Below are 217,954 nucleotides of genomic sequence, written 5' to 3' on the forward strand. Positions count from 1 at the left end.
ATTTTAACAGAAATACCTGGGCAAATTTTAAATGGCAGTTCTACCCAGAGCTTATAGGAGATAGGGAGGAAGTGAAACAGCTGCTAGTGAAGGTGGGTCCTCAACAGATTTATAGGTATTTCCAACTCTTCCCACGGCACAGTGAGAGTCAGCGTTGTTAGGTACTAACTGCTTTTTTGTTGGTGCTTTCTTTAGAGAAAGGAAGAGAGTCTTAAGTCTTAAGGCCTCTGCCTCTTCCTCAAGTGCTCGGCAGTGCTTGGCCTTCCTTCCTCCCTTCATGTATTTGTTTCTGTGTAAGAGTAATACAGTCTTTGCAAGCTTTGCACTCAAGATTGCCCTTGAACTTTTGATCCTCCTGTTTCCACCTCCTGGCTGCTAGGATGACAGTGAATGCTAAAATTGTTTATACAGGTCATCTGGAACTGTGCCAACACATAGGTTCTGGCTTGGCTAGCCTAGGGTGGGGCTTGGCTAGCCTAGGGTGGGGCTTGAGAACTTGAATTTTTCACAAGCTCCCAGGTGATGCTAACACTGGTAGCCTGGGTCTACCCTGGGAGTAGCAAGACTTAAAAGATACTTAAATTATTATTATTATTATTATTATTATTATTATTATTATTATTATTATTGTTATTATGTGTATGTGTTTGCACCCATACCATAGCACTCACATGGAAGTAAGGGAACAAAATAGCGGAGTCAGTTCTCTCCTTCCACCTGTATGTGGGTTCCAAGAATCAAAATTCAGGCTTGTGTGGCAAGGGCCTTTACCCATCGAGCTATCTGACAGGCCTAGGAGTAGGAGGCAAAATGTGACCAGTTGCCGTTGGATGACACATCTCAGGTGCCTTTCTTTCTGTAGTCAGACCATGCAAATCTCTCCCAGGAGTTGACAAGCAGGTGTCCTATAACCCGTTAAGTTCTCACACGGTTGAGTTTTCTCAGTTCTGCCCGTGGCTACAAGGCCTAGCTAGTTTCCACTACTGCTCAGGCCCAACACAGCCTGGAGTAGGAGCTAGACTTTATCGCTGGTTTTCTGACATCTAGCATGAAGTCAAGGTCACATAGCATGGAATTTAACTGACATTTCTCGCCCCTACACTTTAAAAACTTATAAGGGCAAGCAACCCCCCCCTTTGTTCGCTGGAATCTGAAGCGCTTTCTCTCTTCAAGAACTCATCATACTACCTATGAGGTGATGCTATAAAACTTCTAACATCCTGGCAGCTGAAGGCTCAAGCCCTTCCCTTCAGGATGCCAGCAGAGCTGCCTATGGCTTTCTCTCTCTCTCTCTCTCTCTCTCTCTCTCTCTCTCTCTCTCTCTCTCTCTCTCTCTCTCTCTCTCTTCTCCATACTTTTACTACAGTGGCTCAGTTTGCCAAGGCACAAATGCATTGACTTTAAACAGAGGCAGCTATTTATTAAGATTCTTTGAAAGAAACTCTTTGCCCAAGAGTTAGGGTCGTAAATGTACAAATATTCTCCCCTACAGTTCAGGGTAGCAGTGTTTTTTTTTTCCCATGGAACTGGCGTATACACGAAGAGCAAACTACATGGAGTAAAAGGGAGGGTTAACAGTCTGACAGCTAAGCACCCAAAAGGGTGTGGCTGCTTTAGGAGTACCCGGGACAGGAGGCTGGTAGTTTAGTGCTCCTTAAGTCACATTATAGGAAGGTTTCTTAAGAGAAGCTCTCTGTGACGTACATAATTTACAACTCAAACAGCTCCAATACCAACAAAGGGCCTACACAGGCAAGCGGCATGGCCGGTTTCTTTCCTCATGTGCAGGCCAGGGAAGTAACAAGAGTAACAGCTGTGTGTTGCAATACCCGTTCCAGTGACTCTTAGAGAAGCCCACACCCACACTCTAGGGTGGGCCTCTCTTTCTCGTAACTCTCATGCTTACAATCTATTTTAAATTATCTTTTATGCCAGGCGGTGGTGGCACATGCCTTTAATCCCTGCAGAGGCAGGTGGATCGCTGTGAGTTCAAGGCCAGCCTGGTCTACAAAGCGAGTCCAGGACACACTCAGGCTATACAAAGGCTACACAGAGAGACCCTGAATAACAAAAAAACAAAATAAACTTTTACAAGCCCTAACTCTACCTCATAAAAAAGGACCACCACTTCTATTCTTGGTAAATCTCACAATTCTGCAAGGTGGGCAGTATTATTTTCATTTTGCACTTGAGGGAACTTTCAGGCTACTTCATAAAACTTCACCATGGTTACCACGATAGGCTCCAAAGATGTCTTAATTCCCCAGGAGCTATGGCTTTGGTACATTTGGCACAAAAGGGATTTTGCAGCTATGATTAAGTTGAAGAACTAGACCTGAGAAAATCACCCTGCATGATCTGAGTAAACCCAAAGTAATCTCCCAAGTCACTGTAAGAGGAGACAGGAAGTTACAGGTAATAGGATAAAACATGACAGTGGAAATAGAAGGAGTCATGGGCCAAGAAGTACAGGCAGCTTTTGGCAGCCAAAAACCTTCAAAGCACTGGAGTTCCTCTCAAGGAAGCACAACTTTACTAACACTGTGGTTTTAAGCCCTGCCATCCTTTTTGGCCATCGGATCTCCTAGGATATAAGATAACAAGTTCTTTATCAAGACATGATCTTGTCGGGTGTGGTGGCACATGCCTTTAATCCCAGCTCTCGGGAGGCAGAGGCAGGCGGATTGCTGTGAGTTCTAGGCCAGCCTGGTCTACAAAGCGAGTCTAGGACAGCCAAGGCTACACAGATAAACCCTGCCTTGAAAAAGAAAAAACAAAAAAAGACATGATCTTATTCAGTAGCCCAAGCTGGCCTAGAACTCAGCATATTACGTCCAGCTGCTCAAACACATGACAGCCCTCCTACCTCTGCCTCCTGAGGGCTGTAATAACAGGTACGAGGCAGCATGCCCAACTAGATCACCGGGCCAACCAGCCCCAATATTCTCTACGTATGTGGCTTGCTTGTAATTTCTGTTGTTATAGTCATCCCAATGGTAGTGCGTGCTTTTCAAACGAGTTCCAAACACCCCTGATGCTTTAGAATGGATTCAGTTAACCTCAGCTTTTCTGTTATAGGTGATTATACTTGGCAATGAAGAAACAGGGAGTTTTCATTGAGTGAGGACAGCACTTCAGTTTACAGATCAGCCTTGGACATCTGAGGACCACAGAGAGTGCTGACAATTAAAACTGTGACACCACACTTGGGGGCAACAGATACAAAATTCAAGAGGCTGCTCAGTTGATTTCAAACTTTTCCAAGGAGATACTGATTGCATGGATATGGTGGGTTTTTGTTTTGTTTTGTTTTGTTTCATCCGCTTGCGACTGTTACGGTTACCTAGCTCTTTCAATGTTGCCTTGGGGCCTTCCCTTTCAGTCAGGTATGGTAGGGCATGTCTTTAAACCCAGCAGAGGCAGGTGGATCTCTGTCAGTTCAAGACCAACCATGGTCTCTATGGAAAGTTCCAGGACAGCCAAGGCTACATAGTAGAGAGCCCTGTCTCAAGGGGACAGGGGGCGTACCTTCCCTTTTGTGACTCTCTCCCAATCCAGAATCCACATCCACAAATTGAAAGATAAAACTGCACAGCATGGATGGCAGGTTCTATTCAAAGCAGAGAGACAACTCTTTTTTTTTTTTTTTTTTTTTTTTTTGGTTTTTCGAGACAGAGTCTCTCTGTGTAGCCTTGGCTGTCCTGGACTCACTTTGTAGACCAGGCTAGCCTCGAACTCACAGCGATCCACCTGCCTCTGCCTCCCGAGTGCTGGGATTAAAGGCATGCGCCACCACGCCCAGCCCGAGAGACAACTCTTATTTCTCAGTCTCCATCCTCCTTTCTATGAAGACCTTTGATGTTTTAACCTAGCATTCCCAGCACAAAGGCTCCTTCACTTTGGTAAATCTGACAGGTTTTGAAACGTCATTGACTGCACTGCTGCTCTCACTGTACAGACTTCTGAATCAGGTAGAAAAGGGATGGGAAAGGGAACGTAAGAGTAATATCTCAAGACATACATCCTGCTGGCCAGCTTTCCTTTTCTGACTGAAATATCCCATAGATTTGGTATGGAAGGTAGAATGAGCTCTCACAAAGGAAGTTCTTTACTGTTTTGTTTTGTTTGTAACCTTTTTATTTATTTATTTTTCTTTGGTTTTTCAGAGACAGGGTTTCTCTGCGTAGTCTTGGCTGTCCTAAACTCACTTTGTAGACCAGGCTGGCCTTGAACTCAGTGATCCGCCTGCCTCTGCCTCCTGAGTGCTGGGATTAAAGGCATGCGCCACTACGCCAAGTTTTAAACCTTTTTAAATTGAAAAGGGTGCGACCCTAACAACACAGGCAACCTTAGAGTTTACTGAGGCAGGATCCATCCACTGATCTGGAGTTGGCCTTTACTGGTCTCTGTGTTCCTGACACATAGGGTAACTGTGGACTACTGGGTAACCAGAACGTGTCATCTGGAAAGCATCTATGGTTGGTCCCTATGCACATGAACCTGGTGGTGACTGGTGATAAAGGCATCTGTTACTGTGTCTGCATTACAAGCACAAAGTATTCATCAGAAACTCAGGACCAATGGAGAATGTGGAATGCATCCTGGGGTATCCATTTCTGTGCCAACACAGCTATAACTGGCTCAGGGAATGCTAGAGAAAAGGACTAATGCAGGTATGAACTCAGAGACTGTGGCAGCAAGCACAGGGCCTGCACAGGTGTAAGCCAACACTGAGGGGAAGTGGACATTGCTCCATATCCATAACCTGGAAGCTATTTCTAACTGATAACTTCTCTCAAAGCAAAAACTAGTATTTTCCAATGGACTCTCATTGGACATATAAACTGCCCTTAAGAGCAGGCTCCAAGGACACAACACAAACTCAATGGCATTTTTGGAAGACTTTGCAACTGACAATGTTTTGTCTGAGTATTTTTTTTACCCTACAGATATTTTGCGTATGTAGTATGGTTTCTGATGAGTTTTCTCTGGGTGTGAATGTATGTATCTCAGTGTCTGCATGTGTTTCTTATGATTTTTCTTTGGCTCTATTTTTCCTATTTGCCTTCGTTTGTTTTTATTTCTTCTTCTAATCATCTTAGATCCCTGCTTTTATTCTAATATAAGGATGAAAGAATAGGTGTGGATTTGGATGGGTGAGGAAATTAGGAGAATGTGGGAGGTGTTAGGGGATGGGAAACTGCAATACAAACATATAGTATAAAATTTTCTTAATAAGGGGCTGGAGAGATGGCTCAGCAGTTAAGAGCACTGACTGTTCTCCCAAAGTACCCGAGTTCAATTCCCAGCACCCACATGGCAGCTCACAACTGTCTGTAACTCCAAGATCTGATACCCTCACACAGACATACATGCAAGCAAAACACCAATGCACATACAATAAAAGTAAATAAATTATTTAAAGAAGTTTTTCTTAATAAAAACATTTCCCCTAAGAAAATATTTCAAGGGTGTGCTGGGGTGTAGGACTACGTGCCGTATGGTGCCAAATGCAGTCCTCCAAGCATGGCAGCTGTGACTATTCAAAAGAGGCCCAAGATCTGGCCAGTCCTTCCCTCACAGAAGGGATGGGAGTGTCCTCAGAGCCTCGCCTCCCTCCCAGCTGTACACAAGCTGCTCAGCTGCTCGTGGTATCAGGAGGTGGTAAAGCAGCTGTGGTGAGACTTTCAGTAATAGTTCTGGGGTCACCTATGTTCCTGTCACTAAGCCCAACACATTGCCCCGTGGTTAGTGCCCAATCTGACATGAGTAGACATTTACTCACACTTCCCCAAGAAAAGTTCAGGCAATAAATAGGAGCTTCCCAGTGCCCAGGACTCCCCAAGGTCAAGAAACGCTCATTTAGGCTAGTTATTGTATCAAGAATTTATTAGACACTTCAAAGAAGAGACCTGCACATTCCTTTGTTTCTTGTTCTCACTAAGCGATAGCAGCAGCTGAGTGGGACGTGAAGGACAACAGATTTCTGTCCCCCTACCTGAATGTGTGCTGCTGCCTCTGATCCTGGAACAACATGGATTTACAGTTGAAACAACAGCCAAAGAACCCCAAGTAACACAGCAAGGGTAGTGTGAAACTGTTGGCAGGGAAGGGCTGGATGAGTTAACACAATGACACTAGACAACATTTTTTTTTACAACACTATAATTATAAAGTTGAAGGCACATCTTCGGCAGAAATATCAATTACATGCTCATAAGAAAAAACAAACTAGACTACAGCAAACAAATATTGCACAAAGTTGTCCGCTCCTGTTTTGGATACTAACCAAAGTTTTACAATACATGGCTAAACATTTCTTTAAAAACACTAAAAACACAAGGTTGAGACACCTGGTTCTCACTACAAAAGACATTTATTATCAGCGTCATTAAATGAAGCTCGTGTGATTGAGAAATAAGAACTCAGGCTTTGTGTTTGATCTGGCTACTCATACCAGACTAAGGGACTTAAGAAAGTCAGTGTAAAAGCTGGTAATGCTCTGGCATGACTCTGTACTTTTATATTTGGTGAAGAGTTGTTTTTTAAAATATAGGAAACAAAATAACCCAAAGGAGTGATATCAGGAATGTGTTTATTTAAAAAAAAAAAAAAAAAAAGAATCTGTAACCAGATGCCTCATCCAAAGAAAATAACAAATTCGAGTAAAATAAATATTAAGGAAAAATAATTTTAAAACAGAATCTACAAGTAATGGAAAAATCCTCTACTAAAGCTTTTTGATTTTAAGCTGTATACACTCACATTTTTTGAAACATCTTACCTCTAGTGCTATTTCAAGCATTCTGTATATCCCAAGGAAGAATAATTTTTTAAGAAAAAATTAAAGCATAATACAAAATTATTTGTTCATAAGGCATCAAATTTAATTTCTTAAAATGTTGATACTAAAGTAGGAAAAGCAACATTTCTAGTCCACATCTGACAACTATACTTTTAAAACTACAATAGTAAATACTCTAGTTGTGTTTTAATCTTTAAATTCAAAAGGCATCTTTGGATATTTAAGCTAAAGGTGCCCCCTAGGTGAATCCGCAGTAGCACTGGACAACAAAGTGTCCATGGTGCCTTCTGACAGAGAGAATGGTTGCTGAGTGACTTCAGAAGAGTGGCAGAGCACGAATGAGAACCGAAACCAGATGCAGCTAGAAAAGAGTTTCCATTCTTGTGGTCTCTCTAGCGTGCGCGCACACCTAGAAGCATGCATGCTCTTACAAAGCCCATTCCCAGCAGTAAGTCAATACTTAAAGCTAGCGGCCAACTGAAAGCAATGCGCTTGACTCTCTCTACACGAGCCCCTCTCCTAGGAACACAGTTTCTCTCAAACTGAAATGCTATTCTCACTCCTCTATAATGATGTGGAGGCAAGAGGAGGCCTCAGTAGCACATGCATAACAGAAGGAGTAACTGGCTGAGGGCTGGGGGACTTCTATTCTCAATTTGGATCCAGAGCAAGAAAAAAAAAACCCTATTATACACCTCTAATATTAGTTGTTCCTTCTAGAAGTCAAGTTATGTTCTGGCGGCCTGCTAGAACTAAGAAACAAATGGTCAAACTCAAACTCGCAAGATGGCATAGGTATTGGTTTAAAATGGAGCTTAACTGGTTTAAAATGGAGCTTAACATACAAACTCATTCATACTTTATAAAAACAGACTTGCCTTTCTAGGTTAATAGCACCTTCATCAAAAGTTTCACCTCTCTAAGACAGCTGAGATACAAGTTAGGTCTTTTTCAAATCTGGAAAAACAGTGTTGAAGAATGTAAACGTTTTTTGGGTGTGGGATGTGAAGGAATAAGAGAGAAAGTGGGGGTGTGGAATGGAAAAACCCCATTCTACATTTCACTTTATGCTCTGCTAATATAAAAATGACTTTTATATTTCAATATTGACTTAAAAGGAGAAAATAACATTTTCAGAGCATAAATCATATATGTTAGGCATTGTGCTATTGGCTTAAAGTAGGACATGCAAATAAAAGATTAAAACTTTGTTTAAAATGTTTTGAACAAAAGAAAAATATATTTGACTACAAGATATAAACAAGGGATATTCTGATTTCTCTATTATACTTTGCTATGTTTCTCATAAAAGCAGTTTTGTGTGATAAGACTATTTTAAAGTCAATTTGATAAGTTATCTAAAACATAAGAGGTAACTAAAATTTTACTAAATTATAATACACCAGCCAAGTGATTGTATTCCAAAAGATGAATTTAGTTAGTCCAGGTACGTTTATATGGCATATATATGTTAAAATATTAGTGTTAATCTTTAAGGACCTTTCCAGTGACAGAGGCTCAAATGTTAAGTTTCTAGGCTGGGGCTGATGGACAGACCGCACTATGAATGAAGCTGAATTCAGCAGCAGAGAACGGAAAGCTAGCACGGGGCTGGGGGAGCTGCAGGAGGAACGAGAGAAGGAGAAAGACAGAGAACTCTGCAGAGCTTCCGGTCCTCTGAGCCACACGATATAATAAGAAAAGCAAGACTTCAGAAGAGCTGTCAGTTACAAAAGTGTTTTAAGACAGAGTCTTAGCGTACATAGCTCAGGCTGGCTTTGATCTTTTAATCTTCCTGCCACACTCCACGTGATTGTTTTCAGTTCCTTTTAGTCAAGGTAAAATCCACCTAAACTTGGCTCACTTGAAAGAAGGTGACAAAAGCCATCCTAGAGGCTCTTAGGAACTGAAGGACAAGGACCCAGGCATTGTAAGGTGAAAGCAAGCCTACAATAAATAAGGCACATCTATTTTCGAACAGTTGCAACTGTTTCCCTTCTAAACTAGATGCTTTGTACAGTGCTTTGAAAGCCGTTGTTCCCCAATGGGGCAAGGATATAGGCTCAAGAGAATCCTCAAGGTCGTGCTCTCAAATCTTCACATTTTAAAATCATCCTGTCTTTGGGCACTGTTTTTTGGTCAAAAGATGATCTGTCATATTAGCAACAAGTTAGCAACTTCTAACTATAGAGCTTGTTCTAAATTTGCTGCTCTACCCTCTGTATCCCTAATAAAACAAAACCTGCTAGGAATTCGTTGGGTAATGCTAGGTTCAGAGCTCCTGCCCTGAGAAAGATGTTTTTGCCATTAACAAACAGATCTAAGATAGAATCCTGAACATAAGAGCATGAGACTGACATGAGATCCTTCCATGACAGTGCTAAGTGTTGGGTCAGTGCACATGAACTTCAACTAGCAGCATCCCCTGAGGCCTTCCTTTCACAGTGTGGTGTCGTCATCTTCCCGGAAGTCTCCCACCAGAAGCGAGTGCTTGTCAGGTTCGCTGGTAACAACACTGTTGAGGGAGCGCTTGTCAGACAGTAGTGAGTTTATGGAGGCTCTGCTGTAATTGACAATCCGGTCCAGCAAACCCAGTCTTGGGGAATTCCTGGAGGCATCATCTATTCCAACGTGAACGCTGATTTCTGAAGGACTCCTCTGTCCTGTGTGGCTCCGGGAACGCATCTCATAGTTGTCATAAGTTGGTTTCCTGTAACTGGATGTAAGTTTGAAGCAGTCAAATGTTAACTAGATGCTTGTGTAGACAAATAAGAGGAGATTTCTTCAGTATGAGATGTGCAAAGGTGGCTCCAAAACCCACTTCTAAAACCTAGTATATGACACCGGACCCCATTTTGGGCTTCTGTCTACAATACACACACTACAGAAAATGTAACTACTTAGCTTTTCCTTTTGTTTTAAGACAGGGTCTTTACTATGTAGCTTAGGCTGGGCTATTTGGCCCTCTCGCCCCTTCCTCTGAGTGGATTACAAGTGTCTTTTTTTTTTTTTCAGTTTGGAAGCTGCTAATCTGTACTTCCTGTTTACACAGGTAATTAGTTTTTCTCCTTCTCAAGTCTCTGATGAGGTTGAAGACCAGATAGTTTAGTTTCACAATTAAGCTTAGCTGTTTAGGGGTTAAGATGCTTTTAGGTCTAGATAGATGTTTTAAGTTGATAGAGATGAGATATGATAGATATTGACTTACATTCAGAATTTTAGAACTCGCCAAGAAAATAAAATGCTTTCTTCAATGTTGCCAAATATAAATAGCCAAAACACTATGAATGTAACCTTAATATAATTCCTGATTGTTTCGTGGGTCTTCTTGCTGTATATAGTTTATTTTATATGTGTATAATAATATACAAATATATATATACACATAATAAAAAATAAGCCAGGGGTGGTGGCACACACTTTTAATCCCAGCACTCGGGAGGCAGAGGCAGGCAGATCACTGTGAGTTCGAGGCCAGCCTGGTCTTCAAAGTGAGTCCAGGACAGCCAAGGCTACACAGAGAAACCCTGTCTCAAAAAACCAAAATAAATAAATAAATAAATAAGTAAAATTATTTTTAAAAAAACAAGTGTACACCACCACACACAACTTGCTGCTATTTATCAATTACTACCTAATAATTCCTAAGAATTATTTAGACGTCTGGGAAGTTGGCTCAGTGGATAAAGTGATTGCTATACACAAAGGACAACCCAAGATAGGATCCTCAGCACCCACATGAAAGCTGAGTGTAGTGGCCTGCACCTGTCCTGCTGCTAGGGCGGTGAAGCAGGAGGAGCCTGGGGGCTTGTTTTCCAGTTTAGCTGAACTGCTGAACTCCAGGTTCAGTTAGAGACTCTGCCTCAAAATATAAAGAAAATAGAAGACACCAGATGTTGACCTCTGACCTCTACGCGCAAGTGTATACATGTACATACCTATGTGTACATGTGCGTGCATGCACCGGCACACGCACACACACACACACACACACACACACACACACACACACACACACACACACACACAGTTATTTTGGCATAACACACCAATACATCAATATAAGAATCAAACCTACTAACAAAATCTGGATGTTAGAAAGCATATGAAATACCAATATGAACAAGTCATCACACTTACAGTTTGAGGAAGAGGGAAGAAAGTACTACAGAAACAGATGAAGCAGCCATTGCTGCAGATCCCATCCAGGGTTGCAGAACCAAACCAATGGGCAGAAAAACTCCTAGAGACAAGCTTGAATTAGAGTAGGCAGTACTAAATGAATTATCAACACATTTCTAACATATGCACAACTTCTTATTTCTTCAGCATTTTATCCCTTGATTCTGGAAATTTGTGTGGGTGTCAATTTTTCCTTGTAAGAGTACTGTATAATATTCTTATTTTTATTTTTCAAGACAGGGTTTCTCTGTGTAGCCTTGGCTGTCCTGGACTCACTTTGTAGACCAGGCTGGCCTCGAAAAACTCACAGCAATCCACCTGCCTCTGCCTCCCAAGTGCTAGGATTAAAGGCGTCATAAATATTCTTGTGCATATGTCCTGTAGCCATGTTTAAGAGATTCCTAGGGTGCATCCCAGGGGAGAGACAGCTGCGTCCTGATAACTGTAGGTAGGTATTCTTTATTTCTCTAGCATATCGGAGGTCATGCTCTACTAATTCACACACACTTGCTTTTTCTGATCTTTCTTTTTCTGAGACAGGGTCTCACTATGGAGCCTTATCTAGCCTCAAACTCACAGAGGACTGTATTAAGTGCTGTCTTTCAAGTGTTGGGATTGACCTAGGCATGCAGTACCATACTTGGCCAACTTTAGTTAGTTTACATTTCAAACCATCAAGAATGAGGAGAAAGAGGTAACTACTTGTCACTGTTTCCTCGTTTTCATTAGTTCTCTCAGAATTTTATTTCTTGTCATTATTAATACCTAGAAAATATCTAAATTTAAGAGAGTCACTTTAAGCATTTGTGCTTTTTTTCTGTTTGTTTGTCTATTTGGTTTTTTGAGACAGGGTTTCTCTGTGTTAGCCTTGGCTGTCCTGGACTCACTTTGTAAACCAGGGTGGCCTTGAACTCACAGCGATCCACCTGCCTCTGCCTTCCAGGCGTGTGGCACTACACCTGGCTAAGTGTGTTGCTGTTTATTGTTCATATTTCTCTAATCACTCTGTCACTTGGTCTCTTAGTATAAAAGAAGACCTGCTGACTACAATAGAATATTATATGAAATTCAAAACTACATGGCAAGACCAAACTGAATGCAGAGTCAAAATAACGGGAAGGAAGTTTAAAATGGTAACAGTGGTTGTATTTAGGTAGTAAAATTATATGTAAATTCCTTTTATTCAGCAAAAATAAGTAAGTAAATAAACTATCTAGATGGAGAATGATATAAAGCAAGGTAACAAAATAGCATTTGGTTTAGGTGATCAATACAGAGTTTATTTTTAAGAGATTTATTTTAATTTTAATTATGTGTGTGTGTATTCCTGTATGTAGGCACAGGTTTTTCTGTACAATTTTTCAACATTTACTTAGGTGTGAAAATTTTCAAATTATAACATTGGAGGGAAAAATTTAAAGTATCAAAATATCTATAAATTCTTAGGCTATAATGAATTTTGTTGAACGTTACTGGTTTTAGCATTGCCTCTCATCACAGCAGCAGGGTATATGTCAAAACTAAACATAGTAAGTCTAATTTGTTCTGTATGCTAGGTGTCTAATGACTTTAGCCACAAAAGTCAAAACTGTTTGAAAAGTCACATACCAGCAGCGATGGGAATTCCAACCAGATTATAAATTAGAGCAAAGACAAAATTGATTCGAATCCTCTTGACTGTCTTCCTTGACAAGTCGATACTTGCCACAACATCCAGAAGGTCATTCTGAGAGAGAGAGAGATCGGTGATACTGGTGAGACTCTAACTCCACTGTGTACATCGGGGATTACATATGTGAATTAAACACAAATTTCAGACATTGCTAAGCCTTGAGTCAAGGTTGGAAGAAAAGTATTTAGAAACTTTTTTGAGGGCTCTGAAAATGCTTTCAAGGTTGTGGGCCAGTATAAAGACTGAATATTTAGATAATATCAGTGAATATTGTAGCAGATAGTTACATTATTGTTAAATCTTATTTTCACATCAGAGGCTTGTGATTCTCACTTGTACTGCTGGCCTGAGAAAGTCAGTGAGGAAGTAGTGAAAATAACTATACTGCCACTCAGTCTTCATAGCTAGGAACATAGGACTTGAGGCGGGACCGCTAAGTATGTTTATAGCACTACCACTAACCACGGCAGGCAATCTCTCACTGCTCCCGTCTCAGACCACAGGACCCACTCTTAGTGTATAAGTGCTGCCTGCTAACTGACTGCACCACTGGAGCCCCAGGACTTACCCTTATCAAAACCACATCAGCTGCTTCAATGGCTACATCTGTGCCCGTGCCAATGGCAATTCCAACATTTGCCATAGCCAGAGCTGGAGAATCATTGATTCCGTCTCCTACCATTGCCACACGTTTTCCCTCCTCTTGAAGCTGTTTCACCTTAGCAACTTTATGGGAAGGTAGCACTTCAGCAAACACCTTAGTAATGCCAACCTATGTGGAGAAAATCAGCTCAATTTCAGAAAGTAATATTGAGCACTGCAAATAAGGCTCAGCTCAGAACAAGGAGGCATCTTTTTTTCTTTTCTTTTCCTTTTTTTCCTTTCCTTTCCTTCCTTTCTTTTTTTGGTTTATCAAAACAGGGTCTCTCTGCAGTCCTAGCTATCTTGGACTCGCTTTTGTAGGCCAGGTTGGCCTCGAACTCACAGTGATCCACCTCCCTCTGCCTCCCAGGTACTAGGATCAAAGGCCTGCACCAGCACGCCTGGCTAGGAGTCATCATTTTTAATCAGCCACATGTTTACATTTGGAAAGACTCAAAATATCCAGTGATCATCATTCTTTTTTACATTTTTAAATTACGCATTTATTTTTATTTTATGTGCTAAGTGGTTTTGGCTGCATGCAAATCTGTGTGAGGGCATCAGATCCTCTTGAACTGGGGTTACAGAGGGTTGTGAGCTGCCAACTTGAATACTGGGAATTGAACCCAGGTCTTCTGGAAAAGCAGCCAGTGCTCTTAACCACTGAGCCATCTCTCCAGCCCTGACATTTTTATTTTTTAAAAGTTATTTATTTTTAATCTTATGAATGTTTTGCCTGTGTATACATAAGCACACTGTACATGTGTCTGGTGCTCACAGAGGCAGAACAGGGTGCTTGATGCCCTGCAACTGGACTTAAAGATGGTTGTGAGCCACTATGTGGGTGTTGGGAACCAAACCTGTATCCTCTGCAAGAGGAGCTAGTTCTTTACTGGCTGAGCCATATTTCTACCCAGCGAGCAACCTTCCTCACTGTTTGTATGGACAAAATGAAACTGTCTACAGGAAGACAGCATCCATCAAAGTGTGCACATCATCTGCTATGGAAAAATAAACTTTACCTATATTCTGCACAGACTCTTTCATGTCTAAATATGTCAAGGACATTTTTCATTCATTGCCTGTTTACAGAAATGAAAATTTCAATCCCAGCACTTGGGATGGAGAGGCAGGTGGATCGCAGTGAGTTCAAGGCCAGCCTGGTCTACAAAGTGGGTCCAAAACAGTCAGGGCTAACACAGAGAAACCCTGTCTCGAGAAAACAAAACAAAATAAAAAAGAAATGAAAAACTCAAAACTACATAAATGTCTACCACTAGGGGGATGGTAACATAAATTATGATCCATCCATATTATAGAATTCCATGCAGCAGTTTAGAACAAATGGAATAATTTTATATGCTAAGATATGAACAAACGTCAAGCACAGTGGTGTACACCTGTAATCCCAGCACTCAGGGAGGCAGAGGCAGGTGAATCTCTGTGAGTTTGAGGCCAGCCTGGTCTACAAAGTGAGTCTAGGACAGCCAGGACTACAAAGAGAAACCCTGTCTTGAAAAATAAGCAAAACAAAAAAGATATGAATAAAGATATATTGTCTTGCATGCACACACACACCCTACATACATACACACTAGGAGAAAAGGCACTCTAAGTTTTTAAATTGAAAAATGTTGCCAGGTGTGGTGGCGCATGCCTGAAATCCCAGCACTCAGGGAGGGAGAGGCAGGTAGATTGCTGTGAGTTCGAGGCCAGCCTGGTCTACAAAGTGAGTCCAGGACAGCCAAAGCTACACAGAGAAACCCTGTCTTGAGAAACCAAAAAATAAGTAAGTAAGTAAATAGAAAGAAAGAAAGAAAGAAAGAAAGAAAGAAAGAAAGAAAGACAGACAGACAGACAGACAGACGATGGAGATGAAACAAATGTAGGTTAGGAAAAATGGTATGTCAAAGAAGAGTTTCACTTGGCATCCAGAATGGATCAGAGAGGACCCAGCAGGTAGCTGCTGCCATGTTAACAGCAGGGAATATTGAAGGTCTGGCTGTTGCATGATTTTTTGTTTGTTTGTTTTGTTTTTTTGACACAAAGTTTCTCTGTGTAGCCTTAGCTGTCCTGGACTCTGTAGATCAGGCTGGCCTCGAAATCACAGAGATTCATCTGCCTCTGCCTATTAAGTGCTGGGATTAAAGGCATGCGTCACCGTGGCTGGTCTGTTGCAGGATATTTGATCATATAGTGAATCCCAAGATTGTGTTTACAGAAAAAACCTGTTTCTAATTGTGGTGTGGCTCAGCTCTAGGACATCCCTTTAATCTAAGAGCTTTCTGCTTGACTATTGTAAACAGAATTAAATAAAGTCAACCATAGGTCAAGAGGTGGAGCAAGCAACCAGTTGATAGGAAGTGAACATAGGAAAAAAACAGAGAGTAAGAGAAAGGCAGGATGGATAGAGAGACACACAGGAAATAGAAGGGAAGGGCCTTGAGTTTGAGGAGTTTTTAAGACAGTGTGGAGAAGGAGAAGGGGCTTTTTCCTTCTGGGATATCTGCTGAGTAGGAAGGTCATGTGGGTTCTTTCTCTGCTTCTCTGAGCTAGCAGGCTTTCACCCCAGCATCTGGTTCCTCGGTCTTTACTGATAAAATGGAACGTTTCAGATTTTGTTAAAACAAACAAACAGACAAATTGGCAGCACTGCTGAAAACTATGTGCATCATTTCAAAGGAAGCATCAACAAAAACCAGAGAGCAGCGACGTCACTCAAACATCCCACAACCTCTTCACGTACATCAGTAACATACAAGTACCTTCTACTATACCATGCTGATTGGATTTAAGCAGTTAGGGATGTCTACTTGATGATAATGCAAATAATAAGTAATGTGACTTTCTTAGCACTTAAATGGAAGGAAAAATTGTATATTTACAGTGAGATGTTAGCAATGTGTCTGACCCAATAAGTAAGTAAACCAGTTAATTACCTGAGAAGCAATGGATCGAGCTGTTTTACTGTTGTCTCCAGTCATCAGAACTACTTCTAAGCCCATAGACTTCAGAATGTGGACAGCAAGCTCTGCCTCAGGCTTCACAGTGTCAGCGATGGCTATCAAGCCACACAGCTCATCTAATACAGGGGCAGCAGAAAAGACAGTTGGGTTGTGGTGAACAAGGAATAATAGTACAGTAGAATAACATTTGAGAAAGAAATGAAGTTTGTCAAGTCACTGAGGGCTGGTTTAACTCGAAACATTCTGATCTCACATGCAAACTTTATATCACATGTTGTGTGATAAGCTTCCGTATTTGGTTGGGGAAAATTCAGAGTAAAGTAGGGATATTTAATGAAAGTAGTAGTAAGAAAATATTCTTCTGTTTGAAAAACAAAACTAAAGGTGGTGTACGCCTTTAATCCCAGCACTTGGGAGGGCAGAGGCAGGATCTCTGTGAGTTCAAGGCCAGCCTGGTCTACAAAGCCAGTCCAGGACAGCCAAGGCTACACAGAGAAACCCTGTCTCAAAACAAACAAACAAACAAACAAACAAACAAAAATTAAAGAAGAAAAGAAAAAGAAAACTAAGAGGGCGGAGAGATGACTCAGTGGATAAGAGCACTTGTTGCACAAGCATGAGGACTCAAGTCCAAGTAACCTAATACTGGGCAGTAGGATCAAGACAGGATCATTGTGGCTTGCTGGCTATCAGTCTACTTCCAGGTCATTGAGGGACCCTGCCTTAAGCAAATAAGGTAGAGAGTGATAGGGTAAGATACCTACTGTTCTCTGGCTATCATGTGCATGTGTGTGTACATATTTCACACACCCGCACTGCAATGGAGTAAAGTGTTATTCTCTGTTTTTTCTTGTGCCTAAAATTATGAAGTCACTATCTTTATACTTAGCAAGGATTATAAATGTTGAGTAAATAATCTCAGAACTGGAAATTTATCCTATCAAGTAGGAAGCATGTAAACTATTATGTATGCTTATTGCAGTATTATGATAAAATATCAAGAATCGTTTGGGGCCAGCAGGATGTCTCAGTGGGTTAGAGGGGTTGCCTGACAACCTGAGTTTGATCTTCAAGATCCAAATGTTGAATGGAGAGAACTGACTCCCATAAGTTGTCCTTTGACCTCTACCTATGCACTGTGGAACACATGTGCCCTCATATAGACAGACAGATACATATACACAAACATACAAGTGAAGAGAGAAAAAATATCCAAAAACATGGGAATGATTATACAGCATGTAGATTAAAATAACATTCTAGAATTATGGGGTGTAGTCCTATATACAATCCTGTATTTGGTCACCAAAACTGCAGAAATAAATATATAATACAACTATATGGCAACAATGGAAATATTTCAAGTAAAACAAACCACAATAAAATAGTATGTGTACAAAGAACCTTAGTTTTGTATGTGTAAAACTACAGTTTGAACTTAGGCCCCAGAGCTTGCTTTTTTTTTTTTTTAGATCTATCTCAGTATGTAGTCCCACATACTCTCAAACCCAGTCTTCCTGCCCAATCCTCCCAAGATGCTCATAACCACAGCTAAATTTTTTTCCTTTTTTTCTCCTAGCACTAGCTATGAAACCCAGAGCTTTAAGCATGCTAGGCAAGTACTTTATTGCTGAGCTACATCTCCAAAAGGATTTTTTTTCCAAGATAGGGTTTCTGAAAGGGTTCCAATTTTTTTTTTTGAGATTTAATTTGTATGTATGTAAGTATGCACACATGTATGCCTATGGATACCAGAAGAGGTGGAGAGATCATCTTCTGCAGCTAAGATTACAGGTAGCTGTGAACCACCCAACATGGGTGCTACAATTAAACTCTGGTCCTCTGTAAGAACAGCATATACTCAGCCCTGGCTGTCCTGGACTCACTTTGTAGACCAGGCTGGCCTCGAACTCAGGGATCTGCCTGCCTCTGCCTTCAAAGTGCTAGGAGTACAGGCATGTGCCACCATGCCCTGCACAAGATTTGAAATTATTCAATTTTACTGACATAAATTTTACATATAAAAAGTACATTTAGCGCCAGGTGTGGTGGCACACCCCTTTAATCCAAGCACTCAGGAGGCAGAGGCAGGTGGATTTCTGTGAGTTTGAGGCCAGCCTGGTCTGGTCTACGAAGTGAGTCCAGGACAACCAAGGCTAACAGGAAACCTTGTCTCAAAAAACAAATACAAAAAAGAAGAAGAGGAAGGTAGAGACAGGAGGCTCAGTAGTTCCAGGTCTTTCTCACTGCATAGTGAGTTTGAGGCCATCTTGGGATACACGAGGCTTCATCTTAAAAAAACAAGAGACTTGGGAGATGGTTCAGAGGTAAAATGCTTGTCACAAAAACATGAGGACCAGAGTTTAGATGTGTAGAACCCAGGTAAAAAGCTGGATTGATTTAGCTGTCTGCCTGTAATCTCAGCACTGCAGAGGTAGAGACAAAGGTTGACTGGAAAAAGTTGGCTGGCTAGACACTAGGGGAAACTAGAGTTCAAATTCAGCAAAACACCTTGCCTCAATATATAAGGTTAGGATCCATTAAGGAAGATACCCAACATCAGGCCTACATATACACCTGCACCCACATACATGTGAACACACACAAACATATGCATGCACACCACATAGACACAAATCCAAGAAAGTAAAAATAGTATTATATATATATATATATATACAAAGATATATAAATATATCAACATACCAGGAATAGAATACATGAAATTAAAACTTGTGCTATTTTACTGTTATTACTTCTCTCTCTCTCTCTCTCTCTCTCTCTCTCTCTCTCTCTCTCTCTCTCTCCTTTTTGAGACAGGGTTTCTCTGTTTAAATCCTTGACTGGAACTCTCTTTGAAGACCAGGCTGGCCTCGAACTCACAGAGATCTACCTGCCTCTGCCTCCAAAGGCTGGGATTAAAGGCGTGCGCCACCATGCCCTGCCCATTTAATTTTTTCTAAATCCATGATTAACTTTCAGTCAAGGAAAGAAAATAACAGAAGTGAAGAGATGCAAGAAAACTTTTTTTTTTTGAGACATGGTATCACTATGTAGCTTTGGTTGGCATGGAACTTGCTACATAGACCAGGCTAGCCTTGAATTCACAGAGATCTGCCTAACTCTGCTTCTCAAGTGCTGGGATTAAAAGATGTACAGCACTATTAGGCTTGGCTGCAAAGTTCTTTTTTAAAGTTTTAAAACTTTTTTGGTGTTGGGAATTAAACTTAGGGCCCAACATGAGGTTGTTTTGCCTCCCCCAGCTGAATTTAGTGTTTCGGGTTTTGTTTTGTCTTTTTTAGACAGGGTCTCATGTGGCACAGGTTAGCTCTGAACTCACTACAGAGCCTAGTCTTCAACTATTGCTTCTACTTCCTAAATGCTGGAGTTACAGGCATGTACCACTATGCCTGTCTGGCTTGTTTTCTGAGATAGAGTCTTCCTGTGTCATTGTTAAAGTCACAATTCTCCTACCTCAGGCTCCCAAGTGCAAACAGCTGGTGAGAAAAGCCTGAATTATTTTTTATTGAATTAATTTATTCCAATTACATCTAAATTGTTATCCTCTCACTTGTCTCCTCCCATTCCTCCCTCCCTCCCTCTTCCACCCCATTCCCCTCCCCTAGGACTGTGACAGAAGGGGACCTCCTCCCCCACCATACGGTCACAGCCTATCAGGTCTCATCCTCATAGCCTGAAAAGCTTGAATTATTAACAATCATATTTTGCTAATATTTTAACTTTGTGTTCTATTCAAACCTCTTTGAAATAAACCTCAGAGTTAAGTTTCACAAACACATAAAACAACAAGGGAGCTCACAACTATGTCAGTATATTTCAGGGACACTTTACCATCGATTGTCACCAAGACAGCAGTCCGGCCTTTTCTTTCGTGTTCAATCATGGAATCATCTACATCACTGCTTATAACAAGACCATTTCTAATCATCCATTCCCGGTTACCAATGAGGACTTTGTACTGCTGAGTATGAACAGCATCTAGAAGTACAAAAATACCATTCAGTGACCTTATGTAACCGTTAAATCCATCTCATGAGGCAAGGTCTCCCTACTAACTTACAGGCTCTACAGTGCACTTTTGGTAGATATACCTCTAAGAGTGATTTTCAAGTTTTCCGTGAATACATTCTGCTCTTTCATACCTCTGAGCCCATGTTGTTACCGAAACCCAAATGTCCTTAACCTTTCTCTGCAAATAACAAAGTCCTTCATACTGTACAAGAGCCAGATCAAGAGCTGGGGATATAGCTCAGTGGCTGAGTGCTTTCCTAGCATGAGTGAGGCTCTAGGTTCAATCTCCAGCAGGGAGATTGCGGGGGGGGGGGTGAGGGGGACAGTAAGAATATATTAGTTCAGAGGTTCCCTTCTTACTGACGTTTTCTCTTTGACCTTCCACCACAATTCAAATACTTAGTGTACATCAGCAGATGAAATCGGCTGCATGTAAATATGCAACTGTGTCTCATTTTCAACTTATAACCATTAATTTTAAGTGAGCTCTTAGCTGTGTTGGACATATGTTTGACTGTGTGTTCCTAGTGAACTCTTCAGAATGACTATTTGGAATCTCCTCTCCTTTCAAATCTCTAGCTTTCTCCCCCGACCCCCATTCTCATCTGCTCCCTGCAATCCTAAGAGGATGTCTCATGGCTGTGTCTCCCAGCTCCTGTGCCTCCTGGAGAACACAGCTTGTTTTCCCTGTGATATACAAAGTGTGCCTGCTCAAGGCCAATCTCCCTACCTGTACACTAGGTGCCACTCCTTTGCCTGTTCCAGATCACTCTCCAGCTACTCTCTCCTCTCCTTCCTGAATAATCAGTGTTCTACCATCTCTGCTGCATGCCTACTGTCCTATCAGGAGAGACCTCTCTTGAGCTCACTGCTCAGGCTGTGACACTTCCCTGCCTCTGTGCACAGCAGAACTGCTCAAAAGCATTTCTCCCACTAGCTGTCTCTAACGGACCGCTTGCCATCCTCTTTTTAACTCATTCCAATATAGCTTTAGTCTCCACTATTCCAATGAACTATTCCCACAATGTTCCAGGGATCCCTATTTTAGTAAATCCAATGGTGTTTGAACAGTTGTCCCAGCAATGATGGAAATGCTCTATACCTGTTCTGCTTAATTCTATAGACACTAACCAACACATGTGGTTACTGAGGGCCCAGTATGATCAAAAAGCTGGATTTTACATGAGATCATTTTTTTTCTGAGACAGGGTTTCTCTGTGTAGCCCTGGATGTACTGGACTCACTCTGTAGACCAGGCCAGCCTCAAACCCACAGCTATCTGCCTGCCTCTGACTTCCTGAGTGCTGGGCTCAAAGGCGTGCACCACCACACCCGACTAAAGTAGATTTTAATTAACTCAAAATTAAGCAATCGCATGTAACTACTGATTATTGTACCCAATACCTTAGATCTACAAATCAAATTACTCCCAACTCTGTATTTCTTTTTTTAAAGGATTTATTTATTTATTTTATGTATAAGAGTGCTCTATTTGCATGTATACCTGCAGGCCAGAAGAGGGCATCAGATCACCTTATAGATGGTTATGAGCCACCATGTGGTGGCTGGGAATTGAACTCAGGATCCCCTAGAAGAGCACCCAGTGCTCTTAACCGCTGAGCCATCTCTCCAGCCCCCAACTGTTACGGGACCTTTGATCCAATTGTGATCCCTGAGACTGAACTGTAAATCCCTGTTTCTTGTGGTTGAGCTCTTATACATCTTTAATCCAAGAACTTCCCGTTTATTGTAAACAGGTGATTAAGGTGTAGTTCAGCCAGCCTTACACGCACCTATAATCCAAGAGTTATTTGTATGCAGAATTTAATAAAGTTAGCCCTAGGTCAAGAGGTGGAGCAAGAAGCCAGCTGACAGGGATTAAAGAGTAGGAGGGACTTTGAGTTGAGGGGTATTTAAGACAGCCTGTAGAAGTAGAAGAGGTCTTGGTCTTTGGCTTTAACTTTAGCTCTTGGGATTTTAGCTTGAGCTCTTTAGCTCTTGAGCTCCTCAGCTCCTTAGCTTTTGGGGCCTTGGGTTTTTTTGGCTTTTTCCTCCTGGACTGTCAGCTGAGCTAGTGAGCCTTTTGGGCCTTCTCCATTGGGACATGAGCTGAGTAGGAAGTTCAGCTGGGTACTTTCTCTGCCTCTAGGAGCTATCAGATTTTTCACAACAGCATCTGCATCCTAAGTCTTTATTGGTAAACTAGAACGATCTGGGATTTTCAGTTGAAATAACATACAATTCTGTGTTTCTAATTCAGTCTCTTTCCTGGATCTTCAGGTTCCTGTAGGCAACTGCCAAAGTTATTTCTTGCCCTCTACTTGTGAGACCCTATTCATGAAGATAGCGCTTACTTATGTCATAGGACACGGAAAAGTCGAGCTGCTGCCTAAGTAGAAGCTTCACTCCTACTGACTAGTGTTCAGAGTACTGGAAGGTACTACGCATGCCACCAGAGGAGAAGGTAGCCATCAGTATCACCACCCAGCTACAAACCATGTAACCTACAACAGTGGCCTGCCTGCAAGACATGCTGGCACAATATTAGCGCAAATGTTCTAGAAGTGACTCAATCACTTTTTGATCAGATTTAATGACTACCCCATGAGATGGACCCCATACCTGGCACTACTAAAGTGGCCAAGATCCCAAGACTAGATAGATTATGGGTCTAGGGTAAAACCTAATGCTAAAGGATCATAGGAATAAGATGACTCCAAATGATATATTGTGATACCCACAGATCAGCACCTCACTCAACCACATCAGAGAAGCTACTTCTTGCAGAAGGTGAAAATTAATAGAGATCTACAACTGGACAGTGTGTAGAGAGTGAGAGACTTTGGAGTACTCAGTCCTAAATGAAATGTCTTCACCAAAACCCTCCCGTCAAGACCCAGGGATCTAAGCAGAAGAGAACAAAGAAATATTTAAGACTCAGAGGTGATGGATGACTCCAAGGAAACAGTGCCTTCCAGACACAACAGGATGGACACACATATGAACTTAGACTGTGGCAGCATGCACAAAACCTGCACAAGTTCAAGCTAGATGGGCTCCTAATGCTAAACCAAGAAGCTATCTGCAACTGATATTCATTATCAAAGGGAAAATCTATTTTCTCCAATAGAGTACTAGCAGGTATATCAACCACCCTCTAGGGCATGCCCTGTGCCCAAGAGCAGCTGGCCAACATAAAATGAATTCAAGGGTATTTTTGTGAACATTTGTCATTTTTCTTTGTTTGGGCATCTTTGGTCTTATTGGTCTTTTGCTTGTTTGCATTGAGTTTTCTTATTTTTTTTGTGGGATTTTGTGGTTTTGGGTTTGTTTTTTGAAAGAGAGAGAAAGAACACAAAGTTGAGTGGGTATGAAGGTGGGTAGGATTGGAGAGGAGTGGTTGAAGAGGAAAAACATGATCAAAATATATTTTATGACAAGATATGCAGGGACAAAGACAGAGCAAAGATTGCGGAAATGTCCAACCAATGCCTGGCCCAACCTGAGACCCACTCCACAGAAGAGAGCCAACCCCTGACACTATTAAGGATAACATTGCAATGCTTTCAGACAGGAGCCTAGCAGAGCTGCTGTCTGAGAGGCTTCACCCAGTAGATCATGGAAACACATGCCGAGACCCACAGCCAAACACTAGACAGAGCTCAGGGAGTGCTGTAGAAGACTTGGGAGAATGATTTGAGGGAGCCAGTGGGTCAAGGACTCCACAAGAAGACCTACAGAGTCAACTAACCTGGGCCCATGGGGGCTCACAGAGACTGAACCACCAACCAAAGAACTGGTTCTAGGCCCCCTGCACATATGTTGCAGATGTGCAGCTTGGTCTTCATGTGGATCCCCCAAAAACTGGAGCCCTCTCTGACTCTGCTTCCCTTTGGATCTTGTTCCTTTAACTGGGCTTCCTTGTTTGGCTTCAGTGGAAGAGGATGCTCCTAGTTCTGCAGTGACCTAACGTGCCAGGGCAGGTTGGTATCCATGGGGGACCTCTCCTTTCTCTGAGGGGGAGAAGGAAGGAGAGGGGAGAATGCTGGAAGGAATGTGTGAATGGGGGACTGGGAGGAAAGATGGGGGGCTATGATCAGAATGTGAAGCAAATGAATAAATTAGTTAGTGGAGAAAAAAAAGAAAAATATATTGTATGAAACTTTTTTTCAAGAAAGAAAAATAAAGACTAAATGGTGGGCCACAAGGAAGAACTATAGGTAGGTGACTAATATTGCTGGAATACAGAGCACATGTCAGGCATCAGGGGGAGACAGATGAGTAATGAGGGAGGCAGGAGAGTGAACAGAGCAGGGCAGACATCAAAGTCCTGAATGCGTGTGAACAATTAAAGCAGGGACTCTGAGTGGGTCACAGTGGTATACACTTTTAATCACAGCACTCAGGAAGTAGAGGTAAGTGGATCTTTGTGAGTTTGAGGCTAGTCTGGTGTACTGAGGACCAATATCCAAAATATATAAAGAACTTAAGAAACTGATTTAAAAAACCCCAAATAATCCAATTTAGAAATGAGGTGCAGGGGACTAGAGAGATGGCTCAGAGGTTAAGAGCACTGGCTGCTCTTCCAGAGGACCTGAGTTCAATTCCTGGCAACCACATGGTGCCTTATAGCCATCTATAATGAGATCTGTTGCCCCCTTCTGGCCTGCAAGCAGAATATTATATACATAATAAATAAATCTTTTTTTTAAAAATCGGGTACAGAGCTAAACAGAGAATTCTCAATACAGGAATCTCAAATGGCTGAGAAACACTTAAATAAGTGTTCGACATTGTTAGCCACCAGGGAAATACAAATCAAAAGTACTTTGAAATTCCATCTTACACCTGTCTGAGTAACTAGATCAAAAAGACAAATGACAACTCATTCTGGCAAGAATGTGGAGCAAGGGGAACACTCCTCCATTGCTGGTGGAAGTACAAACTTGTACAGCCACTATGGAAATCAATACGGTGGTTCCACAGAAAATTGGGAATCAATCTACCTTAAGACCAGCTATACCATTCTTAGGTACATATCCAAAAGACACAGCATCCTACCATAAAGACACTTGCTCAACTAAGTTCATTGTGGCTAAATTTGTAACTGCCAGAAACTGGAAACAATCTAGATGTCCTCTAACTGAAGAATGGATAACAAAATGTGGTATATTATATAATGTATTCAGCTATTTTTTAAGAAATGACATCATGAAATTTGTAGGCAAAAAGAAAAAAAAATCATCCTGAGTAAGGTATACCAGGCCCAGAAAGACAAATATGGTATGTTCACTTATATTAGGAGCTAAGTAATGATAACCAAACTACAATCCACAAACTCAGAGGTGAGGTAAAAAGAAGGGAGGGGTCAAGGTGTGTGTGGGGGGGATACACAATCTCCCTGGAAAGGGGCAATAGAATGGATTTTGTGGGTAGACTGGGGACAGGTGGGGATAGGAGTGGGAGGGATCAGGTGGTGAGGGAAGATGGGATGGAAGGAGAGTATGGGGAGAGACAGCTGGAATTGGGGGGCCATCAGAGGTGGTATGGAAACTTCCTAGAATCTATGAAAGTGATCCTAGTTTAGCAATGGTGAATACAAAGTCTAAACTGGCCATCTCTAGTAGCCAGGCAAGGACTCCAGTGATGGGAGTGAGTTACATTTGTTTACATTGTTGGCTAAGGGGGTCCTGTGGAGATCCCTAAACAACCCAGGCTAATACTAGGACAGAGGGGCCCCATTGCCAAGGACAACATCTGCACAGACCATTGAATGTGGAGAAGTCAAGCTGGTGCCTGCATGGAGCCTTCGCCCCTATGTTCTAGTCTCTTTAGTGTGGGAAGGTACTCTGAGGCTACCAAAAGAGAAGTGTAGACACCAAGCCAGCTACAATCCCTTTGCCATACATTCTCTCTTGCCTCTGTAATATGTTAGTGCAATGATGGTGAAGAACTTGTGGGAGTAGCCAACTAATGTCTGACTTAACTTGAGGCCCATGCCATGAGACGGAGTTCATTCCTGATACTGTTTGGATGGTCAGGAACCTGAGACCGGATAGCCCACACACGTAGGGTGAAACCAAACCTGACTGGTCTAAAAAAAAATCAATGAAATGATTCCTAAGGATATTCTGCTATACTCATAGATTGGTGCCTTGTCCAGTTGTCATCAGAGAGGCTTCCTCAAGCAGCAGATGAGAGTGGATGCAGAGATCCACAGCCAGGCATTATGTGGAGAATCTAAATTGGAGGTCTCCATCAGGTCTTTTTCCTCAGAGTTTGGGGAATCTCATGGAAGATGGGGTGGAAAGATTCTAGTCGTCAAAGGGGATGGAGAACATGACCCACTGAATCAAGTAAGCAGGGCTCATATGGGCTCACAGAGACTGAAGCAGTAATCACGGGCCCTGCATGGGTCTGCAACGGGTCCTCTGCATATATATTATGACTGATAGCTTGGTGTTTGTGTGACTGAAAACTGTGGGAGAAGATGTGTCTCATATTATTTTGCCTGCTCTTGGGACTCTTTCCCCTTCTTGGGTTGTCTTGTACAGATTTGGTGTGAGAGATTTTGCCTTGTCTTATTCTACTTTGTTTCGTCATGTTCCGTTGCTGACTCTGGGAGGCCTGCTCTTTTCTGATGGGAGATGAAGTGGGAGTGGCTGTGGAGGGGAGGGGGCTGGGAGGAATGGAGGGAGGGAAAACTGGCTGGGAGGTACTGTATGAGAGAAGAGTCTATTTATTTTCAATTAAAAAAAGAAAAAAAATTTCAAGCTAAAAAAAAATCTACAAACTATTACAAAGAAATCAGCTTACTTGAGAGCTGAGCATCAATAATCATAGAAGATGAAGTTGATGTCTGTTCGTTAATTGCATCTATTTGAACCAGGGATGCATTTTTAATGTTATTTTCTTCTATCTTCAAGTTACTCTTATGTAGCAAACCTTCAATATTGGTGACTTTACAGCTAATACCACAGCCTGGTACAACCTGGAAATCTGTGCAGGTACCCAAGGTTTCAGTGTCCAGCTCCTAGTAAACAGAAACACAACACAGTAAATAAACAAACAAACAAAGATCAAATGGTATAGTAATTTTTAAAAGATTTGTTTATTTTTATTATATATACAATGTTCTGCCTGTATGTATGGCTGTGTGCCAGAAGAGGACACCAGATCTCATTACAGATGGCTGTGAGGCACCATGTGGTTGCTGGGAATTGAACTCGGAACCTTTGGAAGATCAGCCAGTGCTCTTAACCTCTGAGCCTTCTCTCCAGTCCTGGTGTAGTAATTTTTAATTAGAAATAGTATTGGTAAAAATGTAAGAAGAGAGGCACTCAAAACTTTGGGTGTAGGCACAAACTGATAGAACCATCTGTATGGATTTAGTCAGGAAAAATGAAACTGTAAGCATCATTTGATCTAGCAATTGCGCTGATATATATTTAACATTAAGACAGACTTGCAAAAGCTGACAAGAATACTCAGTGTACACTGAAGCAAACACCACTCACAGAACAGAATACAAAACAGCGAGGTATAATTGTGTTTCCTGATAGAGAAAACTCGTCTAATAAGATAAAAGCAAGGTACCAGAGACTGGCCTTTATATGGCTTTCAATGTAAAGTTTAAGATGATAAAGCAGGTGGCATGATGGCACACACCTGGAATCCTAGCACTTGAAAGATGGAAATTTGTGCAGGTACTGTAAGTTCAAGGTCTGCCTGGCTATACAGCAAGTTCCAGGCCAGCCTCAACTATGTAATGCTTTCTGTCTCAAAAGCAACAAAAAAAAACTATCCTAAGCTAAGTGCAATGGCACAGGCCATGTGGGAAACTGAGGCAGAAGCATAGTTTAAGTCCAGGAGCCAGCAAAAGCCTGGACAACATAGGAAAATCTTTGCTCTTAGAGTTAGGCTATGCTGGAGAGATGGCTTAATGGTTAAGAGCACACATGACTCTATGAGAAGACTGTAATTTGGGTCCTAATACCCACATCAGGAAGCTCAGAAATGTCACTTCATTTTGAAGGGATCCAACACCCGCCTCTGCTTCTGATATACATACATGGACAGAGAAAGACACACACACACATCAATAACTAAACTAAACTAAATTTTAAGTAAATAAATAGCAATAACAAATATGTTTGTGAACATACCAGAAATTACTTACTAAGGTTTATAAATTAAGACTCAATTAAGTTGTTTAAAATGACTAGTAATAGGAAAACAATTAACAAATTTTGAAGAGAGGAATTATGTTGGGGGAAGGGAATGAGGGTTCCTTTCATTTTTATTACATAAATTATGATACCAATACATATTACTTCTATTTAATGTTTTATGTCAAACAGGGATCAATCTGTGATAAGATCAGAATTCATTTCTTTTGTTGTTGTTGTTGTTGCTTTGTTTGTTTGTTTTGTTTTTCGAGACATGGTTTCTCTGTGTAGCCTTGGCTATCATGGACTTGCTCTGTAGACCAGGCTGGCCTCAAACTCACAGGGATCCACCTGCCTCTGCCTCCCAAGTGCTGGGATTAAAGGCGTGCACCACCACCACCCAGCTCTTTTTTATGTTCACAGTTGTCTGTGTAAAAAAAAGTAGTACATAATAATTTTTGAGAAAAAGTCATATACAATCTAGGCTGGCTTCAAGTTCACTAAGTAATGAAGATGACCTTGAATTTTTTTCCTGAGGCAAGGTTTCTCTGTGTAGCCTTGGCTGTCTTGTAGACCAGGCTGGCCTCGAACTCAGAGAAATCCACCTGCTTCTGCCTCCTAAGTGCTGAGATCAAAAGCATGTGCCATCATACCTGGCATATTTTCTTATTTAATTCAGTGTGATGGGGCTGGGAATGTAGCTCAGTTGATCTGTGGAACCAATAAAGTCAGCTTATTGGTACACACTTTTAATCCTAGCACTCTGGGCGGCAGAGGCAGATGGATTTTGGAGTTTGAGGTCAGCCTAGGCTACAGAGTGAATTCCAGGACAGCCAGGGCTTTGTTACACCAAGGAATCCTGTCTTGAAAAACCAAAAAGAGAGAAAAAAATACAATTCTCTTTAGCCTCATACTAATCATACATCAAGTATGGTCAAAGGCCAGTCCAGATGTGGTCTGCATCATTGCTACATGAAATAACAACATAAATATGAGAGATAAAAGTGTACCTGTTTGCAATATTTGGTTACAGCTGTTCCTAAAGGGTGTTCGCTGTTACTTTCTGCAGTTCCCACGATGGCCAGGATCTTACTGCGTGAGATCTTGTTACTTTCCACTAGAACCTTTACTTGATTCACCACTGGGGTTCCATGGGTAATGGTTCCAGTCTTATCAAATACCACTACCTTTACCTGGAGAAAAGTTAGAAACACAATGCACACATGTGACATCATCTTCCTCAAAATGAGAAACAGGTTTGGTTTTTTGTTTGTTTGTTTTTTTGTTTGTTTACTTACCTCTGCCTCCCAAGTGGAAACAGGCTTATTTTTAACAGACTGATGTTTTGTTTCTTAATACACTGATCTTTGGCTTCACAACTTCATCAATTGATCGTTCTCTACTCCACAGTTGAGTTTTATTCTTGTTAAACGCCTCTGATTTTGTGTTAAACAACCACCACTGATAGTTATAGGGCATTAAGAGATGTCACTGGCATCTCTAGGGAAAGCTCAAAGACTTGCACTACCAATGAATTATAGATCTATTGGAGAACAAGGGTAGTGGGCCGATGACCATAAAAGAAAATGTAAGTACTAGGCTGAAGGTAATACCAGCTGTTTGCTTGCCTTGGCTAGGTCTGGGTTAAGAACTTGAGCTATTAAGAGGAAGCTGGGGAAGCAGTTTTGAGAAAGCTAGCCCACATAGGGAAATGGAAGAATCTGGAGTTAGAGGCCATGTTCACTTCACTATGAAGCTAGAATGAGAACTGAAGGCTGAACAGCCCAGTGAACTGATATAAAAAAGGTAGTGGTGTATACCTTTGATCCCAGCACTCGGGAGACAGAGGCAGGTGGATCGCTGTGAGTTCAAGGCCAGCCTGGTCTACAAAGGGAGTCCAGGACAGCCAAGGCTACACAGAGAAAACATGTTTCGAAAAAACAAAAAACAAAACAAAACAACAACAACAACAACAACAAAACAAAAACCCCAAAAGATAGAACTAGTATTGAAAGCATCATCTGGACAAGAGAACATCTGCAGTAAAGGGTATCATGGATACAACAGAGGACAACAGAGCATGAGACTACAGACAAGATAACAGCATAAAAGTATGGTGTCAATATTAATTTCTTGATTGTGATAAATGTCCTGTGGTCACATAGTCCTTGTTCTTAGGATAGGTGCCCAACAGCTGCAGAAAAAGCAACCCTTTTTTTTAGGTTTAAAATGACTACCTTGGAGACTCAGTTGTTAAAAGCACTTGTGGTCTTGCAGAGGACCCCAGTTCAGCTCCTAGCACCCATGTTGGGCAGGTCACAACAGCCTATAACTCTAGCTTTAGGGGATCTGATACACCCTTCTGGCCTCCACAGGAACACATGTGAATATACATATGAAGGTGTACACATATGAATAAAAATAAAAGCTAATCTTTAAAAAAAATCTGTAGGGCTGGAGAGATGACTCAGTGGCTAAGAGCACTGGATGCTCTTCGAGAGACCTAGGTTTGGTTCCCAACATGTACAGAGCAGCTCACGGCTATTACTTCAGTCTCAGGGGGATTCAACACCATCTCCTGGCCTCTGCATACATGTGGTACATGAATATACATGCATGTAATACAACCAATATGCGTTCAAAAAATATATATATATATCCAAAGTTCCAGATTTGGAGCATGTGTTTAGTTAAGTAGCCTTAATTGAGGTTGAAATTAATAGCTGTGAACTGCCAGCTGGGGGCAGCAAAGGCACTGCCATTGTAGGTGCAGCTCCCATAACGTGGAGTCAGACATCAAGGTGTCAGAAGCCTGGAAGGCCTTAGCAAATTTTCCCAGGCAAGTACTGGGCACTGGTGTAATCTGAGATGGGTTTGAACTACAATGGTTCTCAACTCAGGGTCTGTTCTGAGGGAATGGCTGAGGGAGTAGTATTAGAGATTTTAAATAATTAAGGCAGATCTGAAGAACCAACACCACAGCTTTCCTACTTCAGCCCTCAGGGTAGTCCCAGAAAAGGCTCAGCCTATGAACCATAGGCAAAGAACTAAGAACCCTGTTTCTCAGTAGAGTGTGACCGCATGTTTGATAGTACAGTTTTTAGTTCTGAAGACTCTTACCTTATGAGCCATCTCCAGCGGCTCCCCACCTTTTATAAGTATGCCGTTCTGAGCACCTACTCCTGTGCCCACCATCACAGCGGTTGGAGTGGCTAGTCCCAGGGAACAGGGACATGCTATACACAGAACTGTGATAGAGGCTTGGAAAGCAAAGCGTATTATGGTTTCAGTTCGGGAGATGCTTCTATTGTAGCCCTTTAGAAGAAAGATATGCACTTTGGTTATTCATTTACTGTTAGAGCTGTTCAAAACAAGACAAACAAAGCTCAACCCTGTTTAAATAAAACCAGTGTCAAAGTCACACACCCTACCTAGCTACTTACATATATTCTTCTTACTAATGATGAAGGTTTTTTTTTATTTATAAGCATGAAAAAAATCGGGGACAGAATTGGTTAACAATAGTCCTAAAGTCAAAAATCTCACTTTTGATGGTTCCAGAGTTATGAACTATGAAGAAAAATAAAGAAAAAAGAACCCTACAATTTCTCCATATCTAGAAGAACTATTAGCAACTTTCATGAATAACATGAGACATAATTCTTAATAAATTTGGCTTTGAACAAATTCTTATTCTCTGAACCTGAGGCCACAGATTGGACGTTCACACCCAGTTTTAAAGAAAATAACTTAAATATTCACTTTAGAGAACAAAGGTTGGAGCCAGCAAGATGGCTCAGCAGATAAAAGTGCTTGCTGTGCAACCTCATAACCTCAGTCCAATTCCAAGGGATTACAGTGGAGACAAAACAAACTCTTGAAAGTTGTCCTCTGTCCTCCACACATGTGCAGCAGCACACATGTTCAGCATTCACATACATCCATCACATTCACATATCACACACACACACACAGTGAAAGAAATAAAGATTAAAATTTTTAAAAGAGGCTCAGTGGTTAGGAGCACTTACTACTCTTGCAGAAGGCCCAAGTTCAGTTCCCAGACCCCACATCTGGCAACTCCCATCTGCCTGGAAGTACAGCTTCAAGGGATCTGATGCACTCTTCCGGTCTCCATGGCCACTTGTACTCACATGCATATTTCCACATAGGGATCACACAATTATCAATAATTACAGATAAGGTTTTAAAATGTGTTTAAAAGAGAAAGTTAGAAGGAGTTTTCATAAATAGCTAAGCTTACCCTTTCATATATGTCATATATGAATGTTTTCACATATGTTGTGTGCCCTTACTGACCACTGGGAACTCAAATCTTTTAACTTAGGCATTATTTCCTCTACTTCTCCACTGACAAAAAGAGAAGTTGAGTTTAAGTTCATATGTCTAAAGTGAGGGATCACTGGATCTAGAGTTGACAAAATGAAGCTCAATCCCTTTGTGACTTCTGGTCTAATCAAGAATGGCAAATGGCATCTCAATGCACCTTCTCATACTTGGAGGAAGACCAAGTCATCCCCTCTTTCTTTCCAAGGATCTGAGACAGGAGTATAATGTCCTATCTATGCTCATTCAAAAGGATGCTGAAGTTTATGCTCCGAGGATACTACAGAGCCCAGCAGACTGGCAAAATGGCCTAGGCGTACAGAAAGAACTATGTCATCTACAATGAATGAGTGCAGTGAGAAAAGGCTAATGGCACAACTGTCCATCCATGTGGACATCCACCTCAGCAAGGTGGTGATCACTGGGCTAAAGCTAGACAAAGACTACAAAAAAAAAATCCTGGAAAGGAAAAGGCAAGCCTCGACAAGTACAAAAGGAGATACGAAGAAACAACTGAGAAGAGACAGGAGTAGGGAATCTCATGGACAATTTTCATTAAGAAATGCTTAAGTAAAATAATAAAGTGAACACCACCCAGATCTACTTTACTACATTACAGAGCCATGCTTTAGAAAGCATCAAAGAACTCGATAAGTAGGCACTAATACTACAGCTTTATAAACATTAATCCTAAGCCGAGTGTGGTGGCACACGCCTTTAATACCAGCACTCAGGAGACAGAGGCAGGCAGATCGCAGTGAGCTCGAGGCTACAAAGCAAGCCCAGAACAGCCTAGGCTACACAGAGAAACCCTGTCTTGAAAAACCAATAAACAAACAGACATGAGGGATTCTTTGGAGGCTAAAGAGATGGCTGAGCAGTTAAGAGTGCTGACTGTTTCCCCCCCCCCCCCCCCCGCAAGGCCCTAGGTTTGAGTAACAGCACCCACATGTTGGCTCAGATTCCTAGAGCACACATGATGGCTCATAGTCATCTCCAACTACAGTTTAGGGGACCCAATACCCTTTTCTGGTGCCCACAGGTACTAGTCACACACACTATGTGTAGATATACAAACAGGCAAAATAACAAATAGATGGGTTGCTTGGTTGGTTGGTTGGTTGGTTGGTTGGTTGGTTAATTAAAATGTATTCTTTAATACCTTATCTTAGCTGGCTGTAATGATACACCCTGGAATCCCAATACTTGTGAGGCAGAGGCAGGAGACCCAGGAGCTCAAGGTTATTCCTGGTAGCACAGCAAGTTCAAGGCCAGGAGACTCCGTGTCATATACAACACACAAATGTATGTTATCCTATTCAACCTTCACAAGAAGTCACACAAAATGAGCATTCTTAAAATGTTACCACCAGCTAGGCATGTTGGCCTATACCTTTAGTGCTAGCACTCAGGAGACAGAGACAGGCAGAAGTTCAGGGCTAGCCTGGTCTACATAGAGAAATCCAGGCTGGTTAAGGGGTACAAAGTGAAAGTCCGTCTCAAAAAAAAAGTAAAAAGTAAAAAACAAATCACATACTATTCAAACAAGCACATTGAAATACTATTCTGTCCTACCTTAACAGCACACACATACTGTATATAGTAGCAGCAGTTGTGTATAACCCCTGTTTTTTTTTTTTTATTAAACTGTGTTTCCAAAGTGTAAAAGTGTGATGACGGCAATTTAGATATGACAGAGAGATGCCATATATTCTTCTTCTAAGTGAAAAATGAAGGTTCCTGATTATAAGGACAGAAATCATATGCTAAGTTTACTAAGATATATAAATATTCTATTCACAAAAATGTAAAGGACAAAAATGGAAAATTGTGCTGGTTTGGCTGTTATACCTCAAAACTGCACAGGTCACAAGCACAGTGCATGATAGTGCTTGGTTACAATGGAAAAAACATTCGATCTGTGTACAAGTGTCTGTATAGGGGCTGAAGATGTCATGTACAATGTTATCCGTGGTTTCTGCTATCCATGGGGGCTTGTAAAATATATTCCCAAAGTAGGAGGGAGGGACTTTTATAATGGGAATTACTTCTTTAGTTTTGTCTTCTCCCCTCTCTTCTTCCTTTCATTTTCTCTCTTTCCTTCTTCCTTTCTTTCTTTCTTTCTTTTCTTTTTTTTTTTTTTTGATACTGGAGACAAACTCAGGGCCTAACAAAATGCTGAGCAGCACTCTACCACTAAGCTACACTCTTAGCCAATACTGCTCATTTTCAAAATTTGTTTGTTCATTGTTGTTTTGGTTTGGTTTGGTTTGGTTTTTCGACATAGCCTTGGCTGTTTTGGACTCACTTTGTTGACCAGGCTGGCCTCAAACTAACGGTGATCCATCTGCCTCTGCCTCCCAAGTGCTGGGATTAAAGGTGTGTGCCACCATGCCTGGCACGTTTATTTTTTTGAGATAAGGTTTCACCATTCAACCCTGGCTGGCCTGGTACTCACAGAGGTTGGCCCCAAGCTCAGAGGCCTGTCTGATTTTGCCTCCTGAGTGCTAGGATTAAAGGCGTGCATCATCACAGCTTGCTCACAAACATTTAGTTTTCTTATGTTTGTGTGTCTGAGCGTGGGTATGGGAAGGTGAGTGCAGGCATTCTCAGAAGCCAGAGGCATCAAATTCTGCTGTAGCTGGAGTTACAGATGGGTGCGATGTGCCCAACATGGGTGCTAGGAATGGAACTTGGGCCTTCTGCAAGAGCAGTACGTACTGTTAACTGCTGAACCACTTCTCCAGTCACAAAGTGTTCTACATACAGTCAAGAGTTGTTGCAAGTCACTTACAGGAAAGTAGGTTTCCACAATTTCAAAATTTTGAAATCCAATTATAATCCACACCAAGAGGGTAGCAATGGAAACCAAGACGATAAATGGAACGAAGTAGCCACTCAGTCGGTCTGCAAACTGCTGGATTGGAGCCTAGGATTTAGAATCAGGACAGTGATGAGCATCTTGATCTTTTTGCTAACACTGAATACAGAGTATATTTGTTAGTTAGCACAGACAGAAATTTTTTAAATAAACTTTACATAAATGCAACTAGAATTAATCAGAGGAAAATACACAACAAGATTCATATGCTTTAATAAAAATACATCTGCTGGGCTGGAAAGATGGCTCAGTGGTTAAGAGGACTGGCTTCTCTTCCAGAGGTCCTGAGTTCAATTCCCAGCAACCACATGGCGGCTCACAACCATCTATACTGAGATCGGGTGCCCTCTTCTGGTGTGCAGGTGTACATGCAGGCAGAGAATTGTATACATAATAAATAAAATAACAAACAGACAAACAAATAATTAAATCTTAAAAAAAAAACTCTGCTTCTTCTAGGGGACTGGGCTACCTTTGATGTTTGTGCCTCCTCTACAAGTTTGACGATTTGAGAAAGGGTTGTGTCTGCTCCAACATGGGTGGCTCGGATAAGGAGGGATCCATTCTGGTTAATGGAACCTGCAATCACTGTGCTGCCAGGTTTCTTAGCCACAGGCATTGCCTCCCCTGAAGAAGAGGGAAGAAGAATCAGAGAACAAAAATGATCACTATCCTCTTGAAACATACACTTATTCATTCACTGTCAACAATACTAGAAAGGACAGTCTTCCCAAACTAGAATCTGGACACTTGCAAAGGGAAAAGATACTCACCTTTTTTTCTCATCTAAAAAACACAGGGCTCTTTAGACTAAAAGAGCTTACCACGTTAGCTCTTGTTGATAGACACGTTTGGAGCTTCATTCTGCTTCTGGATCAGAAGCTCTCTGGGGGCATTTCAAATGTGGGAGGGAATTTCTCTCTTTTATAGTAATTGATGGAGCTTGGTGTTGCTACAACTGCTTAGTAGGCCAGGGTCAGTGTCACTAAATTGTAGTACGTAGCACAAGACACAGAACTAAACAATTCAAACTGGCAACATCAAACTACTATAGTCCTGAAGTAATAAATAAACAGCACCTCTGCTAGGACTACCAGAAGTAGGAGAGGTATTCTTCTGATTCTAATCCACACTAGCCTCTGTTAGCCAAGCTGATTTCTAAATATCTTGCAGCCCTGCTTTCTTTAAGCTGCCCTGATGTGGAAGACTTGGAGCTCTGGGCCAGCTCTGAGCTCATCAGCCGCTGAGGCTGGAAAACAGAATACTTATCTGCCCTGGGAAATTTGCCAAAGTCAACCTGTTCTACAAGCCGGTAAATAACTTCATTCTTGTGCATTCTAGTAATTAAGAATCTTCAGTGCGGGTGCTAGATAGATGGTTCAGCAGTTGGGAACACTTGCAGGCAGAACACACATATGCTTAAAATAAAAATCAATAAATCTTAGAAAAAGAATCTTCAATGTTCGGTCTTCAACAACATACTAAAAACATACAGTAAACCTCAGGAGACTGAAGGCAGTTTCTAAAGAACTCATATTCTTTGCTCATGATTTCTACATTTATTGGTTCTCCTTTAGTGTCTGCTTCTCATTATCACTTTGGAATCATTTCATTTTCATGTCCCGATCCTCTGACAGAACATACCTGTGATGAGGGACTCGTCTACCATAGAATATCCTTCAATCACACGGCCATCCACTGGAAATTTGCCTCCTGGAATGACTTTAATGATATCGCCACGTTGTACAAGCTCCACATCCACTTGCTCTTCACTGAACAGGAGTTAGCATAAAAAGTGTCATGCCATAGCATCTGCTTCTACACACACACACGATTTAGAAATCATGCCAATGGCTCCGGAATTATTACCAACAAAAACTAGGTCCAACATTTATACTAGCAACAACTATATTAGTTTTGCTCACTGGTGGTAATGAACAAAGTCTTGGCCCCAAAGCAAGCACTCTAAATATTTATTCAATAATCACTGAGTTAAGTGAAAGCTAAAAAAAAAAAAAAATAGTGCCATAGTCAGGCATAATAGCATACACCAGTAATCACAGCACTTGGGAAGTGGAGGCAGGAGGATTGAGTTTAAAGTCACCCTGGGGAATGCAGTGAGTTTGAGGTCAGCCTACGTTACATGAGACCCTCAGTAGCTATACATAATTGATGCCAGGTATACTTTGTATCTTTTTAACTAGAATAGTTCCTTCATTCTTTCCTTTCTTCTTCCTTTAGTTGGAGGAGGAATCACTAGGAGAAAAAGAAGCAAGCACTCAGTGGGAGAGCACTTGCCTGATATGGATTTCAAATTGTTTCCTAACCAGAGAAATCCTAGAGCAGATTTGTCAAAAGATGAGGAAGGTGAGAGGTTGGCCCAGGTACCTCTCAAAGCCACGAGCCCCCTGCTTCAGCTTCAGAAGTGGTGGAATTACAGGTATGTACCACCACACATGGCTTGAATATGTCCCTTTTTTGTTTTCTTGAGACAGGGTTTCTCTGTGTGGCTTTGGCTGTCCTGGAACTCGCTCTGTATAGACCAGGCTGTCCTCAAACTCACAGAGATCCAACAGCTTGGTCTACAGAGTAAGTCCAGGACAGACAAGGCTACACAGAGAAACCTTGTCTCAAAAAGTTAAAAAAAAAAAAGAAAAGAAAAGAAAAGGTCTTTCAGCTAGGCATGGTGACTCGTGCCTTTAATCCCAACACTCAGAAGGCAGAGGCAGGATAATCTCTGTGAGTTCCAGGCCAGCCTGGTCTACAAAGTGAGTCCAGGACAGCCAGGAATGTTACACAGAGAAACCCTGTCTCTAAAAACAAAAACAAAACAGAAGAAGGAGGAGGAGGAGAAGGAGGGAAAAGAAAAGAAAGAAAAAATGAGGATAACTGTTAAATTTGAGAGCCACATTATGTGGGAGTTACGACATTCCTTACCTCTGAATACATTTCAAAAAATGTCCATAAAAGAGCACCAGTAAGCTGGCTTAGCGTGTAAGGGTGCTTGTTGCTAAGCCAAACAATTTGAGTGCTATCCCTAGGGCCCACATGGTAGCTAGAGAAAGTCCCACAAGCTGTCCTCCACCTCCATACATGTACCATGGCATATGTGTACCCGCCACAATAAATTAATGTAACAGAATGTTTAAAACAAGTTACATAACAAAATAAAAATAAATACCTCAGGAGGAGATTTTCAGAGTTAAGAGTTACAATAGTTGCTTCTGTCGCTTGTAGTGAAATCAGCTTTGCAAGAGCCTCTGAGGTTTTGCCCTATAAATTAAAACACAGTAACAATGCTGAAGAAAGTGTTCAAACCTTAAAGATATAGTAATCTTTTAACATTCACTCAAAGATCAGCTTAAGAAAAACATTTGATCAGAAGAAAATTATATTGGAATAGTAATAATATAATTTGCAAAAAACATTTAAAAAGCACTAGGTATAATTTATAAAGAAATACAAATTATTAGAAAAATATCAGGAATCAAATTCATACATGAGCAAAAAAAAAATCACATGAATAAGTAGATCACTCAAGAGGGAATATAAATCTTCAATATATGAGGAAATGTTTATCCAGACTACTAATACAAGAAACTCAAACTAAAATCACCTTGTAATTCCATTTTACATCTGCCAATTTAGCAAGGATTTAGATAAGAGGTGATGCTGAAGACATTGTAGTAGGAATTACTTTGCTGACAGACCCTAACTGGTAAAATTTCTTATAGCTTATAGCATGGGACCATGGAAAGATTTATGCCCTTTCAGACAGCAAGTATATCCTTTCTACTTATTCCTAAGGTACTCAGCTCAGAGGAAATGACTATTAGACATGATTGTGTGCAGTGTAGGATTATCTTTTTTTTAAAAATGGAAGAAACGTAATTAAGAAAAAAACTAGAATGGTTTAGTAATTGAGAGCACGTGGCAGAACTAGCAAGCGACTGTCTGGACTGTACACAGGGAAAAACTGCAGTGCTCAGGGTACTGAGGGGCACACAGATTATGCTTTCAACTCTGTGAAACATAAAGTTACACAGAACAGGATTAGAAGCTGACTTTAGCACAGCAGAAGAGCATGAATGGACTTTGACAGACTGTTTTAAGTCACAAGGCCAAATCAATTTTCATTTAACAATGTGATATAAGTATTTCTCAAAAAGCACCATGGGTATACTCACCCTTGGCAGTAATATAAATGTGATACACTTACTGAAGAAATATCTAAAATACATAAAACAAGGCATATTTCTAATATGTGACCTAGAAAATATTAAGGTCTTTGACTGATCCAGTATTTAAACAAATGTTATGCTTTCTTACTTTACCTTTGCTATATGTTCCAACCATCGGCCTAGTGCAATAAACACAAACAGCATAGGAGGCGTATCAAAGAAGGTAATAGGGTTCACTCCGGCTCTCTCATACATTGCGACCAGGAGAATAACCAGAGAGTAGGCAAACGCGATGGTGGTTGCCAACACAATCAGCACATCCATATTTGCTGTCTTATGCCTAAGAGCTTTGTAAGCCTGGATGTAGAAGTACCAGCCTCCACAAAACTGTAACAGAAAAGTGATAATTACTGAATTTCCCAAACCTGAAATTCATATATATACCTAAGTAAGCTCAGTATAAAGTATCACTGTTTACTTCCTTTGCCATTTAACTAATCCATAAACCCTATGTTATAGAGCCTCATATGTAGTCCAGGTTGGCCTTGAACTCGACAAGATCTTCCTGCTTGTTTCCCAACTCCTGAGATTACAGGCATGCACCACCCCACCTAGGTGGGGCAAGTTTGCATTTTAGCAGATGTGCAGAAGAAGGGCTTCACATAGCTGTGCAAGACACCAAAGGACATCCTCTATGATCCAGTGGATACTTCATACCATAAAGAAAATCAGAGGGCTGTTGAAACGCACTCTGTAGACCAGGCTGGCCTGGAATTCACAGAGATCTGCCTGCCTCTGTTAACCCCATTTTTTTTTGATGCTAGCTGAGACATGCAAACTAGGAAAAGAATTTATACATTTTGGAAAGGCTTTTTTTTTTTTTGGTTTTTTGAGACAGTGTTTCTCTGTGTAGCCCTGGCTGTCCTGGACTCACTTTGTAGACCAGGCTGGTCTTGAACTCACAGTGATCTGCCTGCCTTTGCCTCCCAAGTGCTGGGATTAAAGTGGAAAGGCTTTTTTAATTATATAAAACTTAGCTCCTTTCCAAAAGTCAATGACAAGGTGTGGGTTCTGTTGGGAAGTGTAACAGGAGAGCCTGTCTTCCATTAGTACAATTGGCACTAATTAGTTGTTAGCACTATTGCCTTTTGTTTTGCTTTGGGGGTTTTGGTGGTGCTGGGATTGAACCCAAGGCTCTCAATATACTCAGCAAGTAATCTACCACTGAACTACATCCTCAGCCCTCACTTTTAAACCTTTAATGACGATCAATTAATATACTTGTTGAGCTGGGCATGGTGGCGTATGCCTTTAATTCCAGCACTTGGGAGGCAGAGGCAGGTGGATTGCTGTGAATTTGAGGCCAGCCTGGTCTATAAAGCAAGTGCAGGACAGCCAAGGCTGCACAGAGAAACCCTGTCTCAAAAAAAAAAAAAGAAAGAAAAGAAAAGAAAGAAAGAAAGAAAAAGAAAAAAGAAAAAAAAAGGAAAAGAAGAAGAAGAAAAAGGGCTGAAGAGATGGCTCAGAGGTTAGGAGCACTGATTGCTTTCCCAAAGGTCCTGAGTTCAATTCCTAGCAACCACATGGTAGCTCACAGCCATCTATAATGAGATCTGGTGCCCTCTTCTGGTGTGTAGGTACACATGTAGGCAGAACACTGTATAATAAATAAATAAATAAATAAGTAAATAAATCTTTAATATACTTGTTAATATGTTACTTGCCTGTACAGGTAGACATAATAGGAGGGACAACAAATTCATTATGGACAGTCCTGGCAGAATCTGATGCTCCAGGAACATAGAAGAATGGGGGTTGATCATTTCATCACTCATGTTCTGATTATGATGAAGAGTTGCAAGGTGGTGATCCATAACCATCATATATATCATCAGTCCCATTACAGGGATACAGAAAAATAGGCTCACAAGGAAAGACCTTCGCCATCTTATGTGGAAAACATTTTTAAAGGAGAAAACACATTTTAGTGAGTAGCTAAAAGTTAAACATTCCATGTACTATAGAGAAACACAGATTGCAACCATTTCACTCAGTGTACGAAGATATCATGGGACTGGAGACATAGCTCTCCACTTAAGAGCTCCTACTGCTCTTCCAGAGGACCCAAGTTCAATTCCCAGCACCCGCATTGGCTCACAAGCACCTGTAACTCCAGTACCACCAGATCCAGTGCCCTCTTCTGGCTTCTGCAGGCTCCTGCATGCATGTGGCATATTCTCACACATACACATACACATACACATACACACACTTTAAAAATAAAACTAAATTGTGAGAAATGCTATTGTAAAAATTGACATGCTAACAGAATGTTAAATTTCTAAAAGGAGTTAAAATGTATTTATTGACAATTCCAAAGTACTTACTGTTTTATTTCTCGTTTATGATCTAAGTGACTGGCTGACCGATCTTTCTTGACCAAAGAAGCTTCAAAACCTAAGCTCTAAGGAAATGCACACACAAAAAAAATGTCATTTCAAAACTAATGAAGAGATATTCTAGGCCATGCTGTTATCACTTAGAACAACACAATGCCTGAGTAAAAGTCATTCTGGGGAATAGAAACATGAGCTGTCCAGAACTTTCTGCCCTCACGTACTTTGGTTTCTAATTTTGCAAAGAAATTAGTAGCACATTGATTCTAGCTACTGTTCTGCTGCTCTCAAACTGGCAGTTTTACTCAAGTGCAATAGTGATTTTCACTGACAGTGCGCAAAAGCTAGCACTATATGAAATACATTGTCCAAGGCCTTGCCTACATAGCCTTCAATCTTGTTCCACCATGAAAAGAGTATGAACAAGAGTCCTTTTCCCCAATACAGCTAAGTATAATAAGGGAACTACACCTAAGCCAGAAGCACACAGGCAGAGTTACAAACCCCAGGTTTCCTCTCTCTCTCCCTCTCTCTCTCTCCGCCCCCTCTCTCTCCAGGGTTTCTCTGGGTTAGCCTTGGCTGTCCTGGACTCGCTCTGTAGAGCAAGCTGGCCTCGAACTCAGATATCCGCCTGCCTCTGCCTTAAACACCAGGCTTTCAACTGCTAGGAAAACAGCTGCCATCCTGAGTGACCAGGGTCAAGTCTCCTGAAACTCAGCAAGTAACTTCTCAAGTTGTCTCACGTCTGAAATAAGAGAATCCAGAACTGAAGCTCGGCAGCATAACTGAGGACCTGCTGAAGGCGGCTAGCGTGGGTAATCAGTAGTACCAGCTTCACAGGTGCCAGCGGTACTGCTGCCTAAACTAATTAGATCTCACCTGAACTACAGTATGTTTTCAATCATCAGAACACCAATTTCCCAGCACACTGAAACTGCAAATAAGTATTACTGCTTAAGATACGCCAAAGAATACAGGATGAACTTAGGAAAAAGAAAAAGCAGTGGCATTTTAACTTGAGAGTTTGTTTTCTTTTGTTCTGCTTTGCTTGAACAAACCATAGCACATCTAGCCTGATGCTTAACTTCACAGAGATTATTGCACTTTATATCCCTTTCCTAAATACGTTAAGTCAGCTCATTATTTGATCACACAAATGCGCCTTTGTCTAAGTTTTCCTGTTCAAGGCCATGGGCGGGGGCTGGGGGGAAACGACAAAAGCAGACACACACTAATGTTTTTTTATGTGGAATAGTCAAAGGGGCTAGTCTTTTAACTGTCTCTATTTAACGTAAAACAGATGTGATGTCAGAAAGTGGTTGGTCGGAAAGGTAAAACAGAAAGGGAACGTCATGGCACTTACTCCAATGGTATGTATAATATCTCGGGGACCAATGATTTCTGGATCATATTTAATATGTGCTTTGTTAGTTGCCAGGGCCACAGAGCAGTAGAAGATCCCTTTGTGTTTTGTGAGAGTAGACTCGATTTTATGGACACAGGAGGCACATGTCATTCCTCTCACCTGTTAAAAGCAAAGCCTTTGTTATTAAAAAGATCTCTTTTATTCTCATAAGAGTTAGTACTTCATGGCCTGGCATGGTGGAACACGCCTGTAATCCCACCACCCAGGAGGCAGAGGCAGGCGGATCTTTGTGAGTTCAAGGCCAGCCTGGTCTACAAAATGAGTCCAAGACAGCCAAGGCAACACAGAGAAACCCTGTCTCCAAAAAAAAAAAAAAAACCTAAAAAAGTTAGTACTTCTAATTAAATGGACTATCAGAACACGGGACTGTCTTGCACAGCTTTATTTGCACAGTTCGCATACTTCTGATATGATTATTAGAATTCTGTTTCCATGAGGGAGTGTCACTTTTGATGGAGCTGGGGATTCTCAGTGATAATGAAAAAGATCCTGAATTGGTTCTGAAGAAAACTGTACTAAGCTAGGCATATGCTAAAAGCCACAGTGTGTTACATTTCCAATTAGTGGATTATGCAGTGCGTGAGTTATATCTTATCTTGGTAATATTTAATAAAGAAACAAAGAATTCTGTTTGGTTGTGTACATGTATGGTACACACGTATATGTATTCACGTGTCCATATGTACACATCTGTGGGGGCCCAAGGTTAAAATTTGATAGTTTCCTTAATGGCTTTGCTCTATTTGCTGAGATTACTGAGGCAGCGCCTCTAGCTCAACAAAAAAAAAAATCACCATTTTTTGGCTTCCAAGGGCATCCTAATATATTCAAGCACAAGCACACAAGTGCATGTACACATACAAATACAAGTAAAACTTTAAAACATTATATTATATGTATGTGTGTATAGTGCTCTTGGAAGCCAGAAGAGGGTGCTGAAATCCCTGAGACTGGAGTTATCGATGTAGGTGCTGAGGTTTGAACCTGGGTTCTCCAGGAGGGCAGCCAGTATTCTTCTTAACTGTTAAGCCATATGTCTAGGCCACTTAAAACTGGTAAAGTAAATATGGGCTAAAGAGATGGCTCATTAGTTAAAGAACACTGGATTGACTCCCAACTGCCTCTAATTCCACCTCCAGGGAATCTGACTTCCTCCTCTGGCCTCCTGCAGGTACCCACACACATGTACAATCTATACAGAAACACACACAAACATATAAATAAAATTATTTTAGGTAAATCAAAGAGATATGTAAATACCTCTCAAATTTCCCCATAAAAGTAAAAATAAAACTTTCAAAAAACTGTCTTGACCAATTTGTTTTTCAACTTGTAGAAATCCAGGAAGCATTTATTCAAAACTTAGAGGAGTCTTGATAAAAACAGCAAGCTATGTGGCATCCCTATCTGCTGCGTTCCCTTCTCTTCCTCTCCCGTCTGTGGAAGTGAACCAAGAGCCTTGAAGAAAGACAACAGTGTAGCCACTGGACATCACAGAACAAAGAGTCCATTCAGAGCCTCTTTTCCAGAGGACTGTTATCAGTTCACCTGTCTAATGGTTCTTGGAAATGCCCTCTGAAAGCATGTCTGCCCTGAGCAAAGGTCACTGAGTGGGAAAAGCCTCCTTCCTTCCTTCCTCCTTTCTTGGTGACTAATGGTTTCATTATTTCAGGGAAGTAGACAAGAGTTCCTACTCCCAACCAAGACATTATCTCCAATTAACAACCATTCAAAAAGGAAAAATTCGTTCCTCCAAGAGTCTCACTGGATATACAAACCACACTTAAGTGCAGGTCCCGCGCCTAGCAGTCAATAACCAACACAAAACTAACTCAATAGTAGTTTTGGAGATTTGCTGTCTCATATTACTTTGTTTGGATTTAAAAAAAAATCCTTACGGTCTTTTTCCATATTATGGTTTCTGACTTTGTGTTTTATGGAGTGTGACTGTGCGTGTGTGTGTGTGTGTGTGTGTGTGTGTGTGTGTGTGTGTGTGTGTGTGTGTCCGTGTGTCCATGCTTTCCTCCTGCTCTTTCCTTTTTGTTAGTTTCTTCATTTTGTTTTATCCTTGTTTGTTTGTAATTTTATTTGCCTGTCTGTTTTCAGAGACAGAGAAAGGAGTTGGAAGGGTGGGGAGGACCTGGGAGGAGATGAGTGAGAAACATCATAATCAGAATATATTGTATGAAAAGAACTATTTTAATAAAAATAAATACAATTTTTATTTTTAATTCATTAGTTCTTTGAGAATTTCATACAATATATTTGATCTCCCGCAACTCTTCCTATGCCCACAATCCTTTCCCTCCCCAATTTGTCTTTTTAAAAACCCATTAGGTTCAATTTCTTTTGTTTACAGAAAGTTACTTTGGTACACAGTTGTTTTATCTTTTCTTTTGCTTCCCTCCCCTCCCTTTCCTTAAGGGAGTGTTTCCCTTAGTAGTCCAGGCTTGCCTCAAACTCTCAGGGATCCTCCTGTGTCTGCCTCCTAAATGCTAAGATTATGAGCCTGCACAAGCACAGCCCACTGTTCTTAGTGCATTAATTTATATATGGTGTTCAGAGGACGACTTTCCGGAGTCAGTTCTCTCCTTTACCACATAGGTTACAAACACTAAACTCTGTTCGTCAAGCGCCTTTATTAGCTGAGCCATCCTGTCAACCTTCACCTCGTTTGTGTTTTTTGTTTTGTTTTGTTTTTTGCTTTCTAAAGATAATTTCCTTCCATGCTTGAAGACTACCATTAAGTCAAAGCCTTCTATATTCCAGTTTCCTTCATATGCTCTATTTGCCAAGTTTTCTATGAAAGCATCTCTATTAGAAGTCTATTAAATATACACAAGTTTCTACTTACAACAAGTTCCAAAATGCCATCTCCTTCACCAGCATTTTCCATCACCTTGGCTCCAAATCCAAGCTCTCGGATAAACTCTGCTATCATTGGAGGTTGGATAACAGCTGGGTTATATCTTACTTCTGCCTTGCCAGCCATTAGGGCCACAAGTACAGAATATATTCCTGGGAACATTGATAAGAAAAACAAAGCTGGTAATAGGTTTTTACCAAAAAGAATCATGTTAAAACTGTTTTTCATATTTTTCATTTAAATGCAAAAGTATCAAAGAGAACTTGCTGAAATTTACTACTCAACTTTTTGTTTTGTTTTTGTTTGTTTGTTTATTTGTTTTTTGAGATAGGGTTTCTCTGTGTAGCCTTGGCTGTCCTGGACTTGCCTTGTAGACCAAGCTGGCCTCGAACTCACAGCAACCCGCCTGCCCTGCCTCCGGTGTGCTGGGATTAAAGGTGTGCACCACCATGCCCAGCTCTACTCAACTTTTTATACATGTCTTAAACTCAAACAATTTAAAAACTGCTTAAAAAGGTGGCCTTAGTCCCTTAAACTTATTATACAAAAATTTCACTATGTATGTGTAAAGCGGGGGCGACACTAACATCTTGACGTGCCTTCACTGAGCTTAAAACAATTATTAGCAACATCTGGCTCACCTGTTGTTGCTCAAGGCCAGGTCTCACTATGTAGCCCTAACAGGCCTGGAATCGGCTATATAGACCAGGCTGGCCTTGAATTAGAACTCATAGAGATCTGCCGGCCTTTGTGTCCCAAGTGCTAGGATTAAAGACATGCAGCACTATGCTTGGCTCATCTTTTTATTCCACTTTATTTTTTCATAAGACAGAATCTTGCTGTCACTCAGGGTAATTTAGAACTCCTAGCTACAAGCTATCTTCCTGTCTCAGCCTCTCAGATGGCCACTACAACTGGGTCTTATTTATCTCAATTCCTACAGATTCTACTCCCTGCCTTTCTAGCCCAGAAATCCCAAACATCTTATCACATTCTGTGCAAATATTTAAATATTAATCTCCAAAGGATAGAGTCCTTGCGCACAGCCTCAGGAGGACTGGGGCTGCGGTGGTAGAGCACATGCAGCGTTCAATCACACACCACATGAGCATCAGTGTCACATCTAAATCAATTTTCTAAAAACCCATCACTTTAACAGTTTTCTATCTAAATAAGGATCCAAATAAGATCTATACATTGCAGTGAGATAAATCTCTATCTTGTAGAAAGCAGCACTTCAAGAAACTAATAAAACCTGGGCTGCAGATGTGGCTCAGTTGGTAGACGGCTTGCTTAGAACACATGAGTCCCTGAGTTGCATCCTCAGCATCCTATAAAGCAGGGCACAGTGGCACATGCCTGTGACCCTAGCACTCGTGAGGTAGAGGTAAGAGGGTCCTGAGTTCAAGATTGTCTTTCACTACATTAAGAGTTTGAGGCCAGCCTTGTTTCATGAGATCCTGTTTGAAAAACAAAATAAAACCAAAACTTAATTTCTTTCCTAAGAGAAAGGAATTTATACATTTGAAGGTCACTGTGATTATAGTCAAGAATCTAAGAATGTGTCAGGCATGGTGGCGTATGCCTTTAGTCCAGCACTTGGGAGGCAGAGGCAGATGGATCTCTGTGAGTTCGAGGCCAGTCTGATCTACAAAGTGAGTCCAGGACAGCCAAGATAACATAGAGAAACTCTGTCTTGTTAAAAAAAAAAAGAATCAAAGAATGTAGTAACATACGCACCACAGTACTGTCAAATGACAATGACAATATTGTTATATTGAAACATCTATAAATATGAGTATAAATTTATAAGTTAAAACCGGGCGTGGTGGCGCATACCTGTAATCCCAGCACTAGGGAGGCAGAAGCAGGAGGATTGCAGTGAGTTTGAAGCCAGCCTGGTCTACAAAGTGAGTCCAGGAGAGCCAAGGCTACACAGAGAAACCCAGTCTCAATATATATATATAAGCTAAGAGTGACTAAAGAAAAACTATGGTGTTGATTTTCAAAGATTCTGTAACCTGAGGTTAAAATACAAAACCCTAAGCAACTTGGACATCACAAGGGACGATCAGAGGTCAAACTGTCAGAAGAGACAATATAATTCTATACAAATACGGTTCGGCTCTGGTGCCTAATCTAAGTAAGGCAATGCCTAACTCTTATACATTATCATTTTTAAGGACAGCTTTAACAAAAAATTAAGTTTCTCTAAGTCCATTATAGTCATGATTCCCAATAGTAATGTTATGGATTTCCTTCTGCTATAACATTTTCAGTAAGTTTCAATGGCACTAAAATGCAATCATAAGATAAATGAAATAACACACAAACAAAAAACTACCAGGAATTCAGGGTTGTTCTGTGCCATCAAGCATGATCTTTATGAAGAATTGGAAGAATTATAAGCATGGTTACAAAACAAAAGTGGGGAGGAATCTGGAAACAAGCACATAAAATAACACTTAAGTGCAGCTTACCTGCTGGACATGGTGGCACACACCTGTAATCAGGGAGGCAGAGACCGGCGGATCGCTGTGAGTTCGAAGCCAGCCTGGTCTACAAAGTGAGTCCAGGACAGCCAGGGCTACACAGAGAAACCCTGTCTCAAAAAACCAAGGGAGAAAAAAGGATGAAAAAAAGAAAGAGTATCTTACCTTCTTCTCGTCTTAAGTTCCGTTCAATGTTTGCTACACAAGAAGCACAAGTCATTCCAGAGACCTGTATGTAACACTTGTTATGAACTGGTGTCATCACATTTTCTGGCTCATTAGTTGAGGGCAAAAGAGGTGTTTCCAATGAGGGCTGAGCTATCACTACCAGAGGCTCTTTCATGTCTGCTGGAAAGAGAAAGGCTCTTTTCAATTGTAGTATCAATTCTACTCTGACTGTCACCTTGGCATACATCACAATTCACACCCCCAAGCCTGCCAACCCATTTCTTTAACATCAGTAAGGTCCTAAAAGCCCTCAACAAATATATTGTTATCGCCCATTCCCATCATTGACTTTGAATTTCTTCATTGCCCATCCCAGGGGGTCCCCAGAAAATCTGACCCAAGTGAATATATCAAATTTAGTTATGTCAGATTCCTCTAGCCATTATCTCCAAACCCAATCCCAAGTAGAGAATAACTTATTACTGGACGGTTCTTATGCCTGTATTTAACTAGTATTATCATGCTGACAATTTGCACACTGGCATCAAGGGAACCCTCCCTTATCTATGGGAGATACTTTTCAGTGGGTGCATGAAAGTATCAATAGTACTGTCACCCTGTGTGTGTGTGTGTGTACATACATGTGTGTCTGTATGTATGTACAATAAAGTTTAATTTACAAATGAGGCTTTCTAAGGATTCAACAACTTATAATAAAATAGAGTAATTATAACAACACAGTGCTATTCATTGTGCCACCTCTCCAACTGCATCATATAGCTCTTTGAACAATGTAGCTCATACAGGTATAAACCACCATGGTTAGTCTGCCTTTAAGTTTGGGTTTTTTAATTGTCGTTGATTTTTGTTTGTTGTTTTTTAAGACAAGGTCTCTCCATGTAACAGCCCTGACTGTCCTGGAACTCTCTTTGTTAGACCAGGCTGGTTTTGAACTCACAGAGATCCACCTTCCTCTGCCTCCCAAGTGCTGGGATTAAAGGCATGCACCGCCACACTTGGTTGTGCCTTACAGTTTTCAGACTCATGATATCCTTAGGCATTTTTTACACACTGGTGACCTCCACCATAGGACTCCTTTGTAAGAAGTGGAGTTTCAGTCAGGTGTGGTGGTGGTGGTGCATGGCCTTAATTTGGTATTAAGGGAGTAGAGACAGGTGCATCTCTGTGAGTTCAAAGCCAGTCTGGTCAATATAGTGAGTTTCACACCAACAAAGGCTACATAGTAAAACCTCATCTCAAAAAAAGGTGGGATCTCAGTGACTAGGAATCATTTCTTGTTGCTAAAAGCCAAATGAAGACACAAAACAGGAATATAAAAATGTTAGTGATATCAAAGAAAAAGTGATGCTTACCTGGCAAGGCAGCATCAAATCCCATGTCTTCAATCGCTTCTCGCAAGGTTTCTGGAGAGGTTAGTAGAGGATCATATTCAATAGTTCCGGCACTATTCGCAAGGGAAACGTGGATGGATTTTACACCTGGCTTTTTTGATATGACACCCTCTATAGACTGCACACAAGAATTACAAGTCATGCCATTAATGTTTATCACAGTTTCTTGGGTCAGAGGCTGGCTAACCATGTTCAAAGGCATCTTTTGAAGAGATGAGCTAGAGGGAGAGCTGGAAGTACTTTCAACTTCACTTGCAATACTCACTCTGTATTGCCCTGGTGAAACGGCCTCTATTGCTTTTCTCAGCATTTCTGGAGTGACTGAGCTGGCATTGTACTTTACAATGGCTGACCTATTCTCTAAAGAAACTACTATACTGCTTACATACTGGAGTGTAGATAAAGCACTTTCAATATTTGACACACAGGATTTACAATGCATGCCCTCTATGATGAACGTGGTTGTTGAATCACTGGAATTTGATGGGCTCTTTTGCTGTGATCCTTCTGGAGCTTTGACCGGTGTGTTCTTCAGGCGCTCGACATCAATGGCTCCCAATTTGAGGTATTTGGGCTGTTTTTTAATGAAGGCTGGGAAGCCTACAGTGTCAATCTGCTTCTTTATTTCTTCTGCTGTGATCAGGTGAGGTTGATAAACAATGGTAGCTTCTTGGTTGTCAAGGGACACTAATTAGTAAACAGAAACATATTTAGCTTAGTTATTCCTGGTCTACTTCAGAGTCAATTGCTGTTTGTCTCTCACTCTTTTCAATGTTCTTCCTTAGATACAAGCAAAAGACATGACCTCTCCATTAGAGGTAAAGAACAGCCCAGGCAGGGTAATCAGGAAGCCTGAACTCCATAATTGTTACCACAGCTGCCTTTTCTGCTAAACTAAAGTTCAAGACTCTCATAACCTTTCATTATAATCATTAACTTCGCTGACATTAATCCTGGAAATATGTTACGCCTCCAACTTCAATGAAGCAGGAAGCAATTCTAGGCCCACGGATTTGAAGCTCATGCTTGGGAAGAAAGCAAAAAGTTTAAAGAAGAAAACACAGAATAGCTTTACAAAACAAGCCAAAAACAACAACAACAACAAAACAAAAAACAAAAAACAAACCCGAGACTGGATAAATTACCTTTAATTCGCTGAACACCTTGCAGTTTCCCAACTTTTCCTTCAATGGTGCTAGTGCATGAATGGCAGGTCATCCCCTCCACTTTCATCTTTAGCATGACTTCCCCTGCCTGGGGCATGCTGTGATCTTCACAAGGTGCTGACTTTTTCTCCTGCGTGCCCAGGTCTAAGCTGAGGTCTGGGACCAGCTCCACGATCTGACTGGCACTCACCACAGAAGGGATTATGGTCACTACGGCCGATCTCTGCTGAGGGGAAACCTTAACACCAGTCACACCCTTGGTCTTGAGCAATGTGCTTTGGATATGGTCCCATGGCAGAGCCAGTGGAGCAGAAACAGTCAGAAACACGGTATTGGTTAAGACAGGGAGAGGGTTAGCATTGTGGAGAAGAGCGTCGAAGCCCATGTCATCAATAGCTTCTTGGAGGGTCTTTGGAGTCTGAAGTTTAGGGTCATAAATAATAGTTGCACTTTTTTCTTCTAGTGAAACCTTTTGGAAAGAAATTTCAGAACTTGGTTTAAGTCAACTGTATAACATAGGAATTAAGAATAGCAGTCAACAAGAAGCAAGCCCTCCTGGGCCTTCTCCCATTCCAGTGCCTAGCTCCAGACATCTAGTTCACACACTGGCCTTCCCTGACAAGTGTAGCTCTCACTTCTCATCAAAGACACTTCCTTTCTGCGGCACATGGGGTTTACTACAGAAATCCACAGCTGGTCAAACTGCAGAGCACCATGAGGTACTCATCCTCAGTTGATACATCTGCAACACAAATCCTACATGTAAAGCTCAGGGAACAGTGCAGAGGAGAGGGCAAAATTGTAAGAGGCAAAGGACCAGGACATGCATCCCTGGAACCACAACAGTATGGCTGCCTAAACAAGACCTGCACAATGGCAATATCAGTTGACATGCCAGCGTGGATGGGAGAAATCTCACAAGGCTCCACTGCTAGATACAGAGAGACAGCCAACTGAAGGTTGCTGAGAGATGCGGGCTCAGTCTTCTCCAGGGATGATGCCCAGCCCTAAACATATGAACAACACGAGTCGTGTGTGTGTGTGTGTGTGTGTGTGTGTGTGTGTGTGTGTGTGTGTGAACATGTAGCAATAATAATTAATGAAGAGGTCATGAATTTGTGAGAAACTGTAGGGGGACATGGGAGGAATTGGAAAGGGGAGAGAAAGGAGTAGGAATGAGATAAATACCATATTCATATACAAAATTCTCAACCAAATAAATTTTAAAACTGAAGTAAATTTTAAGAAGAAAATAGCAATCAGACCACTTTCAGGAATGAAATAAATAACAGCACTAAAAACTACTGGTTTCTCAATTAAGTTTTCACCTTTACTACTCTCATTGGAAAGACACAAAAAATATCTACGTAAAAAGCAGTGTGTAGGCCTTCAAAACTGTGGTACCAATCAGATATGTGAAGTATATGCACTGACAAGCACACTCTAGAATTTCACCACAGAATATAGACTACACTTTCCTAGCACACCGTTTCATGAATCACTGTAACCTACTTAAAGGGAGTTGGGACTGCTATAGAAAATAAAAGGTAGGGATGGAAAGATGGCTCGGTACTTAAGAGCATCTGCTGTACAATCATGAGGACAGGAGTTCATACCCCAGCACCGCCATAACAATCCAGGCATCTAGCCCACACCTGTTACCTTAACTCATAGTGGGGCAGAGACAGGAGGACTGTTAGGGCTTCCATAGCTGAGAAAAATGATGTAAGAAGAAATTTGCCTCAAAAGGGAAATGGAAAAAATGACACATGAGGATTCTAGAAGCTCTCTTCTGGCCTGTTGAGCATCTATGAGCATTCACATCTGTGTATATAAATAAACAACCCTCTTAAAATAAAAGATATAAGGTAATATGAAGTCTAATCTTTTAAAAATTTTAACTAAAGGATGGAAGTATAGCTCAGTGGTAGACTGGATGCTTTGCACACACAAGGCCGTGGATGTAATGCCTTAGATATAACTCCCAGTATCAATACACAAACAGAGGGGTGGGGAAGGGATGTGCCTACTGTCTTCCAGGGTTTTTATAAGTAGGAGGGTTATTTGTAGTAGTAATGAGTTATAAAATACACATAAAAAAGGAATATCTAATATTTACCATGCATTTTTATATGTGCCAGGAAATGGGATTCTTAGAACCCAAAGCTGTACATGATATGCTCACAAGCATCAACACCAGGACAGAGAATACAGAGAAGGTGGCTAACCATTGCTCCCTGAGACCATGGCTCAGAAAAGGTTCCTTAGAGGAAATAACTACTAAAAGACAAAAGGATTCATGACATATGAAGGAACTACAGACAAGTGAAAGCAAACAAGTAGAAAAATATGAGAGCCTGGAAATGAAGGAATTGCTTTATTATGGGGTCTTATGTCAATGGTAGTTTATAATTTACCTTACTGCTAATAGAGCGCCATGAAAAAGTTATACAGGGCAAAGGCATGAGATCTGTATTTTGGAGAAGAATCATTCCAGAGGCATAATAGATGATAGGGTGGCTGGGAAGATATCAATCAGGCTGGTATTCCAATTGCAACAATAGATTGACACAGGCTCTGAATTAAGACATGGGCATGAGGGCAAAGGGAACAGAGGCAGTCCCAAGACATGCTTAACAGACGAGACCCAGTAACAGATACAGATGGAAAGGACACTGAGTAGCATGACTTTTGGTTTTCTAGTTTGGGCCAGTGGGCAGATGATAGTGGTATTAAAATGATTGGGGAGAGGAGGGGCACAAGAATTAGCATATTAGAATAGAAGGAAAAGATAAATGATTAATGCAGTGTTAGAACTGTTCATTTTGAGATAGCAGCATAATAATGTTTAAAGGACACTTAAAAGATAGGTAACATTGTTATTCCTAGTACAAAGTTTTGTTCCATCCAACAAAAACAATGCAAAAAAGCTAAAGTAATTTAGAGCAGGAAATCTCATTTTAAATCCTCTGTGATAAACTGGGCGGTGGTGGCACACGCCTATTGATCTCAGCACTCAGAAGGTAGAGGCAGGCGGATCTCTGAGGTCAGGGCCAGCCTCCTCTATAGAGTGAGTTCCAGGACAGCCAAGTCTACACAGAGAAACCCTGTCTCGAAAAAATCCTCTGTGATAATTGAACAGTTAAATATTCTGTATATTTTAATTTTTTCTTTTAGATTTTTTTTGGAATGTGCATGAGTGTTATCATATATATGATAAAATTATAAAAAAAATAATGAATATTTTTTCAAATTATAGTTTATAGACATATACCTTTTTAAAAAAATACACAATATAATGAATGGTAGCCACTATCAAATGCAGGTTTTTGCATTATTAAATAGATCTCTCTTTAATCTCATGATCTTAGGTCTATGACATTCTGATTAAGGAAACAAATGTGAATGTAGCTTAGTAGTAATATTTCTTTCTTTTTCTTTTTCCTTTTTTTTTTTTCCGAGACAGGGTTTCTCTGTGTATCCTTGGCTGTCCTAGACTCACTTTATTGACCAGGCTAGGCTTGAACTCACAGCGATCCTCCTGCTTCTGCCTCCCCCGTGCTGGGATTAAAGGCGTGTGCCACCATGCCCAGCCTAAAGAATTTTTAACATCTTTATTTTAAAGATTTATTTATACAGTGCTCTGCCTGCATGTACACGTCCAGGCCAGAAGAAGGCATCAGATCACATTATAGATGGTTGTGAGCAATCATGTGGTTGCTGGGAATTGACCTCATGACTCCTGGAGAAGCAGTCTGTGTTCTTAACCTCTGAGCTATCTCTCCAGCCCATAATATGATTTCTTAGCCTGTGCAAGAACCTAGGATAATCCTGAATGTTGCAAAGAAAAGGTTTTAGGCAATTTAGATAGTCTAGCTAAAGGAGAAGAGGGAGAATAGGTCACTGGTTGTCAGGGCCTATGTGTAGGGCTTAGGTAGCACAGGGAGGTTTCAGGTGGGGTGATGATGGTGATGGGGGTGGTGATGATGGTGATGGTGGTGATGATGGTGGCAGTGGTGATGATGGTGGTGGTGGTGTTTAGTGAATCTGCACATGCATTTCTGATAGCTGCTGCATGGGGCAGGAAGCTTCAGGAGTAAACCCCTATATTAACATACCTTCAAGTGGTTCTTTAGCATCTGTTCAGCTAAAACTTTATGATACAAATTGAACATGCCCACAAGCATTCCTAGTCCCACGCTTTTGAACATGTGCTCCACTACTTTGGGCTAAGCATGTCCCAAACTTTGTCTATTATCTTTCCTTCTTAAATTATGACCTTAAACTGAACATAATCAGGAATGTACTGCTTAACTGAGCATGCTCAACAATAGCCAAGCCGGAACGAAAATATGTAGGCTTCCTGAATAAAAAATGCCAAGCTCCCTTGGTAACAGGTAAGAACTGCTTTGGAGATAATCCCCGTAATCACCTTCCCTACTGTAGGCAATAAATCTTTCTCCACTCATTTATGTTTCGGTTGTGCTAGTTTTAGCTTTTGTACTCACCAAGATGGGAATGTGTTCTATTTTGTTACATTAACATTTAGAAAAATAAAATTGCCTAGCAAGTATAGAGCTTTGATTTTAATACAAATATAAGAAAGTTTTTAAAGGAAAAAAATTCTATTTATTATACACCTTAAAAGGGTCAATATTATTAAATGGCAAATTTTGTAGGCAGGGTGTAACCATGGCCCATGCTTACTTCAAGCTCACAATCCTCCCTCCTCAGCCTTCTGAATGTAGGAATTACAGGTATGTACCTCCATAGCAGGTTCTATAAAACAATTTTTAAAATAAAAAATTCAAGTAAGGTGGGCCAGGCATGGTGGCACACGCCTTTAGTCCCAGCACTTGGGAAACAGAGGCAGGTAGATCTCTTGTGAGTCCGAGGCCAGCCTGGGCCACAAAGTGAATCCAGGGCAGCCAGTGCTACACAGAGAAACGGTCTCTAGAAAAATCAAAAAGAAAGAGAAAGAAAGAAAAAAATTCAAGTAAAGTAAAAAAATTCAGTCATTTGCCAGGTGTGGTGGTGCACACTTTTAATCCCAGCACTCTGGGAGGCAGAAGCAGGCAGATATCTGTGAGTTCAAGGCCAACCTGATCTACAAAGCGAGTCCAGGACAGCCAGAAAGCCAGGGCTCTGTTACACAGAGAAACCCTGTCTCAAACAAACAAACAATTTCGTAATTCAGCTGCACTACCAACAACTGAAGAGCTCAAAATGGCTCGTGCCTGTGATACCAGAGGAGCACACATAAAACACTTCCATCACTGCTTGAAGAATCTTGTGCAGCCCTTTTGTGGGGACTCCTGCGCATTTAAAGGAACTAACTGAGATGGTTTTTTTTTTTTCTTTTTAAGTTTCAATACATCATAGATGATATGTCTATTTAAACGTTTTGCAACACTTTTTGTTTGGGGCAGGAGGGTATGCAAAGTGAGTTTGAAGCCAGCCTGGGCGTAATGAAACCCTGACTCACATAACAATAATAAAAAAGTAATATTTCCCTGGATTACTCACATTTCAGATGAGGAAGACACAACCTTAGTTACTTCTATGTTTTAAAACAGATAGCTGTGCTTAGCACAAATCACTTTGGGGAATTGGTATTAGCAGTCAACTTACAAAGAAGAGACTTTAGAAACAAAGTTTCAAAGGAAGCAAATGTTCACAGTGACTTTCTTTTGAGAAGACAAACAGCAGCTCAGAATCATCATAGGGCGTTCTGAGTGCCAAAACCTTGGGTACTAAGCTAAGTTGGCATTTATTTACCTAACAAATATTTACTGAGTGTCCATTATGTGCCTGGCATTGTACTGGCTGCTAGAGACACAATGGTGAGGAAAAGCAGGCAAGGCTGCGGAGATCTGGAAACTGCTGGTAGCAGTGTGATTCTCTGCCTGGGCAGTTTTCCTTTCACATGCTCCTCTTGTCCCTAAATCACCTCCTCCAACTCCCCACACTGTTCCAAAGTTTCTACAGAAGTTCTCATTAGGAAACAATGCTCTTGTTTTTATTTTCAGGGAGACCATTTTCCATTGTACCAAGAGTCCTTTAATGTAATCAGGACAGCCTGCATGATGAGCACAGGAAGCACTGAAGGCAGGAGTAGGAGTTGTGGGAGAGAACAAAGGAATGTTAACTAGTGGTAGGTACTCTGTGATCTTAGCCGGAACAGGTGCGGTGCATCCAGCCGCGGTGCATCCAGCTGCGGACAGAAGGTTTCGAACTCGCAGGTCATCCTATACTACATGTCGAGTTTGGGGCTACACATACACCACTACCACCACCACAATGTAGAGAGGGTGCTAACTGTCCACATAATTTATATTAGTACTTATAATTTTCTGTGTCCCTTGACATGTTAAACATGAAATTCAGATGCAAAACTAGGCACGGAGGCTCATACCTGTAACCGCAACACTTGAGAGGCTAAAGAGAAGAATCAGTGCATGTTTGAGGCTAACCTGAAATACATAGTGAGTTCCAGGTCAGTGAAACTCTGGAGAGGGAGGGGGGATATCCAGATGTAGCACACCTTTTCTATGTAAACTGCATAATATGTAGTCTGTATCTTGTATTCTCAGACAATATAAAGAAGTGAAAACCTTGGAAAAATCATCCCACCTTTTCAGTTTCTGGAGAAGACAAGACAAAGTATCCTTTTTAAGCGCCACCATTCTATAAAAGCTTAAATTTTTGCCAGCCTTAGTCCTGATGTAACTTGATGGGCCAGGGTAGGCTGGGGGTGGGGGTAGGAGCAGTGGGTGGGAGAGTAGGACTGGGAGGAGAAGAGAGAGTGGGGTTGTAATTGGGATGTAAAATGAAGACATAAATAAATTAATGAAGAAGAAAACTGTGCCAGCACTTACCACCAAGCCTAACAACCTGAGTTTGAGTCTCAGGACCTATATTAGGAAAGAAGAGAACCAAATCCAACAAGCTGTCCTCTAATTTCTCTCTCTCTCTCTCTCTCTCTCTCTCTCTCTCTCTCTCTCTCTCTCAGCAAACATTTATCCTATTAGACTAAAATAAATAAAGGTTACCACTTACAACTATTAAGTCAATTATGAGCTCACAAAAGAAAATACTTAGAAATAAGACAAGAATCTCAAAGCAGTCTCAAATCTCAAATATTTTAAGATGAGATAGAGATTTCATAGATGTGTTAAGTGAAGTGTTTTGTCAAATTTCATTCCAATAGATTCCAATTGCTTCAAAATATAACAAATGCATAATTATTCATATAAAAATTGAAATTCAGCAGTTTAAAAGAGCAATACACCATTTCTCTACTGCTAGTTTTTGTCTTGTATTTGAATTTTCTTTGATCCTTGGAATAGGGTTCTGAAACATAAGCTTCTTTGAATAACTGACAATGCCTCCATGAATAACGATTAGTCATTAATATATATATATATATATATGTATGTATGTATGTATGTATGTATGCATGTATGTATGTATTTACTTTTGAGAAAGGATCTCTATGTAGCCGTGGCTGTCCTGGAACTCACTCTGTAGACCAGGCTGGCCTTGAACTCACAGAGATCCACCTGCCTCCCTGGGATTCATGAGCTACCACCGCCCAGCTTAATGTTTATTTTTTAAGATTTATTTTCTTTCTGTTGGCCTGCATTATATGTGTATGCTCCACAGAATCCAAGCATCAGATTCCCTGGAACTGGAGATACAAAGGGTTGTGAGCTTCCATGTAGGTGCTGGGAACTGAACCATGGTTCTCTACAAGAACAGCAAGTACTCTTAACTGCTAAGCCATTTTTACAGTTCTATTCACTAATATCTATAATAACCAAAACATTGTTTTATCCTACTATAATATTGGCAAGAAAGCATCAGTTTGAAAGACACTCAGAGCATGTGTTCCTTTTAACAAAAACCTTAAGGGGAACAAGGTGTGTGTGTGTTGATTCACAGGAAGACTTTATAACTGCTAGCGCTTGGAAGATCATTTTCTGGTATGTGCATTGTATATATAAATATGCATGTGTGTTCACATTTGTGAGAGCACACGTTTGCAGGTACAGGACTCATGTGTGGATGGCAGTGGCTGATACTGCGTTCCTCAATCACTGGCCACTTTTTTTTTATGACCACCCAGCATTTACATGGGTGCTAAGAATCCAAAACTCTGGTCCTCTGGTTCTACAGCTTGTGCAATAAACACTTTATTCACTGAGCCATCTCTCCACACCCCCAGGAGATCACTGCTAAAGAACAGTCTCTATAGAGAGAGTAAACTCTAACACTCACATAAGTAAGGGGGAGAATACTCCAAGAATTAACACTGTGAGTTTCAGGTTAACGAGGCATTGACCTTTGCAGCCATTCAGTTCTTGTATCTAACAAAATTGGATTTTACATTCCCATTTCAAAAGAGCCAAACAATCACTGAAAGATCTTCACATTATCGACCCATGTTATTTTTCTTCCAAACAGACCGCTGGGGTGATTCAATTAAACTTCAGGTTAATCCCTTTAATGTCTACTGTGATAGCACTAGCAGGACAAATAAGAATATTACATTCAATAACAATACAATTTCAGACAAAATTCCCAAAATGTATTTAAATGCTGAAGCTGAAAAGGTAACCACAACCCATTTATTTCAGAATTAGAGACTTCCTGGTGCACCACTCTCTTTGAGTTAAAGTTTCAATCTCTTCCACTGCCTCATTATACGATACAGTGGCCTCATTCATTTCAACAGCACAATTTTATTACTTCATTCCAAACACTACCAAGGGCTCCTTGACTTCGACCAAATACTGTTCTCCCAAAACCTGTTTTTAAAGTTGGCTTCACAGAGGCTGTGGATACACATCTGTGCTAAAGTGTTTGTCTTGTAAGTGTAAGGCCCTGTATCACTAACACACAAAACTACACTGACAACATAGTTATAACCTTAAGAATTATAATCCAGAAATTTTAAACCTTGAAATTCTTTGAAAAGTGATCAGTATGTATGTGTTTCATATTGAACTACATTCTGACTATAAATTATGTTTGGACAAAGGAAATTTTATAAATGGTGCCAAGAAACAAAACAAAACTACTTTTGGGGGCTTCTGAGACCAACAATTGGTGGTGCCTTCTTTTAAAAGAGTGATTGATTGATTGATTATGTACACAGTGTTCTGCCTGCATGTACACCTGCAGGCCAGAAGAGGGCACCAAATCTCATTACGGGTGGTTATGAGCCACCATGTGGTTGCTGGGAATTGAACTCAGGACCTCTGAAGTGCAGCCAGTGCTCTGAGCCATCTCTCCAGCCCTGGAGGTGCCTTCTTTAAGGAAAATATATAAAACTACAATAGCAAATTTCTTTTCTTTTTTTTACTACCTGTATGTGTAAGAGAGAGAGCAAGAAAAAGAATGCAAACCCACAAGTTATAAACTTTTTAAACATAAAGGTTTAGTCAGGTATGGTGGTATATATTTTTAATCCTAGCACTAGAAGAAAGAAGCAGGTAGATCTCTCTGACTTGGAGCTAGACTATACTGAGAGTTCCAGAACATCCAGGGCTACATAGTAAGACCCTGTCACACACACACACACACAAGATAAACTGTCATAAACTTTCATAAAACTAATATTTTTATTGATGAAATCAGAATTATCTCTATAGCTAAATTTTTCCACCTATACTTTCAACCATACAGTTTTTTGGTGTTGATGATTTTATAAAATCATTTTCTGTACAGAAAAGTGCTTCTGTTTTTCTTGTAGTGGTCTTTCCCATGGTGCACTTTCCTCTGTCTGTCTGTTCTACAATCTGAAGATAGAGCACTGTATTTCTCAGCAGTAGCACTAGTCCTAAAACACTTGTTCGGCCATAGTTTAGAATGGTTCTTTCTACTATTACAATTGAATATTGAGTTTTTATAGCTGCTGGCAAATTTGAGGAAAGTCCTGAGTTTCTTTTACACATAAGCTATATACCCTCTGAGGTAATGCTATTCTTTTTCCAATTTAATATCAGGCCTGACATTTTCATGCTAAGATTCTAGGGGAGGCAGCACAACAGATGGTAGAGCCTTTGGGAGCCATTCCTATACCATACATAATTCCTAACAAAAACTTCACAAGACAGATAAAACCAAGAACCAACCACCCAAAGTCAAAACAGCCTAGTAACCTTAAACTAAGCATGTCTCCAATCTGACTCCTCCCTTTAGATCACCTAAATGCTCATTTGTACTCCAACCATTCAACACAATGGAGGGAGAGGGTGGGGTGGATAGAACAGTAGTCCATTAAAAGATTGTTATAATTTTTGATATTCCAAATTGTACCAAAAAAATGACTGGGTGTAGTAGAACATATTTTAATCCCCGCCCTTAGGAGACTGAGGCAAGCTCAAATCCTGCCTTGGCTACACAATGAAATCCTATAGCATTTCTTAGCCTTTTGGCTAAATTCCCACACAAAACAAAACAGCCAGGCATAGTGAAGCAAGAATACGGAAGGTCACGAGTCCAAAGCCAGCTTGGGCTATAGTGAGGCCGAGTCTTAAAGTAAGCCAACAAAGCATATATTCATGAGCACATCCGAGACACTTTCCAGAGTCTTAGAGGGAAGTTAATGTAGAGAGAGGCTCTGAAACTAGAGTTTCATTAACTTCACAATAAATCCCTATCCAAGTCTTAAAGGCTTAATAGTAAAATATTGTTCAAAAGAAAGAAAAAAGGCCACAATGTATCCTATCTCGTAAAAGCTTTTGACAGAGGAGGAGAGGTAAAGCTGGAAAAGGCTGATGTCTTTCTTTTCAGGTTCAGCAATCAAATTACCAATATGTCCTGGAAAGTGCAGTCTTCCGGATCTGCACTAGGATTCATATAAATCACTGCTGGTAACCCAAAGTGCTTTCATATCGCAGCCTCGCTCTTCTTTCTTCCTTCACTATTTAATCAAGATGCAATTGCATTTCTCTGACTTTAAAACAGACCTTATCAGAAATAGGAATAGCAGTTTTACATCTGAGTGGGGCACAAGTAACTTGCTTTGAGAAATAGGAATGTACTTGAAATGATTAAATAAAATCTAGCTGGGGATGTAGAGCCTGCTAACACACACAAGGCCCTACTTTCAATCCCCAGCACCACAGAAGGCTGCCTAACATGGTGGCCTACATTTTCAGTACTTCAGAGTGAGAGAGGAAGATGAAGAATTCAAGGACATCCTCAGCTACAGGCTGAGTTTGAGGCTGACCTAGTATACTTGAGATCCTGCCTTAAGGAAAAAGTAGAGGGAATTGAAGAGCTAGGTTAAGAGCACTGGCTGTTCTTTCAGAGGACCCAGATTCAGTTCCCAGCACCTGCATCGGGCAGCTCATAACTGCCTGAAATTCCACTTGAGGGCAATCTAGCATCCTCTTTCAGTCTCTTCTGGTACATGCTCACATGTGGAGCACATACATATATTCAGGCACACATACATAAAACAAAATAAATGCAGAAATATTTTGTTAAGTGGCATCAAGCCCTATAGTTATATATAGATGTTTTAACAGAAGCAAACACTCAATGCAGTTTATTAGACAAGGGCTAAAAGTTTTGAAAAAAATATCTAAGTTGTCATAGACAACAAGTAACTAAGTTGAAGAAAAATTGGGTGAACTAGCATCTGTGATTAAATGGCTTTACTGCAATTAGCACAGATACAACTGTATAATTAGCAATATTTCACTTCTATTCTGGCCTCTAGCACCAGCCCTACCTTAACTCAAGTGGAGGTTTAACTGGGTTCATTTATGAGTAAACCAAGTCGAGGTGTCATACATATTACACACTGAAATGAACTCATTTTAACAATTTAAGCCTGAAGGATGCAGAGCTCCCTTGCTTAGCATCTTCCCCAACTGATAAACTATAAAATATTTGTCTAATTTTATAAAGCTATAATTCATAAATATCATGTAAATATATTTTACAAATTTGACCTTTTGAGAAGATAATTTATTTATGAAACCAGTAGCATAGTAATAAATGAGATAATTATGCATTACTTCTCAGCTTTTCCAACCTGGCTCTCTTGCCAAAGAACATTAAAGCCAGCCATACAAATCCTTACTGGATTGTAGGTAGGAAGTAAAGGAATCAGGCCAAGGTAGAAGATAAACCTCCTTTTGAAAAACCTACTTTTAGGGGCTGGAGAGATGGCTCGGCTCAGTGGTTATGAGCACTGACTGCTCTCCCAGAGGTCCTGAGTTCAATTCCCAGCAACAACATGGTGACTCACAACTATCTATAATGAGATCTGGTTCACATGCAGGAAGAACACTGTATACATAATAAATAAATCTTTTTATTTACATCTACTTTTAAAGCATTTAAAGATGGAAAACACCTGCTTAGGTGTTCACATGGATGCCTCTGAGAAGAAAGTATCAACAACACAAATCACATGACAGGAATGAAGCTTAACCACAGCTGTCTACTTAGCCTTGGCTCAGCAAAGTCAGCACAGGAGAACTTCCCTCCAGGCAAAAACTAAACTGTACCCACAGTTTCCTCCACCCTCTCTAACCAAGAGTAGGAAAGAGATGGGAAAAGTACCTACTGATTCATATTTGGAAAAGAAGAGCCACATGCCCATGAATACTCTCACGTGAGACCCAGAGATCCTCTCATGTCTACCTCCGCAGTACTAGGATTACTGGTGTGTGGTGCTGCACCAGGATGCTTACGTGGCTGCTGGGACCTGAGTTTGATAAGGGGTAAGGGTTCAAACTGAGGGAGCTGTGGAGATGGTTCAGTTGTTCCCTTAGTTTGGACCCTTACCCCTGTCCTTGTAGCTCTTGCAGAGTCTCAACACTGATATTAATTTATCTCATTCCATCATCTTCCCTTGCACCCATTCTCCCATTTCTCTGCCATTTAGACATAGAGGTAAGAAAATGAAGAGAGCCCCTTTCTTGCCAGTGTGTTGAAGACTCCTGGGTATGCTTGGGAGGAAGCAGGATGGTTGTTAGTATGAGGCTGGCTAGGCTGCGGAGTAGATTCCAGCCAAACTGGGCTACATACCAAGATTCTGGCTGCAAAACAATTTCTTTGAATATTCCTATTATAATTACAATAATACACCGAAACATTTCCTTAAATAAATGCTAAAAATTATTTGTACTTGAACATGTTTATTTTCACTGCTGGAACTTAGTGCGTTAATTCCAACATGTAGTGATCTTGCTGAATTGTGTTCTCACTTGTACAATGTGCCTGGCATCTTAATATTTGTTTTCTCCATTTCTAAAACCACCTTATATTGGCGGTGGTTGTATTTTCTCTCCCTCTCTCCCCCCTCCTTTCTCTCAAGTTTTTTGGGACAGGGTTTTTGTGTATGTAGTCCTGGCTGTCCTGATTCACTTTGTACATCAGGCTGGCCTTGAACTCACAAAGATCTGAATGCTTCTGCCTCCTGGAGTGCTGGGATTAAAGGCATGTGCCACCACCACGCCTGGCAGTGTTGGATTTTCTGTACTTTTGCTTTTTTGCAATACTCATTATAATGCTGGAGGAAAGTAAATACCACTTTGGAATTTGATCAGCTTGCTTCAATCCTAGACTGCTCTTCCTGTGAGCTGTTGAGAGCCACATGCAAACACTGCATTCCTAGACATACTGTTAGGAGCAGATGTTTTTGAGATGGGGTTTCACTCTGTGGCCCAGGGTATCTTTGAACTCACTGTTTAGCTAAAGCTGGTCTCATAGTTGTGCCAGTTTTCTTGCCTCGCTCTCCTGAGTGCTAGTCTCACAGGTGTAAGATTCCAGAAATTAATATTTTAAAGGGAGATTTGTCCCAGTACACACCACATTTAGCACATCATCTAAAAATGAGGATTCACCAGATTCCTTTTTATGAGAAGCTCATTGTTTTAAGTAAATTTATATTATATTGGATCTAGAAGTTTTGTTTATCTCTATATTAGCTACTTTCCCAGGCTCTGTTTTATCTAAATGTTCATTTTAACTACTTAGTCATCAGAGATGTCAAATGGTCTTGGCTTTTTTTTTTCCAGAGAAATACAGGATTTATACTTTATTGCCTATATAATGTTCTTGTTCATGATTCTTCTCAAAGTCTTGACTAGATGGATTTATTTTGTTTTTATTACAAAACATTGAGCTACATATGTTTCAAATGGACAAACAAACAAATGAAGTAAAACAAAACCAAGAAAAAAAATGCTCTTAAGAAAACCTCAAGCAACTGGCAGGCAGGGTGGCCCCCATCTAGCTCTCAGGAGGCTGAGGCAGATGATCACAAGTTTGAGGCTAGCTTGAGCTATAGATTGAGCCCATGGCAAGCCTGGCTACACAAACAGATCCTGTCCCCCTAGCCACCCTCTCAAGTCTCGGAGGGGCACTGAAGATGAGATAGTATAGTTTTACAACCAAGCTTAGTTGATTAGGGGACAAGATCATCTTAGATTAAGTTAAAGAAGTTAAGCTATTATTAGAGTTGAGCTAGGCTAGATATTGAATCTCATTCGGAAATTTAGACCCAACAAGACAGGAAAGACACTTACTTCAATCGGGTCAAATGCAGATGGCCACTATGAATGTAAAATGTGTAGAACTCATTATTCTCATGATTGTCACATGGTTCTCCCTGCTGTATGTAGTTTGTTTTATACATGTGTAATAAAATAAAAATATTTTTAAAAGGAAAAAAGAAATGTAATACCAAAAAACGGCAGCCACAAGTACCCCCAAAATAAATAAATAAAAGTAAAATAAACTGCTAGGGTTATAGCTTACTGATAGAGCTCTTGCCTAAAATGTGCAAGGTCCTGAGTTCAAACCACAGTACCCACCCCAAAAGGAACATAACCTGAACTTCCATTGCAACCACAGCACTGACAAAGCTGCTGACGCGCAAAGAATGTTAAATAATAATAAAATATGATGCTTTCTTTAAAGCAGAATTAAGTGGATAAATTATTATTATTATTATTGTTGTTGTTGTTGTTGTTGTTATTATTATTATTATTATTATTATTATTATTATTATTATAGATTATTTAGTATTAGAGTTAGCAATGTGATAGTAGTCTTTTTTGCCAAATGTGTTGGTGTGATTGTTTCAATCCCAATATTAAAAGTAATTCCTTTTTTTTTTTTGGAGACAGGGTTTCTCTGTGTAGCCTTCACTGTCCTAGACTCACTTTGTAGACCAGGCTGGCATTAAACTCACAGAGATCTGCCTGCCTTTGCCTTCCTGAGTGCTGGGATTACAGGCACGTGCCACCATGCCAAGCTTAGAAGTAGTTCTTACAGAATTCTTTTTAAAAATTATTTATTTATTATTCTGCATGCATATACACCTACATGCTAGAAGGTCACATTGTAGATGGTTGTGAGCCACCATGTGGTTGCTGGGAATTGAACTCAGGTCCTCTGGAACAGCAGTCAGTACCCGTAAGCTCTGCGCCATCTCTCCAGCCCCAGAATTCTTTTTTAAAGATTTATTTATTATTATGTATACAGTGCTCTGCCTACATATACATCCGCAGACCAGAAGAGGGCATCAGCTCATATTATAGACGGGTGTGAGCCACCATGTGGTTGTTGGGACTTGAACTCAGGACCTCTGGAAGAGCAGTCAGTGCTCTTAACCGCTGAGCCATCTCTCCAGCCCTCTTACAGAATTCTTGTTGATGTCATCTTGCTAATTTACAAAGAGTAACTTACTTTAATGTGATGGACACCATTCACTTTCCCAATCTGCTGTTCAATGGTCCGGACACAGGAAATACATGTCATTCCTTCAACAGCGATAGTGACTGAATTCACATCCATACTTGGCTCCATTTTGATGTCTTTACATTCCTGTTAAAGACAATAAAATCATTAATTTAACCATGGAAATAATCTTTACTCACTTTCTCCCACATATCTCTAACTGAAAATATGCTAATAATAAAATATGCATTTTATTATTACGTGCTGAAGAGAAAGTTTTAACCAACCTTTAAAGAAGTAAAGGAAAGTAAATTATATGATTACGATAATTAAAAAAAAAAACAGAGCCAGGAATGGTAGATCTCTATGAGTTTGAACTCAGACTGGTCTACAAAGTAAGTTCCAGGACAGCCAGGGTGGTTATGCAGAGAAACCCTGTCTCAAGCCAAACAAAACATATACTACTCCAAATAATTAATTTGCCTTAGGACCAACAAGATGGTTCAGTAGGTAAGGGTATTTTATGCCAAATATGATAAACTGAGTTTAAGCCCCCAGACCTAGATGGTAGAAAAAGAGAACCTCCCTAAAATTGTTCTCTGACATCTACAAGTAGGCGCAAGTATGCATGCAGACATAATGAATAAGCAAAATATAAGAAGAATTTAAATATACTTTGCTTTTATAAACTAGTTTCCAGATTATGAAACATATTTAATATGTACAATCAGGGAATATTGGGTGTAGACACAAGAACCAAAATTGCTAAAACTCCACAGGCTATTAATACAGTCCTACATGATTTCCCAGGTCTGCCGACATCACACTGACCTCTCTGGCTTTTAACCACTCATGACACCTGACTCTGTACCTGTCACACTGCCTACTGGGTGACTGCCATTTGTGGCCTTTGGTTTAGCTAATCTTTTACTTTGAGACTCCTTACTTTCAGAAACCTGCTTAGCTAATTTTCTGATCCCTTTTAAGTCTTTAACCTTTGCAATGTGGCATATGTTGACCCCGTGTTTAAAACGGCAACTTATAACCTTCAACACAAACATATCCTGATTCCTCTTACCTCTGTTTTTTCCTATAGAATTCCTCATCTTATAAAATGCAGCTCCATAATTTATTTATTCTTTTCATAGCTTAAAAGTTCTCTGTCTTCCTATAGCTCAGTTCTTAACCTGTGAGCTGAGACCCTCTTGGGGGTTGAATCATCTTTTTACAGGGGTTGCCTAAGACCATCAGAAAACACAGATATTTACATTATGATTCATAGCAGTAGCAAAATTACAGTTGTGAGTCACCACAGCATGTATTAAAGGGTCACAGCAATAGGAAGGTTGAAAACCACTGCTATAGTGGGTTTACAACACGTTCACAGACTTTTCTCCCTTCAAGAAATGGAACTTAACTCCTCTCACCCTGACTGTGTCCTAGACTTGGTGATGTTTCCAATGAATAGATTACTACAGACATGACAAAAGCTAAATTTCAAGACTAGCTTGTAAAAGGTTTTGTGGACTCTGGGTGTGGTGGTGCATGCCTGGAATCTCAGGACTTGGAAGGTTAAGGCATAAGGCTATCAAGACGGAGACCAGCTTAAGCTACATAAAGAATTGAAGGTCAGAGCCGGTATGGTGGTCTACAAAGTGAGTCTAGGACAGCCAAAGCTACATAGAGAAACCCTGTCTCAAAAAAACAAAAACAAACAAAAAATGGAAGGTCAAGCACTGGAGACAGAGAGAGAGAGAGAGAGAGAGAGAGAGAGAGAGAGAGAGAGAGAGAGAGAGAGAGAGAGGCAGTTAACAGCACTCACTGCTCTTCTGAGGGCCCTGTACTTAATTCCCAGGATCTATATAGGACTCACAACTATCTGTAAGTCAAGTTTCAGAGGATCTAAAATACACTTCTTCCCTTTTTTCTTCTTTTTTAGTTTTTTGAGACAGGGTCTCTCTGTGTAGCCTTGGCTGTCCTAGACTTGCTTTGTAGACCAGGCTGGCCTTGAACTCACAGAGATCTGCCTGCCTCTCTGCCTCCTGAGTGCTGGGATTCTAGGCATGCACCACTGTGCCAAGCTACTTCCACCCTTCTTGAGCACCAAGCAATATATGTAGTACACATACAGGCAAAATACCCACACACATAAAATACTTGAAAAAATAGTCTAAGACCAGTCCAATCTATATAGTAATGCTCAGAGTCAAATAAATACGAAGGGAGGTGAACGCACATGTACACAAGAGAGGTCAAAGGACAGCTTGTGGGAACTAGTTCTGTCCTTTCCCCATGTGGGTTCCAGAGGATCAAACTCAGGCCATAAGGCGTGGTGGCAAGTGCCTTTATTTGGCTATTTTGCTGGCCCTATGTGTTCATTTTGAAGTTGGGATATTACACACATACTAAAAAAACTCACTCCTTAAAGTGTTTCAGTTCAGTGGCTTCTGGTACATTAAAAAGATGTACAAGCATAACAATCACATGGTTGCAGAATATCTTTCTTTCCCTCAAAAAAGCCCTCATGCCTTTAATCCCAGCACTCAGGGAGACAGAGGTAGGCGGATCACTATGCGTTCAAGGCCAGCCTGGTCTATATACTGAGTTCCAGGACAGCCAAGGCTACAGAGAGAAACTCTGTCTCCAAAAACCAAAAGAAAAAAGAAAGGAAGGAAGAAGGAAGGAAAAGAAAAGAAAAGAAATTCTCAGGCTAGCAAGATAGGGTTGAGCAACTAAAGGGACCAACCACCAAGCCTGACAATGTGAATTCAACCCCAGAGACTCATACAGTGGAAGGAGAAAATCAACTTCTCCATGGTGATCTCTGACCTCCACTCACATGCTCTGGAATATGCACATACATATGCAAAATAATAAAAATGGAATGACAAAACTCCCCACTGCCATTAGCAGTTCCACCCCTTCTCATGGCCTCCGTCCCTGGAAAATTCTGATGGACTCCTTATCTCTACACTGTGCCTGCACTGGTCAGTTCATTAGTATGCGGCTTTTATGTCTACAGTCTTGTAATTAGCATGTTTTCAAGGCACATGAACAAGTTGCATATACTGACATTTCATTCTTTAATGTTTTTGTTTTTTGTTTTGAGACAAGGTTTCTCTGTGTAGCCTTGGCTATCCTGGACTCACTTTGTAGACCAGGCTGGCCTCGAACTGAGATAGATCCGCCTGCCTCTGCTTCCCGAGCGCTGGGATTAAAGGCGTGCTCCTCATTCTTTAATGTTCTTGATGACATCCATTGACATATAAAAGCTTTGAATTTTATGAAATCTAATTTATCAATTTTTTGCTGTTTCTTTTATTTGTGCTGGAGAGCAAATCCAGGACTTTCGCATGCTAAGCCACATGCTCTACCACTTATTTTCCTCCATATACCCAAAGTTATGTTCTTATATATAGAGATATGCAATTCTCTCAGAACAATTTTTAAAGTTTTATTGAGACACAGTTGACACATATCTCATATATTTAAAGTGTAAAATTCAGAGGTTCTTAACATATATCCCCACATGTGTAGCCATCACCAGTTAACTTTAGAGCATTTTTATCACCTCATAATGAAAGCTTATCTATCCCCTTACCATCTCTCAGTAACTCCTACGCTCATCACCCTCCATGCTAGGCAATCACTAATATTTTCTGTATATATAGAATCTCTCTTCTAGCTATGCATACTATAGGAATCACACAATGTCACTGGCATCTTTCATTTTGCTTGTTTTCAACTTTAATCCATGTTGTAGCACATACCAAGTTGAATAAATACACATTTTTCTTATCCATTGGCTGGCTGATGGACTTTTGAGTCATTTCCATTTGGGGGGTCTTATAAATACTGACATTATAAATGCTGGTATAAATTTTGTGCTTTAATTTCCTTTAGTTAATGCTGAAGAGTGAACTTGCTGTGTCATATAACTCCATTTAACTGTCTGAAGAACTGCCAAGGTGTATTCCAAAACAGCTGTGTCTGAGTTCCCACTAACAATACATGACAATTCCAATTTCTTTACCTCCTCACTTGCTGCTGCTGGCTTCTTATGGTGTATGTGTGGGGCTGGGCTAGTTTTGTTTTTTGAAACAGAATCTCTTCTTTCTCTCTGGATGGCTTTGAACTTGTACTCTTACTGCTTAATCATCGTAAGAGTTGGGGTTACAGATGCTGGCTACCATATGTCTCTGAATTTTTTTTCTTAGCCATTCTAGTAGATATGAAAAGATATCTCGGGCTGGAGAGATGGCTCAGAGGTTAAGACCACTGTCTGCTCTTCCAGAGGTCCTGAGTTCAATTCCCAGTAACCACATGGTGGCTCACAACCATCTATAATGTGATCTGATGCCCTTTTCTGGCCTGCACGTGTACATACAGGCAGAGCACTGTATACATAATAATAAATAAATACATCTTTTTTAAAAAGAGAAAAGATATCTCATGGTGGTTTTGATCCAAATTCCCAATTACTTGTAATGTTAAGCATCTTTTCATGGGCTCAAGCCATGAGCCAAATCAATCATTCTTTTTTTTTTTTTTTTTTTTTTGGTTTGTTTTTTTTGTTTGTTTCTTTGTTTGTTTTTTGAGACAGGGTTTCTCTGTGTAGCCTTGGCTGTCCTGGACTCCCTTTGTAGACCAGGCTGGCTTTGAACTCACAGCGATCCGCCTGCCTCTGCCTCCCGAGTGCTGGGATTAAAGGCGTGCGCCACCACCGCCCGGCAAATCAATCATTCTTTAAGTTGCTTTTTGTCAGGTATTTTGTCACAGTGATGAGAAAAGTGACTATACAGGCCCTTTAACATAACTAAATTCACCTAGGATTTACTAGGCAGAGCAGAATAGAATGAAAATTACATTAATGCAGTTTGATTTTCCATTACATCTCAATTTAAGTATGGCAGATAAACTATGACTACATCCATTTTTCCTTTGCTTTGGTTTCCAAAACTCTATTTCAATTGGATCTTGCACACAAAACTTCAAAAGATTTCACCTTCTTCTTACTGCTAATACACATATATGGACACACATACAAATCTAATTGCTTTGTAATGCATGTTATATCCATCTTTAAATTTTTAAATGCCCTTGAAGTATGTACAAAATCAGTAACATGTATTGTAAAATGACTCAGGAAACAGCACAAATGCAGGCTTTGGAAAATCACAGTATCAAAGAGACAGACCTGGCATGTAGCTATTAATAATGAGTGACTCTGAGACAACAGCATTCAACAACACTGAGGGAAATAACTTCTAGTTATTAAAATAGTTTAGCCACTCCCTAAACACAGACAGTAATGCATTTCTGTTAAAAGAGCAACATTATGACTAGACCATCATGTCTGATACAAAACCCAGTATGTACAACACCCAGAACCACTTCGTGTGTGTGTGTTTGTTTGTTTTTTGAGACAGAGTTTCTCTGTGTAGCCTTGGCTGTCCTGGACTCACTCTGTAGACAAGGCTGGCCTCGAACTCACAGTGATCCACCTGCCTCTGCCTGCCGAGTGCTGGAATTACAGGCATGCGCCACCACGCTCGACCCAGAACCACTTCTTAAAGTTCATCACAGAAGCACAAACATTAGTTTTAAATTCCTGTATGATAATGCCACATGATTTGGAGATTTCTAGAGCTTCTTTTTTCTGGGTTTTTCGAGACAGGGTTTCTCTGTGTAGCCTTCACTGTCCTGGAGTCACTTTGTAGACCAGGCTAGCCTCGAACTCATAGAGATCTGCCTGTCTCTACCTCCCTAAGTGCTGGGATTATAAGTGTGTGCCATTGCACCTGGCAATTTCTGGATTATATCCAGAAAGATTTTTAAAGTCCTTGTTATAAACAAGGAAATATAAACTAAAATTATAATTGAGTACCATTTATCAGAGAAAAGTTTCAAAATCTGACCATACAAGGTACTGATATAGAGTAACAGTACCTTTTTATTCATCTGGCTAATATAAATTACTACAATCACAGAAATTATGTGGCAATATCTGGTGGGGTTAAAAACATGAATATACCAGAAGTCAACCTCTTTTGTTGCTCCTTGATTACCCTAGGGAGCCACACAGATGTGCTTAAGAAAGCATGAGTGAGGTGGCTCACACCTGTAATCTCAGTACTTGGGAGGCAGAGACAAGGACTGCCCTAAGGGTGAGACTAGCCTGGTCTACATAGTGAGTTTCTGGACAGTTAGGACTATTTAGTGAGACCCTATGGAAAAGAATAAAAAGGGGGTGGGGCATGGGATGAGACTGAATATGAACAAAGCCTCAGTGAAACAGTCGTCCTAATAATTGACATTTTGAAAATAACATAAATGTCCATCAGTAGGTAAATGAAACATAGGTTATAATGTCATTGGCAACAGGATAATACAGCAGTTAAAGTGAGTAAAGTAGAAAAGTGATTCTCAGTGGAAGTGACCACACTACCAGTCGGACATTTTGCAATGTCTAGGGACACTGAGGTCTAGGGGGAGGATTACTGGTCTCTAGTAAATACAGGCTAGGGACACTACCAAGTAACCTGTGATGAAGAAGGGAGCCCCAAATATCAACAGCACAGGGGCTGAAAAATTGAACTAGCCAGGCCTGGTGGCACATGCCTTTAATCCCAGCACTTGGGAGGCAGAGGCAGGCAGATCGCTGTGAGTTCGAAGCCAGCCTGGTCTACAAAAGGAATCCAGGACAGCCAAGGCTACACAGAGAAACCTTGCCTCGAAAAAGCAAAGCCTCGAAAAAGCAAAAACAAAAACAAAAAAATAAACAAAAAAAAAACCTGTCTCGAAAAAACAAAAACAAAACAAACATAGAACAACATTTTCTGTTGTGTTTATATGCATGCACATATAAGAAGACACAGAGGTTGAAAAGGGAGGAGTGTTACTACAGGCGAGCACTACTTAGGGGCTCAACTGCTCAGGCTACAGAGCGAACACACAAGTAAACTGCTAGAGGGTCTCCTCTTCCTATGGGCCTCTAATTATAGAGGTTTTTGTCAAGGTCTTTACCAGAGCAACCTCAAATTCACCTTGTAGCCCAGGCTAGCCTCAAACTCAGAGAAATACCCTCTTCTTTAAGCCTCCCAAGTGCTGGAACTACTACAAGCAAGAAGTACTCCCAACAGTCAGAATGTCTCTGTCCCTTTCTGCTTTCTTTCTTCCTCTCCCTCTCTCCTCTCTCCTCTCTCCTCTCTCCTCTCTCCTCTCTCCTCTCTCTCTCTCTCTCTCTCTCTCTCTCTCTCTCTCTCTCTCTCCCTCTCTCTCCCTCTCTCTCTCCCTCTCTCTCTCTCTCTCCCCCTCTGTCTCTCTCTCTCTTTGTGCCTCTGTCTCTTGGCTTCTCTCTCTGTTTTTTCTCTTTGTGCCTGTCTCTCTGCGCTCTCTTCCCCGCCCCCTCAGGTCTTATTTATCCCAGGCTGACCTCAAACTCAGAGGTGGTCTCAGTCTCCCAGTACTATGATTATACGCATGCAATATTAGCATGCCTGGCTCCTTATTATCTTTTTTCTTGAGACAAGGTCTTATTATTTAGCCTAGGCTGGCCTCAAACTTATGATGCTCCTGCCTCAGACTACCAATATTATGATTCTTAAGGTAAGGTCTCACTATGTAGTCCTGGCTGCCTGAAACTCATTTACAGACTAATAAAAGGTCATTTTAAGAGAAAACAGTGAGGATGTAAGGAATATATACAAATTAAAAGTTACCAACACTGAAACAATTTAGTGAGATTAACAATAAACTCAAGCAGCCAGACGTGGTGGTATACGCCTTTAATCCCAACATTTGGGAGGCAGACGCAGATATATTGCTGTGAGTTCAAGGTCAGCCTGGTCTAGTCCAAGACAGCCAAGGCTACACAGTAAAATCTTGTTCCAACCAAAAAAAAAAAAAAAAAAACCCAACAACAATAAACTCGAGCATAGAAATAGTCCAAGTCACCCATTTCTATAACACAAGAGCTGTGCTAACAATCTTGCTATGTTAAAATTTTTTTAAATGTCTTCCAGGACAGCAGGACTACCTAGAGAAACCTTGTCTCAAAAACCAAACAAACAAACAAGCAAAATTTCTATTTAAATAAATGTATAAATTCTAGCTGTTCAAACAATACCTAACTAGTTGCCTCCAGGGTAGCTATACAATATTACCAAATTAATTTAAATTTCCCCACCCATTTGCTTTCACTTCAAATCACTACCACTGCAATGTAAACAGACAGAAAAGGTACTACCCTATGTTATTACATATAACACATCCCTTTCTTTTAGATTGTATAAGCTTTCAAAATGAAAAGTAATCCTACTACTTAATCTGTTTTCAAAATAATGACTGCTAACTTTCTTTCATCAGACCTCTGGTATTACAGAAGGACTGGGATTCCAGGTGGAACAGGTGGAGCACGTAGGGAGTGTGTTTGAAAACATAATTGCTCCTTTCATGTGGATTAGGAGTCAATATGAAAAGGCAAAGTAATAAGGTCAAACAGCAGAGAACATTCAAATTAAGAAAAAGCCGGTTGCTTTCTTGGTCATCTTTATGCCTCCTACACTACTCGCAGCAACTCTACAAAGTCCTATGACAGCAATATAGGTACCTGAGGTTCCTACAGTATTCCATTGCCGAAAACCTTCACATACAGCTCTCAACAATCCTGCGACATAATAAACAAGGTGGCAAATTCCTTTCATATAAAGGAGCTAAAGCTCAAATGCAGCCACACTCACACAGCCAAGTCAGGAAGGATTCCAGAGCTAATCATAGCGTCAAAATGATTAGCTTAATAGGGCAATGTTGAAAAGCCATAAAGCGAAACCAGACCAAGATGAAGCAATGTGGAAGAATGCTTGAGAATTATTAATGCCCTGCAGAGAAAACAGACGGAAACAGGTCCCCCAGAAATGGATGAATATTCCTGATGCCTCTGTGAGACTTTCTTCCACAAGCTACACACTTTCTGCCATTCCATTAAGACTAGAACAAGAGAGCATGTTTCCATCGAGTGTGAAACGATCTCTGCTTTAGACATGGCATCTATCATGACCTCGGGAAAGCAGGAGGAAGTCAGATTGACCTATTTGACATCATGAAAGAGTCAGCTGACCAGGTGCCGTGGTAGCACACACCTTCAATCCCAGCACTTGGGAGGCAGAGGTTGGGGATTGCTGTGGGTTCAAGGCCAGCCTGGTCTACAAAAGGAGATCTGAGACAGCCAAGACTACACAGGGCAACACTGTCTCAAACATAAAAAATAAAAAAAGAAAGAATCAGCCATGTTCCAACCCTGTTTCGACTGTTCTGACTTAAATATGGATTTAATGCAGCAGTCTTAGATTCTAAGATTGGTGGTTGGACTGTATTTCCAACCCCATCAAAAGAATCACCTGATTCAGGCTTGTCAGATACAACCTTTACACAAATTAAGGACTTCCTATAATAATAAATTTTTGTAATTGTTTTTCAGTTCTGAGGACCTCACCATTAATTAACACAGCTAGCCTCCAAAATGCTTTCCACATGAGGGAACACCTACTTTAACAATTTAGTTCTAAGACAAGGCAGTATCCCAAATCATACATGCAAAACATTAAATACCTATGAAAATGAACACTTTCAATTTTTAGTTGAAAAAACTATATTTGCTGGTTGGTTGAGAAGAAGTAAAATATAAAAACATAACAGAGCCAAGTGTGTTGATGAATTTCTTTAATCCCAGCACTTGGGAGGCAGATGCTGATGGATCTCTGTGAGTTCAAGGCCAGCCTGAGGTGAATTTCAGGCCAGTCATGGCTACCCAACGAACCAGTCTCAACAACAACAATAACAACAACAACAACAACAACAACAACAACAACAAATGACAAAGCTTGCTGAGGGTGGAAATGGCAACTATGACCACATCTCTTAAGTATGTCATTAATTTCATAAAAGCTATCATTACATGGATAATGATGCTAATTGTTTTACCAAACACAGAAGTCTAATTTAAAGCGTTTGAAACCCTATGGCTCAGGGATGAGTGCAAAAGATGGGAATGGAAAGATTGTAAGGGGCAGAGGAACAGGAGGATGCTGTGAAATTGTTTCCTAGAAATGTCAAAGAAGTTATACCCATGCTGTCTCACTAACATGGCTGCCTAAACATGAGCAATGACAACAACTGACATGCCCAGAACTACATCAAAAACACTTTGAACAGAAAAACTGAGTATCAGGAGTCAAAAGAAAGAAAAACAACTGTAGGACACATACACTAAGAATAAAAGCAATCTAACAGTGTGCAGTCCTCACGTGAACGCTGATGAAGGAGCTAACTCAGAAGTTGGAAGACAATGATAGGTTTGCATGTTCTGCTTAACCAAAAAGGTTGACAAGTCAGGCCTTAAAAAGAGAATAGGCCAGGCTGCAGAGCAAAGAACTCAGCAACCAGCTTGCCACACCTTCTAACAGCCAAGATGCAAGTTGAAGTTCAGAAAAGAAGAGGACAAAGAAGAAATTAGAATGGGGACTTGAAGCAAAGAAGAGATGAAAACCCAAAAGCTACAAGGACATAACCATAACCCTTAAGAGTTAAGTTCTGTAGACTGCTGTGCTTAGTTGACCAAAAAGGTTTTCCTACTTATACATATAACAGTATAAAATCAATTTGGCTTTTTTTTTTTTTGGTGTATCACAGCTTGAGAGGCCTTCTTGTCTGTTCTTGGCATGATTGCACTTTTTCTAGAATTGGGAGGGGGTATGGATATGCGGATGTGAGACATAAAGGTGTTGTGTTTGTGTGGGTGTGCACATGTATGCATGTGTGTACAGAACAGAGGTTGACATTAGTGTCTTCCTCCATCTCTTTGTACTGGACAAGAAGCTCAATGATTCAGCTCAGTATGCTGTCTGGCCAATGAGCTCCAGGGATATGCCTGTTTCTGCCCCACAGCACTACAATTACAAACAGATGCTGCTTGGCTTTTATATGTACAGAAACAACTAGCCATACACTCATGGCACATGGCATTAGTCCTGGCACTGGGGAGGCAGAGACAAGTGGACTTCTGAGTATAAAGGACAGCTTGAACTACAGAGTGAGCTCCAGAAAAGGCAGGGCTACACAGAGAAACCCTGTCTTTATAAATAAATAAATAAACAAACAAACAAATGAATGAATGAAAGAACATTGGCTTTTGTGAGCTTGGGTTGTGGCTCAAGTAGAGCATGCATGGAGTACTGGGTTCTATTCCTAGCACTGCATAAACCAATTGGGTATGGTGGAGCATGCCTTTAACTCCACCACTAGGGAAGTGGAGGCAGGATTAAAAACCCAAGGTCATCCTCAAATACACAGTGAGCTTGAGGCCAGCCTGGACTACATGACCCTGCCTTTAAAAAAGAGAGAGAGAATATCGTTTGTTTATAATGAATTTGTCATAAATATAAACATTCCCAATTATTATTAACATTATAACATTCCAGCAGTGGCAGTGGCAGAAGTTCCAAGACAACCAGTGCTAGTGAAAAGATTCTTACCACTCAGTCCAGGGTAGGACTCTGTTCTGTTCTAGTTTCATTCTCAAGCAAGGTGAGCTGACCATCATTTAATGTTGATTCTGTAAGCAATCTAATCACCTACCAATAAATTCCTTTTCTGGCTCAGTAGTCTGAAGTGCTTTATGTTGCTGCAAACAAGAACCAAGCCTAATACATGTGCAGTAAATATCAGGTGGTCATTACAAGCAAGGATGTAGATCTCTGCTTTCATGCAGGGAAAATGTTCAGGATATGTTAAGTGAGAAAAAGCAAATTCCGCACTATTAGAAGTTCTCTTAAGCAAACTGCAGCAGTTTAGTGGATGCTCTGGCTTCATCACTGAACTGCTCAGGTTCCCACAGCACAGCTAACTTCTGGGCTGTGACACACATTCTCCCTTCCACCAGAATGGTCAGCCCACTAACTGTCAGCTGTGCTTGACCTTCAAGCGCTTCGTGCCCACTGACCTTCTCTAAATTGAGTGACTTAAATATTATGTCAACTGGTGAGATAAAAACATAAAAGAGATTGTTCACCCTATGAAAACAAAGGTGAATGCTTTGAATCAGTTAATAAAGGTGAATAGTAAGGTTACTGCTTAGATATCTGTATAAGATCAACTTTACAATCTGAAAGAATTTTGCCATCTTAAATGCACTCTCTTTCAGTACAGCAGTTTTTAACATGTGGGTTGCAACCCCTTTGGCAAGCCTCTATTTCTAAAAATATTTACATTACAATTAAAAACAGTAGCAAATTTACAGTGATGAAGTAGCAACAAAAATAATTTTATGGTTGGGGGTCACAACATGAGGAATTATATTTAAGGGTTGCAGCATCAGTGGGGGGGGGGGGTTGAGAACCACTGTTTTAATTACAACCAAACTAGAAACTGGCAATCCTGAAGGAAACAATATCAGTATAGTTTCTGCAAGAAAGAAAATGATGGGTGTTATAGAGATGGCTCAGGGGTTAAGAACACTGGCTGTGCCAGGCGGTGGTAGCACATGCCTTTAATCCCAGCACTCAGGAGGCAGAGGTAGAGGCAAGTGGATCCCTTTGAGTTCGAGGCCAGCCTGGTCTATAATGCAAGTCCAGGACAGCCAAGGCTACACAGAGAAACCCTGTCTCAAAAAACAAATCAACAACAAGAAAAAAGAAAGAAAGAAAGAAAGAAAGAAAGAAAGAATGAACACTGGCTGCTTACTCTTCCAAAAGACCCAGGGTCAGTCCCAGTACCCACATGGTGGCTCATAAACTCCTATAACTCCAGTCCTAGGAGATCTGATGTCGTCCTCTGGCTTACCTGGATACCAAGCACGCACACAGTGCACAGACATACATGTTGACAAAACACAATTTTTTTAAAAATAACTAAAACATTTTAAAAGAAAAACAAAGATTTCTAAAGGATACATATACAAAGAAAAGGCCTTGGCCCTTATTTATTGTTAAATAAATTAATGTATGTTTTAGGTTTTTATAAAATGACTAGGATTAGCCATGCATTTTGGCACATGCCTGTAATTCCTGCACTTGGAAGGTGAAGGCAGAATGATCAAGAATCCAAGGTCAATCTCAGGGCTATACAGCATGTTTCAAGATAGCCTAGGCTACATTATATTTAAAGATAAGAAAATCTTAGGCTGGAGAGATGGCTCAGCAGTTAAGAGCATTTACTCCTGTTCTTACAGAGAACCTTGGTTCAGTTTCTAACACCTACATGGATGCTCAAAATCATCTGTAACTCTAGATACAGTGATTCTGATACTCTCTTCTTGTCTCCAAGGGCTCCTGCACACACACATACACACACACACACACACACATACACACACACACACACACACATACACACACACACACACACATACACACACACACACACACACACACATACACACACACACACACACACATACACACACACACACACACAGTGAACAGAATCTCACACACACAAATATCTTTTTAAATTTTATTTTTATTTTTTAAAGATTTGTTTGTTTGTTAAGTATACAGTATTTTGCCTGTATACCAGAAGAGGGCATCAGATCACATTATAGGTGGTCGTGAGCCACCATGTGGTTGCTGGGAATTGAACTCAGGACCTCTGGAAGAGCAGACAGTGCTTTTTTTTTTTTTTTTTGCTTTGGGGTGTTTGTTTGTTTTTCAGGACAAGGTTTCTCTTGTGTAGCCTTGGCTGTCCTATACTTGCTTTGTAGACCAGGCTGGCCTCCAACTCACATTGATCTGCCTGCATCTGCCTCCTGAGTGCTGGGATTAAAGGCGACCATACCCGGCCAGACAGTGCTCTTAACTGCTAAGCCATCTCTCCAACCCCTATACATAAATATGAATAAATAACTTTTCATAGAATTTTGCTTTACTTTTGTCCTAAAAAGCCATAAACTGAAATAGCCTCCTATATATGACAAAAACCTATGTTATGCTGTTCATTTTCACGTTGTAGCCATTCAGAATACTCACAAGTAAAATGATTTTCCTCACATGCAGGCTTCTATGATACTTGTGCTTTCTAAGAAAAAAAATACTTACAGGCGCTAGTAAAAAATCTATTGCCTGAAAAATAAAGCCATGTTAAAATACAAATAATATAAAACTTAACATTCTAATACTTATATGTACAATCTAGTGGCAATAAGCACATTCGCTATAATGACCACTGCTATCTTCAGAACCTTTTCATCCTATCAAACTAAAACTCCTTCCCCATAAAGCAGTAAGTCCCCATTCCTCCTCCATCCTAGCCCTGGTAATCAAATATTCTGGTTTATATCTCTATAAATTTGACCACTCTGGAGTACCTCATATAAACAGAATCAGCCGGGTGTGGTGGCGCACGCCTTTAATCCCAACACTCAGGAGGCAGAGGCAGGTGGATCTCTGTGAGTTCGAGGCCAGCCTGGTCTACAAATCGAGTCCAGAACAGCCAAGGCTACACAGAGAGACTCTGTCTTGAAAAACAAAAACAAAAAAAGTAGAATCAAACATTATTTGTCCTTTTGTAACTGGCTTCTTCCACCTAATATAATGTGTTGACAGTTCATCCATGTGATACATGTTAAAATTTCGTTCCTTTCCTGAGATGCATGTATGCACGTGCACACACAGTTATGCTGTATATACACACCATATTGCCCACTTATTTGAGAACGCCAGGACCATTGAAGAGGTCTTCAATGGTCATATTATTTAAGGTGTGACCTTGTTTGCTCTGTTTTACCCTCTTTTGCTTATTGCTTGTTTTCTTTTCTTTCTTTCTTTTTTGGTTTTTTGAGACAGGGTTTCTCTGTGTCACCATGGCTCTCCTGGGCTCACTTTGTAGACCAGGATGGCTGAACTCACAGACATCCACTGAGTGCTGAGATAAAAGGCCTGCACTACCACGCCTGCACTACCACACCCAGGCTTGCTGCTTTTTTTTTTTTTTTTTTTTTTTTTTTTTTTTTTTTGGGTAATTGCTTGTTTTCTAAACCTGGCTAATGACCCCTCCTGTTGACTCTTTATAAGCAATCCAATAGCCTGCCAATAAATTCTCTTTGGGTTAGGTAAGTCAAAACATTTGCGCTCCTTCCACCTTTAAATTATTGTGAAAATACTATAATAAATATCTGTTTAAGTCTATTTAATTCATTTGGTGTATGTCCAAAGTGAGAACTGATGAGTCATGTGGTAAGTGTGTTTACTTTTTCAGGATCCCCCATTCTGTTTTCCACCGTGCCTGGACATATTACAAAAATGCACAAGGGTCCTTGCTTCTCTGTATCCTCATCAAGGCCTAGTACATTCTGGACGTCAAGTAACACGCTGTGGTTTTACATCTCAGAAGTTTCAAAGAAAAATACACGATCAAACTAAAATATGGCTGAACTCTGTGGTGCACACTTTTAATCCTAGTAGTCTAGGGGCAGAAGCAGGTGGATCTCTATGAGTTCAAAGCCAGTCTAGTCTAGTCTACATAGTAAGTTCCAGGCCCGTTACACAAAGAAACCCTGTATTTTAAAAAACAAACAAACAACCCAACAACAACAACAAAAAAAAAAAACACACAAGGGCTAGAGAGGTTAAGAGGCTCAGATGTTAAGAGCATTGTCAGCTCTTCCAAAGGCCCTGATTTCAATTCTCAGCAACCACATGGTGGCTCACAACCATCTATAATGTGATCTGGTGCCCTCTTCTAGCCTGCAGGTGTACATGTGGGCAGAATACTGTATACATAATAAATCAGGCTTTTTTTAAAAAGAATAAAGTATGAATAAAACACAAAGGTATACCCTTTCTCATATAACATAATTTGTTCAATGAAGTTCAAATTTGTTCAAACTTCAATGTGGTTTATAATTGTTCCTGATAATTTCCTACTGTTCTGAATTTGTAACAAAAACTGGATATAAAATACACATACTCCACTTACTTATTTATTTTTGGCTTATATGAAACAGGATCTCCATGTAGCTTGGGCTCACCTGGAACTTGTTATGGATCCTAAGCTAGCCTTGAATTTGTAATCCTCCTGCCTCAGCCTCCCCAGGGCTGGAATTATAGGTGTGTACCACCACAAGCACCTTATTATAGTTTAAATATGAAATATAATAATAATAATAGCTTTGAAGTCTAGTTCATAAAATATTAGTTTAATAAATTAGTACAATAATTTGGAATGAATTCAAAAGGATCAGGGGAAAGAGACAAACAGCTGGTCATTCGTCAGTGGACCAGGCTTTGGAGAGTACTTATCTCTCAGTGAATATAATAAGAAACTGCAATGTTATTAAATTCATTTCTACTATTTCTTCAAATAGTCTACCTAGCATTTCCATTTAAACTTATTTCTCTAAAATTTCTTCTAAAAGTAAAGCAAATAAAGTAATAAATACACTATTGTACTTTCAGCACTAGAAAACAATAGCCAAGTAATAATGATGAAATATTGGCTATGAGTATAGCGAAGTGAACAGACTAGTTAAGATGATATTGACAATATCTAGAATCTACAATTAACTTATCATCCTTAGCAACCTGTTATATCTGTTGCAAACAGCAAATAACATACAAAGCCAAACTCACTAGAGTAACAGCAGTAGCAGACAGAAACTGAAATCCAGGAGGACATGGGATGAGATACTTCAAGCTCAGAAAGAAAATTACTACCAAACCAAATTAGCATACCCAGCACAATTATCCTAATCAAAGAGAACTAAAAAGCTTTCACAACTGACTAGTGTGGTAGCACATGCCTCTAATCCCAGTACTTGAGGAGGCAGAAGCAGAGGAATCATCCTGGTCTACATAGATGTTCCAGGACAGCATAGTGAGGCCCTGTTTTAAAAATAGATTTCATGACAGGCATGGTGGCGCACGCCTTTAATCCCAGCACTTAAGAGGTAGAGGCAGCTGGATCACTGTGAGTTTGAGGCCAGCCTGGTCTACAAAGTAAGTCAAGGACAGCTAAGGCTACACAGAGAAACCCTGTCTCAAAAAACAAAAAAATAGATTCCATGATAAACAAAGTTAAGAGAATTCATGACTACTAAGCCAGCACTTCAGAAGACATTTGAAAAGAATGATAAACACATCTAGGCAATCACAGGAAAATGGAAAAAAATGAAAGATGTCAATGCATACCCTTCAATAATACCTCTGAGTATTAATGGCCTGACTTGGCAATCAAAAGATAAAGACCAGTAAACTGGTTAAAATACAGGCAAAAATATCTGCTGCTCTAATAAATATCTTACTGGAAAAAGATATTCCAAGCAAGTTAGTTCAAACAGCTATACTAGATCTAACAAAGTAGACCTCAGGCCAAAATTGGTAAGAAGAAACAAATTAAAATTAAAAGGTCATATAATCAAGGAAACAATCTACCAAGAGACAGTAACAATTCTAAATATATAGACATTAAATACTGGCACCCTCAATTTCATTTTTAAAAAATACTATTAGAGCCGGGCGTGGTGGCGCACACCTTTAATCCCAGCACTTGGGAGGCAGAGGCAGAGGCAGGCAGATCTCTGTGAGCCAGCTTGGTCTACAAAGTGAGCCCAGGACAGCCAAGGCTACACAGAGAGACCCTGTCTCGAAAAACCAAAAAATAAAATAAATAAATAAATAAAAAAATACTACTAGAGAGAAAAGCACAGATATGTGACATTACTTCCCACTTGCACAAATAAACAGGTAATACAGACCAAAAACAGAACAAAACAAAAACACCCAAATTATATGACACTGTAGATCAAATGGACTTAATACATATATACAGAATTTATTCCAAAGGCTACAGAAGATAGTCTTCACAGCTGCCCATGGAATTTTCTTTAAAAATAAAACCATAGGGCTGGAGAGATGGCTCAGAGGTTAAGAGCACTGTCTGTTCTTCCAAAGGTCCTGAGTTCAATTCCCAGCAACCATATGGTGGCTCACATCCATCTATAATGTGATCTGGTGCCCTCGTCTAGCATGTATGCACACATATAGGCAGAATACTGTATAAATAATAATAAATAAATCTTTAAAAATAAAACCATATTTTAGGGCATTAAAGCAAGTCTTAACTAGTACACACACATACACACACACACACACACACACACACACACACACACACACCAGCTCCCTACCTATAACCCTGCTTACTTCTGCTACTGTCACAGTTTCTGGGCCAGAGATGACGTATCTCCAGAATCCTCTAGATGGCTTTGGTTAGGTCAAGATTGTGACAGACTCACTATGCCATATCTCTGATGCTGCCTATCCATGCTGTGCCCACCAATAGCAGAGATCTTGCCCATTTTCCTCTCTGTGGACTTGGGGTCCAAGCACTACCCCCCACAACTCCCCAAACATGTGGACTACTCTGCAGTCCACATCCCCAGAGGACAGAATCATAAGAAACCTTCCACGCCACATAGTGTAAGTCTATAAATCCCCAAAATAACAGACTATCTTCAAGCTGTTATGTCCACTGGCATTTACTGTGGCTGTGCCATCATCAGAGGTAGATGTGTCTATGAGAGTGGAAGCTATTATTACAAGAACATGAAACGTCTAGAAACACCATGCATATCTTCAAAGATCAGTTGCATAGGAGAATTTTCAATGTAGCCATTGTTGACCACCTCAGACCAGAAAACAACTTTGATTTAGACTCACTTATTTCATTGATTCAAAGCGACTGGAAGAAGCTAAAACACAACTGCATTGTGATACCTGAGCTTGATTTTCAACTTGATAGGATTTACAGTCATTCTGGAAGCCTACCTCTGGGTATATCTGGGACTATTTCCAAAAATGGTGAACTGAAGAGGACAGCCCACTCTAGATGTAGGTGGCACCACTCCATGAGCTGTGGTTCCAGGATGAATAAAACTGAGAAAGAAGGTAAGCACCACATGTATCTCCTCTGATTCCTGACTGTGCCGATGCTGTGATGCTCTGTACCACAAACTGTGAATTGAAATAAATCTTTCCTTTCTTTAAGGTGTTTTGTCAGGTATTTTGTCATGGCAAAGATACATTAGAAACTCTAAGACAATATCCTCCAAATTTCTAAAGGGAAAATTATGAATGGCCACTGATGAATATTTATTCATTCACTTCCTAATATTTCTCTTCACCACTGTACAATTTCTCTTGGTTGTATTTCAAAATTCAAGTGTTTTCCTGTAACTGTGAATTAGTTTAAATGGTATAACATGTTTCAAGTCAAATGAAACTCATCATACTATAGCAATAAAAAGGTTCATTTAAAAATCAACTATTCATTTTATATAATGTTTATTAAAATGAACCACTAGAAAGACATTGTCTTGCAATGGAAATAAATGTATATGAGTAAAACAGCAAGTCATTAATTTGAGATAAGAATTATAACTCTCATGCTGAAATATCAGAATGTGAATATAAAGCATATGAAGGTAAACAGAAACAGTTTTATTTTATTTTATTCTTTGGGTTTTTTTAAAGACAGAGTTTCTCTGTGTAACAGTCCTGGCTGTTCTGGACTCACTCTGTAGACCAGGCTGGTCTCGAACTCACAGAGGCCCACCTACCTCTGCCTCCTGAGTGCTGGAAGTACAGGCATGCATACCATGCCCAGCTGAGAGACAGCTTTAAAGTAAATCCATAAATGAGAAGTTCAATTATTAATTATAAACCTAAGGAGGAAAATACAAGTTGAGTTTTCATATCATTTACAGTAATACTGTTCTATGGATATGAAAAATACAAGAAAATTTACCCAGGCATGGTGACTCATGCCTATAATTTCAGCACTCTAAAGGCTAAGACAAGAGGATTATGAGTCCAATAACAAACACCCTGAGCTACACAGTAAGTTCCAGAACAGCCTAGACCATAAAGTGAAACTAAAGAAGAGAAAAAAAACTGAAATAAAAATTCTATCTAATCACAGTCTATATCTAAATCACAGCCTATCTAACCTAAAACAATAACAGAAATTACACAAACTTACAGAGATTGAATAATACATTATTGAAGAAAACTGGAAACTCCTAGGGTAAAAATTAAGATGCAACATAGCTATGCAATACAATAAAAATGTTTCTAAGAAACTGACAGCTGTAAATGCCTATGCTAAAGAAAAATCAAAGAGAAATCAAGTAACTTGCTGCACTTTCAAGCCAGAAAAACAAGAACAAAGCCAAACTAAAATTAATAGACAGAAATTAAAAAAATGGTATGGACAGAAAGCCATAAAATAGAAAGACAAAGAACATGGGATACAATCTATGAATTGAAGAGGTAGTTCTTTGTAAAGACACATAAGAGTAGCAAATCTTTAGCCAAACTATGCAAAAAAGTGGAGAAAGCCTAAGTCAATAGATTAAAAATGAAAGGGAAGACATTAAAGCAAGTGTTCAAGGGGAGACATTAAGGCAAGTGTTTATCTTGTCTACTTATGAAGTTTGAAGTCAGCCTAGGCTATATAAGGCCCTGTCCTAAAAAGGATGGGGACAGAGAGACATCTTAGAAGGTAAGGAAGTTTGCTTAACAAACCTAGAAATTTGAGTTGATCCCTGGAACCTACATAAAAGTAGAGAGACCTAGCTCCACAAAAATTGTCTTCCAACTTTCAACATGTACCATGGCCTACATGCCACATAAATACACCATGCACTCACACATATGAAGTTTTTTTTAATTTTAAAAAGGAGACATTATAATAAATGCCAATGACATTTAAACCTTTAATAGGACATAGTCTGAAAATACAGAAATAAATGTCAGGCATTGTAATATACAGTTTTAACCTTAACACTCAGAGGCCAGAGATACATGAGTGTGAGACCAGACATGTCTCCTTTTTAATTTTTATTTAATTAATTTTTTGTTGTTGTTTTTGTTTTTTGGTTTGGTTTGGTTTGGTTTTTTGCAACAGGGTTTCTCTGTGTACCCTTGGCTGTCCTGGACTCACTTTGTAGGCCAGGCTGGCCTCGAACTCACATCTGCCTCTGCCTCCCGAGTGCTGGGATGTGTGCCATCACATCTGGCTCCTTGTCTATGTTCTTAAGAAGTTCCAAACCTCCAGAGCTACATAGTGAAACCTTGTCTCAAAACAGTCTAGAAATGAAGAAATTTTAAAACACATATGACTTAAAAAACAAAACAAAACAAAATGACATGAAAACCATAAAAACAAAACAAGTTTAACAACAAAAATGGACAGATGATCAGAATGGATATTTCTCAAAAGAACATAGGCAAATGGGTAAGTATATGGAAAAAGTGTTCAACATCACTAGCCACGAGGAAATGCAAATCAAAACAGCAAGATAACATGTTATGCCAATCAGAAAGGCTATTACCAAAAAAGGAGAAAATAACACTAACAGGGCTGGGGATGTGCTTCAGTGCTTCTCAGGTACTGGGTTCTATCTCCAGAACTATAAAAATAAAATAAGATAGCCAAGCGTGGTGGTGCACACCTGTAATCCCAGCACTCAGGAGGCAGATGCAGGTGGATCACTGTGAGTTCAATGCCAGCCTGGTCTACAAAGAAAGTCCAGGGCAGTCAAGGCTACACAGAGAAATCCTGTCTCGAAAAACCAAAAAATAAAAAATAAAAAAAGACAAAGAAAGAAAAAAAAGGAGAGAAACTAAATATTCAGGCTGGAGTGATGAAGCAATGATTAAGAACATGTACCACTTTTACAGAGGACCCAAGTTTGAGTCCCAATCACAATCACCTCTCTCTTCATTTTCATGGGATCTGACACCTTCTTCTGACCTATGAGTACATTTGTACTCACAAGCACAAACCTCTATACAGACATAATGTAGTTTAAAAAATAAAAATAATAAAGAAAGTAAGTATTACCAAGGCTTGATGATACCTACCTATAATCTGAACCCCAGGACTCAGGAGGCTGAGGTTTAAGGGTTGCAATTTCAAGGCCAGGTTGGCCTACATGATACCATAGCTCAAAACAAACAAAAAAGAATATGATAGGGAAGAAGGTCAATACAGAAGGTGAAGGAAGGAAATTGGACAATTAACACTAAGGTTGTTCGATAAAGCCTCAAAAACCATAATATTTAATAGTTATCTAAAATTAGACATTATACATATGTGTGTGTGTGTATATATATATATATGATATACATGTGTGTACATATATATAGAAAATAGTCTGATGCCAGTCTGGTCTACAAATCAAGTCCAGGACAGCCAAGGCTAACACAGAGAGACCCTGTCTCAAAAAAAAAAAAAAGAAAAAAGAAAAAGAAAAGAAAGTTACGCCACTTAAGCTGACAATGTTCTGTACAAGAACCATAGCCTAACAAAAACCCAGTACCAGCACGGAAAACCTCCTTTTGAGTGCTTGGTCAGGGTAGTCCAAGTGACTCCCCAAATATACACTACTGTGGTTGCCTTTTGTTGTCTCTCAGAGGTTGAAGGTGGGCCCCTACTGTTGAAGATACCACACAGTGAGGACACGAGGCTCAAATTACTGAGCTGGATCTGACCTGAAAGTCTCTTTCCTGTAGTAGAGGTCTAACTTCCATAGTGCCAGAAAAGAGTGTAAAAGCTGTCAAGGGTGGGAAGTAATTAGTAGTCCTTTCCAGCTTCGGTACCTATGAACTGCAACACTGACCACCATAGCAAGCTATCTGTAAAGGCATAGTAGGTAAGTGGCACCCACATGAGGCAGTTGTCTAAATGGGCTTAAGGCTCACTTAACAAGAAGTAAATAATGTCTGGTACTAGAAACATAGCTGACTTTCTAGACTAGTGAGGCCATGAGTGTACTGCCATTTTGCTAGACTAACATAATCCCTTACTACATTCTTAGTCTTACTTACCTTACACTCACAGATGGTATAGCTATCTCCCCTCACCAAAGAAGCTTCTCTTTACAAATGAAGTCTGTAACAGAAAACCACAACTAGACACAACCCTGAGGTAAAGGTATAGTGGGAAGCTGAGCTTCAGCTGATACATGTACAGCACAGCTCCTGCATCTATATGGCTTGGGGAATATTGTAGAAGAGAGGATGGGAAGACTCTAAAAGGCCAAGAGGGCTGTTGTGAAACAGTCTCTCCTAGAAATGGCTACATAAATAAGACCAGAATAATGGCAACATCAATAGACATGCTAACTCGGGATGGGGCAGGGTGTACCCCACTCTTAGACAAAGAACCAAGGCAACTAATTAAGGACCTCTAAGAGAGGGAGAATTAGCCTCTCCAAGGGATAAGCTCCCTAACTGATTATCCAATACAAAGTGGTCAGGGCTAAAACCATATACACAAATAACAAAAATGGGCTCAGCAGGTTGTATTTATATATTTATGTACCCTTGGAACCTTCCCCCAACAGTGAAGAAAAAAATCTTGTAGAAGCTATAGTGTGTCAGTGTGTCCCCCTGCTGGGAGAAGGTTGCAAGAGTGGAGGGAGGCTACGAAGGGAGAGGAAGATGACTGGGATTGGGGTGTGTGATATGAAATTTAAAGAACTAATAAAAAGATTAATAAATAAATAAATAAATAAGAATGTAATTAGCGGAGTTGCATAATGGTTATCTATTTAGCTTTAAGATATAGACATAAAAATGAACTTAGGGATTGGACTTATATATCACAAATTTTAAAACTAAAAGGGCATAAATCAACCTTATCATTTATTATAATGGGGATTTTATATATAAACTTTCATTTGGATGTAAAAAGTTTCTAACTCAGTTCAATCTTATGATATAATTTATTTTAAATCACATATTTTGATTGACGGCAAAACTCAAAAGTTACACCTCTATGTGTCTTTTCTGCCTCCAATGTCAACATGATATACCTATAGTGGTTTGAAAAAGAATGGCCCCCATAGACTCAGATATCTGAATGCTTAGCTACCAGGGAGTGGAACTGTTTGTGAAAAATTAGGAGGTGTGGCTTTGTTGGAGGAGGTGTATCGCTGGAAGTGGGCTTTGAGGTTAAAAAGGCCCATACCAGTCGCTTGCTCTCTTTGCCTGCTGCCTGCAGGTCAGGATATAAAGCACTCAGCTACTTCTCTAGTATCATGCCCGACTACCTGCGTGCCACCACGATCCCCACCATAGTGATAATGGATTAACCTTCTGAAACTGTAAGCAAGCCCCCCAATTAAATGCTTTCTCTATAAGTTGTCTTTGAACATAGTGTCTTGTCACAGCAATATAATAGTAAGTACCTAAGAAAAAGCTTTAGAATTTTGCGGAGGATCCCACACTAGATCTGAACATCACTCTTTACTGCCTCTACCCTGTAAAACAGAAATGCCATCATGCACTGTGAATTTCAGCCACTTCCTCCAAGAGAGAATCAAAGTAAATGGAAGAGCTAGGAATCTTGGGGGAGAGGTTGTAACTACCAAAGGGAGCAAATTCACTGTAACATCTGAGATATCTTTTTCCAGTGGAATATTTTACCAAAAACTATTTTTAAAAGATTTACTTATTTTTATTTTACATGTGTAAATGTTTACTTGTATGCCTGGCGTCTGTGGTGGTCAGAAGAGGATTCCCTGGAACTGGAGTTACAGATAGTTGTGATTCATCAGGTGGGAGCTCAGAACCAAACCCAGGTCCTCTGCAAGAGCGGCAAAACTGAGCCCTTTCTCCAGTCTCCCAAAAACATATAAAGAAGTACGACTGTGACTGGTGATAAGTACTGGCTAATGGCAAAGAGTACAAATTACGTTACTTGCCAATTAACAAGACTGAAATAAGGTTTTAAATTAATTTATCTAGAATTTTTTGTTTGAAATCCTAAATGAAGTCTAGGAACAAAAAAATTAAAAATATAAAGGTGTTACTTGAAATTCTGAAAGAAATTTACTCTTCAGTCTTGAAAATACAATATAGGATTTTAACATAGGTCTTAATTTTTAATTACATTTTTAGCACGCATGCGCGCGCACACACACACACACACACACACATCCCATTGTATGTGTGTGATGGTCAGAGGACAGCTTGCAGGAGTCTTCTCTCCTATCATATGGGCCCCAAGAATCAAAGTCAGGGTCATCAGGATAGGTGGCCCCTTTACCTAAGCCATTTCACTGGCCTCTTAACACAGGTCTTTAATAGAGTCAGCAGATAAACGTGTCATCTGAAGACAATATTACATTGAGAACATGGACGAGGAAAGAACTTGGCCAGCTTTTGATGTTTCCGTTGGTGACAGCATATTCTACGAACTTACAACTTATCATTTCTGTGTTGACCTACCGAGGTAATTTGGCAAATGACCCTTCTGCTACCACTTAGCTCTGTAATGCTAGGCAATTAAATACACTGGCCTACAGAGACTCTGGCCCACAAACGCAACATAAAGAGCTGTCATGCCAGATTGACATTAAACACTAGTCAACTAAATCAGTTATCTAAAATACAGGTTAAGAAAATCTTAAGAAGACAAAAATAATTAGCCTACATTAGCCTAGTATCAGGAATGACATGGGCTGGAAAGTTGGTTCAACAGTTAAGAGCACTGGCTGCTATTGCAGAGGACCCATGTTCAGTTTTCAGTACCTATATGGTAGCTCACAACCTTCTGTATCTCCAGTTCCAGGGAATCCGAAGCCACCTTCTGGCACCATCTTTGAGAGCACAGGACATGCACATAGCATATGTACATATACTCATACATATGAAACAATAACTAAATCTACAAAAAAGGGAATGGCATAACTGTCACAAAGCTAAGTCACTCTTATTAGCTTCTTCAGTCAGATGACAAGAAATCACTGTAAGAAAGAGCCTCTTGGCTGATTACCCAGCACATGCTGAAGTCTACCAGATGGGATTTCTTCATGTGCACCTGAAAAGATAGTTGATCCATACATCAGTGGTTCATTCCAGGAATGTGCAGGAAAAGAAGCACAGGTGATCACATCCTTTTCTCTAAAGCAGGTATGATGTTTCTTGCTGAAGACTTCTAGTGTATGCTGCTATTTACAACCTGTTTGCTTGACATACAATTTGATGACTAAATGAAAAGATTATTAAATAATTTGTTTTTAATTTGAAATACCAAGGAGGATGACACACACCTGCTGTAACAGCAGCACGCAACAGGATACGACAGGACAATCATACTTTCAAGGTTAATGTTGGCTGCATGGTGAGATCATTTTTCAAAAATCAAATACATTAACACAAACTATAAACTAAAACAATGGCATTGACTTAATCACTGTTCCATTGCTGTGAAGAGACATCATGACCATGGCAACTCTTATAAAACAAAGTATTTAACTGGGGCATGCTTGCACTTTCAGAAGGTAGTCCATCATCATCATAGCAGGAATCATGGCGGCAAGCATGATGCTGGAGCAGCTACATACTGATCTGCAAGCGGGGGGGGGGGGGTGGAGGGAGGGAGGGAGAAAGGGAGAAAAGAATATGGGCCTGGCAGAAGCTTCTGAAACTTCAAAGGTCATCCTTAGTGAAATACTCCCTCCAACTCCCTCATCTCCTAATCCTTTTCAAGTACTGACACTTACTGATGACTGAGCATCTAATATATGAGCCTATGGAGAGCATTCTTTGTTTGTTTGTTTGTTTGTTTGTTTGTTTTGAGACAGGGTTTCTCTGTGTAGCCTTGGCTGTCCTGAACTCGCTTTGTAGACCAGGCTGGCCTTGAATTCACAGCGATCCGCCTGCCTCTGCCTCCTGAGTGCTGGGATTAAAGGGGTGCACCACCACACCTGGCTGGGGGGCATTCTTATTTAAAAAAACACCACAGACATGTTTATTTACTTAATGCATTGGCAAGAAATTGAAAGATTGGGGTGTCTAATATGGTCTTGAGTATGGAAAATATTTTATCATACGGTTAAACCAAGTATAAATCACTATGGCCTTTTTGACAAGTAATTTTCTAAGACAAACATGATATTTACATGACTCAGCAATTTTACTGAAAAGAATCTAAACTACAAAACTACTTCCTTAGATATATATAAGCAATAGGCATACGCACATTTAAAATAGTTAAAACTTGGACAGTAGCTGGGCATGGCTTGAGCCACCCTGGACTATATAGAGAGACCCTGCCTCAAAAGAGAGCTGGAGGTTCTTTGGATTTTGTTTGTATTGTTTTTCTTTTTTCTTTTTTTTTTTTTCTTTTTTTTTTTTGTTTGGATTTTTGAGACAGGGTTTCTCTGTGTAGCCTTGGCTGTCCTGGACTTGCATTATAGACCAGGCTGGCCTTGAACTCACAGCCATCTACCTGCCTCTGCCTCCCGAGTGCTGGGATTAAAGGCGTACACCACCACCACCCGGCTTTTGTTTTGTTTTGTTTTTCAAGACAATGTTTCTCTGTGTAGCCCTGGCTGTCCTGGACTCACTCTGTAGACCAGGCTGGCCTTGAACTCACAGAGATCCACCTGCCTCTGCCTCACAAGTGTTGAGATAATAGGTATGTACCACTGCACCCAGCTCTCTTTGGATGTTGATCATTAGACATACACACATGCACACGCACATGTACACATACACACACACATACACACAGAAAGGGAGGAGGACAAACTACGTGTGGTGGCACGTATCTTCAGTCCTAGTACTTGAGAGGCAGAGGCAGGCAGAGTTCTGAGTCCAAGGCCACACTGATCTACATAGTGAATTCAAGCCAGCCCAGCTGAGAATGAGCTCCTGTCTCAAAACAATAACAACAACATCCAAACAGAGAAAGCTGATGTAGTCATACTAAAGGGTACTACATAGCAGTAAAAATCCACTGATCTATATCTGTTTCATAGTGATAGAGAAGCAAAGCATATCTGTGAAATACATAGTCTAAAAGAAAAGTCTATCATAGTTATTACTCTATGTGCTGGTTAGTGTTTTGTCACTTTGACACAAGCTGGGGTTTTTCTGGGAAGAGGAATTTCAATTGACAAGCTGTCTCAATAAGTTTGGCCTGTAGGCTGTCTGCGGGGTATTTTCTTGATCAATGACTGACGTGGGAGCACCCAACCTAGTGTGAGTAGGTGGTCGTGGGAGATAAAAGAAAGGTAGCTGAATGTCAGCCTAGACAGACAGCAAGCAGCATTTCTCCATCATCGCTCCTTTGGTCCCTGTCTTGAGGCCCTGCCCTGACCTCCCTTCATGATAGACTACTGTAAACTGCAAAATGAAATGAACCCTTTCTTTCCCAAGTTACTTCTGGTCAGTGTTTTTATCATAGTAACAGAAAAGCAAACTAGAACAGCCTGTAAGAGGCAATGTCCTCTTTTAACCTTATACATTTATGTATTACTATCATTTCATTAAAGCAAGCCTGGTTTTCTCTAGTATTCTGAAAAGTAAAGGCTAAACTCGTCTATTTTCTTTACTTGACTTAGATGCATTTTATTTTCTTCTGTGGCTTTAGACTTTTTCCAAGTATAGGTGTATAGATGCTTTATCTCGAAGTATGTCTGTGCATCACATACATGCCTGGTATCTTCAAAGGAGAGAGGATGGCATCAGACCCCTGGGTCTGGAGTTATATGTGATCGTGAGATACCATGTAGGTGCTGGTAGTTGAATCTGGGTCCTCTAGAAAAGCAAAAAATACTCTTAACAGCTGAACCATCTGACAAACCCAACATGCAGTTTTTGGGTTTGTTTTTCATGTGGGGAGGGGAATGTTTAAAGGCCGACTGTCCTGAAGCCCATTATGTAGACCAGGCTGGCCTCGAACTCATAGGGATCCACATGCCTCTGTGCCACTACACCTGGCTATATGCACTTCCTTTTTAAAGCATATGATCAAGGAAAGGGTTCAGAGTTAGAAAGAAAGAAGAAACTATATAAAAGAAAGAGGGGCAGGGGCGAACAGTAGCACTCTGAAAGTGGAGGCAGAAGAATCAGGACTTTTAAAACAGTCCTTTGAATAGCTAGCTCAAGGCTAGCCTGGGCTATGTGAAACCTTGTTTCAAAAAACGAAAGGCGCTGGGCATGGTGGCGCATACCTTTAATCCCAGCACTCAGGAGGCAGAGGCAGTCAGATCACTGAGTTTGAGGCCAGCCTGGTCTACAAAGTGAGTCCAGGACAGCCAAGGCTACATAGAGAAACCCTGTCTCGGAAGAAAAGAAAAGAAAAAGAAAAAAACAAGAGGAAATGTTGAGAGAGTTCAGTCAGTAAAGTGCTTGCTAAGCCTTATCCTCAGCACCTACATAAAAAGCCATGCCTAACAGCAGCATGCACCTGTCATCCACTGTTAGGGAGGCAGAAACAAAGGGCCCATGGGACTTACTGACAAGTGAACTCACTTTGGGGAGCTCCAGAGAGATCCTGTCAAAAAAAAAAAAGAGAGCAACTGAAAATGACACCCTACATCAACTATGGTCTCTGTGTGTGCATATGTATATATACACATACATAAAAGGAAAAGAGAAAAAGCAAGAGAGGTCTGATTAGGGCTGGAGATGGCTTAGCAGCTAAAAGGGTACACAGTGTGTTTTCAGAGAACCAGACTTCAGTTCACAGCACCTATGTCAGGAGGCCGACAAATCCCTATATCTCCAGCTCCAGAGGATCTAGTGTCCTCTTCTTACCTCTGTGGGTACATGTACTCACATGCATACCCACACACAGGCAAATATACATATATAATTAAAAATCAAATAACCTTTTGAAAAGAGAGAGAGGGCTAATGGTGTCATAAAAGGAATACTATAAGTGCTAAATTAAAACAGTGCCAAGCACTAGGCAGGTACATTACCAACTAACCTACATCCCCACCCCTGTGTAAGGGTTTCCACCTTAAATTTGTAACAGGAGAATAAAAGAATATTTGAAATATAGTTTTCTTCAATTATAAGTCCATTTAAAACAAGCAGATCCAACAAAGGTTACAATTAGTTTTAAAGGCCAATGAAAATCCAATTGTAGCTGGACGTAGTGGCACACGCCTTTAATCCCAGCACTTTGGGAGGCAGAGGCAGGCAGATCACTGTGAGTTCAAGGCCAGCCAGGGCTACATAGAGAAATCCTGTCTCGAAAAGCTAAAAAAAAAAAAAAGAAAAGAAAATCCAATTGTAATCAGAAATCTAACAGAAAAGAGAACAACCCAACGGTCTGATTATAGATGAGAAGAAAACCTCATATTCTAATTTGCCTTTGGCAGTAGAGACAAAGAAGTCCATAACCAAACTGAATTAAATCATCTCTCAAACTAGGAATACATGCAGTCTATGAAACAGAGAGTAAGGCACAAAGAAGTTATATGAAATCCCCACATTGGCAATCACAGAGGTTCAAATATTAAATGAAGATTTGAATTAGAATATGATGGTTTAGAGTTGAGAACATTCTTTTTTAATTATTATTATTTTATTCACTTTATATCCAATCATAGCTCCCTCTCACCTCTCCTCCCAGTCCCACCTTCCCACCTTCCCACCTTCTTGGCTCTCCCCCTCCCTTATTCCTCAAAAAAGGGGAGTCCGCCACCAATCCACCCCAGCACATCAAGTCCAATCAGAGCTGAATGAGTCCTCTTCCCCTGTGGCCTGGGGAGACAGCCCCACCAGGGGGAAGTGATCAAAGTGCAGGCAACACAGCCTAGTGACAAAGAACTTTAATCCAAGCACTGGGGGGTGGAGGTGGGCAAAGGTAGTTGGATCTCTGAGTTCTAGCCCAGCCTGGTCTACAAAGCAATTCCAGGGCAGCCAGTGCTACATACAGAAATCCTGTCTCAAAAATAAAAAACTTGCTGGGCACGGTGGTGCATGCCTGTAATCCCAGCACTCGGGATACAGAGGCAGGCAGACCTTTGTGATTTTGAAGCCAGCCTGGTCTACTAAGTGACCAAGGCCACCTGGTCTATAAAATAGCCAAGGCTATTACACAGAGAAACTCTGTCTCGAGAAACCAAAACCAAAGCCGGGCATGGTGGCGCACTTGGGAGGCAGAGGCAGGTGGATCTTTGAAGCCAGTCTGGACTATAAAGCAGAGTCCAGACAGCCAAGGCTACACACAGAGACCCTGAAGAAAGAAAGAAAGAAAGAAAGAAAGAAAGAAAGAAAGAAAGAAAGAAAGAAAGAAAGAAAGAAAGAAAGAAAGAAAGAAAGGCAGACCGACCAAAACCAAAGCAAACAAACAAACAATGCAGGCAACAGAGTCCATGTCAGAGACAGCCCTTGCTCCCCTTACTAGGGGACCCACACGAAGCCCAAGCTGCCTATTGGCTACATCTGTGTAAGGGGCCTAGGTTCAGTCCATGCACAGTCCTTGGTTGAGTGCGTCAGTCTCTGCAAGCCCCTCTGGGCCCTGGATAGTTGACTCTATTGGTCTTCTTGTGCTCTTGTCACCACCAGGTCCTTCTATCATTCCACCCACTTTTCTACATCTCTGTAACAAGATGGAGACTGAAGAGGACACCCTCTAACTAGACAGGACTCCTAGTGGAGGAAGGGGAAGGCCAACCAACCCACAAAAATGTTGACCCGAATTTTATCCTGCCTAGAAGATGTGGAGGGATAAAGATAGATCAGAGACTGAGGGAATGTCCAACCAATGCCTGGCCCAAGCCAAGACCCACTCCATGGGAGAGAGCCAACCCTGATATTATTAATGATACTCTGCTATGCTTGCAGATGGGAGCCTAGCATAGCTGTCCTCTGAGAGGCTCCACCCAGCAGTGGATTGAAACAGATGCTGAGACTCATAGCCAAACACTGGCTGAAGTTTAGAGAGTATTCTTTTTAACTCAATTCAATGTCAAAAGGCTCTTTCATGGGCAAAAGAACTAGCAATATCATGTTGTTTTAGTAACTAAAGTCTTAGGTTCATTTTAACCTGCTTAATGGTGATCAAACCAACAGAATAACTTTCAGGTCATGCTTTCCACACAAAAGGCCCCAAATCCTGCAGATCTATGACATTAATGACATTGTTCCCAGAGGAAAAAATTCTGTTAGTACAAAATACTTACCTAATAAACAAATAAACATAATTGTATCCTTTTCTTTTTTTTTTTTTTTTTTTTTTGGTTTTTTTTGAGACAGGGTTTCTCTGTGTAGCCTTGGCCATCCTGGACTCACTTTGTAGACTAGGCTGGCCTTGAACTCACAGCGATCCGCCTGCCTCTGCCTCCCGAGTGCTGGGATTAAAGGTGTGCGCCACCACGCCCGGCTAATAATTGTATCCTTATACATACACAAAAGTATTTTATACGTAGCCTGCTTAGCATGTTACATCATTCAAGATAACTTTAATATAAGAAAAAGAGTAAAAAATCCATTCCCAAAGTGTATTCTAAAGATATAATTTTTTAAGATACACATTTTTAAAATTCATTTATCTTTTATTTACTTATTTTGTGTATATGTGAATGGACCTGTGAGCAGGCATGCTATGGCATCGAAGCAAAGGTTGGTTCTAGGACTCGAACTCTGACAACTCATCAGGCCTTTACTCACCTGTGTCAAACAAAAGTGGGCCTTAGGGATATAGCTCAGTAGAGGGATACCTCTCTAGTGAGGCCTGAGGTTTTATCTACAGTACCAGAAAAACTAAACAACTTTATCTCAAAAGAAGAAAGACAGACCTACCATTTTATAAAATTGTGATATGAAGGCTGGGAACATAGCTCACAGTTAGAGTACTTAGCACCTACCATGCATGAGGCCCTGGGTTCAATCCCTAGTGCAGGAAAGGTAGTCCATTGTGTAAATGTCATATTTTATTTCAATAATTCCTTTTTATTTACATTTAAGGTTGTTTTTAGTTCAGTCCTATCCCAAATATTTTTTGATGAATATCCTTACACATGATCTTTATTTTAGATAAAATTCCTAGAAGTAGAACTGCTAAGTCATAGTACATACATTACAAACTATGATAAATTGTACCCAACTGACCTTAGAAAAATGTACACCAATTTACATTCCCATTAACAGCTCATAAAAGTGGTCAGAATCAGATATGGTACATGACTAGAATCCTAGCATTTGAGAGGTTAAGGCCAGAGGATTAGTGCAAGTTCAAGGCCAGCCTGAGCTACATAGTGACACTCTTCCTCAAAAGCAAGTGGTTGGGATTCAGGCATAGTGATGCATGTCTGTGCTCCCAGTACTAGGAGAACAAGGAAGGAAGACCATGAGTCTGGGACCAGCCTCAGCAATGTAGTGAGATCTTCCCTCATTCCTTAAGACCGTCGCCCTCTTATGGCCTGCTTCCAGTTCTATGACCCATATCTACATATACCCCATGCATATTACACACATAAATATTTAAAACTAGAGACTATATATGAGAGAATATGTGGTGTTTGTCTTTCTGAATCTAGGATATGTCACTCCAGATCCATCCATTCTGCTACAAATTTCATGATTTCAACATTCTCTAACTGAATAGATGTCTATGGTGTGCATGTACCATATGTAGCTGTTGGTGGATAGCTAAACTGATTCCAATTTCTAATGATCAGTGGAGGGGGTCTCAAAAACTAAAACAGAACTCACCACATGATGCAGTTACACCCCTCTTGGGTAAATATCTAAAAGATGCTAAATCACACCACAGATTGTTCATCCACATTTACTGCTACACTGCTCTTGTGTTTACCTGCTACTGCCATGGAAAATTTCTTTGTCACATATATTGCTGATGTTTTGAAACACTTTCTTGCTTATCTTTTTATCTCTTTCTGGGCTCTTCCCTTGTGACACTTTTAATTTGTATCATGGCTCCAGTATGGCTTGTCTTACCTCAAACCTATACTAATATTTGCTCAAACTTTTCTTCTAGTACTATTTGTATTTTACACTTAGAATACTAAACTCATTTATAATTTGGTTTAGTTACATAACATAGGAAACTTTCCCCATTTCACTTCATTGATTGGTTGTCCCAAACCCATTTGCTACATGGGCTAGTTTTTTTCTTCCTATCTGAAATGGTTTACATATATATATATATATATATATATATATATATATATATATAATCTATTTTCTTTTTCTTTCTTTCTGTCATTTAATATATATATTAAAATCTTATTTATAGTAAGGTCTTTTCACTGTACTTTTGCAGCTGGACAGATGGCTCAGTGGTTAAGAGTACATATTGACCTTTCAGTGGACCAGGTTTAATTCCCAGTACCCATATCAGATGGCTCTAAACAGCCTGTAACTCTAGTTCTGAAGTATCAGGCCCAAAAGAAACTAGGGACAAATAATTATCTGTGGTATCTATTAGAAAACCAAACTGCAAGCTGGCCTTCAGGCTCTCAGCATCACAAATACCTGTTACGGAGTTCCTGGTCTACAAAGTGAGTCCAGGACAGCCAGGGCTGTTACACAGAGAAACCCTGTCTCAAAAAAATAAAAAATAAAAATAAATAAAAATAAAAGAAAGAAAGAAAATAGATTTATTTCTCACATAAATCCTAGCTCTTCTCAGCCCTCCCTCTACCCTAAACTCGTTCAGCTCATGGGCTTCCTTCCCTTCTGCTAGCTTTGCATTCCTATAAACCCCTGGCATTTTGGCCATATGCTCTCTTGGTCCTCTCTTTTGTCTTCCTCTCTCATCCGCCCCTCCCCCCACGCTACCCCATCTTTCTCCTCTCCTAGCTAAGTCTAGTCTGCTGACCACATTCAGTCTACTACTTTCTCTTCCTGCTCTGGACTCTTCCAGATGCCTCTGACTATACTCTCCCTCATATCTACAATAAAAACCTTCCCCTCAACCGTATAACGGAGAAGCCATGTTCTCAGTTTATACACAGAGCATCCAACATCTCTGGCCCCCATGGACACCCACACTCATGTGACATACACATAACTTGAAATAAAATAAATCTTTTTTAAAAAGGAAAAGAAATGTGATCAGATCTCAGCTATCATCAAAGAAGCTTCTTCCTGCAGCAGATGCAAACATATCCAGAAACCAACAGCTACTTTATGCAGAGAAAGAGACTTTGGAACACTCCGCCCTTCTGGAATGTCGCCATCAAATCCCTCCACTCAGGGTTCAGGGAATGCCACAAAACGGAGGCAGAAAGAATGTAAGAGCCAGAGGTGACAGAGGACACCAAGAAAACAAGGCCCTCTAAATCAATATGAGCAAAGCTCACGTGAACCCACAGAGACTGAGGCACCATGCGCAGGCCTGCATGGGTCTGCACCAGGTCCTCTGCACATATATTATGGCTTCCAGTTTAGTGTCTTTATAGGACTCCTGAGTGTGCAAATGAGTGTGGGTCGGTGACTCTTGTCCCTTCTCTTGACCTCTTTTCCTTCTGTTGGTTTGTACTGTCCAACTTCAATGTGATAGTTTTTGTTTTATCTTACTACACTTTATTATTATCCCTTAAAAGCCTGTTTGTTTTCTATTGAGAGACAGAAAGAGTGGATCAGGATGGGAGAGGAAGGGAGAGGACACCATAACCAGGCTATATTATGTGAGAAATAAATCTATTTTCTTTCTTTCTTTCTTTCTTTTTTATTTTTTTGTTTTGGTTTTTTGTTTGTTTGGTTGGTTGGTTTTTTGGTTTTTTGAGACGGAGTCTCTCTGTGTAAAAGCCCTGGCTGTCCCGGACTCACTTTGTAGACCAGGCTGGCCTCGAACTCACAGCGATCCGCCTGCCTCTGCCTCCATGAGTGCTGGGATTAAGGCGTGCGCCACCACGCCTGGCTATCTATTTTCAATAAAAGGGGAAAAAGGGAAAGTATACTAGAAGTTAATGAGGTTTGTAAACAACGAACAACAAAGGCATGACTGTGGGGAAAGGGGCTTGTAGGGAGGAGGGGGATTAGTAAAGGTGAAGCTACAGTAGAGGGTGCAGAGTTCCAGTAATTAGAATGCACTTGATACATGTGCTGCACTGTCCAACCACCTCTGCCTCTGTGCTGGGATTAAAGGCGTGCGCCACCACGTCCCGCCTTATTCACTTTCTTTACCTGAACTGTCCTTCATATAGTATTGATAATACAATGAAGATTGCCTTAAAGTCTTCCTATGAGAATGAGCAAACCAAACCACATATTAACACCAACCACATAACCATTGATTTGGTTTGAGTTGGCAAGAGAAAAAAAAAAGGGGGTGGAAGCCTGGGAAAGGGATAGGGAACAGGGACAAAAGGAAGAGGAAGGAGAAGAAGCACCTAAAACCTCCCTATTTTACCCCCTTTATAACCAATACTTCCTGTATTCTGAACCCTGGCACCCAGTGTTTTTCTACCTTAATTTTGCTTTTCTGGGATTGTCATATAAATGGAATTTTGCATGATGTAGCCTTTTGAGGCTAGCTTCTTTCAATCAGCAACAGCAGTTTTAGAGACTTGGTGATTTAATTGTATGAATCAACAGGTAGTTCCTTTTTTATCAAAGAGTAGCATACCATGGCATGGAGCACAACAATCTGCTTGCCTATTTCAGCAGCTGAAAGAAGTGGCTTGTTTCCAATTTTGGTGACTACTGCTAAATAGCAGTTATGTACAGGAAGTTTTTTTATTCTTAGCATGAGATGAAAATCAGGGATAAATGTGTTTTATTGTGAGCTACAGCCCTAGCCCCCAAGTATAGTTTCTCGGTGAACCTAAGCTTTCATTTCTCTTGGCAGATACCTAGGAGGAAGACTAGTGAGTCATATGGTAAATACAGGTAATTGCCTAAGAGATTGAAGTGGAACTATTATTGCTTTTGTTCTCCCACCCACCAGCAATAAATGTTCTTGTTGTTCTGCATAGCTATCATTTTTATTTTGAATTTTTACATATTCTAATAATGTATCTTGTGCTTTTTAAAATAAGTTATTTCTAGGGCCTTCTTATGGTCATAACAAAATTAACCAGAAAATACAGAAATTTCCCATACACTTCCTGACTTATGTGTATCTCCTATTATCAACTGCCATATGGTTTTATTCTTTTAGCAATATAAGTTGCATATACCTGCAAAATACATATACATACACATGCATACATATGTATGATATATATTGGTTTTTTGAGACAGAGTCTCTCTGTGTAGCCTTGGCTGTCCTAGAACTCACTCTGTAGACCAGGCTGAACTCACAGTGATCTGCCTACCTCTACCTCCCAAGTGCTGGGATTAAAGGTGTACGCCACCATGCAGCAGTTTTTATATCAAGTTTTTTTTTTATTGTGAATTGGAAGTAAGTGGGAAATCAATTTAATGAAAGAGAAAATAAAAACAATTCAAATTGTCAAAAACAACTAGTTAGTCAAACAAAGAGGAATGACTTTCTAGTCCTTAGAGCTTATTTTACTTTTTAAAGATTTATTTGTATTTTGTGTATGTTTTGTCTGCATGTATGCCTGTGCACCACATGCATGCAGTGCCCAAAGATACCCCAGGAGGAAAATGGATCCTCTAGAATTAGAATTACAGATAGTTGTGAGCCATCATGTATTCGCTGGGAATCAACCCTGGGTCCCTGGAAGAGTCTCCAGTGCTCTTAACCACTGAGCCATCTCTCAAGCCTCCCTTTTGTGGCTTTTAATTAGCAAGTTTTAAGTTATTTGTTATCATGGGCAGTGGTGACACATGCCTTTAATCCCAGCACTCAGGAGGCAGAGGCGGCCTCCTGTGAGTTCAAAGCCAGCCTAGTCTACAAAGCAAGTTGCAGGACAGCCAGGCCTCAGAGGAACTCTGTCTTGAACAAGCCAGAGAGAGGGGGGGGAGAAAATCCCCCCAAAAAGTTCTTTGTTATCATAAACAAGCAGAGATTATCTGAAATTTATTGAATTGCTAAGAACAAAATAAATTCTGCAATACTTCACACACATACTTGCTAAAAGCTTGCCATTTCCCATGCCATTCCTGAGGTAGGAGGGGTTGCCAAGTGAAATAAGTTAAGCATAGAAAAGAAAAATATCTTTTCTTCTTATCTTACCATAATCTTCTATGTAGAGTCAGCAAAATCAAGTGTGCAGAGATGGGTAATGGGGAAGAGGAAGTCAGAAGGTACACAGTCGCAAAGACACAGGAAAGGCAAGTCTAGAGCCACTGGACACCAAGAGGACTCTAGTAACACATCTGTCTTGAATGTGCATTTGCTTCGCTGTGGTAACCTTTTAGCAATTCACATGTGTATTTCAAAGAACAACCTTTTTTTTTTCCCAAAGAAATCAATGCCAGGCATGGTGTTGCACATCTTTAATCCCAGCACTAAAAAACAAGTTTCAGGACAGCCAAGGAAACCCTGTGTGTGGGTCAATACAAATTGCCACTAACAATAATGCTTACTATTTGGAATATTTCAAGTGCAAACTCAGGGTGGTTGAGCCTAGCATGTGCACGGTCTTCAACCTCTACCACTGAAGGAAATGAAGTCCAAATTCATCACGGTTTACAGGAAGTGTGCTCTGTCCCGCATCTACTTCTGTGTTCTGCAGTTTGATAATGTGTGGTTAGAAAGCACCAGAATTAGCATGTCACAGCACTGATTCTACTCAAATCAGATGGAATCTTTTACACGAGTATCCTGAGTGGAGTAAAAGATTTCCCTCACCTAAAAGAAAGCTCTGGCTCCCATTTGGATAAGCAGTTTTTACTAAATCAATCCGTGCCTTAACTAGTTTGTTTTAAAAGATGAGTCACATTTTTTTGTTGTTGTTGTTATGTAGCAATCAGATCCAGAGCCCTACAGCCTCAGCCCTAGGAAAGACATTGTAAATTTTAAAACCCTGTGAGGGAGTAAAGCTACAAGTCAATTTTAAAATTTAGTATAGCATGTTCTCTTAAATGTTTGAAAAGCAGGGCATTGGTGGCGCACACCTTTAAGCCCAGCACTTGGGAGGCAGAGGCAAGAGGATCACTGTGAGTATGAGGCCAGCCTGGTCTACATAGCCATCGATGTCCTGGACTCGTTTTGTAGACCAGGCCGGCCTCAAACTCACATCGATTCACCTGCCTTTGCCTCCTTGAGTGCTGGGATTACAAACTTTGCACAGGATCTTAATTTGCTTCCCAGAACCCATGTCATGTGGCTCACAACTAAGTTTAACTCCAGTTCCAGAGTATCCAAAGCCATCTTCTGGCCTCTGTAGGCACTGTACACATATAATAGAGACACAAACACTTTCATATAAATTAAAAAAAATAAATACAATTGAAAGTAGTGGGGACTGTCTGCATCCTCTTCTTCTGTGGCCTGGTAAGGCCACCCTCCCAGGGGAAGTGATCAACGAGTAGGCACCAGAGTCCATGTCAGAGGTAGCCCCTACTCCCCACCATATTATGGGACACACAAGGAGACTGTGCTGCCTGTCTAAGATACTACATCTGAGTACTGAGGGGGAAGAGGGGTGAGGGGATGAGGAAGAGAGGGTGGGACCTGGATGAGCCGAGGGAGGGAGCTACAGTTGGGATGTAAAGTGAATAAATTATAAATTTAAAAAGTTGTGTATGACAAAAAAGGGAAGAAAGTAGTGTGACTATGGGGGCTAGAGAGATGGTTCAGCAAGAAGAGCACTCATTGGCTGCTCTTCCAGAAGACCCAGGTTTAATTCCCAGCACCCACATGGCAGCAACTGTCTGTAACTCCAATAACAGGGGGTGGACACCATCATACAGAGATACTTTCAGGCAAAACATGAATACACACAAAATAAAAATAAATAAATAAATAATTTCTTAAAATAGAATGTGGTGTGACTGTAAATATTAGAAATTCAATTTGGATATATAAGCACAGAGAAAGATAAACTGATCAAAACAGAAAATGTGTAAGTATAGTAGTCACCCCTCGACACCCAAGGTTCTCTCATTCCAAAATGCCCAATAGATGCCTGAAGCCACTGACCGTACCAAATCCTATGTAATTTTTTTCTACACAGACACAAATTTAAGTAATGGCACTCCCAGTTTATGAAAGCATTTAGCACACACTGTGGAGTGATATTTAAAATGTAACAGGAAAAGGAACTGGTATTTTCTGTTTGCTTTTACAGTTTCACAGACAGACAGAAAGGGAGGGAGGGAGGGGAAAAAACCTCCCTTAATGCAATTTTAATTTTAAAATTTTGTGTTTATTTTTCTTTATATGGGCATCAGATCACTTAGAGCTGGAACTACAGAAGCTATGAGCTGTGCGTGCAGGCACTGGGAATCAAAGTCTGGTGCTCTTGAGGAACAACCAGTGCTCTTACCACACAGCCATCTTCTCCAGCCCCTGGTGCAGCTCAAGAAGGCCAGTATTTCTCTTTCCTTGTCAAGTTGAGGCCACCTTTCCTCTTAAAGGAAGCACTTCTTTGGGCACAAACACAATTGCTGCTCTTAAACTGTGGGTCCATTCTTATGTAAAACAAGGGCTGCTTGATGGCTCCAGGGTAAAGCACTGAGTGCACAAGTCTGAGAACCAGAGTTCAACCCACCAAACCACACAGAGGTGGAGGGAGAGAATGTAAAGAGCGAGAGCCCTTCTAAAAGATTAAAGATTCAACTAATGATTTACAAGGGTAGATTTTACACACACACACACACACACACACACACACACACACACACACACACATACATAAATGTAATAATGTAGTAAACATAGTTTTTGCCAGGCAGTGGAGGTGTATGCCTTTAATCCCAGGACTCAGTAGGCAGAGGCAGGAGGATCTCTGTGTTTGAGACCAGTCTGATAGACAGAACCAAGTCCAGGGCAAGCAGGGCTACACAGAGAAACCTTGTCTAAAACAAACAAACAAACAAACAAAAAATCAACGAAATGATTCTGAATGAGGTTCTGCTCTACTCAGATTGGCACCTACTCTAGTCGTTATCAGAGACTTCCCCCTACAGCTGATGGGAGCAGATGCAGAGACCCACTGGCAAACCCCAGGCAGAGCCAGGGGAACCCTGCAGAAGAGGAAGGATTGTAGGAGCTGTGGAGAACATGGTCCACAGAATCAATTAAGCAGGGCTTATGGAAGCTCAGAGAGACTGAACCAACAACCAGGGAGCCTGCATGGGTATGACCTAAATCCTCTGCATATACTTTATGGCTGAGTAGCTTGGTGTCCTAAGAGTGGAAGTGGGAGTGTTTCTGCCTCTTTTGCCTGCTCTTGGGACCCTTTTCCTCCTACTGGGTTGCCCTGTCCAGCCTTGATAGAAGGGTATGTGCCTAGTCTTACTGCAGCTTGTTTATGCTGTGTTCGGTTGATAGGCAGGGGAGGCCTGCCATTTTCTGAAGGGAATCAGAAGAGTGGATCTGGGGGAGAGGAGACGTAGGGGAAGAACTGGAAGGAGAGGAGGGAGGGGAAACTGGAGTTGGGATATAATATATGAGAGAAGAAGAAATTTTTTAAATTTTAAAACTGTAACTTTCTAAATAGATAGGGATGACATTGTTAACTTTAACTTGCAGATAAGGAAACAAAGGCTGAAAATACCACCTAATTTGTCCACTGTCAGTGTGTAAGTAGCAGAACTGAAAGAAAAACTCCACACTCAACTAAAATTCAGTGCACCTTCCACTACTACACAATATATCCGAAGTGTATATTAGCTCACCCCTGTACCACACACTGATCTATCTACAAAATGTTTCACAATTATTTAACTTGACATTTGCAACGTACATGTTAGGCAGAGCAGGTGCTGTCATTTTACCAAAGAGTACAGGCTACATAGAGCAAGAACATTAACATAACTTCTTGAACTATACAAACACCTAAAGTTCATCTGTTGGGTTGAAAAGGAACCTTAAGATGGGAAATGAGAAGACTCAAATGGAGAGCCTGGCAGGACTCCTGTTGTCTGTCTGTACACAGCAGGTAAACTGACTGAAGGAAGAAAAACAGCTTGGGCAGCTTTCAGGCCCACTGTTGCATAATTCCATGCCCTGTGGGTTCAGGTAGCACAACGGTGCAAGATGAAATAAAGTACGTAGGGTTTCCCAAACTTGCAGATCGGGATTTACTGGCACATCTTGAAACCTCAACTCCTGACTTCATCAAGCTGGTTCCAAAAAGTGTCTTCTCTCTGATGTATGTGCTCTCGGTGAGATTCTCAGGGAGATAGAACAGGGCAGCAAGCAACTCCCTCTCAGCAGTTTACACTAGCAGAGCCTGCCCTGATCTCAGGATGCCAAAATCCAAAGAAGCTAGGTTGGGTTAGCAAGTTGGCTGGCAAGTTAAGGTACTTGCCACCAAGCCTGATGCCCTGAATTTGATCCCAGGGTTCCACACAGTAGAAGAAAACTAATTCTTCAAAGTTGTTCTCAGACCGCCACACGCATGGCACATGCACACACACAAATATTTACAAATTTTTAAAGATGCTGAGTCTTTGTCTCTGGTAACCCCTTTTCCTTTCAGAAGTTCATTTTCATGTTTTCTTAATAAACCTATGTTACTCAGCTTTTAAAAACAATAAACAAGTAAGTGGTTCCTCCTTATAGTAAAGGTGGCTCACAACTATGATCCCAGCACTCAGGAGACTGAGGCAGGGGGATTGTTGTAAGTTCTAGGCTAGTCTGGTCTACATAGTGAGTGTGAGGCAAGCCTAGGCTACAGAATGGGACCTAGTGTCAAAAACGAAAACAAAACCAGGCCCAAAGCCACTTTTCTTATGTGTTGCTGCTCAACTGTGTATAAACCCAGCACTTGGAACACAGATTTATGAGAATTACCAAAAGCTCAAGACCAGACTGAATAAAGTACCCAGCAAGTCAAAGCTACGTAGGGAGACCCTGTTTCAAAAGATAAAATCAAAGAAAGAAAATGCTAAACAAAGATAGACAGCATCATAACAAAAGACAGGACAGCACAAAGGTGATCTTATATGACCATTTCTATTTGTATGGTGAGGGGGTAAAAAAAGAACTAAAAATTGCCAGGGCAATAGTATCAAACCTTTCTAGAATATGATAACACTTACAGCAAACCCAACGATAAAAAGTGAGAAAATGAACCGGGCGTGGTGGTTCATACCTTTAACCAGGACTCAGGAAGCAAAGGCCGGTGGATCTCTGTGAGTTCCACGACAGCCAGAGCTACACAGAGAAACCTTGTCTTAAAAAACAAAAACAAGTGAGAAAATGCAGGTCATGACAGGCATTCTGGTTACGAGCAAGCAGTTCTTGCTCCATAAACGGCTATCCAAGTTGTGTTTAGGAGCAACAGAAACCAAGACACAACTGGTCTGGCCAGTTGCTTCAATTATGAAAGATAATCTAAAATTGACCACATGCTTCACATGCAGTACATAGTCTGCATTTCCAGAGCTGCGGGTAGATCTTAGCAGCAGACAGCTGGTCTAACTCAAATAAGTGCCTGGGCTCCATCCCCAGAGTCAAAAAATTTACAATATAAAACTACTGGTAGGTCTCAAATGGGTGGGCAAGTAGTTGTAGTTTTTCTCCTCATATTTGGAAAAGGGAAACATAGTATTGCAGAATCACAATCAGAAGCAAAAGCTCTGGCTGGGTGCAGGGACACACACCTCAATTCCTGGCACTTAGGAGGCTAAGGCCAGAGTAGAGCAAGTTCAAGGCCAGCTTGGGCTCCATGTAAAGTTTGAAGCCACCCTAAACTATACAGGGAGTGGGAGGTCAGCCTCAGCTACACAAAGAGATCCTCTCTCAGAAAGAGAAAAGGAAACTAGGTCTAGGGCTAGTGATAACATGTTGGTAGAGTGCTTGCTTCGCCTTCCTGAAGCCCTGGATTCCGCCTTTAACAGAGCACAAGGCAGGCATGGTGATATGTGCTGTTATCCAGCACTCAGGCGGACCAGTAGTTCACTGTCATCTTCAGCTACATAGCTAGTTTAAAGCCAGCATAAACTCATGAGACCCTCTCTCCAAAAAAGGTCGGGGGTGGGGGTGGGGAAAGAAGGCAGGCAGGCAAACTTGCCAAATATATTGTTTTGCCTTGAAAATGTTTGGCACCTTACCAACTGTCACACAGGATAGCTCTTTCTCTTGCCTTGCCTAATTTCCTTCTATTTATCCTGATCTCTAAGACTTCCCACTGGCAGTTCATACACATATTGATTAGCCTCTCTAATGCCAATTGGCTCAGGGTTAATGAGCCCAAGTCACTTGACACAGATACCATGTCTATGAAGTTGTATCCTTGAGAGAACTTAAAACAAAATCCTAAACTTGGGAAACATCAGAGATAAGAGCAAAGCAAAGCAGTATGGAAGCCCATGTTCCTCTCCCTCTCTAAAACACTGAACCCACAAGCTTAAATAAAACCTTCTCTTCCCAGTTTTTGCATTGACATAAAATCCCTCCTACATCCTGGCAAGTCCTTCACTGAAAGCCACACACTATTTGATCTCATTCTTTTCTGTCCCTTCATCTAGAACTCTTTCTCATACTTCAGTCCTATCACTGATTAATCTATAAAGCCCAAATACATAGTGCTGTGTCTATTGTATTCACTAGCATACTCCCAGTGAGCAGGTGGCTATTTGGAAAATCACTGTTGAGTAAGTAAAAGAACTCAAGTCCCACCTCCACTTGAATAAGCATGTCAAACACGCCTCCTCACTTTCTTTTGTAATTCCAAATACCTCAGAGCTAGTATCATAGCCTAATACCTAATTTCTCTGCATTTAACTTCTTTCCCGGGCTAGGCTCCATGGGAGCCGAGACATCTTGCAAATCTCTGCATATTTTATAGGGTAGAAGTAGAGCTGGCTACCAGGAAGCACACCATAAACACTTGCTAACATGTGGATATACTGCATGAGGATCCCATCTACAGCCCTGTGAGACTAGTGTTATTTTGCACACTAGGTTAGAGATGTCCAGGCCTCTTCACTTGCTCACATTTTCTGTTTCAAAACTCATTAAGCAGAACTGTGATTCCGCATGTGGCAATTAGGAAATCCTGTAGAAAAATCTTGATGCCCCAGAGTTTATGGCTTGCTGATTACACAAGCATATTGGTACAGGTTTTCTTGGTAGGGAAGTAGAGTGACTACATCATGGTGGTTTCATCTGCTGGTTAGCATGAATTCCAAAATGCCATGTTCACACAGGAGGTAGACTGTTGGCTCCTGGGCCCTTCTGCTCTTAGTTTTCCTTTTTCTGTGGTATTACGTAGAAATTAAATATTGCTTGCAGGTACTGATTAGTATATAGCTCCTATAGCTACTAAATTGATACTAGAGCAGAGCTATAATTACATACGTTGCCAAAATTACTTTTACAATAACATAAAGTGGTAATAGTTGTAACTGAAATTTATTGTATTTTTGCTACTTGCCAAGCACTGTTCTTTTATTGTTTGTTTGTTTTGTGTTTCAAGACGGGGTTTCTGGGTGTCCTGGAACCCTGTAGACGACGCTGGCCTTGAACTCAGAAATCCGCCTGGCTTGGCCTCCCAAGTGCTGGGACTAAAGGCATATGCTGCCACCGCCACCACCACCGCCACCGCCACCGCCACCGCCACCATCTGGCAGTAGGCACTGTTGTTAAAGCATTGTATATTATATGTTAACTCACTGCCAATCCTAGGAGGTACCTACTGCTATTGGCCCCACTTTACAAATGTGAAGGAGGGGGAGTATATGCCTTAAACTATTAACTATACCAGGAGTAAGCAGAGGATCTAGGCTTCCAACCTAAACAGTTTGGGACCAGAGACCCCACTTTTAATCTTATGTTATATCACCTCTCCCAAACAACACAACATAATAATGCAACAGTGACATTAAGGTTCTTGAAGTAGTAAGAGACTATAATAGCCATTGGTCCAGGAAATGCAACTGAGAATGTACTTCCTTTCAGAATAGTTCAATTCTATATTTTACTATAAACAGTAAAGTGAGCCAGGCATAGTGGTATTTTCATTGCTACTTCATAACTGTAATTTTGCTACTGTTAAGAATTGTAATGTAGCCGGGTGTGGTGGCACACACCTTTAATCCCAGCACTTGGGAGGCAGAGGCAGTAGAATCACTGAGAGTTCAAGGCCAGCCTGGTCTACAAAGTGAGTCCAGGACAACCAAGGCTATATACAGAGAGACTGTCTCAAAAAAAAAAAACAAAAAAGAAACACTTTTTAAAAATTGTAATGTAGTAGGGCATGGTGGCACACACCTTTAATCCCAGCACTCAGGGAGGCAGAGGCAGGTGGATCTGTGAATTTGAGGCCAGCCTGGTCTACAAAGAGAATTCCAGGACAACCAGGCTATTACACAGAGAAACCCTGTCTTGGAAAAAAAAAAAGTAAAGTGTGGCCAGGTATACTGTAAAGATATGAAAACACACAGTAGTGCTGGCACATGCCTTTAATACCAGCAAGAAGATCTCTGAGTTCAAGCCTGTTCTACCTTGTAAAATTCTGACAAAAAGAAAAAGGAAACTACAAGTCCTTACTTTTGAAATTAATTTGAAGGTAAGAAGAAAGTAAGCTATCACAATCTTTCCTGTAGAGAGTCTTTCTCTGTTGCTTAGAGTCACCTATAACTCATTTAGCCCAAGCTTGCCTCAAACTCAAAGCAATCTTCCTGCCTGGGCTCTCTAAATGCTAGAATTATGTGTGAGCAACCATATCCAGTTCTCATCTATATGTAGTTTTTTTTCCTTTTTTTAAAAGACAGAGTCTAATATTACACAGGCTGGCCTCCAACTCACTACAGCATGGGCCTAAACTCTTGATCCACATGGCTCTACCTCCCCAATGCTAGTATTACAGGAATCACAAGCACTCGTGGTAAATACATGTTTACCTGTGTATTTTGAAGTCATACTTCCTAGCCTGTAAGCCAGCGTCAGTTACACAGTAAGATTCTGGAGAGAGAGAGAGAGAGAGAGAGAGAGAGAGAGAGAGAGAGAGAGAGAGAGAAGAAGAAGAAGGAGGAGGAGGAGGAGGAGGAGGAGGAGGAGGGGGAGGAGGAGGGAGGGAGGGACAGAGGAAGGGGGAGGGAGGGAGGGAGGGAGGGAGGGAGGGAGGGAGGGAGATGGATGGATGGATGATCTTAACATGGGGGAGGGCACATGTAACCATAGGTACTTGGTAGGCTGAAGTGGGAAGACTGCTTGAACTGAGATGTTTGTGATCAGCCTAGGCACACAACAAAACTACTGTCTCAAAATAACAAGGACAACAAAATTACAGTTCTTTTATGTTAAGAGCATAAGCTTTGAAGCAAAGATTGAGTGCTTTTAAACCCCAATTTATCCACACACTATGGCTGGGAATAAAATCTATTCCTATGACACATTATCTACTCTTGGGTTGGGGACTTAGTTCAGTGTTACAGAGCTTGCCTGGAATGTTGTACAAAGCCCAAGCTTCATCCCCAGAACCTAAAAAAAACTTACCCCTACCAAAGTAAAACAACAGACAGAGTATGAGATTTATTTTTCAAACCAAACTGTTCTGGTCCTTACCACTTTCATGCATAAATAAGCACTGCATGTGCATGGTGGTACATGCCTAAGATCCCAGCACTGGGAAGATTAAGGTAGCTCAAGCCCAAGCCAACCTCCACACTAAGACTCGGTCTCAAGACATAAACAACAAAGCCAGCCTGGTCTACAAAGCGAGTCCAGGACAGCTAGGGCTGTTACACAGAGAAACCTTGTCTGGAAAAACAAAAACAAAAACAAAAAACAAGGCATAAACAAAAAGATCCGAGACTCAGGGCATGTTCTAAAGCTAAGAAACGGGAAATTGTGGCTTACGTTTTTAATAATCACTGTGAACAAACTCTTAGGCAAGTCTAATCATACTTTTGAACTAAAGGAGAAATTATACAATGTTGAAAATCAATCTCTTGGCAATCATCACTGAGTGGATTTGAGGATTTAAAACTAGATAAAAAGCTAGGCCTGAGTACAATGGCAGGACAAAAGCGGGAGGATGCCACTGAATTCAAGGCCATTCTGGGCACACAGTGACTTCTAAGCTACCATGGGCTACAAAATGAAACTCATTATCAAAAAAACAAAAGGAAAAAAATCCGAAGACTACTTGGATTTTGTTGTTGTTGTTATTGTTTGCTTGTTTTTTCGAGACAGGGTTTCTCTGTGTAGCCCTGGCTATCCTGGACTTGCTTTGTAGACCAGGCTGGCCTCAAACTCACAGTGATCCATCTGCCTCTGCCTCCCAAGTGCTGGGATTAAAGGCGTGCGCCACCATGCCCAGCCTGACTACTTGGTTTTTATGACCCATATTAATAGGCACAGCTAGAAATATTATGTCCTCTAGATGAATATATAAATGATACATTAAAATGTATTTATGATTGTGATTTAAAACTACTATCAAGAAATGGTGGCTATAAAAAAAAAAAGAAATGGTGGCTATAAATTGGAACTAAAACTTAACAGCTGAATTAACAGTGAAATAGGAAGCTAGGAGTAATGATGCATGCCTGTAAGCCAGCACTGAGGAGGTAGAGGCAGGAAGACCAGAAACTCAAGGTCATCCTTGGGTGCATGCCTTTAATCCCAGCATTCAAGAGGCAGAGGCAGAGGCAGGCCACCCTGGTCTACAGAGCAAGTCCAGGACAGGCAGGACTACACACAGAGAAACCCTGTCTCAGAAAACCAAAAAATAAAATATAAAAAATAAACCAGCCTGGACTACCAGTCTCAAAACAAACAGAATACAGGTGTGGTAACTCACACTTGCAATCCCAACACTTGGGAGTTGAAACAGGCTACATACATAATGAGTTCCAGGCAACCTAGTCTTGGAGTAAAACCCTTTATCAAAGGGAAGAAAAACACAAAACAAAAAACAAACAAACAACAAGAAAAATCCAAAGAGCTAGAGAAATTGTTCTGTAGTTAAGAGCTCACACTGCCCTTACAGAGGACCAAAGCTCAGTTCCCAGCAACCAAATCTGGAGGCTCATAACCACTTGTAAATCTAGCTCCATTGGATCCAATGCCTTCTTCTGGTCTCTTCTGGAACCTACATACAATGTTCACATACACGCAGAGACATATACACATAAATAAAAATAAAATAAATATTTTAAAGGTGATATCTAAAGAAAGAGCTCTTGTAACACTTCCAGAGGACCAAAGGTGTCAGTGGCCATATTAAACAGCTCACAAGTCTTTGTAACTGTAGCTCCAGGGGATCCATTGCTTCTGAACTTCATAAGCATTCAAACACATATGAACACAACCAAATAAACAAACACATAAATAAAAATTCAAATAAGCCGGGTGTGGTTGCACACACCTTTAACCCTAGTACTCAGGGGGCAGAGGCAAGAGGATCACTGTGAGTCTGAGGCCAGCCCGGTGTACAGCCAAAGCTACAGATAGAAATCCTGTCTCAGCAGGGGAAAAAGAGAATTATAAGCCAAGCAGTAGTGGCGCACGCCTTTAATTTCAGCACTTGGGAGGCAGAGGCAAGCGGATCTCCATGAGTTCGAGGTCAACTATAGAGTGAGTTCCAGGACAGCCAGAGCTGTTACACAGAGAAACCCTGTCTCAAAAAACAAAAACAAAAAACAAAAAAACTCAAATATAAAAAGAAGTGCAATATCAGAAAACATTTTTGGTCAAAATGAAACATGCTATATTCAAACGATACTAATATTACTATTTTAGTAATATATGTATTAATAAGTATACCCAAAAACTTGCTATTATTGCTATTATTTGTTTACTAACACACTAACAATAATTAACATAAAACTGAATTATACTAATTTATAATTTTTTGTCTGTTTTTCAAGTCAGGGTTTCTCTGTGTAGCCTTAGCTATTCTGGACTCATTTTTTAGACCAGGCTAGCCTTGAATTCACTAAGATCCACCTGCCTCTGACTCTCCAAATGCTGGGATTACAGGTGTGCACCACTGTACCCAGCTTAATTTACTATTAACAAATTAGAATTCCAGTGGCTGGAGAGATGGCTCAGCAGTTAAGAGCACTGGCTGTTTTTCCAGTAGACTTGAGTTCAATTCCCAGCACCAACACGGCAGCTTTACAACTGTCTGTAACTCCAGTTCCAGGGGATCTGACTCCCTCATACAGACATACAAGTAGGCAAAACACCAACGCACATAATATAAAAATAAATTATAAGGAAAAAAAAAGAATTCTACTAGAGTTGGAGTTCAGAAGGAGAGTATTTGTCCACCATAAAGTAGATTATATATTTAGCATCACAAAAGGGAGAAGTAGAAAAAAATCAGCATTACCATCCTCTTTAGAGCAATGACTTTATCAACAGAAAAATTAGAGAATGCCAGGCATATTAGCAGTGATACATACAGTTAATTCCAGCAAGCGGGAGGATCTCAAGTTTAAGGCCAGCCAGGGTTACACAGTGAGCTCCAGGACCATTTGGATCAGTTAGGGAGATCCTGTCTCAAAGCAAATGTCAGATACCTTCCTTTATTCCACCACAAAGGAGACCACACACACTTGGAACTCTAACAGCTGAGCTCTTTGTAACTATTGCTTAGCTGTACGGTCAACTCCTCCATGTGCCAAGAATGGAACGCAGGGAAACTCACATGCCAAGCACATGCTCTATGACTGAGCTCCAGCCAAACCCCTTAGGAACCACTTTAAAGAAACTTTATCTCACAAGTGCCTACACATTTCTCCTACAGAGTTCTGAGAATTTTCTTTAGAGGGGGCTCCCAACTTTTTGGTTCTTTTTCTCTGTTCTGATCTCTTTGGGTGGTTTTTCAGGTCTTAACAGAAGCTCTTTCTTTCTTTCTTTCTTTCTTTTTTTTTTTTTTTTTTTTTTTTTTTTTTTTTTTGGTTTTTTGAGACAAGGTTTCTCTGTGATAGCCTTGGCTGTCCTGGACTCGCTTTGTAGAGCAGGCTGGTCTCGAACTCACAGTGATCCACCTGCCTCTGCCTCCCGAGTGCTGGGATTAAAGGCATGCGCCACCACACCCGGTTACAGAAGCTCTTTCAAGTCTTTCTCCTGAATAGCATGTAGCCCTATCAGATGAAAACCCAAGAGAGCAGAATCCAGCTAGGCATGGTGGCTCAGGTCTTTAATCTTCATGCTTGGGAGGCTGAGATAAAAGGATTACAAGTTCAAGGCCAGCCAGGGTTACATAGCGAATTGCAGGCCACAGGGTTGCATAGTGAGATTGTCTAAAAAAAAAAAAGTAGGGCTCAGGACATAGCTCAGTGGCACAAGTTTTGCCTAGGATGTGCAAATCCCAGCACTATATACATATAAACAAACATACATAAATAAATATAATTTAAATACTTGTTTTTTAAAAAAAGAGGGAGGCAGAGTCAGGTGGATTGCTGTGAGTTCGAGGCCAGCCTGGTCTACAAAGTAAGTCCAGGACAGTCAAGGCTACACAGAGAGATTCCATCTCAAAAACAAAACCAAGTAAGAAACAAAGTGGAGAGAAAATAGGTCTGTAGCTCAGCAGAAAAGTACTTAGCTAGCAAAAAAAAAAAAATATGAGAGAGACAGTGACAAGAGACAGAGAGAAAACAGGAACTATTCTCTTCCTAATGCCAAGAGGCACATAGAGCTCTGCAAACTGTCCACCAGAAGGAGAAAAGAGAAGTGATTCAAGTGTTTTTCCTTCCCTATCTGCTTTAGTCGTGACATCAATTGCACACGCAGAAGCAGCACCAATCACAATGGCATACAGCAAACACACTGCTTTTTATGAACAAAATCAGAAACGTACATAGCCAGGCTAAAACAATAGTCCTGCCATGTGAAACAATCCATTTAAATGCGCTTTTGATTATATATTGGTAAAACTTCACTTCTACACTAGTTACAGTAAAAACATCAGCAAATCTTTTCCAAATCCTCTGGACATAGCTATTCAATTCCAAACAACCAGACAACATGTAACTATGTCCATATAATCAGTTCAAAATTGGGATAGTTTATCCTTGTTCATATCAGGAAAAGAAGTCTTTGCGAAAAATCAGTGTGATCGAGAATGGGGAAATAGAAGGACCCAGAGGGTCCTAGAACCTACAAGAAGAACACTATGATGGATGGATCTGGGCCCAGGGGTCCTGCTCAAACTATAGCACCAACCAAGGATAATATGTGCAATGAGCATCAAACCCCCTACCCAGATCTAGCCAAGGGTCAGGACATTCTCCACAGTTGAGTGGAGAGTAGAGACTGATTTTCACATGAACTCTGGTGCCCCATATTTGACCACGTCCCCTGCATGGGGAGGCCTGGTGGCACTCAGAGGAAGGATAGCAGGCTACCAAGAAGAGACTTGATACCCTATGAGCATATACAGGGGGAGGAGGTCCCCCTCAGTCATAGTCATAGGGGAGGGGAGTAAGGGGAAAATGGGAGGGAGAGAGGAATGTGAGGATAAAAGGGATGGGATAACACTTGAGATGTAATATGAATGAATTAATAAAAAAACATAAATAAAAAATTTTAATTAAAAAAAAATCAGTGTGATCTATTACATACTTGAACTCACAAAATGAGGAAATCAATTTTCTGACAATTCTGGACAACAGAGGAACATGTTTGTGAAACCAGAAACACAACACCTACTCTGTAATAGCACATATTCTAAATAAATATTGGTATTTTTCTTGCCATATTACCTCAATAAATTAAGTATGCAAGTTTTTTGTTTTGTTTCTTGGTCTTGTAGTGTAGCCCAGGTCAGCCTCAAACTCTTTTTTTTAAAGATTTATTTATTATGTATACAGTATGCATCATATCCCAGTATAGATGGTTGTGAGCCACCATGTGGTTCCTGGGAATCGAACTCAGGACCTCTGGAAGAGCAGTCAGTACTCTTAACCGCTGAGCCATCTCTCCAAGCCCCCAGCCTCAAACTCTTAATGCTCCTGACTTGGCCTCATGAGCTGGGAATCAAGCATATATCACCACATCTAGAAGTAAATAGTATCACATCAAGTCAACCTACAGACTGCGACCACGGAATAAAAGAATCACTGGGCGTGGTGGCGCAGGCCTGTAATCCCCAACACTCAGGGAGGCAGAGGCAGGCGGAGCTCTGTGAGTTCCAGGCCAGCTTGGTCTACAAAGTGAGTCCAGGACAGCCAGGACAACACAAAGAAACCCTGTCTCAAAAAACAAAAAAGAAAAAAAGAAGGAAGGTGGGTAGGAAGGAAGGAAAATAATCATGGTTGTCAGAATGGTAGTTTAAACTGAAATACTCTAGTCAGGATTTACCAGCTACCTGCCTCATTCTTATTTTCACCTAAGTCCTAGGAAATATCCCTAATTCTTTTTAAGGATTTATTTATTTACTATGTATACAATGTTCTTCCTGCACATGTACCTGCCTGCCAGAAGAAGGCATCAGATCACATTATAAATGGCTGTGAGCTACCATGTGGTTGCTGGGAATTGAACTCAGGACCTCTGGAAGAGCAGTGTGCTTAACCTCTGAGCCATCTCTCCAGCCTGAAATACCCCTACTTAATAACAAAACATTGGCATCTACTGTCCCATCACTTGGCATATAGAAGCAAGAGAAACAGGAGTCCAAAGATAGCTTGGGCTACGTGAGACACTGTCTAAAAACAAACAAACAAACAAAACACCCTAGCAGGATGGCCCTGATGGTAAGGATGCCTGCCACCAAGCCTGATGACCTGAATTCAATCTCTAGTCTTCTAAGTTGTCCGCTGACCTCCATACACAAGCTGTTGCATACAGGTCCCCACATACCATACACATGTACAAAAAAATGAATGAAATGTAAAAAAAAAAAAAAAAACACATTTCTGACAGGATATTAATTAAAGCAGAATGTTTTGTTTTGTTTTGTTAAAGAATGCTGGGCATTGTAGCACAGGCCTTTAATTCCAGCACTCAGGAGGCAGAGGCAGGTGGATCTCTGTGACAGCCTAGGTGTCACACAGAGACTCTGTCTCCAAAAAAAAAAAAAAAAGCAGCATGGTCACCTGCAATCCTAGTAAGTCAAAGATCACTGGCAAATTCAAAGCTAGCTTGATCCAAATAGCAAGTTCCAGGCCAGGCAAGGCTTCATACACAAAGGCTATCTCAAAAGACAAAAGAGGAGATTAGAAAGATGGAGCACTACTTGCGGGGCCAAATTCAGTTCCCAGCACGAATGGCATGAAGTTCACAACCTCTGATAACCCCAGCTCCTGGCCATCAGGCACACTCTCCGGGTTTCAAAGTATGCGCACACACATATAAAACTATTCCAAGCATGACAATTCATGCCCTTAATCTCAGCACCTAGTAGGAAAAGGCAGGCAGATCTCCATGAGTTCAAGACCAGCCTGGTCTCTATACAGTGAATTCCAGGACAGCCAAGGCTATATAGTAAGAGACTCTGACTTTAAAAAGAATTTTTTTTTTTCCGAGACAAGGTTTCTCTGTGTAGCCTTGACTGTCCTGGACTCACTTTGTAGACCAGGCTGGCCTTGAGCTCATAGAGATCCACCTGCCCCTGCCTCCCTGTGTGCTGGAATTACAGGCATGCACCACCATACCCAGATTCAAAAACAATTTTTAAGAGCAAAAATACATGGAAAACCTGGATTGTGTCTTTAGCAGAAATGAGTAAAGGGGATTTTAGGAGAAAACACCAAAGTATTATTTTCATCTATTAAGGGCTGTATTAGCTTAGATACAATTTACTTCCCTAGCTGCAAAATATGAGTGTACTTTCCATTCCTTGTAATGTCAAAATTTTTAACTGTTTGACAAGCAAATTTGAATATAGTATATAGATTTTAAAAATCAGTTTTGTTTTTTGGTTCTTTGAGACAGAGTTTCACTGTGTAGTCCTAGCTGTCCTAGAATTCCTCTATAGACCAGGTTGGCCTTGAACTCACAGAGACCTGCCTCCCAAGTGTTGGGATTAAAGGCATATGCCACCACCATCTAGTAAATTTTTTTTCAGAGACAGCAGCCTTCTGCATTAAGCAAAAAAGATGGTAAGCTATCCTTCAGAAAAAAAATAGTGTTTAGCACTCACTTGGGGTCACAAATCAAGATCCAAGACTAGCTAGGAAATTTCTATTACATTACCAATACGAGGAGAGAAATTTGGAGAAAAAATGCAAAGATTGCTTGAGGGGACATTGGAAAGACTTCTGGCTTTAAAAATTATTATTCATAGCGCATATTACCTAGCACTAGGAGAGGCAGAGGCAGGTGGATTTCTATGAGTTTGAGGCCAGCCAAAGCTATATAGGAAACCTTGTCTTGAAAAAATTATCATCATCATCATCATCATCATCATCATCATCATCATCATTATTATGTATTGCCAACAATTTGTTTGATGCCACACCGAATTGCCAATATTTTTTTAAGACTCAATACTCAATCAGACTTAAAAACTGATTTGAGGCTCAACAAAGAAACACAAAGAGAGGAAGGCCAGACTTGCTGCCACACGCAAATCATGCCTACCTACTTTTGTATCTTTTAAATGCGGGGTTACATTATCATTAACCCTCATACATTACCTGTGTTTATCATTCCTTTTTTTTTTTTTAACATGTAGCCTTTTTGTGGGTTAACAGTTCTATACGACTATCCTTCAAGACTTCTTTTGTTATTTGAATTTTTTTCAAGGCGCCAGTCAACACTCCACCACTGAACTACCTCCTCAGACCTTCTTCTTCTCCCCACCCCCTTTTTTGGTTATTAGAGAGGGTTTCTCTGTGTAGACCAGGCTGGCCTCAAACTCACAGCTGCCTCTGCCTCCCTGAGTGCTGGGATTACAGGTGTGAGCCACCATACCCAGCTTCTTCCCCCCCCTTTTGAAATCTTGAAAGGTGAGGCTGTTACAGAGATGTGGGTGTACAGTGGGATCTTACCTGTATTTTTTGGGCCTGGACTATTCTTCCATTCCCCTGTTCCTACAGAATCCTATGTCCTTTTCCAGACCCAGCTCAAATGCTTCTTTCCATACACCTCCTGGTCAAAATATGTTACTGAGATTTTAAGCGACTGGGTGATTGTGTGTTTCTTTCCTACTTCATTGCAGGACACTCAAGTACAACAGCAAAACCTTCATGTGATTACCAGAGATGCAAGAAACTTTGAAACTATAAAACTAAAATCTCTGTTCAAAAAAAAAAAATCTTTCTTTAAAAGGGATGGAAGAAACAACCTAAATTGTCTATCCAATTAGTAGGGCTGCTAGAACCCACATAGCCAAATTCGACTCAACTGGTTGTAAACTCTTCTGAATCCAGGAACCGTCTTAATTTGACACTGCCCCATTACTCACCCGTCAGTATCAATTCAGTGTTCTCACACTGGCTCAATACAAAGCCGTATTACTAAATAATGAGGCTATAATTAAAACAAAGTTCAGATCCTAGGAAAATATTGGCTTGTAAAAGCGTCAGTGTTGTCTGTGTTTAAAATAATCTCAGCAACTACAACAAAGTGTCAAAATGCAACCCAGCGTGTGGGAGGCACTGAATTCAATCCCCAGTCCTGGGAAGAGGGAGAGGGAGGGGGAGGGGGAAGAAAGGGACAGAGGAAGAGCCTCAGAAAGGCGTTGCAGGGTGCGACAGGGATGGCTGTAACTTTACTGGTAATGGAGCACAAAGAACAAAAAGAAGGGGTGATGAGTCTCCGTTTAGCTTATGATCCCAGAGAGTGACAAGAAGCCAAATATCCGGCTTCGAAAAATATTTAGTCAGCGATGGTGGTCTTCGGACCCTCATTTGCTAAAGTGGAAAGAGATGCCACTAAGCAAAGATCCCAGCCCATAAGAAGTCCAGTGCGGGGTTCAGACCTTCTCGTGTCCGCAATTAACTAGCACAGGCCACAGATGATCGGGATACTCTCTCCAGGACAGTACAACAAAGTCAGGACCCAGCCTTTCTCTGTCTTGGTTGGGAGGAAAAAACCTAAGTGTGGTTAAATATGTGAGTTGTTAAGGAGTTTGGAGACTGCCCCAGCTTAGAGTGGGTGACCTTCTCTCCATTCTAGACAGAACAGACTAAAAGACAAAACGGCCCCTCCACTGAAGTCGCTGACGGGAATCCGCTGTGGGACTCACCTGGGTTTCCAGGGCTGGAGTTCGAGCTCCGCAGCTCCGCAAGGCAGCAGAGATCGATCCGTACGCAGCCTCCGTGCTCACACACACTGAAGAGTCTAGGCGCCAGCGGCGGCAGCTCCTCCCTCGACGGCTTTCCCAACCCCAGCCTCCCCAACCCGCAGATTTTGCACCGCCCTCCTCCTCGGCCCCCACTTCCGGGTGATGCCAGGGCCCGGAAGCTGGGCCGACTGGGGAAATGGTCCACGTCACGTGAAAGGGAGCGCGCGCTCGGCCCTCTGGGCGCCCCCTGCTGTCTACCTACAGCCTTGGCGGAGATAGGCTAAGTGTTTGTGGTTCCTCTAGGCTCCCAACCCCAGTGCCTAAAGCAAACTCAACAAAAGGGGCGGGGGGAACTACTTCAACAGTGAGGATTTGCCATAAACCATCACTGTTTGTCTTTGCCCCGCATAAATTACCATAGACCTGGCAAACTGTGTTTACCTAATAAATTAACTCCAGACGGGGAAAAAATCAGAACCATGGACTTGCCGTCATCCCTCTGATGAAAAATGACATGGTGGTTTGGCATGGTGGCTTGTACCTATAATCCCAGTACTAGAAAAGACCAGGCAAAAAAAGATGGCGAATTGGAACCAGCCTGGGGCTACATAGTGAATTCCTAGTTCTCCAGGCTGGCTAAGAGCGCTGATTTCAGAGAGCTCCTGGCTACTCGCAGCCAGCTCTTAACTCCAGTCCCAGGGAGTCGATGCCCTCTTCTGGCCTTCTGGGGCACTGCGTATGTGTGGTGCACAGCTGTACATGGAAATAAAACACCCATACACACAGATAATAGACTGCTGCTGTAAACTATCCTCTTACCCCACATACACGATGTGGTGTACACACACACACACAAATACACAGACTTTCTCAAATAAAATAACTACCATAATACAGTGGGGTTGGAGGTAAAGCTCAGTGGCTGGCAATTGCTTGAGTTTAATCCCCTGCAGGTAAAAATTCTTTTTTTTTTTTTTTTTTTTTGGTTTTTCGAGACAGGGTTTCTCTGTGTAGCCTTGGCTGTCCTAGACTCGCTTTGTAGTCCAGGCTGGCCTCGAACTCACAGCGATCCGCCTGCCTCTGCCTCCTGAGTGCTAGGATTAAAGGCGTGCGCCACCACGCCCGGCTCAGGTAAAAATTCTTACCACCAAACCTGCTGGCCTGAGCTCCATCCCTCGTGGAGGGAGAGAACTCCCACAAATCGTTCTCTTGTCTTCACACCTGGGCTATGGTACATACAGCACACCCACAAATACACAGAATACAATGAATAAATGATTTTAAACAATTATGGGGGTTGGAGTAATGGTTAAGAGCACTTAGAACTTTAATTCCAGCACTCGGGAGGCAGAGGCAGGCGGATCTCTTGTGAGTTCGAGGCCAGCCCCGTCTACAAAGTCCAGGACAGCCAGGTCTACACAGAGAAACCCTATCTCGAAAACCCAAACCAAACTAAATCAAAAAGAGCACATCCTGTTCTTGTAGAGGACCCAAGTTCGGTTCCCAGCATGCAGTGGGTAGGTCACAACTGCCTGTAACTCCAGCTCCAGGGGACCCAACAGTCTTCTGAACTCTGAGGCCACCTACGCCCACATGTGCACCTACGTCACACATATACACGTACTTTTTAATTTTTTAAAAAGAAACTAAGGTAACTTTTAAGTGAGTTCCCAAATATCAGCAAACTGAGTTACAGGTGCAAAATGGTTGGTATTAAATTAAGAGAATATCACTATTCACATAGTTTGTCCATTTGGCCTCTTGGTACACATTTTCCCCTCAATACAATTACCGTGGAACTAAAAAATAAAAATGAAATTGCTCAGTAATAGGAACCAGGAACCAAGCTTTAGAGAAGAATAGCAAGTCAGCTACCTCTTTAGTTAATGTAAGACACTGGCTTATCCGTCGCACACCACCTCACTCTACAGTGTACTTAGCATGAACTTTACCTGCCTCCTCTCTACTCCCCATGAATATTCAAGCATATTAACATTTTTTTTCATGATTACCATGTTGAATGAACTTTCCTAAGACAATGTTTTAGGAAGTTCTCAGGTTGCTGGCAGTTCAGCAAATACTAACCACCTCCAGATCGCTTCAATGTGGCATCAATATATCCTTAATGAAGTCACCAGGGTAAGAAGACATCTGGGGTTGAGGAGAAGGACGTGCAGGTTAAGAGTACTCCCCAAGCCGGGCGGTGGTGGCGCACGCCTTTAATCCCAGCACTCGGGAGGCAGAGGCAGGCGGATCGCTGTGAGTTCAAGGCCAGCCTGGTCTACAAAGTTAGTCCAGGACAGGCAAGGCTACACAGAGAAACCTTGTCTCGGAAAAAAAAAAAAAAAAGAGTACTCCCCAAAAGGGCTCACACCTGCCTGTAACTAACTCCAGCTCCAAAGGATCCCACACCCTATCCTGGCCTCCACTGACACCTCCACAAAGTGGTATATGTAGAGAGCAGCACCTGTAGCTTCAAAATACCAGTATTTTGTTGATAAGTTGAATGAATTTAAATCTCTGAAAATACACTACAATCTCATTTCAGAGTAAGGTTTAAAATAGTACTTATGACATCCATTTTAATCTAATATCTCATATTCCCTCAAAGGATTTTAAAGAATTGGCAATGCTTCTCTTTCAAGTCTTCAGCAAGAGAAATATATAATAGAAAATTTAATTTACTGACCTAACTCCAGGTAATAACAACATTCAAAGTAATGTGTTGGAGGTTAAACTGGGGACATTTTCTTTTCTTTTCTTTGTTGTTTGTTTTTGTTGTTCTTCTTCAAGACAGGGTTTCTCTGTGTAGCCTTGGCTGCCCTGGACTCACTTTGTAGACCAGGCTGGCCTCGAACTCGCAGTGATCCACCTGCCTCTGCCTCCCCAGTGCTGGGATTAAAGGTGTGTGCCGCCACCACCACCCAGTTGAGGACATTTTCTTGAAAAGGTAAAACTTGCCTGGCTGAGTTTAACAGTGTAACAAGGTTAGAATATTGTGGGGCAAAAATCAAATAACTACTGCATCATTTCTACTAGTGCTTACAGTAGTATTGAACTCATCCATCAAAGGAGGCCAAGATGCGTCAGCAGCGCACTTGCTGCCAGGACCTATGTGGTAAAGGAGAATCTAGTCCTATGAATTATCCTCTGACCTTCACATGTACACACACAGACACACACACACACACACACTACGTGTAAACAGCCACACAAAGCTGACAACTATCACTTACCTGCAACAAATCATAGTGAACATTACCTCATCATAAATGAGTGCTAGCTCTGAGGTCAAAAGATGGATATCTAGGATGTTAAAAGGTCTTTAAAAGTTATTTAATCACATCTCAGATTGATTTGTATTTGAATGGCTTAGTACTAGTTTGAACATTTCTACAGATCTCATAAAATATTCAAGTTTTTTGTTTTGTTTGTTTTTTGAGATAGGGTCTTAACTATGTATGGCCCAATTGGTCTGGTCATTGCAAACTGCCTTCCTGCCTCTGAGAACTGGGATTGATAGTGCATGCTACCACATCCAGCTTAAACTTTATCAAATACTGTTAATATAGAGGTATATTTTATGTATGAGTGCTCTACCTGCATGCACACTTAAATACCAGAAGATGGCATCAGATCACATTATAGTTGTGAGCCACCACGTGGGTGCTGGGAATTGAACTCAGGACCTCTGCAAGTGCAGACAGTACCTCTTAACCACTGAGCTGGCTCTCCAGCCCTAGAGGTACAAATCTTGAAAATGATTTCTAGTAAGCAGAATGTGGAGTTCCTATCATGTTCCGCTTAGTAGAACATAATAGCCATATACTAAACTCAGGACAATCTCCAAACCTAAACGACACAGAAAAACAATAGGAGGCCAAGAAGTATCAAATTTTTTCATTTTAAACCCATGATTAACAGACACTTGCTGGGTGTGGTGGTGTACACCTTTAATCCCAGCACTCGGGAGGCAGAGGCAGGCCAATCGCTGTGAGTTTGAGACCAGCCTGGTCTACAGAGTGAGTCCAGGACAGCCAAGGCTACAGAGAGAAGCCCTGTCTCGAAAAAACTAAAAAAAATAAATTAAAAAAAAAAGCAAAAACCAGATACTTATTTTTACAGCAACAGTTCATAACTAGGAAATGTGACATATCGTCCCTAAGGATTAAAGATTACGCTGAAAAATCGACCACCTCATTAAAATGAATATGTCATAGGGGCTAAGGAGCTGGGCTTTAGCAAACCTAGCTCACACAGGACCATTATTCTCTGAGGTTTGGTGACAGTCTAAATTCTCCAATCAGGAGAGGAAGTAAGCTAACGGCAATTCCAAATATGACCATGTGGTACAGGGTAGTAGGCGTAGCCTATATGGCCTAGTCTTGACCCCGTGGTCTCCTAAAACAGCTCTGTGGTTATTTATTCACTCCCTGTAATGTCAACTTCCTACAAAGTTGCTTTCCTGATCATAGATTTCTCTCATACCACTTCATAGAAAAAAAAAAATTAAAAGTCATCACACTTGGCTTCATTTACAAAAGAAAACAAAACCTAAAATGAAGGTTTCAAAGGTACTTTATTTTTTCTTCAATATGGCATATTTTAATGAATACATGATTCTTTAACCTAGCATCACTTATAAGTTGGTTTGGAAACATTTCCTTGATTATTGTAGCAGCTGGCATGACTACTGATCTCTCCATTCCTTTGGGGTGACTCTGCCAACAGGGGACAGGTTCCATTCTATTCCAATTTGTGTAGCTGTCTGTAAGAATTAAAAGGCTGTCAGTTATACATATTTAAACCACAGTGCATTCTCAAGCACGAAACTGTTTCTTCAAAATTACAAGCAAATTCTGTTCCTTAGGTTCATAAGAAACAGCAAGTCACCTGGGATATAATGCTTTACATAGAGATCAAAACTAATTGCTGTCCTAACTCACCAGAGCAGTACGCTTAACTCAATATTCTAGGTTGAGGGAAATGTTCTAAATCTGCACTGCCAGATATAGGAGTCACTGGCCACATCTGGCATTAAGTACTTGGGAAGTCTGACAGTGGTTGGGCACACCTTTAATCCCAGTACTTGGGAGGCAGAGGCAGGTGGATCTGTGAGTTCAAGGCCAGCCTGCTCTATAAAAGTGAGTCTAGGACAGCCAAGGCTACACGGAGAAACCCTGTCTCCAACCCACACATACAAAAAGCACTTAGAATATGGTTAGAAGAGTAAGGAAATGAATTTTGAAACTGTTCTTAATTTAAACTTATATTTTACTTTTTCTCTATCTCCAAAACATTGCCTCTGTCAAGTGCAACTACCTATGAGAAGTCATTTATTTTAATATCTGACTTCAAGGCTGAGGTATAGATCATTAAAGGTGCATGGATATGCTTAGATACACAAGACTAGGTTCAATCCTCAGCACTAAAATTAATGGTATATTTAATTTCAGGTGAGGGTTGAACTGTTATTTTTGTTTTACTAAGACAGGGTTCCGTGTGGCCCAAGGTGGCCTCAGACTTGATATGTAAACTGAAAAACAACCCTGAACTCTTGATCCTTCTGCCTCCCTAGTGTTGGGATTACAGGTGTGTGTGCCACCTCACTCAGCATCTGTATCACTTACACAAAATATAGTTATTAAAATTTCAAAATTCCCACTTTTAACCAGAAAATAGAAACCTAGAAAATTAGTTGCTAAACAGATGTAGAATCCTAAAATATGGAAAACAAGTTAGAAGTCATCAAGAAAATTCTATTCGGGGACTGGAGAGATGGCTCAGAGGTTAAGAGTACCACCTGCTCTTCCAAACGTCCTGAGTTCAATTCCCAGCAACCACATGGTGGCTCACAACTATCTATAATGAGATCTGGTGCCCTCTTCTGGCATACAGCCATACATGCAGGTGGAACACTATATACATAATAAATAAGTAAATCTTTTTATTTTATTTTTCAAGACAGGGTTTCTCTGTGTAGCCTTGGCTGTCCTGGACTCACTTTCGTAGAGCAGGCTGGCCTCAAATTCATAGTGATCCATCTGCCTCTGCCTCCCAAGTGCTGGGATTAAAGGCGTGTGCTACCATACCCAGCTAATAAATAATCTTTTTTTTTTCAGTGTAACTCCCATTTTATTTGTCCGAAGTATTTTTCTTCTGTCCTGTCTTTACATGGGCTTTGGTGGAGGTCGTGGTGCAGCACCAGCAGGTCTAAACCGTGGTGGGGGTGTTCCGTCCTTCCAGTCCTTCCAGGCCTCACAGGATGGATCCCTGACCACCTGGCTATGAATGGCACAGCTCATGCAAAGTAATGCAGCCTGACGTGGAGCTTGGGCAGCACATAAGCGTCAAAGACGCTGGCTTCGGGGATGTCCCTGACAGCAGCAACCTCTACAAAGTTCTGGATGACAAACTTCTTAATGGCACTGTCCTTGGGCACACACCGGCACAGTTTGTGCAGCGAATTGGCTGCACGTGGCCGCGGCCCTTTTTAGCACGGCCGTTGTTTCTCCTTTTTTTGGTCATCTTGGAGCCAAGACCCAAAAGAGGATCCGACCCCTCTAAATAATCTTTTTTTTTTTTTAATTTATACTTACGTTTTGGGGGTCTTGTTTTTTATTTTGAGACAACATCTGCTTTGTAGGCTAAGCAGGCCTTAAACTTGCTGTAGCTCTAGCTGCTCTTACTCTCTCAATCTGTCTCAACCTCCCAAGTGCTGGGATTGCAGGTGTATACTCCCAACCAGAATGCCTTGTGCCTCAGTTCTGATTACAGAATTCTAGAAAGAAATCTGATCACTGAAGTATATCCAGGAAGGTGACTCAAACTATGAAATTATAGAACAAAAACTGACCAATATATCTACAGATGTTTTAATCTTAATAAAGACACCACGCTAATGATTTTTTTAATTTGGGGGTGGTGATGCTGTAGATTGAATGCAGGGCCCAGTCCGTGTTAAGCATGTACTTTACAACCCAGGACAATAATCTTCCACTAGCTGATGGCTGTTCATATGGAAATACAATGGGTCAGAATTTTTGTACTGCTTGCTATTAACTGTAAAAACTATGAAGGGAAGCACATTTAACTCAACATTAGAATTGTATTGACTGTTGTAGAGATAAGGTCTCATTATGTACACTATGTAGCCAGGCTAACCTCACACATACAGCACCCTTGCCTAAGCCTCTAAGAGCTGGGATTGCAGGCATACACGCCCATGATTGGGCTCCACAAAAAAGATCCTTCTAACAGCTACACAATCCAGAAATGGGCTGCCTTGTGATCCAACAAGCAATTTGTTACTGGAATCATTAAGAATGGAAGATAGTTCCAGCACTTGGGAGGCAGAGGCAGGCAGATCACTGTGAGTTCAAGGCCAGCCTAATCTACAGAGTGAGTCCAGGACAGCCAAGGCTACACAGAGAAACCCTGTCTCAAAAAAAAAAAAAGAATAGAAGACAGATGGATGCTGAATGCAACACACATATTGGGTGGATGACCAGATGGTCTTTCAAATCCCTTAACTAGAAATTTAACATTTTCAATATAGAGACTAGACAAGAATAAAACATATCTAGATTTAAAAACCACTAAACCTGAGCATATAGCTCAATGGTAGAATATTTGCCTATCATGTAAGAGACCCTAAGTTCAACCCTAGTACTGCAAAAGAAGAAATACTCAACTAATAGTACTTACATATGTCCATGTAGAAATACAGAAGATGGCTCCCCCTGCCAATATAGCATTTCCATATTTGTCATGGAAATCAGGTGTCCTTTTCTGGTGGCTCTGCCTTGCCACCACTTGCTGAATGCTTCGAACTTTAAAAACAAAACAAAACACAGAAGTGTATGTAACAATTTTCAAAATAAACAGAACACAACTGCCAAACAGGAACAAAAGTTGGAGCTCTCCAGAGTCAGGCCAGGCAGATCTCTGTGAGTTCAAGGCCAGCCAAATTTAGTAAGTTCCAAACCAATCAGAGCTATATAGTGACACCCTGTCTCAAAAAAATGGCTGGAGGAAAAGAAAAACTGGAGGTGTATGTCAGTAATGGTTTATTGGACACCTATCATTGAGTTGAATACCTATGACTTCAATTTTCACTAAAATTTACTCAACACTACTTGACAACTTTAAATATACAGAGGAAAATAAATAAATTTTAAAATATCAGATTAATATACATCAAATGTTTGTCACTTTAAGATGATTCCTCCAAATTAGGGTATGCTAGATTTTAAGATAATCAGTAATGAATAAGGCTCGATTATATAAGAGCATATAGGCAGACAAGCATATTTGTAATCTCAGCACTTAGAAGGTGGAGGCAGGAGGATCAGGAGTCAGCCTAGGGTGCATGAGACCATGTCTCAAAAAATACAGCATATGAAAATGTGTAAGAAAGAGACTTTATCATCAGGTAATTTCTAGCCTAGAAGTGAATATTATACATGAAGATACAGATCACTGTAACACAAGAAAGTAAAAGTAACTGAGAACTTAGGCAAGTGGGGTTTGTTTACATATATGTAGAAAAATAGATTAAAATAGACAGAAAGCCAATCAAGGTTGGACAAAGAATAAGGTATATAGGCAGCTTAATAAGAAATAAAACTAGAGACTTGATACCCTATGATTATATAGAGGGGGAGGTAATCCCCCTCAGGAACAGTCATAGGGGAGGGGAATAAGGGGAAAATGGGAGGGAGGGAAGAATGGGAGGATACAAGGGATGGGATAACCATTGAGATGTAACAAGAATAAATTAATAAAGGAGAAAAAAATGTAAAAAAAAAAAAAGAAATAAAACTAGAAAAGAAGTGATAAATACTAAGAAAAGTTTTTTTTTCTTCCTTTCGCTAAACTAAGTGTCGTGTCATGTCTTTATTGTTTTAAGAGGTTCTGTTTGGTTTGGTTTGGGTTTTGGTTTTTCAAGACAGGGTTTCTCTGTGTAGCCCTGGCTGACCTGGGCTTGCTTTGTAGACCAGGTTGGCCTCCAACTCACAGAGATCCACCTCCCTCGGCCTCCCAAGTGCTGAGATTAAATGTGTGTACCACCACAACTGGCCTATTTTAAGGGCCTTTAAAGGCATTTGCAGATATAGTGGAAAAAGCAATGTTGATTCAAGCTGTGATGGCTCACACCTGTACTCTCAGGACTTTGAAGGTACTTGTACTCACAGCTAAGGTAGAGAATGACACTTGATTTTGATGCCAGGTTGGGCTACAGAATGAAATCATTGCAAAAAATAAAGACAAAATCACCTCCCCAAAGCCAGGCTAATGGTCTCTATATGATATAATCCTGATAATTACTTCACCATTATATTAGCTATGTTACTTAGCTTTCATTTTCACCTTTAACCTGTCACCCCTGAGAAATGTAGATTAATTGGTGTAGTAATTGCCTAATAATTCCTAGACTTGACCCTAACACTACAGAAACAAACACAATTAAGTCTATAAAGGTACTAAGTACTTATAATCCCAACATTTGGGAAATGGAGGCAAACGACCAGGAGTTGAAGACATCCTTGGCTACATACTAAGTTGGAGGCCAACCTAGTGTACTTCACACACACACACACACACACACACACACACACACACACACACACACGGAGGGAGGGAGGGAAGGGGAGGGAGGGAGGGAAGGGGAGGGAGGGAGGGAGAGAGAGAGAGAGAGAGAGAGAGAGAGAGAGAGAGAGAGAGAGAGAGAGAGCTACATCCAGAATAATCAAATTCCTGAACATCACATAATGTATTCTGCTCGAGAACACTTTAAAAAGGTGAGTATGTGAATGCCACACCAAAAAAAACCAGAAAAACAACAAAATAAATATTAAAAATCACCTTTTCCTCCAGTATACAAGTCCCTAAATCACTTACAGATCAAAGAAATTCAGATTAGCAAAAAGCTGCTGTTTCAACACTCTGATTTACCAAGTGGATTTCCTTAAGTCTTTCCTCTATACCAACCAAAAAAGTTTAGTGACCAGAAATTGGTTAATAATCTTATGAAATAGGTAGTATTTACTAACCTCTGTTTAACTGATGACAACGTGATGATTTCGCTTTATAACCTTGTTTTGTAAAACAGCTTAGTAAATACTACCTACTTCATAAGATTATTATGGGTGGGAAGGGGGACTCCCCTTTTCTGAGGAATAGGGAGGGAGGGTGGGGCTGGGAGGTGAGAAGGGATGGGGCTACGAACAGGATGGAAAGTGAATAATTAAATAAATTTTTTGAAAAAGAAAAACATGAGATCATTTTTTAAAGCTAAATCATTTGTCCAAAGTGAAAGAAATAATAAACACAGCTTGTGGCATATAAAACATCAGCTGGGGTTATATTTTTTTTTCAATTATTCCCAAAGTACCTCAGTGTTTAGAACACAATGTAATGCTCCTAATATCTCTGTAAAATAAAAATAAAATCATGGCTAGAGAAGCAAGCTAAGGGTAGCTTGTAAGGTCACCTCTAGTCACATTATTGAAGGTCACCTTCAAGGGAAAGCAATTATCAAAACGATTTTTTTCCTCTACAGTTCAGCGTATTCTCCATATATAATGCTAGCTTCAAATTTCCACATCACTTGCCTAACTTTTAAATAGGAAAAAGTGATCACGAGTGTATTCTCGACAGCTAATAGCCCGTTAATAATGTACAGATGACGTCTTCAAAGCCACCAGGTTACCACTTGGGGATTCTCCCTTGCTACATATGAATCCAGGTATGGTAGATCTACTGTGAGGGTAGATCAGTTCCTTTGTGTAGGGTACCTCGTAAATACACTCCCAAAGCTAAAATTTAGAACATCACTAAAGAATGAAGTGCCTTCCAAAGCGGTCTTCCTGGAAATCAGAGTCCCTGAAGAATGAGAATGCAGATCTAGGCTAGGAGCACAATGGCAGGATGATAACTGTCACGGCTACCACTGTCACGGCTAATTTCCAGTGACTTGAGACCACGCAGAACATCGTGCATCTAGGATAAAAGTGCAGGATGCTGGCGGGGGCGGTGGGGGGAAGGGCACAAGAGCACAAGGACAAACGGATCCCCGACTCCTGTAAAGGACTCACCCACATTATCTGCTCACCTTGGAGACGGCTTAGCGCATTTTTGGCTAAGGGCAGCATCGTGGAGAAGATGGAACCGTGGTGACTACAGCTGCTTCGTCGCTGCAAATTAGCTCCAGCTACCCTTGCAGAGTCCTGAAAAACAAAATGGCTTTCAGTGGAGACACCTAATGAGATTTGGTGAGATTTCGCGAGATTTGGGGATTGACCTATAGAAATTGTAATCCTGTTTCCTGCTACGAAAGAGAAAGGACTTTGGGAAATGTAGTTTCAAGCTTCGTGAGGGCCTTAGAATAGTATTTACTAAGTGGGAGGTAACTCTTTGAATGTTTAGGACTCTATAAAGGAGAGCTGAGACACTAACCTCACATAAAGCACCAGCGTCAAGATGGCACTAAAACTTCAGAGGTTTGGGTTTAGTGTCTCACTTCAAACTACTATCCCTAAACAGGGCATTGTGGCACACCCTTTAATCCCAGCACTTGGGAAGCAGAGGCAGGTGGATCATTGTCAGTTCTAGACCAACCTGGTCTACAAAGCGAGTCCAGGACAGGCAAGGCTAACACAGAGAAACCCTGTCTTGAAAAACCAAAAATAAAAAATAAAAACAAACTACTATCCCTTCAGATTTTTTATTTTCTGCCTCCTATTACCTATACTAATTGGTTTAACTTTTTATCTTTTTTGTAATTTGGGGGGGAGTACTTGAGACAGGGTCTTTCTACATACTTCTGGCTATCCAGGAACTCTCTATGTAGAACAGGCTGGCATGGAACTCAAAGATCCACCTGCCTCTCCCTCCCAAGTGCTGGGAGGTCAATTTGTCTGTCTGTCTGTTTTCTAGGGAATCCATTTAATTTATGTACACCTGGCAAGAACACTATGTAACATATGTATCTTCTCAAATTTTTTGTAAGACAGGGTCTCCCTACATAACCCAGAAAGGACAGAACTCACTCGCCTAGAATTTGCAATTCTTCTGCCTTAGTTTTCTAGTGTCATGATTAGAGAGAGAATTACAAGCCAAACTCTGCTTCTTGGAGCATCCTACAAGAAGGTATGGGAACTTAGCATGTCTCATTATTGATAGTATAAACTTTAATCATTTAATCAAAGCACTGTGCATCAGATTTCTATGCCTTAAAGTCACTGCTGTCCTTTTGTAATAAAAAAATAAGTATCTGTACGGAAAGGAGGGATGTGCGCAAAAGAATAACTTGTAAAGAACGCATTGGGACTATACGTTTCTCCATCAAGCTTTTATCCATTATGTTTTGTAATTACTGGTGATTCTGTACCATATTGTGTCCACATGGCCACTCTGGCATATATGCCTGAAGCAGTCTAAGTCAGCATACAACAAAGACGCTGGAACACCTATGCTTAATTTGGTATGCTTGTTTGTTTATTTATAGGTTTGTTTCTTTAGCCAGGATTCCATCGTGTAACCCAAGCTAGCTTGGAATTCACTATGTAGCCAAGTCTAGCCTCAATCTCATGGCAATTTGCCCGCTTCAGCTTCCCAAGTGTTGGGACTATACGTACGAGCTGCCACAGTTTTAATTTAACCATATTTAAAATTCTCTTTAAAATTTTTGAGATAAGCTCACACTGAGCTGCCCACATTGGCTGCTAACTCACTCTAAAGTCCTAGCAAGCATTAAACTTACAATATTCCTGCCTCAGTCTCCCAAGTAGCCAGAATTAAGCTGACCTATGAGGTCCATCTTAATTTTTTCATATCCTATATTCACATATATTTATCTCTTCTTTAAGACAGAGACTTGCCATGTAACCCAAGTGGGCCTCAAATTTGTGATTTTGCTGCTTTAGTCTGCCAAGTGCTGGGATTTACAGGCATGTACCACTACTACCTGTGGTTATTATATTCTTTCTGTGTGTGTCTTTCTTCTGTTCTCCTCTCTTCTCTATTTTTTCCTTCTTTGTTTTGTTTTTGTTTGTTTGTTTGTTTGTTTGTTTGAGCCTTGGCTATCCTGGATTCACTTTGGAGGCCAGACTAGCCTTGAACTCCCCTAGTACTGGGATTACAAGCATGTGCCACTTCACCCAGCTCTCTTCTCTGGTTTGGTTTTGTTTCGTTTTGTTTTGTTTTTGAGACAGAGTCTCTTGTAGTTCAGGGAGGAACTCCCTATGTAGGCCAGGAAGTTCCTTGATCTTCCTGTCTCTATCTCTTGAGTACTGGAATTACAGATATGCACCACAATGCTCATCAGATTTCTTATTTCTTTATGTTGAGACCAGTTCTTTTCCTTTCAACATCCATCTCCTTAACTCTCCAGATAGTGGGATTATAATTCTGTGCAGGATTTGCTTTCAAGTATGACCTAAAAGAGTAATCACATAATATGTTCCACACACTCAGAATAAATGCAAGTTGGGCTTGGGATGCAGCTCTGTGGTAAAATGCTTGCCCACTCGAATGGGGTCCTTTATTCAATCTCCTGCACTATAAAAAAAAAAAGAAATCCAAATTATAGGCTGTGTATATGTGCGTATGTACTGAAGGAATACTGATGATTGACCCCATGTCTTTACAAATGCCAGTTAAATGTCCTTCCAACTGACCTATATATTCCCAGTGGCTTGGTCAGGGTTAGTATTGCTATGTGGAAACACCATGACCAAAGCAATTTGGGAAGGAGTTGCAGGCAATTGTGAGCATCTCAACATTGGTAATGGGAACAGAACTTGCGCCATCTGCAAGAATACTTAAAAAGAATACTTTAAAAATGTGTGTGTGGACTGGAGAAATGGCTCAGAGGTTTAAAACACTGCCTGTTCTTCCAGAGGTCCTGAGTTCAATTCCCAGCAACTACATGGTGGGCTCATAACCATCTATAATGAGAGCTGATTCCCTCTTCTGGCGGGCAGGAACACATGCAGGCAGACCCCTGTATGCATAATAAATGAATCTTTTCTTTTAAAAGGTGTGTGTGTGTGTGTGTGTGTGTGTGTTGGTTATTGAGAATGAGCAAAATAAACTTATCCTATGTACTATCATTTTGTCTTCAGACTCTATTTAACCATAAATAAGTTAAAATATATATCTAAACAAAAAAGTTTGGGTTTTTTTTTTTTTCGAGACAGGGTCTCTCTGTGTAGCCTTGGCTGTCCTGGACTCGCTTTGTAGACCAGGCTGGCCTCGAACTCACAGCGATCCGCCTGCCTCTGCCTCCCGAGTGCTGGGATTAAAGGCATGTGCCACCATGCCAGGCCAAAAAAATGTTTTCAACCATTGAGAGATTTCTCAAGCCCCTCTTCCAGAATATTATACTAAAGAAGTAGGTTTCAAAAAATTAAAAACAAACAAACAAAAATAAATAAAAAATAAAAACAAAGCACTTTTGATGTAAGACCTATTGTGGCCTAGGCTAGACTGGAAATCTGAACATTCGGTAAATTTCTTTAGGTCCTAATCGTCCTGCCTCCCAAATGCTGGGATTTTGATTGTGAGAAAACAGGAGGGCACGTTTTTCTTTAAGACAATCTTGCATTGATTAGGTGGCCTGGAACGCTGGCAGTGTAGTCAAGGATGACCTTGAACGATTGGTGCTCATCTTCACTTTCCAAATGCTTCGATTGGGGGACGTGCGTTACGTAGGCCAGCTCAAATTTCAAACTATTCTAAAGGAAAGCTTTGGGACTCAAAAAAAAAAAAAAAAAGTCTAGCAACACTTACCACCTGCGCGTGCGCATTGAAACTTCCCTGAGCATTGTCGACGTTGTCTATACGCAACACAAAGAGGGCGTTGCAGACTTTTCAGCGGACCAATAAGAAACCTCCAGATTATCCTTTTCCTATTGGCTCCCGGGAACCAATCGGAAGAGAACTCTCATTTTAGCGGGCGTCTGCGGTGTGTGACGTGATGTGAGGGGTCGCCCGGCAGGGCTGAGCCGAGCCAATGGGGAGCGGCAAGCGCTCTGTTCGTCCATTCTCACGCCCCACCCTCGGACCTTGCTGGAAGAAAGTTTCGCCCCGCCGCCGAGGGAGAGCAGCGAACATGGCCTCGGCAAAGTGCCTCTGGTGTGTGTGTGCAATCGCGGCGGTGGCACTGCTGCTTGTTTCCGAGGTTCCTTCGGCCTTTGCCCAAAGAAAGAAGGAGGTGAGGCGGCGCCTGCCAACTTGGGGCTGGAGAGGGTCAGCTCTCTCTTTCCCTAGGATCTGTGCTGGGCATGGCTTGGATTCCGGGGTTGGAAGGAAGTTGGCTTGACAAAAGCGGGAACTGCAACTGTATGTGTGTGTGTGTTTCGAATGCAAAAGAAGGCTGGAGTAGGGGTGTGTGTGTGTGTGTGACAAAAGCGGGAACTGCAACTGTATGTGTGTGTGTGTTTCGAATGCAAAAGAAGGCTGGAGTAGGGGTGTGTGTGTGTGTGTGTGTGTGTGTGTGTGTGTGTGTGTGTGTGTGTGACAAAAGCGGGAACTGCAACTGTATGTGTGTGTGTGTTTCGAATGCAAAAGAAGGCTGGAGTAGGGGTGTGTGTGTGTGTGTGTGTGTGTGTGTGTGTGTGTGTGACAAAAGCGGGAACTGCAACTGTATGTGTGTGTGTGTGTTTCGAATGCAAAAGAAGGCTGGAGTAGGGTGTGTGTGTGTGTGTGTGTGTGTGTGTGTGTGTGTGTGTGTTTTGAATCCAAAAGAAAGCTGGAGTGGGTGACCAGCTGGTTTCCAGTAGCTGGGGAAGGTGCGGCTACAAGTTGTTACACTTGTGAAGTTCGGAGAGCTTTGAGTGTTGATTTGAGGAGCTCGTTTTTGCTACCCAGAGGGTATTAGACCAGCTTCTTCCGTCGTCCGTGTAGCTCCCTCGAATGTGTCTAAGAGCCGTCTGTCATGTCCACCCAGCAGTGGGAGAACTATATGCGTGAGATGATGCCAGTTTCATGCCCGTTTTTCAAACATTCAGAATGTATAACGCGTCCTCAGCTGTATTCTGTGTTTGATAGACACGAATGAGCAAACTAAGACACACGCCCTCTCTCCCCTTCACACCCCCCCTCTCCGTTTATGGAACAAACTGACTTTGAGATGTGGAAAGCATATAATATTCGTATTTCTTTCTGTTTGTTTTTTCTTCTGTTCGTTTGAAGCATTCTCCCACTGTAGCCCATTCTGGCCTCGAACTCATCACAATCCTCCCCCTCTACCTTCCAGCTGAGGTTCCAGCTGAGGTTCCAGCTGTGTGCTGGGACACCTAGGTATTTTTTCTTCTTCTTAGCTTGATGCTTAGCAGCCCGAACAGACAGATCTTAGCACTGTGGTTTTTTGTTTTTTGTTTTTAATGTTTGTGACTTAGAACAATATACTTGTAGAGCTCTAAAAAAAACTAGTAATAATTATTTGTCTACTCCAATTTTATAAGGAAATCCAGCCCAAGGTTTACACAGCTAACTACTGTATTTAAAGTAGACTAAATACCTTCATCCTAAAGTTTTTCCTGTGCATTCTGCACTTCCTCTAGTACACAAAGCCTGTGTATACAGTTTTGAAATGCCAGTTAAACATTTCATCTGTTAAATTAATAAACTAATTTCTGTACCTATCTGAGTATTTGAATTATTTCATCAGATTAAAAACTAAGCTAAGCCTGGTGCGATGGCCATGCTTGCATTCAAAACACTGTAGTGAAAGAGGAACAGGAATTCAAGGTCATCCTTGGCTACTAAGTGAGTTAGAGACTAGCCTGGGCTACGTAACACCTTATTTGAAAACAACAGTGAAAAGCTAGCAAATGAAAACATTAAATTAGGGAAGTTGGCAAAAGGAAAATTAAAAAATAGAATTTTCAAAGATATTCTCTACTAAGCAGCCTTTATGCTGAGCCAAGAAATTGATACGGCTTTTTAAAAAAGGTTTTTTTTTGAGACAGGATTTCTCTGTGTAACAGTCCTGGTTATCCTGAACTCGCTTTGTAGACAAGGCTGACCTTGAACTGATCCGCTTGCCTCTGCCTCCCAAGGGCTGGGATTAAAGGCATGTGCCACCACGCCTGGCTTGATATGGCTTTTTATGGTGTTGAGTGTTGGCTGCATGTATGTGTGCTTGCTGCCTCCATGGAGGCCTAAAGAGAGTATGGAATCTGCTAGAACTCTGGTTGAAGACAATTGTGACCTGCCACATGGAAGCTAGGGACCAATCTTGGGTGCTGTGCAAAAGAAGCAAGAGCTCTTAATGCCTTTAATCCCAGCACTCAGGAGGCAGAGGCAGGCGGATCGCTGTGAGTTCGAGGCCAGCTTGGTCTACAAAGCAAGTCCAGGACAGCTAAGGCTACACAGAGAAACTGTATCTTCAAAAGCTGGGGCGGAGGCTTTTGATGTGAGCTATCTTTCTAGTCACTTCTGTGGCTTTTTTGGAGAATCCCAAGCAATTCTTTGTAGAAAACAATATATATTTTACCCTCGGAGTCCTGTTTTAAAGTCATATTTGTAAGTATATGGGTAGGGGAAAACTCTGCAAGATACATGATACATGACAATCCCATAACAGCTGCTATCTCTGGGCATGTACTAGAACTGGTAAGGGAAATGCTTTCAAGTGTTTCCCTGTATATTGGTATTGTCTGAATGTCCACAGTAATGACTTACTCTTTCTCTTGAGACATGTTTTTGGTACATATTCCAGGCTGGCCTTGAGTTCATTTGGGGTGCCAGAATCACAAGGCAAGGCTTTGCTCTATAGCCCAGGCTAGCCTTGAGCTTTAGGTCCTCCTTCCTCAGACTTTACAGTGCTAGAATTACAAGTGTCAACCACTATGCCTGGTCACTTAGCCTTTTGTTTTTGTTATATTTTTGTCTTTGTCACTTAGTCTTTTTAAAGATTTGCTTCTATTTTTAAGTAATTAAAACAGTAGTTTAGGTTTATGACTGTTTTCCTGAATGGATAAATGTAATGTGTACCGTGTATGTAGCTGGTACCTTGGGAGGGCCAAAGAGAGCATCAGATCTCCTGGAATGGAGTGACAAATGGTCATCAGCCACTATACGGGTGCCAGGAACATAACCCGGTACCCTGTAAAATCAGCAAGTGCTCTTAGCGGGCTAAACCATCTCTCAAGATGTTATTTTTTGTTTGTTTTTGGTTTTTTTGAGACAAGGTCTCTCTGTGTAGCCTTGGCTGTCCTGGACTCGCTTTGTAGACCAGGCTGGCCTCGAACTCACAGCGATCCACCTGCCTCTGCCTCCCAAGTGCTGGGATTAAAGGCAAGCATCACCACATCCAACCAAATGAAGTGTTTTTAAACCTAGAATTTCTACCAGTGAAATTATATTCATTAAGCTGGCACAGTGGCTCACTCCTTTAATCCCAGTACTCGGGAGGCAGAGGCAGGTAGATCTCTGTGAGTTCAAGGCCAGCCTGGTCTACAAAGTGAGTCTAGGACAACCTAGGCTACATAGAGAGACCCTGTCTCAAAAAGCAAAAAACCAGCTCTCTCTTACCTATCTACTTCCTCTCCTCTCTTTATCTCCTCTACCACCCTCCTTCTCTCTCTTTCTCTCTCTGGGGTACCCCCTGCTCCCCTTTCCTTCTCCCCCAGTGCTCATTTAATAAACTCCGTACAACATAAAAAAGCAAAAAAAAAAAACCAAAAAATTATGTTTATTAATTTTTATTGAATTAAGAACAGAAATGCCTTTTAGAAAATAGGTTTCTTGGGGGCTAGAGAGATGGCTCAGAGGTTAAGAGCGCTGACTTCTCTTTCAGAGGATCCAAGTTCAATTCCCAGCACCCACATGGCAGTTCACAACTGTCTGTAACTTCAAGATCTGACACTCTCACACAGACATACATGCACGTAAAACACAAATGTACATGAGATAAAAATGAATAAGTTATTTTAAAAAATAGATTTATTGGGCAATAGGGAGGGGGGCTAGAGAGATGGCTTGGCACTTCAGAGCATCTGTTGTTCTTGCAGAGGATCTGGGCTCAGTCCATATGGTGATTTACAACCATCATTAACTCCGGATCCAGAGGAAGTAATACCCTCTTCTGACTTGAGAGGAAACTAGGCATGTACATAGGCACATGCATACATGTACACAAAACACATGAGATAAAACTTCTTTAAAAAGTAAATTGCTTACTTTTTTGTTTTGTTTGTTTTCAAGACAGGGTTTCTCTGTGTACCCTTGGCTATCCTGGAACTTACTCTATAGATCAGGCTGGCCTCGAACTCACAGAAATCCGCCTGCCTTTACTTTCTGAGTGCTGGGAATATAGGCCTGTACTACCACCACTCTGGCCAATACAGTTTTTAAAAATCTGATTCTAATTCCTTTTTAATTCATACCCACACTGCTTTAGAAATATTGCATTAACTACATACCTAGCTGACCCATTTTTTTCTGTATGCCAAAGGAAATTATTGTAAACAGGATATACACACAACAACAAATAAATATTAGTGAAAAATTTTCTTTTGGTTTTTCAAGACAGAGTTTCTCAGGTATAGTCTTGGCTGTCCTGGACTCGCTCTGTAGACCAAGCTGACCTCAAATCCACAGTGATGCTCCTGCCTCTGCCTCCCAAGTGCTGGGATTAAAGACATGCACCATCACATCCAGCCTGTATTTTCTTTTTTGGTTTTTCAAGACAGGGTTTCTCAGTGTAGCCTTGGCTGTCCTGGACTCACTTTGTAGACCAGGCTGGCCTCGAACTCACAGCGATCTGCCTGCCTCTGCCTCCCAAAGTGCTGGGATTAAAGGTGTGCACCACCATACCCAGCTATCTGGCCTGTATTTTCAACTCTAAGTCTTGAACTTTTCTCTGATCCCTAAGGGAAGATGAATTGACGTGAATTTAGCACATAATACTAGCATGGTTCATATATTAGTCTTTTTAATTAAACTGAACATCCTGGATGCATAAACTTAGTTTTCTTCAGTAAATATCAATGAATCCAAGATTGGTGGTCCGTTCCTGTAACTCCGTCATTTGAGAGACTGAGGCAGGGAGATACTGTGAGTTTCAGGTCTGCCTATGTTATATAGATCACACCCAATTTATGCAGTGCTTCACCATGCATTCTAGGCAAGCATTTTAACATCTGAGCTACATCCCCAGCCAAGAGTATGTCTTTTCTAAAAATATTTTTTATTAAATATTTTTTTATTTTTACATATACACTTATATTATTACACATATATACAATAAACTGCCGATAGCAAGAAGAACCATGAAACAATCAGGAATTATATAATTGTTACATTCTTAGTGTTTTGGCTATTTGTATTTGACAGCCTTGAAGAAAACATCTTTCCTATCTTGGTGCATCTAAAATTCTGAATGTAAATCAATCTCCACCACATCTTGTCATTATCAACTTAAAACTTCTATCTAGACCTAAAAGCATCTTAACCCCTAAACAAGTAAGCTTAATTGTAAACAAGAGTGCATCTTAAAATAATTTTTATTTTATTTATGTGTGTGTGTCTGTGTGAGAGTATGTATACATGTGTGGTGTTCTCTGCAGAATATCAGAAAAGAGTCAGATAGATCCCTTGGAGCTGGAGTTACAGGCATTTATTGGCTGTACTTCTGTCTTAGTGTTTCTATTGCTGTGAAGAGACACCATGGCCACAGCAGCTCATATAAAGGAAAACATTTGACTGGGGCCGGCTTACAGTTTCAGAGGTTTAGTCTGTTAGTATCATGGTGGGAAGCACGGTGATGTGTCCAGACAGACATGGTACTGGTGAAGGTGCTGAGAGTTCTACATCTTTATCAGCAGACAGCTAAATGAGACTGTGTGCCACACTGGGCACAGTAAAGCCACAAAGCCCACTCCCACAGTGACAAAATCACACCTACTCTGACACCCCCTAATAGTGCTCCTCCCTACAGACCAAGCATTCTTATTCAAACCACCATAGTTTGTGTTGTGCGTATGTATGTCTGTGTACCACCTCAATGCCTGGTGCCCAAGGAAGCCAGAAAGAGGGCATTGGATCCCCTGGGAGTGGCATTACAGCTGGTTGTTCGCCACCATATGGATGCTAGGCAAACAATCCAGGTCTTCTGCAAGAACACTAGGTACTCTTATTTACTAGTGAACCATCTCTCCAGCATCTACAATTATGTTTCTTGACCTTTTTCTGGGAATCTGTATCCTCCGCTCTGGCTAGTTTTACTTCAACTTGGCACTGGCTAGAGTCATCTGAAAAGATAGACCAGCCTATAAAGGCATTTTCTTTTTCTTTCTTTCTCCCTACCCACCCCAATACAAAGTTTCTCTGTGTAGCCTTGGCTGTCCTGGAACTTGCTCTGTAGACCAGGCTGGCTACCTTCTGCCTCCCTGAGCGCTGGGATTATAGGCGTGCACCACTACGCCCAGCTGCTCTTTAGTTCATTGAGTTGTGATTTTTAGTTGGTTGCTTAGTTGGTTGGTTGGGTTTTTTGGTTTGTTTTTCCGAGACAGGGTTTCTCTGTATAATAGCCCTAGTTGTCCTGAACTCACTTTGTAGACCAGGCTGACCTCGAACTCACAGAGATCCACCTGCCTCTGCCTCCTAAGTGCTGGGATTAAAGGCGTGTGCCACCACGGCCTGGTGTGCGTTTTTTTATAAAGTGTGTTTAGAAAGTATTACCTGCATCTTTAATGAGACAAGCTATCACTCAAAAAAACTTTTGGATTCTGTAATGTAGTTTTGATAGCAATACCACAGATGTTAGACTGGGGAGATGGCTCAGCAGTTAAGAATGCATACTGCTCTTGCAGACGACCCAGATTCAGTTCCCAGAACCAACGTGGTGCCTCATGACCATCTGTATGTAACTCCAGTTCCAGCGGACCTGACACCATCTTTGGACATCCTTGGCACTAGGCACATGTGTGATGCACGTACACACAGGCAGACGAAAAAAAGTCATACCCATTAACTAAGATAAAACTTTAAAAATAACTTTAAAAGAAATATCACAGATGCAAACTCCTGTAATTATGCAACAAAACAGCTGCAACAAAATGAGACAGCCCTATACCCCACGCCCCCACCCCCCAAAAAAAATCAAGGAAAGAGACAGGGCTAGGTTCTAGCTGTGTTTAGGAAGTAGGTACACTAAGGATGGAACAGATGGCAAAAGGATTAAAAAATGCTCTCTTCTCTGCTCACAGTCTGTCGCTTTCTGTAATTATATGTCAATTATGTTTCCAAATCTGTTCAGTTCCAGTTTTAATAGAAGGACAGAGTTGTAAATGTGTTACTGAAGACCAGTTAAATGAGTAAAGATTTTTTATTTTTTTTTAATGAGTAAGCCCTAGTGGACTAGGACAGAAATGCAATCAAGGTTTTGAAGAAAAAGGTGTTATATAGAAATTCAGGCTGGTGATGTTTAACTTCAACATAGTTTACATGACATAAATAGTTTGAGTTCTAACCAGATTTCTCTGTTCTTTCGGATGGAGGGAGATGTAGTGACAGAATTCGTAGTGGTTAAGAGTTAAGCATTTTTGCTAGAGCAAGTGGAGATAAATAAACATGCCTGGGTGCGGTGGTGCATACTTGCTATAACAGGAGTTGAAAATTAGAAGCAGGAGGATCTTTCCAGCCTTGTCTACTGAGTAAAGTTCAAGGTTAATCAGGGCTAAGTAATGGAAGATAGAAAGCTACCTTTCTCGGAGCACATATCTGTCTGTAATCTCAGCACATGGGGTACCAAGGCAAGAGGAGTATGAGGTTGAAACATGACTTGGCTGCAAAATGAGTTGAAGGGAAGCTCAGTCTCAAAACAGAGGTAAGAACATGAAGCCAAACCCTTTCAATTTAAATTGAACAAAAGAAAAAATCTGTGTGCTTTTGAAGATACCATCACTTTGTCCCACTGCCCTCAAACTTGTAGGAGTACTTCTGCCTCTGCCTCCTGAGTGATAAAATTATAGATGTAAGCCACTATGTCCAGCTTCCTTTAAATTTTTGTTTATTTTTTTTATTTATTTATATATTTATTTATTTTTAGTTTTCAAGACAGGATTTCTGTGTGTAGTCTTGGCTGTCCTGGACTCTTGTAGACCAGGCTGGCCTCGAATTCACATCAATCAGCCTCCCTCTGCCTCCCAAGTGCTGGGATTGAAGGCATGTGTGCCCCCAACATGCCTTTTTTTTAAAGATTTATTTATTTTGTACAATATTCTGTCTGCATGTAACACCTGCAGGCCAGAAGAGGCCACCAGATCTCATTATAGATGGCTGTGAACCATCATATGGGTGCTGGGAATTGAACTCAGTAGTTTTGAAAGAGCAGCCAGTGCTCTTAACCTCTGAGCCATCTCTCCAGCCCCCCCCCCCTTATTTAAAGACTATTTATTATGTATACAGTATGTACCAGATCTCATTATAGATGGTAGTGACCCACCATGTGGTTGCTGGGAATTGAACTCAGGACCTCTGGAAGCGCAGTCAGTGCCCTTAACCTCTGAGCCATCTCTCCAGCCCCCTTCCCCCTTTTTAAAGAGGGTCTCCCTTTGTATTCTAGCCTGGCCTTGAACTACCACTTTTCCTGTCTCAGCCTCCCACTTGTTATCACAGGTGTGTGCCTTCTCACACAGCTGTAACTTTTTTGCTTATAAAAGCTAGTAAAGGGCTGGAGAGATGGCTCAGAGGTTTAGAGCACTTCTAAAGGTCCTGAGTTCAATTCCCAGCAACCACATGGCTACTCACAACCATTTGTAATGAGATCTGGTGCCCTCTTCTGGCATGCAGGCAGAACACTAAATACATAATAAATCTCTCTCTTTTTTTTAAATCTAATAAGCCGTGCAGTGGTTGGCACATGCCTTTAATCTCAGCACTCTGAAGGCAGAGGCAGACAGATCTCTGAGTTCCAGGACAGCCTGTTCTACAGAGTGAGTTCCAGGACACCGGGGTTACACAGAGAAACCCTGTCTCAACAAACCAGCACCCTCTCAAAGCACATATCTTTCTTTCTAACAATCAGGAGTCAGAGGCAGGTGGATTTCTGTGAGTTCAAGGCTGCATGGTGAGATGGCTTCACCATTCCTTAACCAGACAGGATTCTCTGTGTAATAGCCCTGGCTATCCTGGAACTCTGTAGACCAGACTGGGAGTAAAAGCATGCATCACTACACATGGAACCATTGCATTTTTATAAAAAACAAATAAACAAAATAACAACTAAAAACCTATAGGGATAGAAAGATGGCTTAGGTGGTTAAACACACTGGCAGCTCTGCTCTTCTATAGGTCCTGAGTTCAATTCCTAGCAACAACACAACAGCTCACAACCATCTATAATAGGATCTGATGCCTCTTCTGGTATGCATGTATACATGCAGACAGAACACTCAAATGCATAAACCAATAAACTTATGACAATACTCATAATAATAGAGGTGATAAAATATAGTGTGAAAGATGTGTTTATGGATTTTTTGTTTTTTCTTGTTTTGTTTTATTTTTTAGTGTCTAAGGATTATTTTGGGGGGGTTGGTTTTTTTTAATATTTATTTATTATACATAATAAATTATACAGTGCACAGATCACCATGTGGTTGCTGGGAATTGAAGTCAGGACCTTTGGAAGAGCAGTCAGTGCTCTTAACCGCTGAGCCATCTCTCCAGCCCATGTCTAAGGATTATTAAGAGCACTGCCTGTTCTTCCGAAGGACTTGAGTTCGATTCCCAGCACCCACATGGCAGCTCACACATGTCTGTAACTCTAGTACCAAGGGATCTGACACGTTCATGCCAATGCACATTTAAAAAAAAAAGAATTAGAATTATTTTTTATTTCAATGAAGCATATATGGTGTTATCCACCTATAATCCCAGTACTTTGGAGATAGAGACAGGAGGACCATCAGTTCAAGGCCAGCCTCAACTACATATTTAGTCCTGGGCCAAACAAGGATACATGAGACCCTATTCTACCAAACAAAAATGAGAGTGTAGAGGTGTGGGTCTCAAACTTCAGTATATATCGATCAGGGGTTCTCAGCCTGTGGGCCTAGACCCTTTGGGGTTCTCATAACAGATATCCTGCATATCAGGTATTTACATTAAAAGTATAACAGTAGCAAATTTACAGATACAAAATAGCACTGAAATAACTTTATGGCTGGGAGTCACCACAATTTGAGGTGTTTGCTTTTATTTATTTTTTTTAAAGATTTATTTATTATTTATATAGTATTCGGTACACACCTGTACCGAATTTATATAGTATTACAGTACACACCTGTAATCCCAGCACTTCGGGCAGGCGGATGGCTGTGAGTTCAAGGCCAGCCTGGTCTACAATGTGAGTCTAGGTCAGCCAAGGCTACACAGAGAAACCCTGTCTCGGGAAAAAAAAAAAACTAAAATAAAATAAAATACAAAATAAAAAAATACAATATTATGCCTGCATGTGCGCCTGCCCGCCACAAGGAGGCATCGGATCTAATCACAGATGGCCGTGAGCCACCATGTGGTTGCTGAGAATTGAACTCAGGAACTTTGGAAGAGCAGATGGTGCTCTTAACCTCTCGGCCATTTCTCCAGCCCTTATTTTTGTTTTTTGTTTTGTGGTGTTTTTTTTGTTTGTTTGTTTGTTTTTTGGTTTTTTTTGTTTTTGATTGGTTACTTGGTTTTGGTTTGGTTTGGTTTTTTGAAACATTCTTTCCGTGTAGTTCTGGCAGGCTTGCCCTGTGGACCAGGCTAGCCTGGAACTCACAGAGATCCACCTGCTTCTGCCTCCCAAGTGCTGGGATTAAAGGCCTAGTGCCACCAGCATTGAGCTGTTTTGCTGTTTTTAAGATGGTCTTACATGTAAACGAAGTTGACCTGGAACTCTACAAATGTAAAGCTGACATTGAATTCTTGATTCTCTTCCTCCTGTAGCACCACCCTCAGCTTAAATCTTATAAAATAATTGAATTTTAAGATTTTTTTGGTTTTGGCTTTTTGAGACAAGGTGTCTCTATGTTATCTTGGCTGTCCTGAACCCACTTTGTATACCCAGCAGCCTCGAACTCACAGCGATTCTGCCTCTGCCTCCCGAGTGTTGGGATTACAGGTGTGCGCCACCACGCCTGGCTCCAAATTTTTAAAAGTATTTTTTAAGGTTTTCGGGGGGTGCTGTTGTTAGTTTTGGACTGTTTAAGAGAGGATTTCTCTGTTGCCGTGGCCGGCCTGGAACTCAATTTGTAGACCAGGTGGCTGGCCTTGAACTCATAGAAATCTACCTGCCTTTGCTTCCTGAGTGCTGGGATTAAAGTTCTTCACCACAACTGCCCAGCTGGATAATTTTTAAGAGAGACAACTTGAGCCTTCCTGGGCACTACATGCTACACAGACACATTCGGGCAAAACATCCATACATGTAAACTAAAGTAATCCCAGCACTCGGGAGGCAGAGGCAGGTGGATCGCTGTGAGTTCTAGGCCAGCCTGGTCTACAAAGCAAGTCTAGGACAACCGGGACTACACAGAGAAATCTTTTGTTTTTTTTTGTTTTTGTTTTTGTTTTTGTTTTTTTTTGTTTTGTGTTTTGCTTTTTCGAGACAGGGTTTCTCTGTGTAGCCTTGGCTGTCCTGGACTCACTTTGTAGACCAGGCTGGCCTCGAACTCACAGTGATCCACCTGCCTCTGCCTCCCGAGTGCTGGGACTAAAGGCATACGCCACCACGCCCGGCTTACACAGAGAAATCTTGTCTCGGAAAAGAAAGGGGGGGGGGACAGAGACAGAGGGGATGGGGTGGGGGGAGAGACAGAGAGAAAGAAAGAAAAAAGAAGAGGATACTTGAGTCAGCTGTGACGGCTTACACATGTAATTCTACTGCTGAAGTGGCTAATGGAGGAAGATTTTTAGTTTCTAGCCAGTCTGAGCTGCATGAAGAAGTATCATCAGGTTCAGCTTCCAAGGTTTGCTTTTGTTGTTGTTGTTTGTTTTTGGTTTGTTTGGTTTGGGGTTTTTTGTTTTGTTTTGTTTTTCTTTGTTTGTTTGTTTTTCGAGACAGGGTTTCTCTTTGTAGCCTGGACTGTCTTGTCCCAGGCTCGATTTGTAGACCAAGCTGGCCTCGAACTCAGCAATCTGCCTGCCTCTGCCTCCCTGAGCGCTGGGATTAAAGGCGTGTGCTAACCACGCCGGGCTCCAAGGTTTTTGTTTTGTTTTGTTTTGTTTTTTCTTTTTTCTTTTTCTTTTTTTTTAGTATATTATATTTTTGTTTTGTTTTTGGAGAGAAGGTTTCTCTGTAGCCCTGGCAGTGCTGGAACTCACTCTGAAGACCAGGCTGGCCTCAAACTCAGAGATCCACCCACCTCTGCCTCCTTTTTTTTTTTTTTTGGTTTTTTTGGTTTTTCGAGACAGGGTCTCTCTGTGCTAGCCTTGGCTGTCCTGGACTTGCTTTGTAGACCAGGCTGGCCTCGAACTCACTGCCTCCCAGTGCTGTGATTAAAGGCATGTGCCTCCATGCTTGGCTTTCCAAGTTTTTTCTAGGATTTATATTTTCTTTCTGAAAGATTAATTAGTTTGCTTTTATTTATAGGTTTTTACATCATGCCCAAAGAGACCAGAGGGCATTGGATTCCTTCAAACTGAAGTCAAAACATGTTGTAAGCAGCACTCAAGCCGCTGGCATTTGTAGTATATTCTGGTTACCTCTGCTTGGTTTAAGAAAGTTGCTTTGCTAAAGGAACTTTTTAACATGTATTTACCTATTCTGTGTTCAAGTATGAATGCACAACAGCACATGTGTGGAAGTCAGAGGACAGGTTGTAATTGGTTCTCTCCTTCTACCATTGAGTCCTTGGATCAAAGTCAGAGTGTCAGCTCTAAAGTACAATTTCGGGTTTTTTTGTGTTTTTTTTCCTGCTGCTGCTTCCCCACCCCCAACACTTATTTTTGAAACAAGGTCTCTCACCGTGTAGCCCTGGCTGCCCTAAGACTCTAGCCTTGAACTCCTGCCTCTTCTCCCAGGTGCTAAGAGTAAAGGCATATGGTAATATGCCCAGTTGTTTATGTTGTCGTTTTACATATTGTTTTGATAGGAATCCTAGACTGGCCTCAAACTTAAGAACTCGCCTCCACCTCCTGAGTGCTCGAATAATAGGCATAAGCCACCATATCTCTTTGTGTTGTTTTTGTTCTTGATATTTGGGCATGGGGTCTTAACTTTGCTGCCCAAGCTGGTCTTGGCTGTTGGGCTTAGGAGATCCTCTTATTTTAGCTCCCTGAGTAGCTGCAATTATATAAAAGACCTACCAACCCAACCTGAAGTGCCAAGTTGAGTATATTCACAAAATTCTCATTTTGTCTTTTGTAGATGGTGTTATCTGAGAAGGTTAGTCAGCTGATGGAATGGACCAATAAAAGACCTGTAATAAGAATGAATGGAGACAAGTTCCGTCGCCTTGTCAAAGCTCCACCAAGAAATTACTCTGTTATTGTCATGTTTACTGCTCTCCAACTTCACAGACAGTGTGTTGTTTGCAAGTATGATCTTTCATCTCTACTTTGTACTTAAATAACATATATGGTTTTTAACTCTTCTATTTCAAAGGAACCAACTTTATGAAGTGGGTTTAATAGTAAAGTGTATACCTTACTCAGGGACTACAGTAACAGACAATACTACTGTTTTATTTTGTTTGTTTGGTTTTTTTGGGGGGGGGTTGAGACAAGGTTTCTCTGTGTAGCCTTGGCTGTCCTAGACTCGCTTTGCAGACCAGGCTGGCCTCGAACTCACAGCGATCTGCCTGCTTCTGCCTCCCGAGTGCTGGAATTAAAGGCGTGCACCACCACGCCCGGCTCAATACTACTGTTTTATAATCATTCTTGGTAGCATATTTTGGTAGGGGAGGATGAATAAAATATCATAGCTATCATGAATTATTTAAAAACCAACCACCTGGAGCTGGAGAGGTGGCTCAGAGGTTAAGAGCACTGGCTGTTCTTCCAAAAGTCCTGAGTTCAATTCCCGCAACCACATGGTGGCTCACAACCATCTATAATAAGATTTGGTGCCCTCTTCTGGTGTATATGCAGGCAAAACACTGTGTATAAATAATAAATAAATAAATCTTTTAAAAAAAACCAACCACCTTGGGCTGGAGAGATGGCTCAGTGGTTAAGAGCACTGTCTGCTCTTCTAGAGGTCCTGAGTTCAATTCCCAGCAACCACTTGGTGGCTCACAACCATCTATAATGAGATCTTGTGCCCTCTTCTGGCAGGCAGGCCAGAATATTGTATACATAATAAATAAATCTTTAAAAACCAACCACCATTTGAATTGATAAACAATTTATATAACACTATGCTAGTTGCATCGACCCAAATTTTATTATTACATGTATGCACATGCACACATGCGTGAGTGCATCCATACTATTCTGCACATGTGGATGCCAAAGAAGAACTTCATAAGTCAAATCTGTCCTTCCACCATAGTCTCCAGGGATGGAACACAGGTCAGTAGGATTGTATGACAACTGCTTTAACCCACTGAGCATCTCCCAGCCCCATATTTTGAGTGCTTTCAATCTCGGGATGTAGCACAGGGATATCAGAGTAGAGCACTTGCCTATCATTAGAAGTCCTGGATTCAGTCCTCAGTACTCCAAAAGAAAGGGTTTATAAGTGTTTTTAATTTCATACTTTTTTATTTTGGCATTTTCTCTTATATTTTTTAAGAAGCGGAGTTAAAGTTTATTTGTGTGTGTGCACATGCATGGGATATTTAGAGGTCAGAGGACAGACCGATGTGGAAGATGGTTGTCTCCCTCTACCAAATGGGTCTCAGGGATTGAACTCAGATTATAATGCTCAGTGGCAAGCACCTTTACCCCCTGAGCCAACTCACCAATCCTTAAAAAAGGAATTTTACACTATTACTAACTATCCTGGGACATGATACATAGGCCATGGTAGCCTCAAACTCAGTCATCCACCTTCCTCTGCCTCCCAAGTGATATGTTGTTATAAAGAAAGAAAATCCCAAATCTCTCAATTTTACCAGTGAAGTCTCAGTGGCCAGATGCTGGGGTGAAAACCTGCTAGCTCAGAGAGGCAGAAAGCACCCAGCTTACCTTTTTACTCAGCAGACATCTCAAAGGAGAAAAAGAGACAAAAACTAAAAGCTCAAAGGTAAAAGCCCAAGGCCAAAAGCTTGCTGGCTCACCTATGGCTGAGGAAGAAAAAGCTAAAGAGCTAAAAGCCAAAAAGCTCCTTCTTCTCCATGCTGTCTTAAATACCCTCTCTCAATGTCCCTTTTTCTACTTAAGTAATCTATTATCTATCCTATCTTGGTGAGTTCAAAGTTCTGTACCAAGTCACTTTGTATTATAACATACATTACAATTAAAAAAGCACATCTTAAAACCTAAACAACATACACTTAATTGTAAGACTATAACTATTTAGTCTTCAACCCCATCAGAGACCTGAGGAGTATAAATATATCTGAATAAACATCAATATGTCTGAATAAACAGGAAGTACAAGCACCTTCCAAAACTATAGACATGACAGAGACCGCTGGCCACCTGGACAGTCACTCAAGATTTCTGTATAATATTTGAGCATCATCTTCAGCCTTCTGGCTCAGAATATCTGACCAATTTTTGGTTGTATTTGGCAGTGTTAGGATTAAGTATTTTTTAGTTCAAAGTTCTGTAAATGTTTGTGTCAGTCTCATATGAACTCAGCAATTTGAACGTTCTAAGCAGACCATTTGCCACTTACGTCTGTAGAGGGCCGAAGAGAAAAGAAACCAACTACAGCAAGAAGAACCATGAAGCAGTCCTCGGACATTTTCTTTTAGCAATCTGTCCTTTTTTTTTTTTTCAGATATCATTTGTCCAATGGTATCCAGATACCTTAGTTAAATGTTTTTATTTTCCTTGAAAGGTAAAAACAAAACCCTGCCCCAAGCCTAACTCTGGGAGGTTTCATTTTTGTTGAGTTCTATTTTTCCTAAGGCAAAATATTTTTCGACAATAGAAAAAGTTTTACCTCTCAATTGAAATTTAAAAGTTCTTTTGAAAATTTGAAACTAAATATAACTTTAGGTATATTTATTTTTAGATTACAAGAGACATTCATTTAAATTTCAGCCTGCCTTTGCTTTTAAATTTAATTCATTGTAATTCCTATGTGCCTGCCTCTGCCTCCCAAGTGCTAGAATTAAAGATGAAAACCAACACCATCCTGTTCATTGTAACTCTAGAATTTTTAAAACAGCTAATTAATCCAGCTGTCTGTGCTGGGATTAAAGGAATGGGCTACCACTGTCCTGCTCAAATATTTTATCTTAGTTTCAACTTAGTTCAACTCTTAGAGATTTAAAAAAACAAGTTGGAACTGGAGTAATCTTTGAATTTACTTAAAACATTTTAAATCTCTTAACTGTCTTTTTAATACCAAACAGTAAAAATATTCTTCTTTATTTAAGAAGAAAACTTTAGTCTTATATGTTAGTTTGAACTGAATTGTCTGATGAACTATCACCTCTATTTATTTAGGAGATCCCTTTTGTTTAAATCAAATCTTTATCAATTTTGATGGTAACCATAGCTTTTCTTCTCCTGTGGAAGCAAAGGCAAAGCGTAAAAATATAGTCTGGTTTCCATTCAGGCTGATTTAATTCAGTTTTTTTCTCTTATCCCATGTCTCTGCAGATATTGTATCTTTCTCATTAGCATTTAAAAAATAAAGCACTGTGTAATCTATCTCTGGGGGCTCTATATTATCCCTCTCTGTTTATTAAACATATCTTTTAAAGTATAATTAGATCTTTCTATAACTGCATGTCCTGTAGGATTGTGTGGTATACCTGTAATATGGTTTATGTTGTAATATGCACAAAGTTGTTTCATTTTACTAGAGACATATGCTAGAGCATTGTCAGTCTTAATTTGTACAAGTATCCCCATAATAGCTATAACTTTTAATAAATATATAATTACTGAATCAGCTTTTCAGAACTTAAAGCAGTTGTCCATTAAAATCCTGAATATGTATCTGTGGAATGGTGCACATACTTCGATTTTCCAAACTCTATAAAATAAAACACATCCATTTGTCAAATAAAATTTCTTTGGGTACCTCTTGGGTTACCTTCCTGCAGGTAGTAGAGTTTGGTCATATAAAGAACAAGTAGGACATTGCCTTATAATTTCCTTGGCTTCATGCCAAGTGATAGAAAACACTTTCTTCAAACTTTTATGTGTTCTAACCTTGTCAGCTGTACATGACTTATTTGCCAATAATTTTTAGTATTTCACTTAAAACTTGCTATTACTTAGGTTTTGTTTTACTACTGATAAGCTGGGTTGGTTTTTGAGATTGTTTCATATGTTTTGCACCACCAATCTGATTGCATTCAGGCAAGCTGATGAAGAATTCCAGATTCTGGCAAACTCTTGGCGATACTCCAATGCATTTACCAACAGAATATTTTTTGCGATGGTGGATTTTGATGAAGGTTCTGATGTATTTCAAATGGTAAGATGTTTGCTTTCTTTTATGTAGGAATGTTGTATGGATAAAGCAAAATACATTTTTCTTGATTACAAGAAGTTAAATAGTGGGGGTGGAGGATGACTACTTGGTTAAGAACACTTGTTCCTCTTGTATAGAGGACTGGGGTTTGGACCCCAGCACCCACACTGTGCCTCACAACCACATAAAAACTCCAGTTCCAGGGAGTCTGACAACTTTTTTTTTTTAGCTTCCATAGGCACCAACCATACATGAAGTTCACATACATACATGTAAGCAAAACGTTCACATGTGTAAAATAAATCTAATTTTTTTTGAGACAAGGATTCACTGTGTATCCTTGGCTGTCTTGGACTTGCTTTGTAGACCAGGGTGTTCTCTAACTCACAGCGATCCGCCTGCCTCTGCCTCCCAAGTGCTGGGATTAAAGGCGTGCGCCACCACACTCAGCTAATCTGAAATATTTTTAAGATGTAAAATAAGACTGTTAATGTAAGAGCTAGAGTAGTAGTTAGTGAACTAAAACCAAAATTTGACTGATCAAAAAAGAGAATAACCAATGTGAACCTACTAGCATACAGACATTGGGTAGTCTGTGTGTGTGTTGTTTTTTCAAGACAGGGTTTCTCAGTGTAACAGCCTTGGCTATCCTGGAACAATGTAGACCAGGCTTCTCAAACTCATAGACATCCTCCTGCCTCTGCCTCCTTAGTGCTGGGATTAAAGGTGTAAACCACCATACCCGGCTACATTTACACTTAAGTTAGTTGTTGTGTGACATGGTCTGTGTGGCATAGGCTGGATACAAACTAACCATTCCTCTGTCCTCCATCTCCTAAGCATTGAGATTGCAGGTGTTCATCACCCTACCTGACAGTTTATAGGGTGTGTGTGTGTGTGTGTGTGTGTGTGTGTGTGTGTGTGTGTGTGTGTGTACACACCAAAGAGGAATTTGTTCAGTGCAGGAAGAACATGGTTAGTGACACCCGGGGAAAGATCAAGGCGTTTGTCTAATCATTGTCTCAGTTCTGGTTCATCAAGATGGTCAGCATAGCTTGATGAAACCATTCTGGCTTGCCTAAGATCCCCTCTGTTCCACAACGCAGCCTTAGCTTCGGCATAATTACCTTATTTGGGGGAAGGGATGTTCTTGTACTTCAAGGTTTCAGGTAGCCTTGTGTTTGAAAGCATGCTCCACAATTCTCCTTGGACAAATCTTTTCAGTTATGTAATTATGATCTTCATGTATATATGTAAAAAAGCCTAAAAGGCCTGCTTTTAATCATAGCACCCAGGAAGTGGAGATAGGAGGAATAGTGCAAATTCAAGGCTAGCCTGGATAACACAGCAAAACCCTGTATCAAAAAAAGGCCTAAAGTTTAAAATTATTTTTTGCCCTAAAGATTATTTGCTTGGTAACTTATGTTTCCATGAATTACTCTTTATTCAGCTAAACATGAATTCAGCTCCAACTTTCATCAACTTTCCTCCAAAAGGAAAACCTAAAAGGGCTGACACATACGAGTTGCAGGTACGAGGGTTTTCAGCTGAGCAGATTGCCAGGTGGATCGCAGACAGAACTGATGTCAACGTAAGTCTCCCTACTTTACAAAATCTTAATTGAACGACATAGCTGGTGTTGTCTTCATGTCACTAAGATGGAATAATTTGCCAGGTGTTTCATAATAGGATTTAATAGGATCATCGTGGTGAAGAGCAAAATTGTAAAATATGTTGTCTTGTCCTGTTGAGTTCAGACTAGAAGCCATTTTCCTGACCTTAGTGTGTGGGTTATCTAGCTGTACTTAGCAAACACCTCTTAATCTAAAAGGCATTGGGTTTTGATTAAGTGAAGTAATACTATGTCTATTACATGTCATTTCTAGAATATAGTTTAGACTGATTGGAGTAAAATGTGGGCATTTTTCCCTGAAAATATATTTTGACTGCTTTCATTTCATTATTATTAATTAGAAAGTAAACGTCATACTTTAAAATGTTTTTTATCTCCCGTTCTATTAGATTAGAGTGATTAGACCTCCAAATTATGCTGGACCTCTAATGTTGGGATTGCTTCTGGCTGTTATTGGTGGACTTGTGTATCTGCGAAGAAGCAATATGGAATTCCTCTTTAATAAAACTGGATGGGCTTTTGCTGCTTTAGTAAGTAAATTGAAGAAGAAAAGTTGATTGAAAAACCTAACAATCTATTTTCTTTTTTTTTTTTTACTTTTTAAATTTTTTATTTATACAAATTTAGCTTTTTTTACATCTTGACCTCAGTTTCCCCTCCTTCCTCTCCTCCCAGTCACCTCCCCTCCAACATGCCTTACCTCTCCCCTCTCCACATCTAGTCCTCCTCAGTTTCCCTTCAGAAAAGGGCCAGCCTCAATGGATAGCCTGTTGCCCTGGCATATCAAGTTGCATTAAGACTGTCCCCTCTTCTGTTAAGGCTAGATAGACAAGACAACCCAGTAGATTGGGAAATGTCCTGAAGGCAGGCAACAGAGTCAGAGACAGTCCCTGCTTCCACTCTTAGGAGTCCCACAAGAAGACCAAGCTACACAACTGTAACATTGTGCAGAGGGCCTAGGTCAGACCCAGGCAAGCTCCCAGATTGGCAGGTCAGTCTTTGTGAGCCTTGATGGGCCCAGGTTTAATCTGTGGGATTTTTTGTGTCTTTCACTTCTCTGGCTCCTACAATCCTTTCTCCCCCTCTTTGGTGGGATTCCTCAAGCTCTGCCTACTGTTTGGCTATGGGTTTCTGCATGTTTCCATCAGTTGCTGGGTGAAGCCTCTCTGATGATGATTATACTAGATGCTAATCTATGACTATAGTAGAATATCATTGGGAGTCCTTTCATTGACTTTTTCCTTTGCCATTCATGTTTGGTTCTGTTGTGGGTCTCTGGGCTATCCAGCCTATGGCTCCAGGCAGTGTCACGGGTAGGTTCCCTCTCATGGCATGGCCCTCAAACTGTGTCAGGCATTGGTTGGCCACTCCTACAATTTCTGTACCACCTTTACCCCAGCACATCTTGTCAGTAGGACAAGTTGTAGGTTGAAGATTTTATAGCTGGGTTGGTACCCCAATCCCTCCACTGAAAGTCATGCCTGATTACAGTAGATGGCTAGTTCAGGCTCCATATCCCCTATTTCTAGGAGTCCTAGCTTGGGTCACCCTCATTGATTGTTGGGAATTTCTATTGCCTTAGGTTTCCAGCTTGTCCAGAGATGCTGCTCTCCCATTTCAGTTGTCTCTCCCAATATTCTCTTCCTCCATCCTCCTCTACCTGATCCCTCCTACTCCCATCCCTGCCCCCTACCCAGTCCCCTCCTCCCCATCCACCCATGATGTCTATTCTATTTCCCCTTCACAGTGACGTTCCTGTGTCCCCCTTGAGCCTCCTTGTTACTTAGCTTCTCTGGGTCTCATGATTACCTTTTTTTGTTTGTTTGTTTGTTTGCTTGTTTGTTTTGTTTTTCGAGACAGGGTTTCTCTGTGTAGCCTTGGCTGTCCTGGACTCACTCTGTAGACCAGGCTGGCCTCGAACTCACAGAGATCCACCTGCCTCTGCCTCCCGAGTGCTGGGACTAAAGGTGTGCACCACCACTCCCGGCCTTAGGTTACATTTTCAGTACTCAAATTTTAAACTATTCTGTTTAGTTATAGTTTTAAAATCCTTTCAGAAATGATATTGAATTGTGATCCTAGTGGTAAAGTGGAGAGATATTGGCTCAGTGGTTAAGAGCGCTGTCTGTTCTTCCAGAGGTCCTGAGTTCAATTCCCAGCAACCACATGGTGGCTCACAACCATCTATAATGAGACCTGGTGCCCTCTTCTGGCTAGCAGGTGTACATGCAGGCAGAGCTCTCGTATACATAAATGAATAAAAATGTTTTTTAAAAAATCATTTACCTAGCTGGGCATGGTGGCACACGCCTTTAATCCCAGCACTCGGGAGGCAGAGGCAGGCGGATCTCTGTGAGTTCGAGGCCAGCCTGGACTACAAAAGCAAGTCTAGGACAGCCAAGGCTACACAGAGAAACCCTGTCTCGAAAAACCAAAAAAAAAAAAAAAAATCATTTACCTGAAAAAAAATCCATTTACCTGAATGGATAAGTATTTTCACGCTACTAATCTAAGCAGATGAGCTAGCTGAACCATGAGTATTCGTTATTTTTGTTTCCTAGTGTTTTGTACTTGCTATGACATCTGGTCAAATGTGGAATCATATAAGAGGACCACCATATGCTCATAAGAATCCCCATACAGGACAAGTGGTAAGAGATGATGGGAATTTGGGGGAATTTCTTTGCATTGTATACCAAAGTTAGTATAATGACCATTACCCTGTGATGCCAGTGCCAACATACACAGGAACTAGATACAGTTTTGACTAATCTATGTTAATGAGCTTCATTTATGATGAGAGCATACAGTGCTCCAAAGTGGGCCGTTATTTATTTCCATTTGTTGCGCTCTTTTGACTAGGATGGCTAAGAAAGAAAGTCTCAAACTAAATATAAGAATTAATCACGTAGTTGAGTATCTGTTGTTTTCTAGGCACTATGCTAGGTACTATCAGTGGTCCCTATTGTCATGTCTGCATTGTTTTATACACTTATATATTGTTTTCCTCATACATTTTGTTGGGAAATACATAGTATAAATACAAAGAAAGAATAAATAAATAAATAAATAATACAGAAATAGCTTTTAATAGCCAAAATAGGGTACATGTTTACATACAGCAAGTGAATTGATAATTTCATAAGGCTTAACATATATTTAAAGGTTAGGGCACTACAATTCAATGTATAATTTAAAGATTCCGTTCTGTCTTCCTCTTCCAGAATTATATCCATGGAAGCAGCCAGGCCCAGTTTGTAGCTGAAACCCACATTGTTCTTCTGTTCAGTATCCTTTTACAATAAGTCTTTATTGTTGCATTTTAAGTCACCTATTTTCTTACAATCTTGTATTCTCTGTACAGCATTTGGTTGGAGGCTGCTGCCCTCATGCCCTAATGCAGGCATAATATCCTTTGGAAGTTCTACTGTTTGTGTCTTCCTTCTTGACCCAATAAGTTAAAGATTAATAACAAACCTTAAATCTGACAAAGCCAAGTTGATTAGTGGAAGTGTACACATAATAGGAAGCATAGTATGTCTTTTTAACAAGGGAAAAATAAGAACTGTGAGGGTTTAGAAGAAATATAAGGTTTAGGAGATACTTAAAGTGAAACATTAGGCTGGGCAGTAATGGCATATGCCTTTAATCCCAGCACTTGGGAGGCAGAGTGAGTTCCAGAGCAGTCAGAGCTACATAGAGAAACCTGTCTCAAAGAAACCAAAAATTGAAAATATAAGCTGACAGGGGTGGTACACACCTTTAATCCCAGCACTTGGGAGGTAGAGGCAGGCAGATCTCTATGAGTTCGAGGCCAGCCTGGCCTACAGATCCTGTTCCAGCCAGAGCTATATAGATAAACCCGGTCTCTTGGAAAAAAAAATAGGTCAAGACAAAGTTTTACAGCCTTGGCTTTCCTGGACTGGCTTTGTAGACCAAGTTGGCCTCGAAACCACAGAGATCCAACTACCTCCTACTGCCTCCCTAGTGCTATATAAACCAGGCTGGCTTTGAACACAACTGGCCTGTCTCTGTCTCCCAAATGCTAGGATTAAATATATGTACCACCATGCCAGGTGCATGGGGCCAGTTGTTTGTTTGTTTGGGGTTTGTTTTTGTTGTTCTTGGTTTTGGTTTTTCAGACAGTTTTTTCTCTGTGTACCCTTGGCTACCCTGGACTCACTTTGTAAACCAGGCTGGCCTCGATTTTTTTCAGAGATCAGCTGGCCCCTGTGTCTCTGAGTGCTGGGATCACAGGTGTGTACCACCACCTTTGGGCCCTGTTTTTTGTTGTTATTGTTTTGTTTTATTTTATTTTGTTTTACTATGTATACAATGTTCTGCCTGCATGTGTGCCAGAAGAGGGCACCAGATCTCATTATAGATGGTTGTGACCCACCATGTGGTTGCTGGGAATTGAACTCAGGACCTCTGGAAAAGCAGACAGTGCTCTTAACCTCTGAGCCATCTTTCCAACCCCCATGTTTTTTTTTGTTTGTTTTGTTGTTGTTGTTGTTTTTTAGGACAAGAGTCTCGTGTAGCCCAGGCTAGCATTGCGACCATGCCCAGCTCAAGCGTGCTTTTTTTCTTTTTCTTTTTCTTTTTTTTTTTGGGGGGGGGGTTGGTTTTTTGAGACAAGGTTCTCTGTGTAGCATTGGCTGGACTTGCTTTGTAGACCAGGCTGGCCTCTAACTCACAGTAATCCACCTGCCTCTGCCTCCCAAGTGCTGGGATTAAAGGCATGTGCTGCCACGCCCGGCCAACTTTACTTTTTAATTAGATCTTTATAGTAAATAATATTGTATAGTATTTGTTTTGGTTACTGTTTTAAAATTAAGACTTGAAGTTTTATAAATTTATCTTAATTTTCTTCAAGAAAAACTGGGGATAGGAAAGTGGTATGTCTTTTGTGGCCACATGAATTTCTCCTTAAACAGTTTTTCTAAGATGGTGGGGTTACCTTGGGCATGGTGCTTTTGTGTGAAGCTGCTACCTCTGACATGGATATTGGGAAGAGAAGGAGTAAGTCATACGCCACAGTGTTCCAATTCTGCCTTTAACACAGAAAAAAGAATCTTCTCTAATCACTTTCCCTGTATAGGAAATTTGAAAAAGAAACGGAAGCTATTATAGGAAGAGGTTTCTATGTTATTCCACCAAGAACAACTAAAAATTTTAATCTATTTCTTCCCACTTTTTTGTTTGTTTGATTGTCTTTTATGTTCAGATAAGCTCTGCTATGTGGCCAAGCTGACTTTGAACTTTCAATTCTCCTGCTTCAGCCTCTTTGTTCATCATCCCTTTCCATTTGTAAGAACATCCTGTTTTTTGAGACAGGGTCTGTATAGCCTGGATCGCCTTCACACTGAGGCTGAACCTGAACTTATGATCCTCCAGTCCACCCTCCAAGTGCTAAAATTACAGATAGTGCCACTGTGTCTGCTTTGCTGGGGTCTGAACCCAGGAATTGGTGATAGGCAGGTACTTTACCAGCTGAGCCGCTTCTCCAGCCCCATTTGTAAAAACTGTGTATTTGGGGCTGGAGAGATGGCTCAGAGGTTAAGAGCACTGGCTGCTCTTCCAGAGGTCCTGAGTTCAAGTCCCAGCAACCACATGATGACTCACAACCATCTATACTGAGATCTGGTGCCCTTTTCTGGCGGGCAGGTGTACATGGAGGCAGAGCACTGTATACATAATAAGTAAATAATCTTTTTTAAAAAACTGTATATGTGGGAATCAGACTTGATGGTACTAGCCCATATTCCCATGCATTCAGGTGGGTGAGGGAAGAGGATCACAAGTTCAAGGCCTGACTGGGCTATAAATGAGGTGGAAACCAACAAGATCACAACCTAGTTAAGACTCTGTCTCAAAATGAAAAAGTAAAAAGGGAACTGGGCATATAAGTCTGTGGTATAGTACTTACCTAACATGTGCTAGGCTCTAGATTCAGTCCCCAATATCCCAAAACAAAACAACATGGAAAAAAAACGACGAACAGGCCTGGGGATTTAGCTTTATAGTAGACTGCTGGTCTTGAATGGGCAAGGTCACCAACAGTACAGAGAGAGAGCAAGCCAGGGCTTCACAAAGAAACCCTGTCCCAAAAATAAAAGAAAAAAATAAATACTTGAGATGCTAAAGTAAGAGTGATGCAAGTTTAAGGCCAGACTGGAGAACATAACAAGTTCCAGGCCAGACCCGGCTATATATTAAGACCCTGCTTTGAAACAAAACAAATAAAAAACTTAGGTAGGCAGAGGTAGCACACATCAGTAATTCCAAAACTTCAGAAGTGGAGACTGAAAGAATTACTGCAAGGTCTTGTACCCCTGGCACCTTTAGAACATTTACAGTTAGGTATGGTGGCACAAACTATAATCCCAGCACTCCAGAGGCTGAGACAAGAGGACTGCCACCTGTGCTATGTAGTAAGACCCTGCAGCTGGACTTTTACTACTTAGTGGGTTCTTCTTTCTCCCACACTTCTCCACTCCTTTTCTTCCTGACTTTCCTAACACTGAGAGGAAAAAAAGAGCCAGGCAGTGGTGGCACACACCTTTAATCCCAGCACTGGGGGGAGGAGGGGAGGCAGAGGCAGGCGGATCGCTGTGAGTTCAAGGCCAGCCTAGTCTACAGAGTGAGTCCAGGACAGCCAAGGCTACACAGAGAAACCCTGTCTCAAAAAGAAAAAAAAAAGGAAATGGAAAGAGATCCCTGAGTAAAGTCAGGAGTTTGAAAGAGGGCTACATTGGTAGACTATTCCCTGCTGATTAGGGAAGGGACATCAATATCCTTGGGGCAACCTTTGATCTCTGCCATCAGATATCTAATTACTTCCTGTTGTTTCTTCTTTACACATGACTACTTAACAGCAACCAACCAACAACCCTTCCTCCCTCAATTAGGGAGGAAGCATTTATATACACTCTGAAAAGTCCTCAGAGTTTCTTTTTTTTTTTTTCTTTTTTCTGGTTTTTTGAGACAGCATTTCTCTGTGTAGCCTTGACTATCCTGGATTCACTTTGTAGACCAGGCTGGCCTCGAACTCACAGCCATCCACTTGCCTCTGCCTACCAAGTGCTAGGATTAAAGGTGTGTGCCACCACTGCCTGGCTAAATCCTCAGAATTTCTTTTGTTTGTTTGTTTGTTTGTTTTGTTTTTCGAGACAGGGTCCCTCTGTGTAGCCTTAGCTGTCCTGGACTGCCTTTGTAGACCAGGCTGGCCTCGAACTCACAGAGATCGACCTGCCTCTGCCTCCCAAGAGCTGGAGTTAAAGGTATGCACCACCACCACCCGGCTTAGTCCTCAGAATTTCAAACCTCACACAATCCTAGAAACTATCTGCAACTGGCAAAATCACACCCCAGAAAGGGCATGAGGCCAGTCATAGTCAACTGCTTCAAAGTAGCCATATATCCCAACATTTGGGATTAAAAGGAAATCATACTCTTATATTTCTGTGGGTTTTTAAAGAATCTAAAAACCCTGTTTCAAAAAATGAAAAGGCTGTGCAATGTGACACTTGTAATTCAAGCACTTGGCAGGTGAAAGCAGAAGGATTAAGAATTAAGGCCATCTGTTGCTACATAGTTTGAGGCCACCTCAGGCCACATGAGACCCTGTCTCTAACAAATATTCACACATTTTTATTGTTGAAAAAGAAGCCTACCATGTAATTTGTTGTTAACATAGTTTCTGGAATTTTGTTAAAATGTTAAATCATTCATACCTAAATTTATTTTCTGTAAAAAGATGAATATATTAGATTTCTGATTTGAAAGACAACTTGCCAAGCATGGGTGGTACACACCTATAATCCAAGCACTCAGGAGGCAGGTGCATCTCTGAGTTTGAGTCCAGCTTGGTCTACAAAGCAAGCTCTAGGCCATTCTTCATAGTGTGACCTTGTCTCAAAAATAATAAAAACAAACCTTTTATTATAAGAACATATACATTAACCATTTAATACATAATACACTGATTTTTTTTATTTTCTAGATTTATTTTTAAGGTATTTTTACTATGTTTTTCTTTTGGGGTGTGTATGTATGTATATGAATACATGTAAACAAGGCATAACATGCATGTTGAGGTCAGAGGACAATTTGTAGGAGTTCCTTCTCTTCTCCTATGTGGATGCCAAAGTATCTTTTACTGATCTGATGTAATTGTTGTCTTGGATGCTTACTGCCTCTGTCTGCTAACCTAGGCCTACAATGCTTTCAGCCTCTCAGACTTACTGCTCAGTAAACTCACCCTTTCTAGCTCTTTCTGAACTCTTGTTGGCCTCAACTGTTCTGGTTCAAACTCCTCTCCAAGCTCACTGATTCAAACTGGCTTCTCTCGGCTTCTGGCTCCTCGTTCTCTGGTTCATTCTATCTTCACCTCTGTATAGCTTTCTCTCTCTCTATGTAACCTGTCTCTAAAACTGTCCCTGTAAAATTCTCTCCCCTCCTCTCCCTCTGCCTTTCCACTGCTCTCTTAAGTTCTGTCTTTCCTCCCTGTTCTCATTAGAGCTCAGCATATCCTATTCTGTCAAATCTTTCTCTGATTCGTCACTTTGTCTGCCTGTCAGACATCACTTTGAAATATGGGTGCTTCCTTGGACAAACTAACTTCACCTTCATTGTTTGGGATTAAAGGTGTATACTAAGGGGTGTCTGCATTACAGCAGGGTCATACAGACCTTGAAGGCTTTTAATGTGATCAAAGTAGCCATGTTACTGGATTAAATGCCTCTACAGGGCTGGAGACATGACTCAGTGATTTTAAGAGCATTGTCTACTCTTCCAGAGAGCCTGAGTTCACTTCCCAGCACCCACATGGTGGCTCACAGCCATCTGTACTGGGATGTGATGCCTCTTCTGGTATGCATGTGTACATGCAGATAGAGTACTCATACATAAAATAATGAACAAATCTTCAAAAATTTAAAGTAAAATTCATCTATATGTCAGCCTTGGCAGCAAGCACCTTTTCTTACTGAACCACCTTGCTGGCCCAATCATGATTTGTTCAGATTGCCCATTTCAATATTCCTCATTTTGAAAATGCCATCCAAATACAATCTGGTATGAATTTAAGTGGAAAGACACTGTGCCAGAATGTATTGAAATTGTCATACTTTCATCTAGTTCCCAGATTCTTCCTTTTTAAGGTAGTCTTACTGTGTAGCCCTGGCTGGCTTGGAATCTGCTATGTAGAGAGAACATCTGAACTCACCATGTAGCTCAGGGTGGATTTGAACTGCGCTCTAGACTCTACCCCTTGAGTACAAAGTTACATGTGTGCTCCACCACAGCTGGCCTTTTCTCTTCAGAATCTGTTTTTATAATGCTTAATTATACATATGTGTCTGTGAATATAGGTTTCCTTGGAGGCCAGAGGTATTGGATCCACTGGATCCATCCTAGAATTGGGGCTACAGGTACCTGTAAGCTTCCCACTGGGGGTGCTTGGAAATGAGTTTGTGTCCTATACAAGAGCAGTCCGTACTTGGAACTGCTGAGCCATCTCTCCAGCTTGATGCTTGGCCTTTTTTGCGTTTTGGAGTTGGCCGTATATAGGCCAAGCCAATCTCACACAATGTAGTCTAAACTGGCCTTGAACACTTGGTATTCCTACCTCTTCTTCCCAAGTGCTGTGATCACAGAAATAAGACTTTTAAAAAATTAAATTATTGAAGGCTGTGATGCTTTTAATTAATTTATCTTTTCAGACAGGGTCTTGCTCTGTAGCCCTGGCTAGCCTGGAACTTGCTTTGGAAACTGCCCTAACTTTATATTGGCTTCAGTCCTACTGCCTTTGCCTCATGAAGTCTGGGATTATAGGCATAAGTGTGATATATTTAAAGAAATGTATTGTTTTATATAATTGAATTGCACAGGTATATAAATAAACTGGTTCAATTGCATAGTACTAGCGTAAGTTTAAGAAGAATGCAAACTCTGCAAGGTTAAAAATGGAGCTGAGAGCTGGGTGGTGGTGACACACATATTTAATCCCAGCTCTCTGGGAGGCCGAGGGGGTGGATCTCTGAGAGTTTAAGGACAGCCAAGGCTACATCGGAAAGCCCTGTCTCAGAGCAGGGTAGGGGAGGAGATAGGAGTGACTCTCAGAGAAGCTCATACCTATGTTCTATGATGTGCCTTACTTTCTTCCAGGGCACCTCTCTTCCTCCTAACCCTTGTTGTCAGAATCTGTATTAAAACGATAAACTCCGTACCTGAAAATGCCGCTCAAACCTTTTGGAAAGCTGTTTCTTAGTAAATTTCCCTCTTTGGAAATGTACAGCCTGCATTGTCCTGGTGGTTCGTTAGGTACAACCTGATGGTTTTACTCTTTTTTTTTCTCACAGTGATGTGTGTGGCTGGAATTGGACTTGTTGTGTTATTCTTCAGCTGGATGCTCTCTATCTTTCGATCAAAATACCATGGCTATCCATACAGGTAATTCTTACTTTACCTGTACTTAAACTGATTAGAGTTAGTATTGTTTTATAATATTTTATTGCTTAGCTTTTTATTCCTTCGTTTTTAAATGTCTTCTGGCTTCTACTTTCCTTTATTTTGGTTTTGCAACAGGATCTCATATACCCCAGCTAGCCTTGAGCTCCTGACCCTCCTTTCTCTGTCACCCAAGTTCTGAGATTGCAGGCATACACTATCATACTCAAGCTTTTTGAGGTCATTGTACTTGAAGGTGTGTTTTCTGTGTTGGTATTGTTTTTGAGATAGGATCTCACTAGGTTTCTCTCACTGGTTTGTAACTCATTATGTAGACCAGACTGCCCTTAAACTTGGCAGCAGTGTTTTTACATCCCAAGTGCTGGGACTAGGGGCATGTACCTCTCCTGGCCTGGTTTGTATGGTCTCTCTCCCTCTTCCTCTTCCCCCTCTCCTTTGAGACATGGTCTCATTACATAAATGATACTGGACTCTTAACTCACAGAGCCTGCCTTTGCCCCCTAATGCTGGGATTAAAGGTGTACACTACCCAGCTGTCTGATGATTTCTTTTGTGGGATTGCAAGGAATTTCGTTTGTGGAGGGGTTGTTTTTGTTTAGTTTTTCAAGACAGGGTTGCTCTGTGTGGTCCTAATTGTCCTAGAACTCACTTTGTATACCAGGTTGTTGAACTCACAAAAGATCTGCTGGGAAGCTCTCTTGTGAGTTCGAGGCTAGCCAGGTCTGCAAAGTGAGTCCAAGAGAGTCAAGGCTACACAGAGAAACCCTGTCTCGAAAAACAAAGAAAAACAAAACAAAAAATAATCAAAACTTGCTTTTCTTCCAGAGACTAATATATTGATATGTATTTTGTTTCAGCTTTCTGATGAGTTAAAGAAAGTTCCAGCGAAACACAAACACTGTGGTAATGGAAACTGAAAAATAAAAAATATGTGGTGTTGGAAGACTGCAACTCATGTATTTAATATTACCTCTTTTTTTGTCAAGTGATTTAAATAGTTAATCATTTAACCAAAGATGTGTAGTGCCTTAACAAGCAATCGTAAGATCATGAAGTATTGGAATTACTCTCCTTTTAACCTTCCCTTCCCAATGAACTTATGAAACATTTGATTTTTGTAGAATTAAGTACATTGTAAAAATTTTAAATGACTACTTCATTTTACTTAGAGCAAAACTCAAAATTACTTTAGTTAACTTGATCATCTGATTTTAGCTTATGTAAGGTTGGGGATGAAAGGTTGTGGCCAGAAATTTCCACCTCTGCCTATTACAGATAACTGCATCTGGAAGCCATCATTAGTTTTCCTTCTTTGTGCAGATGTATGTGCTTTACAGATCTTTCCTTTTGGGCCAAGGTACCGTATGCACTATGTGATCTTCTGAAAACGGACCATGTAGCCTTCAGAAAAACACATCTGTCTTCCTCTGTATTTCCTACAGAAATCAGAGCTATATATGCCTCTTTTACACATTAAGAAGTACCTCTAACTAAAGACTATGATTTCTGCATGATTGTGCTATAACTGCCTTGTACATGGAAAGATTTTGGATTCATTCTGTTTCTAGTTTTATTTAAAGTGGTCCTTCTCTAATAATGATAGTTTGTTGTGAAAAATCAGTGTAACTTATAAAATGATCTCTAATGTTTGTCTAAGTTAGACAGTGTCATTGATCTCATTTTTACCTAACAGACAAATAAGCTGAGTTGTGTTGTTCTGGGAAAGGACTGTCTTAGAATGAGAAAAGAAAATCATGAAATATCTATTTGTTGCCTATGTATCAAAATGTTTTGCCAGGCTTGTGGCAGATGCAGGCTGATCTGAGTTTGTGGTCAGCCTGGGCTACATAGTGAGACCGTGTCTCCACAAAAAAAAAAAAAAAAAAAGGAAAGGAGAAAAGTGAAATGTTTTCAAGTTGAAGTTGTGGCTCAGTGGTTGAGTGCTTGCCTAGCGTGAATAACACTCTGGGATCAACCCCCAGTGCCACAGAAAAAAGAAATACTTCTTGAAACCTTGTCTGTGTATTATTTTTGTTTGTTTTTAAGCAATGTTCCTTGAAACATGTTCTTTTGTTTTTTTCCCCCTGAAACATGGGCTATTTTTTAAATAAGTAATTCTTGAAACTTGGTCTGGCTTTTGTTTTCATTTTTGTTGTTTGTGTATTGGTTTTCTAAAAGGAATGTTTCTTGAAACCTGGTCTCTCTTTGTTTCCCTTTTTGAGACTGGCTGGTCTTGAGCTCTCTTATGGAGGCCTGCATCTCAAGTGCTGGGATTGCAGGCATGTACTACCATTGACCATGGGCTGCTTTTTGCTATCATTTTAGCTTTTATTTACCCCATAAATTAAAGATACAAAGAATGGTGGTGGGCATGTGCCTCTGCTCTTAGGTACCCTGGTGGCTTTAAGTAGTAGAATTGATGAAGTCTAAGAATTTGAGACACAGTCTGGCATCATATCAACACCTCACTTCACAAATATGTCAGAAAATAAAACTATGAAGGGATTCTGTTTTAACTTTGTCTTTTTTTCTGATAGTGGAAATAACCATATATGCTAACCAAATTTCCATGAGGACTATTTAAATCATGGTTATAATATAACTAACTCAGGCCTCCACCATAGTTATGAAGAACAATCTGAAATGCCACTGTTATCAAAGTGTGGGGTTGGAATGTAGCTCAGTGGTAGAACACTTGGCTAGCATCTTTAACGTTCAATACCCAGCATCACAAAAACATGGGAATTGTAACTGTGGAAAAAGGTAAAGAAATACTGGAAATATTACATTGAAAAGATACAGAGATGGGTTTGTGGTTCAGTTGATAAAGTTCTCACCTAGCGTACATGAAGCCATGGGTTCAATCCACAGCATCACATAAGCCAGGTATGGTGGTGCACACATGTAATCCCAGGGCACTCCAGAGACAGGAAGATCAGAAGTTCGAGCTCATCCTTGGGTATATATAGTGAGTTTAAGGCCAGCCTGAGCTACATAAAACCCTATCCGAGAGAGAGAGAGAGGGAGAGAGAGGGAGAGAGAGAGAGAGAGAGAGAGACTGACTGTGACTTCTTCCTGCTATTAATAATGTTACAGCCCCCCATGTTTTATATAATAGAAGTGTGAAAGGAGATAGACATAATTGGCCTAGAAGAAATATTTTTTGTGTTTGTTGTTGTTGTTATAAATTGATAAGTAAGAAGATACAGTTAATTGTTACTTATAAATTGAGTAATTCCTTCTCTCCTATTCTTATACTTGTCTCTGCCAAATGAATTTATGCTGTGATTCTTAGGAAAGTCCTGTGAAGACTTGTAAAATTGAACTGGGCAGCAGTCCTGCTGTGTAAGCTCGGTGTCTCCTGGTGTCTCCCACGGTCAGTGATTTGTCTGTTCTCATTGTTAAGAGCAACATTCTTCAGTACGGAGAAAGTCATGCTCTCACTGAAGTCTGTGGAAAGCAGATGTCCTCCTTAAAATAGTATTACTTTTGTGGAAATTTTAAATTTAGCTTTTATCTGAAGTGCCTTAAGTAGATTCTTAATTTACTTTTCTAGTACTGGTTTAAATATAATTCATTATGTATTTTTAATAACTGTTCAAAAAGGATACATTATTATAGCAAAGATAACCAGATGTCTGGCTTACTGCTTCCTGTCAATAAACTTTTACAATCTAAATTGCAGGTTTTTGATCCTCTATTGTCATTTCTTTTCTGTTACCATTATAAAATAATCTGATTAGAGCCACTTAAGGGAGAAAGGGTCCACTTTGGCCTATAGTTCCAAACGAATGTATTCTAGAGAAGACATGGCAGCTAGAGCATGAAGCCCCCAGGCAGTCATGAAATAGGAGAATAAGATGTGGGACCAGGAGCTGGAGAGATGGCTCAGAGGTTAAGAGCACTGGCTGCTCTTCCAGAGGTCCTGAGTTCAATTCCCAGCAACCACATGGTGGCTCACAGCCATCTATAATGAGATTTGGTGCCCTCTTATGGTGTCCAGGCACACATGCAGGCAGAGCACTGTATATGTAATATGTAATAAATAAATCTTAAAAAGATGTCCGGCCTTGAAGAGATGGCTAGCAGTTAAGAGCACTGTCTGCTCTTTGAGAGGTCCTGAGTTCAATTCCTAGCAAACACATGGTGCCTCACAACCATCTGTACTGAGATCAAGTGCCGTCTTATGGCATGCAGGTGTACATGCAAATAGAACATTCATATACATAAAATAAATAAATAAATATTTTTAAAAGATATAGGGCCAGTGATGCACTCTAGCAAAAATAGCTGTTAAAGGGTCTACAGCTTCCCAAACACTACTACCACTAGCTAGCAGATGAGCCTTATGAAGGTGTTTCTTTCCTTTTTTTTTAAATGAAGGTATTTCATGTTCAAACCATAGCACCTTTCTACAGAGAGCTCAATTTGAAATATCCAAGGGGGATTCTTTTTTTTTTTCTCGAGACAGGGTCTCTCTGTGTAGCCTTGGCTGTCCTGGACCCGCTTTATAGACCAGGCTGGCCTTGAACTCACAGCGATCCACCTGCCTCTGCCTCCCAAGTGCTGGGATTAAAGGCGTGTGCCACCACGCCCGGCCCACGGGGGATTCTTAAATTAGAATATTTCATCTTAGGAGCTGGAGCAATGGCTCAGAGGTTAAGAGTACTGACTGCTCTTCCAGAGGTCCTGAGTTCAATTCCCAGCAATCCACAGGGTTGCTCACAACCATCTATAATTAGATCTAATGCCCTCTTCTGTCATGCAGGCAGAGCACTGTATATACAATAAATAAATAAGTCTAAAAAATATTTAATTGTAAATGTATAATTAAAATTCCCTAAATCTTATTTGTTTTTTTGTTTTGTTTTTCGAGACAGGGTTTCTCTGTGTACCCTTGGCTGTCTTGGACTAGCTTTGTAGACCAGGCTGGCCTTGAACTCACAGCGATCTGCCTGCGTCTGCCTCCTGAGTGCTGGGATCAGAGATGTGCACCACCACCGCCTGGCAAAATTCCCTAAATCTTTTTTTTAGAGATCTATTTATTATTATGTATACAGTGCTGAAGTGGGCATCAGATCACATTATAGATGGTTGTGAGCCACCATGTGGTTGCTGGGAGTTGAACTCATGACCTGTGGGAAAGCAGTCAGTGCTCTTAACCTCTGAGCCATCTCTCCAGCCCCTCCTAAATCTTATACTGTCCTGCAACAGTGCATTTCCTTAATCTAATCGCCTCCAGATTAAGATAAACTTTTTAGCCGGGTGTGGTGGCACCATACCTGTAATCCCAGCATTGGGAAATGGAGGCAGGCAGATCTCTATGGGTTGGAGGTCACCGTTCTCTACATAGCACTCCCAGGCCAACCTATCCCAACCTTTCTAGTGAGACCACCTCTCAAAAACAAAGGTTCTTAACCTGTGGGTCAAGACCCATTTGGGGGTCTAGTAACCTTTTCACAGGGGTCATCTAAGACCATCAAAAAACACAAATATTTACATTATGATTCATAATAGCAAATTTACAGTTACAAAATAGCAATGAAAATAGTTTTATGATTAGGGGTCATTACCACATGAGGAACTGTATTAAAGGGTCACAACATTGGGAAGATTAAGAAACATGGGACTAGAGTGTGGTGGTTTTCCTGGTTGTATATGATAGTATACAACTAAATTAAATCTGTTGAAAAACAGGAATGCCATGGGTGGTCCCCCACACCTTTAATCCCAGCACTCTAGGAGACAGGCAGGCAGATCTCTGTGTGTTGGAGGCCAGCCTGGTCTACAAAGTGAGTTCCAGGACAGCCAGGGCTACATAGAGAAACCCTGTCCTGAACAAAAAACCTGAATTATATTTATTTTAAATTGAAACATTTTTGGGAGGGTTTGGTTTTTCGAAACAGGGTTTCTCTGTGTAGTCTTGGCTGTCCTAGACTAACTTTGTAGACCAGGCTGGCCTCTGCCTCCCAAATGCTGGGATTAAAGGCGTGTGCCATCACACCCGGCCGAAACATATGTCTTTAATAGTAGAACAGAGCAGGAAGGAACTCTAAAGGAGTGGAAGTCATTTTTAGCTATGAGTGAGTTGGAAGCCACTCAGACAACTTAAGACCTTGACTCAAAAAAAAAAAAAAGATTGAGCTGGGCGGTGGTGGCGCACGCCTTTAATCCCAGCACTCGGGAGGCAGAGGCAGGCGGATCACTGTGAGTTTGAAGCCAGCCTGGTCTACAAAGTGAGTCCAGGACAGCCAAGGCTACACAGAGAGACTCTCTCGAAAAACCAAAAATAAAAAAATAAAAAAATAAAAATAATAATGATTTTCAGAAAGCCTGTGCTTGAATCTTCATGGTGGTGCATGCCTAGTATCACAGCACTCAGGGAGGCAAGGGCAGGTAGATCGCTGTGAGTTCAAGGCCAGCCTGGTCTACAAAGAGAGTCCAGGACAGCAAAGGATACACAGGGAAACCCTGTCTCAAAAAAACAAAAACAAGGCCGGATGTGGTGGCGCTCACCTTTAATCCCAGCACTTGGGAAGCAGAAGCAGGTGGATCTCTGAGTTCGAGGCCAGCCTGGTCTACAAAGTGAGTCCAGGACAGCCCAGGCTGCACAGAGGAAACTCAGTCTTGAAAAACCAAAAACAAGAAAAAGAGAAGAAAGGCTGTGCTTGGAACTCATATATCTACCATTAGATCTGATGACATGGTCCCTGCCCATTTTGAGCAAGGGTAAGATGAATGTTAGTACAGTACCCTGATAGTTTTGAAAGCCAAAGCCAAAAAGACATTAGATATGCTTAAATTAGTACCTTCACTTGCACTGCTGAAGAAAACCTGCCCTAGAAAAAAATGAACCAATTTACTGAAGGTTATTCCAAGGAAATGCTTACTGGTTTCTCATTTTGCTGAAAATACCCTATGGATTATATTTCACTTGCAGATGCAAATTGCTCTCTGGAGGCCGTAGTCCACCTTGATTGCTTCCTGACATCCAGATTTCTGGATGAAATGAAGAAGGCATTTCCCTGGAGAGCCTGAAGCATGCAGGTGCCCTAAGGAGGGAGTTTTGATTGACACTCTTTAGTCTGAAAATAAATGTTAGTGGGGAGATAGACTGCCTTTTGCCAGGAATGGAAACCAGAGCAGTAATAAACCCAGAGATGCTTCTGAACTTTGTGCACAAGTGTCCCTTAAACCTTGCATTCTCTTTTTCCTTCATGAAGTTAAAGTTAAAATACCAGTGTAAACTGGCATGGTGGCCAAACTGTAGTCCCAGCATTTAGGAGGCAGAGAGAAGCTGGGGGATCAAGAATTGAGAGTTAGCCTCTGCTACACAGTTTGGGGCTAGCTTGGGTGAGTCTCAAAAACAAAACTAAAAACCTACCAAGGCTTAGCAGCACCTGAAATAGAATACAATTCAAAGCAGTGAAATGGAGCGTGGTGATAGTACGCCTTTAATCCCAGTGCTCAGGAGGCAGAGGCAGGTGGATCGTGTAAGTAAACCTGGTTTCCATGGTTCCAGGCCAGCTGCTGCTACCTTGTGAGACCTTGCCAGAAACTGCACACATGCTTGTAATCTCAGCACTTGCGACCTTCCCCAGGCTGGAGGATCAAGAGTGCAAGGACAGCCCAAACTGCATAGCACATTCTAAATGGATCTGCTTTGCAGACGAGGACTCCCATCTCACCAAGCAAAACCAAGTCCACAAGGACATACTGCTTCTCATCTACTATGGTAGTTACCATCAGAGAAACAGTAAATTAGTAAAGATGAGAAGAAATTGAACCTTCACAACTGGTGGAAAGATAAGACAGCAGTCAACTGTGGGAAACATTGCCAAGGCTCATCAAAACACTAGTATTGAGCAATGGCTTAATGGTTAAGAACACTTGTTCTTGCTCTTAACCAGAGAACCCAGTTTCACTTCCCAGCCCTCAGCAACCTACTCCCAGGGGATCCAGTGATTTCTGACGTTCAAGGGCACCAGGCACACACATGGCGCACATATATGTACATGCAGGCAAAACACTCATATACATAAGATTTAAAACTTAACATTAGACAAACAGGCGGGGAATGGATCAAAGGCATGGAGAGGATGGGAACAGGAAGATAAGAGCGAGAGGATTACAATCCTGATGCGATGTGAATAAATTATAACAATGATAAAAAATAAATCGAAAAAGAAAAATTTTGAGTCCGGCATGGTGGCGCATGCCTTTAATCCCAGCACTCAGGAGGCAGAGGCAGGCAGATCTCTGTGAGTTCGAGGCCAGCCTGGTCTACAAAGTGAGTCCAGGACAGCCAAGGCTATACAGAGAAACCCTGTCTTGGAAAAACCTCAAAACAAACAAACAAAAACAAAAACAAATTTAAAACATGGTAACAGTTGGGTGTGGTGGCCCATGCCTTTAATCCCAGCATTCGGGAGGCAGAGGCAGGTGGATCTCTGAGTTCGAGTCCAGCCTGGTCTACATAGTAAGTCTAGGACAACCTCGGCTGTTACACTGAGAAACCCTGTCTCGGAAAAAAACAAACAAACATGATAATATATACCTGTAATCCTAGCATTTGGTGGTTGAGGCACAAGGATGAGGATCCTATCTCAAAAAATGCAAAAACAGCCAATAATCCTAGCACTCCAGAGGCAGATGAAAGAGGATCTGCAGTTGAAGGCCATACTGACCTAATTTATAACAAGTTCTAGGCTAGCCAGGAATGCAGGAGGTCCTGTCTCGAAAAAAAATCAGGTGTGATGGTGCACACCTGTACTTCTACCAGTTGGGTGTTAGCTCCCAAAGAGTCAGGATTTCAAGGCTAGCCTTGAGCACATGGGGCACATAGCTAGTTGGAGGCAAGCCTGGGCTCTTTTAAACACTCAAGTATAAAAACAATCCCACTTTTCAAGTAGAATTAGCATATAACCCAGCAATTTAATTTCTAGGCCCATACCCTCAAAACGTAAAAGTAGGAATTTGAGCTATTCCACCCCATGTTTGTAGCAGCACTATTCACAATAGCTGGAAGACCAAAGTAAGCCCAATTTCTAACAACAACCAGATAGAAAAGCACAAAGTGCAGTGTTGCTCAACCTTAAAAAGCCAGAGATCCAGGCTGGAGAGATGGCTCAGAGGTTTAAAGTGCTGTCTGCTCTTCCAGAGGTCTTGAGTTCAATTCCCCGCAACTATATAATGGCTCACAACCATCTATAATGAGATCTGGTGCCCTCTTCTTGCGGGCAGGCACACATACAGGCAGAACACTATGCATAATAGATAAATCTTTTTTTTTAAAGGATATTATGCCGGGGGATGGTGGTGCATGCCTTTAATCCCAGCACTCGGGAGGCAGAGACAGGCAGATCTCTGTAAATTCGAGGCCAGCCTGGTCTACAAAGTGAGTCCAGGACAGCCAAGGCTAAGCAGAGAAACCCTTGTCTCAAAAAACAAACAAACAAACAAAAAAGGACATTCCAAGGTGACTATAGTGGCATGTCTGTAGTTCCAACTACTCAGAACACTGAGGCAGAGGCTTACTTAAGCCCAAGAGGCAGTAGGGGAGATTGTAATATTTGCAACATGACTGAGCCTTAGGATGTTACTAAATGAAATAATCCAGACACAAAAAGACAAACCTTGATCACACGTGCATAAAGTGTGTACAATATTGAGGTTAGCGCTTGCAAAGGCTGGAGTGTGTAGCTGAGGTTATTGAGTGGTGTGTTGTTCCAGGTTTGTTGTTGTTGTTGTTATTGTTGTTTTGAGACAGGGTTTCTCTGTGTAGCCCTCCCTGGCTGTCTGTAGACCAGGCTGGCCTCACAGAGGTTCACCTACGTCGGCCCCTTGAATGATGGGATAAAAAATGTTGGCTACCAGCCAAATGAGTTTTTAAAGACACCAAATCTTTCCACTGAAATATGGTTTTAGTCTAAAAATAGAGCTTTTTTCCCCCAATATGAATCAGACTTGTTGCTTTTTTTTAAATGATTATATATACCTGCATGTACACCTGCAGGCCAGAAGAGGGCACCAGATCACATATAGATGGTTGTGAGCCACCATGTGGTTGCTGGGAATTGAACTCAAGACCTTTGAAAGAGCAGACAGTGCTCTTAACCTCTGAGCCATCTCTCCAGCCCCGATTTTTGTTGTTGTTGTTGTTGTTTTCTTTTTTTAAAAGATTTGTTTATTACATATACAATGTTCTGCTTACATGTACACCTGCACATCAGAAAGCACCAGATCTCATAGATGGCTATGAGCCACCATGTGGTTGCTGGGAATTTAACTCAGGACCTTTGGAAGGGCTTTTAACTGCTGAGCCATCTCTCCAGCCCTGTTATTGTTTTCCTAAAAGGAGATTATGAACTAAATACTTTTTGGTTCAATAGTTTCTTTCATATCCTTTGCTGGTGAGCCTCGATCTAGGACTCCAAAGCTGTTTCCTAAGGGCAAGAGGTTACCTCATATGTCCCTCTTGGGCCTATACTCACTAGTCAAATGACCTCTTTTACCACAGCGTGCACAAACCACAGAGAAGCTTAGGCATTCTTTTGTTTTGTTCTGTTTTGTTTTTCGAGACAGGGTTTCTCTGTGTAGCCTTGGCTGTCATGGATTCACTTTGTAGACCAGGCTGGCCTCGAACTCACAGTGATCCACCTGCTTCTGCTGGGATTAAAGGTTTGCGCCACCACCCTCCAGTTTAGGCATTCTTGCAGAGAACCCAATACTGCCTGAATGGCACCTTCTCGGCTCTAGCAGAAAATACCGTATTTCTCAGAGTTAATGCACAAGCCCTTTTGAGCTCAGAGACTTTTAGTGGCTTGGTCACAATTTCTTTTTAAATGGCCGAATTTACTGCATTGAAGCACTGAGCATTTTTGTATATAAGGCTTTTAGCGGATACTGGGACGGCTCATGATGGTAATCTCATAACCCAAGGATGCCCCTATGACAGCTCAGTTTACTCAAGATTAATCCTTTCTCCTGAAATGCAGTTTATCTTTAATCCTTTCAATCTGTAGGCCTGCTCCTCCTGGCTCCCCAGCCTGCCCAGGGGCTTTGAGAACTTGACACTGAAAGTAGGTCGGAGCTGGGCAGGGCAGCAATTGTGGGAAACTACAGCTCTCAGTCACCAGGTCTGCACCCTCTTGTTCTCCCTTTTCCAGTGGTGCTATTCGCTTCCCAAGTACTTCCGTATCTGCTCCAAAGTCTAGCTGCACAGGCAGCTCTGCAGTCCTTTCAAAAATGATAGAATTGTGACCCTTCTGATTTTCCTATTTCATCCACTTTTGTTTCTCAAATACCTCCATATCCACTCTCAAAATTTCCAAGCATCCTCCCAACCTTTTTTTTTTGAAACGGAATGCAGGAAGACAACTAAGCAAAACCAGAAAAATCCCCTCTGGGAGGAAAGCAGGAGAGGACCCAGTGGCAGAAGCCACAGTAAACCTTTTGACCTTCTGAAACCTGAAACCGTACATTCATTTCTTCATACCCCACTGTCTCCTCTAAGGCGTTAGAATCCAGATTTTTTTCATTATTCCAGGCCCAATGCTCGGTGCCACTTGTAGCCCTTTTAAAACTAATTTGTGGTTTCTACACCTCTTCGTTTCCTCCTTCTTCACCCCAATACTTTCCTACACCCCAATACCATGTAGGAGAGAAAGGTTAGTGGGGAGAAGGGGCGTAGGTCTCTCAGCTACTTCCTACATGTTAGGGTCACTGGGTCCCCTGGGACAAGTCCAATCATTGTTTCAGGATATCTCCTAACTTCTCATCAAACAATCAACAGCAACCAGGAGCAGCAGCCTCCTTTCTCGGAGCCCCCCACCCTCCCCTACACCCAGGCTCTGGCGTATACTCGCTCTCCATAGTTCTTAGCTGGCAAAGAGCCCCTCTCAGAGCCAGCACGAGGCAAATAGAGAGCTGCTTGTAGACCATCTGAATCAGCCCATATCCCACACCTGGGATTAAACAAAAATATGTTTACATAACATAACTGAGGTTTTTCGTTTTGGTTTGGTTTGTCGAGACAGGGTTTCTCTGTGTAGCCTTGGCCGTCCTGGATTCACTTTGTAGAGCAGGCTAGCCTCGAACTCACAGCGATCCACCTGCCTCTGCCTCCAGAGTGCTGGGATTAAAGGTGTGCCCCACCACCGCCCGGCCATAACTGAGTTTTTAAAGACACCAAAATATCCACTACAAAAAAAAAAAAATTCCACTACAGTGGTACTCTGCCTGCATGTATGTCTGTGCATCACTTCCATCCTTGGAGCTCTCAAAGGCCAGAAGAGAGCACTGGAGCCTCTAGGACTGGAGTGCCAGGTGGTTTTGAGCTGCTATGTGAGTACTGGAAATTGAACCTAAGTCACAAGCAACAAGTGCTTTTAGCTGCTGAGCCATCTTTGTAGTGGATGCGAACGTGTTTTTTTGTTTGTTTGTTTTGTTTTTCGAGACAGGGTCTCTCTGTGTTAGCCTTGGCTGTCCTGGACTCACTTTGTAGACCAGGCTGGCCTCGAACTCACAGCGATCCGCCCGCCTCTGCCTCCCGGGTGCTGGGATTAAAGGCGTGCGCCACCACGCCTGGCTTGCGAACGTGTTTTTGTTTGGATCCCAAATGTGGGATGTGAAACAGACTTGTGTAAGGGTGTGTGGTGTTTTTCCACTGAAGACAGACTTATGAGAGAACAGGTGATGTTTGTCCACTGGAAGAGGAACTGCTTCTTGTGGGGGCGGGCATGGTCTTTTGCCAAATGATAAACATCCTAGTACAGACTAGGTTGAGGCTTAAGGAACCCCAAATAAAGTAGAGGTTAAAAAGCTTACAGACAATCTGAACCAGCCCTATCATTGCCTCCCCTGCCCCCTCACGCTTTTTTTTTTCAGTTTTGAAAGACAGAGGGCATACCTGAGGTCTAGCTTACAGAGCACTTGCCTAACACACACAAGGCGCTGATGCTTATCACCAGGGCACCACAAGTGAGGTTGCAGGAGATACAGTTTTGTCTAGGTTCAGTCACCTACAGTGCCAGCACGCAAGACTTTGGGGGTGGGTGTTGCGACAGGATTTCTCTATGTAACAGAGCCCTGGCTGTTCTGGACTCCATATAAACCAGGCTGGTCTCGAACTCACAGAGATCTTCCCTGCCTCTGCCTCCTGAGTGCTGGGATTAAAGGTGTGTGTCACCACATGCAACCAGCCAGCACTAAGGGGAAGAGAATCAGGAGTTTAGGGTCATTACTAGCTAAATAGCAAGTTGGGACCAGCCTGAGATACAACGAGACCCGGACACAAAAAGCAAAAGCAAAACAGACATGGTGCATGTCTTGATTTCCCAGCACTTGGGAGGCAAAGACAACTGGATCTCTATGAGTTCAAGGCCAGCTTGATCTACAAAGTGAGTTCCAGGATATAATGAGGCCCTGTCTCAAAAAAACAAAACTATGAACAAACAGCTGTGTTCTGGAAATTGATTGCAAGGGGTAGTTTAGCACTAGTGAACTACATACAGTGCAAAATGGTTAAATAAGCTGGACATGATGGCTCACATCTGTAATCTCAGCACTGGGGACACGGAGGCAGGAGGATCAGAAACTCATGGGCAGCCTAGGTGATAAAGAAGGGAGGAAGAGCATATATTTTGTAGCTATGGGGAGGTAAGAGAGAATCCTGTGGAGCTCATATTGACTTCTTCATCCCTCCCCACCCTTAAGCTTCTAAAATAATGGTTTGGTCACAAACACACACACACACACACACACACACACACACACACACACACATACGTTAAAGCCATGCATGTGGTCCAAGACTGTAACCTCAACACTCAGGAGACACACACAGGATGATCACAAGTTCAAACCTTCACAGTGAGGAGACCCCATCTCAAAAAGAAAAAAAAAAAGGTTTAAGGGACTAGAAACATGTGTAGGCTTTGAACCTTTTCAATCCTACTTTATTTGGGGTTCCTTAATGCTTTATACTTCCCTTCCAACCCACCCACCCTAGATAGGAGAGAAAAGAGATTAATAGGAACAGGAGAAGAACTTTTTAGACTAAGTTCCTTAGAGCAATTCCACTGGTATAGTCGGCAGGATTCTAATAGACCAGTTAAACACCAAACCAGCAATTCAGCAGCTGCAGCCGCTGGAAACTGGATCAGCAGCCAGAACTGGAGCCTCGAAGCGTTCACTGCAGCAGTTCTCTCTAGGAGCGTCTTGAAGTAGAAGGGTGAACAGCCAAGACCAAAAAGCCCACCTCTTGTTTTGGGCCTATGTAAGTGAGTTCAAGACTAGCCTGGTTTATATAGAGTCCAGAACAGCCAGGGCTCTGTTACATAGAGAAATCCTGTCGCAACACCCACCCCCAAAGTCTTGCGTGCTGGCACTGTAGGTGACTGAACCTAGACAAAACTGTATCTCCTGCAACCTCACTTGTGGTGCCCTGGTGATAAGCATCAGCGCCTTGTGTGTGTTAGGCAAGTGCTCTGTAAGCTAGACCTCAGGTATGCCCTCTGTCTTTCAAAACTGAAAAAAAAAAGCGTGAGGGGGCAGGGGAGGCAATGATAGGGCTGGTTCAGACTGTCTGTAAGCTTTTTAACCTCTACTTTATTTGGGGTTCCTTAAGCCTCAACCTCCCTTCCAACACCCCAACCCTAGGTAGGAGAGAAAGAAGGTTAAAGGGAAAAGGGGACATAGGTCTCTTAGTTACTTTCTGCTGGTTAGGGTCGTTGGGGTCTTTGGGAAAATGCCAACCTCAGTTTTCAGAATATCCAGCAGTCCAGCAACAGCAAATGGCAAACACAGAAGCAGGAAAAACCAGCAGCCTTCTTCCTCCTCCATCCCTTCATCCTCTCTCCCATGTGCTCACTGGGCTCTCATATTTTGACCCTCTCTGAGTCCTCAGAATTAAAATATCTCCATCTGGCAAAGAGCATGCCTTGCAGGAGGCTGTGGATAAACTAAGGCAGTCCAATATCCCACACTTGGGATTAAAACAAAAACATGTTTACATAACCTGACTTTTTAATGACACCAAAGCTTCCCCTGCATTACATATATTTTAAAATTAGATTTAAAAAATTATCTGTACTATTTTTAATTATGTTTACTTGGGGTACAATCTGTGTTGTATCTTCTTGGAGCTGGAGTTACAAGTGGTTGTGAACCATCTGATGTGGGTGCTGAAAATTGAACTTGGGTCCTCTAGAAGACTAGTATGTATTCATAACTCCTGAGCCATTTCTACAGCCCCTAAAATTAGATCAATAAAATAAGTGTAATTTAATTAAAAAACAAAAACAGACTTCAATGGAAAGAATTCCAGTTTTTGGTTTTCCTTTTCTGCTTCTTTGGCTTTGTTGTTGTTGTTTTTGTTTTTTTTTTTTGAGAGCCAGTCTCCTGTAGCCCATGCTGGCCTTCAGTTCCTGACTCTACCTCCCATAAATACACAAGCTGGAGTTACAGACATGTCCACCGTCCACCATGTCCAGTTTATTTAGTGGTGTGGATTGCAACAGGATTTCATGCATTGTAGACAAGTACTCTACTAACTGAATTAAATCCGTACCACAGGAAACATTAAGCTCTGTGACCATTGTTATCCGTGTGAGTATATTTTAGAAATATTTTGCCATCTTCTGATTTTTTAACTTATTTTATTTACTTATTTATCTATCTGTGTTTGCTTGTTTTTGTTTTTGAATTTACAGACAGGGTCTCTCTGTGTTAGCCTTGGCTGTCTTGGACTCACTTTGTAGACTAGGCTGGCCTCAAACTCACAGCAATCCACCTGCCTCTGCCTCCCGAGTGCTGGGATTAAAGGCATGCGCCACCATGCCTGGCGTATTGTTTTTAAAATATATTTGATTTCAGTATCTGTATTCTGATTATCTTGCCCCCCCCTCCAGCACTGGATTAAAGGTGTGTGCTCCCATGCCCAGTTTATATAGTGCCGGGAATCAAACCTAGGGCTTTGTGCATGGTAGGTAAGAACTCTACCAACTAAGCTACATCCCTAGTCCCCAACCCTATTTGCTATTTTAATTTTAAGATAATCAATCTGGATTGTCAAGGAAGGATTTGAACTTTCTCAGCATCCCAAATATTTGGGATTATAGGCCTGTGTCACCAGTCCTAAGTAAAAAAGAAATTTTCTAAATACTAGTGCCTGGGTCACAAACCAATATTGGTTCATTTTTATTGCCATGATTTCGTGTTTGGCCTTCTGTTTACTTATTTAATTTCAGGGTGTTGTTGTTGTAATTGTTGTTGTTGTTGTTGTTTCGAGTTATTTACTAATCTATAATGTAGACAGTGTTCTGCCTGCATATACACCAGTAGGCCACCAGAGGGCACCAGAGCTCATAGATGGTTATGAACCACTACGTGGTTGCTGGAAATTGAACTCAGTACCTCAGAAAGACCAGCCAGTGCTCTTAACCTTTGAGCCATCTCTCCAGCCCTAGTTGTTTTTTTTTTAAACAAGTTTTCATATAGTCCAGGTTGATCTCAGTCTCAATACCTAGCTAAGGATGACCTTCAACTCTTGATACTTCTTCTTCCTCTGTTGTTAAAAAGAAAGAAAATCCCAAATTGTTCGATTTTACCAATGAAGACTCAGGAACCAGATGATGGGGTGAAAACCTGCTAGCTCAGAAAGGCAGAGAAAGTATCCAGCTAATCTTCCTGAAGGAAATGTAGGGGCAAAACTAATGCCATATCCTATATGTAATTTATATTCTATAATTAATGATGGTCTGTATGAGAACTTGTCCTCCAGGTACCCTTCCCCCTGCACTCTGGGAATGACACCTGCCAGCACTCTCTAGAAACTGCACCGGACAATTAACATCCACTGATCTTCTGAGATAAAACAACTTCCCTGGAGATTCAGCCTCCTGGGCCCAACCTGCCTGAAGGTCTACATTCCTGAGACTTACAAAGTTTCCTAGAGATCCTGCCTCTATCCAACCTGCCTGAAGGTCTACATTCCTGAGACTGACAAATTTCCCTCGAGGTCCGGCCTCCACCCAACCTGCCTGAAGGACTGCATTCCTGAGACTCACGACCTCCCACCCCTAATTACAGTTTTTCCTTGTAAACCCGTTACCCTTGAAGCTCCGAGATCACCCTCCTATCCTCCTGCGTCAGGAAGGATTGTGATCCGAAGCTCTGAGCCGGTAACGCAGGACTCTTTGTTGCATTGGTATGCGTCCTGGTGGTCTTTTGGGGGGGCGTTTTCACCATCTGGCTAACCTCGGCATAACATTTGAGGGCTCGCCGGGATCCCCCAGATCCCCAGACCCTGAACCGAGGGTCCTAGACTGGCCGGTAAGTGTGTGTGTGTGTGTGTGTGTGTGTGTGTGTGTGTGTGTGTGTGTGTGTGTGTGTGTGTGTGTGTGTGTCTATCCGTGCCGCGGCTCTGTGTTTTCAGACTTCTGTATCTGTGGCAGCTAGTAGTGACTTAGCGGACGCGCTGTATAGTCACCGCTGCGGGAGCCTGTGAAGACGTTCCAGGTCCCATCAGGAGCGGGGTTTCTGACCTCTGTCAGGGAGGCCTTAGAGCCTCATGGGGGGGAGGCTTCTGTCCCCATCAGGAGCGGGGTCTCTGACCCCGGTCAGGGAGGGCTCAGAGGCTCACATCTGTTTAGTACTAGATCCGGCCACTGAAAAGCTCTCCTGGGTGGCGGAGCTGGTACGTTCGTTTCCTATCAAATCAGCGAGCTGAACGTGTTTGTGTGTCTGACAACTGTTCTGTATGTGTGTAGTGGTGAGCATAGCTGCCTTCCAAGCAGTTGATCCGGGAAATAAAGCTTCATTTTAGAGTCTTGAAAGCTCCGGCTCGGAGGACTGCTTGAGCACCGATCAGGTACCATGGTTTGTCTTTGTTCTGTCCGGTCTTCACTGTGCCAGCGCCTCTGTCTTGTGTGTCTTTTCGTTTGTTCGCGAACATCTGGGAGGGGTAGAGCCCTTCTGCCTGAAGTCAGGTTAGGGGTCCCCACCCGGGTTAGAGTCCCTGCCTGGGCAGCCGAGAGAGGCTGCAATTCCTGGGGGATGCTCCAGGATCGTCGCTGGGAGTGGCGGGCTACATACGAGGCCTCCTCCTGCTAAGTGGGTACCTTGTGTCTGGAGAGATTTGGGGCCTCTGCCCACTGGTCTGGTATTTTCCTTGCCAGTGGCCGTGGCGAATCTCTCTTTGTCTCTTTGAGTGGTTGGTTGATCCCGGGTTCGAGTCAGGGCGGCCACCCCGTTTTCTGTTACTCCCTCGCCAGTGGCAGCGGCGAGTTGTTCTGTGTCTGTTTTTCTGTGTTTGGCTGAGCACGTAATGCAGGACCCTGTGTTTGTTGCATTGATATCGAGTCCTGGTGGTCTTTTTTGTGGGTCTCACGATCTGGGTAATCTTGACATAACAGAAAAAGCCAAAACCAAATGCTCAAAGCTAAAAACCCCCCAAACCAAAAGGCCAAGCCTAAAAGCTCAATTGACAGCCCAGGAGGAAAAGGCCAAAAGCCGCTCGTTCTCCTTCTCCATGCTGTACTAAATAATCTTCAACTCAAAGTCTCCCCTTTCTGTTTAATCCCTGTCATCTGGTTACTTGATCCGCCTTTTTTTTTTTTTTTTTTTTTTTTTTTTTTTTTTTTTTTTTTTTGAGATCAGGTTTCTCTGTGTAGCCCTGGCTGTCCTGGACTCATTCTGTAGACCAAGCTGGCCTCGAACTCACAGAGGCCTGCCTCTGCCTCCATGAGTGATGGGACTAAAGGTGTGTGCTGCCATGTAGCTTCTTGCGCCACCTCTTGACCTAGTGTTGACTTTAGTAAATCCTGTGTACAGAAAGCTCTTGGATTAAAGGTGTGTGCTAGGCTGAGCCACACCATGATCACCTGTTTACAGTAAACAGAAAGTTTGAATCTGTTACACAGAGAACCCCTGTCTCGAAAAACAACACACACCAAAAAAAGAAAAGAAAAAAGAAAGAAGAAGAAAGAAAAAAAAAAGAAGCAGGGTCTCAATATATAGATAGCTCTGACTAGCTTGGCCTCAGACTCATAGAGCTGCTCTTGTATCTGCCTCCAGAGTACTGGAATTAAAGACACACACCCCTGTTCCCAGCCCCTTCATGTTATTTAAACAAAAGTGAAATATTGGGGCCAGGAGAGATGGCTCAGCAGTTAAGAGCACTAGCTGCTCTTCCAGAGGTTTTGAGTTCAATTCTCAGTAACCATACATTGGCTAACAACCATCTATAATGTGATCTGATGTCCTCTGGTGGAGTGCATATGTATACTCAGGCAGAGCGTTGTATACATAATAATAAATAAATCTTTTACGATTTTTGTTTTGTTTTGTTTGAGACAGGGTCTCTTTGTGTAACAGCTCTGGCTGTCCTGCACTCACTTTGTAGACAAGGATGGCCTCAAATTCATAGAGATCTGACTGCCTCTGCATCCTGAGTGTTAAGATTTTATTTATTTATTACATATACTGTGTTCTGCCTGCATGTACTCCTGCACACCAAAAGAGGGCAGGGCACTAAATCTCATTGTAGATGGCTCTGAGCCATCATGTGGTTGCTGGGAATTGAACTCAGGACCTCTGGAAGAAGAGACAGTGCTCTTAACCGCTAAGCCATCTCTCCAGCCCTGAAATAAATCTTATTTTTTAAAATGAGATATTGTTTTCCCTAAGCTCAAATGTAGAAAGCTTTCCTGACTTCCCACTTTGAGTTCTATATGCTTCCTCTGTTCTCCAGTGCACACTGAAGTAATAGGGGGGGATGCAGTTTGTAGTACAGAAGCCAGAGTTCTCTTGCCAACCTGAAGCTCCTCTAGTAGGTTGGGGTCAATTCAGGCCGGCAGTGATGGCACACACCTTTAATCCCAGCACTCGGGAGGCAGAGGCAAGCGGATCGCTGTGAGTTCAAGGGCAGCTTGGTCTACAAAGACTAGGACAGTCAAGGCTACACAGAGAAACCCTGTCTCAAAAAACCAAAAAATGAAAAAATAAAAATTAAAAATATCAATTCAGACTTTTCTGGCAAGAGATCACATCCAAAGATCTAGGTCTGTGTGATCTGGCTGGAAAACAAACATGGCTTTAATCCAGGAGACAGAGGCAAACGGATCTGAGTTCAAGGCCAGCCTGGTATAGAGCAAGTATCAGGCAATAAATAAATAAATAAATAGACAGACAGACAGACAGAAAAGGCTTGGGTCCCCATGTGATGGTACATGCCTTTAATCCTAAATGAAGGTAAGGTTAGTTTGTAGAAGGAAGCACCCATGTTTGAAAGTGATGTCTAATTGAGTGGCAGAAAAGGCGACAAATCAGAGAAGATTTGACAGAATAGGATACACCTAACTCTCATGAGAAGAGAGAGGTAAGGAAAGCTACTTAAGAGGCAGTTTTACAGAGAGAGGAGGCAGTGTTACCAGGACAGTAATAGATGGGTTGCAGAGAGGGAACTCAAGTGAAGACAGAATGAGCCAGAAACTGAGAAGAAGCCAGAAGATTAGAGCAGATTGCTGAGTTAGTTTGAGGCCAAGCAGAGCAATTCCCAGCCAAGAGAGAAGCCAGATTAAATAAGTCAGCTGGGAGAGGAGTTTGGGCCAGAACAGCTAAGTTGAACCAGCCAGCCCAGAGCTCAGAAAGAATAAGGGTGAGCTTATTACATCTCAAGAGGCCAGGGGGCTGGAGAGATGGCTCAGAGGTTAAGGGAACTGGCTGCTCTTCCAAAGCTCCTGAGTTCAGTTCCCAGGTGGCTCACAATCATCTATAATGAGATCTGGTGCCTTCTTCTGGCAGGCAGGCCTACATGGAGGCAGAATACTGTATACATAATAAATAAATAAATAAATCTTTTTTATTTTTTTTTCGAGACAGGGCTTCTCTGTGTAGCCTTGGCTGTCCTGGACTCACTTCGTAGACCAGGCTGGCCTCGAACTCACAGCGATCCACCTGCCTCTGCCTCCCGAGTGCTGGGATTAAAGGCGTGTGCCACCACCGCCCAGCAAATAAATCTTTTTTAAAAAGTCTCAGAAGCTGAAAACATTCTAGGCCTAGTTTAGATTGTACGGAGGCTAGAAACTTCCAAAACTAGGGCTAGGCCAGCAGAAGGAGGCAGTAAGCCTTCCAGACAACAATTGAACCAGGAAAATAAAAGATCTTTTTCTAGTGTTGGCTGCCTAGCAAGCTGAAAGAACTCATCTGTCTCTGCTTCAACAGTGCTGGAACTACATCACAGTCACTCATCGCCAGTTTTTGTTTGTTTGTTTGTTTGTTGCCATGGATTCTGGGGAATCAAACTCAGGCTTGTGCCCTTCACTAACTGAATCTTCTCCCCAGGCCTCAAGGCTGTTGCTCTAGCATTTGTCCTATCCCCATGAAACTGTAAGGCCAGTGCTGTAGAGAGAGCTCGTGTTTAAAAACTCTTGCTGCTCTTTTGGAGGACTGGAGTTGGTTTCTAGCACTCATATCACAAAGCTAACAGCCATCTGTAATGCCAAAATAAAGACTAATCATAGAAGCTGTAAAATATTTGAGAGAAGCCGGGCGTGGTGGCGCACGCCTTTAATCCCAGCACTCGGGAGGCAGAGGCAGGCGGATCGCTGTGAGTTCGAGGCCAGCCTGGTCTACAAAGCGAGTCTAGGACAGCCAACGCTACACAGAGAAACCTTGTCTCAAAAAAACCAAAAAAAAAAATTCAATAATAAAAAGTGTAAAATTTCATAGGGAGTTCCACACCTTCCAATCTGAATGTCTATTCTAACTATATTAAGTTTTCTAGTCTTTGGGTCTAGTTAATTTTGATGTGTGATGACAGCCTTTGGCTGTCCTGGCATACACCACTATGCCTGGCCTTTATTTTATTTTATTTTTGAGACAGAGTTTCTTTGTGTAACAGAGGGCTGGCTGTCCTGGACTCACATTGTAGACCAGACTGGCTTCAAACTCATAGAAAATTTCCTTCCTCTGCCTCTCCAGTGCTAGGATTAAAGGTGTGTGCCACCATGCCTGGTTATTTATTTTTAAAAAAGAAAGAAAATACCCCAACAGACTTGCTTAAAAGCTAATATGATATAGGCACTTTTCTTTTTATTTTTTCTGAGACAGGGTTTCTCTGTGTAGCCTTAGCTGTCCTGGAGCTCACTCTGTAGACCAGGCTGGCCCCAAACTCACAGAGATCCACCTGCCTCTGCTTCCCAAGTGCTGGGATTAAAGGTGTGCGCCACCACAGCATTTTCTCAAGGTTCTTCTTCCTAGAGTATTCTAGCTTGTATCTGTTGAATAAAAGAAGAAGAACAAGAAGGCAGAAGGAAGAGAGAAAGGGAAGAAAGAAAAAACAAAACAACAACAAAAAAACCGAACCAGCACATGTTGTTTTGAATGAAAATCCCTGCCAGGCGTGGTGGCCCACAACTTTAATCCCAGCACTTGGGAGTCAGAGGCAGGAGGATATCTGTGAGTTTGAGGCCAGCCTGGTATACAAAATGAGTCCGGGACAACCAAGGCCACACAGAGGGAGCTTGTCTGGAGAGGCAGGGGTTGGAGATGGGGAGATAAGAGAAAATCTCCAGGAGTTGGAGAGATGGCTCAGAGGTTAAGAGCACTGACTGCTCCCTCTAAAGGTCATGAGTTCAATTCCCAGCAACCACATGGTGGCTCACAACCATCTATAACTAAATCTGGTGCTCTGTTCCAGCCTGCAGGCAGAATGCTGTATACATAATAAATAAATAAATCTTTTAAAAAAGAGAGAGAGAGAGAGAAAATCCTGCTGAGTGTGGTGGCGCATGCCTGGTCTACAAAGTGAGTCCAGGACAGTCAAGGCTACACAGAGAAACCCTGTCTTGAAAAAAGAAAAAAGAAAGCCCCAAACATTCTATTTTACCAATAAAGACTCACAAGCCAGATGCTGGGGTGAAAACCTGCTACCTCAGAGACACAGAGAAAGTACCCAATTGATCTTCCTACTCAGCTCACCTCTGATGGAGAAGGCCCAAAAGACTCACTAGCTCAGCTGACAGCCCAGGAGAAAAAGGCCAAAGCCCAAGGCCAAAAGCTTGCTAGCTCAATGCTCAAAAAGGCAAAGGCCAAAGAGCTGAAAAGATAAAGAGCTAAACGCCAAAGACCTCTTCTACTTCTACACGCTGTCTTAAATACCCCTCAATTCAAAGTGCCTCCTACTCTTTAATCCCTGTCAACTGGCTTCTTGCTCCACCCCTTGACCTAGGGCTAACTTTATTAACTCCTGTGTGCAGATAGCTCTTGGATTAAAGATGTGTAAGGCTGGCTGAACCACACTTTAATCACCTGTTTACAATAAAAAAGAAGTTTTTGGATTAAAGGTGTATGTTAGGGCTCAACCACAAGAAACGGGGATTTACAGTTCACAATCTGAAGGATCATGTTTTTTCTAACATCAATAAATTATAGACTATTTGGTAAAAAGGTGCATTCATAATTTCTAGTCCATTAGTATTTAGCAACTTTGAAGAAAGTATTCTACAATATATCCTATCATGGTTAGCCCAAAGTTCTGTACCTAAATCATTTGTATGAAAACTTGCATTAACAATCAAAACCCATCTTTAAACCTAAAATATCTTCTTAAATCCTAAACAACTAAGTCTAATTGTAAGACTATAACTATTTTTTAAAGATTTACTTATTTATTATGTATACAAATCTCATTATAGAAGGTTGTGAACCAACATGTGGTTGCTGGGAATTGAACTCATGACCTTTGGAAGGGCAGTCAATGCTCTTAACCTCTGAGCCATCTCTCCAGCCCAAGACTAGAACTATTTAGGCTTCAACCCCATCAGAGACCTAAGGAGTATAAATATATCTGAATAAACAGGAAGTGCAGAGCAAGCACCTTCCAAAACTATAGAAATGACAAGAGCCTGCTGGCCACCTGGACAGTCACTCAAGATTTCTCTATCATATTTGAGCATCATCTTCAGCCTTGTGGCTCAGATTATCTGACCAATTTTTGGTTGTATTTGGCAGTCTTAGGATTAAGTATTTTTTTTTTTTAGCTCCTGCGCTCAGTTTGTCCAGTCTGAACCGTAAGCTGTCTGCAATTAAAATAAGGCAATTTTCTTGTGCAGTAGCTAGCTTGCCACATATGAAACAAACCCCATTTAGAGGTTCTTCAATGCTTATCAATGCTTGAAAACCCCCCAATACACACACACACACACACACACACACACACACACACACACACACACACACACACACAATCTCCTAACTGTTTTTAATAGCAAACAACACAAGTATCATTTTTTTGTTTTATTTTTTGAGACAGGGTCTCTCTGTGTAGCCTTGGCTGTCCTGGACTCACTTTGTAGACCAGGGTGGCCTCAAACTCACAGAGATCTGCCTGCCTCTGCCTCCCCAGTGCTGGGATTAAAAGCCTAAAATATCCTTTTTGTTTACAAAGAAAACTCAGAAGCTCATCTCCAAGATACAATGGGGCATATGGCATTCTACAGTCTAACATTCTAATATGGAATTAAGACGTGTGTTTTGAGAGACCAAGACAGGGACAACTGGGCGGCGGCGGCGGCGGTGGTGGCCATGGGCAAGGATTACTACCAGACGCTGGGCCTGGCCCACGGCGCTTCCGATGATGAGATCAAGCGCGCCTACCGCCGCCAGGCGCTGCGCTACCACCCTGACAAGAACAAGTTGCCCGGCTCGGAAGAAAAGTTCAAGGAGATCGCCGAGGCCTATGATGTGCTCAGTGACCCACTCAAGCGCGAGATCTTTGACTGCTATGGAGAGGAAGGCCTGAAGGGCTGTGGCCCCAGTGGTGGTAGCAGTAGTGGTGCTAATAGTCCCTCTTTCAGCTACACATTCCATGGAGACCCTCATGCCATGTTTGCCGAATTCTTTGGTGGCATAAACCCATTTGAAAGCTTTTTTGGTCAGTGTAACGGGGAGGAAGACATGGACATCGATGACGACCCGTTCTCTGGCTTTCCAATGGACATGGGTGGCTTCACCAATGAGAACTTCGGACGTGCCTGCCATGTTCAAGGGCCCACTTGGAAGAGGCAAGATCCCCCAATCACCTACGACCTTCGGGTCTCCCTTGAAGATATCTACAGAGGCTGTACCAAGAAGATGAAAATCTCCCACAAGCGCCTGAACCCTGACGGCAAGAGCATTCGAAATGAAGATAAGATCCTGACCATCGAAGTGAAGAGGGGCTGGAAAGAAGGGACCAAAATCACCTTTCCCAAGGAAGGGGACCAGACCTATACCAACATTCCAGCTGACATCGTCTTTGTTTTAAAGGATAAGCCACACAATATCTTCAAGAGAGATGGTTCTGATGTCGTTTATCCAGCCAGGATCAGCCTCCGAGAAGCTCTCTGTGGCTGCACTGTGAATATCCCGACTCTAGATGGCAGGATCATCCCTGCTGTGTTCAAAGACGTCATCAGGCCTGGCATGCAGCAGAGGGTTCCCGGAGAAGGCCTGCCTCTCCCCAAAACACCTGAGAGGCGCGGGGACCTTGTTATCGAATTTGAAGTCGTCTTCCCGGAAAGGGTTTCCGTGACATCCAAAGCCATCCTGGAGCAGGTTCTTCCCCAATAGCTGCCTGCATTCTCCAAGGACTGAACCAGGGACCTTTCTAGACCTACAAGTTTCCGGACTGTTCCACTGGTTGCACACTGTGGGAGGGCACAGGGAGGGCTTTGGCTCTGCCAAATGTTTTCCGCAGAATATAATAAAATCTTTCAAAGATGCACATTAGACTCCAGTGGTTTTTCGAGTAATAGGCGGGCGGTGGGAACAGCAGCCCTCCTGGAACGGACCTACCTTCTGCACCCCAGCTCCTGCCCAAGGGTGTAAAGGCAGCCCTGCGGCTGGACTCAGCCCCTTTACTGTCCCTTAGTTTCTAGCTGTCATGTGGCAGTGGCCCATCATCTTGGTTGCCCAACCCTGTGCACTAGTCAGTCTCCACTGTATGAGAGGTTCTTGTTTTCTTTTTGTTTGTTTGTTTGTTTGTTTTTGTTTTTGTTTTTTCCAGAGTTTCTCTACGTAGCCTTGGCTGTCCTGGACTCACTCTGTAGACCAGGCTGGCCTCGAACTCACAACGATTCGTCTGCCTCTGCCTCACAAGTGCTGGGATTAAAGGCGTGTGCCACCACACCTGGCTGAAGTTCTTGTTTTATTCTGTATTTATCCCATGCCTTGTTCCTCCTCCCCCAAAGAATCCTGTCTTGTCTTGACCATCTCAAATTGAGACCGATTCTGTAGGACTGCCAGGCCAGCATCACAAGCAATACCTGGTTGCAGGACCACAGGGCCAGCCTCCCTCCAGGTTCTGGTATCTGGACAGCCAGGAGATCCCCTGGACCTCTGACTATTGGAGTCAGATGACTGGCTTACAGTCACAGTATTTGATGGTCCAAAGGTAGTCCTTGGCCACACCTGGGATTTCTCAGAGGCACAGGTGATTTGTGTGTGTGTGTAATGGACTCTGAACTCTCTCAAAATCCTTTTGAATTTTGCACAGCCTTAGATATAATCCCTTTTGATAAAAGGAACTTTGCTTCTGATGAAAGGAGCACTGTGGAACATCTGTAAATATGTTTTTGTTTTTCGAGGCAGGGTTTTTCTGTATAGCCCTGGCTGTCCTAGACTCACTTTGTAGACCAGGTTGGCCTCAAACTCATAGCAATCACCTGCCTCTGCCTCCCATGTGCTGGGACTAAAGGCCTGTGCCACCGCGCCCAGCTTGTAAATATGTTTTTATAACTCCTTTGAAGCTGGTATGCACTCAGATGAAAGCAGTCCCTGTCAGCTACTCCTGTTTATCTGACGCTTCCTGGAGTCAAACCTTGGGAGTGAAGGTGTCTGTCCTTTGAAGCTAGCCTGGTGCTCTGGCCATTGGACTCATTGTAAGCTGCTGCTACTAACACAAGACCTTGTTATTTTGCAGTGTGACAGCATTAAAGACTGATGCTAACTAAAAAACAGTGATTTAAGAAAACCCATTTTTCAGCCGGGCGTGGTGGCGCACGCCTTTAATCCCAGCACTTGGGAAGCAGAGGAAGGCGGATCGCTGTGAGTTCGAGGCCAGCCTGGTCTACAAAGCGAGTCCAGGACAGCCAAGGCTACACAGAGAAACCCTGTCTCAAAAAAAAAAAAAAAAAGAAAAGAAAAGAAAACCCATTTTTCACTTCATGACAGTAAGGCAGGTGTGCCTTTGGTAAATTAACAATTGAAATATTATTTTTTTATTTTTATTTTTCATGCCTAGTTAACCATTTTAAAGTTAGGGCGGTTTAGCTGGGCATGATGACATGTGCCTTTAATCCCAGCACTTGGGAGGCAGAGGCGGGTAGATCTCTGTGAGTTTAAGGCCAGCCTGGTCTAAAAAGCCAGTCTAGGACAGCCAGGGCTGCTAAACAGAGAAACCCAGTCTCAAAAAGAAAAAAGAAAAAAAATAGTTAGGGCAGTTGGTACATTTTTATTTTACTGATTTGTTTGTTTGTTTATTGCTTTTTCAAGACAAGGTTTCTCTGTGTAGCCTTGGCTGTCCTATACTCACTTTGTAGACCAGGCTGGCCTAGCTGCCTCTGCCTCCCAAGTACTGGGATTAAAGGTGGATTCCACCATTCCTAGACCGACATATTTATCATTTGTTTTGTTGTTTCTTGTTTTTTTGAGACAGGGTTCTCTGTGTAACCTTTGGCTGTCCTGAACTCACTCTGTAGACAATGCTGGCCTCAAACTCACAGAGATCTACCTCCCTCTGCCTCCCAAGTGCTGGGATTACAGGTGTGTTACCAGCACTGCCTGGCCATTTTAATTTTTCTTAAAACTTTTAGAAATTAGTTTTCCTATCAGAGTATCATCAAAAACATGCTATATATCAGCTATATTTCTAATCCATTCATGTATTGGGCCTGATCTTGCCTTTAAGGGACTGATCAACCTATTGCATTCTGAATTAACATTTTCTTTTCTTTTTTTAATTAGCATTTTCAAAAGCCAAAGATTCGGTTAATATTTGTCTGACTTCTAAATCTGATATTATTTTATTTGCAACTGAAGTCAATCTTTGCAAAAAAAAAATCATCATTGTCTCACTCATTTAAAGCTGCTAAATGACATAGCACCAAGGTTTGATCATTAAATTCAAGCTTCAGGAACTGGAGAGATGGCTCAGAGGTTAAGAGCACTGACTGCTCTTCCAGAGGTCATGAGTTCAATTCCCAGCAACCACATGGTGGCTCACAACCATCTATGATGTAATCTGGGGCCCTCTTCTGGCCTGCAGGTGTGCAGGCAGGCAGAGCACTGTATATATAATAAATAAATAAATAAATAAATAAATAAGTAAGTAAGTAAATTCAAGCTACAGAAGCCAGACGTGGTGGTGCATGCCTTTAATCCCAGCACTTGGGAGGCAGAGGTTGGCCTGGTCTACAAAGCAAGTACAGGACAGCCAAGGCTACACAGAGAAACCCTGTCTCAAAAACAAAACAAAACAAAATAAAAAATAAATTCAAGCTGCCTTTTTAACTCAGTATGTTAACATTTACCTAGCATATAATCTTGGGGAATATTAATACCTTTAGCACTATTTTGTTGTCTTATGGCCCTAGCTTCCTCTTTCCACCATGTTTTCCATTGCAAATGAGGACCAACTTCCAATATTGCTGTTGCCCAATCTCTCCACTCTTGGGGAGCATAATTCTGTTCTGAGTTTCCCATGAATTTAATATCTGTTTCACATAGGGTGAGTGCACACTATACAAAATGATTCCTTCCCCAAATCTCCTCAAATCTAATATTTCTGTAGGATTCCATTTAACTTCCCCATAAGCTTGGGGATACCTATCATTTGCTGGTAAGTACTGTATAGTAAGCAGATAAACTAAGATTGATTTTCTATTGGGGGAGGTTTGAGACAGGGTTTCTCTGTGTAGCCTTGGCTGTCCCCCACTTGCTTTGTAGACCAGGCTGGTCTCGAACTCACAGTGATTTGCCTGCCTCTGCCTCCCAAGTGCTGGGATTAAAGGCGTGCACTACCACGCCTGGCTGATTTTCTTTCTTTCTTTTTTTTCCTTCCTTCTTTTTCTTTTTGAAACAGGGTTTTTCTGTGGCCTTGGCTGTCTTGGACTAGCTTTGTAGACCAGGCTGGCCTTGAACTCGCAGCTACACAGCTATCTGCCTGACTCTGCCTCCCTGAGTGCTGGGATTAAAGGCGTGCGCCACCACGCCCGGCTTAAGGTTGGTTTTCTAACAACCTTGGGCCACCCCTCTTCACTTTCATCAAACAGTGGCTCAGGAGGTTCTTGTCTAAATTCCTCTCTCTGTGACTGAATATTATTCTTATTTTCATTTATAAGTCTTTCTAAGGCTTATATCTTATCAATCCATTTTTCATATTTGGCACAAAAAACCACTATGGCAATTAAGGATAAAATAAGAATTATAGAGCCGGGTGTGGTGGTGCACGGCTTTAATTCCAGCACTTGGGAGGCAGAGGCAGGTGGATCCCTATGTGTTTGAGGCCAGCCTGGTCTACAAAGAGAGTTCCAGGACAGCCAAGGCTACACAGAGAGACCCTGTCTCAAAAAAAAAAAAAAGAATTACCAGACTGATAGTAATTATAATAGGCATTGTGTCGATCTCAGTTAAGTCATTTAATTTTTATTTTTTAAATAACATTTAAATGTTGCAGTGTTTTGTCTGCATGTACACATACATACCAGAAGAGGGCATCAGATCCCTTATGGATGGCCTTGAACCACCATGCTGTTGCTAGGAATTGAACTCAGGACCTCTGAAAGAGCAGCTAGTGTTCTTAACCCCTGATCCAGCCCTCTGCTTCTATTTTCAAGCCACCTAAAGTAGTACCATACAGGGTCCTCTTAGCACCTTGTATTATGGTATTTCCCATACTTAAGGACTTTCTCTCCTTGAGGATGTCACAGGTGACTTACCGAATCTGATGGCTTCTCAGTTTGTCCACAGCTGGCATGATTTCTCTGTCCTTGTAGTCATGCCACATGCAGGAGCACTAAATACTAGTTTTTATTAAAATCTCTATTGTTCAGCTTTACCAATGAAGACTCAGAAGCCAGATGCTAGGGTGAAAGCCTACTAGCTCAGAGAGGCAGAGAGAATACCCAGCTGACCTTCCTCCTCAGTTGATGTACTAAAAGAAAGACCTCCTGCTGGGTGTGGTGGCGCAAGCCTTTAATCCCAGCACTTGAGAGGCAGAGGCAGGCGGATCATTGTGAGTTCGAGGCCAGCCTGGTCTACAAAGTGAATCCAGGACAGGTAAGGATACATAGAGAAACCCTGTCTCAAAAAAAAAAAAAAAAAAAAAGAAAGAAAGAAAAGAAAAGAAAAAGAAAGACCTCCTTCCCTATGCCATCTTTAAAAATCCCTCAAACTGAATGGCTTTTTTTTTTCTATTTCCTGTTTGTCTGTCTCTCTCTATCCATCCTCCTGACTTCCTCTTCCTCTCTCTGTTTTTTTTTTTCCTATCTCCATTTCCGGTCAACTGATTGCTTGCTCTCCCTCTTGACCAATGGTTGACTTTATTTAATCATGTTTACAATATTCAAGCAGAAAGCTCTTGGAATAAAGCTATATGCTAGAGCTGAGCCACGCTACAACTAGAAATGGGTTTTCCCAGTAAACAACACAATCTCGGGGTTCACAGTGTGATCAAGTATCTTACAACAACCACCAGGTAAATTATCTAGTTTTTAACAAAATTGATGAGGCATGCAAAGAAACAAGAAAGATGGTTCAGTTATTAAGAGCATGTCCTTCTCTTGCAGAGGACCCAGGGTGAGTTCCCATCACCCAAGATGGCTGCTCACAATGCCTATGACCGCACCTCTGAACCTTAAGGGAACTTTTGCCCTCTTCTGGCATCCACACAAAATTAAAAATAAAAATTAGCTGGGTGGTGGTGGCCCACACCTGTAGACCCAGCACTCACAGAGGCAGAGTCAGGTGGATCTCTGTGAGTTCGAGGCCAGCCTAGTGTACAGAGTGAGTTCTAGGATAGCCAGGGCTACACAGAGAAACTCTGTCTTGGAAAACCAAAATAAATAAATTTTAGACTTTCCTTTTTTTTTTTTCAAGACAGGGTTTCTCAGTGTAGCCTTAACTATCCTGGACTTGCTTTGTAGACGAGGGTGGCCTCGAACTCACAGCGATCTGCCTGCCTCTGCCGACCAAGTACACTGACGTTTTTTTCCCTGCTTGTCTTTCTGTTTGTGTGAAGGTGACAGATCCTATGGAACTGGAGTTATAGACAGTTGTCAGCTGTCATATGGGAATCAAACTCCAGTCCTTTGGAAGGGTAGCCAGTGCTCTTATTTGCTGAGCTATCTCTCCAGCCTCCAGAAAAATAAATCTTCAAAGAAGAAAGAGACAGCCAGGTGGTGGTGGCGGTACACGCTGTTAATCCCAGCACTCAGGAGGCAGAGGCAGGTGAATATCTGAATTCTAGGCCAGCTTGGTTTCAGGACAGCCAAGGCTACACAGAAAAACCCTGTCTCAAAAAAAAAAAAAAAAACTGAAGGAGGAGGAAGAGGAACAAAAGAAGGAGAGAAGGAAGGAAGGAAAGAAAAGAAGGAGAAAGTATAGACGGCTTGCAGAAAATAACAAGGTGGGACAAGATGGCAGCTGAGTAGTCATCTCCCCACAAGCACACCAAAGTAGACAGCAGGCCACACACCAGTTTGCCTTCACAAGGGCTACACAAACCAGGTGAGGCAATGTATCTATTTTTCTAAAAGGAAAAAAGCACTTTGGAGAAAGCATAAAGTGACTTGTGTTGCCCTTCCTCTAACTCCAAAGAGCCCATCATTACGATATAAAGGAGCCCAAAACTGGAGGGGGGGCCTATGGAGACTTGGGATAGTTTTGGCTCCTTTATATATCTCCTCCCAGAGTCTGGTCACGGGATCTTTTCAGCTGGCAACAATCAAGCTCCCGCAGGAGGTGGTTTATCTTCTAGTGGATTAACCTCACCTGTTCTCGCAAGACTGTTTTGATCTCCCCTTCACCCAGGCCCTCCATGATGCCTGGTACTAGGTAAGTCCTCATCTCTACTATGAGCTGAGCTACTGGAATGGAGGGAAGCAAGCTTTGAGGATATTTTAGTAAGCTGGGATTCTAATTGGTTCAGGTTCTGGATACCCGCCTAACAATGCACTAGGCAGCCTACCTCCCTCACTTGCATTTCTATTTTTTTTTTTTTGTTTTTTTGAGACAGGGTTTCTCTGTGTAACCTTGGCTGCCCTGGACTCACTCTGTAGACCAGGCTGGCCTTGAACTCACAGCGATCTGCCTGCCTCTGCCTCCCGAGTGCTGGGATTAAAGGTGTGCGCCACCACGCCCAGCGCATTTCTATTTTTAAAAATATTTTATTTAACTTTTAATTTATGTGCATTGGTGTGAGGGTGTCAGATCTTGGAGTTATAGACACTTGTGAGCTGCCATGTGGGTATTGGGAATTGAACCTGGGTCCTTCGGAAGAGCAGGCAGGGCTCTTAATCACTGAGCCATCTCTCCAGCCCCCCTCACTTGCATTTTTATGCACACACAGCCCTCTCTGAACAATGCTCCTAGTAACCTGTTGGCAGCCCAGGACCTCCACTGCATCCAACTGCACACTCCCACGCTCCGCACAATTTCCGCTTTCCTAATGACCATCAAAGTTAGACAGTTTCTTCCAACGTATTCCCATTTTTGTCCGGGTGCAATTTGCGTCCAAGATCAAGCCTGAACTGGTTTGGGGTACATGCACAATAAGACAAAACTGTGCCCTCAAGTGAACCTTTGAAGAGACTCCCGTTTACCCTTTCATGCCTATGCATAACTGAGCAAGCATAGGATTGAAATCAGATGTATTATGGGAAAGGAGAAATGCAGCGAGGAAAGACTGGCATAATCTAAGCCTATCAATCAAAATAGAGCATCACACAAACGATATCCATAGCAACCAAGCCTCCCTGCCCCCCCTTATTTTTCTTAAAGATTTTATTCTATTTATTTTATGTATGAGTGCTCCATCTGCATATACACCTGCAGGCCAGAAGACGGCATCAGATTCCAGTATACATGGTTGTGAGCCACCATGTGGTTGCTGGGGATTGAATTTAGGACCTCTGGAAGAGCAGACACTGCTCTTATCCACTGAGCCATCTCTCCAGCCCGGCCCCCCTTATTTTTTCTGAGCCAGAATCTGGCTATTCTGGGGCTCATTATGTAGACCAGGCTAGCCTCAAACTCAAAAAGATCTGCCTGAGTCTGCCTCTCAAGTCTGAGTTTGCCTACTTACAAACTCATTATCTTGAACTCCATAAAAGGAAGGCCCAAATGGTAATGGGGGGGGGGACTTCAGTATTTCCACCTATGATCCACCTCACCCTTGAAGCCATTCTGATAGTTTTTTTTTATATTTATTTATTTATTTATTTGTTACATATGCATTGCTCTGCCTGCTTGCACCCCTGGAGGGCATCAGAGCACATTATAGATGGTTGTGAGCCACCATGTGATTGCGGAATTGAACTCAGAACCTCTGGAAGAGCAGTCAGTGCTCTTAACCCCTGAGCCACCTCTCCAGCCCCCATTCTGATCGTTTTTATTGCTTTCTTTTAAATTAGGTTCCCTTGCTACTTCTGCAAATACGTGTGGAGTTTTCTTTCTTTCTTTCTTTCTTTCGTTTTTCTTTTTCTTTTTTTCTGAGACAAGGTCTCTTCTGTGTAGCCTTGGCTGTCCTAGACTGGCTTTGTAGACCAGGCTGGCCTCAAACTCACAGCAATCCGCCTGCCTCTCCCTCCCGAGTGTTGGGATTAAAGGTGTGCGCCACCACGCCCGGCTGTATTTGTTTGTTTGTTTGTTTGTTTTTCAAGACAGGGTTTCTCTGTGTAATCACCTTGGCAGTCCTGGACTCACTTTGTAGACCAGGCTGGCCTCGATCTCACTGAGATCTGTCTGCCTCTGCCTCCTGGGTGCTGGGATTAAAGGCCTGCGCCTTTGGTTTTCTTTTATTCTTGAATAAGAGACCAAGAATCTGAAAACATCTGACCCCAAACACTGGTAACTGCATTGTGTTAGACTGCGAAATAGAAAGCAGCCACCATTCCTTCTCAACCTCCACTGGCTCAGGTGGTCGCAAGACTGCACCCACTGAGGGGCAGGGAGAAAAAGGAGCACAGGATTTTTGCCTTGGACCTAAGAGCCAAAAATGAGATTAAATTGTGGGCCCCTCGGGACAAAGGGAAAAAGAGGTGAGAGAAATGTGCCTCCATTTCTCCTTCTCTGCTTTAAGCTGCTCTTCTCTTGCTACCTTTCTCTCAGTTATTATAACACTAAAAATGGGGGGAGGGAGAAAATAAAAAATAAAAAAATAAAAAAATAAAAAATAAAATAAAAATGGGGGGAGGGTTGTTAAGGGTGAGAGGCTGTTTTTCTATCTGAGAGGTATGCAACCCTTAGCAATGCAAGCCTTACCTGTAAAACATGTTCATTTTGCAGAGCTGCCTTCCTGTCTTTTAATTCATTAAGTGGTGGATTATTGAGCAGCAATTTCCTCTCATTGAAACATTCCATACTGCACGGAAGTGCCTTGAATGGGTAGCAAAGAAATCAAAATGGCTTCAGGAAGTTCCTGAAATTGACTAGACTCACTAGGCCCCTCTGTCCCCGAAAGTAAATAATAAGAGTCTCTCTCAGCCAAGCCAAGCTACCTGGAAGAAGCAGAGACTAGCCAAACAGCTTGAAAAAGAAGCCAAGACCAAACTAGCCAAGCTGCGTGAAAGAAGTAGAAATGAGCCAAGCGGCCTAGGGAGAGAAAAAAAAAAAGAACAGAGAGCAGCCAAGCTGCCTGGAACAGGTTTAGACCAGCTGAGCCATCTGGAGAGGACATTTTCCAACCTGTTGAGTTGCTTGCAGTGTACCTCAGTTGCGCTGCCTGCAGTGTGTGCCAGGTTCCCAGCTTTTGTGAGTTTTCAGCCAAGATCGGGTGGGCGGTGGTAATGCAATGGGTCTTTGAATAATTTCTGCTTCTTTAAGTAATCTCTCATCCATATTTCTATAAGTACTCCACTAAAACCCATTGGTTCACCAAGTGGGACTTTGATGGTATCTGGATTTTCGAGTGTCACTGGTTCCCTATCTGGACCAAGTAGAGATATGTCTGTTCAGTCTCTCCGTGAAGTTTGTCACACAACATGGAAAGAAAGGATGGTAAGACCTGATGGCTAGGAGAAACAGAAGGCCCAGTACGTGGGCCAGACATCTCAGATGGAACTTACAGACTGCTCCCTGCATTCGGTAGAGATCAGTGTGCCTCCTGGAGTGACTGCCTAGAAGTCTTGAGTGACTGTCCAGGGCCAAGGAGAATCCTGTAATACCTGGACCACAATTTGTAACTTTGGATAAAGCATTTGCACCAGGAGCAGGCTTGTTGGGCCGGATTCCTCCCCCCTCATATATATGTGTGTGTGCGTAGGTGTGTGCAGACATGTTGGCCTTTGCAGAAGCATGTAGAAAGCCCAGGATTGGCTTCAGCCCCATTTTTTGTTTTGTTTTATTTTTAAGACAGGGTTTCTCAGCCGGGTATGGTGGCGCACGCCTGTAATCCCAGCACTTGGGAGGAAAAGGCAGATGGATCACTGTGAGTTCAAGGCCAGCCTGGTCTACAAAGCCAGTCCAGGACAGCTAAGGCTACACAGAGAAACCCTGTCCCGAAAAACAACAACAACAACAACAAAGACAGGGTTTCTCTGTGTAGCTCTAGCTGTTCTGGACCTCCATCTATAGACCAGACTGGCCTCGGTTTCACAAAGTTCCACCTGCCTCAGCCTCCTGAGTGCTGGGATTTAAGGCAGGCACCACCTGGCTTTCTCCCTACTTTCTTGAGACAGTCTCTCACTGCACATGGGGCACACTGTACCAGCTGGACTGACTGCTAGGAAGATTTGTATTCCTCTTCTCCCAGTGATGTATTTACAGACACCTGCCACATCTACATTATGATGATGATGATGATGATGATGATGATGATGATGATGATGATGATGTTTTTCGAGACAGGGTTTCTCTGTGTAGCTTTGGCTGTCCTGGACTCACTTTGTAGACCAGGCTGGCCTCGAACTCACAGCGATCCACCTGCCTCTGTCTCCCGAGTGCGGGGATTAAAGGCATGCGGGACCACGCCTGGCTTGTACATGGTTTTTACATTGTGTGGAATCATACTGTGTGGATTCTGCCTTCAACTCACTATATAGCCTAGATGAACTTGAACTACTGGCTCTCCTGCCTCCTCCTCCTCTTCTTCCTCCTCCTCCTCCTCCTCCTCTTCCTCCTCCATACTGGGATCTCAGGTGTGTCCCACCCTCTTTCACTGTTTTCTTTTAAACAACCTGTCAATAGTACAGTCAGACTCACTTGAGTTTTTATTGCTACAAGTGCTGAAATAGTAGCAACAAATTGACATCCTTCTCCTGAGAAAATTGCACGTGGTGCTAAAGTATGGGAGGTGACTATAGGCTTGAAGAAAACAAGGCCTCCTCAGAATTCCTGGAGACCGGCTCAAAGCTAGATTAGGAAAACCAGACTACCTAATTAATTATTCAATTCCTAAAGAATGTGTTACACCAAGAAGACATCAAGAGGCCCCAGAAGTTGGAGGATTTCTGTGAGTTGGAGGCCAGCCTAATCTATATAGCAAGTTACAAATTAGTCAGGATTACACAGGGAAATTTTGTGTAGAAAAATAAATAAAGCCAGGCATGGTGGTGCAGGCCTTTAATCCCAGTACTCAGGAGACAGAGGCAGGAGGAGCTCTGTAAATTCAAGACCAGCCTGGTCTACAAAGCGAGTCCAGGACAGCCAAGATAACACAGAGAAATCCTGCCTGGAAAAAACAGAGCTACTTGCAGAGTCAGGTTGGGCCACCATGCATTCAACAAAACCTTGATGTTACAGAGAATGGACCTAGGACGGGTTGCCAGAAGCTGAGGAATGTAATAAGGATGTATGCCTGGGGAAAGGTCAATCAATCAAAGTTTTGGAGTCAGTACAATGGCTCAGTGGGTAAAAGTGCTTTAATGTGTAATGCTGACAACCTCAATTTGACTCCTGGAATGCATGTAAAAGTGAAAGGAAAAACCGATGCCATAAAGTTGTCTTCTGACCACCACAATTGTACTTTGGCATTTGTGCATCCTTTCTCTCTCTCTCTCTCTCTCTCTCTCTCTCTCTCTCTCTCTCTCTCTCTCTCTCCTCCTTCCCTCTCTCCTTTTAAAAAATTTTTTTTCGAGACAGGGTTTCTCTGTGTAGCCCTGGCTGTCCTGGACTCACTTTGTAGACCAGGCTGGCCTCGAACTCATAGAGATCCACCTACTTCTGCCTCCCAAGTGCTGGGATTAAAGGCGTGTGCCACTGTGCCCATCTCGTGTGACTGTCTCAAAAACTGAAAGCAAAGGGGCTGGAGAGATGGTTCAGTGCCAAAAGAACTTGCTGTTCCTTCAGCGGACCTCAGTTTCTCACAACTGCCTGTAACTCCAGCTCCAGCGGAATCGCACATCTTCTGTCCTCTGAAAGTTCTCCACTTATGTGCCCATGTATATACACACACACAGCAAATGTACGCACAGATACGCTGAAATAAAATTAATAAAATAAGGGTCAAGAAAGACGGCTCTGTGGTTAAGATCACTTCCTGCTCTTGTAGAAGACCCAGCGTTCACATCAGGCAACTTACAATTGTTTATAACTCCAGTTCCAGGGCACCAAATACCCTGTTGTATCTTTCACAAGCAAGCATGCAGTGCACATTCTTATAGTCTGGAACACATGCATACATATTAAATAAAGAAATAATCTTTCTGAGATTAGACTTATTTATTTTATGTGTCTGAATATTTTCTCCGCATGCATTAGGAGTTCAAAGCCAGTCTTGGCTACATTGTGAGTTCAAGGCCAATGTTGGCTGCATGAGACCCTGTGTCAGAATAGCAGCAACAACGAAATTTCTGGAGAGCTGAAAAATACAATAACATAAAATATACTGTCGAGTGCCCAAAGCATATTGGGACATACAGTGGCACATGCTCCTGAGTCCAGCAGTTAGAATCTAATTCGGATGCTCTTAACCACATAATGAGGCCTTTTCTTAAAAGTTTTTTAAAAATTAGCATATTTGGCAAGCAGAAAAATGAAATGGCAAAGATGAATAGAAAGCAATCTATTGAAAGGACGTACTCAAGACTGGAACTGTAGCTTAGCTGTGTGGCATACGGTTGTACAGTGTATGGTGGCACACGTCTTTAATCCCAGTACTCAGGAGGCAGGCAGATCTCTGTGAGTTCATGGCCAGCCTGGTCTACAAAGGGAGTCCAGGACAGCCAAAGCTTTCTCAAAACACAACAACAACAAAAAAAGAGCAAAGATGGGTCCTATAGATTGATAAGCTCACAATGAGGGCCTCGGGGAGGATCCGATGTGGGCTCAGCCACACAAATACCACAAAAGGTCACCAGGCTATTAATCACATCTACTCCCAGCTTTCTACAGCTGAAATTGAATATTGACCCTAACAATATGATAGTGGGTGAACATTTCTTTTTCTTTTTCTTTTTTTTTTTTTTAAGTTTTTTGAGACAAGGTTTCTCTGTGTAGCCTTAGCTGTCCTGGACTCACTTTGTAGATCCGCCTGTCTCTGCCTCCCAAGTGCTGGGATTAAAGGTGTGTGCCACCACTTCCCGGCAATTTCTTTAAGTGCTTCTTGGCTAGACTTTCCTCTTTTGAGAATTCTCTGTTTAGATTTGTACCTAATTTTTATATTGGGTTGTTTTCTTTCCTTCCTTCCTTCCTTTTTTTTCCCTTTTTTGAGGGGGTTGTTTCAAGACTGTAAACTCAGCTAGCCTTGAATTTAGAGAGATCTGCTTGCCTATGCCTCCCTGAGTGCTGTAATTATAGGCCTGTGACAGCTTGCACGACTCTTTCTCTTTTTTGTGTGAGACAGGATTTCTCTGTATAGTCCTTGATGCCCTGGAACTTGTTTGTAGACCATATGGGCTTTAAACTCAGATTTCTCAAACTCAGACTGCCTCTGCCTCCCAAGTGCCAGGATTAAAGGCAGGAGCTATCACTACATGGCTGGATTTTCTTCATGTTCCATTTTAAAAATATTATTGATGTATTTTAGATACTATCAGAGGTATAATTAGGGGCTGGAGAGATGGCTCAGAGGTCCTGAGTTTAATTCTCAGCAACCACATGGTGCTCACAGCCATCTATAATGAGCTCTGGTGCCCACTTCTGGAGGGCAGGCAGAATCTGCCTGCATGAATAATAAATAAATAAATCTAAAAAAAAAGCAGACAGATGTATAATTGGTAATTATCCTTTCCCATTCTTTGAATAATGATGTTCTTTGCTATACAGAAGCTTTTTAGTTTGATGCGGTTGCATTTATTAATTTTGGTTTTGTGCTATCATTGTCCTGTTCAGAAAGTCCTTTCCTGTGACAATGAGTTGAAGAGTACTTGTTCCTCTCTCTCCTATCAGATAAAGGGTTATCTAGTCTTAGATGTTGAGGTCCTTGAGCCATGTGGAGTTTGTGAAAGGTAATACATATGGATCTATTTAGATTCTTCTACATACAGACATCGAGATTGACCAGCACCATTTATTAAAGATGCTATGATTTTTCCCCAGTTTGTATTTTTGGCTTCTTTGTTAAAAGTCAGGTATCTGGGGCTGGAAAGAATGCCCAGTGGTTAGAGCACTGGCTGCTCTTCCAGAGGACCTCAGTTCAGTCCCCAGGACCCACATGGCAGTTCACAACTTCTGTAACTCCGATTCCAGGGGATCTGTCACCCTCACACACACATACATGCAGGCAGAGCTCCAATGCACATACAATAAAAATAAATAATATTTAAAAATATCAGGTGTCTGGCCGGGTGATAGTGGTACAGGCCTTTAATCCCAGCACTCAGGAGGCAGAGGCAGGTGGATCTCAAGTTCAAGGCCAGCCCAGTTTAAAGATTGAGTTTCCAAAGAAACCTTGTCTCAAAAAAATTTGAAAAAAAATCAGGTGTGTGTGTGTGTGTGTGTGTGTGTGTGTGTGTGTGTGTGTGTGTAGAATTATATGGGTGGGGGAGAAGTTTGTCTGGAACAGTAGTGCATGCCTGTAGTCCCAGCACTTGGGAAGGCAAAAGCAGACAGATCTCTGTGTTCAAAGCCAGCCTAGTTTATTTGTTTTGTTTTGTTTTTTTGGTTTTTTGAGACAGGGTTTCTCTGTGTAGCCTTGGCTGTCCTGAACTCGCTTTGTAGACCAGGCTGGCCTTGAACTCACAGCGATCCGCCTGCCTCTGCCTCCCGAGTGCTGAGATTAAAGGCATGCGCCACCACGCCCGGCACCAGCCTAGTTTATAAAGCAAGTTCAGGACAGGCAAGGTAGGCTACACAGAGAAACCCTTTCTCGAAAAAAGCAAATAAAATAAAGAGAATTATGTCTGGATCTTCAATTTAATTCTACCGATAATCATGTCTGTTTTTACGCCACTACCATGCTGATTTTAGTACTGTTGCTCTGTAGTATGACTTGAAATCTGGGAAGGTGATACCTCCAGAAGTTCTTTTATAGTTCAGGATTGTTTTTAGCTATCCTGGTTTTTGTACTTCCAAATGAAACTGAAAATTGTTTTTCCAAATTTTATGAAGAGTTGTGTTGGCATTTGGATGGATAGTGTATTGAATCTGTAGATTGCTTTTGGTAGGATGGCCATTTTCACAGTATAAATCTTACCTATCCATGAGCATGGGAGAGCCTTCCATATATACTCTGGTGTCTTCAATTTTGTTCTTCAGTGTCATTTTTTGTTTGTTTGTTTGTTTGCTTTTGGTTTTCTTTTTCTAGTTTTTATTGTACAAGTCTTTTATTTGCTTGGTTAGAGTTATCCCAAAATATTTTTTATTGTATTTTGAGGCTGTTGTGAAAGGCATTGTTTCCCTGATTTCTTCTTTAGTCTGTTGGTCATTTGGATATAGGAAGACTATTGATTTTTATGTGTTAATTTTGTATCCTTGCTGGGCGGTGGTGGTGCATGCCTTTAATCCCAACACTCAGGAGGCAGAGGCAGGCAGATCCAGGACAGCCAAGGATACACAAAGAAATCTTGCCTTGAAAAAAACCAAAAAGAAAAAAATTGTAGGAGCTGGTGAGATGGCTCAGAGGTTAAGAGCACTGTTTGTTCCTCCAAAGGTCCTGAGTTCAATTCCTAGCAACCGCATGGTGGCTCACAACCATCTATAATGAGATCTGGTGCCCTCTTCTGGTGTACATGCAGGCAAAAAAAACCACCGTGTACTTAATAAATAAATAAATCTTAAAAGTAAAACAAAAAAAATTGTATCCTTACACAGAGAAATCTTGTCTCAAAAACCAAAAAACCAAAACCAAAACCAAATTTGGTATCTTACTACTTTGTTGAAAGTCTTATCGGAGCCAGGCATGGCAGCACACACCTGTAATCCCAGCACTCAGGGGGCAGAGGCAGCTGGATCTCTATAAGAGATGGAGGCCAGCCTGGTCTACAAAGTGAGTCCAAGATAGCCAAGGCTACACAGAGGCCCTGTCTCAAAAAACAAAACAAAAAGAAAGATGTTTATCAGGTGTAGTCTTTTTCTGATGGAATTTTTCCCCCTAGAGACAGGGTTTCTCTGTGTGTAGTCCTGGCTGTTTGTAGACTGGGCTGGCCTCCAACTCTTAGAGATTTGCCTGCCTCTGCCTCCCTAATGCTGGGATTAAAGGCATGTGCCACCACAGCCTAGCTCTGATGGAGTTTTTTTTTTTTTAAGATTTATTTATTATACAGTTGTCTGCCTGCATGTGCCTATACACCAGAAGAGGGCACCTGCTGGGAATTGAACTCAGGATCTTTGGAAAAACAGATGGTGCTCTTAACCTCTGAGCCATTTCTCCAGCCTTTTTTTTCTCTGTGTATCCCTGGCTGTCCTGGACTCACTCTAGACCAGGCTGACCTCAAACTCACAGTGATCCGCCTGCCTCTGCCTCCCGAGTGCTGGGATTAAAGGCGTGCGCCACCACTGTCCAGCTCTTTCAGCTATTCATGATAAAAGGTCCTGGAGAAACTATAGATACAAAGGACATACATCCACATAATAAATACAATTTGCAACAAGCCTATAACCAACATCAAATTAAATGGAGAAAAACCCATAGCAATTCCACTAAAACCAGGAGCAAGACAAGGCTGTCTACTCTCTCCGTATCTATTCAGTATAGTACTTGAAGTAGCTACTGAAATAGCTGACAGTGGTGGCACACGCCTTTAATCCCAGCACTCGGGAGGCAGAGGCAGGTGGATCGCTGTGAGTTCGAGGCCAGCCTGGTCTACAAAGTGAGTCCGAGACAGCCAAGGCTACACAGAGAATCCCTGTCTCAATAACAAAACAAAGAAAAAACCTAAAGTACTTGCAAAAACATTTGCATTCCTTGTCTTTTTAATTTTTTTATTTTTTACATATACATTTATATGATTACACATCTATAAAATAAAGCATATACAGCAAGAATCACGAAACAACATTTCTTGTCTTAAACACCAGTCTTCTTAATGTGTTTAATAGAAAATCAATAACTAATGTTTCTTATAATTGTTTTTGTTTTGTTTTGTTTTGTTTTGTTGTTTCGGGACAGGGTTTCTCTGTGTATCCTTGGCTGTGTTGGACTCACTTTGTAGACCAGGCTGGCCTCAAACTCACAATCTGCCTGCCTCTGCCTCCCGAGTACTGGGATTAAAGTCATGCGCCACCACGCCCAGGTCAGTTTCTTATAATTAATACAACAAAATTCATCTTTTCTCATGTGCTTATCTAACTTAGACTCCACCATAAATTAGGTCACTGCTTTAAACCAGTTTCCTGGGAACTGAAACAGGTTCTGTAGGAAGGGGAGGGTTTTGAGACCAAAGAGGTAAACAAAAGGTTAAGTGCCTGAGAAAGCAGAAACTTCCTTCAACAATTCTTGAAGGCCTCCCCCTAGCTTTATAAAAAGAGTAAAAACAACTGCTAGGGAAGGGGACTGCTCTCCTGGGAGAGATTCTTGGCGCCTTAGTTTCCTGTTAAGTCTTGTGGCAAACTGCAAGGGTGCCTTTTTCCTGAGTGGTCCTCTGTATCCAAGTGGACTTTTTTGTGACACAATGCAATGTGTTAGCAACCCCAGTAATAACTCTGCTTCACCAAGGTAGGCATTGATGCAATCAGTACTTCATTTTGTCCTGGGTCCCCTTTCAGGGGATGGTAGATGTGGTTGTGTTGTGTTTCCCTAAGAAAAGCCTCTGCCATGACAGTCACGAACAAGGCTCAGTAAATAAAAAAGATGAAAATCCTATGTTGTGTTGCCCTCTGAGCACGACTGAATAAAACTAGCAGGATCTAAAGGAAATCTAGGGAATTCCCAAGTATATGGTAATTAAACTTCATACTCCTCTTCTTTTGAAAAAAAAAAAAATTGCAGCAGCAGCTCATGTAGCCCAGAGAAGCAATGTAGCTGAGGGTGACCTTGACCTCCTGATCAGGTGTTCAAGGCTACGTTTTTTTAATATCTAAAAAATAAGATGCCAGGCAACAGATATTATATGGAAAAATTTATTAAATGAGCATGAGGAGAGAAAGAAGGGGGGAGGGGTACCCCAGAGAGAGAGAGAGAGACAGAGGCAGAGACAAAAGGAGAGAGGAGGAGGGAGAGAAGTGGTAAGTTGTACAAGGGGGGAGGGGAGAGAGGGGGAGGGGAGAGGGAGGGGGCCTGTTCTTTTCTTTTATTTATTTTAATTTTTTTTTGGTTTTTCGAGACAAGGTTTCTCTGTGTAGCCTTGGCCATCCTGGACTCACTTTGTAGACCAGGCTGGCCTCGAACTCACAGCGATCCGCCTGCCACTGCCTCCCCAAGTGCTGGGATTAAAGGTGTGCGCCATCATGCCCAGCTTCCAAGCTTTTTTCTCTTGAATTGTTTAAATATAATTTTTCTTTCTTTCCTTTTTGTATTAATTTTTATGTTAGCATACAAACTAACAAATGGATGTCACCATAGAATCTTCATACATATATGTCATTATACTTGGCTTTCACTCACTCCCATTCAATTGCCCTCCTAAGTTGTTCCTCTCACATTTTTTGGAGACAGGATCTCTCTTTTATGTAGCTCTTGCTAGCTTGGAACATACTGTGTAGATCAGGCTGGCATTGAGCTCATAGAGATCTACCTCTCTCAGTGTCTTCTCCAGTGATGGCCACTACATCCACATACTCATTAGTTTCATTAGGGCTCTTGTGACATTTTGGCAAAGAACGTGGGTCCTTTATGCCTTTGTGCTAAATATTTGCGTAAGAATAAATTGAAGAGTTTTGGATCAATGCCAATTGCAGAGGACTTTTCAAGATAGCCTAGGATTGACCCCTATTGACCCAGTGTTGTGATTAGTAATCACTCTTATGCTTATCGATAATCAAAAGGAGCATTTCCAGCCCCAGCAAGCAGCAGAACTTGGCAGCTCTGGTCACATGGTTCTGGCTTTAGAGTCAAGGTTAGAAGAAAGAGGTTGAGGACTCTTCCTCCATGGCTAAGGAAAGCCACTAGGGCCAGGCATGTGTCAGGGGTATCCCTGCATGGAAGTCCAGAGAGGCCATAGTGTGGCGCTATGAAGGTGAAGCCTGGATTTTGTTAAAGATCCTGTGGTGGGGGCGGATCGCTGTGAGTTCGAGGCCAGCCTGGTCTACAAAGTGAGTCCAGGACAGCCAAGGCTACCCAGAGAAATCCTGTCTCAAAAAACTCCCCCCAAAAAGATCCTGTGGTGGTTTAAATAGGTATGGTCCCCACAGACTCATGTGTTTGAAGGTTTGACCCATAGAGGAGTGGTGCTGTTAGGAGGTGTGGCCTTGTTGGAGTAGGGGTGGCCTTGTCCGAGGAAGTGTGTCACTGTGGAGGTGGCCTTTGAGGTTTTATAAGCCCAAGTCTGGCCAGTATATGTCAGTCTCCTTCTGCTACCTGCCCATCAAGATGTAGAACTCTCAGCTCCTTCTCCAGCACCATGGCATCATGTCTATCAGGATGCTGCCATTCTTCCTGTTATGATGGTAATGGACTGAGTATGAGGACTTTTGAAGTTGAATTGAATGCATTTTTGCATTATAATATGGCTATGAGCCTCTCGGGGTTAGAAGTGGAATGTGGTGGTTTGAATACAAATGATGCCCACATGACTCAGAGGTTAAGGGCACTGGCTATTCTTCCAGAGGGGTCCCAGCACTCGGGAGGCAGAGGTAGGTGGATCACTGTGAGTTCAAGGCCAGCCTGGTCTACAAAGTGAGTCCAGGACAGCCAAGGCTACACAGAGAGACCCTGTCTTGAAAAACCAACCAACCAACAAACAAAAAGATGCCCATAGGCTCATATATTTGAATGTTTAATCACTAAGAAGTGGTACTATTTGAAAGGATTACCAGGATCAGAATGTGTGGCCTTGTTGGAGTAGGTGTGACTTTGTTGGAGGAAGTGTGTCACTCGAGCTTTGAGGTTTCAAAAGCCCCAGCCAGGCTCAGTGTCATCTCTCTCTGCCTAAGATATGGCCCCCACATACCTTTCAGCTACTGTTCCAGGGTCTGCCTGGATGCTGCCATATTGATAATGGACTACACCTCTAATAATGTAAGCAGGCTCCCAGTCAAATGCTTTTTCTTATAATAGTTGCCTTGATCATAGTATCACTTCACAGAAATTAGAACAGTGTGTGAGTAAGACAGAATATGCCATTGAGACTTAATAGAAGTTAAATTTCTGGGTTAAAAGCAATATTTTCACATGGAATAGAGTTTGTGAAGGTGCATATTAAAAACTACAAATACAGCTGGACGGTGGTGGTGCCCTTTAATCCCAGCATGTGGGATGCAGAGGCAGGCGGATCTCTATGACTTCAAAGCCAACCTGGTCTACAAAGCGAGTCCAGGACAGTTGGGGCTGCTATACAGAGAAACCTTGTCTTGAAAAAAAACAAAACAAAACCAAACCAAAGTGACAAAAACTATGAATACCTATCTGTTTATTTTACTTTTATTTTTGTTTTATAGGTAATTTACTGTCTTTTCCCCAAAATAAATAAAAACTAGCCGGGCGTGGTGGCGCATGCCTGTAATCCCAGCACTCTGGAGGCAGAGGCAGGCGGATCGCTGTGAATTTGAGGCCAGCCTGGTCTACAAAGTGAGGCCAAGGCTAACACAGAGAGACCTTGTCTGGAAAAACCAAAAACAAAAAACAAAAAAAACCAAAACAAAACCAAAAAAAATACAAAAATAAAATAAATAAAAACTGACAAGTTTCCCATTTATGGATAAACGTCTGAGATAGATTTATGTGCTGACTTTTGTGGCTATTTGAAGGCAGTTATCAAGGAGTTATATACTGATAATTTTTTCCCTAAAGCACTGTGGTTGGAAAACTGTAGATAAGCATGCCTCAATGATAAGATTTACAAGTATATCAATAAAATTTTGTTAGCCATCTTTTAATAGGAAAGAAATGATAGTTCTTCTTTTTTCCATTTTTTCATTTTTTGGTTTTTTGAGACAGGGTTTCTCTGTGTAGCCTTGGCTGTCCTGGACTTGCTTTATAGAATTCATGGCCATCTGCCTGGCCCTGCCTCCATGAGTGCTGGGAGTAAAGGGACTGGTTTACAATTTCAGATGTTTAGCCCATTATCATCGTGGAGGGGAGCACGGCAGTGCCCAGGCAGGCTTGGTGCTGGAGAAGCCACCCAGAGTTCTACATCTTGATCCAAATTCAGTGGGAGACTGTGTGCCACATTGGGTGGAGTTTGAGCATAGCAGACCTCAAAGCCCACCTCTGCAGTGCGCAGTGACACACTTCCTCCAATAAGGTCACACATACTCCACAAGACCACACTTCTTTTATTATTATTATTATTGTTTTTTTTTTCGATACAGGGTTTTGCTGTGTAATAGCTCTGGCTGTCCTGGACTCTCTTTGTAGACCATTCGAGCCTTGAACTCACAGCGATCCGCCTGCCTCTGCCTCCCGAGTGCTGGGATTAAAAGTGTGTGTCACCATGCTCGGCTCAAAGCCACACCTTTTAGCGGTGCCATTCTATATGGGCCAAGCATTCAAATACAAGTTTACGGGGGGGGGGGCATATCTACTAAAACCACACACTGAACTATAGAGTAAAATCCTGTTTAAAAAAAAAAAAAAAGCAAAGGCCCCAAACAACACAGATTGTGGCAAATGCTGGGAATCCCTGTGCTCTGTGTCTCAGCCAGGAGGATCAGGAGTTCATGACCATCCTTTTCAACTGTTTCAGTTCCTTTTCCAGTTGTTGCAATAAAGTACCTGGACAAAAGCAACTTAAACAAGAAAGGGTTTATTTGCTTCACAATTCTGGCCTACACAGTCCATCGTTGGTGGGAAGTCTAAGCGGCGGGAACCTGAGACAACTGGTCACATCACATCGTGCAGTCATGTGCACAGAGAAATGCATGCATAAGTGCCAGGATTTCTTCACTCTTACATAGTTTACAATCCCCAGCCTTGGAAAATATGCTACCCACACTACTTCCCATGTCAGTTACCCCAATCAAGATAATTCCCTACAGATGTCCTTAGAGGCCCTTCCCCCAGGTGCTATTAGATTGCATCAAGGTGAAAATTAAAACTAACCTTACAAGCCAGGCGTGGTGGCGCACGCCTTTAATCCCAGCACGGAGAGAGGCAGAGGCAGGCGATCTCTGTGAATTAGAGGCCAGCCTAGTTTACAACGCTAGGCCAGGACAGCCAGGGCTACACAGAAAAATCCTGTCTCGAAAAACAAAAAACAAAACAAAACAAAACAAAAAACAAAAAAAGCCATCAAAAAAGTATGCTATCGAATAGAACTCTAAAATTATGTAAGGATGCTGAAGTAGGTCTCCAGAATTGATAGTTTCTGAGAGGGGTTCAGGTGGGTGGCTTAAACTCATGTTTTTTTTTCTCGTGGGGGGAGGTCATAAGGGTAGTGGGGGCAGACCTGGGAGGACCGGGAAGTGAGTGTAGTAGGAGTTCATCATGTGAAGTTTCTAAGTAATCAGTAAAAATATTATGAAAAGAGAAAATTATGTCAGAGGCTGAGGAGCTGGCTTATTGGTTATGAGCACTCTGTTGTCCACACCCACATCAGACAGCTCGCAGCTACTTGTAACTCGACTTCCAGGGATCCAATAATCTTTTCTGGAATATGAGAACATTTTTTTGTTTGTTTTGTTTTTGAGACAAGGTTTCTCTGTGTAGTCTTGGCTGTCCTGGACTTGCTTTGTAGACCAGGCTGGCCTCGAACTCACAGAGAATTGCCTGCCTCTGCTTCTTGAGTGCTGGGATTACAAATGTGCAACACCAAGCCCAGTGACAAGTGTGAGAACTTGTGCACATACATACACACAGGCTCTCAAATATACATACAAAAAAAAAAAACCCAAAAACCAAATCTTTAAAAAGGTATGTTAGTAAGCTGGGTGTGGTGGCATGAAAAAAACAAAGCTAGTCCAATTGTCAGAATGCATTACTAGTACAAATGCCGTTCTAGTACAAAACTGCAACCCTAACATCTAAGCATGACCAAAATTGTTGCATAGTTCAGAAACAATAAAAAGAACAAACAAAAATAAAACAATGAACACGTTGCAGAATAGATGTGGTCACAAAAT

At 41.5% G+C, this 217,954-nt stretch overlaps 4 protein-coding genes and 1 pseudogene across 11 annotated transcripts; 2 read left to right on the forward strand and 3 right to left on the reverse strand.

Moving 5' to 3' along the window:
- Nucleotides 1–6,605: 6,605 nt before the first annotated feature.
- ATP7A (ATPase copper transporting alpha) lies at nucleotides 6,606–124,602 on the reverse strand. 4 transcript variants are annotated; one of them, XM_084789861.1, is made up of 24 exons: nucleotides 124,470–124,602; nucleotides 96,838–96,859; nucleotides 67,523–67,660; nucleotides 51,782–52,271; nucleotides 50,598–51,323; nucleotides 49,222–49,404; nucleotides 46,553–46,716; nucleotides 43,636–43,797; nucleotides 42,264–42,340; nucleotides 41,601–41,823; nucleotides 40,030–40,263; nucleotides 38,877–38,968; nucleotides 37,340–37,467; nucleotides 36,168–36,322; nucleotides 35,609–35,743; nucleotides 31,588–31,782; nucleotides 29,478–29,660; nucleotides 27,116–27,332; nucleotides 20,120–20,266; nucleotides 16,241–16,383; nucleotides 13,228–13,431; nucleotides 12,596–12,713; nucleotides 10,946–11,048; nucleotides 6,606–9,521 (listed from the first exon to the last, which is right to left on the reverse strand). In XM_084789861.1, exons 3-24 carry the CDS (start codon nucleotides 67,640–67,642, stop codon nucleotides 9,245–9,247), a joined length of 4,476 nt encoding a protein of 1,491 aa, XP_084645987.1. In that variant the 5' UTR covers nucleotides 67,643–67,660; nucleotides 96,838–96,859; nucleotides 124,470–124,602; the 3' UTR covers nucleotides 6,606–9,244. The 4 variants fall into 4 exon arrangements, with proteins under 4 accessions (XP_084645987.1, XP_084645989.1, XP_084645986.1 ...); XM_084789863.1 differs by lacking the exon at nucleotides 96,838–96,859 and having other exon boundaries at nucleotides 49,222–49,401; nucleotides 124,470–124,601; XM_084789860.1 differs by lacking the exon at nucleotides 96,838–96,859 and having other exon boundaries at nucleotides 124,470–124,601.
- A 4,466-nt stretch (nucleotides 124,603–129,068) lies between these two features.
- On the reverse strand, nucleotides 129,069–135,785 carry COX7B (cytochrome c oxidase subunit 7B). The gene is made up of 3 exons (XM_084790150.1): nucleotides 135,625–135,785; nucleotides 132,216–132,340; nucleotides 129,069–129,276 (listed from the first exon to the last, which is right to left on the reverse strand). The coding sequence occupies exons 1-3, from the start codon at nucleotides 135,662–135,664 to the stop codon at nucleotides 129,199–129,201; spliced, it is 243 nt and encodes an 80-aa protein (XP_084646276.1). The 5' UTR covers nucleotides 135,665–135,785; the 3' UTR covers nucleotides 129,069–129,198.
- Nucleotides 129,284–132,200, reverse strand: LOC311602279 (small ribosomal subunit protein eS26-like; annotated as a pseudogene). Its single transcript has one exon. The product of its transcript is annotated as a small ribosomal subunit protein eS26-like (transcript).
- A 3,716-nt stretch (nucleotides 135,786–139,501) lies between the features above and the next one.
- MAGT1 (magnesium transporter 1) lies at nucleotides 139,502–172,838 on the forward strand. Of its 2 annotated transcripts, none has more exons than XM_084790977.1 (10): nucleotides 139,502–139,728; nucleotides 152,878–153,047; nucleotides 156,939–157,056; nucleotides 158,504–158,644; nucleotides 159,076–159,216; nucleotides 161,248–161,337; nucleotides 161,911–161,974; nucleotides 163,634–163,708; nucleotides 169,051–169,141; nucleotides 170,017–172,838. In XM_084790977.1, exons 1-10 carry the CDS (start codon nucleotides 139,528–139,530, stop codon nucleotides 170,030–170,032), a joined length of 1,107 nt encoding a protein of 368 aa, XP_084647103.1. In that variant the 5' UTR covers nucleotides 139,502–139,527; the 3' UTR covers nucleotides 170,033–172,838. The 2 variants fall into 2 exon arrangements, with proteins under 2 accessions (XP_084647103.1, XP_084647104.1); XM_084790978.1 differs by lacking the exon at nucleotides 139,502–139,728 and adding an exon at nucleotides 151,340–151,477.
- Nucleotides 172,839–186,010: 13,172 nt separating this feature from the next.
- Nucleotides 186,011–194,927, forward strand: LOC311602165 (dnaJ homolog subfamily B member 1-like). 3 transcript variants are annotated; one of them, XM_084789865.1, is made up of 3 exons: nucleotides 186,011–186,493; nucleotides 186,931–187,031; nucleotides 193,611–194,927. In XM_084789865.1, the coding sequence occupies exon 3, from the start codon at nucleotides 193,748–193,750 to the stop codon at nucleotides 194,771–194,773; it is 1,026 nt and encodes a 341-aa protein (XP_084645991.1). In that variant the 5' UTR covers nucleotides 186,011–186,493; nucleotides 186,931–187,031; nucleotides 193,611–193,747; the 3' UTR covers nucleotides 194,774–194,927. The 3 variants fall into 3 exon arrangements, with proteins under 3 accessions (XP_084645991.1, XP_084645992.1, XP_084645993.1); XM_084789866.1 differs by having other exon boundaries at nucleotides 186,011–186,368; XM_084789867.1 differs by having other exon boundaries at nucleotides 186,011–186,342.
- Nucleotides 194,928–217,954: the final 23,027 nt, after the last annotated feature.

Source organism: Acomys minous (assembly GCF_964271855.1).
Source record: "Acomys minous genome assembly, chromosome: 7".
Lineage (NCBI taxonomy): Eukaryota > Metazoa > Chordata > Mammalia > Rodentia > Muridae > Acomys > Acomys minous.

Bases quoted from the DNA above. Each gene is read 5' to 3' on its own strand.
- ATP7A (XM_084789861.1), bottom strand. From the start codon at position 67,642: ATGGAGCCAAGTATGGATGTGAATTCAGTCACTATCGCTGTTGAAGGA. The intron at 36,323-37,339 runs GTATGTTCTGTC...CCTCTTCTTCAG, and splicing joins AGACGAGTCCCTCATCACAG to GGGAGGCAATGCCTGTGGCT. The intron at 11,049-12,595 runs GTATGTGACTTT...GCTTGTCTCTAG, and splicing joins TGGAATTCCCATCGCTGCTG to GAGTTTTTCTGCCCATTGGT.
- COX7B (XM_084790150.1), bottom strand. From the start codon at position 135,664: ATGCTGCCCTTAGCCAAAAATGCGCTAAGCCGTCTCCAAG. The intron at 132,341-135,624 runs GTGAGCAGATAA...TTGTTTTTAAAG, and splicing joins TGCGCTAAGCCGTCTCCAAG to TTCGAAGCATTCAGCAAGTG. The intron at 129,277-132,215 runs GTAAGTACTATT...TAATTCTTACAG, and splicing joins GTATTTCTACATGGACATAT to ACAGCTACACAAATTGGAAT.
- MAGT1 (XM_084790977.1), top strand. From the start codon at position 139,528: ATGGGGAGCGGCAAGCGCTCTGTTCGTCCATTCTCACGCCCCACCCTC. The intron at 158,645-159,075 runs GTAAGTCTCCCT...CCGTTCTATTAG, and splicing joins CAGACAGAACTGATGTCAAC to ATTAGAGTGATTAGACCTCC. The intron at 163,709-169,050 runs GTAAGTCATACG...TTTTTCTCACAG, and splicing joins GGATATTGGGAAGAGAAGGA to TGATGTGTGTGGCTGGAATT.
- LOC311602165 (XM_084789865.1), top strand. From the start codon at position 193,748: ATGGGCAAGGATTACTACCAGACGCTGGGCCTGGCCCACGGCGCTTCC.